General features: G+C 40.3%; 1 protein-coding gene across 1 annotated transcript; it reads right to left on the bottom strand.

The window, feature by feature from the left end:
• Positions 1–56,505: 56,505 nt before the first annotated feature.
• Positions 56,506–229,252, bottom strand: BRINP1 (BMP/retinoic acid inducible neural specific 1). Its single transcript, XM_004423372.3, has 8 exons — positions 228,864–229,252; positions 181,234–181,501; positions 122,579–122,769; positions 114,618–114,787; positions 111,494–111,599; positions 87,673–87,909; positions 83,191–83,413; positions 56,506–58,087 (listed from the first exon to the last, which is right to left on the bottom strand). Exons 2-8 carry the CDS (start codon positions 181,449–181,451, stop codon positions 56,947–56,949), a joined length of 2,286 nt encoding a protein of 761 aa, XP_004423429.1. The 5' UTR covers positions 181,452–181,501; positions 228,864–229,252; the 3' UTR covers positions 56,506–56,946.
• Between the last annotated feature and the right edge of the window lie 59,106 nt (positions 229,253–288,358).

Raw genomic sequence — 288,358 nt, 5'->3', positions numbered from 1 at the left:
TTGATTTTGAATTTTAACAAAATACATACATTTACATTTAAGTTATTGAGTGTCTTTTCATGTGCCTTTTGGCTATTTGTATATCTCATATTATGAAATGTCTGTTCAAATTCTTTGTTCATTTTTAAATTTTGTTGTTTGTCTTTTTATTGAGTTGAAGATTCCTTTGTATATTCTTGATAATAGTCCTTTGTACCTACATTATATTTATATAGTTAGACAGACATAGATCTCTCTTTCTCTCTCTCTTTATGTATATAGATAGATAAATATGTCTGTATGTGTATGTAGGTAGATGTGTGTGTGCATATATATAATAATTTTCCTGTGTTTGTTATTTTTCAACTCTTTTTTCTGGAAAGAAAAAGGTTTTAATTTTGGTGATGTCTAAGTAATCTATTTTTTTCCCAATATGGTAAATGCTTACTCTATGATTGTAAAATTTTTTATATTTCTTCTAAAACTTTTATATTTTTAGCTATTATGTTTAGGTATGTATGATCCATTTTGATCACATAATTTTGTGACTGCTATAATTTATGGGTCATGTTTATTTTTTTCCATAGAGATATATAGTTGTTTAAGCATCATTTATTGAAAATTCTCAGTCTCCATTCAATTTCCTTGAAAACTTTCTCTAAAATCAATTAAGCGTACATAACTGTAGGACTACTTCTTAACCCTTTCTCCTGTTCCTTGACCTATAAGTCTATTCTTTTGCTAATAGCACGCTACCTTAATTATTTAAAGATATATAGTAAGTCGTGAAATCAGGAAGTGTAAAAGTTTGTAAACTTGTTCTTTGCTATCAAAAATTGTTTTAAAAATTCTAGGTCCTTTGTACTTCCACATACACTTTAGAACCAGCTTGTCAATTTCTATTAACAAATGACTACTGGGATTTTGATTGGAATTGCAATGAACCTATAGATCAATATGGGAAGAATATTAAGTCCTATCATCATGAAAATGGTATACGTCTCTATTTACTTAGGTTTTCTTTAACTTCTCTCAATGGTACACAAATCTTAAATATCCAGTTTACTGAACTTTTACATCTGTATACATGCAAAGACTTCCTCAAAAAGTAGCTCTTTTTAATTCTATTTTGGATACCTCAAAACACTGAGTCACTAGTAGGTTTGTTTCTTTTGTTTGCTTTCTTTTGGTTCCCTTTTTCAGCATGCCAGGCAACTTTTGTTTGAACGCCACCATGTTATCTTCTTCGGGAGAAGTTCACCCTATCCTCTGGCAGGAAATAGATGGGCGGCAGATCACCTTAATCTGACTACAAACTGGGATGTCATGATGCAGAGATGTGGTTCTTGTTAAGTGTCACCTACCTCTGGTTGTGCATACTCTTTGACTAAAGCTCTTCCGAGGTTCCCAACTGACAGCCCTGGGTGTTTATCAGGGCCCCTCACCTTTTCTGGTTTCTGATCTCCAGTTTATAGTCTGGTCAGCTCCGAGAGACTTGGAAAACTCTGTTGTACACTTAAAAAGCTTCTGCCTTGTTTGCTATTCTCCTGACCTCTACAGATCAAGAATCCAGCAAATGGTTTCTCAAGGAGAAACCAACAATTGTGCTCCCTTCTGTGAAATTTCCTTTTTATTAGAATCTTGGCTCTCTAGTTCTTGGCTGCCTTGACAGTCATAAAACCACTTTTTTTTTTCCCCTCCTCAGATTTATGAGTTCACCCAAAGTTCTGCTGGATTCTTTACCACTTAGCAACGACCATCTGCCTCCATGATCCAATAATTGGCAAATGCCCTGAGGAATAACGTAGATGCTGTATATGAGCTGACCTCCCTATAATTCTCTTCTCTCTAGACTCTTGGAATCTCAAGTCTCGTTTCCCTCAGTAGTTCTCTTATATCTTTTTAAAAATTATTTTTAATTTTTTTCTGTTGCTTTTTTTTTTTTTTTTCTCAGTGGGAGACTGGTCTTACACAAGCTACTACATCGTGACCTGAAGGGAATCCTCCTTTTTGTATGTGATTTGCCTTTCAAGACACGTGTCTATTTTATTTATACCATTAAATGTATTGGCTTGAAGTAGTTCATATTATTCACTATTATTTTTCAATGTATGTAGCATCTAAGTGATTCCCCTTCTTTCATTCCTGATATTGGTAATTAGGGTATTCTCTCTTTTCTCTTCATCAGTCAAGGCTGTCAATTTTAGTTGTTTTTCAAAAAAATCAGCTTTTGAGTTCCTTGATTTCCTCTATTATTTGTTCATTTAGAAAACTGATTACCACTATTTATTATTTCCTTATTTCTGCTTAACCTTGGGTTTACTTTTCTTCTTTTCCTCTAGCTTCCTAAGGCAGAAGATTATCATTGTTTTTAGACTGTTCTTCTGATCTAATAAACCATTTAACGCTATAAATTTCCTTATAAGCACTTATTTTTGATTTGCTGTATTTTCACAACATTTGATATCTTGGGTATTCATGTGTATTTGAATTCAAAGCATTTTCAAATTTCCTGCATAATTTCTCTTTTCATCCATTGGTTGGTTAGAAATTGTTATTTAAATTTCCAAATATTTGAAGAACCTCCAGATTTTTTATGTTGTTGATCTTAACTCTAACTGTGATCAAAGAACAGGCTTTGTGTAAATTCATTTATTTTAACTTTATTGAGACTTTTTATGGTCTAGAAAATGATCTATGTTGGTGAATGTTCCACATGTGCTTAAAGAGAATGTAATCTCTTGTTTTTGGATGGAACATTCCAAAAACATCAAGAAAGTTCAATTGATTAGTAACGTTCAATTCATCTATATCCTTGGTGAATTTCTTTCTGCTTGTTATATTAGTTAATGAGAGATAAGTATTGACATCTCAAATATAATTTTTGTCTATTTCTCCTTTCAGCTCTCCGTTTTGCTTCATGCATTTTATAGCTTTGTTGTTAAACATATATAAATAATAATTTTTATATTTTCCTATTGTCACTTTTTTACTATTACGAAATTTCCATCTTTTTCTCTAAAAATATATTTTTTAATGTCTATTTTGTCTGATATTAATATAACTACTATAGGTTTCTTATACTTACTGTCTTCATGATTCTAGTTTTTGTTAATTTAATTTCCACCTATTTGTGTCTTTGTGTTTAAAGTGTATCTCCTGTAGGCAACAAATAGTTAAATGTCACTTTTGTATTGAGTTTTACAATCTCTGTCTTTTGATTGGAGTATTTAATTCATTTACATTTAAAGTAATTATTAAAATAGTTGGATTTAGGTCATGTTTTATTTGTTTTCCAATTTCTCATCTTTTTTTGTTTTATTGTTCATCTTTTTGTGTTTTGTAAATTTTTTTTTAGTATACTACTTGATTTCCACAACTAAATTTTTGACTATATTTCCTTTCATTGTTATTTTTGATTAATCCAGGAATTGTAATATGCATATTCAAATTATCACAATCTACTTAAAATTAATACTGAGTTTCTTCTGACTAAAATGAAAATAGATTTTTCTGGCTACAGTAAGTTTCCAATTACCTCCCTTCCATCTTTTGTACTTTTTTGCCATATATATCATATTACAGATAGATAAATAGATCGATTGATCAATCAACAGATAGAGATAGATAGATAGATATAGATAATGCCTATCTATATCTACCTATCAATACCTATATCTACATCTATAGCTATATATTACACAGATATGTTATATTCCACAATGCTTGTGGTATAATTTTTGCTTTAAATAGCAATATATCTTTAAAGGTATCAAGTGTGATGACTGGAAATGCATTGATTGGATTTTCTTCAAGGGTGCATGCTGAGAGTAGCATAGTTAACTGACACCTCCAGGTGCTGTTCCCATGAACACTAAGGTCATACTTCCCCAAGCTGCTCAAAGCCAATGACTGAGCAAGCTGGAGATACTAGTGCTGGCTCATTCCTGCTCAATGTGAGATTACTCTGACAGGCAGCCTGGCTGAGATTTTCTCAGAAAGGTACTGTGGGATGAGGACTTTCCTACCCATCCATCTTTTCTCTCTATTCACAAATGTTGGGCCTGCACTACAGTCTGAAGGGTGAAGGCTCTTTGCCTACTCAAGTTTAATCCTTATTAATTTCTTCACAAAAATTTCCTTAAAATAGTCTATCACATCTAAACCCATCTAGGTGTCTACTTCTTGGATGACTTAAACTGATGGAACAAGAAAAACTATATATATATATACACACATTTTTACCATTTCCAAGGTTCTTCATCCCTTCCTGTATATACAAGCCACCATCTGATATTATTTCTTTTCAGCCTTAAAGATTTCCTTTATCATTTCTTTAAATTGTGTCTGATAGCAATAAATTCTGTCAGTTTTTGTTTATCAGAGAATGCCTTATAATACCTTTAGAGATTTATTCTTTCAATATTTTAAATATTTAAATCCAATATCTTCTGGCTTTCATTGTTTCTGATGATAATTCAGCTGTTAATCATATCATTGTGTCCCTACCTGCAGCAAGTTGTCTTTATTTTGCTGCTTTCAATTTTTTTTTCTATTATTTTTGCAGTCTATTATTTCAGCAGTTTTCCTATGATGTATTTGAGGTTTTTTTTTTTTCCCATCTATATTTTCCTTGGAGGTTGTTGAACTTCTTGGATCTGTTGAAATAATGTATTTTTCAACAAATTTGGGAAAAATTTGACCATTATATTTTCAAATATTTTTCTGCCCCATTCTGTCTTCTTATTATGAGAGTCCAAATGTTGGACTGCTTAGTATTGACCATAGGTCTCAGAGTTTTTTAACTTTTTTTCCAATATTTCTCCTGTCTGTTATTTTGATTGGACTCTTTCTATTGATCTTTCTTCAAGTTCACAGATTCTTCTGCCATCTCAAATCCATTGTTGAACCCATCTAGTGATTTTTTTTTTATCTCAGCTGTTACACTTTTCAGATCTAGAATTTTTTAAATTTCTTTTCATAGTTTCTATTTATCTGTTAACATTTCCTTTCTATTCACTCATTAATACCATAATTTCTTTTAATTCTTCAAACTTATTTTTCCTTAAATCCTTGAATACAGTCATGCACTGCATAATGATGTTTTGGTCAACAACAGACTGCATATATGATGGGGGTCCCATAAGATTAGTACCACATAGCCTAGGTGTGTAGTAGGCTACACCATCTAGGTTTGTGTAAATACACTCTATGATGTACGCACAAGGATGAAATTGCCTAACGACACATTTCTCAGAACATAGCCTTGTTGTTAAGTGAGGCATGGCTGTGCATTTATATTAGTTGCTTTGATGTCTTTGCCTGCTAATTCCAAACGTTGGACACACTCAGAGTCAGTTTCTATTGACTGGGTTTTACTTCTTTGTTTGTTTTTCTTGCATATTGGTCATACTTTCTGGTTCTTTGCATGTTTAGTAATTTTTGGTTGGAAATTGAACATTGCAAATAATATGTTATAGGGATTCTGGAATTGTTGTTTTCTTCTGAGTAGTGTCAGTTCTAATGGGCCATTAACTTGTCTGTACTCAAACTGAATTCTGTCTCCCTGTGGTATGCAGCAGCTAATATCTTTGCTAAAGTTTTTGGTTTCAAGCTGTTGTTTTTAAATATATGTCTTCTGGGTATCTCTCATGTCTGCATATTTTAGTGGTTAGTCAAAGTTTGGGGCAGACTTTATACTTAGGCTTTGGGGCTTACTGTCTCTGTAGTTCCCATGAGTTAAGATTTATCTCTTAATTTTCTGTTTATTTAACAACTGTCATTCCTGGCCTCTAACATCTTAAGCCAAGAGGGCTTCCACTTTTCTGTCACTGGAGCTCTGTGTGGACTGGGCAGCACACTCAGGAAAGAAAGCCACAATGTCACAGTTCTTTCTTGGTGCAGTAGCAGACTTTCAAGTAAAAGCTCTTCTCCAGTTTTGACCTGCTCTTTATTATTTTGCAGTGTCTTCAAATGGTTTGGTTTTTTTACTAATTTTGTTCAGTTTTCACCATTATCATCTACGTATGAAGTCACCTGTCCTTATCATGTGGCCATTACTGGAAGTCATGGTCCTGAATTATTAGTATTTTTCTCATACTAGTTTCCATTTATATGTGTAGATAAAATGATATGCTATATTTCTCACATTTTGGAATAAGTATAGTATTTATTACAAATTAGTAAAATAAATTAAAAATCATTCCTTCATTTTTATGTACTTAGGAACTATTGAAGTTACATAGAAACTGTGTTTCTTAAAGATTTAAAAATCTTTCCATTAAACACTCTTGGCTCTGCACTATCTCTGTATTACTTGGATGATTTTCACATTGCATCCATGATCACTCTTCACTTCAGACTTTCAACATATGCTTACATAAATCTTGATAATTTATCTTTATTTAGAAAATAATTTTCTAGATATCTTAAAGTTTATTAGCAAAGAGTTGCACATCATATTCTTTTTTTCCATTTAAATGCCTCCTCTCTATCCGTAGTTATAAGTTCTTTCTCTTTCCTAATGTGGCTTATTTGAGTTCTTCTTGTTTTCTATTGCACTCATTTAAGTTGGCTGTTTATATATCAGTGCTGTTCTTTAGGCTCTAAACACTTTGAAGTCAGGAATTATGCTTTGCTCACCTCTGTCTCTAAAATACCTAGTACAATGCCTCTCACATTGTAGGTCATTACTATGTGCTCAAATGAACTGCAAAGACTTTGAGTTATTTATGGAGAAGCTACCTATTAAGCTGATCTTAGAGCTTATTTTACAAATTGGTGGAACCAAGAGAAGAGTTAACTTGCCCAAGTTTACACAGCAAGTTTTCAGCAGAGCAAACACTTCTTCCCAAGAAACCATGCTGTCTTGAATCTAAGATAGCCTCAATTACCACCTCGTCCACACATGTATATTCAGTAACTTGTACTGATTCCAAAGCAGTTTCAAGCTCTAAAATTGTGAAAATCTTTCTATTAATATTTTGCTTTGTAAAATCATTTTTGGCTATTAACGACACCTAAATTTGGGACCTCTTGTTCTTGCTGTTATATTATCCCAGGAACACGTTGTATTATCCCAGGAACGTGTGTGATGGATGGGGCTAATTTAGTGATTCTTTGCAACTTTGTAGAGAATCACCCTGCCAGGTTTTGGCAAGAAGATTTGGTTTATTAAACTTGGAGTTCACCATCCAGGGTAAATATTGTCTATGTCTGTCCCATTTTAGGAATGTATTCTAATTGAGGGAAATGAATAAGCTGTCTCTTTTCTCTCAGCCATATCTATTTGTTTTTATATGACAAGAAACATAGAATATTGAAGAGAAGATTCGACTGGAAGTTAGGAGAACTGAGTTCTTGACCATACTCTGCCAATAACTTGGTGATGACTTATTTCCCTTCTAGGGATTATAGATTCCTTACCTTTAAATTGAAGCTCATAAATAGGTACACAGAGTTTGAGCATACCTCAGAGTTGCTTTTTAACGGATAAGGACAGGAAAGCTTTCAGAAGCCATATCTTTGTCTAATCCCGGAAAATGAAAGAGAAGTCCCAGTTTTTGGAGAAGCTTTTCCTTTAGATCCTGCCATTAATCAAAAAGTCAAAAAATAACATCCCTATCCCGAAGAACAGAAACTATCCTCCAAAAATTTCACAAGGGACATAGAGGGAATATGTTCTAAATACTCAGATGACTGAGAAATGACTTTCAGTACTTTTCTTTTAAGGTTGTGGGTTAGAGGCAGCATAAGACGAGACTTTATAGGGGAGATGGCATTAGAGATGGTCCTTGAGGAGTGAATCAGATCTTCACATTCATTAATCCGTTCATTCCTCTCGTGCTTTGTTTACTTAGTACGTAATTATTGAGGTCCTACTGTGTACCAGGCACTATGCTAGTCATTGAGGATACAACGGTGAGCATTATGGAGCTTATAGTCTAGGAGAGAGATAGACATTAATCCAATAATCACATATATGTATCATTACAAGTTACTATAACTATTATGCAATAAGGAAAAGTACAGTGAGACTTGATATAATCCAGTGAGGGCGATGAAGGGTGTTCAGGGAAAGCTTACTTCCTTGAAGATGTGACACGAGTGCTGATATCTGCATTAACTAGGTTAAGGGGTGGTGGGGGAGTGAGGTAGAGGAAAGGTCCTGAAGAGGGAGAGAGCAAGGTCTCCTTAAGGAATGGAAATGAGGTCAGTGAGGCTGAAGCTGAGAGTCAGAAGGGGGCAAAAGAAAAGGATATTCTGAGCTAAGAGAATAGACATGGAAAAGAGCCTACCTTGTCCTGAGAATTACAGGTAATTGCATTTGGTCTGGGCTTTCGATATCTGAGGAGGAGAAGTGTAATTTTTTGAGGGAAAAGTAGGTTGAGTTTGTACTATAGAGAGGTTTAGTTGACAGGTTAAATAATCTGGACTTAGGCACCATGTGTTAAAGAGAGAGTCAGAAAAGTTATTGACCTCAGAGCCTGCTTTTACAAACTTACATTTGTTGCCAGGTGAGGGGATTTTTTAAAAGAGAGGAAAGAAAGAAAAAAAAAATACTTCACTGTAAGAAATGGGCTCTGTGAGGGATACAATGTGTACAGACAGCTGGATGGGTATCTGCACTGATATTACTACACATCTTGTTGGTCGTTTTATGTGGTTAGTTGCAAAAGCATGTGAGGAATGGAAGCTTAGCCTCTTCCTTTTCATCACTGATGCCGTTTGTTGTTGTTTTCTGCCTTTTTTCTTCCTTGAGGTGTCACCCAAGCAGTACAAAATGACACGGGGAAAAATAAAAGCATCTCTTTTTCATAGTTGGGTTATAGTAACAGATGGTCATGTTTGCTCAGCAAAGACAAATAGCTCAAGTGATAAACACAACAGGGTTGAGAGGTGCAGGAGGAAGATTTTTGCCAGGATCCCTATTCATAGATGGCTCTGGAAAGAGAACAATCTGCTTTTACAGGTGTTAGCCCCCACAAAAGAGGGGTACTTGAATACCTGTGCTGGAAGGAATGTGACCACAATAGAGAGGTGAGGAGCCAGCCAAGATACATATTTCACCTCATCATGGAAAGTCCCACTCACGCCCCCTCAGCTTCTACATCCAATCTCTCACCAAGTCTTGTCAAGTTTGTTTCTTAAATTTCTGTCTCTCCCCTCTTCCACCAATTTATTCAGGCCTCTATTATCTCTTGTCTATGTTGTTTCATTTTTTTTTATTATTTTGATTCTCTCCATTGTTTATTATCTTTTGATTTCAATAGTTAAATGTTCAAGACAATATCCACCACATTCAAGTGAGCACAAGATAAACTGTTAAACCCAAATGATATCTTTTCCTAAGTCTGTTCTAAAGATAATACTTGTTTTTTCAGCTTTATAAAGGTATAATATAATTGACACAAATCTTTAAATATTTAAAGTGTATGATGTGATGATTTGATAAATGTATACATTGTGAAAAGATTCCCCCTATCTATTAATTAACACGTCCATCATCTCACATATTTATCACTTTTTTTGGTGAGAACATTTAAGTTCTACTGTTTCAGCAAATTTCAATTATATAATACAGGGTTATCAACTGTAGTCACTGTGCTATACACTAGAATTTAGGACCTTATTTATCTTATAGCTGAAAGTTTGTACCCTTTTACCAACCTCTCTCTATTTCCCCCACCCCCAGCTCCTGGCCTACTTTCTACTCTTTTCTACTGTTTCTATGAGTTTGACTGTTTTCCTTAGATTCCACATATAAGTGGTACCAAGCAGTATTTGTCTTTCTCTGTCTGGCTTATTTCACCTAGTATAGCGCCCTCAAGTTTCAGCTATGTTGTCACAAATGGTAGGATTTCCATTTTTCTCATGTCTGAATAATATTCTATTGTGTATATATACCACATCTTCTTTATCCATTCATCTGTTGATGGACACTTAGGTTGTTTCCATATCTTGGCTATTGTGAGTAATGTTGCGATGAACATGAGAATGCAGATATCTCTTTGATATCCTGTTTTCATTTCCTTTGGCTATATACCCAGATGTGGGATTGCTGGATCATGTCTATGTTATTTCAATAGCATTCCACTCTCCTTTGCAACTTCTTCCTTCTTTTCTAGTATCTATGCTGCTGGCAAAGTCATCTTTCTAAAATCAAATTGGACCATGTTACTCTCCCCAATGAAGTCTCCCTGTTCCATTCAGTCTATAACTCAAGTTCCTGAATTTGACATAAAATAGTTTCCAGCAATCAGCTTTTTCCCAGCTTGGAGGCTCATCTCTGCTCAACACCTCTCCATCACAGATGCGTTCATACACCTCTGTTCAATGACTGAGGGCTTATTGTCAGTTCCATGAATGTTCTGAATAATCTAAGCCCCATGCTTTGCCTTTCCGGTTTGCCCTTACTGGAGTATCTTTCCTTACTCCTACTTACCCATCAAAACCCTATTCAGCATTTCTTCTCTCTGAGGCCTGCTTTGAGCATGCCTGCAACAGCATCGAATGGTAACTAACTACTCTCTTTTAGCATCTTCATGTCTTTTACAAATCTCTGAGATTTTGCCATTAATAATTGTAATGTGTTATAATGATTTGTTAATATAACAATGTCCCTAATATTTTGGGGCTTCCTGGAGAAAATAGGGATTCTTCATTAGTCATCATTTTTTTCCTAGAGCCCGTTACATGCTCTCTGAGCAGCAATACTAATAGCTAATGTTTACGGAGAGTTGTTATGAGCCAGGAATTGTACTAAGGTCTCCTTTCAATGGCAACATAGTAGGAGGTCAATATAGTCTTTTGATTTCAAGTTGCTCATCAAAAAGAGTATGATCCATTTGCCTATTTACAAATAATGAGGACAACAAAATATTTCCTTACAGCATAGACTCAGCTAAGGACTTGAGACGGAAGGGACAATTAGGACATGAATGAAAGAGTCATGTGTCTGCTATCCAAGACATTCAGTCTAACTCAAGAAGTATTGATTAAATACCTGCTCTGTAACCAACCCTGTACTAAGCAATTAACCAATGATTTGTTTCAATAGAAGTGCTCCACCTTATTCAACATCAATTTTTTCAATCTGTAAATAAAAATATACGAGTATTTTGATCACTGTGTTTTAATTCCACGCACATAAAAGACCACAGCAGAGACTCAATGCTGTACTGAGGTCTGAGTCCATGCAGAGCACATAGTGTAAGAGAGAGAGCACCAGCCTAGGAATCCGCAGGGTTCTAGTCCCCATTCTGCTACATTCTCACTGTGTGAGCTTAGGCTAGACTCGCCCCATCTTTGTATTTCAGTTCCACCATCTTGATATTGAGAGAAATGATCTGAATAGGCTCTCTTGTGCCTTGTATCTTTGATACAATCTATGGCTCTATGACTCCCTCCTCAGAACTTTCTCTAAAATGCTGTTTTCTTTACCTGGATTTGAAGCAATTTCCTTCTGGCTTTCCAGGTATAAACACCAGGAGAAGCTGCCAGTGGCATCAGAGTCTCCTCTCCCTAAGCTAATTATAAGGCTTTTTTTGAGGATAAGCTATATCCCTGAGACTAAGCAATAAAACTGCAAATAACCTGTTTCTGGGGCCCATGTTTTTCTGATGCCGTATGTTATTAGGCAACGTACTAGATAAGTTAGAGAGGTGGCCAGGAAGTTCCAACGTCTGAAATTATATCTTAGCTCGGCCAACAGTGTAACCTGGGAAGAAAAGCCCTACCTCTCTTTCTCTCACTTTTCCCAACATCAAAATGGGAACATTAATGGTACCTATAGCATAAGCTTATTTTTGAGAAAATGCATGTATAGTGTTTAGAACAGTTTTGGCATATAGTGAGAGCTCCTTAAATATTATTATTATTGTGCATATCATTAATCAAAACACTACTTCATTTAACACAGAAGAAAACTAAGACCCAGGAAGGTGCTATGACATTTCTATGGTCACAGAGCAACCCCTTCACTAAAAAATAACACCAAATATGAAGGAAGAACTCTCACAGCAACTGATATTTGTATAACATTTTAAGTTTGCAACTGTCACCTGACAGGAACATTTATTCCCACTTTGTAAGAAAAGAACCAGACTTGGAGAGATTAAGTGGCTTGCTCAAGGCTGTGCAAGTAACTCAACAAAGCTGGGGTATGAACCTGGTTAATTTAACTCCAAAGCCTCTCCCCGTTCCATTAAATTCACAAGGTTGAGAGTAAATTTAAGTACCGACCCCCCACACCCTTGTGCCTCTCTAAATTCTTGGCACCTAAGTCCATTCTTTAAGAAAGGTTTGGGAAATTTGGAGATGAGACTACAGCAAGGTCAATGTATCTGTCAGGATGTCTGTTGGTCTGCCTATCAATCATCTGTCTTCCAGTTACTCCCAGTGGATGGGGGTGGTATGGAGGGAATATGTTGAGCCTCAGTTAGACTTAACTTTGCAGAACATGCTTTCTTTCTCTCTCCAGGGTCCTACAAGAGTCTGCTTCCCCAAGTGCTCCTTTGAGCCCACTGGGAGACCTTGAAGTTTCCTTTGAATCTCTGAGCCCCATACCACCAAGCAGATGTGCAAGGACGTTTGCTCACTTAATGGCCTGCTCAAGACGTTTGAGGATCCGCACTATCTCCCTATCAGCCTCTCTGAAACATGCATTATCTATCCGTCCTTGAAGCGGGTCCCCTGCTACAGTGATTAAAACAGTCCTGTGTTGGGTAAACGCAATGCAATTTTCTAAAAGTCATCATCTCGGCATTTGCCCCGCCACAGCAGAGCACCTAGCCTCCAATTTCTGGGCTTGCTCATTTGTTTTCCTTCAGACAATCTTGGAGACACTCTTTCCAGTGACCTCTGCTAAGGAAAGGGAACAGTACACTCTTATCCTGACATTATGCAGACACAATGACAAATTGGTCTATTTTTTATGCTTGACAGAAATAGTAGAGGTGGGAAACAGAAGAGACATAGTAACTCACAATATATTTGGCCACTGGTAGATAGAGTTTGGAAAAACTTGGTTTTTCTTTTTTCTTAAGTTTCCCTCCTTATGTCTGTTCTCATGTGTTCTTCCTTCAATTAGTTCTGGGATGTGACAACATTTTCAAAGCAGGCTGCAATCCTAGTGGATTTTTAAAGGCAATATGACTAAGAACAAATTTGTCATCACCCTCTTAAATCAGATCCTCCTAACCTCTCTCCCCAGCTCATCCTCCTTCCTGACACAATTGCTCTCCAAGTTATCTACTATTCAAAAACTGTATTCATTTTTGCTCCGCCCTCTGTTTCATTCCTCATGTCATTAAATCCTATTGATTCTTCCTTAGAAATATTTTTTTAATCACCTCTCTTTGCATTTCTACCTTGTGTCCCTGGCATGGGTCTCTGAGGGGGCGACTCTCCTGCATCTGTGTTTGTATATTTTTTGTTATTTCAATCACATTTTCTTACACTGCAGAATTATCTATTGTTTTACATTGAATTGTAATGCACGTAAAGCACGGTGCATTGATTTTTCCTTCCTCACCGTGTGGGTGCTGTATTGGTGCAGTCATTCAGGAAGTCATTGTCTACTCTGTCTCTCAAGCCAGAAAGCAACCACAGGAATGAGCTATGGTTGGGTGGTATGATGAGATTTTATCTTTTGAGCTCTTGATCATGGAGGGGTTAAGATGACTGGGAGATAATTTTATGAGGTGAATTGTAAGATAGAATTGTCCGCTTAGATCAGGAGATACAGAAGGAGAAACCCAGAGAGTGAGCTGCAAAGTCACTCCTGTCTCTGGGCTGTTTCTCTTCCTTATTCCCTGTACTATTACTGGACCCATCCCTCCATACTCTCATTGACCCCCTACTCATCCATCTCCCTATACAAGACTATGGGCTTCCTATGAAAAAGAATTCTGCCTTTTCTAATCAATGTACCCTTAGCCCCTAGCAGAGTTCTCAGTGTTTCTTAATAGATGCTTAATACTTTTTAATTGAGCTGAATTGTGATAGCCTTTGGGGCCAGAGATTTTAAAACAACTTTCATTTGAAAATATCACTTTTTCTCTCTTGTGTTTATTTTCCTTTTGTCCTTGCTTGGTACTTTAAAGTTTTGTTTGTCTGTTTGTTTTTAGTTCTAACCAGTCTAAACTCTGTTAATGAAAAACTGAAGGAAGAACTGTCTATCCACTTCTGGGCCAGGATATTACGTTGGAAGTGTGTATTACTTGGAAACTATTGCATTCCAAGGAAGGTAAAACTCTGGAAAAGTGTGAGATCACTTGTTCAGGGTTTAAGTTAGTATAATTATGTTTGCAAGTGAAAATGAAAAACTCTGACGTAAATTGATCTATAGAAAGATGGTATTTATTATTTCACATCATGAAATTTCCAGAACTGGGGTAGATTTAAGGGTGAATAGATTCAATGTCTTTAAGAACCTGAGTTATTTCCATCTCTCTTCTCCACCATCTTTGGAATATATGCTTTATTCTCAGACTCATTCTTTTAGAGTTCACAGGATGGTGGTGAGCAGCAAATGGGCCACCGTGTTTTCTTTACTCACATTGAGCAAGGAAACGAGATTCCCAATCTAGAAATACATTCTTCTCTTCAGTCAATTTAAAATATATGCTTTCCCCAAGATAAATCATAGACACCAACAGAATGTGATACACTCATTGGCTTGTAGCTGGACTCCTGAATCCATCAGTGGCAAAAAGGGAAGAGTTACTATGATTAGCTTAGACCAAAGTTTCTCGACCATCATGTGATTGATACTTTACTGCTAGATCATTCTTTGTCCTGGGAATGCTATCCTGTGAACTGAAGGAGCAGCATCCCTATGTCAGTAGCATTCTTCCCCAGTTGTGACAATCAACTGGACACATATGTCCCCTTGGGAGTAAAGTCTCCCCTAGGTTGAGAACCACTGGCTTAGACCAGTATTGACTTGAGTATTTGAGGACTAACCACAATGTCTGCCATGATCAACTACCCCTCTCTGCACAGATTGTCTCCTTCGAGAAATAAACCATTGAAGCTGTACGTTTTATTTTAAAATGTATGTTTTACTAATAAGATCTTTATCATGGTATGCCCAGACTATTGTGCAGTCTAACTAGTCTCTCTGATATTTGCCTCTTAAAGTCAGAAAGGTAGAGTTTGCAGTGGCTACATATCACCAGTCTCCCTAATTTTACCTCATACTAACTATGCTACTTTCTAGTCTAGCACTTCTTCAGTATTCAAATTCAGTATTCAAGGAAAGTTGCTATCTAAGGAGCACAACCTTATTTAGGGTAGTTGATGTCATTACGAGAGAGAGAGAGGGAGAGAGAGAAATGAGGAAAAGAATGTGAAATGTGGTTGCAAACAAAGTTCTCCAACTCATTAGAATAGTTACCATTTGCTTGGCTTCCATTCTGTGAAAAGGCATTGTGCTGAATGCTTAATGTGCTTTATTTTATTTAATCCACAATAGTATATGTAATTTATGTATTTGTATATCCATTTTACATGTGAGAAAACTGAAGCCAAGAGATGTTTTATTCTTGCCTGAGGTCAGAAACTGTTGCATTCATGCAGCGAGTATGACATAGAAACACAATTTAAACCCAACCCTCTGCCACTCTAAACTCTCTATTTTCTAGTCCAACGTCTGCCAATATTTATGTAACTATCCTTTTATGAGCCCATCCCTTGGAACTCTGACCTTCTAGGATTCTATCATTCATGAGGACACAGGAAGCAAGAGGAGGTTGCAGGGAGCTCTGAAAGGAAAGGGAAGTCATTGAATGAAAGCCTGAATCTGCCTTACAGACTCATCTCCACAAAGCTGCCTTCTGACTCATGTGATAAATCCTGCTCCCTCAAGACACTTTCTTCAGCCACAGCTGCACACAACACAGTAATCACCATCAGAGGGGTCATCTCCAAATTGCAAAGGACAGCCCAGCAGCGGAAATTATAATAGATAACACATACCACCTGTATATATGTGTCATGCAGACGAGGGCTGCATGCAGAATTCTAACTCCATCCCCTGTAGCTCTCCACCACCTTCCATTTCTTTTGCAATTTCACTGGTTTGAACCACATTTTTTGAAAGTCTTCCCACTGGTCTCCCTGCTTTTTCTTTTCCTCCTCTGAACGATTTTACTTAAGGGGACTAATTTTTTTTTTTTTTTCTAAACCACTTAACGTTTCACTTCTCTGCTCCCAAAAATGAACAAACCAACCAATGAAGAACTACAATAAAAAGAAACCAAGCCATGCCTTCTCAGCTCATTGTTGCAAAGACCCTGGCGCAGCATCACCATCCTTCTGTGATCTGGTCCCAGCTTAGATTTTGCTGCTCTCTTTCATGCCTACCATATTCCACCATACTGAGCTTTGGCATCATACACATCGGTACCATGCCCCACTGCGTCTTTGCACATAATACTCCTTCTGCTTAAAATGTTCTCTGATAACTCTCCGTGTATCCAGTTTATCATGTTTTGGCAATCCCGCTTTCTTCCACAGTATTACTTCAAGAGGCTAAAGTCGTTGTATCCTTTTTATAGGTGACCAAAGCGAGGACCAAAGATGTAAGAGACAAGTCATGAAGTTTGTAGGTTATGGAGCAGGGGACTGAAATCCATGTCTTCTGATCTTCTAACTCTTCATCTGATGTAGTAATACTCACCATTTTTCACCACACAATCCAAGTATTAATATATATAGCCAAAGCCAAATCCACCCCCCTTTCTCACAGCCACTTTATCTTTAGATTTTAGCTGGTAATATCAGTGGAGCCCATTTAAGAGCATTATCAACAAACCTTCTCTCCTACTCCCTTTGTCCTAAACTCAAAGGAAGTATCTCCATGCGATTAATTCTGAAGCTGCTGTAGCATTTGTATACACGATGCCATCTCCAGTTATCTTAATTGCATATTTGGAAAACCCTCCCTACGCCTGTTTCATATGGCATGCCATTTGGTGTTTATGACCATCATACTGAAGTTAATAGCATATGGGGAGCTCACCCACTCTGAATACTAAGCTTATCCAATCTCTCCCAGAACTGACATGAGAAATAACTAATAAAAATGATTATAATAATAGAGGGTCATATAAATGCCAAATGCAATAGCTATTCTTCATTCTAAAGTTTCTTAATATCTCTTCTCCACTAACATCATAAAAGTGGGGGAGGGAAAAGGCAAGGTATTATATATAAATAGGTGGAAATATTTCCTCAAGCTTTATTTCAAATCCTTCTATTAAGGGTTAAGATCTAATTTTAGGGTCAACCTGAAGGTGAGGTGAAGTTTTGGGGATAATTGAACTAGAAATTGTGTGACCTTCCCAATGACCTCTCTTTGTATTTATGCATTTTTTCCTTCAACCAGCAATAATATCAATATAAAAATGCACAAGAATAACGCTTAACTAAATCAGATACAGATGGCTGTTTTATCAAGCACAGACAATTTTTATCATTTTAAAAGCTTTTGTTTTTGTAAAGGAAAGAAAATGAGCCATGTTCCCTTGCTTTTTTTTTAAAAGAGGAAAAAGCATATGTTTTTTAATTTGAAATGGAATATTAATGGTGTTATCTCCCTAGAATTGCTGCGCCAGAGTGAATCGTGGAAAATGCATTTACTTGCAGGTTTCTGGTAAATTCTTTTCTGACTTAGAGAGTTAGTGGCATATTATATCAGCCTACCTTCCAAGACAATACTGTACACAACCTGGAGTCAATTTTCTGAGCCTCTTTTACTAGATCGTCTTGTTTTCTTTGTTTATATTATTGATTTAGGGAAAATCATTTGGTGAATATTGAGTGTACACCTAAACGAGAAGGTGGTAATATGTGGCAAGTAGACAGAGAGGGATATAATATAACTGGGATAGTAAAACTTTGTAGCTGCTCTGCAATTTATGGTTTGCATTATCCTGTGAACCTTGCTGTACCCCTGAGAGTTATGGGAATAGAAACTATCATCCAAATTTTATAGATCAGAAGTCAAAGAACAGAGAGTTTAAGTGGCTTTCCCGTGGCCCCCTCCCCATGTGCAGCCCATAATTCAACCAAGACTAGAACCTTTTCCAGTCAATCTAATGTTCCCTCTTCTGCACAAAGCTACCTCTAGATTAAAAATCAACCAATCCATTCAGAAGTATTTATGGAGCACCTACTGTTTAGGTGGCACTAGAGTTGAAACAGTGACAGACATAACAGTGTTTTTAGGAAATGTCCCAGTACACAAGGTGTGTACCGTTGAGTCTAAAAGAAAAGACAGAAATGTACAAACTATCTAGTGAGTAAGATATGAGTATGAACAAGTGCAAGGTCAATATAGGCCAGTAATGTAGGAAGCCTTACTCAGGAATGAGGAGAAAATTAATGATGGTATTAGCTAACATTTATAGAGCAGTTGCTATGCTCCAGTCACTTGAGTTGTAACTTATTTCACTCATTCAGCAAACATTTTCCAGTTTGGGCCCAAAGAAAGTATTTTGGAGACTTGTAGGGAAGAAATTCTAGTTCTGGCATTTTTTTTTTTTTTTGGTGAGGAAGATTAGCCCTGAGCTAACATCCGTTGCCAATCCTCCTCTTTTTGCTGAGGGAGATTGGCCCTGGGCTAACATCTTTGCCCATCTTCCTCTACTTTATATGTGGGATGCCTGCCACAGCATGGCTTGATGAGTGGTGCATAGTTCGGCACCTGGGATCCGAACCTGCGAACCCAGGAGTGGAGCATGTGAACTCAACCACTACACCACCAGGCCAGCCCCTGGTTCTGGTGTTTTTGACTATTGACCAGGAGCATGTGACTTCACCTCTTTGGGCCTCATTTTATTCATTTGAAAAAATCTTTTTAGAAAAGTACCCAATTTTAAAAGTTCCTATAAATAGTATGTAAAATAAAATATTGTCCAATAATAATGACCCTGCAATAATTTTTTTAAATTAGTAGTTATTTTTATTATTATTACTCTGTAGCAAGAGCTGGAGATACAGACATGAATAAGAAAATGCCCCTAGTTAAGAAACTCCATCTAGGAAGAGAGATTTCTTCCTTCCTTCCTTCCTTCCTGGCTTCCTTCCTTCTTTCTTTCCAATTCTTTTTTCACTTGTCATTCTTTCCTTTCTTCTTTCCATCATTATTTACTGAATGCTTCCCTTGTGCCAGAAAAAGCACTAGGTCCTCGATTTTCAAGAATGTGTTAAGCACCGATGGATCCCTGAAGGAAATCTCAGTCTTGAAGGGGAAATAATTCACAATAGATAGTTACAATGAAGGGTTAGAAACGTTGAGATGGAGGTACACCAAGATGCCAGGGAGCACAATTCAGTGGCAGGGAGGTTAGAGAAAGTTATAGAAATCTACTCTGGTGATAGGAGAACTGTACTGAATCCTAAAACACAACTGGGAATTGGCCAAACAATCGAGCACTTGCTATTTTCTAGGTTTGAGCAGTGCTATTTAACTAGGGGGCTGAGTCTCAGCGCAATTGCGTGCTGTCCAGGGTCCTGCAGTGACTAAAAGTCCAGCAGGATTGCTCTGACTCCAAACCCTCACGGCCTAATCCAAATGTTATACTTCTTTGCATCTTAGACCTCATTTTCTCTAGCTGTGAAGTCACAGGATTAGTCTAGAGTTTTCTAAAGTGTGTTCTACCTTGAATATTAAAACTTTCATAGACCATATAGCAGTTGCATAGAGGTCTTCTCTTGAAGTCTCTTTACTATTTGTACCCCTTCTTTGGGGATTTGCATTTTATCCCAAGGCTTCAAAGATCACAGAAGACTCCCAAATTAGATACTCAGCCATGAACTGTCTTGAGTTTGATACTCATCTATTAAACTCAGTAAATCAACTTGAATATCTAAGAGATATCATCTCTTATGTTACATCTCAAATGTAACACCTCCAAAATCAAAATCTTGATTTTTTTTCCTTCAAACCCCTGTTGTCCCCTAATCGGTTAGTGGTGCCAACATTTACCTAGTGGCTCAGCTTAGAAATCATTGCTCTTGCTCTCCTCTTCTATCTAACATCAAGTCTATCTGCTCTCCAAAATATCTCCTACTCTAGTGAAACGATATGAATCAAGGCACCACATGTCTATAGCTGTTATAACTATTAGGTAAGCAGTTGATAGGGAACTTCATAAATAATGAGTCAGAAAAATAGCACCAAAATGCACTGATCAATCTTAATGTCACTTAAAGAGTGACCACCAGACCGTGTTCCCCTGGGATACAATAGAAAGTCCCGATCACCATCAATGAACCTAATGTAATCAAACCTCTAGATATAACTTTCAGATCTGAGGAAATATAGGGGATAGAGGAACATGTATGATGGCACTATGAATATATAATAAGATAGAATATAGAATGTGGGAAAGTCCACATGACAAAAGACTAAGTTTTTAAAAAAATAAAAACAATGTTAATTATATAAGGGATGGAAGAGTTTTCTTTTATAAGTAATTCAAAAGCAGGCAAAACTAATCGGTACTGCAAAAGATAGAGTGGTTGTTCCTTGTGGGAGATACTGACTAAGAAGGGGCATGTGGCTTGAAATTATCTGCCTGATAATCTGTGAGTGTGTTATGTGGGCAGGTAAAATATATTGAGCTGTACACTTAGGATTTGTGTAAATTGTACCTCAAACTAAAACATTTTAATTAACTAATTTATATATATATAGAGAGAGAGAAAACCGTTATATATTAAGGTAGATGAGACATATCAACCTCGTTCAATGTGCACATTTTATTTGGATTCTGATGCGGGAAAAAAACATGTAAAACATGAACATTTTTGATACAATTGGGAAATATTGAACACAGATTAGATATAAGATAATAAGAACTTCATAATTTTGTTATGTGTGATAACAGTAATATAGCCACAAAAATGACGATGAGAAGAAGGAGAAAAAAGAGGAAGAGATAGTCCTGACCTATTAGAGATACTTGCTGAATTAATTGTTGGTAAACATGATAAGATGTGTGGTTTTTGCCTCGTAGGGCTGTAGGACAGGGGTCAACACACTATGGCCCATGGGTTAAATTCACATACCACCTGTTTTTGTAAATAAAGTTTTATTAGAACTCACCCACTCCCATTCATTTACATATTGTCTAGGGATGCTTTAACATCACCATGGCAGAACTGAATAATTTTAACAGTAATTTCTACCTTTAAAGCTGAAAATATTTACTATCTGGCCTTTACAGAAAAAGTTTGCCAACCCCTGCAGTAAAGAGGGAGGGAGAGAGGGGAAAAAAAGACACAAAGTGAGAGAGAAGAAGGAATGAAGGAAGAGTAAATGAGAAAAAAAGAGAACCGCAGAATGTTGATAAACTGAGTGATGGCTATATACAAAGTTATTTTTCTAGTCTCTCTACTTTTATAAATATTTGAAGAGTTCCATAATATTTTTTTATAAATCTTTAATGGAAACACATCCCACCACAATTCAAGCCATCATCACACCTGGAATTCTCCAATGGCTTCTCTTGTCCTCCTGACCTCTTTCCACTATGGTACTTAAGCCTAAGTGAGCCCGTTAAAATTTAAATTGAATCATGTCACTTCATGTATTAAAATCTTAAGTGGAAACCTGAAAATCTTTGAAAAAATTCTACACTTCAGTCTATAACACGACCGTAAATGTACTGGCATCTGCCAACCTGATGGGCTGTATTTTCTAACACTTTCTGAAACAGCTTCTACTTGCTGTACTTGGTGAACTCCAAACCTATTCCAAATTCAGGACCTTTTACATGCTATCTATTTTACCTGGAAACACTCTTGCCTGGCTCTTTGATGGACTTCTTCCATCACGCAGGTCTCATCACAGAAGTCTTTTACCTTATTAAAGTAGCCATCTCTCCTAATTAGCTTATATTCTCTACTACCTTACACTGTTTGATTTTTTCAGGGTATGTATATTTACTTGTAACCTTGTATATTGTTTTCTCATCCACTAGAAAGTAAGCTACATATAGACGGAAACTAACCTCTCTTATTTTCTGCTTTGTTTTCAGCCCTTAGAACAGAAGCAGAGCAGAGTTTAAAAAAAAAAAAAAAGAGGAAAGAAAAGAATAAACTGAGAAACTAGCTGATTCATAGCGAGCAAACAGAGATATTTGAAAATAAAAGTTTCTAAAATATAGAGTGAGGTCAAAGAAAGGAATGCTGATAGATATAGGAAGCTCTGCAGAGCAGAAGTCCAAGAGAAATGGAGGAAACAGCAGTTCACCATGATTTAGTTCACCAGACACTTATGGAACACTTACTGGGTAAGAGATGTGATACTTGGAACTGGGGATATAAAAAGGCTAATGTAAACTCCTTTATACTCAGTCGAGTGGTAATAATGGTGAGGATAAGAATAGCTTAACCTGCTAACCAGTATTGATCATTTCCTGTGTCCCAGGCCCTATTCTAAGGACTCCGCTTGTATTAACTCATTGGCATTTTTTTTTTCACAAGAACACTATGAGATAAGTACTTTTAGAATCTCCGTTTTAAGAAAAGGAAATAGAGATGCAAAGAAACAGAGTGACTCACTAAGAGCCAAAGGGTGAAATACTTATAAACAGCTGCCAGTGTAAAAGACAGTATTAATGAAGTATTTGCCAAATCCCTCTGTGGGACTGAAGGAATAGGAATGATCTACCAGGACATATCAGAGAAGGCTTCATAAGTGAAGCAGGTGGCATTTGGTCTGTGCCTGGTGGGATGAGAAAGGCATTGCTGCCTGGAGGCTAGGGTGATGGCTCTCCAAGGTGAACAAAAGCCATGGGTAACACTACAGAGATGTCAAACACACAGTTGAGTGCGTAACTACTTGAGCTCTAGAATCTGACAGTGCTCAGAGTTGGAATCTCATTCTGATATATCTCAGCTCTATGACCCTATGACCAGGGTCATAGCTCTAATTTCCTATTCTATAAAATGCCACCTGTCTCACTGGGTTGTGTTGAGAACTAAAGTAAACCTTGCATTTGAAGCACAATACCTGGTGCATAGCAATCACAGACACTTTTTCAGATCTTACTCCTTCCATTTGAAGAACAGTAAGTATAGAAAGCACATCACCAAAGAAATCTGGTGTAATATAAATCTGTAAAAAGTAATGTGAGATCATTTCACTGACAGCTGTGAATGTGAGAAGGTTAGATTTTGTCCCATAGACTCGAGGTTTCAGGCTCACATAAAGGGGGGCGGGTGCACTAGGCAGGAGATTCTAGGGAGTTGTGGTTTTGAGGTGAACTCAATAGAGCACCTCAAAGTATAATTTTTTATAATTATTATTAATACCGTTCATGGCTAAATAAGACAAAACCTCATTAAGAGTCAAAAGAATCCCTCCGGCAACTAATTTGAGACCTCTGTAGGAGTAGTGGTGACCTTTTGAAAAAGAGCACACTCCATTTTATTTTTGGAAATATCACTCAAGCAACAGTGGGGAGAATGGATGAGCTGGCTGAGATTTAAGTTAGGAGGTCGTTTTGAAGATTATTGAAATGAAGTGAGCAGTGAGCACCTGAACAAGAGGAGTTGCAGAGAATTTGAGAAGACAAGGATGATTGGACAAGCACTGGGATCCAAAGCAAAAGATGAGGGCAGAACCAAAATTGAAAATTAGAAAAATAAAAGGCAGACATTGGTCTTAATAAAAATTAATTCAGAATTTCCAAAAGTTCTAAAGTCGTCCAAAGCAATACTTGGGGCAACTGTATTTGCTCCAGAAGACCTACATGTTGTTTAGGTCCTGGAGCTGGTGATGTTGCTGACAAAAGGCTGAGAATGTGAAGATCTCCTGTCCCAGGGTGATATTGGTAATTTTGCTGCAATATGTTTCATGTAGCTAAGAAGATGGGAAAATAAGCATTAAAATGTCAAGGTCGAATATCAGAGACTAGCATTCAGGCATTACTGATGGGGGTAACTAATTAAGACTTTCTTCTATAGTACAGTACACCAACTTCTTCTACACCACAGCAGAAAAGTCTTTCTTTCAAGCTTCATAAACCTGTGTCTTCCATGGAAACATTTATTGAAAGAATTCTTCCCAACAGAGTGCATTGAGTACCATTGTGCAAATGATTGTACTCTGGACAGTGTGGTGATTTCAAGAAGAACAAGGTCCAAGCCCTTTAACCTCTATGGTCCCTAGAACTTCTTTGTCCAATATGATAACCACTAGGCATATGGAGCTAGCGAACACTTGAAATGTGACAAATCCATATTGAGATATGTTGTAAATGCAAAATGCACTCCAGAATTCAAACACTTAGAATGAAAAATGTGAAATATCATTAATATTTTGATATTTATTACCTGTTGAAATAAGAGTCTTTTGGATATATTGAGTTAAAATATATTGCTAAAATTAATTTCACCTTTCTTTTTACTTTTCTAATGTGACTACATGAAAAATTAAAATTTGCACCTGGCTTTCATTTGTGGCACCTTATATTTCTCTTGGATGGTACTGCTCTAGACTCTGACCAGTTGGATTTTCTGTTGCCCCCTAGTAAAACTGGCATCTTAATAGCCTCATTCCTTAGTCCATAGTCGTCTGTCAAAATCCTACCCATTCCTGAAATCCATCTGAAAGGACATGTCTTCCGTTCATCCTTTTCTAAAGTCTCTTCAGAATTCTGAATTTCTTAATCCTCTCTTGAACTTATAGATGAATTTATTTGTTCTTATAATGCATTTATCTTAGCTTTCTCTGTATTTTTTCATTTATCAGAATATAAATTCTTTGAAGAAAATCGTCATATTGAACACGTTTTTGTGACCCATAGAGCCTAGCATAGTGCTTCATATATTTTTTTTCCTGCTGAGTTTAAAATAATTCAAGGATCCTGTAATCCATTATGAGCCATGATGCTTCAGGGATCTGAGAAACTCTGATATATAAAAGGGGTCACATCCTCTTGCTGCTGCTTTTGTGATATTGTACCTACTAATGTAGATGGTCAACAGCTTTGGACAGGCAGGAAAAAATAGATGAAAAAATAGATGAAAAATGAGTTCCTGAGAATAGGGAAGCCTAAACTTGGGAAGAGAAGTTAATAAAACGTGTATCCATGTACAAGACAGCTGAGAAAGAGTGATAGAAGACAGAGACAGAGAGAGACAGACAGACAGACAGAGGTTAGAAAATGCCGATCTGCTGTTCATGCTAGGGAATAGCACACAGCCCAATTGGTTAGACTTCAGATATATTACACAGAGTAGGCTAATTCCTATAACAAAGAATCCTCAACTTTCAATGGCTTAACAAAATAAAAGTTTGAAGTTAGTTTTCCTTCACAATACAATCCAGTGTGGAGAATCAGGATTTGAGGGCATGCTTTGCTCTGCACAGTCATTCGGGGACTCAGACTCTCTTCATTTTGTCTTCTTCCTCCTCTAGGTCATAGGAGAACTCTCCATTCAGCTATGGAAAGAGGAAAAAGAGAGTTTGGGAGGTTTATTAACCTGCCAGTCTCAGAAGTGTCATATATAACTTCCATTTACACCCCATTAAACCGAACTTGGCCACATGGCCACACCTGACTTTGAAGGAAGGCAAGAAAACATGGTCTAGGTGTAGGTTAGAGAAGAAGAGGAGATCAAATATGTTGGTGAACACTGGATCTCCAGTACAACAGAGCACATGTAGGATACGGCTTTCAATCATTTGTTCTTTCATTCATTCCTTTAATACAGGATTTCTCAACCCTGACACTATTGACATTTTGGCCCGGGCAATTCTTTGTTATACAGGGCTATCCTGTATAACAGGGCACTGTAGGGTGTTGACCAGCATTCCTGGCCTCTCCCTTCTAGATGCCAGTAGCACTTCCCCTTTCCCTGGTCTTGTCAATCAAAAATGTCACCAAATATTTTGTATGTCCTGGGGGTGAGGGAGGTCACCCCTGGTTTGATTTAATATTCCTTTACTGAGTATTTTCTTTTCTTATGCAGGGAAGGATTTGCCCTGAACTAACATCTGCTGCCAATCTTCCACTTTTTTTTCTCCCCAAAGCCCCAGTGCATGATTGTATAGCTTAGTCGTAAGTCTTTCTAGTTCTTCTATGGGAGCTGCTGCCACAGCGTGGCAACTGACAGATGGGTGATATGGTTCCCAGACCAAGAAACGAACCTGGGTCACTGACTCAGATAGAGCACTGAACTTTAACCACTAGGCATCAGGGCTGGCTCTATTGAATATTTTCTGAATGTCATGAAATATCTCTTATTTGCTAGAATGGTAGAATTATGGGATTATTGATTCAAAGACATCAGGAGGTTTTTTTCTCCTTGATCCTGCATACACTATTGTCTCTCGAGCATCACGCCAGAGAAAAACCAACTGCGTACAACAGATCTTATCTCAATTTTCAGCCAACTTATATGCCTGCATATAATATTTATCTCTACTTTCATGTCACTAGTTCTCTTATCACATGATCCATAATTTGCCTCTGGATTTTCTTCTATTTTTAATCCCTGTTTAGTCATTTTATTCTGGAATATTGAGTTCACCTTCCTACAACTCTTGAATCTACATGTTTAGTCCAAAATACAGTCTTCTTCCTCTTTTCTAACAGGGAATAGGAATTATACAAGAAATAAAAGTACCATATCCAGGAAATGTCAAAAAATTGGCAGTCATGCTGTCCTTACCATATCCTGCACTCTTGGTAGCCATCACTAATCAGTCATGATACTCTTTCCTCCTGAGCCTGAAGTCCACCTCAAAATCCAGGTAGCACTTAAAGACAGTCACTATGATTGAACAGGACTGTAACAAGAGATTAAAATTATTTGGCCTCCAAGCTCTGGTCCAATTCCTTCATTTTAGAGATGAGGAAACTGAGACCCAGGTGAGGAAATGGATTGTCCAGGCCACAAAGAGTTTTGGTTTTCTGGCCTCTTGTTTCTTCCTCTGCTCCTGTGGTATGATTAACGAGGCTTGCTCAAGTCCTGTGGGACTTTCTTGGAAGTAGAACCTCGGAAAAGACTGCTAAAAGCAAGAGTATTGCTTGGAAGGGTGGCTGGGGTGAACTTGAGTTGAACCAGATTCTCTTCTCTTTGCTTTTTGAACAACAAAGAATACTCTAGTACATTCAGCAGAGATTGGAGAGGTATAATTACCCCCGCCACTCTGATTTTTAAGGCATCAAAGAATAAAGAAGATTCTGAATGCTAACTAAATGCCTGAATTTAAAATTCAAGAGAAATAAGAAGCAGTCACATGAAAATAGGGTTAACTGCAGCAGAATACGTGGAGGGTGAATGCAGCACGGATATTTGAGTGATAAAGATTTGAGATTCAGTGTTAGCCACAGTCTTTTTAGGAAAAAAAATCATCAGAGTCTGCTGGGAAATCAGAGGCTGTTTATGCTTTATCGTTTGTATACAATAAAATACATTGAGAAGAAAAATTGATCCTGGTTCATTTTCTCATCTGGGTTTTATTTCTCTCCCCTCAGCTTTCCTGGCAGAGGCTCATATAGTCCATGTTTATGTGAAATGGGCCAATGCTCTCATCTTGCTTTCCGATAATTATAGGTCTCCCCAGGAAAATGGCTTTACAGAGGAATTTTATAAAGGTTTTAAAGATTTTATTATGAATGATTCAGCTCTTCCACAATTATTAGTTTTAAAAGGTGCTTTGTAGCCATTGCTAGTAGAACAGCTATTGATCCCTTTACAAAGGGAAGACAGATTCTCGCACACCCACGTGAGTGCTATACCCTGGCATCTTTTAAGCTGATATAATAATGTGGTGAAGTAAAACAATCATTTTTATTGTTGGAGGGCCCCTGATCCCCACTAATGGTGACAGAATAAACGTTAGGCATGTGAGCAATAGTAACCACAAATTTCACTTTGGTTTTAACAGTTACATTGGAGGGTGTAATGAACTTCACATTGTTACATGAGGTTTGCTCGAGAGGCAATTGCCAAACTTGTTAAATAGACAATCTTCTAAATATTTCTTGACTCAGTCATCTCTCTATCATCTCTGCTTTAACCACCATCCCCTTCGGTTGGCACCACCAAAACAGCTTCCCAATGGCTCTGTCTCCTACCTGTGTGTCCCCCTGCTGTAATTATTTAATGCCTCTTCCTCGCATAGAGGAGTGAATCCAAACTGTACCACATGCATACTAAGCCCCTGGTGATCTGGTTCTTACATACTTTGTCTCTTAACTTGCTCCTGCATGAACCTCATGAAACACTTTAACAAATTAATGATCACATCATATCTCATTTGGTGGAATAAAATTGTTTATGGTATATCTTTCAAGGTAGCTATGCAGTCTAATCAATGGCATGGAAGTTTTAGAGCCAGACAGGTATGAATTTTAATTTTTGTTTCTTTACTTGGTGAACGACCTCGAGAAAATCATTTAGCCTCTGGAATCTTGTGTCTTACAATGAGCATAATGATAAGAAGAGACAGATGTAAGGGGCTAGACATAGTAGCTGGCATTTCATTGCTATGCCACAAAAAAGGAACTATATTTCCATAGTTTATACAATATAATGAGAAAGTATATATGTGTTAGAGGCAAGCAGGTCAAGTTTTAACTTCTTTGAATCTCAGTTTTCTCATCTGTAAAACAGGAATCATGAAATAGGCTTAGCTGGGTTGTTAGGATAAAATGTGATAATAGATATGAAATGTCTGGTACAGCATCCAACATTAAAAAGTTAGTGTTTCACGAAATGGTAGATATTATTACTATTATGCCCTCCACACAATAAAATAGCATGAAAATCATTATTAAACTATGTTCCAACTACACACAAATATTGGTAGTGAGTTAGAGATGAATTCATGCTTGCAGGCCGTTTATTCACTCATTTTATTTAATGAGCATTCTTTTAAATTGTCATTGTGTTCCAACTAGGGTTCTACGCGATGGAAGTACAACGATGAATGTTACACCTCTTGTTCACAAGTACCCCTAGTCTACTGAAGGAAAGATGTTCAAAAAGGCAGAATATAACATATACGTGTGGAAAACACCCAAATAGTGTTCTGCAAATGTAAAAAAGTGAAACCTAATTGCATCAAAGAAAGTTTCATGAAAGTGTTGGCAATTTGAGCATAAAGGAGGAGTGACATCCCACAAGGCAGTGGTTAGAGTAAGGACATTCTGGAAGCGGTGGCAACTTGAGCACAGGAATAGGGATAAGAAAGATGTGGAGAATGCTGGAGCACAGGTAGGATGGGATGCCACAGGGCTGGAAGAGAATATTGGCAGGAGATAGAGCTTAGTCTGGGGGATATTGGGAGCTCATTGAAGATTTTTGAACAGCGGGTGACATGGTCAGAGAAATGCTTAGAAAGATGAATCTGAAAGAAAGGCTAGGAGGAGGGACCAAATGGAGATTTGGAGATCCCTTAGAAGGCTGTTGTAATAATCCAGGTGACAGTTAATACGGGAACTAAGGTGCTTATAGTGGAAATAAAAAGAAAAGTCCAGATGTGAGAAAGACTGCCGCTATTCTAAGGGAAAAAACATTTAGTCAATTATTACTACATGGGGAACACTGTACTTTTGTTAATTATTGCTGTGCTCTGGCTTGTAAACCCAATAATTATTTTGATGTTTAAACAAGAAAAGTTTGCCTCCTCAAAAGCAAATTTTATTAGCAAATAAAGTCAAGTGAATTTCCTGTGGCCACACTACGGTAGGTGTTGGAACCAAAATTAGAATGTAGCTCAGTCCGGATCCAAAGTTGATGTGCTTTCCATGTGTGTTCTACCATACTGTCTTCTGGAAAGGCATGTACTAGAGTGCTTTGCTCTGCTGGGTAAGGTGTGACAAGATCACAAAGTTTGTGGAGGAGTGCGATGGGAGATAAAGCCGTACAGATAAACAAGTATTACATCGCCCAAAGCCTAGTGTGCCCTATGATGGAGTCAGAACCTGAAGGCAATGGGAAATGCTTGAAGAATTTTGTGAAGTTAAGAAACACGAAGATGGGAAAGAATGGAGGCAGGGAGATAGGTTGGGGGTTGTTGCAAAGATTCAGGCAAGAAAATACAGTAGTAGCTTAAACTAAGGCATGGCAGTGGGCATGGAAGTGTGCTTATTGGTGTAGAAGCTTTTGACAATGTATTGCTAGGAGGTAAAAGCAGATTTCTCAATAATAAGAATCCCACTCTGTAGTTAGAAGATAAATAGATATGCCTGTATCTTTACATGAGTCTCTCTCTCTTTCTCTCTCCCCCTCTGTGTGTCTCTTTCTCTGTAATGACTTCATAGGTAATCCTGGAGTGAAACGATGGCTGGCATTTTTTTTTCCCACTCTTTTTGATTATAGCTAATATATTTTAAGTAATTCATGTGTCAGGAACTGTGCTAAGAGCTTTACGGTCATTCACTTATTTAATCTTTATAATAGTTTTATGAGGTAAGTATGAATGTAATTATCACTATTACTATTATTATTATTACCCCCATCTTAATTTGAAATCAAGGCTCATGGGAAGTAAGCAAGCTGCCTAGAGCATAGTTGCTTTATTGCTGAATGAATACAGACCACGTGTATTTTAGTCACAGGGAAAGATCCCCGACTAATGCAGGCATGCATCCACAGATTAATCTTTTAACCACTGCATAATAATTTATAATTGATCTATTAGATCCTTTTATTCAAGATAAAATATATTTTATATATTTGTAAATTTGATTCACATAGACTGTAAAACTTTTTTTACAAATAATATTGTCATCTAGCTCTCACTTGTTCATAGACAAAAGTGGCCATTTTATCTCTTTTAAAACTTTTATTATAAAAGAAAGTTTTTAAAATTTTTATAAAAGAAATTATAAAAGAAATGTATCATTATGGTAAACATTTAAATGATTTAAATGGTAAAATAATGAAAAACAAGGGTCCCTGAAAAGTCAGCCTCAAATCCACACCCCAAAGAATACTTCTGTGACTGTTTTTTTTGTGGATCTTTCCAGAAATGTTGAAAGCACAAGCAAGCATATGTATATATCCTTTATTTCATTTGTTAAAAACAGGCAAGGTTGTACTATATTCTGCTCTGTGCATTGATTTTGTTATTTTTCCCTAAATGTGAATTAAAGATCCTTCTATAATTTTTACATCAGAAAATTCTCTTTCGAATGGCTATAAAATGTCTCATTGCATTGATGTACCTTAATTTGATTAGTCTTTTTTGGACATTCCGAGAAAATTCTTACACATATGTGACCAACAGTATCTATAGGATAAGTTCTTTGAGGTTAGATTTCTGGATAAAAGAATCTGTACATATTTAATTTTAATTGAGGTAGCCAAATTGCCTTAATGTATACATCCATCAGCAGTACATGAGAATGCCTGTTTCCCTATATACTTGCTAATACTTTGTGATCTTTGGCAAAATAATTTTACAAAATTATATCTAGTTGTTATTTTAATTTGCTTTCTTTAATTATGAGAAATTTGGGGAATCTTTTATATATGTTTACTGGCTATTCGTGTGTCTGTGCATGGGTGAATTTTTCTATGAACTGCTTTTTTATGTCCTTTCCTGTTTCACATCGGCCAATAGTTATTTTTTGTTATTGATTGGAAAGAGTTCCTTATATATTAAAGGAATTAGCTATTTTCCCTGTGTGGTACTTATCAATTTCTCATGTTCTACTTTTTAAATTTTGGTTATGATTCTAAATATTGCACAGAAGTATTTATGTATGTATACTTAATAATCTGTATTTGGGTAGTTCGTGGTTTCACGTCAACTATATTAAAGTCTTCCCAACTCAAGATTTTTTTTTAATGATATTGTTTTCTTTACGTTTATAGTTTCATACTTCCTCTGAAATCTTTGCCCCACCTAGAATTTATTTTGGTGTGAAAAATAAGATAGGAATTAGCTTTCACTCCTCTGTTCAAACCAAATGGTAAGTTTGTTGTCCAAGAAAATCTATTCAGTAAACCATCTTTCTCCCTCACATTTGAAACTCTATAATCATCATTTTGTTCAATATACATTTGGACCTATTTGGAGAATTTTTATCATGTTCCATTAATTTGTTAGTCTATTCTTGCTACAGCAACACATAGTTTTTATTACCATATCCTTGTAATGCATTTTAATATCTGCTAGTGCTGGGCCCTCTCATTTCTCTTCTTATTCAAAATTGTTCTGGAAATTTCCTCATGCTTATTTTCCAGATGAATTTTGGAGTTATATCTTCAATTTCCAAAGTGAAATATTATATTAATATATTTGCTGGGATTACATTGGATACTTAGGTTCTAATATTTAGAATATTAGATTTAGATTTAGAATATTTAAATCTAAATATTTAGATTTAGATGTTGGGATTGAATTGAAAATTTAGATTGGTATTATTGATTTTTTTAACCATTTGCCTTCTTATACAAAAATAAAGTATGTCTCTTCATTTACTGAAGTCTTCTTTTATGGTTATCAGTAGAGTTTTACAATTTTTTTTCCACATAGGCCTCGAACAGATCTTGTTATTTCTAGTAAATTAATCTTTATTATTACTTTTATAAATGAGATATGTTCTTACAATAAATTACATTAATATAATATAATCATAAGTGTTATTGAATTTTTATTAACAATTCTAACCTATTACCTTATAAATTATCATACTTATAATAATTTAAGTCATTTCTCTGAGTTTTTAATGATATATAGTCATTTTTTGTGTTGATAATAATTTTCCATCTTTCCTTTTTTATATATCTTATTTCCTTCTCTTCTTTAAATGCAATGTTAAATAATAGTCCAGAACTTCCAGAACAATGTTAAATAATAGTCAACACGGTATTTTCTTTGCCTTGTTCTTTGTTTTAATGGAAATACTTCTCTTGATTCCAAGTTAACAACCTTTTGTTTGACGTAGGGTTAACGAAGTATCCATCTATTTTATATTTTATTAAGCATCAAAAAAATTACGTATAAATTTTATCATTTATGTGTTTCGGTATTTATTGAGATAACCACATATTGGCTTTTTCCTTTGATTTATTAAGACATTGAATAATATTAGCTTAATACTTAATTTTGAATAGTTCTTTCTTTCCTAGGGAAAAAATTTCACTTGGTTATAATGTGGTAATATATTAATTCATGTGACGATGGATTCTATTTCCTAAGAATTTAGGGTTTGTATAGCAATAATCAGAGATGGAATAGATCTGCATTTTTTTATTTTATCCTAATTGTCTGGTTTTAGTATCAATATTATCTTTTTCCAGTCACCTCCCCCTCTGCTCAACACACACAAACACACACACACTTTTTTAAGTAGATACTTCATAGATGGTCTATTTTTTTCCCCAAACAACCACTTTTTATTTTACTTATGAATTCTACTGTGTTTGTGTTTTCAAAATCATTAATTTTGGTTTTTATTTATTAATTCCCACCTTTGCCTTCTTTTTATTTTATTTTTAATTTTCTAACCTTTTTAGTTGGATATTTGATTCATTTCTTTTCATGCTTTTTTTAATATCGTAATGTGTATACAGCTATGAATCGCTCTCTGAGCTTAATTATAAGTCTATTACATAAGGCCCAATCTGTGGCATTTTCATTATTGTTATTTTCTAGATATTCGGGAATTTTAGCTGTGTTTTTCTCCTTGTTCTAGGGGTCATTCAAAGAAGACGGTGGGATTAGTGGGGTTTGTGATTTTGTCGCTGTCCTTACAAACCCATTATGATTTTATTGTGATCAGATAATGTGATCTTACCATTTCTACTTTTGATTAATTATTGACATTTTAATAGTAAATAAATACAAGATTAAGATATGTAAATACTCCAAGAGCACTTGTAAATAATAGGTATTTGCTATCCTCTAGTACAGAGTTAATAATACCTGCCTCATTGGTTATGTTAAGTAATATCTCATCTATTTTTTTCTTTTTCTTGATGTGTCTTTCTTAAGCTGCGAGTTCATTTAAAAAGCCATACCAATGTTGTTTTTATGTACTAATTTTGACATTTTCTACTTTGTGTTCTTAATGTCAATGCTGTGATATTAGCAACAGAAAAATCCATGGCAATAAGATCTCCATCATTGTATCAGTAGAAAGTACCCTTCTTTGTCTTATTTAGTTATATTTCCTCTGAGTTTAATTTTATCTTATGCTTGCAACTTCACCCCTGGTTTATTTTTGCTTGTATAGTATGTCTTTATTCAGTATTTTACAATCTTTCAAAGGCACTTGTTTTAACTGCTTCTAACTCCATGTTGTTTTCTCAGTCAATAGGATGGTCTTTTTAAATAATTTGTGGGTTTACCTCACTGTAATTAAAGAATATGTCTGGGTTTTGTTTTAGTTCTAGCATTTTATTTTATGTTAATTTCTCATTGTTGTGCCCATTAGATTTTCTGTGTTTTGCTTTTGGATATGTGCTTCTCCGATTCATTTTGTATTTCTGATTTCCTTCTAAGTTGGAAAGCTCTTTGACAAAAAAAAATGTTTTTGTTACATTTGTTACATTTATAGTTAGGAATAATATGTCTAAATATGTTTTTCTCAATTTAAAAAATATAAGTAATATTTATAGAATCCTCCCACCACAGTGAAAAATAAGAAAAATTAGCACACACACGCAGACATATACTCACCTCCTTCCACCTCCCATGTTCCCACTTCCGGTTTTTGTTAGTTTCATTTTCATACGTATTGCCATGGTTTGTAGCGGTTACATTTTGCCTTGTAACCCAAATTCTCACAATTCTTTAACCTTAGTTTTACATTAAAATAAAGTGAGTGTATGAGAACTTTGTTTCCATAGTTCCTCTTTTCCATGCTTTCTATCTTGCTTCATTTTTTGGTTGACTGGATTTTATGACCACATCTTTTTTCAAGAAGGGCTCAGGGGTGACATTTCCTCTGAGTTCTACCACGTGTAAGAATGGCTTTCGATTGCCATTATGCGTCAATACCAATTTGGCATGGTAAAGAATTCTTGGGTCACAATTCCTTTCCTTTGCATCAGGGTGGACGTTGCTTGTACACATGGCTTCACCGTCTGCCAGCGCTGAGTGTGGCCTGGACAAAAACGGAAGTCAGTCTATTCCTCATGCCCCTCTCTGCAGGGGATCGTGTGTGTGTTAGAATGCCTTTAGGACTCATTCTTCATCTTTGAAAATTAATAAGCTACGTGGCTATGTCTCAAATTTGATATGATTTTTCTTGTCTGCTTGTTTATTAAATTAGCTTTCCTAGGACTTGTTGCACGCTTTCACTTTGTATATGTAGTTATTTCCTTAATTCAGAATATTTTCTGTTCAATTATAAAAATATTGGATTTTTTTGTCTAATTTGTTCTCTTTTTCAGGAACATTAATCATCCATATGTTTGCTCTCTTCTATATTTCTTTTTTTTTTTGTGAGGAAGATCGGCCCAGAGCTAACATCCATGCCAATCCTCCTCTTTTTGCTGAGAAAGACCGGCCCTGGGCCAACATCCATGCCCATCTTCCTCCACTCCATACAGGACACCACCACAGTATGGTCCGACAAGCGGTGCCTCGGTGCACGCCCGGGACTTGAACCTGGGCAGCCAGCAGTGGAGCCCGCGCACCCAACCGCCATGGCACGGGGCTGGCCCTCTTCTATATTTCTTAACCGTATTTTTCCCACTTTTACTCTTTATTCTTTTTCATATTATTTTATATTATTTTTCTAAATGTGTTGTCCATAACTTTGTTTTTGGTGTTTAGTGAAATCTTAACTCTACTTTTTTTTTTTTTAACTTCTCATGATGATTTAATTTTGATAATGGAATTCTAATTATTCGTTTATTCTCTTCTAATTATTTGCTGTGCCCTCTTCCCTGGGGTCGTTTTACTCCTTACTGATCAATTTCTCTCTTTCTGCAAGAATAAGTCTCTTGTGCTTCCCTGGAATCTCCATATGGTCATGTTTTTCTAGGTGACGATTTAGACCTGTTTATCCTTATTCAGCTAATTATGCCATGACGAAAAGATTACAGAGATGATCCAGCAGCAAACGTATGTTCCAAATAAGCATGCAGAAGATGAATCCAGAGAAGACTGCTGCAAAGGGCATGGTTGCAGTGCCTAAGAGATGGCTCAGGTCAGAGTTTTCACCAGCTGATTTTTCAGACTTCTAATGAGGAGGAGTTTATATAGCCCAATTCTGTGCAGTTGCTCATTCAATTGTCATAGGGAAAACATCTCTTCCCTCACATCATCACCTTACCAGCTACCCCACACAACCCTGCTTAGAGCAAATAATGCCTGTGCCATGAGAATCTGCTAAAGCACTGTTATTCCCAGTGTGACCGCAGAACAGTTAAAACTTTAAAAGGATGCTTAACCACTCCAAATCTATTAGAATGGCTGATACAAAAAGCTGGCAATACCAATTGCTGGTAAAAATATGGAGCAGAAGGAACTCTTTTTTTTTTACAAAAATGTCATTTATTTGAATTTGTCAGAGAACAGAGTGTGTCCGTCAAGTCAGAAACTCTTTTTTGTTACTGCTATAAATGCAAATGGTAAGGCCACTTTGGAAGACAGTTTGGCAGTTTCCTATAAAACCAAATAGTTATGCATCACTTAACAACGGGGATACATTCTGAGAAATGCGTTGTTAGGCAATTTTGTGGTTGTATGAACATCACAGAGTGTACTTACACAAACCTAGTTGTTATAGCCTACTATACACCTAGGCTGTATGGTACTAATCTTATGGGACCACTGTGATACATGTGGTTAGTCGTTGACCAAAACGTCATTATGTAGTGTATGACTGTATGGTCTTACCATGCCATCGAACATTTGTGCACCTAGGTTTTTCTCAACTGATCTGAAAACTTATGTCCATATAAAATCTGTGTGTGAATGCTTATAGCAGCTGTATTATAATCACCAAAAACTGAGAACGTTTAGGATGTCCTTCAACAGGTGAATGGATAAACAAATTGTGATGTATCTGTAAAATGGAGCAATTAAAGGAAATAAGCTATTAAGCTGTTGAAGACATGGAGTAACCTTAAACACATACTGCTAAGTGAAAAATCCAGTCTCAAAAGGCTACATACTGTATGATTTTAATAATGTGCCATTCTGGAAAAGGTAAAACTATAGAGACAATACAAATATTAGTAGTTTCCAGGGAAGAGTGGAAGAGGGAGGGTTGACTAGGTGAAGCACAGGGGATTTTTTAAAAGATGAGTCTATTCTGTATTACACTGTAATGGTGGATGCATGAGATTATGCACTAGTGAAATCCACAGAACTTTGCAGCACAAAGAGCAAACCTCAATATATGCAAATTAAAAAGAAAATAATTTAGAAGTTTGGTGGATCAAGGAAGGAAGGCGCACTGTGACAAGAGAATCTAACTGTATTACAAATGTATGAAACAGCCTCAATGAAGGTGGGGTTGAGAGGGAAATGCTGACCTAAGTAGAGTTGCAATTGAGTAGAATCTGTAAGACAAAAGACAGTGAAACTACACATAAACACTATACTCTAGTTGATAAAGTTGTTTCCCATGGGTATATGGGTTAAGAATTCTGATATCACTATACAATAAGAACAGACTCTGGGCATATCAATGCACAGGGGCTTCGTTTCAGCCCTGCTTCCAGAAAAGAAGCCGTAATATTCACAGATTCCATTTCTTCTTCTTGGATACATAATAAGACTTGCAGTAGGCTGAAACCATGTGACTCATTCTGGGCAATAGAATATGGTGGTAAAGGGATGCACAGCATATCCAGGCCTGGCTCCTAAAACCTTCAATCGGATCCTCCCTCTTTTCTTCTGCAGAGACCCCCAGAGGCCACATCTTTAAGACAGAAATATTACAAGAAAAAAGGAGTCTGATTTTCAAGTTACTGCCTTGAGGGGAGCCACCGAGAAGAGGTACCCAATCCACAATGGCGTATGATGCAAGAGAGAAATAGAATTGTATTATGTTATGACACCAAGATTTTGGGATTATTACAGTTAAGGCAATCTTCCTAAGTGTTGTTCATCAAGGCATTCTTCTATCAATATTAAAACATCTGAGCTCAGATTTGGCCTTTAGAAATTTAGGTCAGGACAAAGAGAAATTACTAAAACCTGCCTGACTGCGGACTCAACTCAGAAGTGCTCCTTCTTGTTTAAAATGTCACTCTTTACTTCCAGAAGGGCCTACTGAAACCCATATTAAGTAAAAACTTATCTGCACCATCTAGTACAGAGAATTACGCATTGTATGCTTAGACTTGTGAGGAACAGTTGATCATGAAGGTGAACAGCTGATCATGAAGATGAACATGCTATTAATTAGAAATTATATTCATAAAAAAGTTTTTGAGGTATTGTAATACACTTTATCTCATTTTTTCTCCAAGTCAGGTGTGTATGTTGACCATTTTAAAGAAAATTGAGGTTTAGAGAGATTAAGCACAAAGCTCAAGATTACATATTTAATTAGTAGCAGAAGTAAGGCTTGAAATTCAAAATGTCTGACCACTAGTCCAGTATTCTTTCTATATGATGTACTTTCTCTGAGCCTAAAAATATGTACCAGTCTCATGGGGAGTTATCTGGTCAGTACAAACCCATGTTTATCTCAAGAATCAAGCATTGAAATTCAAGAAAGACTAGCAAATACTAAGGGCTGTTTAGAGTTCCCACTGCACCGTCTAGACAGATATTTGAGACAATCAGAATGCAGTCTGGCTTTTAGGCTTGTGGCAGATCGTGTTACATGTTGTTCAGAGCAGGGGCTTTGCGTTGGCTGACTGGGTTTGAATGTTACCTCTATTGTGTATCAGCCATGGGAACCTGGGCAACTTATTTATTATCTCTGAGCAGCCATCTGTGATTATGTGTAGCAAAAAAAGTAAATTCTGTTTGGAAAATGCATAGAAAGTTACCTGGCACAAATGAGATATTCAATACAGCTGCAATAATTGTAATGGTAACCAGTAGTAGTTGATGGAGTTTTATTGGAGGTAGTTAGCACTCATTATGGCTTATAAGGCATTGAGTAGTCACATGATCTAGCAAGCTGCATGTAAGCTGCCTCTTTTTGTGACCATGACACCTATGAGCTCCTGGAGGACACATACAAAGGCAGCATCAATTTGTCCCTCCTCATCTAGCTCAATTCTGAACACAGAATAATAGATGATGGTTGATACAAAATAAGAGGTATTCTTGGCTCACTTCATAGTCTAAACTGATCTCAGGACTGAGTTGTTTCCAACAAGGATGGCAAGAAGAGAAATTTCAGCCTTGTGGTAAGCCAGTTTCTCACTCTACCCACCAAGTCTTTTTATTCGTAAATGCTGGATATGATTCAACTTTATTCCATATAAACTATTTAGGGAAAAAGACCTGTTAAATATTAGAAAATGTTGATGATTGTTTTTTACATTTTTATGTTAATGATAAAAATAAGAGTTCATTACAGAAAATACTTATAGGTATGAAGTAGAAAATAAAAATCACTTTTAATCCTACCAACCATAAATATGCCACTTCATTTTAAGATGTTCACATTGTATTTTTAATGCATACACACATATATTTATGTGTAGGTACAATATGTCTATAATATATTCAGCACTACGGAAGGTAGTGGATTTGGTGTGTAGGGCAGCAGAATTTGCTACCGCAAAATGTGTCTCTTTGGCTTGATTATGTTTAAGAACAAAAGACTCAGGAAGAAACTTTGACTTTCCCCCACAACTGCCTAAAAGAATTTAAGATAGAAGGCCTGTTCTAGGAAGGAGCTAATACCATAGATAACGATAGTATAATATGAACTTGATGGGGTAGTCAGGGAGGAATCTAGCAAGGCCCATTTGATCAAAGTCCTCTCCATGTCTCGCTGTCCTTGCAAGAAATGGCAAACATTTGTTTACCAAACATTTCCTTTTCTATTTCCATGTGAATTGTCTTCCACCCCCAACATCCTCCTTTGTCTTTAGCTGAAGATGGTATTTAACACGGTAACTTTGGCCATTTTGGCAAGTTACTCAGTTTTCCTGGGCTTCTCCCAAGTATACATGTTATTAAACTTGTTTGATTTTCTCCTGTTATTCTGTCTTGTGCCAGTTTAATTCTTAGACCAGCCAGAAGAACCAGGAAGGGTAGAGGAATGTTTCTTCCTACAGGTGAATATTTTAAAAGAGTATAGCCTTATTGTTTTCCAGCTCTATAGATTAATAAACTAAAGGAAACATTTGCCAAATAGGAAATTACTCTTTGAAGAACAAGTCTTTTAACTTTAATGAACAAACACAAAGGACATTGTTTATATGTTGATGGCCCGTGTGGAATCCCTGAAGGTGTTTGGGAGCACTGCCTTTTAAACAGGTGAAATCTCCTCCCCTTGCAGTCTTATTTCCACTGCTAATTTATTTAGAAAGTCTTTTTACTTCTAGATAACACAAAGTTATGTTTCAGTCCAGCCTGAATTAGTGGAGTCTGAATTAATGAGATGTGCCTGTATTTAATTCAGCTTCTTCAAGCATGTGTTCCTCCTGATCAAATCACCTTGAGGTGCAAGTAAAAACAGTAACAATTAATGCAACAGCAGAGCACCAGCTCCGAGCATACCTTAAGAAATCAATGAGACATCATTAAGGCTTTAAATCTTGCCCCACAACCAGGAGGAGAGTGGATTGTGTTTCAGCTCGGGTAAGCAATTCCAGGGCACAGGCTTGCCGTAGAAAGTACCCCACAGGCTCGAGGTCTCTGGAGGTACGATTTGGGCTCCGTCAGCAAGAGTCTTGCAGCAAAAGATACTAAAGCAGGCTGCAAGGCAGGCCCAGCCCAAATCTGTATGGCTCTTGGATTTGGTAGAGATTGAGCACCAGGCTTGTGTTCAGTTGAGCATCGGGTCTGAACCATCGTTAGTCGAGGATCTAGATATTGAGGACAGTAGCCAAATCATGAGTGGACGTTGGGAATAGTTGGGGAGTGGAGCAGAAAGAAGCAAATGAAGATTAGGAAGAGAAAGGGGAGTTGATGTGAAGGCAGAACTGAGAGTAGATGTTTTTGCAATACAAATAAGAGTGATTGACCCAGAAATAGACCACTCCCTCTTCTATACCTTGACTTTATCCTGCAAATGCTTCTATTATTGTTCTTGGGATACATATTTCCATTATTTGAGAGCATGACCATAAAACTGAGAATAAACTCTTTGAGGCAAAGACTTCATTGTTGTATCCCCAGAAAATAGAATAGCATCTGACACATAGTTAATGCTTAATGAATGTTGATTTAATGAACAAATGAAGGAATGAAACTGAGACATAGAACAGCCTATGTCTCAGAACAGCTTTTTCAGTCCTTGAAAGGGGAGAGAGAAGAAATAGTCTTAGGAAGTGGTTGACCTAGTCAGTTCTGAATATCTGGCTGCATTCTGATATGATGTGAAGTAATTTGAGCACAATTAAAGGTTTATGCTTATCTTACGTATCAGGCTTTGGGAAATAGGCCTGGGTCTGAAAGGAGGGGGATTGTTTTCCTTAAATAGGTGGTGTTAATTAAGTTCAGTGAAGAACTTAAGTGAAGAAAGCTACTTAGAGCTTTTTGCATTCTAAACATCTGCGGTATCTTACACCATTGAGACCCTGAGAGTTGGAAGTCAACAACAAAAAACATAGTGTTTGCCATGAAGTCAATGTAGAATGGTGTTGGAGGATGTGTCCTGGGCTCCAGGACAACTGGGAATTCCAATCTTGGTAGCATCATTTACTTCCTGCAACATGCGAGAAAAATTTTTCCCCTGGCTCACTAATTCCAAGCAGAAAGATATCCGTTAATTAGATGCATGCTCCAGACCACTCTCTACCTCCTCACTTCTTCCTCACATGAAAGTGGAGTGAGTGTTCTAATGGTTATGTATGGAAGAGGAAGCGACCTTTCTTCTCCAGGATCTGCCTACTGGCAAAGCAGTGCACTGGTCTTCTCCCCGACATGCCATACTCTTGAGATGAAAGCTTTATCTTCAAAGAGAGAGGTCTATGGTTGTCTAGTGTTATCTGTGATTAAGTAGGTGTATCTATAATTCTGGGGTGTAGTATCAGGGGGCTCATTGTGTTGCACACCTAAACCACATCTTCTAATCTCTCCTTTATCAGTGGGACAGGTGATATTTAGATTTTCAACTGCTTAACCATTCCCAATCTCTACTGGTTTACAATGCAGGTTACCTTGGGCCCCCTAAAATATCTTTAAGGAAGGCACTTGACCTAAGGGAGCCTAGAATTCCTCATCCATGCAATGGATATTCCAGTGCAGTTGCTCCCTAAAGTGTGATGAGGAATAAAGAAAATGATGGGTGTAGTTGTTTCAGGGTTGCCCCAGACAAGCCTGAGGTTCCATGATGCATTAGAAGAACTCACAGGACTCAGAAGTTGTTATATTTACTGTTACAGTTTATTAGAGCAAGAACACACAGATTAAAATCAGCAAAGGAAAAAGGTGCAAGGGTGAAGTCCAAGAGAACCCGAATGCAAGCTTCCAGGGGTCTGCTCCTTGTAGAGTTGCACAGACATCCTTAATTCTGCCAGCAATGATGTGTGACAACATGTTTGAAGTGTTGCCACCCAAGGAAGCTCCCTCAACCTTGGTGTCCAGGGTTTTTATTGGAGATCAGCAACGTGGGCATGCAGTGTCTATGTGACTGACCTCAGCTACTCTGACTCCAGGTCCACAGAGAAAATACAGGCATTCACCCTAAATCACATTTATTAGCTTGAACTATGTGGATCAAACTGGTGCAGCATGGTCCAAGGCACTAGGCATACAAAAACACTCTTATCACATAGAATATTCCAAGGGCTCAGAGCTTATCTCCTGGGAGTTGGCCAAGAGCCAATCCTGAAGATAGGCCTTTCCTGGAAATGTGCATGGCTTGAGCAACCCAGGTCTGCTAAATTCATTTTTTCTTGCATAATGATCAATCATAAAGTACTGTACTCATCTATAAGGTTAGGTTTCTTAATGTAATGGAAAAGTACTTATAAAATAAGAGTTCTATGTTTCAACTAGAAGACGACTCCACTAAACAATATTGTGAAAGTTTTCTGATGAGGGAGGATCTGCCATTTTCTTTTGAGGCAGCAAGGCATCTAAGTACAGTACCAAGCACGTAGTAGGTGCTCAAGATCTGCTAGATGAAAGAAGGAATGAGTAATTTCAATAGCATGAGTTTGGGTATAAAGACAGAGCTGGTGTGGATCCTGCTCTTCCAAAGTCCCAAAGCCAAAGACTTTTCTGAGATGCAGTTTCCTCTTCTGTAAAATGAGGATGTCTACGCCTATCTTTCTCTCAGAGTCTTTTGGAGAATTGGAGATATGAACCTTCAGCTCAATGCCAGGCACATGAGTAATAAAATGGTCCTGTTTCATAAGCCACAGTCAGAAGTCAATCCATCCTAGAGAGGACCACTGTTTACCTATGGCTTTATCCCCCATGTACTGAACTGACATCAACACAAACCAAAGAAAGATTTAAATAAGAATATCACCAGACCTTTGCTCTGGCAACCATGAGAAATGTGATACCATTCAAATATGAACATCTTCTAATATAACAAGATTCCTGTTTTCTACACTCAGCGTGATGTTTCTGTTCACTTTGCTGCTTATCAGATGTCTGAAAAGTACATATTAAGACTTCAAAAAAATTTTTTTAAATCAGCTTATTAGAGAGTTTCACATGCAATAAAGCTGTTATATGGCACCAAATCCCAGCTGCTGTGAAGGATTCCTTGCAACATGACAGATTTAGGTCAGTGTCATTAGTGAACATCCAGATTGATGTTGCCAGCTTGATGATTACAGAAGATGGCAAGTTCCCTCCGCAAGGGGACAGAGGGAAAGAGGATTTGTCACACTAGATCATTCTGCCCATCCATTGGCCTGGCCTGGGAAGAATCTTGAACCAGATGCTTCTGGAGAAAGGATGTAAATATCTACGTAGGCTTTGAGCAGATCACTGGAATGGAAGTCAAATGTTTTCATTATTGCCTTGTATTATGGAATGAATGTATATGACCCCCAACAAATAATTCAAATTTTGAAACCCTATAACTCAATGTGATGGTATTTTGAGGTGAGGCCTTAGGGAGGTAATTAGATTTAGATGAGGTCTTGAGGTAGAGCCCCCAAAATGGGGTTAGTGTTCTTACAAGAAGAGGAAGAGTCTGGAGCTCTCACTCTCCTCCATGTGAAGACACAAGAAGAAGACAGCCATTGGTAAACCAAGAAGTCCCTCACCAGGAACTGAATCACTGCTACCTTGATCTTGGACTTCTCCACCTCTAGAACTTTGGAAAATAAATATTTGTTATTTAAGCCCCTCAGTTTAAGACATTTTGTTTTAGAAGCCCAAACCGACTAAGACACCTGTGTCTGCCAATAACTCACTGTGTGAACTTGGCTAGGTCTCTTTTATGGCTCTGAGCCTCTGTGCATGTCTGAAATAAAGAAAATAGCACATGGGTAGCCCATTTTTTCATTCAGCAAATACTTAACTGAGCACATACTTGGTGCCAGGTGCTATGCTAGTACAAGGGATGCAATAGAGATCAAGATAAATATGCCCCTATGCTAATACTGTGACTTCAAAGCTGTCCTGCCTACTTAAATATAATGGATATTAGTTAATCCCATAGCCTACAGATGCTAGAAATGTTCCATTTATTTCTTTTTAAATTATATGTTTCTGAGTTGCTACCTACCTGATTAGCAGGATGACAATCACACTCATTAGTGAAATTCCCTCCAATCCTGTCTTAGATACTCAATTAATCCTACACAAATATGGTCCCAGGAAAATGAGGCAGAGGCTTGGTCCTTGGTCTCCACTGACCATTACCTTGCAACTATTATCTGGAGATGCTGTGGAGGAATTCTGCATGCTTCTTCTGCAGAAGGTCACACTGAGGTCACTCAGAAGACCTCAAGGTCTTCACAAGATGACATGGATACTTCCCTCAAGGCCACGCACTATGTGTCCATTCTCCAAAGCATCCAGGCCAGTGGTTTCCTCAAAGATCCAGTTCCCCATGGGAAAGCAAGATGCAGTCTCATTTTCAGGAAATCCAAGCCACTGTGTCATCTCCCAAAGAACCAGTTCTCTCTTCTGGTTCAAGTACTTGTCTCTCTCCACCTACCTCCACAGTGACTATAGCCTTATTCTTTGATGTGCCACTGTATTAGTTTGCTAGGGCTGCCATAACTAAATAACACAAAGTAGGTGGCTTAAACCACAGAAATTTATTTTCTTACAGTTCTGGAGGCTAGAATTCCAAGATCAAGGAGTCAGCACATTTGGTTTCTTCTGAGGCCTCTCTCCTTGGCCTACAGATGGCCAACTCCTTGCTCTGTCCTCACAAGGTCTTTCCTCTGTGTACACACATCACTGATATCTCTTTGTGTGTCTAAATTACTTTTTCTTATAAAGATACCAGACAGATTGAATTAGTGCCCACCCTAACAGCCTCATCTTAACTTAATCACGTCTTTAAAGGTTTTATCTCCAAATACACTCACATTCTGAGGTATTGGAGGGGTTAAAGTTCAACTGATACCTTTTGGGGGACATAATTCAACACTTAACAGCCTTCATCACAATCAACTAGTTTAGAAGATGCTGTTCTTCTAGACTAAGATGAGAATAGTACCCATGGACTTGTGCGGTACAGCCATTCTGCTAACCTCCCCAGATGGAGTCTTTTGCAGGATAGCCCCTGCAAAAGGAGCTGCTGGCCTGTTTCAAAGGTTGAGGAGCCCTTAAAGAACAAATACTGCATTTTGTGGGTGGTATGTGTGAATATATAAAAAGGACAGTCATGGTGGTTGGTTACTTCTTGTCCATTTATGATAAGCCTGTGTTCAAGAAATCAAGACACAGTTAATCTTTTACCTGGGATATTCTGCTTCATTAGTGATAATAACTAATAATAATAACTAATATTTATCTTGTGTTTACTGTGTACCCGGTACTTTATATACGTAATCTTCTTCAATCCTCCAGTCTTAGGAAGTTATTGTAAAGATCAAAACCGGAAAGGTAAGCACATAATGCCCTTTCAGAGGAAGAGTGGAGAGGAATAAATATTTATTTTGCTCCTACTATGTGCAAGGTGCTGTTCTAGATATTTTCTCTCCATAGTCTCTTTTAATCTTCGTAACAAACCCATGAGGTGGGTGTTAATATCTTCACATAAAGATGATGAAACCAGGCTCAGAGAGATGAGCTAACTCGCCACACAGTAAGTCTTGGTGTAGGCCAGGGTTCCCCCTCAAGGGAAGATGACTTAAGAGTTTGTGCCCTTAACCACTATTCGAAAGAGGCAAGTGGGCCAGATAGATTTCTTGCATCATCACTAGGCTAACCAGAACTTGACAGGAGACACATCCTTTGGAGTGGATCAGTTCCTGGGCAAGTAGTTGGTTCAGACACAGCTGCTACAGGTTATGGGAAGATGACTATTTAGTGGATTTTACCTGGTATCAGCGGGATGAAGAAAACAATAGTGAGTGATAGAGAGGTAGTCCAATCAGACAGCATCAGGGAGAGGCATATGGTATATGGGGAGGGGCAAGAGGGGCAAGTCTTGTGGCTGAGAGACTTAACAACAAGCAAAGCCAGAAAGGGAGGCAGGTAAATGGATGATACAAGAGCTCAGGTTTAAGAGCAAGACTCCACACATTAGGGACAGGGTGTCAATTCCCCCCTACCCCCCCCCCCCCAAAAAATGCAATATCTCTTTTCTTCAGGGACAGGGGAAGTAGGCAGAGGATCGAGCCAGGAGTTCAAGAGACTAGACCAGGGACCCAAATACTAGGATACAAGCACAGAATAGGATAGCAGAAGGGTTGACTGGATGCCAGTACATTTGCTCACATTGTCATGCTTGAAGTTCTGCAATGGCTGACAGTTGCTCTCGGATGGATAAAGTCCAGAATTCTCATATGAGTTGCAAGACCCTTCATCGTATGACTACATAATAGTCATAACTTCTGCTCCTACCCCTCCCCATCCCCATCCCCAATTCATCCTCTCCCCTCTTCTCTTTCTCTCTCTCTCTTTCTCTCTTCCCTTTTCTCTTTCTCATCTCCAGCTGAACTGGACCATTGCATGAACTCTTGATTCTGTATGGAACAATTTTCCCTTTCTCTCTTTGTTAAACTCTGGCTTATCATTCAAGATTCTTATTAAACATCAGATCTTCTGGTGCTTTCCATGACCTCCGTCCTTCCCTGTCCAATCTAGGTTAGGAATCCATGCTGTATACTCCCATTGCATCTTACACTTCCCCCTGCTTAACACACTTCAAAATTAGTGCCCATCTTCCTCTCTAAACTGCAAATTCAAAAAATACCTGTTGAATGAATGAATACAGAGTTGAACTCTAACAACTTCAATCTCTACTGACTAAGGACAATATTTTCTCCAGATCTTACTTTGAGGTTGAACTTGTAGGTGGTAATCAAGTGGCTGCAGCTGTTGAGAGAGCTACATGAACTGGGAAGCGGGCATGTCCTGCTGGCCTCGAATGCCACATCAACATTCAATGAAGCACCCTTAGCCAAGTCCTTGGCTTGGCAAGCCTTTCTTAGCACATTGAGTTTCTGCAGTGTTCGAAAGAAATAAAAAATATTCTCTCTGTATTTTTCAACTATTTTAGAATGAGTATTTTCCCCTTTGCCTGCCTTCTGCTCAACCTAACCTCGCAGAAGACTCTCCTCCCAGGTGCTTCCGATTTACAGGGGTCCCTTGTGCTGTAGGCGGGATTTTAAGTGAAAGTTTGGTCCTGTCCAGGACTGCGGTAGCAGTCCTTAATGCACCAGCACAGAGCTCTCTCTGCTGTTCCTGGCTGGGTTGCTAAGCAACATTGCTGCTTGCCTGGCAATCTGGTGAGCCTGTACCAGGCTTTGTCAGAGAGGACACTGGGAATGGTTACTCAGAAGCTTCTTCTCTTCATTACTTCTCTTACCAACTCTGATTTTCATTCTCCTTTTTCCTGATTCCGTTTTTATCGTTTAAATATGATATTTCCTCTGATTGCACCCTGCCCCCAGTTTGGGTTTTAAATACCTGTGTTGTCGTTAGTCACCTGTGAACTTTTGGAAGTCAGTGATTTGTCTAACTCTTCTATTCAGTTTTTATACTGTAGAAGATTCCAGAGGAGCCATATACATAACAGGGGAAGCCAAGGGCCGTAATGTGGTCGTGATTTCAAGCCCCAGTCTTGAGTCATGCCTGGCCCAGGGAATAACAAAAGCTAGGTTTTATCGAGTGCTTACTATTCACCTAGGTAGGCCCTTCCCTTCACTAACTCACGTAAGGGGTGGAAATAGGGCAAAAGAAATATCCTCGTGGCAACCTGATGAAGTGGGAGTTTTTATTTTCTCCACATGAGGGATGAAGAAACTGAGGTTCACAGAGGTTAAGTAACTTTCCAAGGTCACAGAGTTTGTAAAGGGAACCAAGAATTGAACCTCTTCAGGCCCTACATCTCATGCTGCTAACCACTCCATCTCACTGCTAAATAAGTAAATTGTCAAACTGAACTGAAGTTACCTGACTTTCCTGGTGCCCTAGTTTCCTCACCTATATGATGTAAATAATAGCAACTCTCTCTTAGGGATTTATGAGGATTGAATTAGATACTTGTTAATTACCTGAGACATCACAGAGGCTCAGCAAACATTATGTGCCTTCTTTTCTTCTTTTTTAAATCAGTGCTGAATCCTATTTCCTAAGACCTGCTGACCTTACAAAGTTAGAAGATGAAATAGGCATTTATATTTCCCTTTTCCATAGACATCACTTCTTAAGAAAATACATGTAGAAGTGATGTTTTTTGTAAACATTTACAATCCCTCATCATGATATAGTTGATAAAGTTTATTCATTCTGCCTTTCTGTCAATGAAGTCTTTGTGCCACTGTGAGAGAAAGAAAATTGTTTTGCATCCTATGGCCGAGGATGACAATTCTGGGGCTTCTGGGATAGGGGAGATGCAAATAGTTTGAGAAAGTTAGATGACAGCAGGAAGCTGAATGGGGAACAATGAGGATGTCTTCATAGAACCCCATCTACTGTCTACAGACATCATTCTCCATCCTCCCCATTCATTCTAAAGATCCCCTCCAACTATGTGGGTCTGCGTTGGATGGGCCTACAATGGGTTTTCAGAAGCCTTGGATCAGACTGGTTCTAGCTCCACCCTCTATGTGAAAAGCAGGAATTGACCCAGCTAGAGATCAAAGGCCTCCTCTTTGTATGATAGCTGTGGGGAACACGCTATGGTTTTCATCCCCTGCTCACCACCTGCCCATTTTACTCCCTCAGCACTGCTCTTTCCCAGGGAAAAGCAAGGCACAAGTCAATAGCACTCTGCCCAAAGAGGTGGTGGCCCTGCCTGGAGACAGTAGGCTTCCTTGAGGTGTTTGAGAAGGAGTAAGAAATGCATCTAGGCTCTCAGCCAGATCCTCCTCCTCCAGATGGAGAATCTGTCCTAGACAGCTCATTCCTCCTCGGTTCCTGCTGAAGGCCTGTGATTCCAGGAGTCAGTACATTTAACACTATCTGAATACCTTGATTCTAGCTTCTAGAGGAATTTAACGGTTCTGTATTAAAGAAGTGGTGCCAGGTGCCTTTTAAGGTCTGAATTATTCTTATAGATAGCTTTGTTAGAGCACTTATTTGCACTTATTGGAGAAACTGTGTGGCATAGTTAGCAGACTTGTTTTTGGAGACTGACAGATCATAACTCCATAACTAGCAGTGTGGACACAGACAAGTTATTTCACCTTTCTAAGACTCAGTTTCTTCATGTGTAAACGAAATTGATAATTAGATCTACCTCATTGGGTTGCTGTGAAGTTAACTGAGATAAGTGGCATCAAATTCGGACTGTAGTGCTTGGCCCGTAAAATGAGCTCAACTGACTTTAGCTATTATTACTAAGATTACTAATTTGCATATATATCTAAATTATACTTTTATTTATGTCATTTATTTAACAAACAGCTATGTTTCCTATATGCCAGTCACTGTTCTAGGCTCTTTAATTGTACATTCATGTGCTACATATCGACATTTTGATCAACAAAGGACGGCATATATGATGGTGGTCCCATAAGATTAGTACCATAGAGCCTAGGTGTGTAGTAAGCTGTACCATCTAGGTTTGTGTAAGTGCACTCTATGATGTTCGCACAATGATGAAATTGCCTAACAGCACATTTCTCAGAACATAACCCTATCGTTAAGCGACACATGACTGTACTTAATTCTCACAACAAGCATATTAGGGAGGACCTATTAAGAACCTCATTTTTGCAGAAGAAGAAATTGAAGGACAGAGAGGTTAAATACCTCAGTCAAGTCACAAAGGTAGTAAGTGGCCGAGCTCTAATCACTATCTCCTGTCTCTAGATCTGTGCTCTAGCCATAGCACTATGTTGCCAGTTATTTTCTTATGTCAGGAATAATGCTGAATGTAATGGTTAAATCACTAACCTGGGAATTTTAAGTTTTAATCATCATTTTGTAGGTGCCTAATAATTCAAGAAAACTCAGCTCCTGGGTCTAGGCTTTAAGCTAAGCATCCTTTTGCACACTAACAAAATATTAGGTAACATTATTATTAATTTATAATTATGTTATACAATTAATACCATATAATTAACAATCCCTTGGCAGTGTTTATAATCAACCTCTAATTTATAAGAACATTATAATTTCCTCACTCATGCAAGCCTGTGGCAAAGTCAGACCAATCTCCAGTCCCTGGTTAAAGCTTGCAGGGATCACTTGACGGGGAAAGTACAGCCATCCTAGGTGACATCAGTGTGAAAATTTAGATCTGCACCTTGGGTAGCCCTTCTTTCTCCTCCTCATCATCTCTGAAGATTTTTTAAAAAATTTTATCAAAGCCATTTTCTTCTTGGAGTAAATGGCTCCACTGAGAAGTTTTATTGAGACTGTGAAACTTTGTGGAGAAGCTCCTTGTTCATTCTTAGGGAAGTATTGACCCTTGGGTGGAGCCAATACAGTTTTGCTGGACACCTACCAAGCAAGGAAACTTGGGAGTGGAGGTCAGATACTCAACTCAGAAAGCAACTCAATTTGTGACTCATGAAGCTCATTTGTTTATTCCAGGTTATTAAATGGAGGTTTTTCTTTTACTGATTTAACACTGTTATAGACTGAAGTTTGTGTCCCCCCTCCCCAAATTCATATGTTGAAATCCTAACCCCCAAGGTGATGGTATTAGGAGATAAGGAGATAATTAGGTCAAAAAGATGAAACCTTCATGAATGAGATTTGTGCCCTTATAAAAGAGATCCAAGAGAGCTCTCTTGCCCCTTCTGCCATGTGAGGACACCCTAGGGAGACAGCCCTCTATGAACCAGGAGATGGATCCTCACCAGACACCAAATCTACCAGTGCCTTGGGCTTGGACTTCGCAGCTTGCAGAACTGTGAGAAATAAATGTTTGTTGTCTAAGTATAAGTCTATGGTATTTTTGTTATAGCAGACTGAATTGACTAAGACAAACATTCTATAGCTCCTTTAAACTTCATGTACCATTGTACCAGCTTCAGTGAACTAGACTCTATCCACTGATGACGCAAAACTTGTCAATGCATCCCTGTTCATCCTTTAACCAAGCTCACTACTTTCCGGTTTAGAGATCTCCTTCTTTTAGATAGTGCTTACAAAGAATATATCTACTTAATAAATTTGGGATTTAGTATATGTTGGGTTTAAACTGCCTTCCCTAAGGCAGGATTCTGCTATATAAACTACATTAACTTGATATGTGATCCTAGGCCAAAATATGCTTGAGACAGTGAAAAGGGAACTAAACTCATGCTCAGTGTTCAACACTTGTGGGATAACTTTGGGTATAACTCTTTATCTCTGCAAGTTCAAGTTTAAATTTTGTAAAATAAAGGGTTTAGACTACATCAGAGGTACTTTCTGAAGGTTTGTAGAATTCCAGAATGTTCAAGAAAGATTGTTAAGGGATCTGTGAAATATTATTTAAAAGTGTATGTGAAGGTACATTTTTATTGAGAAAGAGACCACAGCTTTCACATTTCTCAAAGAGATCTGTAATTCCCCCAAAAGTCGCTATGTGACTTTTGAGGTGATTTCCTGCCCATTGATTTGAAGCTATCCCATTCCATTCCCTGCGTGCATCTTGATTTGTGAGTTTGTTAAAAGGGAAGGAGGGTTCCAAACCAAAGTAGTCAGAGGAGGTACCATATGCCTTGACTCAGAATGTTTACACTTAGGTCTGATATTGAAAAGTAAGGAATGGCCCTACACTTGTAACTGCAGGCCCTGATAATGATTTTGAGAGAGAGGAATATTGAGAAAGGACAGTTCACTCAGGTAATCTCTTCCTTCTAGATTCTTAGGGCTGGCAGGGATGGAGCCACTGATATAACTCAGTTCTCCAGAAGAGAGTGATCTCTGCTCAGCCTGAGCTCATTATCCTCATCCAAGGATTTGCATTGATCTTCGGTTGTAAAAATGCCTATATGTAAGATTTTAGTGACATAAGAAAAAAAAAATATATATATAGAGAGAAGAACATATGCATGTGAGTTTGTGTAGCTTATTAGTTTATTGGTTTAAATGTCAGGAGGTTGATTCTTGCTTCTTGTCTGGCAGTTTGGGCTAGATAATTTTACTTTGATATGGTGAAGAGGGAACTATAATCATGATCAGTATTCAAAACTTGTAGAATAACTTTGGGTGTAATTCTTCATCTCTGAACGCTGAAGTTTAATAGATCTTTAATGACCCATTTAAGCCCAAGAATCTATGGTTCTATGTGTCCACTCTTCTCTCCACTTTCCCTGCTAAATTGACCATCTTTAACCCTAATAATGTATTTCTCCTTAAAGTCTATTTTGACTGCTATTAACAGGGCTGCATCAGCTTCCTTTTAGTTAATATTTGTCTAGCATACCTTTATCCATCTTTTTATTTTCAACCTTTCTTTCCCTTTATTTTTTAAATTTATAACTTGAAGTCTGACCACCTGTTTTTTACTGATGAGTTTTGTCCAATTATATTTATTGTGATTATTTGTATAATAAGTTTTGTTATTATGTCTTTTATGTATCCAGCTATTTTAATGATTTTTTTCTGCCTTCTTTTCAATTTAAAAAATTTTCCCCTATTAATTTGAAAGTTTTACAACCCATATCTATTATTTACTCCTCACCCTTTGATTCTATAATCTCTTCCCCCAATCATTTATCACCATCTAGTGGATCCATATCATTCTTCTTACCTTCTTTCCACAGAACGGAGAAGAGGAGAAAATATTTGTCATTGAGCTAATTTTATCAGCATAGACAACCCAACAATATGCTCCACATTTAAAAATATATTCTTGGTGTTGGATAATCCCAAAGCCTCTTTCCTTCTATTGCGTCCATTTGTTTTACTTCCCAATCTTTCTTCCACTTTGTGACATGTAGTGTCTGTGCAACTAAGATTTTAATCACTGAAGGGAGCCTTGCTGTTAGTGTGACCTCTTCTTGCCCTCTTATTTGAAGGGGGCAGATATGCCAGGGTCCAGAATTTTCCAATGATTTTATTTGATAGCTAATTAATGGCCTTCTGTGGTTTCCATGGCAATGCCACGCTTTGCTGCCAGGCCTTATCCAAATGGGCATTCTGTTCACTCTTTTGCCTTAGCATCAGCATATTAATCAGACATCATAGGTCCTTGGATGCTGCATCAAATTGGTAAGACACTAATTGAATTAAAATCTCACTTGAAGGCTTCAGGCTTCTCTTCCTCCCAGCTGGAGGGAAACCTTGTTAACTCAAAGGACCAGACTCAAGCAGGAGACATTTGGAAATCCACAGAACTTTGTGTCCTTTTATAATAAAGTATTTTCTTTTCACCTTTGAATAAATATTTTGATGTCTGAATCTTTCTCTCTCCTTGAAAATTTCTCTATTTCCCTGAACTTTCCAATCATTAGGCATTGCTATATTCTCTTTGTAATATGAAATGATGGAGTTAGTATTTTCAAGGTGAAGGGAAGAGGCCTCTCCTACACACACACACACACACACACACACAGAGTTGGTGAAGTTTGAGGAAGAACTCAGGTTGAAGGCCCTAATTGCACTGTGATAAGGATTAGGTAGCACAGTGCCTATGAAGATTGTCTAGCAATCTATAGAGTGCTATGCAAATACCAGAGGTTATTACATTATGAGTCTTGGGAAGTACTTGGAAGGTAGAGATGAAAAGAAAAATGGAAGAGAGGCAACTGAGAGATGATCAGTCTTAAATTCATTCTTTAGGTCACAAAGATTATGGATGATTATTTCAACTTCTCATATAGAGTCAAAATCCTCACTACCCTTGGTTGGCTTACCATTTAAGATTACACCTTTTTAAAACTATTATTTTAACTGACCCTCAAATATGCCATACATATTTATACATTTTTGATTTTGCATTCTCTATTTCTTTGGGCCTTCTGCTCCTAGCTTCTTGCCCAAGTCCTATTCATTTTTCAACACTGAGAATGAACACACTCATATAAAGCCTTTGCCAAGCCCATGAACAGAGTTAATAACTTCTTGAAGACTCCTCTCTGTGTGCCTGACCTCACAATAGCACTCATCATGGTGTACTGTAATTATTGTTTATTTTTTTTAATTGGTTCATATGTCTGTCTTTTTCATTAGCTGGTGAATGGCACAAAAGCATGGACCATTTCCTTACAAATTTTGTTTTTCTGACATGCCCCATTTATCTACTAGGTGTTGAAGAGATGTTTAATGATTTACTGACCTTCTGCAAAATCTTGTGCTTGATGAATAGCCGCAATATGACCTCTGGCACAAAGGATTTCCAACCAAAATGAACACCGAATCCTCCCAAAATCTGAGGTCCCAAAAACTAGGTTAGTGTGACGTGCATATTAAGTGTTAAAGACGGTATAAAAATAAATGCTAATTCATACTAAAAACTGGAACATTGAAGTTGGAATTTACCACTATGGGAAAAAAAAAAGAATACTGTCCCCACACACACTTAAATAAACTAGATAATTCTTTATCTCTTATGCACTGAAGCTCTCTCCTTCTTTCATCTTAAAATAAACTACACTGGGGATGGTGTTCGGTTTGAATTATATTATCATAGATTCTGGTCACCTCTGAGATACATCTTTGTATTTTATCTAGGATAGCATTACCATGAGAGAGAAATGCACATTCAAGAACTGGAACCAGTGGGTGAAAAGTATGCAAAAGCTGATCAAGGCATGGAAAGACTATCTGGTAATTAGATCTGTTTTAGAACACAAGCTGGAATGGGCACTATTGCTCCTGATCTTCAGTAAGAGAAGAACCCAAGGAATGTAGAAGATAGAGTTAATTAGCTTCCTGTTGCTGGAATGGTCAGTGAGCAAACAGCAGTGATCTTCCTGAGATGGTAAAGAGGAGATTTGCTCTGGGCAGAAGTTTAGACCAGAGGAAGTCTATTTTCTCTTCTAATCTTGAAATTTGTGATCCTATTTCTCTGCCAATACAGAAATGAAGATCCAGATGCTCGGAAGCACCTCTAACAAGTACCACTTTGGCAAAAAGATAAATGCAGAGTTCCTGGAGACTAAGCAGTGATATTTGCTCCAATCCTCAACAGGAGTGCTTTGAAATGAGTTTGCTTTCTTGAGTCTTTCCTTCAATGTAAGCCCAAAGTTCCAGCCAAGGCTTCTCAGCTTTCACAGATGCCAAAGAAATGGCAGTGTTAGTTTATTTTCGTGTGTGTATGTGTACGTGTGTGTGTGTATTCTGAGTTAATCAAAGGATACTGTTTTAGATACTCACTTGGGGAAGTCAGCCTAGCAGACCAATGCACTATTTAAACCTACCCTATTTTATTTTATTTTGGTTATTGATTTTTTATTCAAACTAAAGCTTTAATATGTACAGCACTTCTAGGAAATCAGCCAACAATTTTTTTTGGAGAAAGTAGGTGAAAGGGGTTTCTTGATTAAAAGAAAAAATGCCATCAAAATAACCTGAGACTGAAAAATACGTCGTCCCTTGGCAGTTTAGTTGGAAGAAAAAACATAAAAGTGGCCAGTGTGATTTAGAAGGAGCACTGCGAAGGGAATCAGAAGGCAGGATTCAAATCCTTACTCAGGCAGTAACTACGTATGTAGCCAGGGGCATGCCATTTCTCTACGAGCCTGTTTCCCAAACTAAATCAAGGTTCCTTAATGTTTTAACACCCTGTGATTATGTGAATGCCTCCCCCTCCCCCCAATCCCACCTATTGTCCAGCTTTAATTAGCTCCAGTTTACTCGGAATGAAAGAAGCTGTATGGATAAGAAAGCACTGTCATTGTATCCCCACCCTTGTGTGCGAATGAGTCAAAAGAACCACAAAGAATCATGCATAAAGAGGGAAGAAATCATAACCGAAGAAATATCTTCTTTATCTATGTCCATTTCCTCCCACAAGGAAAAATGGCAGTGTCAGTAGTACATTACATATATCTCTCTTTCTTTTTAGTGTTTAATCTTAGCACCTGCACAGCAGAGATCTTTACAATTCATTGCATATGCTCTCTCCCTTCTCCCCCCTCAATACAGCACCTGAGGCCTAAGAAACAACTCCCTCCAAGCTCCTCAAAAGGCTGAGACCCTTCTTCATGACAGAGTATAGAATAACAAACATGCCCAACGGTTTTATACAGTTGCTAGAACGTTTTAGTTTCCAACGAGTGAAGATTTTCCTCCTTTTCTTTGAATATTAATTACATTTTACAAATTTGTGTTTGTTTTGTTTTGCTTTGCTTTTTTCTGTTCTGTTTGTACAACAAAAGGGAAAGTCCATGGCAAGGAGGCCCAGGTTAACAGAGTTTGGCTGTCATCTGGTCCGACTGTTTGAGGATCTCCGTGTTGTAGAGATCCAAGGCGTGGTTCACCCTGATGATCTCGCTGTTGGTCAGTTTCAGGCGGTGTTTCAGCATACAGGAGAACAAGTCCAGCTGGGGCTTCCCCGGGGCCACAGGAGGGGCCAGGCGGTTAATTCGGTCCCGAATATCCAACAAGAGGAGCATCACGGACGAAGAGGAATAGAACTGGCCGCCTTGCGTGTAGGACTGGTTGACCTGCTGCACCGCGCTGCGCAGGAGGTCAGCGTTGAACCTCAGGCTGTACCCAAACACCTGCACATCCGAGATCTTGATGTAGAACTGCCTCTTGGAGGGATCTGACAGGTCCACGGGGCCCTGGCCAGTCTCATTACGCAGTAGGGTAGGTAGCCGAGTCCGACTACGTAGGTAGATGTGGACCGTCTCGAAAAACGTTTTCCACCGATTGCCCAGCAAGAGAGTCCAGTTGTAGCACTGGCTATTTTGGAGACGGACCTTCTCCCAACGCGGGTAGCCGAATTCCCCAAAGGGCATGTTCCAGCCCTCCGAGTGGCTCCCGCTGAAGGGGTTGACATAGACAAAGAACATGGGGTCCAGGCTGCTGTTGCGCATCTGGCAGATGCGCATGGACATGCCGATCACCATGTGGATGAAGTCCATGCGGTTCTTGTTGCTCTTGAGAGTGAGAGACATGCGCTTGCGCCACCGGGGGTCGAAGAAGGTGTCGAGGCGGATCTCGTTGCTGATGAAGGTGGTGTGGACGTAGAGGCGCGAGTCCATCTTCTGCAACAGGTACTTCAGCTCCAGGTCCTGGAAATCCAGGTCGGTCTCGAAGCTGATGAACTGCTCGCTCCGCTCCGAGTCCACGTTCTGTGGTTCGCAGCGGCCTCGGTACAGCTTGTAGCCCTTGTTGCAGGAGCCGCAGAGCGAGATGTTGGCCAGGCTGCACATGGCACAGCTGTTGTTCCCTCCTATGATGCAGGGGATGGGGCGCTGGCACAGCGTGGTGCTCCCGTGGCACACGCAGCTCCTCTGGCTTTCCAGGAAGGTTCCCCAAAACCCATTCTCATTGCAGTAGAGCAGCGACTGGACCCTTGCAAGCCACTGCTGAATTGTCCTGGGGGATAGAGGGAAAATGGAGAATGTTAACCACCATGGGTGGGCTGTGAGTTAGGATTATCCAACTGATCATGCAAATTGGAGCTCCCTAATGAATGAAAGGACTGGGTAGAACAGTTATAATAAGAAGGGCATTGAACATAAATTACAAGAACTACATTGTAGTGCCTTGTAATGTCACAGACCAGCTGTATGACATTGTGTTTTTCGCTTCTAATGTTCAATGTCCTCATTTGTAAGGTGAGGGCGTTGGATGGAGTAACTGTTGTTGGAAGTCCTTCCAGCTCTATGATTCCATTATACATTAGCCCCAAAGAAGTTTGATTCAAGAAATTAAAATGTCTAAACTCAAACACCCCTGCTGGATGACAACACATTGTAAAAAAATCAGCAGTAGAGAACTTAGGGGTCATTTCTTTTAACCTGCATCAGATGTTTCAAACTCCTTCACAGATTCCTCCCATGAGGTTATACAATATCCAACAACTTCAACAAAAACAAATTATATTTTATATTACTCCAGAGATCATGTAGTACTTCCATATTGAAAATCTTACATGATCCTTACAGTGGCTTTTCAAAACACATAAGAAAGATGTTCTTTCCTCCATTTTTCCAGAGCTCCCAACTCTCAATTTAGTGGAATTTCCGTTGCAGCACATGTCTCTAGGTCCCCCTCCTCACTGCCCCTCAACACATTTATGAACCATACCCAAGCCTGTCCCAAGATTCCAGCCAGTGAAACAGTCCAATGAAGACAGATACTGGATCAAATAAGAAGCAACAGAAGAATAGGTAAAAATATGTAAGGGAGTCAGCTTAGCGGCCTCTCATCTTTCCTCGTTTCTGTGCAAGTCACCTCTTGGCTGTCTTCCATGCTACGAATAATTCCTTACATGTGTCTAGCACTTTTTTACCCTGCACAGGGCACATTCACTCCCGTTTTGCCACTTGAGCCTCACAACAACACCCTGAAAATAGCTTGGGACTTGAGGTCAGTCAGAGATTGCATAAAATCCTGGCTCCTCCACATAGGAGCTGAGGTAATGCTGAGTAGTTTCCTTCACCTTCCAAATCATTCTTACCACACAGGGCTGATGTGAGGATTACATGAATTTTTATGTGAAGGCTTAGCCCCAAACTTGGCAGGTCTTAAGGGCTCAATAAAAGTTAGCTCTTGTTATTCCTGCAAAGGGACTCTCAGCTCCATTTTATAGACATGGCAGTGGAAGCTCGGAGGTGAAATGAAATGATGGGACTCGATGTCATACAGTCAGTGAGTAGAGAAGTCTCCTGGCTCATAGCTTTGACTTTGTTCCTTATATGTCAACCAACAGTCAAGAAAGCCTTTCTTAAGGCTGTGATGTGCTGTGGTAATGTTGATGTGATGATGATGGTAGCAGTGGTTCATGATCCTCATTTTGGGAAGCTGGAAACATAGGAACATTTGCATCCTACTGCCTGTGGTAGGAAGTGTTAGCAATCCATCTATGCTATCGTTCCCACTGCTGAACCATAATCGCCAAACCCAAGAGCCATGAGAAAGGCAGTAGAGCCTAATGAGGAAAAGTATGTGTGTTGGCCCAAGCAGAACTGAGTTCAAAGCTCATTTCCATAACCAGGAACAAGTCACTTCATGTCTTTAAGCCTCGGTATTCATATCTAAAATGAGAATAATAAAGCCCATCTTGTGCGGCGGGTGAGAGGATTGAGTAACATAATATATTTAAAGCATTTAACACAGACTCTGGCAGAGACCAATTATTAAACAGGTAATAATAATAAGTCCTCTTATCCCAGAGAATAAGCTATTCCTTTGAAGGTATTGAGACACTCTCAGGGATTTCACTATCTCTCTGGAGTTTGAGGGAAACCATTTTGTTATATGGGACATTTGAAAATGGATACTGTTGAAACGGCTTCCCAGAATGCTTTGCTTTCAATGAGTTGCTTATTAGCTGAGAAAAAACGGGGGAATAATTAGTGTGCTCCTTGAAACTGCTCTGCTTCTTAAATCCACAGAACCATCCCACCTCTGGCAATAACACCTCCCTCACAACATTCAAAATACTGTATTGAAACCCCTGGCTTCCTTGTCAGTTTTCCCTGCAGGCTCTAAGGCTTGAGAGGGGAGATCCTTCCTTCCCTGAATATCTAGCCCAGAGCCTGGCTCTGTGTAAATGTTTGCCAAATGAAGGAATGTTGGCTGAATGAATGAACGGACAAAATTAATATTTTTATTCTTATAGTTCATTAAAAACATTCAGCTTCTCCTCTTTCCTCTGGACTGCAGCATTAGTTTTCGATACCGTCTACCCACACGACTCCAGGCCTCCCCAGTCTCTGCTTCCTGAGACCAATCCTATTACGGCCTGGAGAACAGCAGTAGGCCCAGCCTTCAGGAAACATAGCTGGAATAAGAATGAGCTATGCAGCTCCCACCTCCCAAACCAGAACATTGACTGAATATTGGCTATGAGTCATCTGATATTTTTGTGAGCCGCAGGGGCCCGCCACACGTCTCTGATTGCGAGGTTCCATCTGACGAGAGCGTCATTTCAAAATGCCTCTTTCAAATGGCCCACACTTGCCCCTGTCACTCCCTCTCCAAGTGACAGGACAGTACCCCATTTAGAGCTCCTCTGTTCCCATCTGCAAGGCATTCTATAACCCCGTAGAGCGCCCCCTTTCTCGTGTCTCATCATTGGGACCCTTTGTCAGGACCGCAGCCCCCACTCCTTGAATCAATGCCTCATTGTGGCTGAACTCTCAGACTCCTCAGTGCGGGGAACAAAAAGATGAAAGTTCCCGGTGATGCTGCAACAAGCAAAGGGGCTAGTGGCAAATTAGGATTCCAGCCCTGTCGAGCAGGAGGGATTGGGGACAGAGGCCCTCTGAGGCGCATTAGCGAGCTGCGTGGCACCTGCATCTCCTGACCTCAGAATAATCATGAGGTTGTGGGCTGTATCAAAGAAGGCATTAATGATACAGCGAGAGGACTTAGGACTAGGCTGCGTGCAGGGAGGGGTGATAGGGAGCACGAGGCCCAGGGGAAGAGGAAAGAGAGAATGGAGGAGAGAGGTAGATCATGGGGAAGCGTGATAAAGAGGAGAAACGACCTTGGTGTTGGAGATGGTGGGGGAAGCGATGGAGCCTGACCTAGAGGAGCAGACAGGGGCGATGTAGCAGGAAGCAACTGGAGAGGGAGAATGTGATGGAATGAAATTAGAGTGAGTAGGAAAGAAATGAAGAAATTCATCCACACCTCCATTTGTCATAACTCACTGATTCAGGGAATGTGGATGCTGGATGGGCCATGTGAAAGCAAGTCACCTTTTTCAGAAGAGGCAGGAGGGTGGGGGGGGAGGTCAGAGATGGGAAGCACTGTTACTAGTGAGTCCTGATTCCCAAGGTCAGTGTACTTTCCTTTGCTTTTTAATCTTCATTTTGAGGAGAAGAGTGAAAGCAGACAAACAAGCTCATTCCATTTTTTTGTGTGTTTGTTCTTAACACAAGCAACTTCCAATAATGAGGAATCAGCCTCAATCAGATCAATCTCCTACACCTTCTTCATCTCCAGCCAGTGGTCTGGGGAGTCATCACTGATACTCAGAAACCCTGCCATGTTCAATGGCAGACAGCCCCCTAAACCAGCCAAGGGAATCCGTGGCTTGCAACTATTGAGCACTCACTGTATACCAGGCATTGTGCTGGAGGATCTCCCTGAGCAGCATGTATAACCATCTGCATTACAGATGAAGATAACGGGACCTTGAGAAGTGAGATAACCTGTCTGAGATCATGAAGTTACTCCACAGATACCAGGCTCTCTAACTCCAGCATTGGTGCACTTTCTGCTATGTACCATAATGTAAAATTCTAACAATGAGGCAAGCAAGAGAAAGGAAGCAGGCCACAGGAAGAGAAATAAATTGAAATAATGGAAAAATACTGAAAGTTTGAGCATGTAAAGGGCCTATTATCACATTTCTCGCTTCCTCTAGCTTCGCTTCCTCAGGATCCCTCTCCCCCATTCACAGATAATTGGAGCTCACCGACAAGTGATCAGGGAGAGGCTGGGGACCAGGGGTAGGAGAGACTGCGATCTATAAATACCATTTCCCAGGCTAGCTGGTGACAGCCTGCCTCAACCCTGGCAACAGAGGAGTGGCTTAATAGGCCAGCTCCAGAGGGGAGGGGTGTCTCACCAAGGGCTGACACAGCCCCACTGCAAGGCAGTCAGTGGGAGGCAGGGAGGACCAAGTTTTAAAGCGCTTTTCTCTATCTCTGGGGATCCAAAGCATCTTATGTTTGCAGCCAAAGATGAACTCCAATATATCCAAATCCGCACTTTCTATTGGATGGGATTTCAATTCATTCTGATGGGGGGGCTGAAGAGATGGAAGAAAGGAGGAAGGAAAGGAGGGCAGGAAGATGCATTTTTATTTCTAAATCTGGCAAACCCTGGAGCCTGATTGGTAAGCACCCACAGAGGCTCCACATGGAGCAGCTTGGACCATAGATGCAGAAAACCTTCAAGAAGAAGCCTTGGAGGTGTTCACCCCATCTCCCTCATGTTTAGACCTGAACGTTTAGACTTAGTTGCTTAAGTAGAGGATCGATGTTTATTGAGTGCTTTCTACACCGTGGCAGGTATCCTTTATCCTGACATCAACCCCATAAGATAGGACTCCCTTGTGATTTCCATTCTACTGAGAGGGCAGTGAAGGCCAGAAAGGGACTGTGACTTTCCCATGGTCACACAATATGGACATAGTGGACCAGAGCTCAGGATTTCTGGATGCAAACCCAGTCTGCCCTCAATTCCCTTCCTGTACTTTCCCTACCTTCTGAAACCCAGACTGGAGGAGAAGCTAGGCTCTGGGCCATGGAGACACCACCACTGCCCTCCAGCAGGCTCTGTTTTTGCCTCAGCCAGGATTTTCTGGCGACCTGACAGGTCTCCTAGTGACACAGCGTGGAGTCACTTGTCATTTGGAGGACAGAGGTGATACCACCCAGGGCTTCCCACCAGTGCGTTCAAAGGCCATATCTCCCTTTCAGAACCACCCTGGTGGGGAGCCCAGGCTGGGATTCCTAATTCAAGCAAACTCCCTGCTGATTTTAATTGGAGGTTTTGCCTAAGACAGGACTGCAGTGCCAGGCCAGTGGCATTTTAGGGGAGATCATACAAATCGAGTGCCAAAGAGAGAGGGTGTGGGGGAAGCAGATCTAGGCTAAAATAGAAAACTCTAATCCATAACTCCCACTTCCCTACCAGGAGTGTTTATTTAAAAGTGAAGAGGAAATGGAAAAAAAAATGAAATTGGAGTTCTGAATTATTCTCTTATTTATGCCCTGTGTTTCTTCCCTGGCATTTCTTTGACACTGTAATGGATGTCTGAGAAATTCCATGAGACTCCACACACACTCTGTAGACCATAGACTAGACTGGGAAGACAAACAGTTGTTTTTAGGTTTTTTGGTTGTGCTATGTATGACTCTGTGTGTGTATGCGCGCGCGCACGTGCGCGTGTGTTAAAGGAATGGTGTGATAAAAGATGAATACATCAATGGTGTCAGGATGCTTGGGACTCAACTGAAAGAAACCTTGGTTAATAGATATGCTAGTGTGAATTATAACCGGCCATCAGGCCCACTCTGTGTTCATCATTTTTCCCAGATAAATATGTAGCTTTTAATCATTCCTCTCTCTGAGTTTCTATCATTGCATTAATAACCCAAAATAATTTTCCCTTCTTCTCTCCGTTTTTCACATGATGTCAGAGCCTCATTGAATGGCTTACAGTAATAAGGAAGAAAAGACGAAAAGAAGAATTTTGTGGTCCCTTGCCATAATGAAGATGCTTTCTAGTTTGGAATTGTGGCATGAAGGCAATAGGTCTTATTTGCAGTGAGCAGAGGTAGACGGTAGGAGGAATGGGGAGAACGGCAATGTAAATGGAGACTCCAATGGAGTCTTTAAAATTAGGTTGTCAGGAGCTTAATTGGGAAGGATTAGGAAACAATTTTTGCAATTACACAGCTCTGTGTCTGGAAGGAGGTGACAAGCAACATCAGCTGCATATTCAAATTCAGCATTTTGCTTTGGGGCATGGATGTGCTGGAGGCAAGTGAAGGAAGCATCCAGAAGCCTCTTTAAAGAAGACAAAAAGGCTAAAGGCAGCAAGAAGCTTCCAGGCGGAGGGCTGCAAGAGTGGTTTTTCCTTCCTGGGTAGCAGTTAGACAGGAGAATGAGAAACTCAGACCAAAATGCTAGAAAGGAAGAAGGGGCTAATCGGGTCTAATGGTCTTAACCCTGAAGTACAATAATGGTCATCTAGACCAATGATTTGGGCAGTGAAATGGGGTAACCATAGATGTGGGAGTCAGTTAAGTAAATACTGAACCCCACTCTACCACTATTTGAGCTTGGATATTTGACCTTGAATAAGTCACTTCACCTCTTTGATCTCAGTTTTCTTATCTGTCAGATGGGGAAGGTAATACCTACCTTATGCTTTGTCTTCAGAAGTAGAATTGAATATGCAAAGCTCCTGGGAGGTTTGCAGAGAAAGGAACTTATGACTGACCATATTAACCATTATTGTTACTGAGGGCAAAGAATAACTGTGTTTTATAAATGTTCCAGGTAAAAATATTCCTCTCGGTTACTAGAACAGCCCGGTTGATTATAGCTTAATCTCCTAGTCTCACTGGTTACTCACCCTCCACAGTTCTAATGAATGCTGTCACCATGATGCTTGAAGAAAGAGCTAGACGTGGGCTTTGGAGTCAGAAAGGATTGGGTTTTGAATCATAGCTCTCCTATTCATTACTTAACCTTGAGCTAATTGCTTGTCCTTTCTAAGCTTCAGTTTTCTCAACTACAGACTAGAATAATAATACAGTACTTTGTAGGGTTGTTTTGAGGATCAGATGAGATAAGGTATATAAAGGTTCCGACATATCATAGGTACACACTGTCTCTCATGAAAACAAACTATTGTGTTCCTCTTGAGCTCACATAGAAAATGGTCCCTTTGAAATAAGTAATTATAGATTTAAAAATCTAGGGAAAGAATTTGATCAATGTTGTTGGGTCAGTTGAATATTGATATTAAAACAGCAATAACAACAAAACCTCTTCCTGATGCTTAATCTCTTCTGTATCCCAAAATCATTAACAGATGGATTATAGATCCAAATGTGAAAAGTTAAATAGTGATAACAATACAAACATCAACAAAACAGCTTTTAGAAGAAAACATAGAGGAGCATCATTTTGATATTGGAGGCAAAGATTTCTTGAAACACCTCACCATAAAGGAAAAAATTGATTAATAGGGGTATATTAAGGTTAAAACATGTGCATCAAAAGATGCGTTCAAAGAGTGAAAAGACAACCATTAGTTAGAAAATATATTTTCAATACCTCTAGCTAATCAAAGATTGTATTTATAATACAGAGGGTCCCCCAACTTACGATAGTTCAACTCAATGATTTTTTGACTTTCCCATGGTGCACAAGCCATAGGCATTCAGTGGAAACCATTCAAATTTTGAATTTTGACCTTTTCCCTGGCTTGTGATATGCAGTACAAACGTCTCCCGTGATGCTGGGCAGCGGCAGCGAGCCACAGCTCCCAGTCAGCCACGCAGTCGCCAGGGTAAACAACCAATACACTGACAACCATTCTGTACTCAGACATCCTTTCTGTTTACGCTTTCAGTACAGTATTCAATAAATTACATGAGATATTCAACATTTCCTTATAAAATAGGCTTTGTGTTAGATGATTTTGCCCAACTGTAGGCTAATGTATTCTGAGCACAATTAAGGTAGGCGAGGCTAAGCTATGATGTTACATAGGTTAGGTATATTAAATGCATTTTTGACTTACAGTATTTTCAACTTATGATAAATTTATCAGGACATAACCCCATTGGAGGTTGAGGAAGATCTGTACATAAGTAACCCCTACACTGTCTGCGTGCTAGACTAGTCAAAGACATTTCATGCTGCCTGATGTTTGCCACTCCTTCCTGGGTCTCTTTAAACGTGAATAGATGCAATTAGTATCACAATTTTTATTTTTCTTGAGAAGTTCTTACAACTGTTAATAAATATGATTTGTCCCAGGAAAAAAGAAAAGAACTACAAATGGCTAAGAAAAATTCAGACAACCAAAAGGGAAAATAGACAAATGATATGAAAAGGCACTTCATAAAAAAAGGTATTCAAAAGGCCGATAAGCACGTGAAACTCCACTTCATTAGTCATCAGGACAATGCGAATTAAAATTGCAGTGAGATCCTACTGCAGCAGGCTAGCTAAAATAAAATTAAAAATAAAAAAGACAGGTGGCCCACCCAGTGGCGCAGCGGTTAAGTGTGCACACTCCGCTTCAGCGGCCCGGGGTTCCCAGGTTCGGATCTCAGGCATGCACCAATGCACTGCTTGTCAAGCCATACTGTAGCAGCGTCCCATATAAAATAGAGGAAGATGGGCATGGATGTTACCCTAAGGCTACTCTTCTTCAGCAAAAAGAGGAGGATTGGCAACAGATGTTAGCTCAGGGCTAATCTTCCTCACAAAGAAAAATAAAAATTAAAAAAAATAAAAAATACAGGGAAACCAAGTGTGGGCAAGGATGTGGAGCAATTGAACGTCCCCTATGCTACTGGCAATAAAGATATTGGTTAGCAAATTTGGAAAACTGGAGGTATCTACTGAATTATCTATAAAGCTGAACAAATGAATACCCTATGTCCCAACAATTCCACTCTAATACATACCCAGCAAAAATGCATATAGAGGGGGCCGGCCCCGTGGCATAGGGGTTAAGTGCGCACGCTCCACTGCTGGCAGCCCGGGTTCGGATCCCAGGCGCGCACCGACGCACCGCTTGTCAGGCCACGCTGTGGCGGCGTCCCACATAAAGTGGAGGAAGATGGGCACGGATGTTAGCCCGGGGCCAGTCTTCTTCGGCAAAAAGAGGAGGATTGGCATGGATGTTAGCTCAGGGCTGATCTTCCTCACACACACACACACACAAATGCATGTAGAAGTTCACCCAATGACATGTGTAAGACGGCAGCACTATTCATCGTAGCCCCAACCTGGAGACTATGCAAATGACCATCAGCAGTAGAGTAGACTTCTACAAACACAATAGAATACTCTTGAGAATGAACGAGCCGAAACTACACAAAACAACGTGGAGGAATCTCATAGAAAAACGAAAAGGTGAAAGAAGCCAGGCACAAAAGAGTCCACGCTATAAAAAGAGGCAAAACTGAGCTACAGTAGCACGTAGCAACAAAAGAAGTAATTCCCTCAGAGAGAAGGCTGGTACTGCCCAGCAGAGGACACCAGGGGGGTTTCTGCAGTGCTGATCATGACGTATTTTTTGATCTGGGTGCTGCTGGTTACATGTGTGAATTCATTTTGTGAAAATTCATCTGGCTGTACATTTAGGATATTTTCACCTTCTATATATCTGTAGTACTTCCATCAAACATTTACAAAAACAGTTGTCCTTTAAAACAACCAGAAAAATTCTGTGAAGACAGCAATGCTTTACATTTTTATATCACTTTTAAACTTTATAAAGCTCTTCTGTTTGGTTCTCTAATTTTGATCTTCACAACTTGTCTGTGTCATAGGTGGAGTTGAGAGGGTATCATGAATCTCATTTTAACGATATGGAAAACTAGGCTCAGAAAGGAGATGTGACTTACTGAAGGTCACAGTGAGTTGTCACATCACTAGGATTATGACTTACCCACATGTGAGTTTGTTGGCTGACTTGGAGGTGGAGGTGGGGAAGAGAATTGGGAAGTGGCCCCGAAGGGGAATAAGAAAGAACTTTCCACGGAAATTGTAACAACTTAGTTCTATTTCCGACTCAATCCTCTGAGCATCTAGATTCTTTTCCGAACAGGAAGCCACTTCTGAGCCCCAGGGAAGAAATAAAAAAAACTAAAAACAACAAAAAGGGTCTGGAGATGCTTATTCTCTTGCCTGACATCAGCTGAGTGAGTCAACTGTCCTACTTGTTACAAATGCAGAATGACAAACAGGGATGGCCATGGAGGTGTGCCTAGTAGTGTTGGGTTGAACAAACCCTGCACATCGCTCCTGGTGAAGCTCAGGTGCTGGCACATATCTCCCTGTTCCTCACCCAGATTGTGCACCCTTGGGTTGCTGTGAGGTTCAGCCTCACTGATTGCCTTCTTTTTATCCCCATAAATATAAAAGAAGTGCCAAAGATATTCTTAGTTAAAAGCTTCATTGCCCCATGTTTGAGAGGGTAGTTGTAGGCTTCTGTGACTGACAGCCAGCTGCCCCAAGCTAGCCTGGGGTTATTTGTGAGCGTGTATCTCTTCTTTAATAGGACAGTTTGATACACACTCAGAATAGGTCTTTGTCACCAAATTGCTCCCCCCCCACCATATACACATACACAAACAAAAATCAGTAAGTCAGGGACTATCAAAGTAGCACTTTACTCCAGGAGGGAGCTGTCTGTGGGTTTAGAGTGGCAGATTTCCAGAATCCTAGAGCTGAATGATGCTTAGACAAGGCCTGGTCCACAGGAAACAGAGCCCAGAGAGGTTATGTGATTTGCTTGAGGTCACACAAGTGGTCTCTGGAAGCCTAGAACCAGAACCTTCCCCTTGAAGAAGGACCCCGCACACTGCCACAAATATATACTACTCATTTTTCCCCCAGTATCTCCCAAAGGGACTGACAGCAGTTGACCTGGGTGACTGTGCATTGGGGAAAAAAAATATTCACACTTTACAAGGATTACTGGACACTGGCTCTGAACTGATACTAATTCCAGGAGACACAAAATGTCACTGTGGTCCGCTAGTCAGAATAGGTGTTTACGGAAGTCAGGTAATCAATGGAGTCTTAGCTCGGGTCTGTCTCACAGTGGGTCCAGTGGACATTTCCTGTAGTTATTTCCCTGGTTTTGGAACACATACTTGGAATTATTCCATAATTGGAATACTTAGCAACTGGCTGAATCTTCCTTCTCACTTCTGGTACCCACACTACACATATACCCCCCACATAATAAAATAATGTTATAGAACATTCTCTCCCTTTAACCAGCTTCCAAGAAAACAAAACAACAACAACAACAAAATATGCACCCAGGTTGAAGCGTTTAGCAAGGAGTGTAAACCTTAAGATAAATCCACTAAACAGCAATCTTAATTAACAGGGCAATTTTGTATTACAAAATGTTTCTTCACAAGGTCTCTGAAGCGTGCACTTCCCTCTAGACTAAAATGTATTACGCTGGAAAAATAAACAAATGACAAATCCACTATGTATGGCAGGTGGCCACGGATCTTTTTACGCTCCTCCCATAGACAGGACATCGATGTTCCCTCCCCTTGAATCTGGGCAGATTCTACTACTCCTTTGACCAATACGATAAGGCAGAAGTGATTCATGTAGTTTATGGACTCAGATCTCAGGAGACTAGCAGCTTCCATCTCCTGTCTCTTGCAAAACTCCCTCTTGGAGCTCTGAGACCACTTATAAGCAAACTGACCAACCTGCTGGAGAGACCCTGGAGAGGGAGAGCTGCCTAGCTGAGCCCAGCCTCCTGGCTGTCTCTGCTAAGACACCAGACATGTGAGTAAAGCTTTCTTGGGACCTCCAGCCCAGCCCAGCTGCCAGCTAAATACCAGTGAGAACTTCAAGTCAACTCTTCATAGAACAGAATTGCCTAGCCAATCCTGGCACAAATTCCTGACCTGTAGTTCATGAGCATAATATACTGATTGGTGCTTTTAAGCCCCTAAGTTTGTGTCAATTCATTATACAGCAATAGATATTCAAACTACTGTATATCATGAACCCCAAAGAGAACTCAGGATATCTTCCCCATTCCATTACTACTAAGCTATGTTACTGTATTAGGTAGAATTCTAAAAATGCCCCCTCCCTTCCCAAGATTCCAGGATCTCATCCCCAGAGCTTGTGAATATGATAAGATATCACAGGATTCTGTTCTCTTATATGGGCACAGTTGACCTAAAGACAGGGAGATAATCTAGGTAGACCTAATCTAATCAGATGTGCTCCTTTAAAAGCACCGAATTTTCTCTGGCTGTGGGCAGAAAGAGAACTCTGAGAGATCTGAGGCATGAAAAGGTCTCACCACACCTTTGTTCCCTTAAAAATGGAGGTGTCCATGTGTAAGGAGTGGAGAATGGCCTTAAGGAGCTAAGAGCAAACCCTGGCCAATGGCCAGCAAGGAGAAGGTGACCTCAGTCCTACAAACACAAAGAACTGAATTCTGCCAGCAACCTGAATGAGCTTGGACATGGGTACTTCCCCAGAACCTCCATGTTTTGATTTCAGCCTGTGAAATGTAAGCAGAAGATCCAGCTATACCATGCCCAGACTCCTGACCCATGGAAACTGTGGAATAATAAATGTGCATTACTTTAAGCCTCTAAATTTGTGGTAATTTGTTACAAAGCAATACAAAACTAATACAGTTACTCTACCAAGACACTTCTCCACTCTGTTTCAGTTTACTCTTTAATAAAATGAGAGGAATAGATTAGATGATCTTTTAGGTTCCCTGACAGCTATGACATTTTATGATTTCATAATTCTAGATCATTTACCCTTACTGAGCCTCGGATTCCTAAGGTAAAGCTGAACCAGTCCTGTGCCAGTTTTATTTTATCTGCTAAGTCTCAAGCTCTTTGTGAACAGAGATAGCCCTTGTCTTGTTCACCACTCGACCACTACCCCTTGCATAATTCCTGGCACTTAGTGGGCATTCATTAAATATTTGTTGAATGGATGAATGAATGAAGATTCACTATAAATGTTAAGGTAAATATTCTTTGACAAGAACAAAGGGCTATGCCTATGTAGGATGGCAGCAGCAGAAGGAGTATTATTTCATAATGTTGGGTCAGTCATTAATTTTTGTGAGCCTTAGTTTTTTCACCTGTAAAGGGGGAGACTAATCCTTGCTCTAGCTCCACCACAGGTTATTATAAGGATCATAAGATCATTGGTGTGAAAGCCCTTTGCAAACTTGAAGATGATAACCTGTGTATGAGGTATTTCTCTTGGTAATAGTTTACTTTTTAAGGTTAGGAATGTCCCTAAACCAAACGGGGTAAATCTATTCCCTAATTATCCCAGAAACTGAGTACCTTCCTGCTGTTACTTTGGCTGCCGCTGGTGCTGGTTAACAGTCATGCCCCCTCTTAGCAGGAGTGGTACCTGCTGGGATACAAAGCCATTAGCATCTGCTTAAGCAGAAGGTATTCGAAACTCAACTCAAAAAAAGACTAGCTGAAGGATAAGGATCTTTATTGACAGGAAGGGAAATCACAAACTGTGGTACCACACCAAATAATCTGGGTCACTGCCTCTTAATCTTGCATAAATCACTTTTTTTCAAGGCTGTGTACTGAGGAACCTAGTCTCTTGAAAAACTTCCAGAAGAAGGGTTCTATGGCCAAATAAGTTTGAAAAAATATGCACACAACCCCTCCTCTACTTTGTTTTTTTTTTTTAATTCAACATTTCTTAAACTTATTCAACCACAGACATCACTTCCTTCTCTCCCTCCCCCTCACAATATCCTATAGGATTCACTTACAGGAACTTGTTTTTGCTTGATTTCTGCCAAGTGCATCGATAGTGAGGTGAGACCATTTATAGCAGTGAGGGGAGTCTTCTAATCCAAAGTTAGCGTGCTCCCCAGACCAGCAACACCAGATCATCTAGGAGTGAGGACCCATCCCAGACCTACTGAATCAGAAAACCTGGGGGTGAGGCCCAGCAATGTGTGTTCAAAAAGCCAGGTGGTTGTGATGCATATTCCAGTTTGAGAACCACTGCCATCACCCATAGATAAAGCTCATGTCAAGATAGGGAAGAAACACTGAATCCCTTTACACCCAGCAGAGAGGTTCCACTGATTCTCCAGTTCATCTTTCAGATGGCTACCAGAGAACAGTTTTCTAAAAGCATTCCTTCATTTTTTTTTTTTCCAATGGCTACTCATCACCTAAAGGATAGTATACAAACTCCACAGCTAGGTATTCAATCCCTCCATAATTTCATCCCAACAGACTGGTCTGATCTTATTTAGTAACAATAAGAACAATTACAGTAAGAGCTAATATTTATTCACCACTTACTATATGCTAAGAACACTGTATGTATATCTTGAGTAATCCTCACAATAAGTCTGTGGAGAAAGTACTGTTATTATCCTCATTTTACAGATGAGGACACTTAGAGCCAGAAGACACTGAGCACACAGCTCACCAGGATTTAATACTAGATTGTCTGGTTCCAAAGCCCATGTACTCAATCTTGACTAATGTGCTCTCTCTGATTTCTGATTTCCTATTTCTGGATGAAATTAATCTCATATTCAATTCTTCATAAGTATATGTTGTTTTCTTCAATGGAAAACCATTCTCTGCACCCCAAGTTCACAGCGTCATCATCCCTCAACTCCCATCTCAAATGCTCCCTCACTTCAGGTCAGAAAATCCTGTGTGATGTCAGGCACCTTACCTGTCACTTTGGATGGAGGGGGAGATACACAGAGTCCCTGTCCTCATGGAATTTGTGGTCAAGTAGGGGAAGTCTGGGATTAAATACACAATTGCAAATGTGCCAAGAGTTAGAAAAAAGTACCATGCAGGATGCAGTAAAGACATACTGTAGGACAATGCAAACTGGTCCAGTATGCCGGGACAAGCATCTCTAAGAAATGGGGTTTGATCTGAAATTTAAAAGATGAATAGAGTAATCCAGGCAAAGAGGCAAGGAGATTCTCCAGTCTTCCCAGCAGGAAATGTATTTATTTCTCTTCTTACCTTTATTGTTATTCAAATTCTATGTTTATAAAATGGAAAGCATAATAGAATCTGTTTTATGGGGTTGTTGTAAGGATTAAATGAGTAAATATATGAAAGGATTTAAAAGTATGCCTGGTACATAATAAATGGTCAATATATGTTAACTATTATATTCATCATTTTTTTCTTATTATATGACCTTGAGGAAGTTGCTCCACTAATAGTGGCAAGTTACTAGGAATAAGTGCTTCTGTCTCAGGGCAAGCTCACGTTAATTGACCTCCATGTAAGTGAGTTGCCACACAACTGACACTCTCCCTTCCAACAGATAAATGAGGTGTGTGTGATGATCACAGCACACTTAACACTCATGGCTGGTTGGTTACACTCCCATAAAGCCCGCACGCTTCTGTTCTCTCCGAGTAACACGTACTTACTGAAAGTCAGTCTTGTTTGTTCCCAACCCTGTTTATGCCAGTTGTACTTTCTATTATTATTTCATGGAATTAATAGTAAAATAAATCAATGAAATATGAACTTTTTCTAATTTGAATTCTGTGGAATCCTATAAAGACCAGTTTCTGAAAAAACTGCCATCAATTTAAATAAGGGAGAAGTATCTGAAAAAGATTAGGAGGGTTCATAAAAATCTACCAACATTTAGATTGTTTCTTAAGGGTCTTTAAACTATTACTCAACTTTGAATAAATCAAATTCAGAAATATTATACAATTATGGGTCTGATTTATGCAAGAAAGCCAGTAAAATGTCAAATGGAATGTACCAACACTCTCAAAAAAGATTTTGGCCCTATTTCAAAATGATGGCCAAGAAATATACAGTATACGTTTTAAGTTAAAATAAAATGTGTTTATATATGTGCAGCATGCATACATTTGAGGATTCCCTATTTTAACTTAACGTTTTCAATTAATTGAATTATTGGTCTCAAATTTTGTCTGATAAGGAGCTTTGTGATTTGACTTCTTACTATGTGTTAAAAGTGGCATATGTTTTTTTATTGATTTTTCCAAAGTTATGTATTATTTTTATCTCTACTATACCAATTAGAAAACTGAAGCTCAGATACCTTAATACAGTGCCAAGGTTACATTGTTAGAAAATTGCAGTCACACACCTTGGCCTGTCACACTCCAGAGTCTGAAGTCTTAACTATCTTAGGTTCCACTGCCTCCACTATATTATTACATTTTGTTAGGCTCATATTTTATCTTCCGCAATGGAAACATCCATTTCTTGGAAGGAGAAACAGTGTCTTTATCAAACATCTAGGATCTACTACTGCTGGACTCTTGATTATAATAATATTGTATCTGTGCATTTCTTTACAGGTTATGAAGAGTTTTCACATATATCGTATAACTTGACTGGGACATCAACTCCATGGGGTTGATCATTCTTATTATCCTGATCATACAGATGAGGAAATAGAGGGCTCAGGTAGGTTTAGAGATTTTTGGAGGTCACTCATCTAATAAGTGGCAGAGCAGGGACTGTCAGTCTAATAAACTGAAACTGACTTCAGTTCAATAAAATTTAAGAAGTCATATCCCTCTGCACCACTGCAGGAGTCTATGGAGATTAAATCCAGAGGCAAGGAAGTATAGGGTTCAGAGAGGAGAATCAAAACCAGTGCGGATATTGAGGGTCATCCTAAGAGAGATAACAATTATCTTGGCAGCCAGAATCTTTCCATAGACACCAATTAAACCCTGTGTGAAGCAGGAAATATGTTAAAAGCTGACATGGGTTCAGAAGTTATGGCCCCAGGACTGGAGCCTGAGGGGGATGCCCCCAAGTAATTTTCAACTCACAATGCATAATTACATTGTGCTTGGCTAAGGCCTGGACTGCTGGGTCAAGGCCATGTGAATATGAGAAGTAAAAATAAACCAAAGACCAAGAGTCACCAGAAAATGTTGATCATTATACTGCCTGCCCACAAGTTAAAGTTCCGTGGATCTGCTTTGCCTCACAATGCTATAACCTCTAAAAAAATCAGGTGATGGGATGCAGAGAAGAAACTTCAAACACATTGACATGAAGTACCTACTCAGTGCTAGGAATTTTAGTTCATCTCCTTGAATTTAATAGACTCTGAGAAGTGTCTATTTTTTCTTCTTCTTTTTTTCAATAGGGTACATTTCCCAAAGTAACAGACTTAACAAGAGATACTTTCAGGATTTGGATCCAGGTCAGTTGAAGACACTCTCCATCTGCAGTTTCCATTTTATCACATTGCCTGGACTGTCACAGTCTGAGGGCCTGAATTACAGTCACAGCCTGTTCACAAATTCCCTGAGTGACCTTGAACAAGTCACTTAACTCCCTTTGGCCTTAGTTTCCTCACTTGTGAATGAGGAAGATGATCTAAACATATGCAACATATGTGGAAAATCCATCGATTATTTATATGACAATGAGACACAATTTTAAAAGATTGTGTCAACATGCCTTTGGGACCCCATTCTGAGAAGAAAATACTTTATTTTTCTATTCGTTGAACAAAGTTTTTTGAATAGCTACCGTGTGCCAATTACTGCACTAGGAAGTTATGCTGATCAAGTGGCAAAGAACATGGGCCCAGATGAGTGTATGAAGCTGATGGTCTCATGGGAAAGACAGGTGTCAATAAATAAACAGAAGTAAAATGGCAAACTGAGATTTGGGCTTCTTTTGGTAAGTCAGGTTGCTAGGAAAGCGTATAAAACAGATACTAACATAGCCTTTCGATGCAAGGAACACAGCTTTTGAGCTGAGATCTGAAGGATACAGAGAGGCTACTGCAGTGAAGGAAAAAGAAGGCACATTCCAGGCAGAGGGAACAGCCTGTGTGAAGCCTGGGGAGTGGGAAGAAGCAATGCGCACCTAGTAAACTAAAAAGAGATTAGTGGGGCTGTAGCTGAGAGAGCCAAGGAAAGGTGTGAAACACAGCATAGAAGGTAGGCAGGGGCCAGATCATGGCAGACCTGTAGGTCATCTTAAGATTTTGCTCTTTCTCCTCAGCAGTGATTAGTCACCAAAGGTTTTAAGCAGGGATGTGATAAGATTGAATTTGCTTCTTAAGTAATAACTCAGGCAGCCTCGTGGAACATCGATTGGAAAGTGATTGGAGTAGATTCTGGGACACTTAGTTAAAAGACCATGGTAATTTGGGGCAAAAGAAGATCTTACCTTGAACTACAGGCCACTCATTAAAATGGACTAATTAGCATCATCTGAAAGCAATACTGCTCAAGGATTCAACTACTGACCTTATACCAATATTTTGGAGTTGAACTGTTACTCTCTCGGTCTCTGTGAGTGATATTTCTCCTAGAATTGGGAAGGACCTCAGAGATAATGGAACCCAGTCATTTTCAAATTGTTTCAGCAAAAAATAAAAAAAAAATTCACTTTATTTTCCCAAATGATTTTAATTCAGAATTTCCATAAAGAAAACGGATAAAGAGCTGCTCTAGTTAAAGGTGAAGTGCAACTGTTTGCTGCTCAACCTGCGCCCCGCCCCTGCAAGGCACATCTTTTTGCACCCAGTGTTCTCTGGGGTATCTGCTACAAACCCATCGTGAATTAGTCCAGCACACATGGGCTGAACCAGGATTTGAACTTGGTCTCCTGGTTCACAAACCAGAGTCCTTTTCAGCACACCATAAGGCTAGATAACGATGTTTTGAGGACAAAGGCTCTGTTACTTCTATCTTTAAATGCCTTCTAGTGTCTGGCATAGGACTGGGAGACCAGGTGGTTAGTAAACATTTATGGAATTGCACAGAAGCCAGCTTAATTCAGCATCACCCATGCTGATTTTGTGCTTCTTGTCTTCTCTCCCTCCCTCCCTTTCTGTCTCCCTCTTTATTTCCATTCTCCTTCCCTTTTTTCTTTCCTCCCTCCATGTCCCTCTCTCCCTCCATCCTTCTCTCCTTTGCAATGAGAGGTGATTTCCACCATAATGCAGCTTGTAGTCTAGGCAAGTCATCTGAATACCCTGGATCATCTGCCTTGGGGACACCTGGAATAGCACAGAGGTTACAGAAAAAGACTCTGACTCAGTTTGAATCCTGCCTCTTACCTGCTATATAATTTTCAGCAAGTCAGTTAACATCTCTGTGCCTTAGTTTCCCCATTCTTTAAATGGGATGAGTTGTGCTACCAGGTAAGTTTGTCATGATGATTAAATGAAGTGAAAGTGCATAGGACAGAGCCTGGTGCATGGTAATTGCCTTTGAAGTGTTAACTATTAAATGTTGCTTTGGACCTAAACTCAGCCCCTTTCTCTTCCTGAAGAGTTTGGTTTCAAGTTCACCCCACTTGCATAGCCCCCTTTCATAAAGCACTCAGAGTTTACAAAGTGCTTCTAGACACACCATCTCAGGTGAGCCCAGTAGAGACTCTCTGAAGCAGGCAGGAAGAAATTATTATGCCCACTTTACAGATAAGAAAACCAAGATTCAAAAAGTCTCAATGTCTAGTAATAGTAGTGACCAAACTCAAAGTCTATTCCCCACTCTTTCCCCCTTTTGAACTCTGCACAATATAAGGATCTTCTGGTGGCAAAAGAATCCACAGGAACCTTCCTTATGGGTCCCTGCCTTCCCTCAATCTGTCTAACTGCAGTACTGTGGGCCAGCTCCTGCAGGGGCTAATGGAAATCCACCACTGTATCCTTGGAACCCCAGAAAGAACCTAACACATAATGGTTACCCAATAAATATTTGCTTGAGTTTTGAATCCCCCATCAGCAGGTGGGTCTGGAATTAGTCTTGCTGCCCTCATCCCAACAAGCACTGAGCTTTGGGGTGGGATGGGTCTTACTTATCTTGGTGCTTCCACAGCATGGCACACAGTAAGCTCTCAGAGAATATTTGCTGAGTTGACCTGCACTGAACCTGGCCTCTTCTCTTTACCTACAAGGGATGTGTCTGCCTGAGTTCCTACTTGGGTTCTAGAGTTGATTCAGGGATCCACAAAACTAGAGCCATTTCTTAAATCTCAGCACATCAAAGTAGAGCCTATATAATTCCAATCCTGGGCCACACCCCCCCCCCAATGACCTTGATGCACTAATCCTGCCTTTGGCATCACCATACACTCAAACCAGGGTGCCACAACCAAGCACAGATACCTCGCCTTGCTGCTGCACACTGCCTAGAGCCTACACAGGGCTACTGACCACCAAGCCCACCAATGAAGTCAGCAAGACAATTCCAATCCTGCCACTTCCCTGCCATGTGACCTTGAACAAAGTAATTACATCTCTGCCTCACCAGTTCCCTCATCCATAAAACAAATCTAACAGCATCAACTTCACAGAGGTAGTATGAGGATTAGATGAAAAAATATGTCATCACCATCAACACTCAGACTCATTGAGTATCACCATAGGCTAAGCAATTTATATGCAAAATATCAGTGCCTGGTAAAAATAACAATAAGAAGAAAAACAGCTAATACCTATTGAGTGTTTTCCATGTGCCAGGCACTATTCTAAGCATTTTATGTGGGTTAAAGCATTTAATCCTAAAACAACCTTATGAGGTAGGCACTATTATTAGCCCCATTTTACAGCTGAGGAAATTGAGGCTCAAAGATGTTAGTAACTTCCCAGGGTTACCATGTAAGCAGGTAACAAAGCTGGGATTTGAACTCGGCAGTCTGACTCCAGATTCTTTATAGTTAGGTCTATTGCCTATTATAATAGCTGCTCAGTAAGTGGTTGTTACTGTTTTGTGATTGTTGTTATTGTTAATCTTATTCACCCTACATATAGGATAGTCACCTCTAGCTGCAATTATACTCAATGTATCCTGTGATACCAATCTGTAAAATAGACTTCTTCTGCCCCCAATGAACCACACTTCACAGTATTCACACTCTTGAGTCTGGGCTGACCTTTTGGCTACAGAATATGATGGAAGTGATGCTCTTTGACTTCCAAGGCCAAGTTGTAAGAAGTCTTGAAGTTTCCTTTTAGTCTCAGGATCTGCCTGAGATCCTAGGCAAGAAACCTAGGCCACACGGAGAGGGCACGTGTAGGCACTCTGGTTGGCAGCCCCAGCTGAGCTCCTAGCTGACAGCCAGCATCAACTGCCAGTTTGGGGAGTGAGCCAGCTTGGACATCCAGTCCACTCAAGCCCCCCGATGACTCCAGCCCCAGCCAACTTGAGAGACACCCAGCTGTGCCTAGTCAACCTACAGAATCATGAGAGATGATAATAAAGTAATGTTTTGAGCCGTTAAGTCTTGGGGTGAACTTTTTGGTATCAATTAATAACCAGAACACCCTTTTTGCCTTCCAGCCCAATATTAAGTTTCCAGCACACCTTGAAACCAAGCTCCAATTATCTATATTTTACTTCTCACTAAATTTGATAGGTAAGTACCTCTAAAATAATTAACATTTATTGACCTTGGGTATATTAGTAAACTCTCTGTGCCTCAGTTCCCTTATCTGTAAAATAGAAATAATAAGATAGTAAGAGTACCTAGTTTATAAGATTGCAATGAAGAGTTATTGAGTTAATTCATGTAAGATGCTTAGAACAGTGCCCGACCTTTAGAATACACATACTAAGTGACAGCTCTCTCTCTCTCTCTCTCACTCTCTTTCTTAACTGAGTCAGGCACTTTACTAGGCTTTTTAAATTTTAAAATCTTAATCCTCCTACTTAACCTGAGGGCAAGTGTTATTTTCCCATGTTGTAAATGAGGTGCAGGAACTTACACAAAGCCAGGGTTTGGACCGAGTCTGTGTGCATCTAATGTACCTTGCTCTCTCCCTCTCCCACCCTGGCTCAACAACACCACCCCACTGTGACACAAGTAATAATGCCTATGATGAAGGTGGTAGTGATGGCATCTGCTTGGTGGACTCATTTCCCACAGTCTGGCATGCAGACAAATTACAGCCAAGCAATCAGTTCATTTACAAATTCCAGCTTGCTCAGCTCAGGCGGCCCGAGGTCTCCAGTGTTAGCACCTCTGTCTGACGTTGCTTTGTGGCAGGAAGGTGCCTGCCTCGTGGTGTGAGAAACGCTCATTAGAGTGAGCCTCTGGATCAGAAGTCAGGAAGCAGCCCACAGGCAGCAAGGAGGTTCAGCTGTCCTGGGAAAGCTTCAGAGGAATCAGCACAGAGCCGAGTTTCTGTGTCCCGCACCCCCCAGTACCCAGCATTTAATACGCGTTAAATGAGCATAATTGATTGACTCACCAAAGTGAAATTCTAGGCATCCTCTCCAGATGAGTGGAGGAGGGATGTTATGATTAGGGCAAGTTTTCTCTTCTCAGGAGGAGAGAAGGCAACACCACAAGTTCTGTCTTTGAAAGTCTTGGTGGTGGCAGGACATTTCTAGCTGTCTATACCTGATAGCTTGCACAGGAAGAGCAACTTCCTCACAGATATGGACATCTGTGCTCAGAACAGTGAAGTGACTTGCTGAAGGTCACACAGTTTGCTAATGGTAGGGCATGATCTCAAATCCAGCCCCATAATTCTGTCTGGTGTTCCTCTCATTACCCAATTTTGTCCCCACTTCCTCCACTCTAATGCCTGTCCAGTTATTCTCCTTCTGGAGCCCTCCAGGTCTCCTCCCCTAGACCTGGTATGCCCAATGGGGCACTGTGCTTTGCGCCCTGCCATTCTTCTCACCTTTAATAAATGTGTCTGCCCAGGGTCTTAGGGCCTTTGGACCCTCCACTTCATTCTCTGAGGTGACAATCAGCTAAACTGACAGATATACCTATTTAAAGTCTGGAATGGTTAAATGCTACCCTTCACCACCAGATTTGCTTCCAATGTGGTCAGTCCTGGGGATGCATGGTTTCTTCACCTGAAGATTGGATCAAAAGCCACCTCTTATGGTGTCTAGGCTAAATTATACCTCCCCCCCAGTTCATATGTTCAAGTCCTCACCCCTAGTACCTCAGAATATGACTCTGTTTGGAGATAGGTTATTTAAAGAGGTAATTAAGTTAAAATGAGGTCATTGAGGTGAGCCCTAATGCAATAGGACTGGTGTCCTTATAAGAAGAGGAGATTAGGGCACAGACAAGCACAGAGGAAAGACCACATGAAGACACAGAGAGAAGATGGCCAGATATCTACAAGGCAAGGAGAGAGGCCTCAGAAGAAATCAACCCTGTTGACACCTCCGTCTCAGACTTCTAGCCTTCAGAACTGTGAGAAAATAAATTTCTGTTGTTTAAATGACTCAGTCTGTTTTGTACTTTGCTATGGCAGCCCAGCAGGCTGGTATATATATATATATGGGGTTTTTTTCCTGATTGCCAACAGAATCCCTTCTCCAAAAGACACCTTTCACAGCACCGTTTCCTGTGTTCATTTCTGAATCTCCCACAATGCACATCACATGACAGATGGCCGACGAATCTAAATGGAATCTACTTCAGACGCTCACTCCTGGTGGCAGTTTGGGCATCCATTGCAGATGACAAGGAGGCCATTGTGTGACTGGACCTCTTTCCTAGTCCCAGGTTCTGCAGCATTGCAACAGGTAAGCAACGGTCAGAAGAAACTCTATTTGATTCACAAAATAATTATCATAAACTAGGTTCAAAGCAATGGGCTCAGAGTTGGAGGAAATGGGGAAAACAGAGATGAGTGTGCAAAAGTGTACAAGGAAGAGGTTTCACAATGGGGAAAAGAGAGGAAAATACGCTGACCGAGACAGGGGTTTTAGATTAATAGGACCTTAAAATAAGGAGCCTTTTGTATTGGCCAGTACAATCAGGAAAGACTTCATGAAGGAGGCAGCATTTGATCTGAGGCTATAAAAATGAGAAGTTAAACGAGTGCTTGGATGTTGGTTGGTTGGGATGGAGGGAGACTGCTTAGAAGACTATAGTGGTTTTTAAATTTTGAGTGCCATAGAGCAGGGTGATTAAGAAAATGGTATTTAAAGTCATTGAGTCAGGGGGCATCTTGTCTCTTCTTTTTACAACAGTTTCCAAACCTCAGCACCATTGACCTTGGGGTACAGATCATTTGTTGTGGGGACTGCCCTGTGCAATAGCACCCCTACATCAGTTATGACACTCAAAAATGTCTTCAGACATTTCTAAATATTCCCTGGGGACAAAATCACCTCCAGTTGCAAATCACTGGCTTATACTGTAGTTCTGCATGGATTACTTAACTCTCTGAGCTTCAGTCTTCTGGTCTGAACAATGGGGGTAACAATCATGTATTTAAGCGTGTGGCTGACATAGAATCTGTTAAGTGAATGTGCCTTAGCCTCAATCGTTTTAAGTGTAGATATCTTTTCTTAGAATAAAATTGAGTGCAGAACTCCCAAATACGAAATGGATGAAAGTAGACCTGCTCTCGCTGAAGCAGGGTGGAGATCCCCCAGCCTGCCTTCTTAATCTCCTGTGATGCTCTCATGCAAGCCCAAGAGGCATCACTACAGAAAACCCTCAGATGCAGCCCAAAAATGCCCTGGGAGAAAGGAGTCTGAAAGATGTGGATTTGAATCCTGACTCCTTCTCTATAAGTTCCTGAGTGAGTAGATAAATCCTATGTTCTGTGAAGGCACGGGGCCCTGTCTGTCTTGTTCACTCCTGTATTCTCTGCCATCCATCACAATACCTCCTACATCAAGGCCAAGGCTGGGACTAGGGTGAGGTAAGCTACACATCTAGGCATTTAAGGAGGCACTCACTCTCCAGTGAGGACGCTGCACTCACATGACCTGGCGAGGGAGTGCCTCCTTAAATTTTTCATGGTAAGTGCAGCCTTTGCTTCACTATGCTCCAGGCCCTGATCAGCGCCCTCAGTAAATAGTTGAATGGTTAATCAGTTAACCCAGTCTCTTCACCTCTAAGAGGGGGTCGCTAAAATCTGCCTTGCCAAGTAATTTTAAAATAAAATGGATAATACATTTTAAGCAACCAGAAGATGTCATATAGCAGTCAGGGCTATTGTTAGTTTCCTTCCTCAGTCAGATGGATCAGACAGAGCACAGAGGCTGAAACGCAGAGTATATTTAGGAAACAATGATAAATCCAGTCCAGCCAGAGACAGTAGGGGAGAAGCCAGAGACAATCCAGAAAACTGTTGGTCTGGACTACGCAAGGCCTTGCTTGCCACCCTCAAATGCATCATCTGCATTGCATTTCCCTCTGCAACAAGTGAATGCAAGCTAGACCAGGTCTGGGTCTGCGGAGGTGGTAGGTGGTGGCAGTACTTACCTCTCTCTAGGAAGCTGGTGGTTGGGATTGTGGTGGCAGCGGACACTGAGGCCGAAGAGCTTGCGGGCAGTGCGTTGAATCTTTTGCCTCTGGGCCTCAGTGGCGCTCTGCAGGAGCTTGTAGCGGTTCTGCAGGTCCCAGTCATTGCCCCAATGCTGATGGATGCTCCCGATGGTCAGGAAGTGGTTGCTGGGGAGACGCTTCATAAACGATTTAAACTCATCTAGCAAGAGACAAAGGCCAAGAGAGAAGGGCTGAGCATGACAGCCCCCATCTGAGGTTGCCTCAAATGCTCAACCCCACCTACCAATAAAGCAGGCTTGCAAATAAAACTAACTTGTTTGAGGCCCAGAGAACAGGGCGCTCGCCTGCTCTGCTCTTACTAGGCAGTGCAAACACCATCGTGCTTTCGAGGAAGGTTCTTTTACTTGGCTACCCAGGGTTGGACCTGCATCTTGCATCCTTGTTGAAGATGGGGCTCCTCAAACTCCTGTCATCTGAATGTCAACTTGATAATGAAATTCAAATATCACTTGTATTTATATTTACTTAGAAGCAATTAAACCAAATTTTTATCCAATTCTACATAGAAAACCACTATCACGTGACTTCAGTAGAATATGAGCTATAAAAATGAAGCTGTAAAAATAAATATGATAAAAACAATATTAATAAATTCTAGCCAGATACTGTTGCCTGTTCATTGATCAAACCCCTGTGCCTGCTCTCACTTTGAAATATAGGAGAGCAGCAAGCAACAGAGAGGTGTTAAAGGCATATTAGCGCCCACTGAAATGTTCTCTTTGATGTAATCTGCAGGTTTGACACAGAACTGAAATGGATCAACCTCCCCACTGTGCGATGGAGTCTTATTTGAAGTTGCACGTGTGTATCATCTTACGTCACGTCACATTTTGGGAAACTCCAGCTTAAGAGATGGGGACAAACTCTTGGGTCTCCTGGGTGAACGTTTCTGCCTCAGGTGGTGATGCTGAGTTTCAGAGTGTCAGCACGGGCTACAACACGACACAGCCTTGGAAATTATCTAGGTCAGATTTCTTATTCTACACATAGGGAAACCGAAGCCCAAAGTGGAAAAATGGTTTTCTGAAGGTAGAACAGCCCTTGAGTGACAAGAGGTAGGACTAGAGCTCGAGCTGTTGTTTTCTGATCTAATACTTACCCCCTTGACGGGCAACCCCCCCCAACTATAGGGAAAAGTAAAGAAGTAAGGGGTTGATCATCTTGCAGGAAAGAAAAGGCTAAACGGTTGGATTAAATATATATATATATATATCTGCAGCTTAATACTTTCAGTTCATGTTATAAAACCTACAAGAAAATTTCAGGTACATTAGGTGCTCATTTTATTAAAAGAAAAATGCTTACATAGCTCTCAATAAGCACCAGGCTCAGTGTTCAACACTTAATACATAAAAATTAATTTATAGCAAACCTACTATATGTAGGATGAGTACTTTTAGGGCCTCTTTTTATAGAAACTAGGGCACAGAGAAGTTAATTAACTTGCCAAGCTCACACAGTCAGTGGATGATAGAATTAGAACTCTAGACTGGCTCAGAATCCTATGCTCTTACTTTGTATATTATGCTTACTCTCAACAAATAAAGAGGATGAGTGTATTGGGAGAAAAAATAAAATAAAAGGTGCTGAAAACAGGAGTCTCTGACTCCTAGAAAACCTCAGCCACCTCATTATAGACAGTCAGACATGTATGAGTTCAAATTGTCTTGACCACTCAACAGCTGTGTGACAGCTGTAGTCTCTCAATGCCTCAGTCTCCTCTTCTGTCAAATAGGTATAATAGCATCTAACCCAAAAGTAGAGAGGGTGACATAGGACCATATCTGCTTAAATAGTTCCCAATATACAGAAAGTGTTCAATAGATGGTAGCCTAAGATTGAAAGGGTAACACACGACTGCATTGATTGATTTATTCAGTGACCTAGCTGGAGGCAGGGCACTGGCCCTAATGATTTTGTGGCTTTGGCCAGCCCAATTCTCCTTCCGTGGAAGACACGCCCTCTTGTAGCGGGATCTTTGAAGGAATTAATAGTCCTTTCAATGAACTCGAGTTTGGGTCAGATAAGAAAGTATAATTTAAAAGTTAAAAGGATTTAACTTTCTTGACTAAAAGTAGAAGGGTTCCCTCCTAATAAAGGAGGTGTAGACCCACATTTGTGTTTGTAAACTAGGTCCTATTTGACCACCACGCTCTGGAGCCATCAAGGAGTCAATGGCTTTTACCTTTGGGTAGTCATGAATCCCTCCAAATTATCTGGTGCTGAGTCATTAAGGTTATGGGCTGAAAACGAAAAGAGGGAAAATACACATGCACAAGCCACATACACATGGATGGATGGATTGGTTTGTGTAAATGGGTAAAACAATTTCAAATAGGTAAGTTCCAGATATCTAGAGTGAATATATGCTCTTACAGGAGAAAGCGTGACCTATAAATCATTTCTGTGGTCTCCTTAGCTCACTCGGCAGCATCTCAACTTTCTGTGTTTCCTCATCCACCCACCCATCTATTCAAAGTAGAATAAGGATTATATGCTCAAGATCTCTACCGCTTGTGCACACAGCCTCCGTTCCCCTCTGCTTTTTAGCAATCAGTAGAATCTCTTTGCAAAAAGCATTTTATCAAATGCTGCTTCTGTTTGAGGCCAAATAATCATCACAATACATTTCCATCACAGACCTCTCTCTTTTATGAATTCCCAGGATTTTAAATGGACTAATGGGTGCAGGTTCATAAGGCATCCACAGCTCCATTCGAGCTGCATGACTCTGTGACAGCAGAATCACTGATGCATCATGTGCTCCCAGAGCTGGTTGGGGGCTCAGAGTTCATGGAAACCAATGGTTTTCAAACAGAGCTCAGTAGAGCTCAGCTTTTATCTGTGGTACACAGTGGCTCCAAGGTATGATTTTGTTTGATCAAAGGGTTTCTTGGCTGAAGGTTTAAATAAATTCAAATATTAAAAACACAAACATGTCCTCTCATTTATCAGACGAGGGAACTGAGCCCTGGGAGGGGGAATGGGGGTAAAGTAGAATTAATAAGTTACAAAGGCTGCTATGGGTATTGGATTTGGAATCAGGGATTCCGTTACTGCCTCTGTCATTTACTAACTATGTAACCCCAGGGAAGCCACTGGGTCTTGGCACCCTCCCTCCTCTATAATACGGGAATATCACCACTTACTTTAATGCAGTTGTTATAATAGATTTAAGGAATATAAAGTTGTTTTAAAAACAGTAATGTTCTATACATATGTCCATTTATTTAGCAGATATCTGAGCACATGTTATATGCCAAGTATCTACTTAGCATCTCTTCTTGGAAGTCTCAAGGATTCCCAAGCTTTTCATGTCCAAAACTGAGCACACAGTCTTCTTTCCAAACCTTCCAGGGTGTTCTAGCTCAGTGAATCATACCAACATCCATCAAATTGTCTAACAAACATACCAAAAAGAAGTTCTTGGATCTCATCTCAATACCCTTCTCTTCAACTCTCATAGCCAATCTAACATCATGCTCTGCTAATTTTTCCTTCTAAATGTCACGGCATCTCTGCACATTTCCAATCAGCACTACCTCTACCATCATCCTAACCCACATCACAGTCATCTCTCTCCTAGGAACCTTGTGATGGCCTCCAACTGGTCGACCTGCACTCACCCTCTAATCTCTGCACCACATCAGATGCTTAGACTTCTGCTCTTCCTCAGGTAGCCTCTCCTGACTCTCCCGACCACATCCACCTCCAACGCTACATGATTTGCTCACAGTAGCTTCTCATTCTTTACATACATATGATTAAAACGGCACAATTATTTGCATGGTTATATGATTAACCCTTGGCTTTCCCATTAACTAGGAGCCCCATGAAGGCAGAGATCTAACTTTGCACCTCACCCACATTATGGCTTTGGGTGACTGACTTTCCTCCCCTGCCATTCATTTTTCTTCACCATGAAAAGCAAGAAACAGCTAGGTTACCTGAAAAGTGACTTCCAGCTTTAACAATCGGTGAATTCTTTGCATATCTATATCTATATCTATACAACTGCACATACACATATTAACACATATATATTCATTTGTTTATTTAGAGACACACACACACGGACTCAGGATTCAATACAACTAGCTTTGACTCTTCACTCTCCAGAGGCTTCCAATGTACTGTGTGGCATTACTCTTTGTCTTCTGAGTAGAAAAGAAACAATACATTACAGGACCACTGACTTGATTATGCTATTCATTATTCCACTTAGTGTAGATTCATTGAGTGGCTACTCCATGCCAGCTACTAAACCTAGCTCTGCACCTTCCAAAGGGAAAGAGTTGGAGGTCACTGAACATTCCCTCCTAATTCCAGTCAGACAGGTTACTTTTCTAGACTTGGCTCAGGGCCATTCACACAGTGGTACTAAGTTTGGCTCTCTACCTGAATTCTCCAGGTCCTTATAAGCTTCAGCCCAAGACTTGGCCATGTTGGCCAGCGTGTACTCCATGATCTGGATGTCGGTGATGGGGCAGTTGCACTGGGGGAACTCCTCCGCACACTGACACCTGCACTGGCTGTTCTGGCACACATACTCCCCCTCTCCGTTGCACATGATGTAGCTCAAGGCCGACTGGACAAACTTCTCTTGCAGATACTGAGGGAAGATTATCTGAAGACCTGTTTGAGAATAGCAAGAAAGGGAAACAGAAAGGTTAAAAAAGGTGTTTCATTAACAGTTTCGAAAGGTGATGCGTAGGAACCCGAAGCTGCTAGCTTTCTCCCTGCATATTACAACCAAAATATTTCAGGGCCTGTCTGGATCCAGACAGGGCATAATCATGAGGCCTCCAGTTACACTGCTTCTACTTAAACTTCTCAGGTCACGACCCTGGCCATCTCTGAAATGCATACTCTCTTCTGTTATATTAGGACTGAGGCTAGAGCCAGACCTGGTATATGTGTTTCCTATTTTGGGAGAAAACCTTTATTGAAAGCACAAGATTATTGTTTATTTTTCCTTATTTCCTTCATTTCTTTCCTTTTCCTTTCTTCAAATATCTATGAACCCTATTTATTAAGCTCAAGTCCTCAGCTAGGCACTAGGTCTATAGAGATAAAAATGACATGATCCTTGCCCTTGGGGAGTTTACAATACAATCAGCAGGGATAGGCATGGACACACATCATCATAACCCAGCTTTATAGACTTGTAGCAGAGACAGCCATGTGAGGTAAGTGGACAGCAGAAGACTGCAAATAACATTGCTTGGATAGCAGGGAAACCTTTGTAGAAGAGATGGTATTTGGGCTGGTTGAAAAGTGAATAAGAGCTCATCATGTAAAAAGAGCAGGAAGCACATTACAGAGAGAGAAACAGCAAGAACAAAGACAGAACTTGTCTGGGAGTTGCTGGTGAATGAAATGAATTTGGACGGGTAGGAGTGCAGTGTTGTAGGAGAAGAGACTTTAGAAAGGGGCAGATGCCAGGGTGCAAAGGACTTTGTTATATGCTAAGGAATTTGGACTTTATCTTGTGGATAATGGGGATACTTGGATAGTTTTCAAGGCTAAGAATGATATAAGTAGAGTCATGTAACTTAATAGGACCACTGTATGACAAAAAAATAAAATATCAGTTTAGAATTATATCAGAGATATTTAATTTTCTCTTTGCTTAAAAATGAAGAAGTCAAGCCCCACTGAGGGGAAGTAACTAACCCATGGTTATAGGATGAGCCCTCTTGACCACATCTCATGATCTTCTCTCTATACTGAATAATCAAAGTCTTAATCCTGAGAGCCAACGATGGGGAAGGATTTATCTGGGCATGAGCACTATTCTTGTACCTTTGAAATGTCAGCACAACAGGCTATTGCCTGTGGTGCTCAGAGAGAAGGATAACTCTGGGCTAAATTAATTTATTAAAGCACTTTCACCTGGGACATATCTCTCCACCTCATTTGGAGCCACCGACAGTTTTAGCCACCAATGTATATGGGCGTAATGGTTTTATGACCCACTGTGGAAAAGGTAACTGTGTTATTTGGATTACATTTTTTTTCTCATTCATGCTTCAAGGACACCCCCTAATCTTACTGATTAGGGATTTGCTGAATAAGCTCAGCATTTCTCTCACTCTCTACTTCACAGTTGTGTTTCTAGATATTTATCTTTCCCTTTCTTGTCTTTAAATTATTAAAAAAAAAAAAAAAAAAGGAAGCTCTATCATTTCAACCCGTCTTCATATGGCAGCTAAAAAAGACTATTTTCAGAGGGACTTTGTGAGAAAGAAGAGTGTGCCTCCAGCGTGCCGTATAGTAGGAAACCATAACATGGTAGTTAAGAGCTGGGCATTGCTAGAGTCAGGCTCCTGTACTTACTATGTAAGTCATCTCAAGCAAGTTATGCAACCTCTCGAAGGCTCTATTTTCTCTTCTCTAACGTGGAGATACTTTTAGTACCTACATTAGAGGGTTGTTGAGAGGACTAAGTGAAAGAATTCCTGCAAATTGTCTAGAATAGTTTCTGACACATAGCAAGCAAACAATAAATGTATATATTCCTATTTTTGATCGTGGTGATGATGATGATGATGATGATGATGATTATAATGATGTCACTCCTCTGATTCAAGTTTTTCAAAGTTTCAACAGAAACTTCAGGATAAATGAAGGAACAATAACTGCGAGTATTTAATCAGAAGAAAACATTCAGAAGGCAGTGTTCAGATGTTTGGAGAGCTCCCACAAGAAGTAGGGTTTGGAATTCTGGGCCTGTTGGACCAGCACTGGTGGGAGGGCTATTCAGGAAGGTGGATCCTATGTCATTATGCATGGAAGATGTTCTAACATAGAGCTGTACAGCTTGGACAATGGTCCACTGCAAGGCTGGGTGAGCTCCACACCAATGAACAAAGGGTCTATATGAGTTTGACTGACTTCTCGGAAGGGCTACTGTACAGGGGTATGATACAAGTACCAAAAGGTGGGGCAAAACAAATCAAGCAGTAAAGTCCCTTCTAAGCCAAGTCTACAATTCTTGCAGAGCATGCACTATTGAGTCATTTTATCTGTATCACCATTTTCGCTTCCAATGCAAAACTTATTTTTAGCTGATCCCAATCCCCTATAGGCATCTGAGTGTATGGATTGGGGTTAAGTTTTTGCTGCTTAAAGGAACTCTATAGACTGTACTCTCAGTCCTATTTTTCTAGCTTGCTCATCATTTTCTTTCTCCCTTTTGTAGGGGATAAAATATTCTATTCTTGGTCCCAGCCCAAAAGGAATTTGGGGAGAGCATTTTTAGAAAATTGCCTCAAATCATTTCTCCTTTTGGCAAGGATACAAAGGCAGTATTACCTACCCCACTTAATGCAACTGAAAACAGATGAAGTTTGGGGTTGGGGGGTTTCTGGGAGCAGCTGAAACACAAAACAGGCTGCTCCTTAAAAATGGAAACTCAGAACATGCCGAGCTGTCTCTGAGGCAGAATCTCCTGGGCAAATTTGAAAGACAATAATGAAGATATAGCAATTGAAAAGCACTTTTCTGCAAAATGTCATTACTGTTTAAAGTTACATAACCATTTCTACGGCAGCGGAGGTTCACAGAGCAGTCACCGCCAGAGTCGTCTCCTGATGACCTATGTCCAACAAAGAGGCCCATTGCTGACCTCCTAGATCGGCGCCCGAATCCTGCCGGCTTCAATGGGAGTCATAAATAATTTGGAGGGGGATTTGGCCTGTGGAACCACTGTTTGAAAGATATACAGCTGCCGGCTGGGGTGGAATATTCTGTCCCCATAGTTCCCAAAGACACACACACACAGAGAGAAAGGAAAACTGAGAAAATGGAAGAGAGAGAAAAAGGCCACCATTATTACCAAGTATATAAATTTTGCCTCACAAAACCCAGGAAGGCAATAGTCGAGAGTTTCTCTTGAACACAACTCACCCACGCTGAACATATGGAATATTTCCCCCCCAATCTCATTATACTTTAAAAAAAATCTTGTTATACTTTAAAATGAAATGTTTCAGCATTCTGCAGAGTGAGTGGGCAATGTAGATGTGGGAACACCCCTGCCATCTTCCTTCTCTTTTTCTGATTTTTGCCCCATCTTCCTCAGTCCTTCCTCCCACCTCACCTTCAACACATACATCTCACAATGTTTTTTTTGCATTTACATACAGTCTTTGTGTGCGGAGATATTATTTCTCTGTCACACGATAGGATGGTTCTATTTCCTGGCCTCCCCCTTCCTCTTATCTCCTAATATTCTCTTCTTTATTCAGAACACACCAGGCAGCCTGCCCTTTTCTCAGTCCCCTCATTGTGCCAGTCATGTTATTCCAGTCATGTTCTTCGCACTTGTCCTTTCCTATGCCTAGAATATTCTTTCCCCAGATCTCTGCATAGCTCCCTTGTTCTGCAATCCAGACTTTCCCAGACAATAATTAAAATGCCTCTTCTTTTTTCTTCATAGGATTCATTACTAACTGAACTTATAGTATTAATTTGTTTTCATGGTTTTTTTTTTTTTTCCATTTCTCCCATTAGAAAGTGGACTTTAGGAGGACAGGACCTTATCTGTCTACCATAGACACCCAGAGTGTAAATTACGACCAAGTTCAGTGCAGGCGCCAGGCACTCATTCGTTGAACAAAAGAACTATTCTCTTTCTCACTCCAACCGAATAGAAACTTGCTCCATTAGGTTTAGAAGATATTAGAGTTGAAAAGTTAGGTGACCTGCTCAAAGCTGCATAACTAAAGTTATAGACTCAAGGCTAAAATCCAGGAATTCTGACTGAGTTCTGACACACTCGAGGGTCCTACCACCTCTTTTGTGAGAAAGTGTGGAAACAGAGACAAGCTCCTGGCTTAGTGTCCCTGTGGTAGCTGCAGCACAGAAGGGACTCTGGGGATGTCTTTGCCTCTCTGAAACTCAGTTTTCTTGCCTGTGAGGTTAAAATCCCAATAACTATCTTCCAGGGCTGTTGTGAGGAGTAAATCAGGGGAGAAAAGATATAAACAGCACTTAAGCAAGAACTGAATTATTATTGGCTGAATGTTTGCATCACTCCAAAATTCATATGTTGAAACCCTAACCCACAATGTGATGGCATTAGGAGGTGGGGCCTTTGGGAGGTGACTAGGTTTAGTTTAGGTCATGAAGGTGGGGTCCCCATGATAGGATTAGTGCCCTTATAAGAAGAGGAAGAGACAAGAAACCTCTCTCTCTCTCTCTCTCTCTCTCTATCTCTTTCTCCATTAGCACGCACCAAGGAAAGGCCTTGCGAGCACACAGTGAGAATGCAGCTGTCTACAAGCCAGGAGCACACTTTTATAGGCAGCAAATCTGCCAGCACCTTGTTCTTAGACTTTCCAGCCTCCAGAACTGTAAGAAATAAATGTCTCTTGTCTAAACCACCCAGTCTTTAGTATTTTGTTACAGCAAACCGAGCAGATTAAGACATCAGCATAATTGTCCAATAAATGTAGGTTCCCACATTTACACCATATCAGAACATGACCCATTACCTTGACCAAACTTGAGTCCTTCTTGGAAAAATCCTCCATGAATAGCTCCATTTGGGTCAATAAGAAACATATCAAGAGTGCATTTTATCTTAATAGCACTATATTAATTACTATAGGTCTTCATTATTTATCATTCCCTTGTTTGTACTTCAATGAGTTTTCCTTCCTTCCTTCCTTCTTTCCTTTCCTCCTCCTTCCTTCCTCTTTTCCTTCTTTCCATCTTTTCTTCTTCTCTCCTTCTCTCTTCCTTCTTTCCTCACATATTGCTTATGCCCTACTTTGTGCCAGGCACTAGGTCATGGATACCAGGGTGAGTAACACAGGCAACTCCCTGCAGACCTCGCAATTTAAGAAAGAGACAGACATATACACAAGTTTCTTGGATGCAGTGAGACCAGTGCTCCACCAGAAGCACAAGGTTGCTCAGGGAACACAGAGGAAAAACACCTAACTCAGAGCGGAGTGGGGATGGTCAAAGACACTTTCCTAGAGGAAATGGCACTTAGGCTGAGGCCTAATGGATTAACAGGAATTAGAGGATGAGAGATCCATAGAAAGAGTAGTCTTGAAAGTGGAAACAGCGTGGGCAAAGGCTTCAGGCGATAGAACTCCTTCCAACCTAGAACCACCTTAGCCATCAACTTCCTTTCTGAGTAAGGTTCACCATGTTTTGTTTGTTTGTTTGCGTCCAAGTTCCCTAGAGAAGAGAAGAAAGAGTTCTAGTGCCTCAGACAAGATCGAAACTCTGAAGAGATGAATGACACAGAGCAGAGATCTGTCATCTCATTAGAGAAATAGCATTTCTTACAGCAACAAAGGTCAAGGATCCTTGTCCATTACAGTCAGGCAGTTATATCTGAGATTCAGAAAAAGAAATGAGGGCTCACTGTATCATTGAGTTTCAACCATGGGGCAGGGGGCACTAAAGTAACAGAAGAACTTTCAGGGGAACCCTACATTGGATCCTTAGAGACCTTCAAGGACATTGTCAATATTGCTATCTAAAGCAGGCACCTGGTTCAGTGAGCTAAAGATTTAATGTCTGAAAGAGAGGACCCAATCAACAAAAGCTGAAGGCGCCCCTAAGATACAAACATTATAGTCCAACCTTCATCTCTGACCCTGATCCTGCTCTTTTGCTGATAGGAACTCTTAGTCTCTTCTTCCTTCCTTCAACAAGTAGTACATGGGGAATTGTTCGAGCAGATGCTTCCTGTCTTCTAAGGACCCAGAGAGGATTCTTAGAGATTCAAAAATAAAGCACAAAATCCAAATACTAGAGATAAAGGCCTTAATCGATGACTAAACACAAAAAGTAGCATCATGTCTAGAACATAGCAAGTGTTTAATAAATATATTTCAAATATTGAATAAGTCAATGATCTATTATGAAGACAAAAGAAAGTAAGCCTGGAGACAATAGTTATGGTAGATTCTGTGATGTGTGTGGAATGTGAGTAGAGTCTTGAAACATGAGCATGGTCTTAATAGATAAAGAAGGGCAGCCTCGGTGTTCCATGTGGAGGGCACACCTTGAGCAAAGATAAGTCAAAGTGTGAATATCTTGTATCAATCTAAGTCTTGTTCAAGGTAAGGACCATATATCTTTCTGGGGTTTTTTTTCTCAGCTATATTTTATTTTATTCCATACCCTAATTACCTAATACAGTAGTATTTTTTACAGATTTGTTCTTTTCTGATCTATTTCATTAGATATTAAATGCATGATCTCTTACAGTGCTAAGAGGAAGAGAGAAAAATACAGGTTTTATTTTGGTTGAGTGGAAATATTTTTCTTGCATCAGAAGGTAGCCCCCTGTAGATATCTCTGAGCCCTATAGAAGTCCCAGCTGTTGTCTTGTACCTGCTAAGTTCTGCTTGTCAAATTCTGTCCCTATCTGAAAAGCACGAGGCAGGGAGAGCAACAACAAGGACTGCACCTTTTGAAAAAAGTCAGTCTGATCCCCTTCCTTGTGAAAGCCCAGGCATTTCAGACTGGCAGATAAAGGACTTTACGGCTCCAAGAGCCATTCTGAACTGTAGTGTAATCAAGGCACGCAGGTCAATTACCCATCTGTTTGTGTTTCTATTGCTTTGAATTACAGTATCCATCGCTGACAGCTCATTGGAGTGGAATAAAAATAAGACGATAATTCACCGGGTGAAACTGTGCAGAAAGGGTGAAAAGGCTATGATCTCATTCAGAAGTTCAACCCTGTCTCCGTGATGGGTCATTTGCACTCTGGGAAATGAAGACAGGCAGCTACCTGGGGAAAAGTGGGTGGGTTCTGGCTCCCCCTTCTGGATAGAGTAACCTTCTGTGTTCCTAAGTATCACCATCTATTCTGTAGGATCTTAAGGAGTAGACTTGGCACTCTTGGATGAAAGATGCAGGTAAATGAAATTCAGCACAATAAAACTAAAACCTTTTTAACTATCAGAAATTTTGAGGGATGAAACAGGTTGCCTTAGTAGGTAAAGAACGCCTCATCATTGGAAGAGTACAAGCAGAGTTTGCAAGTTGACGTGGTAGGAATGCTCTAAAGAACCCAAGATCCAAAAGGCATGAGGTAGATTGAGTTATCATAACTCATATTCAGTGCCCCTTCCTGAAGTGTCCTCCCTTTGAAAAAATTACACACCTTCACCCTCTGAACTCAGATAGAGTCAATGACATATTTTGGTCTATGAAATGTATGAGTGTAAGTGATGTGTGCAACTTCCAAAATGAAGCTAAAAGAGCCAACATATGAGTTCATCAGTTTCTCTTTTCCCATCACTACAAGAAAAGCAAGGTTCCATATAGAGGCCACCAGAGGAGCAGAATGATGATTGACTTGTGACCATGAGGTAGTATCAGTAAGAAATGAGCATTTACTTTTGCCAACCACTGAGATTTGGGGATTGTTATCACAACATAATCTAGCCCATACTCAGATGCAGGAGTTGGCAAACTATGGCCCACAGGCCAAATTGACCTGCAGCCTATTTTCACGAATTAATTTTTTTGGAACACAGGCACACAGATTTGTTTAAGCATTGTCCATAGCTACTTTCACATTACAATGAAAGAGTTGAGTAGTTGCGACAGAGACTTTGTGTGGCCCACAAAGCCTAAAACACTTACCATCTGGTTCTTTAAAGAAAAAGTTTGCCAGCCTCTCTACTAGTTGACCATTAAGATTCCTTCAACCTTGATTTTCTCTGAGTCTACTCTGTGCTGTTGTTCATTTATTTATTAAGCAAGGATCAATTAGGCATCTCTTATGTGCCAGGCACTCTTCTAGGCCTTGGAGAAATGGCAAGGAACTAGGAACAAAAATCCTTGCTCTTGTTGGGGAGGTGAAAATTTCACCCTACCTTTCTAGGTTTTTTGGAGGGTCTAATAATTAAATTGACATAAGACAGGGTAACAGGAGAAAAACAAATTTAATTCATATGTACAGAGGTCTCATAGATATGGGACTTAAAGAAATGACCAAAGCAGGCAGCTTTTATACTTTTTAGACAAAGAAACAAATTTGTGCGGAACTGAAAAGACAAAGAAACTTAGGCTTGGGTTGTAATTAGTGAAAAACTAAGTAGAGTTTGTTTACATAGAGTTCTCAGCCCTGAATTCCCTCTCTGTAGTGATAAGAATGTCTCTCTACCTCCTAGTGCAGGGAGGATGCCTTTCACATAGGAGATTTATTTGCTGCTTTCAGGGGGACAAATGAGGGTCAAAGTGTCCTTTTGGCGCTCACTGTTTCTTAAGTAACTTTAATTCAAAATAATCAATATGCCAAAGTGGCATATTTTGAGATGGCAAATTTTGCTCCCCTACACTTTCTTGGAACTTACCTTTTAGTGACGGAGATAGACAATAAACGAATAAATAAAAATAGAGGAGGATTTATACTGGCAAAAGGGATTGGGGGTAGGGAGACTCATAAATGACAATTTTAACTTTGAAAAAGAGAATATGGTCTAAACTATGAAATCACCAATGATGAGGAGGCCAACTACTTTTTAAATTCAATTTCATAAAATTTCAACATGAAGCTTGAATACCCTTGAAGCTTTAAGAAGAGGTTGATTCAATTTAAATATAAGCTTCTTCATAGAATTCATGATAAAAACCAAACTTAACACCTATAAGACTTTGTGTTATCTGATACATAGATCAGCTGATGTCTTCAAATTCTTCTTTCCAATTTCTCTTTCCTCGATACATCCTGCCACACCACTGCCTCTGTCCCCAAAATTTGCTAAGTTTTCTCTTTTTCAAATTTTGGCTCCAGCTCTTACTAACTGCATGACCTTAGGAAGTTAAGTCTAAGAGGCTTAACTTCTCTGATTCTCAGTTTCCATTGTGGAGATGTAAAAAATAAATGAACAATTTTATATCTTGATTGTGGTAGTATCTTGATGACATGATTGGATATGTTTGTCAAATTCATAGAACTGTTCACCTCAAAAGAACTGTTCACATCAATTTTTCTGTAAGTAAATTATACCTCAATGAATTGGAAACAAAATTAATTATATAACACATGTGAAGCTCTTAGCACATAATAGTTGTTCAACTAATGTCATTTCCTGCCCTCACCGTGTTTTCTACTGCCTTCCCTGGAGGCCTTTGGCAATCTCAAGCATTCCCTCTGTTGGCAACCAAAGGTACCTTGGACACATCTCAAATTCTAATAGAACACTTAACACATCATATCATGTGTGTTGTGTTCATGTTTCTCCTGGCTTGTGAGCTTCTTGAATGTAAGAGGCAGTGCCTCATTAATTTCCCATTTCTTTCATCTCCCCTGTTATCTCATTACATTAGTGGGCTCCCAGTATATGTGTTTGAATGAAAGTGGATTTAGACAGAATGTGTTTCAGAGAGGACTGTGGTTCTGTGCTCAATGCTTAGCATGTTCCACCTCTCTAGAGCCATCCTTCATGAGCAGGGCCTGTATCATCTTTCCCAACATCATAGCTTGAAACCTGAAGCTATTTTAACTTCAACTCAGTAGTGAAAGAGACAGGTGCTCAGACACATCTGAGTAAAAAAATACACAGATCCAAATAACATTATAAGAAAAAAATGATGCTAAAGGATTTGACGACTAATTTGAGCACATATTTTGTTTTGGATCCATTGCTACAGATGTGATTTTTGAGGATTATACCTGTTCCTTTTATTTCTTTGCATTCTTTCCAAGATATCAAGCACAGTGCTAGATCATAGTAGATATGCAAAAATAAATTTGCTCAATTCAGCAACTATTAGGAAAGTTCTTTCACTCACCAGTTTATTGAGCCAGGTGCTGTTGACATGGAAAATGCTAGAGACAGATGCTAGAGATATGGAAAATAAGTAAGACAGTTTCTGATCTCAAAGAGCTCCAGTTGAGCAGGTGAACAAGATTCATAAATGTATAATTACAATAAAACATATACATAAATATACACAAATTTCAGTAGAAGGAAAAAAGAAGAACCTCTACTTTTATAAGAGTAAAGGAATTAGGAAAAACTATTTTGGACACAATTGAACCCAAAATATGTAGGGTCCAGCATTTGCCAAGTTGTATGTCACAAAATCATAGATCCCCAAATGTAGCCGGGATCAAACACATTTGGAAACTCTGTATTTAACCCACCTCTTGAGACTCATTATATACATTAGCACAGTTAAGGCACTGAGAAGTCCTGCAGTAAAGAAGTGTGGTTTATGCTGTTTAATCTAGTGTTTCATGCTATTGAGCTTTTGTTAAGTTACTGTGTGGTAACAAATAACCTCAAAATGCCAGTGGCTTACAAGCACAAAGGTTTATTTCTTGCTCATGTTTCATGTTGGCTAAGCTTCGGCTCTGCTCCAGATGTCTTCTTCATTGTGGATCTAGACTGAAGGAGCAGCTTTTCTCAGGAAATGCCATTCTCATGACAGAAGGAAAAGAGCAAAAGCCAAGCCTGGCAATGTCTCCTCAAGTGTCCGCTAAGCTGAGGCATGCATTATGTCCTCCTACAATCTATTGACCAAAACAAACCACAGGGCCAGTCTCATGGCAATGCACTGATATATATAATCTTCTCAGGAGAAGGGAATAATGCAAGCATGCAATCTACCACAAAATAAACTTATTTTTGCACCAAACCTTTCTAAAAATATTTAATTACCATTTGATCCAGCAATTCCATTCTTAAGGCATATACCCAAAAGAAAATTGCAGACATAAATGCAAACAAAAACTTGTCACAAATGTTAATAGTGGCACTATTCATAATAGTCAAAAAGTGGAGATGACCTAAATGCCCAGCAACATATGAATGGACACACAAAATGTGGTATATCCATACAACGGAATATTAATTCAGGTATAAAAGAATGAAGTACTGATACACGCTACAACATGGATGAAACTTGGAAACATTAGGTTAAATGAAAGAAGCCTGACACAAAAAAAACAAATATTATATTATTCCATTTATATGAAGTATCCAGAAGAGGCAAATCCATAGAGACAGAAAGCAGATTAGTAGTAGCCAGGGGCTGGAGGGAGTGGGCAATGGAGAATGACTGCTTAATGGATACAGAATTTCCATTTGGGGTGGTGAGAAAGTTCTGAAACTAGATAGTGATGACAGATGCACAACATTGTGAATATACTTAATGCCACTGAATTGTGCATTTTAAAATACTTAAAATGTTAAACTTTATGTAATATATATTTTACCACAATAAAAAACTAAGATCCAAAATAAATTGATTTGATGGTTCAAATAAATTTAAATCAGTAAATATTTATTGAGCACTTACTATGAGCTAAACACTGAGCTAAGGAGAAGTAAATAATGAACAAATAAAAAAAGATATGTGTTTTATTCTCAGGAATTTTAATTATAATTTAGTAGCAAATATGTACAATTGTGTACATAAGACAAGATAAAATGTTTCTAGAAAACAATAAAAGCACATTGGAAGTGCTATGCTTGCAGTGCCGAAGAAGAGGTTAATTCTGACTAAGATGAATTGTGAGGGAAAAAATAATTGACTTAATAATCTTAAAAAATAAACAGGTACCATATCTATATGGAGTCAATAAATTAACTTTTATGGGTGATTTATTTAGGTTTTGGCCATCCTGATGCCTCGTTTCTGCACAATGAATGAATTCAACAAGGAATCGAGTGGAACATGGTTGTAAAGTAGACCAAAGTAAAGTAGCCACATCAGCCACTTACCAGTCAGAATTTCCATGCTGCATACTGGGCCAGCCACAAGTCTATTTGAAAGGTATAGCCCAACATCACCACATACCAAGAGATAAGCCTTCTGATATCCCTTCTCTCAACAACATCAGCTTATACCCCATCAGAATTTCCACTTCTTTCTGTACAAGTCTGAGTCTTGAGTCACCAAATGATTCCACATTTCTCCAGGTCAGAGGCAGCACTTCTTATAGTCATATACACCCAGAATGTTCAAGGCCTTAGTAATCATCTGTTCTAGAGGTATCTGATCTTTTCTGGTTCTGCATCCTTTTGCAAGTATAATAGCTATGAAAATGCCACACTTTCACACCTACACAAGTTGGAAAGTAATTTTAGGAAAATCACAGACATCCTAAAGTAAATAGCAGGGCTATATTAAATAAAAAGGGCCATATTCTACTTGCTCTAATAAAAAACATGATTATGATGTATGTATTCCAGGTTGAAAACAATTTGGTGCATGGTGTAAGAGCCCTGTTACTGAGTGGACCTGGGCTCAAATTCCAGCTCTGCCACCTACAAGATAGTTACTTAACTTCTGTGGGCCTCAATTTTCAAATCTGGAAAATGGGTCTGTGTTGAGGTTTACATTAGATACTGATATAAAGAAATGAGCTCTATATCTGGCACATAAGAATTATCCAGTAAATTGTAGCTATGATTATTATTTTGTATCATATATTTAAAATAAATTTTACCATACATTTTATATGATTTTTAGGTCACGTACTTTCCACTTGTTTTTCCATTAAATGCAGAGCAATGGCTCCAAGGCAGAGGTGTTTTTATTCCCGTTTTGCAAGTTAGAAGATATAGAGAATCTCAGAGACTTAATTAACCAGTCCAAGGTCTTATCACTGTTAAATCTTCTCTCATCCTCTTCATTCTATTTGTTTTCTGACTAAGTCCTTAACTGATATCTTCAACCCACTTCTTAAGAGGAACTCCATTTCTCCTTCTCACAAGGCAGAGAACAGGGTGCTCCTTGGCTCATAAAGGAAAACCAATATTTGGATGCAGCCAGCTGGGTGGAAGTCAGCAATCCCATTTGTCATGAAGGCGCTGCTCTTTTATTCAAAAGGCATTATAGATAGAGCCACAGGAAAACAGAAACATGGATTCCCATCAGTGCCTCCCAGGCCCCTGCTAATCGGACAAGAAGTGCCTTAATCACGAGCCATTGCCTGTGACCCTGGGCTAATTCTAACGAGGATTCATCCCCACGTTGCTGACTGGAACAGGTAATGGCAACAATCACTCAGCATTCCTCCCTGGGGTCACAAGTCCACATGGGGTGATAGGGGTGTGGGAGCGGAAGGGGCTTTATGAAAAGGAGATCTATTCATGTCCTGTCCCCTCTTCCTCTGCTGCTGCAGTTGGGCAGGGACCTATTCCCATTCTATTCACGTCTAGAATGTGTGGTGCTGACTCAGAGCTCTCTGAGAGATGTAAAGGAGCCTTGGAGCCCAGATGACAGGGAACCAAAAGCTGGGGAACCTTGGGAAAGGGATTTCACCTGTTTGAGCCTCAATTTCTTCATCTATATAACGGGGAGAATGATCCCTATCTCTTAATTGGTGGGAGGGATGAATTGGTTAATGGATATAAGCACAATGCCTAAGAAGTAGCAGCTCAAAAAAATGTTATTTTTAAATACTTCTACACTCTCCGTTCGTCTCTTTCTACTACTTGTTGCAAAATGATTTTGAAAATAATCCTCCATTTTTGATGCCCAGCTACTAAGGAAAGGGATTATGGATGCTACTTCTCTTCCTCAGCCTCCTCCTCTTGCTCCTCCCCATCCTCCCCTCTTTATCATCTTCTCTTCCTCCCTCTCCTCCATCCTTTCCTCTTCCTCTCCTCCTTCTCTTCCCAGTCCCTTTTCCCTCCCTCTTTCACCCCTTCCCTCCGCCTCTAGGCTTCCTCCTTCTACTGTCACTCTCACATCAATCACACACCAAAATCCAATTCAGCAAACGTGTATCAAGTTCCTATGTCTGTGGCGATATGTTGAATACGATGAAACACAAAGTTGGCAAGGCAAAATCCCTTCCTTAAAGAAGCCTATAATCCAGTCTAATATAAAAGATAAAACCCAAACACAAATGAATATATTGCAAGGTGAGTAAAAAAATCATGCCATAAAAAATGTCTTAAAAGGGGTTTCTCAGAAGAAATGGCATACGGAGGATTAAGGAGTATGACCCCTGCCTGGAAGATGTAACATCCAACTCAGTAGAAAAGACCCCTGCATTTTTGAAGAACGCTATCCACGCAAGGTAGCACAATGGTCGGCATACATTAGGCCCTCAGGAAATGGCCATTAGGTTGAACTGGATCCAGCATGATGTGGAGTGAGAAGTATAAGAGTTCAGAGAAAGCAGAGCTCATGATGGGCTGGGTGATTCATTCATTTAACTATTCATTCATCCATAAATTCATTTAACAAATATCTTCTGAGTGCTTTTTACATACCACGTTCTATACATTATGCTAGAGATAGACATGGTCCCTACCAATGAGAAATTTATACTCTAACTAGAAAGTCAGATTAATAACAGGATGATTATACTACTGTGTGACAAATCCTAGGGAAGAAGATGGGCAGAGTACCTAATGACCTGGGCAGAAGGAGTAAGAGAAGTTTTCCTGGGAGAGGTGGAAGCCCAGGAATTGAAGAGACAATGTGCAATGTAATAAAAATATAAAAATAAGAAAAGATGCCTGTAGTGAAATGTAAGAAATTCAATAGGCTTGGAGTAAAGGTATGGGTATGTGTTGGGTGTGGAATAAGACAAAGCCAAGAACATAGGCGAGGGTTTGATTATGTTGCCTGGTGCCAAGTTAAGAATCTATACCTTATACCAAAATCTCTACAGAGGTTGTGAAGGGTTTTAAGCAGAGAAATGACAGCATTTGATTTGATTTTAAGATCATACTGGCTGCTTCGTTGGGGATGGATCAACAGGAGGGCTCAAAATCAAGGTTGCTCACTTGGCATTCTTTGCAATGATCCAGGGAAGATAAAAATGATGAGAGGAGGAGCTGAGCCAAGGCAGGAGTGAGAAGAAAGGATTTCTAATGAGGGGACAGATGTTTGTGTTGAGCATCGAATGACTGACCAATAGACTCTTCAATAGAAGAGAGAAAGGAGATCATCTAAGTATGAAGAGATTCTGGTGCATAAGTGATGGAGGATAGAACCCTGTCGGGACGGAGCTGACGTTTCAAGTAGAGACACGGGAAAAGAAAAAAAGGGGGAAGGAGGAGAAGAAAGAAGAAGGGAAGAAGAAAAGAGAAGGAGGAGGAGAAATGCTTGGAGATCAAAAAGTAAAATGGACCATTTGAATGTGACTATTAAGAGGAGGCTCTCAAAACACAACAGTCTCAGGTGGCCCAGCCTCGAGGTGCAGAGACAAGATTATGCCTCAAGTTGTCAGTCTTTCATCCCATATCCCCTCACTGCCTAGCCTCCCATCTTTTAAAGATCTTTACCCTCCTCCCATCCATCTTTCTCCTTTGGAAACTAGGAATAGGCTAGTGACTTCACTCCTTTTTCATTAAGAAAACTATCATATACAATTGAATCAAAGATGTTCTTCATTGTAAAACATACCATTGTTTTCTGTACACTAAGAAAAAAATACACTGCCAGTTAAACTATGACACATCATCAGTTATAAGAAACATTCTAATTTCAGAGATATTAAAATCCAAAAACTCATGCAACTTAAATCTATGAAAAGTAACCAGAAGTAAAGTTCAAGAAATGCCCCCATTACCACATTTATGAATTGTATCCACCCCTGGGCCAGTATATTCCCCTTTCTCTCCATTCACTATGAATGGACTGGCAGCTGCTGTTAGCTAAGGCAGATAAGTCCAGTCATATACAAGACCCTATTCATTCTTGTGTGCTCAATTTTGACCCTACAACAATCCTTCCTGATCACAGAATCAATGTTTCCCTCTCTGAAGAATAATTCCCATCAGCATATAAAAGTTTTGTTGTTATACATTAGAAAAGAAGAAAAATATTGACTCCACATCACTTTCTGCTATGGTGCCATTTACTGCAGTATTCCTCTGTGGAGTTTGCAATAGCCCCTGCCTTCACTTCCTCTCTGCCCATTCTCTCTTGAACTCATTCTACTGAGGCTTTCACTCCTATAATTCCATTGAAACATCGTTGTCAAGGTCAACCAATGACCTCAGTGTTGCTAAATCCACTACTCAGTTCTCAGTCCTCATTTTAATCATCCTATCAGCAACATTTGACACAAGTGACCACAATGTCTGTTTTTTGGTTTTTTTTGTGTGTGTGTGAGGAGATCAGCCCTGTGCTAACATCTGCCAATCCTCCTCTTTTTTTGCTGAGGACTGGCCCTGGGCTAACATCTGTACCCATCTTCCTCCACTTTATATGGGACGCCGCCACAGCATGGCTTGCCAAACAGTGCATCGGTGCGTGCCCGGGATCCGAATCGGCAAACCCCGGGCCGCCGCAGCACAGCGCGTGCACTTAACCACTTGCGCCACCGGGCCGGTCCCCACAATCTCTGTTTTGAAAAACATTCTTTACTTGGCTTCCAGGATACTACACACCCTTGGCTCTCTTCCCAATCCCTGGCCACTTCTTAGCTTCCTTTGCATGTTCCTCATTATTATTCCATCATCTCAACGCTTCAATATTAAATTCCCCATGGCTCAATAACTGGATTCCTTCTTTTCTCTATCTACACTTTCTCCCAAAGTAATCTTATCCAATCTCACATCATTAAATGTCATCTCTATGCTAATTTATATTTCTGGCTCTCTTGCCTGACTTTCCAAATGCCCACCCAACATATACATATATTTGTATATATAATAGACTTCTCAAACTTAGATTCAAATCCAATTCCTCATGTCCCATCAAAGCTGACCCCTCCCAGTCTTTGCCATACCAGTAAGGTGATTCGATCATTGCAGTTGCTCAGGCAAAACTCTGGGATTATCCTTTGCTTCTTTCTCTCTCTCCCAAGTATTTCTCAGTCCCTTACCAAATAATGTCAGCACTACTTAAAAAATATAATCATAATCTAATCACCTCTCACAACCCTCATTGCCACTCTCAAGGTCCGGGACACCATTTTCTTTCACCTTGATAAACACAATAGTCTCCTAACTGGGCTCTTTCTATGTGTTCTTGCCCTCAATAGTCTTTTCTACACAACAGTCAAAGTGATTCATTTAAAATGTAAGTCAGGTCAACTTACTCCACTACCTGTATTTGCAATGGCTTCTCATTTTATCCAGAGTAAAATCTAAAGTCTTTTCCATGGTCTACAAATTTCTACATGACTTTTCCCTCACTATCTCTCTGATTGTAAAGAAAATATATTTCTTTATTTACTTGTTTATTGTCTGCTCCCCACACATACTAAATATAAGCTCCAAAATGATTGAAACTTAGCTTATTCACTGCTCTATATCCAGCTCTTAAAACAATATCTGACATATAGTTGATGTTTAATAAATATTGCTAAATGAATGAGTGAAGGCATGAATGAATAAATGTTGGATCATCCCTAGATTTCAGCAAAATATTCTCTCTGCATTCACATCAGTGAGCTACTGAGGCAGGGCGCTGCTCTCTGTATACCACACCAGATGGATCCTAGATTAAATTACATGACAATGTCGGTAAAACACTCAATGGGCTTCTTGGAGAGAGAAGTATAAAAATAAGAAGTTATCATTATGCCATTAGTGTTATTACTACTATTTCGGCTGTTGCTGCTTTGACTACTAATAGCCTCTGATGGTTTCTATGATCCTTCTTTCTCATTTCTAGTCTCCTCCAATCTTCTTCTTTCTTTTTCCCATTTCCCTCTACCTTTGCCCTGTTTTGTGAACATTTTATGAAACACCACGAGGTGAACATCATTAGAGTTATCGTTCATGTCGTCCCCTACCTACCAAAATAATCTGCAGAATCTCCCCTTCTAGCCTCATTCAGAGGAATCAGGAGAGGAATAGAGAGCAACACTATTTTGAGATGGAGGAGCTCTGAAGTCAGGCTGTTGGGGTTAAAATTCAAGCTCAGGGCCGGCCCGTGGCTTAGCAGTTAAGTGTGCGCTCCGCTACTGGCGGCCCGGGTGCGGATCCCGGGCGCGCACTGATGCACCACTTCTCCAGCCATGCTGAGGCTGCATCCCACACACAGCAACTAGAAGGATGTGCAACTATGACATACAACTATCTACTGGGACTGCGGGGAAAAAAAAGGAAAAGGATTGGCCATAGATGTTAGCTCAGAGCCGGTCTTCCTCAGCAAAAAGAGGAGGATTGGCATGGATGTTAGCTCAGGGCTGATCTTCCTCATGAAAAAAATTAAAAAATTCAAGCTCAACCATTTATCGAGTAACCTCTCAGTCTCAGTTTTCTCACCTACAAAATAAGGATGTTATTTATGCCTTCCTCATAGAAATGGTGTGAGGATTAAAGATATAATACAATTATATAATACAAATAAGTATAAGTAAAAAATAAATAAAAAACAAATAAATATAAATATAATAAAAATAAATTAGCAGAGTCCCTGGCACATAAAGAAGCACTAAATTGATAGTATCTATTGTTATTTCTGGCTCCTCTACCTTCAGTTCATACAGCTGTCTTCTAGCCGGGCTGGACCATCTCCTGCTCTTTTATGTCTCTTTAATGCTTTATTCATGTTTTCTCTTTGCAAAGGATGTCAAGATAGAGCACATTACTAAACAAATTTTTAATAGATGAGTATTATATACACAGAAATGCATACATATAAATCATGCGTGTGCAGCTATATGAATTTTCACAAAGTAAACACACCCATGTGCTGCCACCCAGATCAAGAAACAGAACATTACCAAAACCTCCAGAAATCTCTTTGGTCTCTCTTCAGTCATTGCCCCATTCCTCCTCCCCAAATGTTTATGCTCTCTGGACTTCTAAAACAATGTATGTTTTTCTTTTTTTTACTGTTTTTAACCTGTATAGAAATGGAATCATACAGAATGTAGTCTTTTGTGCCCAGCTTCTTGTACTCAACGTTACGTTTGTAAGATTCTTCCATATTGTTGCATAAAAGGGTAGTTTATTCCTTTTCATTTCTGTATTATAGTCCATCATGAGAAAAAATGACAATTTATCGAATTTTCTTGCTGATAGGCATTTGAGGCTATTTCTATTTGGGGGCTGTTTTGAATAAAGCTGCTATGAAGATTCACGTCTTTTGGTGAACATGGGTCATATTTCTGTTGGGCATATTCCTAGGAATTCTAATTGCTGAGTCATAGAGAGAGGACATATTGAATTTCAGTAGATACTACCAAAAGAGCTTTCCAAAGCGTCTTTACTAATTCATTCTCCCACAAGCAACGCATGTTAAGTTCCCACTGCTCCACACTGTCACTCCTTGATATTGTCAGTCTTTTTCATTTGAGTCGGACTGATTGCTGTATTGAATTGTGATTTTAATTAGTATTTTCTGAGGACTAGAAAAGTTAATCACCTTTTCACAGGTTTATTTGCCATTTTGATATTCTTTCTTGTGAAGTGCCCATTCATGTCTTTTACCCATTTTCTTGTCTTACTGGATTGTCTGCCTTTTTCTTATTGGTTTTAGGAGTTATTTACATATTTTGCACAAGAGTTCTTTGTCAGATGCGTATATCACAAATATCTCCTTCCACTCTGTCGCTTCCGTTTTCATTCTATGAATAGCAGCTTCTGATGAACAGAAATTCCTAATTTTAATATAGTCCAATTTATCAATCTTTTTCTTTACACTTAGTGCTTTTTATATCCTACTGAATAAATATCAGCCTACTGAAAGGACATGAGATATTCTTCTGTCTTATACTTAAGAAGATTTTACTTTTATCTTCCACCAGGATAATATTATTTTTCATCAGTTATCTTCTTTTTTTCCCTAGGAATCCTCTACCTATACAGACAGAATGAATTACTCCTTTTCTGAATCTCCATAACAGTATGCATTACTTTTATTATCTCTATTATATTACATATTACCTTGAATCATATGTATTTTCCTGTCCATCATCTCTATCTCATTCCCACAATCCATTCACACAATTATCTAAATTCTTCATGGTATTTTCAGTAAATCCTGGTCATGATGTCCCCTAAGTAAGTCTAAAATTAGTCTATTTCTCTCTACTCAACCACTACCTCCATAGTCTAAATTTTTGACATGTCATCTTGAGTATTGCACTAGCCCGACTGGTCACCAACCTCTAATCTACCTCTATCTAATTAATTGACCACATAAGAGCCAGAGTCATCTTCCAAAACATCAATCTCTTCATGCTACTTCCTTTTTTAAAACCCTTCCATGGTGCCTGCTACTCGTAAATTAATGTTCAACTCATTAATGTGCTGCAGAGGCCTTCCAGGATTTGAAGGATTATTTTGTTTTTCTCACCATTGATGTCTCTGCTTTAATCTCTTCAGACTTTTTCATTTCCTCCAATGCACCTTCAAAAAGACTCTTCTGCCTGCCTCCATTTCCATGTCCCTGCCCTCATCTTCAAACTTCAGGTCTAATCTTATGCATCTTTTTAGCAAGAAAACTTTCCTGACACCCTAGTAGGTTAAGCCCCAATACTATCTGGTACCATAAAACCCTCACAATTTTTCTCCATTAAAATTTATTACTCCTATTATTGTTTGTTTAAGTCCATCATCTCTGATAGAGTGTATATTTCCTCAGGGTAGAAACTATGTCTGTCTTGTTCAGACATGTGCCTAGATCAATGCCAATATGGTTCTTAAGAAAAATATTTATTCAATTGAATTGAACTGGTTTGTGCTCATATGCCCATGGTGTAGCATTGAATTCAGCACACAGTCTCAGTAAAGGTTTGGTGATTCATTGTCTTCATAAAACCCTGGAACCATTATTGACAGGGACCTAATGACCACCTACTTCAATCACCTAATTCTACGGAATGATGATTTAAAAATCTCCATAGCATTCCTATCAGTAGTCATCTACTTATAATGCTCTGACAACAGAGAGTCACTACATTACTTCAGTAGGCCATTCCAGGTTTGGGCATGAACGTGCATTAGAAGATCTATTTTATACTGAGTTTAAACTGAGATCTATTTTATCCCAGTTAAAAGCTGGGATCCTTGTAGTTTCCTGTGAGAAGATCAGATTTGGCTCGTTTTATCCATATTAATGAATTTGACTATCTTTTCCACAAGATAGTCCTTTAGATATCTGCAGACAAGTCCTTTTGCTCCAGGTCAACCTTCTTCAGCTATTTATCATAAGACACACTCCTTCGGGTACACTGTGGTTTCTTAATGTCCCTCTTGAAATGTGATGCTCAGACTTGGACCCAATCCTCCAGGTGTGCTCTGACCAATCTACGATAGGACATACTTCTAATAACATAACGAACGGCAGACCTGGATTTTGGAGAATTGAGCCTTATACTATAGCTGCTTATTGAGAAAAGAATTTCAAAATTAGAGATGAAAATGAATACTTAGAATGAGAAAAGCTGAGGACTTAGAAGGTGAGGGAGCTCTGAGCCTTAAGCTTCATTAGCCTCATAATAAATCAGCCTCTAAATGTCCCTAAGATCTTAATAACTTCCTAGTAACATCCTGTTAATCCCTTCTAAATTTACTCCAATTGTAATCAGAGGTCTCTCCACCTCCAACATGAACAGCAGGGTGATCAAATGCAGAATGAAGCCAAACTTCCTGGATTTAAACCCTGCTCTCACTTCACAAGGTTGCTGTGGGTATCACAGGAACTAATGAGTTGAAAATCCTGGCACACCCAAGGCAGATCTGTCTTTCTTATTTACTTTGTTATCAGGAATTACCAAACCCATCTGTCTACTCTTTCCTCTACTAAAGGGAGTAGGGTTATTCTTTATGTATTTGAGGTTTTGTTTTGTTTTCTCACTAAACCACTTTCTTGGCCTGAATTTCCCTAAGGATTTTCACTCAGTGCTCCCAAGTGACACTTCCAAGTCCTCTGTGCATCATTTTCCAAGCATCTTCTATAACAGGAGCATGAATCAAAGAGTTGCCAAGGAACCAGAATATAAAAGTCATATTAAGCTCTGCTTAGCTCTATCTGCCAATCTCAACCCAACTTTCCTCCCACTGACATTCAGAATCACCTTTATCATATACTTTTGTAGAAGGTCACATTTTTAGTCTGCTCAAAGTTAAAGCATGTCATTTTTTTTTCTGACTATAAAGTTAATACATGATCATTGTAGAAAAGTTAGAAAAGAAACTGGAAGCCTAAAATAAATCATCTATAACCTAACCATCCAGAGGTAACCTCTTTTAACATCTTGGCATATTTCTTTGCAATATTATTTTTCCTTATCCTTTTACATTGTTAAGATCATGCCATACGTTCAATCAGAAACCATCCATTTTTTAATTAACATTAGATCAAATCATTTTCAAATATTCTTGGAAATTCTTTATAAACAACATTTTAGTACCTACCTAATATTATTATGAATGGATGCTACATACTTCACTTAGTCTCCTCATGTGGAAAATTGAGATCTTTACATTGTTTTTTTAGCTTTTATAAATTACGCTTTTGAAAATAGCGCTATCTGTACTTGAAGCATTGTCAATTTTTCTCTACAATCTCCCATCCTCTTTATGATGAATTAATAAAGGTAAAATTACTATTTTAAAGGGCATATGTTCTTTAAGGTCATGAGCAAATATGGAGCACCTAACATGGACCTGACATATAATAAATATTAAATAAGTACAAATATTTACACGTATCAACAAACTAATCATTATAATTGTTGCATTCTCACTAGCAACGCCTGAGTGTTTGTCTCTTTAAACTCCAGCCAGCACTGAGTGTTAACATTTGTGAACTCTGCTAAAAGCATGCACACACACACACGCACGTGTGTGTGTATGAATATATTGAAGACCATAAATGATTAACAAATAAGGAAAAAGATTACATATAACCAAAAATTCTATAAAATTGCCCTATAGTTCTTAGAATTCAAATAACACATGCCAAAATACATTGAAAATCAAATACAATAATGCAGGAAATTCAGACGATATGATATGAAACTTTAATATATATTACGTCTGGATCATCTATAAATAACACCGTTTAGACATTTTCATCAAAATAATCAGATAAAGCTCACATTTCCATACTTTATATCCGAAAACTAATTAAAAACCATGAATTTAGTGTCCTGTATATGTTAAAATTTTTAAAAAGACATCATATTATAATAGTCTTAATTTCCATATTGGTAGTTTTCATTGGTTTCTCTGTCTTTCATCTTCTTCTTCATTCTGCCTCCACATCATGCCTCCGATATCCCCAAATCCCTCTTCCCCCAGACTGCCTCCCCCTCCCCACTTTGGTCTCACCATTTCCACCGGCATCCTACCTTGAAGGTGCAGTTTGCTCTCCGTGCTTTGCAGAAGGACGGAACTCACAGAGTCCAGATTGTCATAGCTGTTACAGCCCAGAGGCCCAGTGCGTGTCTCTGTGACCTAGAGTGGACATCAAGGGTGACAGAAGTGAGACAGATGCCCTTGTCTGGGACAGACTTTGCAGAGTCAGCCCCCAGCAGAGCAAAGCCAGCAGAGAAAGTCTTCTGGCAGGAGACAATGGTCACTTCCTGAGCACCTTGCCTGTGCCAAGGACCATGCCTGGCTGTCACCAAGCAGACAGTGGGACGGCAGAGCTATCACGCACACAGACGGGAGCCAGAATGCCCAGGTTCTATCTTTGGTTCTCACTTCACAAAGCCACCTTCAGTGTTATATGAACTGAAAAGTGGAAGCACTATAGTATATTTCAAAAGCATGAGCTTTGGAATTAGGAGAATCAGTGCTAAATCCTGGCTCGGCCATTTATTTGCTCTGTGACCTGAGAAAGTCACTTAACTTCTCTAAGCTTCTACAACCTGAAGCTAGTAAATCCTCTCCGGGAAGATCATGAGACTAGACATGATGGGTATAAGTGCCTGATGCACGTCATGTGTTCAACAGTGGGCATCTTATTACCAAATGTCTCTATAAATTGTAATGAGTACATATGCATTATTATTAGGCAAGAACAATAAAATTATCCCCGTTTTCCAAAAAAAGTTTCAGCAAAAAGTACAATCAGTGCCACTGTGGAAAAAAACACCGCAATCCTATGGCAGTGTGTTTCCAAAACATTGTCTTAGAGTAATCAAGGTGGTGGACAATAGGGGAAGAGCTATTCAACAAAATAACCTTGAAATAAGAACGGTTTAGTATGAAAAGAGGCTTCTTCATCCTTTTAGGCTTCATTTCCCATTATTTAACACAATCACTTGTAGGGTTACTTTGAGATTTGCACCCAACTATAAAGACACAGCATTCATGGAGGGAATGATGACTTGGGAAACAACCGCATGTGTCTCCAAATGCCAGTTCTTTCCTTTTCCAGCTGTGAAGGCTTGCATCAGTAACTTCCCTTTCTCAGCCTCAACTTCCCCACCTTTAAAACGTTAGTAATTCTCTCACTCCCCTCAATAGGTAAAGAGATCATATTTTTGTGATGTTTAGCACTTAGGAAACAATAAATAAATGAAGGATTATTAGGCTTTGTTTTTTAAAAATAATTTATTCTTTTTTGTATGGAATAATAACATAGTTATTATTGAATGAGAATCAAAACTACCAAATTATTTTGCCAAAGATACTCAGAAAAAGAAAACCATGGGCAAAGCTTCCCCATCTGGGTGAGCTGCTCATCTTAAACAAAGCTGTCAGTGAGACCAATTCTAGCCAGCTGGGTCTTGAGGTAGCATCAAGAAATGGCAAGAAAAACCCCAGTTCTAGATAGAGTGTAGAAGACAGTGCTACTGTACGAATGGTTTCTTGAGTGGCCTCTGTGCAACTGCTCTGAGAAATTCCTCATAAGGAGGCAGGCTGCACTTCCAGGATGCACAAAAGAGGATTATCTTCTGACAGAGATTCAATATCTCAATTCTGCATCCCATCCAGGGAGGAGAGAACCATTTGGTGATAATGAAAACCACGCCTTTGCTTGATTCCAACTCTGATGGCTTCATAAAGATCCGTCTCTCTGTGCCGAGTTCCCTAACAACATAATCCCCCCAATATAGGCGATTCTTCTAGGATAAGCTGGCTCTTTGTTTGTCGATCTGATTTATTTCTCTTCTTCCTATCTCTCTCCTCAGTAACTCTTCCCTCCCACATTTTTCTCTTCCCTTGGTCAATTTCTGACTCATCTGCCTGAGTCTCCTTTGGCACTTCCCCCGCCCCCACACACACATTTTTCCCTAGAGATATCTTTGAAAGTCTTACTATAAGGCTAGGTTTGTGTTTTATTCAGAAAAAATTAGACCAAAGATTGAGCAGTAAAATGCAAGTATAATCTGGTTTAAGAAAATCTGAGATGCAAAAAGTCTGCACTGAAACCCTCAGAGGAACTATTCCTTTATATCAAAAATGTCTTCCCTGATTCTCTTTATAAAGGTAATCCCTGAATTTATTGCATTTAAAATGGAATCTTTTGGTTTTTTTTTTTAAAAGTTCTTGTGCTGTAAGGCACTGAATTGAAAGTCTTGAGCATCTCTATCCAATGTGGCTATTTAAATTTAAATTAATTAAAATGAAATAAACTTACAAATTTAGCTCTTCAGTGGCCACATTTCAAGTGTTCCATAACCCCATATGACTAGTGGCTACTGTCTTGGCCAGCATAAGTTTAGTGCATTTCCATCATCTTGGAAGTGTCTACTGGATAGCACTGGTGTAGATGAGCATGGGTCAGTACATAACAGACTGCCTGTTTTTGTAAACAAAGTTTTATTGAAACACAGCCACATCTATTTGTATACATATTGTCCATGGCTGATTTTGTGCTACAGCAGCAGAGTTGAGTTGTAGCAACAGAGACCATATGACCTCCAAAGCTTGAAATATTTATTATCTGGCCCTTTACAGAAAATATTCGCTGATCCCTGGTCTAGAGAGTGGAGTTCTAGTCCCTGTTAAGGTACTCTCTATCTGTATAACCCTGAGCAAAAGTCTTTAACTCCTGGACCTCAGTTTTCCTATCTATAAAGTGGGGGCGGGGGGGGGAGGGCAAGCAGGATAAAAAACACAGGTGTTTAAAAAATTACTGACCTAGGCGTCAGTAATCTGACTCTTGCTAGCTCTGTGACCTTGTGAAAATTATTTACCCATTGTAGCCTCAGTTTCTTCACCTAGAAAAGGAGCCTGAAAATCATACAGGAGAACTTTAAGAATGAATCAGAGGATTATTGACAATTATGCCATGACCATAGCCAGGCTGTCCCAGTAAATCAGTACATATGGTCACCCTAACGACAATGCTCATGATACTATAAGGCACTTGACAACCTCAGTCAGAGCGGTTGGCAAGGGGCACTGTTAGGTACATTAGTATGAAGCCAGGGACTACATCTGCTCATTGACCCTCAGAATCCCTGTGTGGCGTGCTGTTGTCTTAAGAACCTGCCCCCCAAATCCACCCTCAAGCTGTACCTTGATTGCTCCAGTTGATATCTGGATCTCATGGAGCCTCCTCATGGTGCCATCACGGTCAACAAAGTAGGACGATGCAAGCTGGTGCAGAGCTTCAACACTTTGAGTGGCATTCCCTGACTTCCTGTCGAGGCGACTTTTGTCCATGTACATGGTCAAGGCCTCCTCTCCTGCATGGGAAAGGAAAGAAGCTCAGGCAGCCCGTTGAGCTTTGGGGTGGAAGGAAAGGCTCCAGGACCTGGATGCTGAAAATAGCCTCAAGCCTCCCACTAATTTTGCCCAAATTTCCTTCTGCCTCTGAAAATCAAGAGCACGATGAAAAAGACACAGTCCAGAGGTGGCTGTAAGCTTCAAGCTCCCTTAGGACAAAGATCATGGGAAAACTCTTAGTCATCAAGCCCAATCCTACTAATCCACTTCATAGTTCTCACCAGCATCATCTCATAACCCACAACTCACCTCCTCTCTTTGAGGCTCAGTCTCTTCTGTAAACTGATGAATTTGCAATAAATGGTCCCTTCTCATCTCTTCTCCTTCTCCTCTGTCTCCTCCTCCTCATCCAGTTACTCCTTTTCCTCTTCTCATCTCTCCCCTCTCCTCTTCCCTCCCTCCTTCCTCCTTTCCTTTCTCTCTTTCTCCTTCTGCTACCCCTTCCTAGACGGATGGATGGATGGATGGATGGATGGATGGATGGATGGATGGATGGAGGGATGGTTGGATGGAGGGATAGATGGATGGCTAAAGAGATAGATAGATAGGTAGATAGATAGATAGATAGATAGATAGATAGATAGATAGATAGATAGATTAGATAGCTAGATACATAAGACATAGTTTAGAGGCATATGGATAGACAGATAGGAAAAACTATGTGCCTGTATAGAGAGGAAAAACTGAACTGTCAGCTGTGTGAAGTCAGACACTGCCTACATTAGCCACTTCTTTATCCCTTGTACAGAGCCCAGTGCTTGGCATATAGTAGATAGTCAGTAAATACTTAATTCATCAATTTATTTTCTTAAATACCTACATTTACCAGGCACTGTGCTTCTGACAGTGCAAAGGAGAACAAGTTACATTTGGGGGAGAGGGGAGGTGACAAGAAAATTAGGTATAGGGAGCGGAGAGATGAGAGAGAGAGATAAATATATAAACATATACATTTTACTCCACGAAGTTTTCCTGAGAAAGACATGCATAGAATACTAACAGAACTAACGTATGGTGCCTTTTATTTTGGATAACAAGATGTTACACCAGAACTTCAGAAAGAACCTTCGGATATGCTGCTAAATAGATCTGATCATTGTCTATCTGGTTTTACTCTCTCCTAATTGTGAACTTGGGAACGTTTCTTAAACTCTCTATTCTTCAGTTTATTCATTACCAATTTTAGGAAAAGAACAGCACCTATTTCATAGAGTTATTAAAAAGGATAAATTAATTAATACATGTCAGGTCCTTTTATCAGTGTCTGGTTCATTGTAGCAATCAAAAATCGTTTGGAGTCTGGTAAAAAAGTGGTCTCTGGAGCTAGACTGCCTGGACTTGAACTAGCTGCAGGAGCAAATGACTTACTGTCTCTGCTTCAGTTACTTCATGCATAAAATTGGGAAAACTAACTGTACTTACCTCATAGGGTTGTCATAGGATAAAATTAGTTAATTACATAAAGGACCTGAACCCTGCCTGGCACGTAGTAAGCACTATGGAAGGGCAGACTACCATTATTCGATTACCGCAAAATATCAATGGTATGGGATTTATCCTTACATCTAATCAACTCAATACAATAGGATAGTCAGAGAACAAACACTATCAATACTTTCTGAAGGACAGAAGCCTGATGCCTAAGATAACTGAAATTTCTTTAGAATGCTGATAGTTTTTTGAGTTGAAGAGAAAAACCAAATTACTTTCAGAAGGACAGTGGTTATCCTAGGAAGTGGGCGCAGTCCTGACCCACAGGTTAATTCCTCTGCCTCAGATCCTCCATGACTGTTTCTAGAACCTAGTCCCATTGTCATTCAAAGCTCACCACATGCAGCTTCCAGTCTGTCTTTTTAGCACTGTCTCCCTCCAGGTGTGCCAGCCAAACCATTCTTTCTGCCTCCAAGATATATCCCTGCCAATTTTCCTCCCAGGCTTTCCTCACAATGTTTTTTTCTGTTTGGAATGCTATTCTGTCCCTCCCCTAAATGTCTGACTGTTGAAATCCTATCCAGTTTTCTGGGCCCAATTCAAATGTCACCTCCTCTTACTACCCCTCCTCTGTCCTTGACCTGGCATACTCTTATACACTCTTCAGAACCTGCTCAGGCATCACCTTCCTGGTAAGCTTTCCCCAACCACACCCTTACCTCAAGAGACATGTAATCACCTTCCCTCTACCATTCTCTAGCTTGTCCACTCATTTTAGCTCAGCATGCATGCACTGAGCATTCTGTGTGTGCTGAGCAGTTCAGCAGACACTGGGGTGACAAATGAATATGGCATTGTCCCCATTCTAGAGTCACCAAATGACTACATGCATGCTGTCTGATATGGGAGCCACCGGGCAAGTGTTGCTATTGAGCACTTGAAATTGAGGCTAGTTCAAACTGAGATGCATTACAGGTGTAAACTACACAGCAGATTTCCAAGATCTGGAAAATGAAAAAAAAAAAAATTGTAAAATATCTCAATAATAGTTTATTCTATTGATTACACGTCAAAATGATAATATTTTGGATATATTACGTTAAATAAAATATATTGTTAAATCGATTCTCCCTTTTTTCATTTTACTTTTAAAAATGTGATTGTAAAAATGTGAGAAAAACTAAAATGGCTCACACTCATCGCTCACGTTATGTTTCTATTAGACAACAATGGTCTAGGGAGACAGAGACATAAGTGGATCATTTCAATGGACCAGATGAATAGCAAAGGTAGAGGGATACACAGAGTGGAATGCAGCCTGGAAGAAGGGTGCCTGCGACTCTGTTGATAATGTGGGACACAAGACACTGATAATCTGATCTCTCTAGGTGCATCTCTTGCCACTCTCTAGATTTGTTCTCTCCTGCACAAATGCACCCTGTTTTTTCTCATTATTGGATTCTGTTTTTCTGTTTTTCTCCTGGCTAACTTCTACTTATCCCTCAGGTGCCACCTAAGACAACACCTCCTCTGGGGAACCTTCAATGAATTCCCCACTCTTTATTTATACTAGTTTAAGAATTCTGACTACATGCTCCCACAGTCTCTTTTATTTCCTCAATACGTCATCTATCATGTTTCCTGCTGATTGATTATTTATTGGCCTGTCTCCTTCACTAGAGGAGAAGCACTGTGAGGTCAGGGAGCATGTAAGAGTCTTTCCTCATCACATTGTCATTGCCTAGCATAATATGGGCATGTATCATGTGTCTAACAAATGATCAAGATATTTGTGGGTGAATGAATAAATATGGAAGTGGTCTAACTCTACAGTGTTTATTGATGGACATATCTGTCTCAACTACTAGATAGAAATCTCCCAGTAAGAAGATTCATCACCATCAAAATTAATCTCTGGGTTCCACATGCCTAGACTTGAGTTGAGTTCAGAATAAGACATGTACTTTCCTGTGAAGCCTTCACCGGTTATGCAGGAGAACATGATCTTCCATCCTTTAGACTCCACAGTGACCTGAACAGATTTAGCTTAAAATAACTTTAGACACAATTTGAGTCCAGGGGTGGTTGGTGCTGGCCTGGGGGAGCAAGGACTCTATCTTATTCTTCTTTGTCATGTCCCAATGCTTCTCTAAGGTCAGACGAAGAGTGGATGTTCAGTTATCATTTGAAGGGTAAATGGATGGATGGATAGATGGATGGGTGGGTAGATGATTGAATGGATAGATGAATAGATAGATGGGTGGAGAGGTAAATGATTAAATAAGTGAATATGCTAGATGTTAGAGCCTGGAGGCAGAGAAAATAAATATTCCAAGTGTCAGCTCAGGCTCTCCAGGGGGCCTGTGAAAGAGAAGGTGAAACAAGCCTAGCTCCCTCTGGACTGAGAACTGGCAGGAGCAAACTTTAGATCAAGAGGGGTTAATGGCTTCTTGCTGCATTATTAAGATTTAATTTCTTGTTTATTAAGAGCATGTTCTGTTTAGAGTTGCTTTGCCATTTGGGCATTCCTGCAAATTGCCTCTTCACCCCACATAAGCCTTTTCTCAGTCTCTCTGTCCTCTGGAGGCTTTGCCTCACTCTCTGCAGCACTTCTTTCAGAGAGGAACAAAGTGGGGCTCAGACACACAGGGGATGGAGGATGAGGTGGGAGCTGATCATTTTACCTTTGGAGTCAATAGGGGATACTGATCCCAGATGGGGGATGGGGAAGTCTGGACTTTAGGCCTCTGGGACATCCTTCATCCTCACCTCTGAGCCCCTGTGACTTTATTCTCAGCCTTCCTCTTAGCCAAGGGGAGATCTCTCAAAATACAGAGTGAGGAATAATGAATATTCACATAAAAATACACACAAGTACAAAAACATGAGCCCTCATACATAAAAAGGCATTCGTGCAATATACACACATCTGCATACATGTGCAAGCTCACATATACACATATATGCGTACATTGCATACATACGCATGAGTCCAATGTGTATGCATGTGTGCATCGCATATGTAATTATGTCCAGGAATAGATGAAGTTACGTCCAATTGTAGGTAAGCATCCGTGCACATCTGTCTATGCAGGTAGGCATGTACTCCCATGCACACATGTAAGCTTAATCACACATATCACACAGATACCCAGGCTCCAAGGTGTTTCTTTTGGTCCAAAATATGATCTTCAGAGGGACGAGGGGAAATTGATATCTCTGTATTCCTATGTGTCATTCCAGACTTGTGAAGGATTTTCCCTTCACAAGCCTCCATATGAAAATTACTCATACCACGTATTTTATGAGTTTAATAGATTTCACCAAAAATTTGAGGCTTCCATGGAAATGTCAGAGGTGTCAGCCCTCCCAAAGGGCTCCACTTTCTCCTTCTCGCTCCCTTTTCCTTCTTCTTCCCTTTCCCTCAGGAGCCAAACAAATGCATTTACTTGTCCTATATGTGACAGTTTAAGGATCATCTTTTGCTGTTTGAGTATGCCCTTAGGAATTGACCTCACACCTCAAACAGCTCATCAGAGCATTTGTTCTAAATGAATATAGTATTCTTTTTAGGAAAAATCATAGTGAATAACATTTTTTGCACTTCTTTGTATTTAGACGGGAAAACTGATATCCAGACACGAAAGCAAATTTCTCAATAACTTGCATTCACCTAGTGAGTGGTAGGAATGGGCTTTAGTCCTGAGTCCCCAAGTTCCTTAGCCCCACTAAATGATGACAATCATAATAGTAAGAGTAATAATAACCACAACAACAATAGCAACAATTTGTTTGGTGCCAACCACTGTGCTAAGCACTTTTAACGCATCATTTTATTTGATCTTCACAATATCCATGAAGGAAGTACTATTATTTCTATTTATAAAAGTAGAAACTGAAGCTTTGAGCATCGAGTTACTCGTCAAGGTGACACAAAACTGGTGAAGAGCAGGAGGTAGGATTGGAACCCGTGCAATCAAACTCCAGAGGCTGCCTTTCATTCACCACCACTTACCACCTCCTTTTTCTCCCATTACGTGAGGAGGCTCTTAAGAAATATTTTCCCATAAATGAATGAGTGAAATGATGATGTAAGAGGGACGTCAGACAGTTTCTGATACATTGTGTTCAATCAACAGTAAATCATTTCCCCTTCCCTCTCCCCGCTCCTCCACATCGAGGCTGGAGGGAACTTTAGGGTCTGCTGTCCAACACCAGAACTCAAGCCAAAGCTCTGCATATTCTAAAATGTTGTGCTGTAAAACAGGAGAGGAACAAGGCTCTGTGAATAATTCACCACCTCGTCTTGGAGAAATTAAAAATATATTTCATTGCAAAAGAAAGGTCTTTTTTATTTGGGATTTCCAGGGACTCGGACAGAACACAGCTTCTAATGGAAGGCTGAATTTGACACAATAGTTTTTTTTTTTCCAAGTGAAATGAGAGGTGGGAGAAGTTCAAAGAAAAAGGTACAGGTTAATGCCACACTCAAGATAGACATGATTTCATTTTCACTTTACAATAGAATAGAATTTAAACTACATGATTGAACATTCAAAGTCCTACTTAACTTAATATCTGATGAGCAACAGGCAACGAATCCATGCTGGTTGATTGGTTTTTAGAGTGGGTGGATCGGTGGGTGAATGAGTTGGTTGAAGAGATGACTAATGTTGGGTCAAAAAATAATGCAGGCTTTGTGGACAGAAAACACTTGGTTGAAGAGATGACTAATTTGGGGTCAAAAAATAATGCAGGATTTGTGGACAGAAAACCCTAAGTTAAAAAATTTAGGGTGAATTGTTTTTGTTTTTAGTTTAAATAATTGAATAAAAATTTTTCAAAAACCTTAGCTTTGTCACCTACTAACCATACCCCTTCTGAGTCTCAGCTTCCTTAACTGTAAAATGGAGATAATTTGACTTAACCTGCAGTTTTTGAGGACTAAAGACAACATACAATACCTGCTGTGGGGAAATACTGAATAAGGAGTGGCTATTATTATTGCAAGAAGGAATGAATTTGGGCCGGCACAGTGGCTTAGCGGTTAAGTGCGCGCGCTCCGCTACTGGCCGTGGGGGGTTCAGATCCCAGGCGCACACCGACGCACCGCTTCCCTGGTCATGCTGATGCCGCGTCCCACATACAGCAACTAGAAGGCTGTGCAACTATGATGTACAACTATCTACTGGGGCTTTGGGGGAAAAAATAAATAAATAATAATAAAAAAAATTAAAAAAAAAAAAAAAAAAGAATGAATGAATTTGCCCAACCGACCTCTCCATCCACATTCCCCACATCATCAAATTCCTAATCTGGCCTTCCTCAAAATGTATACTGTGTGGTCAGCCTAGAATGCTTTGCCACCTTCCTTCTACCTAGCCAACTCCTGTCAAGCTAAACTGCCATGTCTTTGATGAAGTTTGTAGTGACCACCCTAGCCTGTAGTGCCCACCCTTCCCCTGAAGGAAAAGATCAACTGTTATAGTTACACCTCAGCTCACCCACCTGCCTCCATCAATACACCATATGGCATGGGCTATATCTAAATGCAACTTAACAGCTCTCTGTGCAGGTGACATGGTACTCCACCACCCAAGGGGCTTTCTCAAAATTCAGTTACCCGGTCACTGCGCCAGAAAACTGACACCCAAGGGATTGTAGCTCATAATATAAAATGATGCATGCAGGCAAGACCCAGAAGCATCTAAATGCACTAGTCTCTACCATTTCCCATTTTCTTTGCATTTCTTTCCTCCCCTTTATCGTCTCCTCTTATCCTCACTCCCTTAAAGATTGATTGGACTTGTTGGGGAGGGATGGGTAAAGCTGAGCAGGGTGGAGCAATTAGTCTGTATTCTTCTTAACCTAGTCAAAACCCATATAAGATACACATGATACCCTGTTTGTAAAATGATAACCTTAGTTATTAGTCCCTAAAGTAGACTTAAATAAAGGCAATTCTCTAAACAACCTCTTAAATTTAATTATTTACCCAGATTAGAATACATTCCAAAGGAACTAATTCAATAATCAAATTAAACATTCCCAACAAATTGAGCTATTCCAAGGTGAGGCCTTGGAATTATTTCCACAAAAGTTAGTAAACTCTCAACTTAGACTGTACCATAGAATGGAATTCACTGCTCTAATATGATCACACCAACCAGGACAATTTGGCTTATCTAGCACTATATGCTTTTGAGTGATGTATCATGGCAGAGATGCTAAGATGGCTTTGATCCTAGGGCGTGCCACCATCCCCTCCATCCTAGACCCAAAGTCATGACAAGGCTATGGCGCAGTGGCTGCCAACCTACCTCCCAAGGTGGCAGAGATGAGGAGATGGGTGCCGTACTTTTTGATGATGGTATCGATGAACTGTTGAGTGGTGGGTCTCCTGCCAAGCAGGCGGATGCTCCTTTGAAACTCCGGCATGAGGGGCACTGGATGACGGACCAGGTCTCTCCTCTCGATGGCTGTGTTCCTCACCTTCCAACGGGCAAACTCCCTGGGCAGGAGAGATAAGCGATACTCAACTTACCATCTCTACCCACAAGCCAAAGTCCACCCAACAATGGGCTTCTCTCCTTAGGTGACAGAGTGACTACAATTATTTTTAATATTTGCCCAGTGATACTTAGATCTGGAGCTCACAATCCTCTTTAGCCAACAAATATTTATTGAGCACTGTTCTCATCACTTGGATACTGTGGTGAACCAGACAGACACCATCACGTTCTCACGTTGCTTACAGAGCATCAGCGATACAAAAATCATTGTTATCTAGTTGCTTATTCATCTCTCTCACCAGACTGTGAATGATACCATAAAGATGGAATCTTTGTAGGTATATGGTATAGGTTACATGATAGAATTCATAAGACTGCTGGATGGATGAACAAATAAACAAATGAATGGAAGGAAGGGAGGCAGGAAAGGAGGTAGGGAAGCAGACTATGTAACAATGGACAAGACCTAAGGCACACAGCAACTTGAGACCTGTTCTAAGACAACTCCAAAATCAAACAATTAGCCCAGAGCTCAATTTAATTAAACATTTTAACTTGCATTCATGAAGCAACTACCATTTGGAAGAAATGAAGTTATGTTCTCAAGACCATGTTGGGGGATTTCCATTCTTCCCTTCACTAATGATAGAATAATAGACCAAGACTGAAGACCACTGAACTTGAGAGTCCAACTCAGAATCTCACTCTGCCTTTTGAAAACTATGTCCTGGGATCTTGAGCACAGCATGTTACTTCTCTGGACCTACATTCCCTTATCTATAAAATCCAACTAATATTATCTATTTCCTATTGCTGGTGCACAGATTACATGAAACAGGGTGCGAAAATACCTTTGGAAACTGCCAGGCAATAATCCAATGTGAAAGACAGTTTTATAACTTTATTTCCTCACACATTCCCAGACATATAAATCATTAAAGGTTCATGGATGATGAACATGGAGCATGCAAACTGAATACAAGCAGAAATTTAAAAGACCATGGTTCGGGCTGCTTTTGCTTTAATGTTGACTTCTGTTCCTACCCAAGATGAAGTTCCCTCTGGAACAACCAGCTCTCTGATCTGCCTGAGTTACAAGTTCCAAGTCCTTTGCAAAAAACAGACTAGCTAAGAGGACTTTAGGGTCAGCCTAGATAAATGTTGGGAACCAGAGTTTAATGAAAAGGTCCTTCTCTCCTGCCATAAGATGGGAGAGATAAACGAAGGAAAGGGCACAGAGCAAGAAGAAGCAGAACTGGGTGGGAATCCCACCGAAAAATGCCACGGTAATTCAGTGGTGGAGTCTGACCCCTGATGCAGAGCAAACTGGGTCTGAAGAAACAAAAAAAAAAGCTTTCAAATTGGAATACATTTCCAAGCCTCAGAGCTTATGGTCTGTGTCCGCTTAAGGAATCTCTGTCCATAATTCATAACATAGTTCAAATTCTAAATAAAGTCAGCTCAGTACCTTGAACATGATAGGTACTTACTAAATCCATCAGCTGCACTCAAGGAACCCTTGCAAGACACCTAGCAAGTGCAAAGCATTATGTCCACAGGAGGGCTGGATACATCACAGTCCCATGACCTTAAGAAGCTCACAGTCTGACAGGGAAGACAAGACATTTCCAGTTTGCTGTAAATCAAGGACTACAGGATAAGAGAAGTTGGAGCATAGACTTCTCAGGTCTCTAGGGAAAGCTTCATAGAGGAGGCCATACCTGAACTATGGTTTTGAAGTTCACATGGGATTTAGATAAACAGTAATGTTCAAAAAAAAACCACAAACACAACTATCCACGTGGAGGGAAGGGTACAAGCAGAGTGAGTGAGAGGGGGATGTATAATATGTTATCAGAAGAGCTGAACAGGAGGGTAAGTATATGAAGAAGAGGTGGTAAAGGAGACAAGACGGAGCCAGTGGCATGACCAGATATGGGGAGAGGGAAGAGGATGTGAGAGACAGCTGAGGAGAATTTTATAGGTGTGGTAGGTAGGGCTTGTGACATGACTCCCGCTCACTGGTGCTCACATCCCTGTGTAACCCCTCACCTTGAGTGTGGGCTGGACTGGACCCAGTGACTTGCTTCTAATGAATAGAATATCAAAGTGATGGAATGTTACTTTCATGGTTAGGTTACAAAATATTGAGACTTTCGTTTCTCTCTCTCTGTCTCTCTTTGCTTCTGTCTCTGCCTCTATCCCTCTCTCCTGCTGCCATGTTGTGAGTTGCTCTGTGGAGAGATCCACGTGGCGAGGAACCAAGGGATGCCTCCAGCCAGCAGCTTCTGAAGAGCTGAGACCTCTCAAGGAACTGAATTCTAACAGTAACATGCGTGAGCTGGGAAGCAGATCCTTCCCATTTGAGCTTTGAAATGACTAACTACAGCCTGGTGAGAGAAAGGGCACACAACTAAGTCACACCCAGATTCTGGACCCACAGAAACTGGAAGATAATAAATATTGTTGTATTAAGCCACTAAGTTTTGGGTAATTTGTTATTCAGCATTAGATGACCAACAGAAGGCGATGAGAATCATCAGATATTTCTGAGAAAAAGAGTCTTTGCTCATCAGCTTACCCCTGAAATTTACAAAATTATATATAAAATTATTTATATGCATATATATTATATTATATTACTATTATATTATTATATATAGATTATATATATATCCATAGAAACATATACATATTTCAGTATAATATACAAATATATAATTACACATATGTGTGTGTATATATTTATAACTTTTATTTATATGTTATGACCTTGGGTTACTATTTTTTTATGTGAATATGTCTACATTCCTCAAAACTAACATGCATTTACATACAGAGAGGTTAAGTAACATGTCAAAAGTCACACAGCTAGTTAGTGGCAGAGCTGGGAGTAGAAAACCAGTATCCTGATTTTTAAATCACTCTTTTAATGTAGATATTGAGAGAGGTAGAATATAAAACCACAGTAGGACCAGACCAATACAAAAGAATAATGCCACCTCCATCTCCAAATTACAAGTCCATGACTTAATTCCATTTTTTTTTTTTTTAGCAGCCTCCATAGTCTTTCTGATGTTCACCAGCTACAGACCCAGGGCCTGCCATCTGTGTTGCTTCCTTGAAAAAACCAGGGAAGAAGTCAGTTCTGGGCTCCCAGTTCCTCCCTCACAGGGTGGATGCAAGGCCTAACTGAGGGGATGCATGTGGCCTGTTGAGTACTATGCCAGGTGCTTGGGAAAAGCTCAATAACTGGGGGGGGCAGTGTTATTATGAAGCGCTGACTCTGCCAGGCACTGATTGTTCAGCACCAAGGACAGAGTTCCTGATCCGAGGAAATTGTTCCACCTTACGGGAAAAAAGTGGATGTTTAGGAACGCTACTAAACTATGGTGTGCTCTTTGCAATGGTAATTTTAGTTACAGGGGGATCAGACAGGAGGGTCCTTGACCCAGTCTGGAAGAGAGGCTGGGGTAGGGATGGGGTGTCAAAGAATTCTCCTGTACAAGTTGAATCTTGAAGGGAATATAGGATTTGGCCAAACCAACATAGAGGAAGGTGTTTCAGGAAGAAGGAGATCCCAGTGAAAAATGGAGGGGAATAAGGGAGGATAAGACAGTTGGAGGGAGAGGGATGTGTATATGTGTGCAGCATTCACGTGTGTGTGTGTGATATATAAATGATAAGAGATAAAGACAGAGAAGTTGTCAGGGACCACATGATGTTATCAGACATCAGTCTATAAATTCTGTTCTTATTGGCCAAGAATCCAGACCAAAAGCATTCTAAGAACGGGTTTATGTGACTCTGTGACCATCATAGAGATGTTGGAGCAAAGACTATAATAATCACAGGATTCTACAATTTTATACTCTTTACCAAAATACATTTAAGTAAAAGGACTTCACAGTACTTAGATCGATTCAGAAGTGGATTTAAACAACATTAGAGCTGAAAGAGCTGATTTATGTATTCAAAATTTGAGCACCTACTATTTTTCCAGCTCTGAGGATACAGTAGTAAACAAATTAGATAAAAGTCCTTCTACCAAGGAGCTTACATTCTGCTGAGAGGGGACAGATAATAAAGAGACACATAGATATACATAATATTCCATATAGATATAATATAGATAATACACAGATATAATACAGACAATATAGATAATAAATGTGCAACATGTCAGAGGGAGATAAATGCTATGAAGACAAATAAAGCAGAGGAAGGAGGCCAGGATGCTCAGGGGTGGGGTAAGGGTGTGGTTTTATATAGACGGTTAGAAAAGGCCTTCCTGATTTGATAACATTAAAGGAGAGACTTGAAAGAAATGAGAAGGAGAATATGGGTCCACTTAGTAGAATAGTGATCTACGAAGGAGGAACAACAGGTGCAAAAGTCCTGAGGTTGGATTATGTTTGCCGGGTTTGGGGACATCAAGGAGGCAGGCTTAGATGAGCAGATGAGTAAAGGAGATGAGATGAAAGAAAGAGTGACAGAAAAAATAATAACATCAAAACATGGGATGGGGTGGACACAGATCTAGAAAGGCTATGTTAAATTTAGTAAAGACTTTTTACTTTTAAATTCTAAGTAATATGGAAAGTCAAAAGGTTTTGAGCAAGGAAACAATCTCATTTATGTTCTAAAAGAGGAGCAAGCAAACTTTTTTCTGTAAAGGGCCGGATAGTAAATATTTTAGGTTTTGTATCCATAAGGTATCTGTTGCAGCTACTCAACTCCATCCTTGTAGCGTGGGCAGCCATAGACAATACATAAATGAGTGAATATGGCTGTGTTCCAAGAAAACTTTATTTATAAAAGCAGGTAGTATGTCAGATTTGGCCCACAGGGAGTATGACCCCTGTTCTAAAAGCATCACTATGACTTCTGTCATTGAACTCATCAAATCCAACTCAATCAATTCATGGATGAGAAAACTGAATTTCAAAAACATTAAATTATTTGCCCAAGATCACACAGCAAATGACTGGCAGGGTTGAAATCAGAGCTGGGAGCTCATGACTCCAAGTGCAGTGCCCTTTCCGCTGCAACATGCCACCTTAAAAAAAAAGAGTAGAAGAAAATAAAAGAAAGTGAGAAAGCCTTGCTTGTCATGTTGTCTAACTGCTCTGCTGGCCCAGAAACAAATTTTATGTAAGTTCTCAGTGAATTGAACACAACATAAAATATATATCTTTCCTTCTGGGCCCACAGAGCAAGCAAACTCTCCTTGGAGGAAAAGGCAGAACTCGCGATGGCACAGGATCCACGGAATGTGCTTTAGCCCCATGAAGCATCACAGCAGGAAGGGCAAACCAATTAGACTGGGATTAGAAAAGGATCCTGGACAGAAGGCATGGAGTGGCTGCAGCAAGGCCCATCCCACTGGGGGAGCGAAAGATAAGAGGGCAGGTGATGATAAAGGCAGAGGATGGATGAAGATTGGAGCCAGAGTTGCAGGATTTAAGATGAGGCTGGAGAGAAAATTGTAAGGCCAAAGCTCTCTTTTTAGCACTAAGCATTGCCTTTATAGGATCCTCCCCTGTCCTCTTTACTAGCCCTCTCCTCTCCTATACACACACAGATGCACACACGCTCAATGACACACTGAGTATGACGTTGCACTGAAGAAGTAGAAAAGACCGTGAGACAGACAAGAGAACTCTGTGACCTTGGGAAGGTGCTACTGCCCTGGGAAACAAGCTGATTGTATTAGATGATCTTCAACTCTGTATCTCTCAGCCTGGGTTCTGGAGGTAAAAATGTTTCCTTAAAACCTCACTCTACTACCGATTAACTGTGAGATCATGGACAAGTTTGCTTACACTCTATAAAATGTAGGTGTAATCCAAGGTAAGCATATCTACCCTAGAGGGATGAGTTTAGGATTACATTAAATCCTGAAGCACAGTACCTAGAACATAACAAGCCCCCAATAAAATATTAGCATTAATGTTATTAAGATTCTCACTGTTGTTATGGTTACATGAGAGGCTCCAATAGGAAGTTGGGTGATAGCGGATGGATGGTGGGGTGAGAGATGAGAGGAAACAATCATGCACTTTTCAAAGTTACCAGTAGGTAGAACTTTGGGGATAGGTGGGATTTGAATCTTTTGAAGTATGTTAAAAGTAGTGAGTCCGGGGCCAGCCTGGTGGTGCAGCGGTTAAGTGTGCGCGCTCCGCTTCGGCGGCCCGGGGTTCACAGGTTTGGATCCCGGGTGCGCACAAACGCACCACTTCTCAAGCCATGCTGTGGCAGCATCCCATATAAAGTGGAGGAAGATAGGCACAGATGTTAGCCTAGGGCCAATCTTCCTCAGCAAAAAGAGGAGGATTGGCATCGGATGTTGGCTCAGGGCTGATCTTCCTCAAAACAAAAAAAGAAAAAGTAGTGACTCTGAATTTAAGAAACAGACCAACAGTTTATAAACTCTCTTCTTTTCTATTTCCTCATATATGCAAGGAAGACTAAAAACCACGCATCTCCCCGAGTTGTGCTGAGAGTTAAACGAAATAATGGTTGGAAAACTTCTTTGTAAATTGCTACAGAGTATGGACAATTGTAAGTGGCTGTTGGTATTTTTTAAATTATTATTTGCATAGGGCACACTTACAACGATGTTTTTGTTGTGTAAAATTTTCTTTTTTGTTTCCTAATGTGCAAAATGGGGGATGGCAATTTCTGCTTCTCAGGGTTGTGAGGAGAGTACCTCTTGTAGTGCTGATTCCATAGAAGTGCTAGATAAATGTGAGTTTACTCCATTGTTTTCTAGATATCGAGGCTACTAATGCCCTCTGAAGAAGAGAGGGGTTGCTTTACTCTTCTTTATGGAGGATGTGTTTCAGCTTGTTTTTTCACTTGAATCTGCGCTCACAGCAGAAATATTTGGAGATGGTTTTCAAGAACACGCACACCATATAGACAAGAATATAAAAACGTTGAAAAATAAAGGGAGGAAAATAAAATGAAGTTTGGGTTAAAACTAGCACACAAAATTAATTCTATAAAGACCTGAACACTTGATAGACGTGAACTGCAAGTCTCTCTGAGTTTCCTTGCAGCCAAAGGAAAAAGGGAATCACAGCCAAAAGAACCATACAGTCAAGAAGATAACAGAGTAGTTTTTGTTCAAAGTTGTTGGAGAAACACAAATTTCCTGAATGCTACAATAAGAAACAAACATCTCCCAGGGTTTCTCATAAAGAGATGGATACAGCTGATGCTGGTGGGTAATGTCCTCAACCATATCCCAGTGTTTGATTGGCTCAATGTAGTCTAATGCATATGCCAAAGCATCATTCAATAAAACAGTTCCATGAGAGTGAAACACATTACAATCTAAATATGTAGCTCTCTAGTGGTTTGACTTAATCTAAGCATACATTTTAGAATATTTTATAGACACTGTACACCCACTAAATGTTTGTTGGAAGCATCACTGATTACAGTTACGAGATGTTTGCATTTGTTTATTACTGGGTGGCTTATCCCATTGGTTGTATTAAATAATCATTTGGAAGTGGAATAAAAACAAGTTTCTGAGTCAGTGGGGGTGGGAGGGGCGGGGGGCGGGGACTCTGGGACCACTTCCGTTATTGTTAGTAGCAAATTATCCCCAGAAATGAACAAGGGGAAATACAGAGGAAGATAGTGAGGAGATAAAATCATTGAGACACCAGAGAGAGAGAGAGAAGAGAGAGAGGGAGCATTTTTCTTGCTTGCTGTTCCCAGTTTCTCCCGACATGATCCCCAGCCAGCTCAGGAAAGGTGAACCCAAGGGCATATGTGAAGTGGAAATGATGCCTCTTAACAAGTAGTGTGTCTGCAACAAATCCCCTGCCTGCCTCCATGACCCAGAACCTAAGTGAGCATGCAGCTGAGGAATGGCAGCATCCAAGGGGATCTCCCCAGCATTTTGGCCCTGGAAGGGTAAGGAGAGGAAAAGCAGAAAACAAACAAACAAACAAAAAGAACTGTTCCTGAAAACATGATTAGGAATAGTTTTATTTTAACTACAAGTAAAGACATTGACCTAACTGCAGAGAATAAAATAATCCTTGCTTACAATTCCTATATAAGCCTTTCTATTTTCCAAAGTGCATTCACTGAAGTAATGGCATTTTTACTCTTATACTGACCTGAGTGGCAGTTCTGAAGGCTCTTATGAGAATAAAGTTCAGAGAAATGGGGGCAACTAATCCAGGGGAAGTATCTTGGAATGGAGCTAAGTGCTTCTCATTGAGTAGAAACATGAGACGGAAAAATAGAAACACGACAAGCATGCTTGGAATGGTCCAACTTTTATATAAATGGGCCATTTCCTGAAAAGCCAGTGGGATTCTTCATGGAGCATTGTTACTGAGGGAAGGGGGTGCCATATGGTACTTCATTGTGGGGCAAGTAGCTTAGAATGCCCTTGCTTTATTTTACTTATTTTAGTTGGAGCAGACAGAGTTTCCCGAGATGCCCTCAGTCACCTGAGCTGCCTTGCTGCCATATAGAATCTAAAACATCAGGATGGAAGGGCTTTTGCAGCGATCATCCAAGGGCATCACTGAGGTCCAGAGAGAGAAAGGGACTTGCCCAAGGCCACAGCACCATTGGTGGCAAGAGGGACTAGATTCTGGGTTCCCGGTCTCGGATTCAGTGTCCTCTATCCTGATCCACTTCACCATCCCATTATCTCAATTTTGTTGAGCCTGTAGTGCACGTGGTCCCTTACAAAGCTCTGTCATCATATATGTTATCTTCCCAACAAGCTGGAAGAGGGGGAGTACTGCCATCCCCATCACAAGTGGGGGAAAACTGAGGCCCTGGCTGGTGATGATCACATGGCAAACTCATGTCAGGGCTGGGACAGAAATTCAGATTCCATGATTCCCTGCCTGGGCTCTTCCCACTTTTTCCTGTTCCTTCCTCCTCTGCCCACTTTGGCATCACCACACCAGTGGGGGACAGGTGTTAACTCTATCAAAGTGCCTTGACAGGAGAACTTGCAATGCTCTGCAAACCGACATACAGGAGGACATCAAGGAAAAGCAAATGCTCATTCCACTGAGCACCTGAAAAAGTGACACAAAACAGGTCCTTTCTGGAAGACGTTGTAGCACCGTGGGAGGAGCTGAATCCCAGCAGAAAGCCACTCATTAGCTGAGTGATCTTTAGCAGATTCCTCAGCCTCTCAGCGCTTCTTTATCAGTGCAATAGAAATCCTAGTACTTACCTTGCAGGGTTGTTGGAAGGATTAAGCGTAATGAATGCAATTAATCTGGCAGTAGTAGCTACTCAATAAATGTTAGCTATTTATCCCTTGGCAAGGCATTCTAAAAGGGGAGTTTGTCGCATAACACATAACTTTTAATGGATATTTTAAATGATCTTAATATGCCCATGGGCTCTAGGGATTACACAAACTGCATATAAATAAAATATTTAAAATTCTGTTTACTCAATTTGTCTCTCTGCTTATTTCCAAAGCATCTATTGTGAAAGCATGACTCATAACTAAATATAGATTAATAAAAGTTTGGAGCAGCAATTATTTTCCAATTATCATAAATCCCATTAAACATTGCAATTATATGAATTTTCTCTTTCAGATCACAGAATTTGAGAGCTCCAAGGAACCACAGAGAACGTCTTCGTATTGCCTTCAATCTTTAGAAGGAAACACAGAGATGAGAGGGGACATCATTTTCCCAGGGACAAACAGCTGGCAGTAGCAGAGCTCAATCCAGGTCTTGCACAGCCAGGACTCTGCTCATTTCCCTTTGCCATAGTGCATCCTTTTAGGAGAAAAATGAACAACTTTTTCCCCAGCAAGTAACACTGCATTTAATTGCCAATTTCTTTCTTGTTAAATATTTTAGGATTAGAGAGCATGCTACCATCTCAGAACTTCCCCAAAATCCACATTCCTAGCTAGGTTCTTCTTTTGTTTCCCTATATAGAAAGTTTCCCTGTTCTTGCTTTAAACTAGTTCGGAAATATCTTTTTCTTCAACTCACTCAACACACATTCTGAATTTCTGGTCCTATATCAGAAATTCGGGATGTAAAGCCATCCTTTACTTAACATAAATGTATCAAAGTCCTTAAAAATGATTTAACTCAGGGGTCAACAAACTATGGCCCACAGACCAAATTTGTCCCATTGCCTGTTTTGTAAATAAATTTTTATTGGAACATAGTCACACTCGGCTGCTTTTGCACTACAATGGCAGAACTGAGTAGTTGCAACAGAGACCAGAGGGTCCACAAAGTCTCAACGATTTACTATTTGGTCCTTTACCGAAAAAGTTTGCTCACCTAATTTAACCCATTGACCTGGCCAGTCAAATAATGTATTTTAAGGAAATAATCAAGGATGTCAGATCAAAGATTTATAGATAGATCAGTAAATTCTGTGTGTTTTTTCATAAAAAAATGCCCCTGCCCTAAAAATATGTAAAAAGTACTGAGCCAAAGAAAATGGAAAAAAGAGGATGTTTTCCCACACAGCACCTTTAAGCCTAAATAACAAAGTCATTATTTAAATACAAATTAGAAGGAACTGATAAAACAAAATGCTCAGATCACACCTGAGTTACGAAAATCAACGTTTCAAGTAGAATTTATGATTTGATGATTAAACAAGGTAATTGACTTAATATATGCAATGATGAAAAAATACCATGGGAGGGGGTCTAAGGCATTCTCAGAAGTATTTAATTGCCCAAACATCACAAGAAGAAGGAAGATACCACCAGTTTTCCTAGTTGGTGGATTCTGATGAGTTGTAATGTCATGAAAACATGGCTCCAAGGGCTAGAGCTGCAATGACTGGGAAGAACTGACAGCAAGGTAAAGCCCCACTCAATAAAGCAAGTTCTTTCTGACTGTCAGAACTAATCAGAATAAAGCAGGCTGCCCCGGGAATTAGGGAGTCCCCTGTCTGAAGATATCGCAGAAGAGTTTGAGTAACTGATTGACAGAGATCCTTATAGGAGGAATTTAAAACCCACATGGTGGTTGGAAAGTGTTGCTGTTGCTGTCATTACTGACTAGGAGATCCTATGTGTTTCAGGAAAGAAAAATGTGTATAGAATATTAGGAAGTGTCTTCTGAGTGTCCAGGTGAACTGGAAATGTTTCCATCAGGGACCGGTATTTGTTGTAACTGCTGACAGGTATGTTAGTCTCACATAGGCACCAGGATGATGATAGATGATAGTTATGGAAAAGATTACCTACTTAGCTTTTTTTTTTAGCCCTGAGTTTGTTGGATGATACTCTGAAACACATTGAGAGATATCAGTCCCCTGGTCTAACCCATGGCTACCCCCAGACTCTGAATTTTAATTCTATTCTTTCTTCTAAAGCACACAAAAATTGGTTGTCTCCATCAAATGCTCCTTCAGTTCCTCTTTTGGTGTTCCCGTGAACAACTAGCAAATGTTATTTTTCTTGGACATAAAGGCATTTCAATGTCCACATCCTAAGAAGGCCACTGCCTAGCGACTATTCTTCCGCAAGCTCACTTGGTACTTTCTAGAAGAGCCCCACCTCTTCTCTCTCCTATGCAGATACTTATCCACCTAAATCCAGACTCAGCCATAAATAATATCTATTTTCCAATACTGCACATCCTTGATTCTTCAAATCCATATGCCTAAGCATAAATATATATTGGGTCACCTAATATGGGCCGGGTGCTTTGCATTAATATTCACAAACACCCTGGAAGGTGGTTATAATCATCCCCACTTTACATATGAAGAAACTCAGGTTCAAAGACTCACTCAGGTTTAACTCTTTCTATTACACTATGTGCATGCTAGACATGACTTAGATTTCTTTCAACTCAAGATTCGATCTAGCAAGCTAATTACCCATTATGAACCTCAAGTCCATGAATTTACACAAATTGTTCTTAAACTACCTTGTATTTCTCACGTACCTCTTGCATTTTCATCAAGGTGCTGCTGACATTTTGCCCTCCTTAGAGGCTAGCATTGGGTCTAGAGGAATGGCAAAGGCATCATAAATCTACCATCTACTCCACCATAATGAGCTGGACCACCTTAGAAAGTAATGATTTCTCTTTAGATCTCACTATCCCGGGGCCGGCCTGGTGGCGCAAGCCGTTAAGTGCGCACTCCGATTCGGCGGCCCGGGGTTCGCAGGTTTGGATCCCGGGCGCACACCGATGCACCACTTGTCAAGCCATGCTGTGTCAGATGTTAGCTCAGGGCCAATCTTCCTCGGCAAAAAGAGGAGGTTAGCACAGATGTTAGCTCAGGGCCAATCTTCCTCGGCAAAAAGAGGAGGTTTGGCGATGGATGTTGTTAGCTCAGGGCTGATCTTCCTCACAAAAAAAAAAAAAAAAGATTTCATTCTCCGCATCTGTAAAATGGACAGTTGGACCAGATTAGTGGCTTTCAAACTTTTGTGTAGACATGAAACATTTGATCCATTAGTTCATTCTTTTAAATAAGTGTTAGTTTGTTTTGGAGCATCTACCAGGATTCTGTCTCTATTTTAGGTGCTGGCGCTACAAAAGTGAACAATATAGACAAAGAACTTGCATTTTTCTGGGAAAAACACAAATGATAATATTTCAATGAATACTTTGCAAAATAGGTACGTTAGATATAAGCAGAACTTCCCTGGGAATGGAGATGGTTGCAGAACCCTGTCTCTCTCCTTACCACCCTACCCTTCAGGCGAAGGAGCCCAATTTGAAAACTATCAAACTCAGATTCTATGTGTGCTTTGTGAAATGAGGTCCATAGGCCACCTGCATCAGAATTCGGTGGCTATCCATGTTAAAAATACAGAAACAAGAGCTCCCTCAAACTTAGCAAGTCAGAGTCTCTGCCTCTGCCTTTTTAACAAGCTCCTCGGTGACCTTTCTATGGAGGAAAATTGAGAACCCCAGGACTGAAGGGCCTCTGTGGTCTTCTCTTTGGACAATCTTCTCCTCCATTCCCTCCTAGTAGACTCCTTCCCAACATACTGGGCCTCAGTCAGAAAGTGACTTCTATAGGAAAGTTTCCTCAACTCCCACAGCCAGCTCATGTCCCCAGGACCACTGAACACAGCTGGCAATGATGTACTTGCTTGATGATTTTATTGTCATCCCCTTCCACTAGAAAGTAACCTCCATGGGGTGGGGACTATATTTTGCTCAGCTCTAGCATATTCTTGGAAATTATAAAATGCCCAGTAAATAATTCTTAAATAAATCAAGACAGTACAAGTGGGTTTATGGTTAGATCGTCTCTCCTTCTGGCATTAAGAAACTCATGTTTTTAGGCACCCCCCCACAATCAGATTGTTTCACTGCCAACACTCAGCCCCTGGAGTCTGGCAAGTTACCTTAGGACTCTGTTTCCAGATTACCCAAGTCTTCAGTGACTTCCTGTTTCTATTTATTACTGCATCCTATTCCGTGCGTAGGCAGAGGTGGCAATTTAAGCCTCAGAAGTGAGGAATTTTGGAATTAATCCTTAACACCTCAGTGCTCTCATTTTTCCCTTTTCTGATCAGTAGCACATCTAATAAGTCCAGAGATCCGCAGGAAAGGACTCTGAGGGGACTAAATAGAACAAGGTTCTCAGCCAAGACACATGGAGGTGCAAACGCCGCCCACTGGTTTCGCTGCTCCCACCTTGACAACTCTACAATTCTTCCTCAAGATTACAGCCAGGATTATCTTCTCCAAGTGTGGGGTGGCTCATGCAACCTCCTCCACCTTGTTGGGAAGCCACCAAGGAGTCCCCACTGCCTACAAAATAAATAGGAAACTCTGGATTCCTATTCAAGATTCCTCATGACCAGAGTTAAACTTCAAAGTCCCAGTTCCTTCATCTATTACTCTATCCTTACTCCAGTCAAACTGAACTGCTCTGTGGACCCATTCATGACTAATATCACCCACCTTCACTTTTTCCTTACGTTTTTATGCACGTTCAGAGATGAGCCACTACCTAAAATATAGCCCAGACCTCTTAATTCTGAGTGAAATACCTCCCATGACCTGGTACCTACCTACTTTGCCAGCTTCTTCTTGACTCCTAATCTCCCTCCAGCACCAGCAGGTACACACTTTGATTTTTTTATCGAGCTCCATCAATTATACAAACCCACTCTGACCTCCAGGCTTTCCTACCTTCATGCACTATTCTCTGCTAGACAAAAGTCTCCCACTCCTTTACCTGGTTCATTCTCACTCACCAATGGCACGTTGCACTTCCCCACTCAAAGTATGTATTGACCTGTACTAAGATTGCTTGTTTACTTCTTTCTGTCCCTGCTACATGAGTCATTCTGCATGAGAATGGGAAAAAGGTAGCTTGTTCAGGGTATTCTTAGCACCTAGCTCAAGGCCTGCCATATAGTAGTTTCTGAAATAATTGAGGAAAGAATGACCATGTCTCTCTCGCACTCAGTTGACTCCGTGACTTCCCATCTATTCGTTCATTCAACCAATATTTTTTGAGCCCCTACTAAGTTCAAGGTAGTCTTCTAAATACAGGAGAACAGCAGTGAAAAGGGCAGGCAAAATACAGCCCTTGTCAAGCTCAAATTCTAGTAGGAGAGCTAATCCATAAACAAACCAATGGGTATGAAATGAAATGCCAGACAATGGTAAGTCTCATGGAAAAATAAAACAAGGTAAGAGGACAGGAAGTGACAGAGGTAGAGAGGACTCATTTTTGTATGGGGGAAGTAAAAGCTTCTCTATGAGGAGAAATAACCTAAATAAAGTAAAGGAGACTTATATCTGTTCCAGGCAAAGGGAAAAGCAACTGCAAAGTGTCCAATGTGAACTCAAGAGTATTTGAAAAATGGCAGAAGGACAGTTTGGAGATGTGGGGAGAGATAGGAGGGGCTACATAAAGTAGATCCTCGTGGATCATGATGAGGACTGTGGATTTTATATTAAATGTAATGAAAGCCACAGGAGGGGTATGAGAGAGTTAAAGAATGTGAGTCAGTCATCTCAGAAAGATCACTCTGGCTGCTTTGCGAAGAGCTGAAGCTGGGGAGAGGACACAACTAGAAGCAAGGATGCCACTAGGTGGCCACTGCAGTGGTCCAGATGAACGCTGAGCGTGGCCTGGATGAGGGTGGTACTGGTCCAGATGGCAATAATACTGGAGCTGTATTTTTGTAAGTAAAACCTATAGAATTTGCTGATGTGGGGTATGAAAGGAAGAGAAGAATCATAGACACTCTGGGCTGGGAGTACAAATAACTGGGTCAATAGCAGTGCCTTAGACGAAAATGGAAACACTGGAAGAGGAGCACCTTTGAAAAGAGACACCAAGAATTCAGACTCTGATATGACACATTTAAGAAGGTTATTAAATAGTTGGGTATATGAGTCTGGAGTTCAGGGGAGAGGTCTAGGCTGGGGATATAAATGTGAATCATCAGGATAGATTCTATAAGGCCATGAGAACAAATAAGAACCACTGAGATCACCCAAACATGGGCAGACAGAGAAGAGGCCCAAGGACTGTACTATAGTATCTAGAAATTGAATAGAGAAGGATCCAGCAAAGGTACTGAGAAGATGATCCAAGTGAACAAGGAGGATCAATGAGACAGAAGCTGAACAAACAAAGTCTTTTAATTAACGTAAAATTGGCACTCTCTACCATAGCCTATGTGAACTGGTCTCTGCTTGCCTTTACAACTTCATCTTCTACCATTCTTCTCCCATTAACTGCATCCCAACCACCATGCCTACAACAGTAGTTATGCCCACTATTCACAGTGGCCTCTTTCAATCCTCAAATGGGCCTGGATGCCATGGCTCCCAGTGCCTTTGCAGTCTGCAGGGGGCACACTTCCCTCAGCTCTCTCCAGTGCTGCCCCCTCGCTATTCAAAGCTCAAAGTCACCAGCTCAGAGAGACAATCTCTGACCATCAAAGCTAAGTTAAGCCCCATCCCATTATCCGATTTTCATTTATTTATGACAATTGTGTCATTATGCAATTTTATCATTTGCTTACACTTGATTATCTTTCTCCATATACTCTCCAGGCCTCAGCCCTTTTCTCCACTGCAACATAAACTCCAAGAGGACAAGGACATTATCTTATTCATTGGATGGTTCATTGCATGAGCCTATTAACTGTGCCCAGCACTTAGTAGGTGCTCAATAAATGTTTGTTGAACGCACGAAAGAATTCACCTCTCCAAATCCCATCCATCAAGACCAAAATAAAATCCTACTTTATTTATGGAAACTTCCCTAACATCTCCATCTCAAAGCAAAATAGTAAAAGCACTAAAATGTAGCAGAAAGAGGACAGGCCTGGAAATCAATTCAGAATGGGCTTCAAGTCCCAACCCTGCTTCTAATCAGCTGGGTGGCTTTGCACCAGTCACATAAATTCTCTGGGCTTGTTTCCTGCACAATGAGGATCATAAAGGTCCTTCCTCCACAAGTTCCCTGTTAGAGGGAATATATGTAAAGAGATGACCACATAGAGGTGTTCATAAAGAGTGAGTATTATCTTATAATCACTATCCTTCCCTCCTCTCCATTCCCATAGCAGGTACCTGGACCTCGTGACCCTGGATGATTTTTCTTTTACATGTAGGGTTTGTCCCCAGCAAGCACTATGAAATTATTAATACCAGTTCAACTCTGTCTGAATGCAGTGACTTGCAATTTCTAGAATCCTTGTAGAGGCTTGCGGAATGATTCACTCTCCCCTTCCTCGGGGTCATGAAGCATTTTTAGCTTGAGATTCTTCCACTTCATTTTTACTAGTTTCTTAACCTCTCAGTGCTTGCCTTGGGATTGTGGGAGTTTGCTCATATAATCCCCTGCTGGTCACTCTCACTTCATGGTTTCTTTCTAGTCTTTTTTTTCTTCCCCCCTCAACCCCCAGCTTTTTTAAGCTAACATTTATACAGTGCCTTCCAGTTTGCAAAGCACATTTCAAATACCTGAGTTTAATCCTCAAAGCTGCCCTATGTGTAGATATTTTTATTTATTCCATTTTTAAAACATAGTAACCGAAGCTCCAAAGATGTCATGACATATGTAAGGCCACAGAGCCCAAAAGAGCCAGGCCAGAAGGAGACTTCAGCTACATGGGAATTTGAACTCTCTGTTCTCTCCACTTTGTCACACCACTCATTCATTCATTCAATGTTTCATTAATTCATTCATGTGCACATTCATTCAGCAAATATTTATTAAGCACTATACACTATTCTAAGCACTTGCGATACATCAATGAACAAAACATTCACAGATGCTTCCCTTGTGAAACTTCTTTTCTAGCAAGAAGAGACAGGTAAAAAAATAAACGTTTTAAGCAAGTAAAATAGAAAGCGATAAATATGGAAAAAAGGAAAGGTAGAGCAGGGTTAGGGAGATTGAGAGTGCTGGCAGAAGGGGGTACAATTTCAAATAGGCTGGGCAGGTCAGTGTCACTGAGAAAAGACCTGAAGGAGGTGGGGAGTGAGCTGTGTAAGTTGGCACCTAGTGGAAGAGCTTCCCAAGCAGAGGTGACACCAGGAGACCTGGTGACGAGAGAGCAGCAAGTGAGGGGCAGGGAGAAGTAGGAGGTAATATCAGGGAGAAAACAGAGGTCTGACATGGTGAAAGATGATGTTAGAAAGATGGACCCTGGGCAGATCATCAAGGGATTTGAAAACTCATACGTTTAGGCTTCATCTAGAGGATAATGAAGAGCCAATGCAAGTTACAAACAGGAGAATCACATAATAAGATGATCAATTTAGAAAGAGCTTTCTCTGACTGCAGATTCCCATCAAAGAGAAGGTTTCAAGATGCTAGCAAAAAGATTTTGTTTGTCCCAGTTGGTGGCACAAACTCTCTCTTAGCTACCTAACACTTCACTACTCCATTTATCTGGAGGGACAGAGAGAGACGGGGGGAGAGGGGAGAGAGAGAAAGGACTAAGAGGAAAGAGAGAGACAGAAGAGAAGAGAAAAGAAGAGAAGAGAGAGGAGCGAGAAGAGAGAGAGGGAGAGAGAGATAGAGAGAAAAAGAAGGGAGAGAGGGGAGAGAGAGAGAAAGAGAGAGATCCCTCTGGAAGGCCAGGGTATGGAGTTATTGTGGGAAGCTCAGGCTCAGTCTTTCTTATATGCCTTAACTGAAGCTAACCCTAAACGTGACATCCTCCTGGCCTTAGGTAGAATGTGAGCAGGAAGAGCAGGAGCAATGAGAACTGGAAATACTGCCACCCTGGGGAAGCCACACAACTGGCAGGAGGGGAGAGGTGCTGGGACAACCTCCTTACGAACTATGTCACTGTGGACCTGGGGGGGAAGAGAAGAGGAGGCATTGCTCACTAATGAGGTAGATTCCAGAAGAAATCATAAGGTGAGAGCCTCATGGATTTTCATTCATTCATTCATTCATTCAATCTGTGGACACCAGCTGCTGAGGGTGATATTAAGTAGATGGTATAAAGATAGTATTTGGCCTAGGGATACAGGGGTCTGCAAACCCTGCCCTAGATCAGGAACTCTTCCCAGAGAATACAGCCTTTGTCACCAGAGGTGCTTCTATTCTCAACCTAAGTGAACTCAGATGGTCCCTGTAAAGAAAGTTGTTTCTTGAGCCAGATCAACGTGAATAGCCTTGAACCAAAGCTGATCTGAAGGCCACCTTTCTCCACCTCTACTCCACAGCTGAACCAGTCTTGAGCTTCCCATTCCATTTCAAGACCAGGATATGCGTGTCAGGGCAAAGTGGAAGGGAACACAAGAGACCATTTGCAGAAGAGGCTGATCAATACCTCTCCTGCAAGGCTCCATCCTGGAACATATTTTCCAATCCAAGTCCATGACTTTGACCAACCCTGGGTGAGGGGAAGAGGATGGGTGGGAACTTCTCAGGCTGGTCCAGCTGGTGGCCAACAGGACTTGCCCAGCAAGTTCTTTGCTGGGTGCTAGGAACATAACAGTCAAAAAGACCAATCCTCCCTCTCAAGGATCTCAATCCAGTAGAGAAAACTAAACGCTAAGCTCTGTAACGTCAGGGAACACCAGGACTGCTCTGTTTACTGCATCATCCCCTAAGCTTAAACTGTGTCAGACCTTCAGTAAAAATATTTATAGAAAATGGTGCATCCTAAATTGAGGAGAAAGGTGAATGGGAATTTATATTGAGAATTCATATGGTAGTGCAAACACGTCCCTGCTGAAGGCAGTCGTGACTGAGATTTTATGGTCAGTAGATATGGACATGTAGATTGGTGGGTAAGCAAAGGGATGGACACGTGGTTAGGGTCACAGAGATGCCAAAAATTATTAACAACCTGGGAACTCAAGTGCCTCCTGTTCTGGGGCAGGATTCACTCAGTTCACTCTTTGGGAACCACCAGTGGGATACCCAAATGCCTGAAGCATTTGTGTCCAGCAGTCCACACACGGTAGGAGAGGTGATGACATGAGAGGAAATGGAAGAACCCTGGCCATGCGGGCTGGATCCCTCACAACATCACCCAAGAAGTATTCTGGACAAAAAGGTGGATCCTGAATCTAATCAAGAGTCTAGCGCTAACTTCCTGTTTACAAGAAATACAGGGGACAGAGGGGCAAGTTGAACAATGCCACAAGGAAACAATCAGACAAATCCAGAATAGGAACACTCTATAAATATTGCTCTAGATTCTTCACCAAGTCAATGTCACTAAAAAGATAATAAAGGTTGGAGTGAGCAATTTAATATTAAAAGAGATTGGAGAGACAAAAAAAATGCAATGTGTAAACTTTGATTGGATCCTGGAAAGGAAAAATAACAATGAAAGAGTCTTGGAAAATATTGAGGATATTTGAATAAATATATGCTAGTTATTAGATTATTTTATGGAACAATTATTAATTTTGTAAGGGGTTTTAATGGTATAATTATTTACTTTGAAATTTATATATTTACTATTTATAGGAGGATGTATTAATTACATTAATAAATTTATTATTATTTATGCACATCATTATTCCTAGAAGAAGCATGCCGAAATATTGTGGGGGAGTGGCATGATGCCTGTATTTCCAATATTTCAGAGGAGAGAGAGAGACAGACAGACAGACAGACAGAGAGACAGAGGGAGAGAAAGCAGATGTAGCAAAACATTAATGATTCTCAAATCTAGGTAAAAAGTATACAGTTGTCGATTTTCCTTTTCTTTCATTTTTTAAATTTTTCAAAATTTTTTATTTTCTTTGAGATATTTTAAAAATATTTTTCAAAATAAAAAGTTGGGGGAATTTATTTTTAAAAGATAATTATATATAATATATATATATTACATATATATATATTGCACTTCAAAGTGACATCTTCTTGAGGGGCTGATCTGGGGCAGCCATGTTGAAATGAGTGTGGAATGACGAACGCTGAATTCCTAAGAGCAGACAAAACCATTACCTCCCAGAGTGCTGGGGAGAATGCCGGTTCCAAGGAGAAGGAAAGCCAGCTACCCAGCTGGGCACAGCGTGGATCACGGGGGCAGCCCAAAGGGGACACAGGCCCTGTGTGTGATGAACTTGCTACTTCCAGGCATTTTCTACCCACATCATGTCCCACTCTAGCCACAAACATAAAAGACCAGCTTCCCTGGTGGCCAAACTGGCCCCTGCAGCCACATGGCAGAAGCAGATGCTTCTCTAGGAAAGTTGTTCCTAATCTAGCTCCCTCTCTTCTTCATTCAAACTACTCAGGGCAGTCTGCACTTATGTTATATTTACTCATGTTTATAAGTAAGAATGAAAGTAATGTGAGCTAAGTCTTGTGGTTTATGGCCTCTGTCCTTAGAGGTATTTGTTAGGTCAGAGAATCTGGGCTCAGGAGGGAAGTGCATGTGAAATTCCTGGTCCCCTGCAACACGCAGGTGCTGAAATCACACCAGCAACAGGGGCTTCAGGGCCCTGCAGTTCCCTGAGCACAGTTCTAGCAGCATCAGCACTCACTGAAAGGGGAGTAGAAATAATAGTCCGGCACTCCAGAAATTTAAAATCTACATGAGGAGATAAAACTGAGAAAACTCTAGAAAACAGAATGAATCCAGAAGCCTATTTCTGGCTCTGTCAGCAAAGAGTTCTGTGACCTTGGGCAAGCTGTTTCTTCTCTCTGAGACTCAGTTTCCCCATTTATAAAGTCAAAGGTTTAAATAATATTTCCCTGAAGTCTTTGTCAATGTATACTATGATTCTTTGAAACAATTAGAGAACAAATGCGTGTGAAGCCTGGTGATTCTCAATTTGAATCCAAAATGAGGCCAGAGAAGTTCAGATGGCAAATGGAAGGGCGGGATTTTGCCGGGTTTTGGGGGTGGTGAGGATTTGAAGGAGCAAAGAAAAGGGATAAAGGAATTCCATGGAGGCTGGAGAAAACAGCATGAAGGCAGGAATGGGGAGGGGTGAAAAGAGCATGCAAGGATAGGCCCACAGGGTCTAATTAATCCTGCAAGGCCCAGCATAGCACTACTTCCTCCAGGAGCCCTTCCAGATCTCCAGTATCCACATTGCCTTTCCAGCCTAAATCGGTCCTTTATAATGATGTCCTTAGTACCTATCAGTAGACACCAGCCATTGAGCACCTACTCTAAGCCGTGTGTTTTAAATATTATCTCACTCAACTGTTTCAACAAAAAGGCCAAGATGAAGGTGCGAAAATATAAGAATCAGAGAGATTATGTTACTTGTCCAAGGCCACTCAGCTAGACCAAATCTCTTTGCAACTATTTCATTCTATTTTTCCATGGCTTATCTTCCTACCGGACGGCAAGCTTCCCAAGGACAGGTCACTTCTACCTCTGTATTCCCAGGGCCTGATGTAGAGTTGAAGCTGATTATCAAAATGCAAATTCAAATGTGATGCTCTTGGATGCCTAGGCCTAGGTAGAGCTTATAGCAGCCTAGGAAGCTAAAAGCAAAGTGTGAATGCAATTGGCAATCTTCCCTCACTGAGCCAATCACATTCTGTTTATCCTGAGTCATTCCCAAGATTGCCCAGCCAAGGAAACCTCTGCCTTTGTCTGTCTTCCCACCCTCCAGCTGTGTTCTCTAAGTGGCAGGTGTTTCCCAGCTCACAGAAACGGAGAGCCCATCACAGGGAATGAGGATGCAGGAAGAAGCCAGCTTCCCTCTTCTGGCCTTGAGTGATCCAGCCCTGGAAGGCAGGACACTAGGATGTGAGGGCACATGAGAGAGAAGCAAATTCTAGTAGGAAAAACAAAATGTAGACTAAACCGAGTTAAATGGTTCCACCATGGTGACTAAGAGGTGGATCTAGTGGAGATCATGGAGAATTTTTGAGAGCCCATGTGCTTCTGCCAATGGATACACCTAGACGGGTCTGGACTCATTCCACTAGATTGGACCCCAATTGGCCCTGATTTGGGAGAGACCAAGCACAGAGCTGGAGGAACACACATTCTTTTACTGGGCAACCCTGAGAAAGTGCCTTCAACTTGTGCACCAGTGTCCTTCTCTGTAAAATAGGAGGGGTCGTCCCAGCCCTGCCTACCTCATGGGTCAGCCCCAGGGACCAAATGAGAAAAAATGCACAGAATCAATTGCATAGCCATTCTACAAATCAGGAACCCAGGGCTCAGAGAGGTAAATGATTTTGTCAGAATCATAAAGCATGAAAGGGTGGCTCCAAGTCACAGAGAGTAAATTTAGCATTCACCTTGGAAGATCTTTTAACTAAATTTTATATATATGTATATATACACACAGTACATATATACTATATATGTAGTATATATATAAACATTATGTATACACATACATGTATATATAAAATAGTAGTACATATACATGAACACACATACACTGTGCTATATATGTTACATAATTACAATATTTAATGCTCAAAATAACCCTGTGGGTTAAATCATATCTCCATTTATATACAAGGAAACAGAGGCTTAGAAAGGAAAGTGACTTGCCCAAGGTCATTCAAAGTAAAATTAGAGCTGGGACTTGAACTCAGGTCTGTCTGACTCAAGACTTTGTATACCTGGACTATTTCCTTACTTGATTCCTGATAATAGATGGTTGAAGTTCATCACGCACATCTAAAAGGAAAATTCAGGGGGCAGGCCTGGTGGCATAGTGGTTAAGTTCACACGCTCTGCTTCGGCAGCCCAGGATTTGCAGGTTTGGATCCTGGGCGTGGACCTATGCGCCACTCATCAAGCCATGCTGTGGCAGCGTCCCACATAAAATAGAGGAAGATGGGCGCAGGTGTTAGCTCAGGGCTAATCTTCCTCAGCAAAAAGAGGAGGATTGGCAACAGATGTTAGCTCAGAGCTAATCTTCCTTACAAAAAAAATAAATAAATAAAATTCATTTTTTCTTTAAATAAAGACTTTAGGCCTATTAAAGTTCAACTTGACATGAATAAGATCCTTTCTAATCAACGAGGAGGTACTGCAGTTTGTTAACATCAGATCATCTCTATATTTCCTGCTATTGTGTCCTACCTTGAGTTACGTGTATACTCCTGACTCTCACCAGACTGTGAGCTTGCACCTGTAGAGTTCTAACCTCATTCTGTTTACCTCTGTCTCCTCTGTCCCTGACTACCACAGCGCCCGGCACACAGTAGTTGCTCATGAAATACGTGCAGAGTCCAACAGGACCACATAGGCATTCTATTCTGATTGATGAATTTAAATGATTCTAAAGTGCTAAAAAGAGAAGTGGGGAGGTTTCATGCACAGTCTTAATATGTTGGGCCCTCCAAGACTAATCCTGAAAGTGACACACCGTTGGGTGGGTCCCAACAGTGCAGCATATTGATTGCTTGTGTCCTGGTCTGCCCCATACCATGAGCTCTTCTATAACCTCATAAGGAGCAAGTCCCCAGTCACACCTGCAGTGTTGTTTTCACTAGTTTTTGCCGGATACATTAATCCCATGGCAAGAGTCATGAGTCTCTGGGCACTTATTATCTTGATGGAGCATACTCTATCAGGGGTCCACATTCTATATGGCACAAGCATTAAGGTATTTCAAAACAGAGACTATTAACTGAGGAAGGTGTGATGTCACTCTGGCTTCCCAAGAAGAGAATCCCCAAACAGCAGAACAAAGCCACATCCTCTCTCCCGTCCACCCGCTCTGGTCTCTCACTGACTTCTGCCCTCTATTCTTCTCCCTCACCCGTTTCCCTCTCCTCCAGTTTCTCTGTTTCTTTTCATTTTTCTTTATCCCTTCTCTTCCTCATTTCCTTATCAATTATCTTTGCTTCCTCACGACCTTCTTCTTTCCTTCCCTTTCATGTTTTTCCCCTCATGGCAGCCAGACAAAACATCTTGACTTGAGGACTCATTTTCCTGAAATATCTATAACAGTAATCTTAATTGGGTACTTTCCTAAACACATCCAAAACAAGGTCCATAAGTTTCCATCATAATATTTCCTAATGACAGTTCACTTACATTTAATTATCCAAGCAATATGTGAATGCAGTTTCTTTGTTTTTAAAAGAAATTTTAATTTTATATAATTGCCATTATCATGGTAAAATCTTTCTGATTTTTCTTTTTATGTTCACGTGTGTATAAACATACTCTTAGGAAATATATTCTTTTGTGTGTACACACGCATATGTGCGTGTGTGTGTTTAATACATGTGGGGAACATTACTATGTTTATTGTTCTGTAACTTGCTGTTTTGTCCCAACGAAATCCCTTAAGAATTTTTTATGTCAATAAAAACAGTTGTGCTTTATTCTTTTTAATTACTGCAGAGTGTTCTACACTATAAATAAACCACAATGTATTTATGCATTAACCTACTGATGGATATCTAGCCACTTCTAACATTTTCACTATTATTTTACAAATTATTTGGCAATGAACACCCTGGTCCATACCTCCCAGTATACAGGTGCATGTTTTCTCTAGGGAAGATATTAAGAGAAGGCATTGCTGGATCAGACGATTTGCTTATTTTAAATGATATAGATATGGCCCAATTGCTCTCCAAAGCAGCCGTACAGATTTGTCTATTTCCTTCTTAATGTCCTTTATAATTATCTGTGGATGCACCACAGTTTGTTTATCCATTCACCTGTTGAAGGACATTTGAATTGTTGCCTGTCTTTACTTTGCCCTTCCTTTCAGATCTTTTCTTCCTTTCCTTCTCTCCTCCTTCTTCTGATACATTAACTTCTGCAACAGACTAGAAATAGCAGTGAAACCTCCACGAAGGAAACTGAGAATTCAGCTCCTGGCATTGGTTTGCAGAAGTCAGCTCCTACTGGTTCATGAAAGCCGATTACACGACTCTCTTCCTAACTCCACATTTAGTGACATCAAGGTGGTAGCTTGATGGTGGGAATATTTCTACCATGGAAATTGGCAAATACTAATAATCAGAGCTTGTGTAGGGGCAGAAGAGTACATATTGTTAATGGTTGCTAAACTTTGGGAACAGTTGTTAAATATTTACTAGCATACAACTGATTCCAAGAGCAGAGCCTAGCATGACAGAACTAGAGAAAAACCCCAAAGCCATTTAAAAGGTCCCAATTGAGTGGTACAGATTAATACAGATGAATGATGAGTGCCTGGTGGGCGGAGTTAGGTACCTTGCATCCTGAGCAAGGACAAAAAGGCTATAACTTTTCAGAAAAAGAGAAAGGTTCCCGGAAATTTAAGCACACTAGGAATTTCTCAAGGCAGGAAGTATGGCATCTATGACAAAGGCCTTGAAGATCATTGTGAGGACAGCCCACCCCACCTCCCACTCCTCACTTACTCCCCAATTCCCTTGTTGGATACGTTTAAAAAAGAGGCCACCAACCTCTACTTAAAGAACATTTACAGAAACAGAGTAGAATAGAGGTTGCCAGGAGCTGAGGGGAGGAGGAAATGGAGAGATGTTGGCCAAAGGGTATAAAGTTTCAGTTACGCAGGATGAATAAATTCTGCGGACCTAACGTACAGCCCGGTGACTACAGTTAATAATACTATGTTGTATACTTCAAATTTGCTAAGAGAGTAAATATTAATTGTTCTCACCAAAAATACAATCAAAAAAATGGTAACTATATGAGGTAATAGATATGTTAATTAGCTTGATTGTATAACCATTTCATAATGTATACATATACCAAAACAGCATGTTTTACACCTTAAATATATACAATTTTTAGCTGTCAATTTTATCTCAATAAAGCTAGGGGGAGAAAAAGAATTTTCCAGCAGCTGGCAACTCCTCAGGACGATCCTCATCAATAATGAATCAAGCTTCACCCCTGTCTTCTTTGCCCATTGTTCCTCTCCCCAGTGCTTGGGCGAGGTGGACAAATCTTGTCTCCTGTTCTCTCCTTCTGTGGGACCTTCTGCATTTACAATTCAGAGTTTGTACTAGATGATGTCTTGAGTCCCTTCCAGGACCTCTGACTCCCCTGAGTTTCCACTCTAGTCTTCCCTTGGATCCCCTCTCTGCCTCCCTGCATCCCCTCCTGCAGCCCTGCGGCACCCAGGACACCGGCTGTATTTAGAGCCTAATCTTCCGGGGCAGTGAACCATTCCCCACACAGTCAGAGGCAGCACTGCCCCCCTGACTGACTGTTTGCTGATTTTGTTTGGCATTTTTTTCTGGCCTCATGTTGAGCTTATTAGGGAACCATTCATATTTCATAGACTATATTTGCGACTACACTCCAATCGGGAGCTTCAAACGAAGAGATGGATGAGAGACTCCTGAAGAGCTAAGGGACGCCTCATATGAACTGAGTAAATAAGACAAATTCATTTACCTTGCATCTTTTTTTTTAATTTAAAGCATTTTTCTCTCAATTGACTTTTTTATACTCATAATACTCCAACTAAGAAACAGATATAATACTTTACGTCCATTTTGTTGATGAGAAAACTGAGGTTCAGACACATACACTGATTTGCTAAAGCTCAGAGCAAATCAGTATGAGAGCCAAGCTTCGAACTCTGATCTTCTTGGGGACTCTCCAATGTTTTTTGCAGAGGACAGAAATAAAGCAACACAAATTAAGGCTGTTTGAGGAAAGTTCAGTCTGAATGAATGAAAAGGCTGAGTAATTTAATATTTGAAAAAAAACATCATCTACTGCATATAGTAACTGAAACGTGTTCCCATTTAAAGTCTTTGGTTGGTAAACTTTTACTCCTTTAGAACTCAACTCAGCTGTATGATTAACTACGGGAATTCTGCCCTGGCCCCCGGCGGGGTGAGGTACCCCCCTGATGTGCTGCCAGAGCATCCTGTCCATATAGCCACCATTTCTCTGACCCACCATGCTGCATTTGTCTACCTGCCAGAGTCCCTTATGAGATTTGAGCTCAGAGAGAAGGGCCATGTCTTAATCACCAGTTGTCTTCAGCACCTAAAATAGTACCCAGCAAGTAATACATGCTTAATACAGGGGAAACCAGTGGGAGACTCTTCAGAGTTAGCCAACATCTCATTCACATCAATTGTGTAGAAAAAGGTGGAAATTAGTTAAACAAGTGTTGATTATTGAAGGCCCGCACTAATGAACTGATGAGAATAAATTATAATTAACATATCAATTCCATGTGCAAGAAAGAGAAGCCTACAAAAAGGCTTAAAATATTTGCATGAAGTATTGTCAATAGCACCCTGGAAATTGTGTTCACGCCAATTTATATTTAGCAATTTTCCTTTCAAAGAAAGAGTAAAAGAAAGTTCACTACCTGCCAAAATCAGCACAAATTCTGAATTAGTGGGGTCAAAATTAATGAGGCTTATAAGAATGTTCATATGCTTTAACCTAATAATTCTTCTCCTGGGAATCTCTCCTAAGGAAATAATTCAAAAGAAAAAAAATGCTATGTGCACAAAGAGGATCATAATAGCCTTGGTTATAATTTTGAAAAGATGGCAATAAAATAGAATGTTCAACATAAGGAAAACGGCAGATGATCTCAGGAGAGACATTTTGGGACACAGGTAAGTTTTTAGAAAATTAACATTAGAGCTATATATGGTACCATATAGAGAAAGAGAAAGGATACAGTAGTTTTCGATAGTGATGACATGAGTAAAATGTCTAGTATTTTTAAATGCAGTTGACTTAAGCCCAGTTGAGATTTAATAGTAATTATTTAGTAGGCCTAACTAAACCAGGAGTCTCTCTACTCAATATATTGCCTACTCATTTTCTTCCCCTCAGTCATCCTTGATTTCATTCATTGAACATCTATGTATGAGGCACTCAATAAACAAAGAAAAAGACATGATTCCTGTCCTCAAGAACAATCTGATGTGAAGAACTGGTCCCAATGGAGTGTAGTACAATGCAACATCAAATAACTGTTCTAATAACAGAGCAAGGGAGTTTGTTTAATTCTGAAAGAGCAGGGGTATATGAAAGAAGACTTTTCAGAGGAGGAAGCTTTCAGCCAGGTCTTGAAGACTGCTTAAGATTTTAACATATGGAGGAAACGTAAGTAAAGCGCTGAGTGTGTGTCTAGGAAATGGGGACATATTCGGAGTCACTGGCACAAAGGTGCAGGAAAGGGAGGTGATGGGGATAATTGTGGCTTGAGGATGGATGGTGGAGGGACCTTGAGTGCCAAGCCAAGGAGCCCAGCCAGCACTGCTTTGCACTGGTTCCGTGAGTGTAGAAATGAGACAGGCTACTGATAGGTCAGGAATTACACATGATTCACATCACTCACTGCCTTTCATGCCCGGCTTGGCAGAGATACTTGCCCTCATGTGGGATATTTTATTCTGTTTTTAAGGGCTCTTCATTTGTCATTTGGGACAGAAAGTTGGAGCTGTTTGCAATTTGCAATCAATCAGCCTGCCTTTGAGGAAGAACTACCAGGAAACTACGGCTCTTCCTCTGTGAGTCTTTTAGCACTGATATAGCATTCAAAAATCACTTACGCAGTGTGTATAAGGAAAAAGGGATGGAGGGAGAGAGACAGTGGAAGAAAGATAAAGAATGAGACAGAGAGAGAGTGAGATTAAGGTTGAATGGGATTGTCTAAGGGCGAGTGGGAATAAATCAACATTGCCAGGGAATACGAAGACTGGGGGAGGGGAGTTGTTCTGTGAAAAATATCAAAAATCACCCATTGTTCCACTAGTTTATTATATATCTTCATTTTTTCATTCCTTTTACTCATACTTCTATAAATCTAGCATCTATGCTTATAGACACATAATTTTTTTTTTTTAGCAAAATTGGGTCATGAATGTATATGCAGCTTGCTTTATTTTTCACGTGACAACGTTTCTTTTTTGAGATCAATACATACAGATTGTCTCCATTCTTTTTAGTGGCTTTCCGGTATTATCAGGATGTACCCTAATTTATTTGAACAATCCTTATTGATAGATATTCAGATTGTTTCCATTTTTAATTCTTGTTTGGCTAGTACAAACAAGGCGGCAGTAAATATAGCTGTAAGTGCACCTCTGTACACATCATGAGTATTTCCTGAAGGTGATTTCTAAAGTGGAATTACAGAGCCATAGGGTATGGACGTACTGAATTCTCAAAAGTGCACATGTATACTTCTATTAATAAGGTCTGAAAGTGTTGGCTTCTCCACATCATCTAAGAGTTTTCACAAGGCCTTTACCCCTTTGTCTCACCCTCACCTCTATCCCTTGCCCGAGAATTACTATGTGTAAAAGAAATGTCACTGTTGAGGAATGTGTTAAACTTGAGAATGGTGCTGAGATGGGCAATGGTTGGAATCCACAATGGGAAGGCGCTAAGACACTGGGGTCCAGCCCTGGCCCCACAGCTGCACAGTGCTGAGACCCTGGCCACGTCCCTTCTATAAGGTCCAGCAATATGGAGATGGGGCTTTCTGGACCTTGTTTTCCACCTGGGAGACAAGCAAGTTGGCCCTGATGATTGAAGGTCTCTGTTGGCTCAGACATCCAGTGATTCAGAAAAGGAGGAATGAAAGAGAGGAAGGATAGAGGGAGAGAGGGAAGAGTAATGGGGAGGAAAAAGAAAAATGGGTGACAAAAGACAAAGAGAAAACAAAGAAATGAAGCAACGAAGAATACACCCATCTCCACTGTCATTGTTACAGAAAAGCCTTTTAAAAATTCAATTTGCAGCAACGCCAGGAGCTGTAACCTTTGAAAGAAAGAGAAACAGATTCCCAGAAGGGAGTGTGGAACAGGAATGTTGTTCTTTTATTTTCAAAAATCCCAAATTTAATTTTGCCCAGAAATAATGTTTCTCTTGTTGAGCGAAACCAAAGGGAGAGTAATAGCCAGTCATGAGGGAGAGACCAAGGTGACAGACCACCTCTCATGGTTGAGTGTTTCTGTGTGTACCACAGACACAAAAGCTCTCTGCCCCGGGGAAGACGGTGGGTTCTTTTCTCTTCAATGTTACATTAATCACAACTGCCCAAGTCGTCATCCTCACCGACCCACTTCTTAGATTCCCCTTAAGCCTTTTTCAGGACGGAAATTGATGCTAGGACCTGACCAATGATGCAGAGAGCTATGAAGAAGTAGAAGGAGGACTGGATTAGCAGTTAACAGAGTTTCAGGCCTAAATCTGCCCCTCACTGATCCTATAACTGTAAATTAAGTCATTTTCCCTCTCTGGGCCTCCTCTGATGTTCTCTAAAATGAAGGAATGGAAACAAAATAGTGGTCCTCAAAGTCCTCCAATGGACCAGCAGCACCAGCAGCATCAGCATCACCTGGGAACTCGCTAGAAATGCAAAATCCTCAGCCCTGCCCCTGACCTACTGACTCAGAAACTCTGTGAGTGGAGTCCAGCAATCCGTTTTAGCAAGCCCTCCCAGTGATCATGATGCAGGCTAAAGTTTGCGAATCACTGAACCAAAAGATCACAAAGGTGCCTGCTACTTTCATGAGACACAAGCTTAGCCTTAAGAATTGGAAAAAAAAAAAAAAAAAAAAAGAGGGAAGGGGTACAATTAAGCATCCTTTTCCTAGTCTCAGATCTTCCAGGCCAAGGGCTACATTGACAGCTGATGCTATCAGCCCTCCTGTTTCCTCAGGCCTGATCCTCACCACCTTGATGCTTAAATTGTAGTCCTTGGACCAACAGCATCAGTGTCATTGGGGAGCTTGCTAGAAATTCTGAATCCCAGGTCCTACTCCAGACCTGCCTGCTGAATCCAAATCTGTATTTTTAATAAGATACTGAGCTGATCTGAATACACATTCATGTTTGAGAAGTCTGCCACCAAATCTCTTCTTTTTCTTTCCTTCCCTCCCCTGTCTTGATTCTTCTTCTGGCTCAGCATCACTCTTCGTTGTCTTTTAGTTACCCTTGGAAATGCCAGTGCTTTCTAGAGGCATGGCTTAGACCTAGGCTGACCCTCAGATTTAAAAAATTGCACACTACCCAGTGACTTGAATATCAAATTTCATATTCAGAGCCAACAGCAAATGAAGCTGCACTTTTCTCTTCTCCCTGTGGGAGGCAGTGTGGTACAGGCAAGATTCCTGAATTCAGCCATCTTCAGATCAGAGTTCCACTCCTAGCTCTGCCCCATCTCAGTGTAGGACAAAAACGCTCAACCATTGGAGCCTCATTTCTAAAACAGAGATACCCATACCGTTTTCTTGGGTTGGTTGTGAGGATCAAATGAGACAACGGAAATGAATGTTAGAGCCAATTCAAATGCAAGGAATTGTATTTACGATTACCAGTCACTCTTTCCCTCACCCTTGCCTTAGGGCTTTTCAAGAGCAGATCTCAAACTTTTGCTCCCTCACCACATGCTGCTGAAAATGGGCACCAATTTCCACATTCCAGAGAGCCTGTCTCTGGGGTTTTATTAGGAAAGCAAATAGTGGATTACTCCACTCCCTCCTTCTCAATAAATGTGTTTATCACTCCGTAAATTCCAACATATCAGTAGCTTGTTACAGAGAGAAAAGGTCGCCGCCAAGAAAGATGTGTCATTCCACAGGAAATTTGGGTTTAATATGTACAAGGGAACCGGCACATAGAAATCTCTTTGGAAATGATAAAGTCCTCTAATGAAAAATATCACTACAATACTGGGCTCATTTCAGCGGATAAATATTTAATATAGATCAGCCAAGATTAATTGCCTACTGAAATGCGCCCGTCCTCTGGCTGGTGAGGAAAAAGAGCATCTTTACGTTAATTTATGGCAGAGTTTTTGAAACAAACAAAGCTTAGCTCGTCCCAGGTTCATTTTGCCTGCCATTGAGAGATGCATCGCACGGTTCCCAAGGCTTTCTGCTCCGCTCTGGGCTCCTGCTGCAGTGTGGAGTGGACCCGCCACTCCTTCGCATACTAATCAAGTTCTTGCAGACATGAAAAAAAAAGTTCTGAAGCATCACTGAAATCAGGACATGGAACAAACCAGTGAGAAAGACCGTCTTGGTTCTCGTGGGGCTGGAGCAAAAAGGATCTGCACGTTCAAAATAGAACAAGATGACAGTGGGAATGAAGAAAATGAGGGAAGTGCATGCACAAGACAGGCACTAAGGAATTAGACGTTAAGCACTCATCTGCACTTAACCCTCATCAGTGGGAAAACTAAATAACAACGTCCCCATTTTATAGATATGGTAGCACTGAAGCTTAGAGCAGTTAACTGATTTACCCAGGGTCCACACAGCTAATAAGTGACAGAGGCACAACTGATTTCAATTGAGATATTTCTGACTCCAGAGGCCATCCTCCTAAACCTTAATCTAATTACTCATCTGATTGCCAAAGTTTTGCACTTAGGGATTAATACCATTGAGGCAACTTCAAGTTCAGGCCTTTTGGCTCCAAGACTTTTTATACCTCCCCATTCTTTCTTTCTTTCTATTTATCCATTCTCTCTCTCTCTCTCTTTTTTCTCCCTCCCTTGACTATCCATCAGGCTTTCTTGTGTCCCCAGTGGATTTCTGTTGCCTCGTAGTGGTGTCTGGTATCATTTAGGAAGAAACACAACTTCATCAGGGGCTCCATCAAGGCCCTTCTCCTGATTTTCGGTTGTGATACACTGGTAACTTGTTCTGTTTTTAGGAGAATTGGGATCCCGCTTGAACGAAGAAGGAGAACCAAATGGGTTCAAAGAGAACCACAAACATGCTTGGGCAAAAAGCTGAGCAACCTGGAAACAGAGTAATACTTCTCATCCTCCTCCAATTAACAGCACCTTCAAAATCATCCTTGCCATAATTATCATCATTAATATGAACATCAGCATTGGAACCAGTTGGAGATATTATTGATGTCACTAACAAAATTGTCATGACTGCTCTTTGACACTGCCAACATCACTATTATCAGCAACTTCTTCCACCATAAATAATATACCCTCTGCATAACTGAGGGCATCAAGAGTATCATCACCATCGTCATTTTTTAACAAAGAGCAACAAATTTAATGCCTGCCTACTATGTACTGGAAAGATGAAGAATAAAGAGTACAGTCTTTGCATATACGAAATTTTGATGTAGCTGGGTAGACAAGATAACTGACAGTAGAAGGCTGCCAAAAGAGTGCTGTTTTGGTATTTAGAAGGATCAGAGACAGTCAGACGTTCTATAAGAGGCCACACACAAGAGGACAAGGGGCACTCAATGGGCAGGGAGCTCTAGCCTTCCATCTGTCAGTAATGCATGCATAATTTTGATCAAATCACCTAACAATTCTTACCTCAGTTTATTCAGTAGAAAATGAAAACTAACTGCTGGTCAGACTTTAAACACATTTTCAGGCCTAAAGATTCTTCGAACACTTGAATTGCACTAACATGCGGTTGGCTGCATTTTTTTCCCCAAATAACCAAATAGTCTGGTTGATTTCACCTTGACGAAATCAAAAGTAAAGAGAAATTTGAGATATAAGGGGGGAAAAAAACCCATCTTGCAAATCTCATCTGATTTATCTCTCCTCTCTGGGGACTCAATCTTGGATTATTCCAAATGCTTAGTTTACAGGGTATGGAGCACTTTAGTTTTAAATAATTCACATAGTGCTCTAAGATCTCCCTTTTGAGAGTGTTCCATCATAAGAGAGAACTGGTTCCAAGGAACAGTTCTTGAATAACATCCTTAATATATCATTGCAAGATGAAATTTCCTCATTATCTCTGCTCAGAGATGGCTCGCATTTTTTACTTTTATTTCACATACTCTTCTGAGAGTAGACAGCTCTAGATTTGAATCCTAGCCCTTCTCGTCATTGTCTGTGTAACCTGGGACAAGTTCATTAACTTCTCTGAACCACAAATGCCTCATCAGTAGAAATGGTATACTCACATCCCTATGGTAGAGGAGTAATGATAATTCAACTGGTGACATATATCAGAACACTAACCCTGCTACGCTGGACTTGTTCCCTGAAGATCAGAGAAACAGACATATAAATAAGGCAATATAAGTGACCCAGGGAATCAAAATCTCAAAGGCTTCCAGGATCATGGAAGTGATGCTCAAGTGCAGAGATACCTACTACACTTTGTTAGTGGTAAAGTCTGAGCACTATCCACATCTGAAGGGAGTAGCTGTGATACATTTCCAGGCCATTGTTGTTTTGCACAAATGAGGGCAAAGGTTTACCAAACTTACCAGTTTTTTAAGAAAAAACAGATTTCTGGATTTTTCTCTGAAATCTTCCCCTTTTTTTTATTCTGAGGAAGATTTGCCCTGAGCTAATATCTGTTGCTAATCTTCCTCTTTTTGCTTGAGGAAGATTAGCCCTGAGCTAACATCTGTGCCAGTCTTCCTCTATTTTGTATGTGGGTTTCCACCACAGCATGGCCGCCAACCAGCGGCATAGGTCCCCTGGGAACTGAACCCGGGCCACCAAAGCAGAGCGTGCCGAACTTAACCACTAGACCATGGGATACGCCCCTTTCCCTTTTTTTTCTTTTAAATCAGAGGCCCATCATTTCTTTTAGAAACTTACTATGGGCCAAGCAAAAACACGTCTTGTCTTTGGGCCAAGGTTTATGTATTACATTGCACGACTGGAACAGATGGGTGGGTGGTTGTTAAATGTCTGGTCTATCTGCCTGCAAAGACATCTTCCTGCCATCCTTCTTTCTTCTCATCTCACCTGAAGAGATTCATTTAAAGAGGCCAAATAACTTCAACCTTACAGTAGGTTTCTGTAAATAATTCACTGTGAATGATGTCAGTATGTGACTCCTAGCGACCAAATATATAAGAGGCAACAGTCATCACTCAGTACATTTTTTTTTTTTTTTGGATAACGTTTCCATACCTCAGACATAAATTGGTGACCTGTGCATGCAAAATATAATGCTAAATGCTTTGGAGAAAGAATGGATGACCAGAACAATGGCTTTGACCTCATCAACCAATAGACTCCTTGTGATGACAAGAAGAAGTGGGAAAGAGTAGCAAAAATACACAACAGAAAGAAAAGTGTCTTTCAGCAGTCATTTAATTAAGAAACAACCCATGAGTGCCTACTATGTGTTATGCATCAAAGGTAAAACAAAGCCTGGAGTAATAGGCTTTGGGAGAGAAAAGTGGTAAATCTTAAACAAGATCATACTATTTGCTGGTAATATCTTTAGTAAGGGATGGGAAAGGGCTCCTTACTCAACCTCATAGCCTTAGGATATAGCATGGTGTCTGCACATAGTAGGCACTTGATAAAAATATTTGAATCAAATTAAAAGAGATGAATGCACTAAAGAGGAGGTGTCATTTAAACAAGTTCTTGAAGTATGAATATAGTTGCAAAAGGTAGAGGATGGAGAGGAAGGAGAAAGAGCAAAAGAACAGCATGACAAAAGGCTCAGAGGCAGAGCAGTGAGAATGAAATTCCGGAGTGGTACGTAACTGGGTGTGCCCTTGCCTTTGTAAAGAAATACAATAGTAAGGAAATAACCAGAAGATGAATATAGAGTACTTGGATTTTATATCTGTAAGTACTGGAAGCTACTGAAAATGATGGAGAAGAGGAAAAGTATGGTCTGATCTTCGTTTTAGGAATCAGTGAAGTCTGGCTATTCTGTGCAAGGAGGAGACTTAATTAGGAGACTATCTGTATTGTAAGTATGAGACTGAGAGAAGCTGATGGTGTGTGTATTAGGACTAGGGAATGGAAATAAGAGGGCACAAAGAGCATATCAGAAACCGTAGTGTTTGATGATCCATTTGATATGGGGAAAGTGAGAAAGGACATGTCTAAGATCCTCCATTACTCTGGCTAAGAAGCCTCCTTAAGGACATAACCTCATAAAGAGCCCTGAACACCACAGATCATGTCTGAAGAGCACTGAATGTCCCAGCAGTTATTCATTCTAAGTTCTCATCAGTTCAGGAAACTTGAAGAACCCATGCCTTGGCCAACAGCCATTGACAGCAGTCAGAAGACTACAGTGTTTTCCATCCTTGGCTGACCACGTGGCTTGGCACAATCCTTTCACCTTAAAACTCCTGAATTTGATGATTTCTCACAAAATCCATTACAATCACCTAGTCCAAGTCATTACTACCTCATGCCTGGGGAATGCTGACAGCCTCTTTATTGGTCTGAGCTTTACACTCTGGTTTCCGCTACTGATCGGTCTACCTATAGTGATCCTTTAATGAGTAAATCAGGAACTTCCAGTAAAGGCATTAGCAGGAAATGGTGAAGCAAAGTCTCCTATAGATAACAATTATAAAAACCAGATAAGTTTTAAAAGAAAAACAATAACTATTTAAAGATAAATGGAAAGCAACCAAAAGCAGACAGAAGCCAAAGGAGAGTTTACTCTTGAAAAACTGCAATGAGAAAACGTAAAAGTTACAAGTCTACGGCTTTCTGGCCTGAGGGTGCTCCCCAACCCCAAGGCAATAAACAGAAGTAGAAATCTGCAACCTCACAGACTTGGAGCAGCAGAGAACAGAGGTCAGGAATGGAAGACCAGGAGAAAATTATAAGGAGAGATTTCGCAGCAAAAAAACTACAAAAGGAGTGAGAACCAAAGTCTGAGCTAAAAACTCTGCCCAAAACTCTTGCTGATGGCTACCCTACACATGTGTAGCAGAGACCTCAGGGGACCTGGTAAGAGAAAGCAGAGAACAGAAAAGAATCCACCCATCAGTTACAGAATTGCACAGGGAAAGATCTGTGCATTTGCTGCTTTTTAAAAACTGAGTGCATACCCCAAACGTGCATACTTTGGGTGGTAAAGGTTGAATCCTTAGAGGCTTGAAATTTCAGATGACAAAACCAAAGGTAGACAGAACAACTGAAAATTAAAAGGGTAGAGGGAATCTTTAGAAACAAGAAAACCATAGAGAGAGAGATCTTCCAAATTGGAGAACAATTTCTCCCCAAATGTTTGGCTGATCACAAAATTGCATAAGCACAGAGCAGACCTGCAGGGGACCAAGCTGAAAAAGCAGCATTTGGAAGTCATGAAAACAAAGCTGGGATATCAGTGCCTGCATATGATAGCTGAGACAAATTTTGCAGCAATAAGTGCAGGCAAGTTAACTGCACACTAGAACAACAACAACAAATATTCAGAAAAATACAACACAATCTAAAGATACTGCATCATATTATTTACAACGCCCAGTTTTCAACCAAAAATTACTATACTTGCAAAGAAAAAAAGGAAATGTAATCCATAAAAAGGAAAAAGAGGCAGACAATAGAAACTAACTCCCAATAAACCCTGATGTTAGATTTACCAGACAAACACTTCAAAGCAGCTATTATAAATATGTTCAAAATATCAAAAAATATACATTTAAAAGTTTAAAGGAAATAAGGAAACAATCAATGAACAGGGAAACACAACAGATAAATGGAAACTATATATAAAAAATTGGAAATTCCACAGATGAAAATTATAACAATTAACATTTAACAGTTCATAACATAGGAGCCAGCCCCATGGCATAGTGGTTAAGTCCTGCGTGCTCCGCTTGGTGGACCAGGTTCACGGGTTCGGATCCCGGGTACAGACCTACACCACTCATCAAGCCATGCTGTGGCAGTGACCTACATACAAAATAAAGGAAGACTGGCACAGATGTTAGCTCAAGGCTAATCTTCCTCACCAAAAATAAAAAGTTCATAACATAGGCTCAACAGCATAATTGAGATGGCAGAAAAAAACAGTAAATTGAAGATAGATCATGTTATACAATCAAATGAACAGAGAAAAAAGATTGAAGAAAATAAACTACACCTAAGTGATGTGTCTGACAAGAAGTAGTCCAACACACATGTAATCAGAGTCCCAAAAGAAGAGAAAAGGGAGAATAGGGGAGAAAAATACCTAACGAAATAATAGCCAAAAACTTCCTACGTTTGGTTAAAAACATTAACTTACACAAAGTAGATAAAGATCAAACAGGAGAAAAACAAAGGCAGCAGCCAAAAAACCTATAGCTAACATCATACTTAGTAGTGAAAGAATGAATGCTTCCCCTTCTAAATCAGTAACAAGGCAAGGATTTACACTTTTAACACTTCTAATCAACATTTTACCAGAGGTTCTTGCCAGTGCAATAAGGCAAGGCAAAGAAATAAAAAAGTCATACGGATTGGAAAGGAAGAAGTAAAATTCTTCACAGATGATGTTACTGTGTATGTAGAAAATCCTAAGGAGTCTACAGAAAAGCTACCAGAAGTAATTAGTGAAGATAGCAAAGTGGGAGAATACCAAATATAAAATTCAATTATATTTCTATACACAAGCATACCTCAGAGATATTGCGGGTTCAGTTCCAGACCACTACAATAAAGTGAGTATCACAATAAAGCGAGTCACATGACTTTTTTCACTTCCCAGTGCATATAAAAGTTACGTTTACACTATACTGTAGTCTATTAAGTGTGCAATAGCATTATGTCTAAAAAAGCAATGCACATACCTTAATTCAAAACCTTATTGCTAAAAAGTGCTAACCATCATCTGATCTTTCAGTGAGTTATAACCTTTTTGCTGGTGGAGGATCTTGCAAAAAAAATCCACGAAGTGCAGTAAAATGAGATATGCCGGTACTAGCAATGAAAATATTAAAAAATAAAATAAAAATTAGTATTTCATTTACAATAGCATTCAAAAATGTGAAATGCTAAGAGATACACTTAATAAAGTATGTACAAGACACACACTGGTAACTGCAAAATATTACTGAATAAAATTAAATATCTAAATAAATGGAGCAATAAACCGTGTTCATGGATCAGAAGACTTGATGTTGTTAAAATGCTAGTTCTATCCAAATTTATATATAGATTCAACAAAATCTTAATCAAATTTCCAACCAGTAATCAAGAAAGTATAGTATTGGTGTAAGGAACATAATACAGTGTTCACATATAAATGGTCAATTGATTTTCAAGAAAGTTGTCAATGCAATTTAATGGGAAAAGGGAATGTCTTTTCAACAAATAGAATTCGAAAAAATAAATATTCACATTAGGGAAAAAAATAAACATTGACCCTTACTTCACACCAAACACAAAATTTAACTTGAAATGAATAATCCCAGGTACCACAGGTCTACAAATAACTATCTGATATGAAGACAGAGACATCAGAGGCAGTTCTTACATATCTGACCAAGAGAGGTGGGCAGTTGTGCCTTGGCTCATCTTTCTGTTTTCAGCTCATTGCAACCTATTGCAGTTTACATGTGCATGGTCAAGGGGGATTTGTGAGTTCTTTATCTAGTTTTAACTAAGCAAACCCTCCTAAAATGGACAAATAGCTTTGAAAGTATGTTTCAAAGAAACTACTAATTGAAGATAAGACCAATGACACAGGCAAAGGAAAATGACAGAGCTGATATTTCTCCGATCCCTGGGGTACTTTAAGCACTTCAGCACTCATAGTACAAAGTAAAAATTCATGACAAAGCAATCATATCTGCCAATCCCCCCAATAATTTAAAATAATCAAAAATATTATTCGGCATTGGAGTTTACATCTATCCACAACTGTTAATAACACATTGTTAAGCAATAAACTAATTTTTTAAAATTTTAACTGTTATTTATTCTTTCATATCTTTTTAAATGTCTACATTTGTGCTTGTATAATAATGAAAATTACATATTAGTATGTTTATAATACGTAAACGAATATAAATATATCACACGTTTATACTATGTAAATGAACACAAATATACGGTGGCAGGGGCTTTTTTAAATGATAAGGATGCAAAATCATTAGAGATCACTGACATGGGAAATAGGTAATGGGGAAATAAGATAGAAAAGAGGAAACTGGAATAAGGACAAGTACATGAAATGGAAGACATATATGAAAGAGAGGATGGTGACTAATTAGAAATGAGAGCAGTATATCAAGAAGATTAAGAACACAAATTCTGGAGTCTTGCATCCTAGCCCCTTCATCTCCTGACTATGAAATCTTGGGCAAGCTACTCATTTCCTCCATTTACGATTCGGGACAACAGTCATAGGTGAGTGAAAGGATTAAGTCATATCATCCATGTAATGGGGTTAACATAGAGTCTAAAACATGGCAAGCACTCAAATGTTAGCAGTTACTATAAAATTATTATTATTACTATCATCATTATTATTGTTATCATTATTATTGGGTAAGGAAAAGGAAGGACTCAAGAATACTGTCCAACCTTCTGGCTTGGACCCTTGACCGATGATGGTGCCATTATTTGAGACATAGAACACTGGAAGAGAAGTAGATTGGTAGAGAAGGGGGAAAAGGAGGATTCTGAGAATTCATGAAAAAGTCCCCTGAAAATATTCATTTGGCAGTTGGGGGCAAGGATTTTGGATTTGGGAGGAGAGAAGAAAGCTGAACATACATATGTGGGGATGTTGGAATGTAGGTGATATTGGAAGACATGGTCGTGAGTGTGATTACCCAAGAAGAGTGGAAGTAAGAGCAGCATTTGATTGACGTTTGGAAGAGGAAAGGCCCATAGAGAAGGTTTAGATAAACAACAGTAACACAATAGGAGTGTCCTCTAGATTGTTCATCAGACTATCAGAGACTCCACTCATGCAGCAGATCCATATGAAAATTAGAAAAAGGTGTTCTCTTCAGTCTGACAAATGACAAGAAAGTAGCCTTTCTAGGTGTAATTATACAACCTTGGGTTGTCAAGGGTATCCAAGTTCACCGAAGCCAATTTACCACTTGTGCTTACTTTCTCTCTTGGTCAGACTAATTGGAATCCCCTTGTTAATAGGAGAGTGACTGCCCTCTCAGGATTCTAGCAACTCTGATGATTAAAAACTTCTTCTCACCTGGAAGACCCTCTTCCAGTAACCACTGCCAATTCTCTCTGGAGCTAGCCTACGAGGAACACTCTGATCCCCAGTGCTGGCTCTGTATATATTAGCTTCCTGAACATAATAGATACTGGTCCAGTGCCAGCGGCTACTTTCTCTGGTTCTGTATGGCAGACAAGCTCCCAAGTTACTACTGAAAATCGAGCACCCAGTGACAAGCTGATAAGGAAGAAGTTGAGACATCTGAGGATGTCTTTCACCTGGCCTTGTCTCCCAGAAGTAGGTGGGTGGTACTCAGCAAAAGAATAAGATCCAAAAAAAGGAAGACAATTATAGAGTAGGCTGAAATAGAATGGCATAATAGGTATAGCCATGTAGCTTCTCTCTACCATCCTCCATCAGCAAGAGACAAAAGGATTTCTACCCTGAAGTGTGGATAGTTGGTTTGTTTTATTTTACCACATCAATCTGCTAATTTGAAGAAAACAATCTCAGAAAAATCATTTTGTTCCCAGAAGTCAGGGGATGACACTCAATGAAAGTTAATTTTCTGAAATCTTTGAGAAGCCAAGGGAACCATACCATGTAAGAACTGTGTATGCCTCATTCCTCTTTCTTTCAAATGTCACCTCTGGAATCCTTATGCGTGTACAAGGTGATGTGCTGCATGTTTGCAAAACTCTTCTTAATTCTTCCTTAAAAAGTGATGTAATCAGCATGAATGATGCACCTACACTGAGTACCAGTGATAAAAAGAGGTTCATCAAACAAAAAGGCAGCTGTGGGGCAGTTAAAATGAGTATTGAAAGATGTATCCGAGGGCTTGGATACAAGTCAATGTTCCATCACTTACCAGATATATCACGCTGGACAGATCATTTAGCTGCTCAGAGCCCAGGCTACCACATATGTAAAATGGGATATTATTACCTACCTCATATGGAAAAGCATCTTGTGAATTTTAAAGCAGCATATATGGAAGCTATATTTGAATAGGAAGAAGAAAAGAAAGAAGAAAAAGAGTGGGAAGAGGAAAGAACAAAGAAGGCTAAGACAAAGAAGGAGGAGAAATGAGAACTGTGGAGTATTAGAAAAGGAAAATTTGCTTAGGTAACAAGGAGATTCAGTGTTGAGGATGGCATTGGACACAGGTTCCTTGATTCTGAGGGCTGCTCTCCTTTCACCTCCCCAGCACTCTGTAGTGCCAGTGGTTACAAGCACAAAGTCTAGAACCAGATTACCTGTGTTTGAATCACATTTATATGACCTCCCAGCTGCGTAACCTTGGGCAAAATACTTCTGAGAGCCTCCATTTCTTCATCTGTACAATGGGGTTATAGGTAGCAGCTGTCACATAGGACTATTGTGAGAATCAAATGACTTAATAAGGCTATTATGTTATTTAGCTCTTAACATATTCCGTATCTTAACAACCAGTTTATTAGTTCCATTCTATTTGTGCTTTGTTTCATTTTTCAACTTTGTTCTTGGTTCTAGAATGAATTCCAACTGGATTCTATTTTGGAATTCCCCCCTTTACTCTATTCATTTTGGCTCAATTTGCAACATCAAGGGTGGGAGAGTTACAGGATGCAGTTTCCACTTCCTGAACACTCTCTCTGGTAAGCCCTGCTCTCTAGTAGTTTCTTCTCTTGCCCTTCTTCATAAAAATAAAATAATAGTATTAATAGTAATTTAAAAGCAGGTTGAACTGAAGCTGTTAGAGAGCGAGAACTCTGTGCCATCTACAGGAGGTGCAGTACAATCTACATTTCCGTTTTGCTGACAAGCATCCCAGGCCTGGGTGCCCCAGTGCCTTTTTGTAAATCAAAAGAATATTGAACTCATTATGCTGAGGCACAAGTTATCCTTTCATCGGTCAATTTGTCTGGGTCAACTGTTCCAGCACATTTATTCTGGACATCTAAAAGATAGGACATCTAACGGTCCATCTCCAATATTACAGCTGCCGTTCATTTTGTTATCCTAAAATGATATTCTAAAATCAGCCCATTCAGATGCAGTTATTAGGTCCCAAAGCACTATCTCCCATCAGAGCAGTGGAAGGAATCCAGTCATTCCCCGGGTGCCAGTAAACAGGAAAAATAGAATGCATATTTACATGAAGGTGCAGGGTTTACCAAGCCACACTTACTTCCCTTTTCTTTTTTGAGCATCACACTTGACAGCTTTGTGGGGGAGGTAAAGATTATAAGTTACTCTTTCAGGAGGAGGAAATTGAGGCTCAGAGAGGGGAAATCACTATTCAAAGATCTAATGGAGGAAGGAAAAAGACTCAAATGCAAATTTTCTGTTGCAGATTTGAGTTCTCCCCCACCCCATCCCCTTCCTTCATTTCTTCCTTGTTGTGTTCAATAACCAACTTCCAAGATATTCTCTCATGTTAACTGCATACTTTAGCACCTGATTTTCAGACTGCGTCTTTGCCCCAAGCTCTGTTTTCATTCCATGTGCCTAACACCCAGTGCCCTCAGCCTGTCAGCCCCTTGACCTACACCATCTCAATGACCTTCAGTCCCATCCTCTTCCAGCATCCTACTTCCTCCCATGGTTACTCCTAGAATGTGTCATGTCTCAAAGCCCCTTTAACTCTGACATATTATATTAAAACATTCTGGTCTCTGATGTGTCTATCACAACACCTGCTCTCCATCTCTTCAAGACCTCTAGGCCCATGACCATCTCCTTTCTCTTTATCCACTATTTATGTCTTTACTTCCTTTTAGGTCAACTTAGATTCAATGATCCCTCCTTATTTTTACTTTTGGCCAATACTCTTAACTCCTTTACCCAAATGCCCGTTCATCTCATCCACTTGGCAAACCCTCGCCATGTCTCAACATCCACCATCCATCCTCCTACCTCAAATTCTCAGTTCTTTTGGCGAATAACATCCCAGCTGGACAGACTACAGCTGTTATAAATTGGTGGTCACCAATTGGTGATAATTCAGAGCCCTAACTGCTTCCTGGTGATCCTTTTCTATTTCCTTAATCAGATCCTTCTACCCTTCTGCAGATCAACTATTTCACAACACTACAAACATCTTTGGCACTCCTCAGCACCCCCTTCCTCAGAGATTGGTTTCACACCCTACTTCACAAAGAGAATAGAAGCCATCAGAAGTCCCTTCAAATCCCCATGAGTAAAATCAATGGATTTATCTGCACCCACGTCTCCCTTTCCCTTCTCTCTTCCTATTTCAATTGAAAGGTGTCCCTCCTGTTACCTTCATCTATGCTCTTATCCTTTTCCTTCTGCCTCTTCAGGAATTGATTCATCAAAAATAACCCCACTCTGCCCCTCAGCATCAGTCTCTCCATCTCCTAATGGTCTCCTCCGTCTTAGAATTAAGAAAAAACAACAAAAATCTTCACTTTATTTCACATCTCTGCTCCCTTTCATAGCTATGCTTCTTAAAAAAAAATATATATATATATATACTCTCTTGCTTCTCACTTACTTCTCAATCCACTGCCATCTGTTTTCTGTCCCCAATATTCCATTTAAACATCTCTTGCTAAGGTCAAGGTTTTAAGCACAAAAGTTTATTTTCAGTTCTTACCTTATGTAATTAATCAGAAACCATCACCCCTGATTAGCCACACCTTCTTTTTTAAAACATTCATTTATTTTAGGTTCCATGGTACCAAACATCCCTGACTTTCCTCCTATACCAATGGCCATACCTCAACTTCTCAATGCATTCCTCTGCACATGCTAAACATGCTCCTCAGCGAGTGAGCACATCCCCAAGGTACGTCTTCTTCAATTATCATTGGTAACCTGATAACTCTGAATACCATAATTTTTCATCAAAGCTCTCTTTTGAGGGTCAGAACCATTTATACAACTGCTAACCAAGTTTCTATTTGTATATTCCAGGTAGTTTAAATTCAACATTTCCAAAGCTGACTCACCATTTTCAAACGTATACAACCCCAAAAAGTCTTCTTCCCTTCCAGGGCTCACTATCTTGAAGAAAAGCACCACCACCCACCCAGTCGACCAAGTCAAAAATGTCCCCCTTCCCTTTTTCCTATTTAACTTAGATCCAGTGATTTATCACTTAAGGTATGGTCTTGTCAAGTCCTTTGCTTCTTGAATCTTCCCTCCCTTTCGACTTTCATATTCAAATACCAAGTCTTCTGTCTCCTTAAAGTATCTCAAGTTATGATTTCATTTATATGACATTCTTGAAATGATGGAAATCATAGAGATGGGGAACAAATTAGTGGCTGCCAGGGGTTAGGGATGATAGGGCAGAAGGGAAAGGTGTGACTATAAAAGGCTAGCACAAGGGAGATCTTTGTAGTGCTGGAACTGTTTTGTATCTCGATGGTGGTGGTAGTTACACGAATCTACATATGATAAAATGGCATCAAACTATACACACACAGTGTGTCAATCTCCTGGTTTTCATATTATACTACAGTCATGTAAAATGTAATCATTGGGGAAAACTGGGTGAAGAGTACATGGGACCTCTCTCTACTATCTTTGCAATTTCTTGCCAATCTATAATCATTCAAAAATAAAATTTTTTAAAAATACATCTCAAATCCCCATTGATGCTACTTCAGTCCAAGACACTGTCTCTTCTATCTCACCGGGGTCACTGCCATAGCATTCTATTTTCCTGCCATACATTTTACACCCTCTCCCAGATTTACTCCATGAATCCATCTCTCCATTTTAGCAGAAATGATCTTTCTAAGATGGCAACCTGAACATGCTCTGCCTCTGGGCCAAATCCTTTAAAGAGCTCCCTATTGTCCCTAGGATCTGGTTCCTAAATTGTGTGCTGAGATGCTGCAGAGCGCCACAGCAAACTCACAGGAGCACAGTGGGATATTTTAAATGTTCAAGGGAAATGAGGGATACTTGACATTTATTAGGCATCACAAAAACTACTAACCTGAGGTAGTTCACAGTTTCAACATTAAAGCACACTATGCTTCTTTCAATGATGGCATATCTTTGTTAAGGTGGGGTTTTGGCAGTAGGCACAATTACAAAGTACTGCAGAAAATTTAATGAGGAACAGGGAAGGAGGGTGGCAGTATCCAGTTGCAAGGTTGGAGAAGTAGTAATTTTGGTTATTTAAGAATAAAATAAAAATATTGCTTTTTCTTTAGATTTGCATGTAGTATTTTGCAAATGGCCACTAAACGTGTTGGGACATAAATACTTCATTAAGTTGTTTGGCCCAAACTACTTAATAAACAGAATTATTAGTATTTTTCTGGCCAAAGGAACCATAACGAAATCACTGAGCCATTAAGTGCATCTTGAAATGAGGAAGTGTGGGAGCCACTACCTTAGGATAAAGTTCAAAGTCTTTTATGTAACATACATACTGCTTCAGGACCTGACCTCCATGATTTCTCTGGCCTGCATGCAAACATTTTCTCTGCCCATCACTCACACTGAATTACTTGCAGGCTCCAGAACAAGTCTGTCCCTTTCTGGACACCCCCTCAACATACACACACACACACACACACAAGTCTACTGTCCAGATCTCAACTTAAAAAAACTCCTCTTCTTGAAAGTCTTCCTTAATCTTTCAAGATCAACTTCAGTGCCCCTTCTTTCCACTTTATTGTTGTTAGAGCCACGGAGTCCATTCCAATTCGTAGCGACCTTGTGTACAGCAGAGCGGAACTCTGCCCTGTCTTTTTGCGTCATCCTCTCACCTTCCGGAGCTGTATCAGACAATGCTCCACTGCTATTCACAGGGTTTTCATGGCCTTTTCTTTTTTTGAAAGTGGGTGGCCAGGTCCCACTTCCTAGTCTGTCTTAGGGTGGAAGCTCTGCTGAAACCTGTCCACCACGAGTGACCGTGCTGGTATTTGAAATAGCGGTGGCACAGCTTTCAGCATCACAGCAATATGCAGATGTGACAGTATGTCAACAGTCAGATGAATGGTGTGGTTCCCTGACCGGGAAATGAACCCAGGCTATGGAAGTGAGAGCACTGAATCTTAACCACTAGACCACCGGGGCTGGCCACTCTGCACTTCCTTTGCATGACTACCCCATATTATACTTCTTTCCTAGCACTCCTCATACTAGGTAGCAATTTGGCTGCTTATTGTCTGTGTCTCCCCAGCTACTCTACAGTGCTCCTGAGAAGCACAGACCAGTAATGCTTTGGTATCATTAGAGGCTAATTCAGTCCCTGCACATGGTAGAGACTCAACAAATATTTGTTGAATTGATGCACAGGTGAGCAATTCCTTCCAAAATCAGACGATCCCAAACCATTTAGCAGTGCAGAGACTTCCATATCATTTGTATTCATTTCCTTCTTTCTTACATGAACCACACTCCCCCATCAATATGATATAAAACCGGGTGTCATGCTAGAGTCACAGAGAGCCCCTCACAAGTGCTCAGGGATGGAGGCTGCACCTTGCTGGCCTTCTCTGAACAACAAGCCTGCAATTTGAGAAAAAGCAGAGCTACCCCCACCACACACACACACCCCGTCCTGAAATGCTGCTGATTGCTGTAAAGGTGCTTGGGTAAAAAGCCACCCCGAGGGACCAATGTCTCCTGAGCATTACACATCAAAGACAACCTGGCAGGCACTGTGCAGCGGGAACTGGAAGATGAGATGTTGCAGACTGCTCCCATCACCTGGGCTGATTAATAAATTAGACACTTGCAAAACGTGGGACGTGTACTGTTTACAGGAATCAATATGTGATAGCTTAAGGATACCTTGCCAGTGCATAGGCCTCTGGATTCCTGCCACATGTGCCTCAGGGCATCAGAAATCTTCCTTTCTTTGGCCCTCTTTCTCTTCCTCCTAACAAATGTCCTCTTAGTCTAAGAACAGCAAATCTGCCTTCCTAGGGCACATGGGGTGCAGAGCACACAGGTCAAGTATCTATCCTATTGCTGGAGGTCTCCTGCAAGCCTTCTCAGAGTCCGTGTTGCTGAATTTCCAGGGGTTGATGCTTCAGATAATTTTGTTAGTTATCAGTCCTTAAGCCCTTGCACTATGCTAAACGTGATCATATATTATCTTCTTAAATCTTCACAACAATCGGGGAACGTATCCTCATTTTGCAGATAGAGAAATTGAAGTTCATAAAGTTTGAGGAACGTGTCCAGGATCTCATGGGTGGGAAGTGGCAGAGCCAGTATTTAAACCAAGGTATCCCAGAGTCTAAAGACTTGCTCTTTATCACTAAGCTATAGCGACTGTTTTAGGGTTCACATAAGCTTAGATACTGACTTGCGGCTGGAAGTTTCCATCAACGTTTGCAGGGGCAAGTCAGGTGTAGATAAAGGGTGGGATGCAAAGCCTTCCTCTAAGCCAGTCTGGAAATCCACTGCTAATGAGACCCAGTAATTCTTATGCCCAGAAGGAAGGCCTTGAGAGATAAAGAAATCGCCTGGAGGCAGAAGCCTGGGCATTCTGGTTCCTTTTATAGGAGATACAAAGGTATCCAGCAGCTGTGGAACTCTACATAAAAGAATGCATCCTGCCACAGGGTGCCGGGGATGGAATTGGGGCAGGTAAGCCTGGACGCAGCACAGGAAGAGAGCTGCCTGACGGGTAGGTCCGAAGCAGCTCTGTTGGTGGCACTGAGTGGTACTTGAGAGTTAATGGACTCCATCTTTATTGCTTTTGTCTTGGCTCCAGCGCTCCCCTCTTCTCTCTTGAACAACTGGCACAGCTTTCGAACCCTTCTCTCTTACTCCCTTCCACACATTCCTCACGCTGCAGCCAGAGTGATATTTCTAAACGTATATCAGACCATGTCAGGCTCATGTTTCAAACTCCTCCTTGTTTTCCTGTTGCCCACACCAGGCAAGGCACAGGTTCTAACCTGCTTAACTCTGCTCATCAAACATGGCACAATTTTTCTCTGAGCCAAAGCATGACCACAATATAGACTCAATGTCTATTTATCAAACTGTAGGGCCCACCCCACAAATGGAGGCTGAAATCAATTTGGTTGGTGAGTACCAGCATTTTTTAAAATAAATGAATCAAAGAGGAATAGATTGCATCAGAATGGAATAGAATAGAAAATATTGAGATGCATCACATGTAATAAGTTTGTCTTTTTTCCATGAATTTTTACATCAATCATGTATCTTTATATCTCTAGTTTTACTGAGTGTCAACGTAAAATATATTTTTTAGCATGAGTTAGGGTCAAGAATGTAAAAGAACAAAGGAAAAACACTGCTCTCAATAGCTATCTGGTAATACTCTGATAATTAACTAGAGTTGGAAGGTTAGTTGAAATCAATTTGCCATCCCAAATTCCTTTCATTCTTGGCTCTAACCTGCTATCCAGCCTTATGTCCTCCATCACTGCTACTCAAAATACACATACACACACAAAGACTTAGAGTTCCAGGCTTTCTTCTGCCTCCTTGCTTTTGCAGGCACTACTCCATCTGCCTGGGCTGCTTTTCTCCCCACTGCCTTCTCCCACAATCCTAATCCTCCTGGAAGACTGAGTTCAGCACCCCTTTTTCTAGGACGCCCTCCTAGACTTGTCTTTCCCTCCCATCTTTCCCCATGTTTACCATCTCAATGCTAAGGGAAGTTCCCTCCCCGCCACAACCATGGCACCCAGGGCATCGCTCAATCAGGGAATTGAGCCCATGCCATTGTGATCGCCTTTCAGTCAGTTTTCCCCAAGATATCACGAATTCCTTGAGGGCAGGGATCAAGGCTTTCCTCTTCCCATCCCCAGGGAACAGTGCAGAGCCTGCTCAGTAGGAGTTTGGACATCAGTAAACATTTTTCAAATGAATGAGTCAGCTGCAGGTGCTCCAGATCATGGATCCAGTCCTTCTCTTTCTTCCTTGGCCAGGATTTGGAGCATAGAGTCTGAAGTCCCAAGGGCTTGTCTCTGCCCTCCTTCTAATTTCCCTAGTCCTAACAACGGCCATGTGTGCCAGTTTAAAGACACTGTGTCAGCCTGTCCATATGAGGGAGGTGTGCAAGCCAGTCCATTTTCAGACTCTGCTCCTGACTAAAGCTGGACAATTGCCATGCGGAAATTACAGCAAACGAGGGTTTGCAGCTATGGAAGTCAGTTCAGTAATGGCATGGGAACAAAGAGATAGAGTACTGCAAAGTTACCAGTTTGGTGGCAATAAAGCTATTGTTCTTGGAAGTGAAAGATCAATTTTAAATAATCATCATGAAAGATTATCATTGAATTGACACCAAGTGGCCCAGGAGCTGTTCACTGGGTATCCCTGCTCATTCCCCTCTATTCAGGGAGACCTTGATCAGAAATTTGGGTTAAATGAAGGAGAAGGTGCGGGGAGGGCACAGGTTATTGGCTCTCACCAGTGATGCCAACTGCTAAGTGACTGAAATTGAGAATTACAAACACGGGACATCATTCCATTTTCATCTCCTTTTGAGCCTACTCGGCATGCTTTAAAAGGAATAAACGGTATCTGTGAATGTACTTGGTCCAAGCTGGTTTTTAATGACTCGGGCCATGTGTCTCTGAACCTAACAATGGACCCTAAACATTTTACTTCCCAAGGAATACTGTAGTCAGTGGAGAAACCCACTAGATCCCTCAGATCTCCTGGAGGAATGGAGACTGTTTATTTCTGGACTGGAGTACCAGTTTCCCTTAAATCCTGCCTCTCTGCAGCAGGAAGCAAAAATTGATTCACCTTTCTTAATGCATCAACGGCCACCCTGATCTGCAGCTATGTCTACACACATGGAAAATCCCTTCTCCTTTGGTCCTGCAATCAGACTCTTTGGGAATCCAGCCATTACACTGGCGCCTATATTTTAACCATTCAACTCAAACTCATGATGTTCAAAATCTAAGACCATTTATTAATATCCTTCCCACTACCCCTTTTCCCTTTTTCCAAAAATACTTGTTCCAGAGCAAGGTTTCTCATCCTCCACACTACTGACTTCGTGAGCCAGATCATTCTTCGCTGCAGAGGGCTGTCTATGCAACATAAGGTGTTTAGCAATATTTCTGATTCCTGGCCTCCACTCACTAGATGCCAGTAGCATCCTCCTCCTAGCCAACTGTGACAACCAAAAATGCCCCCAGACATTTCCAAATGTTCCCTTAGTGAATAAAATCATCCCTGATAGACAATCATCACCCTAGATCAGTGGCTTTCATGTCTATCTTAGACCAACTAAATCCAAATATGTAGGGAAGGACCCAGGCATTGGTATTTTTTAAAAGCTTTGCAGGTGACTCTAATGTGCAGCCACTGCTTTGCATATTGAATCAAAGTTTTACCTTATTCTTCAATAGTGGCTCTGGCCTCTGTAGAAGTTCCTGTCTCTATGCCATAGGGTGAAATGCCAAATTTAGGAATAAGAATAGCAGTTAGGAATAGTGGAAATTTGGGAAATGAATATTTCAGAAATAGAAGAAATTTGAGAAGTAAAAAGGGAGGGAAAAAGAAATATAAGGCTACTGCTTGTAACAGGAAAACTGAAGCTGCTAATGTCATTCCTCTTAATCATAAACGAGGAGGTAGATTCAGACCCAAGTGTGTGAAGCAACAACTCCACAGGTTGGGTGGCTTCCTCAGCCAGGTGCCAGCTCCCCAAGCTGAAGAGACATCCCTGTAAGAGTGCTTTGACACAGGCTGGTGTCCAAAGAAGCAATACTCACACTGCTGAAGCCAAGAATAGCCAGCAACTCCTTAAGCCTGCTTTCCAATCCCTCTGAGAAAAAGAGGGCGTATAGTCAAAGAGGTTTAGTCAAATATGTTAAATAGTCTAGTAAAGATCTTGAAGAGCCCTGTGGTCAGAGGCCTGTGTAACTTTGATTTCTCAAACAAATATATTGATGTCATTTGGGAGGCAACATAGTTGGTTCAGCATGCAGGCTCTGGGGCATGCCTGTGAAATATCCTACTCTGCTGTGAATTAGCTCTCTTTCCTTGGACAAGGTAGATAAGTGGAGATAACAATACCTACAGGATTATCATAAGGATCAATCAGATGGAATAATTTATATATACTGTGTCCATGCTAAGCACTTAGTAATCTTTCAATGTAGCAATTAACTTAACATTATTGTTGGTGGTGTTATTATTTATTTGACTATGGGGGCATTTTTTTTCCAGAAAACCCTTTTAACATCACATTGAACTAGAGTTCGTTGAACTATAAAGTATATAGTAATATACTTTAAGAAATGCTGATTTAGACTAGTTGTCACCACACTATTAGAAACACAATTCTTGCAAAAATCTTGATATCAAGATTCTTTCTGGAATCCAGGCTGGTAGTTTCTTTTCAAGTTCAACCACAAGCATCCTGAGTGATGCAGTGGTATACTTCTCTCTCACCACCAATTGTCTGTAAGCTCTTTGAAAGTAGGGACCTGCCTACCTTGCACATCACTGACTCCCTAGTGAACAGCATATGGCATACTTAGGTGCCTAATATATACTCTTGAATAATTTCTAGATAAGCATCACATCTCATTCACCTCAGTAGAACCATCCACCCACCCCCAACCCCATTCATTTAGCCAAGTAGTTTTACCACAAAACCAACCACAGATATTTTTGTGAAACCCATGAGGGAATCATCAGGATAGCAGATTAGAACTGAAATTCATGCAACTCTGAAATAAATATGCAAGATGGTTAGGCAATCAGACTTGGTTTACCAAGATTTGATTTACACTTGACTTTTAGGTACTTATTTAGAGCTCAAAGGAAGGTGCACCATAAGCCACAAACCACTTGCTCTGCAACCTGCAGGAAAAACCACTCAGTATAAAACCATCTCATGTGGCATAGTGACTGCCATGATCAGCATCTCCCCTCTGCCCCGATGCTTCAGAATCAAAGCCTTCAAAGGGTACCACAATTCTCCTATTAAATCCACCTCTGAAATAATTAATAAGTTTACAGAAATTCCTCATGATCTCAAAGCCAGGGAAAAATAAAAAGAAAATAAAACACAAAAAGAAACACAGGAAACACCTTTGGACCAAAATGACTTTTAAATTATTATGGGAAGAAAAGAAATAATTTCTAACAATGCAATCAGCTCTCCGAGGTAGAGGAGAGAACGCACGTTTATGCAGCTCCTGCAAATTCCAAGCTCTTTATGCTTGATATCTAAGTTATTTCTCGCCACAATCACACAAGACATTTTATATTATCTCCATTTTATAGATGAGAAAACTGAGTCTCAGAGAGGTTGCAACCTGTCCATGGTCAAAGGAAGTCTCTTGGTATTTGCTAATAAACCAGGTAATTAAAAACTAAAGAGAGCTGTGATAGCACAGAGTTAAGAGCTCATGTTGTGGAGTCCAGAGCCTGCTTCTGATTCCCAGCTCTGTCACTTCCCAGATGTGTGATAGCGACAATCTGCTTAGGCTCATAGTGCCTGAGTCTTCTCGTTGGTAATATTGACAATCATCATATTTCCCTCACAGAATGGCTGTGAGCATTTAATAACTAATATATGCATCGGCTTAACAGAAAGTGAAAATAAATGATTTTACTAGAATGATGGTTTAGAACCTTAAGAAAAAAAAAATTCCAGATATAAGAAAATTTAAATTTTACAAAGCATTCTCACACTAACTTTATCTCATTTCACCTAGTAGGTAGGACAGACATCAACATCTCTTTCTACAGAGGAGAAAATTGAGTCTCTGAGCAGTTACTTATTAATTTCTATTCTATTCTATTCACGATAATTGTTTGCTTACTGACTCTTTTTTTCCTCTACCCTCCACCTCCAACGCTGAGTTTGGCGGAGGGGGGAGTGGACTCTGCAGGTTGTGGTGTGTATGTGTGTTTGTGTGTGATTTATTGTTTTCTTTTGGTCATATTTGTATTACCAAATCATAGCAGAGCTTATGGAACACAATTGGTATTAAATTCTACAGCAATGGACCTATGAATGAGTGAAGGATGCAGGAATGAATTTGCTCAGGATAAGAAAGCTAGACAGTGGCTCCAAAAATAACTAAAACACTAGTCTCCAGAGTCCGAGTCCAGAGACCTCTCCAATGCCCCACGCTATATTTTCTAGTGACAATATTTCATGGAATCTTGGAATTTCAGAGAAGGGAAGGACCTTGGACACCACCTTAGCTAACACTCCCATTTTACAGATGAGGAAACAGTGGCTCAAAGAAGTTCCATTACTTGGTCAATATCACACATCACTGAGATAGGCAAGCTGAGCCAGCACCCAGGTTCCCTGACTCCAAGATCAATGATGCTGCCACTGCACCCCGGCAGATTTGAGTGGAAAACTCCCCCCAGTATCCATGTGTTAGCTCAGGCTTCTGAGTGACAAAACATGTGCCTCGTGCACCCAAACCACTGCTTATGCACATATTATTGCTCAGCTTGTGAAACAACATGAGAGAGGGCTTCTGCTGGGATTTAATTTGAAAGTTTCTCATCATTGCCAGTGGCACTAACTCCCTACCATGACTCTATGAGCTGAAGACAGTCTCTGTGTGCATATGCATGAGGAAGGAGACAGCCTTAACCCACTTAAGTGAGGAGAGAAGACTTCCTCCCAGTTTCTTTCTGAAGCTCCCAGATCACCCTGGATTCTAGCCTGGATTCAGGGTGGGGGGACTGGCCCAAAGCTTGAGGTCTAGGACATTTTAGAAAGGCTGGCTCTCTAGCTTAAGACAATGTGGCAAATTCTGGTATTTTCTTTCATGATGCAAATGTCAAGATTCTAATGTGCTGTGTCCATGTTAACACCCAGGAAGACACACTGGAAATCGCATGTGGACATGCTTTCGTGTTTCAACAAAGCAGCATACAGCAAGGGGAAAGCATCCATTGACAACTGTTCCAATGAGCATGTTTTAGTTGGCTTTTGCTTTGGTCTGAACTTGGCCTGGATGGGCACACATGTCTCTGGGTACCTATTTGCATGTGTGCCCATGTGCATAAGAGCTTCATCTAATCTTTGCACATAGTAGGTGCCAAATTAATGTTTATAGTATTAAAGCTCTCCCAGTTTTGGCTATCATGCAGTTTTTTCTTGGTAGCACTTATAGTGTGTGTGTGTTTAATTAATGTCAGTCTCTCCTCTGAGAGCAGGGACCTTGTTTGTTTTACTCATTATTGTGTCTTCTGCACCAAACCCAGTGCTGGGCCTGTAGCTTAATAATTATTTGAGGATTAAATAAAGGAAGAAAGGAATAACTAGATGACCAGAGGCCTGACTTCTGGGTTGAACTCCATCATTTAATTAACCACGTGACCTTAGTTAAACCTTATACTAATTTTAGAGCTAGAAAGGATCTTAGAAATCAGCTTGTTGGATGATTGCAAACTTTGTTTTAGCAGTGGAATCCAAAGAAAAGCATGCACGAAATCTGAACACAAAAGAAGATGCAAACTCTCTCTTGCATAAGGGCTGTGCAAGGCTGGGGACCACCTCCCCCACTTCGCCTGTCTTCCTACACTGCAGTGGCTTCTATGACTTCTTTAACTGACCCTCAGGATTTCAAAGAGCAAAGGTTGAAAACCACTCATCTACTTCAAGCCTGTCATTGGATAGATGAGGAAAGTGAAAACCAGGAGAAGAAGGAGTTTGCCTAATATCACAAGACCAGTGCCTGGACAGCTGGAATTAGTACCCAGATGTTCTGAGCCCCAACTTCATTATCAACATTGCAGTTCACAGAGTCTCTAAAACTACCCCAAAATGTTTACAAAGTGGTTGTGAGGGAAAATGTTTGGAAGAGCCCTTTCAGAGCTCTGAAACACTCTAACATTTGGAAGCCATGCTGGGGAGTTATGCAGCATAGTGGTTGAAAGGAGGGCTTTGGGGTCAGATAGATCAGCGTTTGTACCCTAGCTCCATTCCTTACCGGACAAATAAGCTACGGCAATGCACTCAACCTCCCCAAGACCTGGTTCTCCTATTGGTAAAACACCAAGGCACTGCTCACCTCACAGAGGATGTTGTGAGAATTGAATGTCCTCCCTTCATGGCACAGCATAAGCACTCAATAAAAGGCTGCTACTGTTGAGCCTTCTGTATTTGTGGGTCTACTCAGTGTATCCACTTAAGTGTAGGTTATTTCAACAGCAATCACAAACATATATTAATCATCTAATATGCACGATATCTCCCTTATAAAACTCCAGTATAGCCATTACTCATGTCATATCATGACTACTTATCCTCAGGACAACTTATTCCCAGTGTCTAGCACAGGGTCAGGGCATATAATAGTTGCTAAAAAACATTTAGAAACAATGAATGGATGCCTTTAGTTCCAGTGTATTTATTAGTTAGTGGTTATGGGCTTATAATTACTTTGTATCCAGTCCAGCCTTCACCTTTTCTTGGCAGCTTAACTTTATTCAAGTCACTCATCTCCTAATCTTTAAAATGGAAATATGAGCCTCAGTCAACCCAACTTTAAAGTGTCCTCAGGAGACTCAAATGGAAGATAAAGCCACATATAAAACCAAGAAGTTATTATTATCTGACAAAACACAAACAGAATAAGATATCTGGATCTTTACTACTCCTTCTGTTCCCTTAAATCCAACATCTCAATCCTGCGTCTTTCCCAGTACCAGGGATTTCAATATTGGCACGTTCTGTTGAGTAATCAGTGAGCATCCATATTTGGTTTATGCATAGTCATAAACAGCAATGGCTGTATTCTGTCACAAACTATTTCAAGGACCCAAATTTGAAATTAAGTAGATAAGTATTGTTCTTCCATTATTTAGGAATAGTTCTGCTAAGGGGTAGACCTTTGAATCAATATCTGCATTTTTTGAAATTCTGATATTCTTCTCTTTTGAAAGAAGAAATGCCCCATATTTCTCATCCCTGTGCTTTTTTCCTTTTCTTGCTTACCTCATATTCATTTTCCTATATGTTCCTGCTTTTCATCATCCCCAGAGCACCTTCCCCTGATAACTCTCCGAATATTTACCACTCTTTAAGGCTCACAGAAAGTTCATCTGTGAACGCCTGCATAAATAGAACCATTGCAAGACCTCAGTCACTAGCGGGCCAACTTTCAAGCTAGGATTTGAATATTCAGCATAGAATCACAGGCATTTGCAGCTGGTACAGATTTCATGAATCACTCATTCCCAGTCCACAATGCCACAAAATGTGCAAAGGAGACAAGCCCATTTTCATATCAAATACACAAAAGATTTAAGACCTGAATCCATGCCTTCCCAGCTGCAGGCCAGGGTTCTATCCTCCACCATGTTTCCTGCCTCTCTATTCTAATTGGCCCAGAAGTGTTAGCGTTTGCCTTTCTTCCTTGACCTTGAGGACAAAGATGACACTTCTAAAGAGTTTTTTGCATTCTCCAGTTCATTTAAGTTCACAACATTTATTGTTTGCTTATGATACGAGGCAGAACAAAATCACTCTGGGGATCCAGAAATGAATTATATTTTATATATATCTAAGTCTTGCCCTCATGGAGTTTCCAGTTAGGTGAGAAAGAAATACTAGAATGCCCTCCAATTCCAAATGATTGAAAATTAAATAGTTATAAGTGTAGAGAGCTGTGGAAATATCAAAGAGAGGGTGATCAAGTGGAATGAGGAGAATCTAAGATGGTTTCAAAGAGGAAAGAACATTGGGCTAAGCCCTTTTTGGATGAGTAGGATTCCAACAGCCCAAGAACCAGTTCAGATCTGCTCAAGAAAAGGTTGTTCATTGAGTGTCCCCACTTGTTTCCAAATGTGTGAATATGTTTGAGTAGGATATTGGGTACATTAATAGCATTTGCAAAACAACACTACCTACACCTGGTTGGCTAAAAATATTGTGACTATGGATGCAGACAAAACCGAGTTTGAATCCCAGTCTCGCCACTTACTATGTGACTTTAGACAAGTTATTTCACTTAGCTGAAGCTCAGTTACCTCATCTATAAAGTGGAGAAAACAAATAGAACCTATCTCTCTGATGGTTATTATAAGGTTTAAATGAGATAACATATACAAAGTACTAAGCACTGTGCCCAGCACACAGTAATTACTCAATAAATATTAGCCATTCACACGTCTCCTTGTCACTGTTAATCTCTTGTGGAAAGTAAAAAAAAAAAAAAGTGAAAAAGTAAATAATATCCTGCTGAAGGGACATGATTCCTACAGCTCAGATGCTTTTCCATACAAGTGCCATACCAATGATGGACCCCAAAAAGCACTTTATGAATGAAAGGCAGGGGCTAGCTTAGCCCAGCTCTTACCTGTATATTTTATATCTGGTTGTAAATCCTTGACGGTGTCTTTCCACAAAGGATAGGTAGCTCCTGGAGTGGTGGAAAGGCCCCCTGTCTGAAATAAGCCAATCAAATTCCTTGGAGACATGTTGGTCTGTCCCAGCTGGTTCCTGGTGGGAGGGCTGCACTGAGATACGGCCCCATATAAACAGGAAGTAGAGGAGCTCAACAAACCTCCAGTTCATGCTTTTCTGCCGGCCTTTTTCCTCTCATTCTTGCTCCATTCTGTGGAGTCCTGTGGAGAAAAGAATAAAAAGAGAGAGAAAGGGGGGAAAAGGAGGAAGCAAAGGAGGGAGAGAAGAAAGAGAGAGAAGTGAAAAAAATAAATAAAATAAAAGGAAGAAAGAGAAAGACAAAGGAAAAGAAAAATGGTATTAACACATCATAATACATTACATCAGTAAAGCGCTTTAAGGTTTACAAAAATCGGTACAGTGTCTGGTTAAGAGCACGACATCTACAGAGATCTGGGCTCGCGTTCCTGCTTCGCTGTTCACATGTTGTGTGAACATGTACAAACTGCTTAACTTCTTAGGATGCAGTTTCCTCGTTTGTATAACAGAGGATGGGCTTATGTGCCTATATCTTGGCACTTGGCATGTTGTAGGTGTTCAAGGCATGCGTGTTGAAAAAAGGAATGAAATGAACAAATGCAGAAGCAGAGTCTGATACAGCCAGAAAGGGACGAGGAGACAGAAGTCAAGGGTCTGTCCCACCTAGTATCTTCACAAACAACCTACCTCGCATAACAGAGACTCAGCAGAATGAGAGTTCCTTTCTCTCCTCCTCTCGTGCAGACATGTACCCACTGAACACATGCTTTGCTTTTGCATAATCAGATGAATGCACAAAGTCTTAGGATGGCTTATGATCAGGACTATCTGGGCTGGATACCTTACAGATGAAGAGTTCGTTAGAGTACACTTCTACCATGCTCAGTGGGATGTCTCTTTCACTCCACGGACATGTGACCAGAGAATGCACCTTGGTGACTCTGAACCTCAAGGTTCCCTGATGCTCACAAGGAAAACTAAAGGCCAAGGAATTAGGTGAGGTCTTGCCCACCTCTTTCTTTCGGTGGCAGCATAGCACAGCGGTGCCATGCTGCAGAAACACTTAAGACTAGGGCAGAGCTTAGACAGAACCTCCTTGTGGGGAGGGGTGAAGAGAAACCAGAAAGCCATACTTAACCTTTGGAAAATTTACAAATTTTGTTTTTATCATCTCATCATCATTCTACTTACTAGTTTACTGCTGTGCTGTCTGTGTCCCCACCCCACTTATTCTAGAAGAGCTTATGTTACTTCACATTGAAAAGCAGCTTTGAATCCAGGTTCCATCAGTTACAAACAGTATTATTTCAGGCCAGTCATTTAACTTCTCTGAGCCTCTGCTTCCTTGTCTGTAAAATGTGGTTAACAACAGCACCTACAGCCAGAACTAGCGTGAGAATGAAATGGCACCACTGACGTAAAGTGTTCTACCCAGTGCCTGGCATTTAGTTAAGTGCTCAGTAAATGGCATCAGTGATGATGAGGATAATGACAATGATGAATGTTGGTGCTGCTGTCCACTTATTCCCTGTTGGGAGCGTCTCTGCTCATAGTGTCCCCACTGCCAGGCCAAGTCCTATTTATCCTTCCGTAACTAACTGAGGCCAACTCCTCAAAGGTCATTTCTTTTTTCTATTCCTTTTAAAAAGTGTTAGTTGTTCCTTTCTCTCAGCTCTAGCTGCTCGTTTTATATAACTGTACGTTAACACTTATTATCTTTTATTACACTCATTTGCTTCTGTGTCTGTCTTGCTCATTGGGCTGTGAGTCTTTAACTGGAAAGAACTTTTAAAAGACTGTTTCTGCACATGGCTAGCTCTGTGACTCTGGACAGTCACGTCCTCTCTCTAGATCTGTGATTTTTATGTCTGCCATTTAAAAATGTGGCAAGGGCACAAACATTTTATCAAGTGTAAAAATAGGTATAAACATGAATAAATATGATAGCTTATTTGTTTACTCTTCCAGCTGAAAATGGGAAGAAAGTAAAGCTAAAAAAGAGAAAATCAAAAAGAGAGAGATGTGAATATCCTATCCAATTGGATATTTCCCTCTGTTGCCCAATTGCACCATTTTATTACGAGCAGCTACGGAAATCTGCTTGGCACTGCAATCCCCAGCTGTCAGGGGCAAAGGAGAGGGGCACGTGAGCAGAGGAGTGGGCTGGCAGAAGCTGTGGCCTGAAGTTTTGTTCAGAGCCTAAAACAAAGCCGTACATGTTGAGTGCAGAACTGTAACAGCTACAGCTGCCAAAACTGTCTGCCAGAGCCCACCTGAGTGGCAAGCAGGGGGTGGAGGTGATTGTTCAGAGAGCCCGGTGGGGAGCTACAACACACTGAAATCGCAGCATGTCACCTATCCAGCCCTTCTACACAGCTTCTGTTGTAAGAGGGTATGGGGGGCAGGGGGGCCTCTGAGAGAATGCCTGGCTGTTAGACTCTTTGCAAGGAAACAGGATTCAGAGCATTGCAGCTTTCAAAAGAGGAACGCGGCGTTATGTGGAACAGCAGCATATATGTGTGTGTGTGTCTGCATGTGTGTTGAGTGAGACATCAGCCTATAGTCCTAGAATTAGCTGAAATTTGAGGGATCTATTCAGTGCTTCCCAAAGTGGTGGCCATTTTGATCCCCAAGGGACATCTTTGATTGTCACGACAGAGGGCGTGCTACTGGCATCTAGTGGGTAGAGGCTAGAGATGCTGCCACATATCCTACAACGCACAGGACAGTCTCCCACAACATTGGACCCAAAATGTCAATGGTGCAAAAATTAAACCCTGCTCTAATCCAACTCCCTTTTACAGATTGCGACCTGAGTGGCCAATTGGGCTGGACTCCTGTCTCCTGGCTCTTGGTTTTCATTCTGCCATGCTGTTTTGACAGGGCAGTGGGTGTATGTGGGGCCTGAACCTTCTTTGCTGTTGGGGCCTGTGATGCAATCTACATTTGAGCAAGTAGAAATGAGTGCTTCGTGGAAGAAGTCGGAATATGTCTCTGTTGACTTAGAAAATCACAATAATCCACAGAACATGAAAAATGAAAATGAAAGTTTCTATAAGGTGCATTTTAATAGAAATCCGTATTTTGTTGGGCAAGAACAAGGACTAGTAGAGACGTTACCCAAATGTTGTCATACGCTGACAGACACTGTGACTCCCATTCTGTCAACAAGCCCATATTGCCACGAAATGTACTAGAGACTTGGGATAATATAAGGGTCACATGACTGGTATTTATTGAGCATCTATTGTGTGATTGGATCTAAAAATATCTGTTCTCTTGGTAGTAGCCAAAGCATACAGTACAGAGCAGATGTTAATAAAGGTTTATTCCATGAGGTAGGGACAGCTATTCCACTTAACAGATGAGCATCTTGGGACTTGGAGACATTTAATAACTTTCACAAGCTTACAACTCCTTTGATTCAAGATTCTAACCTATGTATATCTCATTACAAAATCTGTATAGTTTCCACTACATCCCCTACCCTCACCCCACCCCAGCTGAAATTAGGTCCTGCCCTCCAGAGATTCAAAATATCATGGGAGAGTCACACCTATGGGTGAGGAATTCTAATATGAAATACTCTGTCATAAATACTATAACGAAAGAAAAAAGTCCAATGGAGGAATAGATGACAGAGATAATGTTTTCAACCAAGAGATCTGGAAAGGATCCTACAGAAGAGGTGGTATTTGAGCAGAGCTTTAAATAGCATAGAAGGTTTTATTAAGCAGAGATGGGGAAGACGAAACTCCAGCAGAGAGTGTAGCATAAAACAAGACTTGGGGGTGGGAGAGGGCAGAGTGATGGGGTGTGTGCCACGGTGGCACACAGAGTAGCAGAGGTTTTAGTGAGAATAAGGGTCCACGAGGCATTTGATCACCCATATTTTTCTTTCTCTCTCTTCTCTCCCTCATCAAGCAAGAACTGGGTGTTTCATTTTGGTGCTGTACACTCAGGACAATGCATTGGGGATGTTCAAGAAATTCATTCATTCATCCATTAACATATTTAGATGGAAATTAAATACTGAACAGAGTAGCCAAGGTCCTCAGGGAATTTATTTTCTACTGGATTGGGAGGAGTAAACAAATGAGCAGTCACCATATGTATGATGGTGAGGAATGCTCTAAAGAACATCAAAGCTAGGCAGAAGGATTGAGAGCGAGGGTGTTGCTTTACATACAAGGTGTTCAGGAAAAGCTTCTCTGAGAAACTGGTTTTGGAGCAGAGGCCTGAAGAAAGAGAAGGAGTGAGTGGTACAGATGCCTCTGGGGAAAAAGAAATGTCAGTGGAAAGAAGGGAAAGAGAGAGGGTCAGCATTGGTTTACCTTTGGACATAGAAGTCAAGTTGCATTTCAGTCTCCCATGGGGGACTTTCTGTGTAGTTGCTGTGAAAGTCAGTTTGAGGAAGGAATCATGCATTTACTCAGCATATACTGTGTCAGGAACCCCACTAGTTGCTTTACACATGTGACCTCATTGCAATATTGTAAGAGGTTATGGTCCCCATTTTATACATGGGGGGAGGGGAAACTGAGGATAAGAAAGTTTAAGTAACTGACTCAACACCACAAAGCTGACAAATGGCAGAGCTAAAATTGGAAGTTGTGCTGTTCAATTTGAGAGCCACTGACCATGAGGCTATCAAGCACTTGAAATGTGGCTAGTCCCAACAGAGAGGTGCTGTAAATATAAAATACAGACCCAGATGTCAAAGACTTAGTAGGAGTAATAGAATCTAAAACATCTCACTAATATTTTAAATTGGTTACATGTTGAAATATTACTATTTTGGATGTATTGGATTCAATAAAATATATTATTAAAATTCATTTCACTTGTTTCTTTTTAATTGTTTTAATGTAGCTCCTAAAACTTTAAAATTATACATGTGCACGGTATTCTATTTTTTCGGACAGTGCAGGGCTAGAATGAGCCTTTTCTGCTTTGTAACACTGCCTGGGAAGGTCACTCATCCATCTCCACGTTTTTATCAACATTCGGAGAATCCAATTCACTCTCACCTACAACTGTTTGGTTAACCCACTACGTACTTGCTGCCACCCTTCAAAAACCAATAAACAAGCAGACAATAAATATGTTACAAATAAAAACTCCCATGCTCAAGGGCCACACCTCCCAATTCTCATCCTTGAGACAGCTCTGGATATCCAACACATTATCAGAACTGTTGTTTTTCCAACATTCATAACAGGGACTTCCTGCCACTGGGGTTTAGAGCCTGTGAAAGAGAGACTGGTTCTATTCCAAGCGCTGCCCTTGACCCCTCCATGACCTTCTGTGAGTCACAGGCCCACTGCTGCGAGGTGCCCTAGTGGCCGTGGAGCTGCTGACGTGGGCTGCAGCATGGAGAGCACACGGGGCCCTTGGCTGAACCGTGCTATATATAAGCCTGCAGTGTTATTAAGGGAATCGGTTTCATCCCACGCAGAGCACATTCTCTAATTGTTGCCATTGTAAATTATCTACATCTGAGAACATATGCAGGAGAAAGAGATGAGAGAGAAGGGCCTTCTGGCAGCAGTGCCACCAAGCTCCTCCTCTGGAGCTTTCTACATGGATTGCTGGGACATTGCCCACATTCTGGGCCAGAGAATGGAAGGGAATGCTTCCTCCATCCCCCACCCGTGGGGCCGCTGAGGCTGATGACCCAGTCTGAGATCACCCACATCCAGGCTTCAACTTCTAACCCTGTATCTCCAGATAAGACTTCTTACCAGAGAGACAAACCTACAAAGCTGGGTGACCTTGAGCACATTAATAAACCCCTCTGTGCCTCAGTTTCCTCATTTATAAAATGAGGGCAATAATAGGAGGTTGAGTACCTCTTAGGCTTCTGATAAGGATTAAATAAGATTTTAAATACTTCTATTTGAGTCTCAGTTCAAGCCCAGAACAATAGACACCAATAGATAACATATTCTAAAGAGAAGTGCATGACCACTATACAGGACTTACAAAAAAAGGTAGCCGAAATGCACTTCTTGAGATTCTTAATTTCTCACCCACATGACGGCATAAAGAGTTAGATGTTGGGATCACGAGTGGAGTTTGAGTGAGAACTGACAGCGTGCCATGAATCCTCCTGCCCACCCCTAAACAACTCAGGGGGAGAGTCAGGGTTGAAGCCCCTCACCTCAAGCTTCAAAACAAGACCACTCAAGGAACATGAAAAAATGTCCCCAGTAGTGTGGGGGAACATGGTGGATTGGTGTCTGACTGACTCCAAAGAAATCTAAAAACAGAATTCTAAAGAGGGAGATCTAAAGAAGGGCAGGCTGAAACCTGGTGGCAGAGTAGTGGCTGCGATTTGGGAAGTAACTGCTTAGCTCATGTGTGTCAGGAATGTGGCTCCCATGGATGAGAGGTAGGCCACATGCAAGAGAAAGCCAGGAGAACTTGCCCTAGATCCTGATCTGGAGGGAAAGAAAATTCCAGCAAAAGGAAACTGGAATCGCCCTGCCATTTACCAAGGGTCCCAGGAATGACTGGTTGGCAAGCAGTTGAAAAGAGATGCATTTTCCTTTGTCAAAGGAATCACAAGTAAGAGATCCCAGAGAAGATGGGAAGCTCCAGATACTGCTAAAAATGCTGCATGTGAAAAACATTAACACTGAATACCTGCCAAGCCCTCAGAGCACTGAAGTTAAGTGGTCAAAAAAGTACTAGATGTTAAGTGGTCAAAAAAGTACTGGTGGAGGAAGACTCTTGCTAGCTCCTTACCTCTTCATCCTTGATCAAACCCCGTACCCTGAAGAAGTCAAGATCAAGGTTAGCAAGATGGAGGAGATATGGAAAAGTCCTAAGTTGGGGGAAAGAACAGGAGAATCTGGAGGAAGAGTGAAGTTTTTCACTTGAAATAAAATTTGATTTATTTGTTGTAATATACTGAACCAGACACATTAATTACTGAACCAAGACCGTATATGAGGAACAGAGGTGAACAGAAAAAATATTGAATGGAACTTGAAAAAATCATGGACTTGCCTTAATTTTCATTCAAATGTCAGGGAAACCCAATTCAAGAGTAAATTTAAACAGGGAGAAACAAGAATCAAGTTTTTTTGTTTGTTTGTTTTGGTTTTTTTTGTGAGGAAGATTAGCCCTGATCTAACATCTGTTGTCAATCTTCCTCTTTTTGCTGAGGAAGATTGGCCCTAGGCTAATGCCCATGCCCATTTTCCTTTACTTTATATGTAGGATGCCTGCCACAGCATGGCTTGATAAGTAGTGTGTAGGTCTGCGCCCAGGATCCGAACCTGTGAACTCTGAGCTGCTGAAGCGGAGCACGCAAACTTAACCACTACACCACCGAGCCAGCCCCTCAAGTTTGTTTTTGATTTTTGCTGATCTAACTATGAATCTTGTTTGGTGAAGGAAAAGATTCCATGTATTAAAACACTTACCTCAGTGCCCAGCTCTTACAAAGTAAAAGTCCAATGAAGTCCAATTGGAATTTACTCATCCAGGCACAAAGAGCAGGAGAAAAGTACCAGAACTTCTAGAGTACATGTTTATTACCTACTTTCAACACTTAGCCCAAACATCAGACAGCCACAAGTGACCAACGATACTGGAGTGAAGAATGGGAGTCCTACAGCACGGAGAGGCTGGGTTCCATCCTCCCTTCACTTTCAGTGTATCGTGATGCTTTGGCGTGTATCTATGCCTAGTTCATAAACTATAGAGTTCAGGATTATAGTATCTGATTTTAACTGAACCTAGTCTCACACAATGGGCAAGTGGCTTAAAAAGAAACTGTGGATTGGCAATAACGATAATAACTCAAGTAAGCATGAACGAGAAAACGGCGGAGGACCAGCCACATTCCAACGCCAAACCAAAACAATGAGGATCTAATCAGATTTGTCAAGAACTGGCCAAAATAATTCAAGATGATCAAGACGACCAATTAAAATATGGATTTACGTATACTATTATTAATGCTGACCCTTGCTCTAAGTGGACATTGAACATTGGGGAATTGTGATATTAGCTAGTAAAAGTAATATGTGTAACTTATATACATACATTCATGGGGAAGCATATAGTCAAAATTTTGTACTGACTGTTATGTGTGTGATTATAAAAAAGTCTAGAAACCATTGGAATGAATGTTCATTATAATTAGTATATTTTATGTTATTTTCAAACACATAATCAACATCTCTAGGAAATCCCATAAGCTTCCCAAACTCAGAATATCACAAACTAAAGCCATCAGCACTCTCTCAAACATCCCCCTCTCCTGGTATTCCCCATTCAGGTGAACCACACAGTCTCCTCAATCATGCCTGTGAGCAGTCTGAGACTTTTCCTAAATTCCTCCTTCACCCTATTCAACCACATCCTCCACCACCACCATCACTATCTCCTCATCTTGTCAATTTACTTTGTTTTCATATTCATCCAATGCTACTGATGAGTTTATCCTTCTCCTGTCTACTCTGTAAATCTCAGTGTGATCCTACACTTCTCCTCCCACTCCCTTAAACACTTTACCTTAGAAACCTCTCTTTTTTAAGCCCATTCCCTCTTTTTTTTTTTTTTTTGTGAGGAAGATCAGCCCTGAGCTAACATCTGCCAATCCTCCTCTTTTTGCTGAGGAAGACTGGCCCTGGCCTAACATCCATGCCCACCTTCCTCCACTTTATATGGGAAGCTGTCACAGGACCGCTTGCCAAGCAGTGCGTCAGTGCACGCCCGGGATCCAAACCGACGAACTCCAGGCGGCTGCAGTGGAGCACGCGCACTCAACCACTTTGCGCCACCGGGCTGGCCCCCCATTCCCTCTTGACATCTGTCATTTGGAACCTGGCTCTCTCTTACTTGGACTATCACAATCATCTTCCTACTGGTCTTCCTGCTTCATATGTCTCTGCCCTCTTCGTCCTACGCACCACTCTAGCTGCCAGAGAGATTTTTCTAAATACATATATGACCATGACACTCCTCTAATTAAAGAGACTCAACAATTCCGTATTGATTGCCTTAGCTTTTAGTCTTGCATTCAACAATGTTTATGAGCCGGATCCTTTATAGACTCACCTTTTCCTACTTCCTCTTTTCCACATCCCACCCTCAATTTACCATGTTCTCCAGACTCTCCCCAACTGCACCCACTGAACACACTCTAAACTTTCATTCCTCGTTGGCTTTGCTCATGCTGTTCCCTCTTCTTGCAACGCCCATCCTTATTTCTCAACTTTACAATAGGGTATTCATACTTCACACTATATTTTAAATGCATTAGTAAGGGTGAGTAAAAGACTACTATGCACCTGCTATATGCTAGATACTAGGCCAGACTCTTTCTCATGCCCCGTGACATTAAATCCACAGAACAATCCTATGAAATAGATAGCATTATTTCTAGTTTGCAGATGATAAAACTGAGACTCTTCTAAAAAAACCTGGTGATTTTTCCAATCTCACGTTATTTAAAAATGGCAGAATTAAACTTCAGCCTAAGCCAATTCTAAGTTCTATGACTCAGTGCTTTAATATACTAAGGTAAGAAACCATATCATCCTTAGTTGTAGTTTTCTTATTTCGACAATCATGAACAACCACAAATTAACTGTAAAGATGCTAATGAAGAGAATGGCTAAGTCAACTTGAGGTGTGAAACTTCTGGAAATGTTGAATCCAGGGAAGGCCATGGCAATCCGCAAGAAAACTGAAATAGGTGAAATATTTATTTTTGTGATTTTTTTGTGGATCCTAAACACCAGTTCTTGTAATTAATAATATAAGTTATGTATAGCATCTTTTTCTTCATCAATATTTCATTTGAAGCCACATTTAGGAATGTGAAGATTTAAATTCAGAGAAACTGCCTTTTAAGGTTTCCTTCAAAATTATCAACAGTCTCTGCAGGAGATCTTTCAAAAAGGAAAGTGAAATTAACATTTTGGAATGACTTTTCTGGGTCAGTTTGGAAAAATTCAACAAATATTTGTTGAGTTCCTACTATTGTAATTAGCTCTCACAGTCCAGAGCAGGAGATGGACAAAGATACAGGCAATTTAAATATAATGTAAGAGAGCAAAGACAGGGTATACCCAGTGTTCTATGGAACAGGGAGCCTCAAGAAAGGGACTCCAAGAACACACCCTGGAGATGGCATCTAGGTAAGGTCTTAGAAGATAAAGAAGCATTTGTGAGGTGAGAAAATATGGGCCCTGTGCTTCAGGCCAGGAGAAAAGCATGAGAAAGGAATGAAGGAGTATGGTGTGTATATAAGATCTACGAACATTTCAAAGTTACTGCAGTGGGATTTCGAGGAAGGGAGTTGCAGGAGATGAAGCAAACAAGCTAAATGGGGTCACTTCTTTTATAATCATATCTTTACACATGACTGGTAGTTTCCAGAAGACATAGATTCTTTCTCCCCTGCCCACCATGTATGCCCGGGATCTGGAACCAATCATATGGTGGGCACTAAATCAGTATTTATTGAATGAATGAACCAAATAAATCAAGAGCTAGGACTAGCCCTGTGGGGTCGCAGGAAGCATTGAAGCCTTTTAAACAGAGGAGTTCCATGTTTGTGTTTCATTTTAGATGGATTACTCCAACTGTAGGAAGTAGTGGATAGATTTAAGAAGGGACAAGGATAAAATTGAAGAGGCTATCACAATAGTCTAGGCTAGATATGCTCTGAACAAGATTTGTTATATTTGACAGGAAAAAGTAAAAAAAAAAAAAAAGTGAGAGGCAAAATTAGCAAGATTTGGTGACTGCCTGGGTGAATGGGGTGAAGAAAGAAAAGTGTCTATGATGACTCCTAGGTCTGGTTTGATTAGATTGATGATGGTTCTATTCATGATCATAAATAATAGTGAAAAAGGAATGGATTTAGAGTGAATGATAACAAGTTCCCTCTTGGACCTGTTGAGTTTGAGAGGTCTGTTGAACATTCAAGTCAGAATTTCCAGTAGGCTATAGAACCCTGAGTCCAAACCAAAAGAGAGGCCAGGACTAGAGGCAGAGATTTGTAAATCAATATGTACTAGTGGTGGTTAGAGCTGTGGAAGTGGATAAGAACACCCAGTGAATATGAATGAGACAAGAGTAACAGAAACAATTATGGAGCAATGCTCATATTTAGGCAGGATAAAGAAGGAAAGAATCCATGAAGTAGAGTAAGAAAGGATTGTAAGAGGGAGAGGAGGAAAATCATGAGAGAATAATGTCAACAAAGCCAGAGGAGCAGAAACATTTAAGAAGATAAGGGTCTCAAGTTTCAAAAAGCTACAGAGTAGTCCAACATGATAAAGATTCGAAACGCTTATTGGACTCAAGAATACAGAGGTAGCTGACAGTTTCCCATGACTTGATGGGAACTGAAGATTCATTGAAAGAGATTAAGGCATGAATGGGACATGAATAAATGGAGGCATAGAGTGTAAAGTACCTGACAACGAAGGAAAGATCAAAAAAGCAGTAGCTAATGTTTCTCCTTTCTCTCCACCAGAGAGGGAAGCGAATAGTCAATAGAACTACTTTTTTTGTAGAAAGATGAGGATACTTATAGAATCAGAGAACAGATTCAACATTAAAGAAGAAAAGAAAAACATCAGAGAGAAAGGCAATTAGTACTGATTGAAAGAACAGCATGGGATCTGGGGTCGGGGTGGAATACCAAACTCTGTACCAGTCAATAGGAATCAAAGAAAAAGAAGAAAGTGTCCATGGCTTTAGGGAGCCATATGCTGGTAAGGGAGATAAATCCATATACCCCAAATTGCAAAACAATGGATTGAGTTTTATCAGAGACCTGAACAAAGCGTGGCTGGAACAAAGGAGGGGAAAAGTGACTCAAACAGAGCCAGTTCAGGAAGACTTCTCAGAGGCTCTGAGATTTCTCTTGGGCTCCAGTGGTTCAGGAAGTAATTGTCCAGCTGAAGGGAGAGAAAAGGACTTAGAAGGCTTTTCAGGTAGTGGGACCAGCGTGAGCAAAAGACATAGGATCATGTGATTTGCACCTATTATGTGCAAATCACTAAATTAGATGCTGCATGGGATACAGAGCTGAGTGAGAAAAAACTGCTCTCCCTGAGGAATACTGAAGAGCCTGGAGTTAGAACAGGATGCCAAAGATGAATACTGGCACTATACAGGTACTCAAAATACAATTGTTCAATAAATAAACAGTGTTCTGCTGAGCTAATGGCTCTGAATTCTTCCCTGTGGCTAATCCATCTTAATATTCAGTGGAAGAAATAAATAAAACACTTAAGGTTCCATCTGAACCCAAATTTCAGCATTTACTCATCAAAAGGTCTGACCCTTGGCTTGATGTTTCCAAAACTTTATTAACAAAAATAGCTGAAAGGTTCCTGGTGGATCCATTTGGATAGAAGCTCCCTGGGCTCTGCTCGTTCCTATGTAATGACCTCATCCCCTTACAGAATGCTTTTTAAACGATGAACTTAGAGGATGCTACAACTTCTGCTTGTCAATGACAATCATAAAATCCAAGGAAGAAGGTAGGGGACACATCTGAGTATTTAAGCAGGTGCTTGGTCAGAATCATAGATTTAAAACTATGTGGTCAGTTTGGAGATTGTTAAGTGCCCTCTCTCACCCCCACTCTCTTAAGACACTCCTCATTCCATCCTTGCATTCCAGCAAGACTTTGTGATGCAAAGGGATCGAGCTCCCATTTGATCTCAGAGCCACTTTTAACATATATAAAGTAGGGATTTATACCTCTCATTCCTGAATCGAGAGAATGAACATTCAGCAAGGTAACACCAGTAAATTATTTTAATAAAACATACATAATTCACTTAGTCCTCAAAAGAAGCAAGAAGAAGGTATGATTATTATTCTCATTTAATGGAAGAGGAAACAAGAGGCCAGAAAAGTTCAGTAATTTGCACGCGATCTCACAACTAGTTTGTTATGTTGTTTTGCTTTTTTGTTTTATTTGTTCATTTATTTACTTATTTATTTTTTTGTGATAAAGACTAGCACTGAGCTACCATTCGTTGCCAATCCTCCTCTTTTTGCTGAGGAAGATTGGTCCTGGGCTAACACCCGTTTCCATCTTCCTCTACTTTATATGGGATACCGCCACAGCAGGGCTTGGCAATCTGAACTTGCGAACCCCAGGCCACTGACACAAAGTGCGCAAACTTAACCACTATGCCACCAGGCCGGACACCTTGTTTTATTTTTTTCAACCTTAATCCAGTAAGTTTGGCACTCTATTGCTAGCAACACACAAAACCCTAAGAGAGAACAGCAATTTCTCAATACACATCTGCATACACACAAAATTTGCTCAACTAGTGTTTTTTCATTGACCCTCCTGTGATTCTTGTCTTGGGGTCTTCCTGCTGCCACAAGTGTCCCTTGGTAAACACGTGCATGGCCAAGTCTGTCTTCCTCTATCACCACTGTCTCTCTCCAACACTCTCTAAGCTCCCACAGATCCTAGAGCTGTCATTCTTTCCCAAATCTCCAGTCCTATTAATATGGGAATCAACCAAAGGATTCAATACTACCCTGCCTTTGGCACTCCTTTGGGTTTCAGAAAAAGTAGGCCACAGACCAACAAAATCAAAATCACTAGAGATGCTTAATAAATATTTAATCTGGACACTTCACCAAACCTACTGAATTACAATCTCTAGTAAGAAGGGTATAGGGATCTGCATTTTTAATAAATGCTCCAGGTGAATATTATGTACACTAAAGTTTAAGACCCACCATCCTGTCAGGTGACAGAGATGGCCAGGATGACCTGAAGCCATTGCTTAACTCTAAGAAATGCCTTGCTATTGTTGGAATGTCAAGTATCAAGATAAGCTAGAGCTGGGGTCCTTCCTATCATCCTTCAAATCCCAAATAAAAAAAATCATTGCACTGTCTGATTTCTAAGGGCTCAACCTGCCCCATCTGTGTGATTTTGAGAAAGCTTCATCAGGTCTCTGAACATCTGTTTTCCTATCCGTATTGCTAGATTTGGGAACTCTGGATTAATAATCCTAGGCACCATTTTTGAGTCCTTACCAGAGTAATGATCATGATGAAAACAATTTATGAACATTTAGTGTATGACAGGAACTGTTTCAAGAACTTTACAAATATTATTTCAGTTGGCCTCCACAACTACCTATGGGACAGGTGTGGTAGACTAATGGCCCCAAATCATCACCCTTCCCTATAATCAGCACTTTGTCATGTAGTTTTCCAGCTCTTCTACTAAAGAGGTGGAGTCTATTCCCCATTCCTTGCTCACCATTTAGGCTCATTATTGTAACTCCTTTTGGTCATTAGCATGAGGCAGAAGTGATGGTATGCCAGTTCTGAGCCTACACCTCAAGAGACCCTGTGGGTTTCTGCTTCACCTCTTGCGCTTCTGCTGCTGCCACAAGAAGGACGTGACTGGCATTTCAGAAGGAGGATGAAAGACATGTGGAGCAGACTGTCCAGCTAACACGCCTCAGCCAAGCCAAGCTTAGAGCAGAGACCCCAGCTGAAAAGCAGAAGCAAGAGCAACCCAGCCAAGATCAGCGAGATTGGCTTAGATCAGCCAGCCCCTAGCTGACCCATAGACGCATGAGCTGTAATAATAAATGCCAGTTGTTTAAAGCTATTGAATTGGTGGTATGTGTGGGGGTTGGGGGGAGGGGAGCTAACAGACACGTGAGGTAATATTACTATTCCCATTTTGTAGATAAGGAAACTGAGAGTCAGTGAAGTTTAGTAATTTGTTCAAAGTCACATCATGGATGGTAAAAGTCAGAGTTGAGATCTGATTCTAGGTCTCTCCAAAGTCTAGGGTCTTCATGACCACACTGCACTCTGAGCTACTGGGCTGAGGACTCTGGTCTCTAAGCCGGGTGTACTTAAGCTAATGTAACTTGTGGGAGTCCCAAGCAGTCTCTGTTTTGTTTTTTGTTTTTTTTTCCTTGCTGAGGAAGATTCACTCTGAGCTAACATCTGTTGCCAATCTTCCTCTATTTTGTACGTGGGTCACCGACAAGTGGTATAGGTCCACGCCTGGGAACCGAACCCAGGCTGCCGAAGTGGAGCACGGAGAACCTAACCACTAGGCCACAAGGCTGGCCCCCAGCAGTCTCTATTTTTAAAATGCATTTTTGCCTCCAGACTTCATCAGAAATTCGGAAGGTGAGGTCCCAGAATCTGTGGTCTTAAAACACTCCCAAATGATTTTAATGCATTTGTGGGATGATTAGCCCATATTGGGAATAGGAGAGGAGGGCAAGTCTTGAAAGAGGGGGGCACTAAGTGTTCACTGAGGTTTTCTCCTTCTCGTAGGTGGTGAATGTGCAGTGTAACCTAATCCATCTATGCGTAAGAAAGGAGGCTTGCAGGTTTTAAGCCAGAAAGGAACAAGGTGTTTCATTGGGAGCTTGAGGAAAGAAGAAAAAAATTGCATCTTTTAGATGAAAGGACAGTTAATCTTCAAAACACAAATCATTTTTCCATACCACATTCCCTTCAAGCCTAGGAAGTCTGCTGAGGCCTCAAGTCAGGCAAACAGCTTGTGTTTTGCAGATTAAGGAGCCTTTAACCCAAAGGATCCATTTTTGTGAAACTCCAAAGGAAACGCTCATCTATTTCTAGCTGATACACTCCCTGACAGAGGCGGCTTTAAATACAGTCCGAGAAGCTGGCTGCTTCCTGCTGGGCCTGGGGCCTAGCACACAGTAGGCAGTTAGATAAATGGGAGAGCTCCTAAAAGAGATTCTTTGCCCAAAATATCATACTTGCTTCCTTGCCAGGATGCCTCAAATGCTCATTATAGAATAAACACAACTTTGAAATATTGAAAGATCCCCTTCAAGGAAGAAGGCTAATAATGCCGAGCAGCAGGAGCGGGCATCTATCTAGCACTCTAGAACTGATGGGACATACCACCTCATCTGATCCCCTCAACAACACTGTGTCATCTGCAGAATGGGGAAACTGAGTCCTCACTTCACAGGCAAGGAACTGGGTTCTAGAGAGTTGAAGTAGTGAGCATGAGAGTATCCAAACATGCTCCTTCATAGATCAAACACCAGCCCCAAGGCAACCAGCAAGGCTAAAGCCTGAAGTAGGGTTATTTACGGAGAACAAACTAGCGGATGCCATGAGGTTTAACTGACATTGGACTAGGCTGAGTCAGGATGCCTAAATTCCAGCCCCATTCCTAATACCACTGCAGAGGCAAGATGAGGTCAGCAACATCCCCACCACTTCTCTGGAATGCAGTCTCCGCATCTATAAAATCAGGAAGGTGGCTTATGTTTTCTCAGATTTCTTCCAAATTTAACATTGTCTCAGGCTGTGATTCTATACTGGTGAAATAAAGAAGAAACTTACATATTATGAGAAAGAGAGAAGAAGAAGAAGAGAGGGAATGAAGGAGGAAGAATTGAGGGAGAGAAAGAGGAAGACACGGAGGGAGGGAGAGAGAGAGAACCAGGCTCAATTTTGGCTTGCTTTGGATGAGGGGAAATCATGCCAGACAAGAGAAATGGAGTCTGAGGAAGTGAATGGATTTGATTTGTCTAAGCCTTAGGAAAGCAAATATTACTGAAATGTTGGCTGACCGCCACTGACTTCCAAACAGAAAATGGCTTCCAGATAGACTGCGGGGGCTCAGCAGGGTCTGTTCGAGTGAGTGATGGGGTGGCCGTGCGCTGCTGGAGAGCAGGGAGAAAATTATAATGTTCTCCCGACAGAGACCAACAGAAAGAGCCAGCCGAGGAGAAGGAGAGAAGGCACCAGCTGGGCCTCCCCCAAAAGGCTCAGATAATTTACACAAAACCCAGAAGGGCCTCTGGAAATGGTTAACCTAAGACTCAGCCAAGTTACAATGCTGGATGCAATGAGAGTCAGTCAGTGCAAAAAGCACTGGTTTGGGAGTCAGAAGGCCTGGGCTTCTGGCCCAGCTTGGTCTCTAATTCACTGTGTGATCTGGGTCAAGGCTCCTCCTGTCCATGGACCTCCATTTGTTCATGTAGAAAACAGTTGGAGGTTTTAAATGATCTCTGAGGACCTTTCTGATGCAGGCATTCTATGACATACTATGATTAAATATCAGTGACTTTCATGCATGCAACAGGTATTTATTGGACACCTTTCATGTGCCAGGCAACATGCTAGCGGATGAGGTAACTGACATCGATAAACCTAAATTTGGCTTTCTGTGAGATCATCAGCACTCTCCTAAGGTGGGGAGTGACCTAAAGGTGCCATCTGATCCAGCCTTCTATCTCTAGCAAGTACAGAATCCTTACATTGCATGGTTTGATGTTCATCTTATTTCTGATGATCCATAGGGAAGGGAAGGGGCTTTCCTTAAGAATCACTAAGATTTCATGCAGTCAGGGAGTTCTTCCATTGAGTCTCCCTGAGCCTAGCCTGCTCTCCAGGGAGGCAGTTCTTACTAAAGCTGAAAGATATGGGAAAAAGCCTCCTGGTTTGCACATTAATGTATTACTGGCATCACCATATATATGTCATGTACAGGTTGAAAAGAAAACCCATTAGAAATGTCCTCCTAATACTCTGAACTATTTTAGGCTGAATGGTCCTTAAAGAGAATCAAGTCCAGCTGCTTCATTTTATGAAAAAGGGAACCAAGGCTTACCTCAGGTCCCACAGCTAGTTAATGGCAGAAACCAAGATTAAAGACCAAATCTTCATGGCTCCTCATGCATACTATTTTTGCTACTCCAAGCATCCTCTCCTGTTTCTACAGGCATTGATTTTTTGGGGCAAGGTTTTGTTTTGTTTTAGCACAAGGACCATTTCCAGCGAAGTCAACTTCCCCAATTCAGCAACTCATTACTCTGAGAGCAATCATACTGTAATGTGTGTGAGGGATGGAGAGACATTTGGGCCTTTGGGGAACACACTGGAGGGGTGATGGAGAGAGTGGGCTGTGAGGGTGGGAGTGAAATGCAGGAGAGAGAGCCTGTGCCGGGGAGCAGAGGGAACAAGAATGCCGCAGTCAAATGCAGCGGTGGAAACAAAGCAGTTGTATTGATTTGAAAAGGCAGCTTACTGAGGTTGACGCGGCCAGCCTGGCTCTTCCTGGTCTGCTCTCCTCTCGGCAGGTCTGTGAAGGCACACACCCTCAGAGGTTCAGAACCATCTATTCTGTATGCAGGGGGTGAATTGCAGGGAATCAGGACCAGATGGGATGTGTTCGTTTGACAAGATGAGAGAGAGAAAAGAGAGAGAGGGAGACAGAATATGAGAATGCAAGGGGATGGATCCCTCTTCTCAGATGAATATAATCTAAAAGAAAGGAGATGCAACAGTCTAAAAGGATAGGTACCTGAGTCTATGGAAATGGGCTGGGGCAGCCTTCTCTTTAAAAGGAGAACTAAAGGGCCAACCTCTTCTCCATCACGATGGCTCTATTCCTAAGCAAATTTCATCCTCTCTCATCTGAACCACTGGACTAGCCTCCTAATTCATCTCCTGAACTCAATCCTTCCCTTCTAAAGCCTTGCAGGAAACAGATGCTCAATAAATGTTTGATGAGCAAATAAACAGCCTCCAACATTGATTTCATCATGTCAATGATGACGGATTTTTGGTGCATCACCACTTCTTCAGGGAATGCAAACTCAAAAGCCTACAGAGTCCAGACCATAAACATGAAGTGGCCAGGTATAGAGTTTAAGAAGGGATAATGGTGACAAATGGTAGGCACATGACCCCGTGTAGGACAGCAGACTGCTTCCATGTGGAAGAATATCTCTAGGCTGCCAGGTCACCTGATTTCTCAGGAGAAGCCAGAAGGAAATCCAGATTTTCATGTGAAATCTCTCTATTTTTAAACATTGACAAATGACCTCTCCACCACCCTGACCTGTGAGGATTAAATACAACGCATCCATGTGCCACACAGGTGCATCTGTTTGTGACCCTAGCCTTACAGGATCAAGTCCAAATATCTTAATTAAACACCCAAGCCTCTCTCTTACCTAGATCTAATTCCCTAACCTTGCATTTGCTTTCTACACACCAACATAGATTCCATAACCACAGCAAGTCCAATTTCCTAACGCTTTGGGAAATACACTGCTGTCTTTAGATGCAGAACATTTTATTTGCCTGTTTTGTCCCACCTAAGCCCTGCCTCCTCCAGGAAGCCTTTCCTGACTGCATCAGCCCCTTCTCAAATCCTATAGCTTGGAGGGGATATAATTGTTCTTTGTCTTTTAAAACATATCTTGCCATTCCATGGTTACTTAACAGAACACTGCAATGGGAAGAGTGTTTGACTGGGAACCTAGGATACCTGGGTTCTAATCCTGGCTGTCCCCCCATCTTCCTGCGTGGCCATGGGCAAATTACCTCCTCTCTATGAGACTCAATTTCCACCATTTCTGAGATGAGGATATTGGCTTAAGGTAGCAAGTTTTTAAAGTGGGCTCAGAGGTGGCCATGACACAGGGAGGGGTGTTGGGGTGCAGGGGAGGCTCTTCAGGCCAATCTTGCAGCTGCCTTGAAAAACACCAACCCCTAAGGCTCTGACTAGGTTCTGGCATTTGTGAGTATACAGTTTTTGCCTCTGCAATTAGACTGGGCTTTTCTTGAACTCAGCTAAGCTTCACTGATCATTTATTATGTGCCAGGCACAGTGCTAAATGCTTTTCCTGTATTTTTTTTATCTCTTGTCCCCTCTTAGCTCCTAGCCATGTTCTGTGTACATAGTGAAAGACGCAGAGAGAAAAACACCAACTGGGAAATGGTTGTCCCTTCATGGCCACTCTCTGACCACTTTATCTTGACAGTCACTTCCAGTTTCTGGAATTCAGTGTCCCCTTCATACATGGAAAAGACTGGAGTAGAAAGAATCTTTTCAGCTCAAAATAGGAGAAGGAGGAAGGAGGAAAAGAAGAAAGGGAGGGCAGGAGGGAGGGAGGAAGAGAAAGTGAAGAGAGGGAAGAAGAAATTCGAGAGGAAAGGAAAAGTGAGGGACTAAATGAAGGGGGAAGATAAAGAAAACTTTAATTTATTTTTTTTTTACCTGGACAGCAGCTCCTACTAACCTTGTTTTCCTCTAGACCAGGAATAGAAAATTTGGTCTTTAAAGAGCCATGTAGTAAATATTGTAGGTTTTATGGGCCATATTGTCCAAGTTTCAATTACTCAACTCCTCCACTGTGGCATGAAAGCAGTCAAAGACAACAAGTAAAAAAAAAAAAAAAAAAAACATGGGCATAGCTGTGTTCCAATAAAGCTTTATTGGCAAAAACCGGTAGTGGGCCAGATTTGGTCCCTCTTCAAGTGCCCTTGTGCTCCAGAAAGGATTCACCCCCCAAGTCACCCTATCAGGTACGACCTGAGCTTTTCCATCCAGAAGAGGACCCATGAGCTGTTCTTCCTCTCCAGACACCTAAAATGATTTTACTTATTTATTTAGGATTCATGCCCCATCTACCCTGAGACACAGCTAAAGTGATATTACAAAGTTAAATAAGATATAAATCAGGACAATTAAAGTAAAAATGGAACAAAGAATAGTTAAAACGAGTGAAGGAAGAGATGCTACCAGGCACCTGCGAAGAGCTAATTGATCTGGATTTAGTTCTGAGGTTCCTGGCAGCTAAAGTAAAGTGAAGTTAATTGGCCCCCAAGGGGCTCACATCCATGAGTAGGGTCTCATTAGCATCATCCATCTACCACTGAACAAAGAAAGGCTGAGCTGAAAGGTGTGACAGTGTGCCCCACCTCCCTGGTGCAGGGACAGGCCTAGGAACTGCCCCCAATCCAAGAATCTCCTTTTCCCCAACCCAGGAAAATCTTCAGCATATCACAACAGCAGAAAGAAAGCATAGATTTGAGACACTCGGACTCTATATGCCTCAGAAGCTGAGGGACTTAATTGAGTTACCAATACTCTTCGTGTCTCAAATTCTGATGTGTCAAATGAGACACTAAGCCTTGCTTACTTTATTGAGATGTTGGGAGAAGTGAAATTATATATGCCAAATGCTACCCAACCAATGATGGGGACAGAGTAAACTAGTGATTCTTGTTAATTCCTCCTACAGAATTGTTAAAAAGCAAATCCTCATTAGACATAGCTTTTAAATTGATATCAGCCCTGATATCATTCATCTCCGGTGAACAAGGGAGAGATAAGTAGGTAAGAATCATAGGAAGGATCATAGAAAAGAGAGAGATAATGGGCATCCAGGAGAAATGATAAAAGAGAGAAAAGGTTCAAAGGGGAGGATGTGGCTCTGGAAACAAGTCCCCAGCACTGGGTATTTTATAAGCTCCAATCTCTGCCTCCCTTCTAGATGTCTCAAGATAGTTAAAGCATAGCAACAGCTGTCTTTTTACTTCCTTCTTCCATATCTTAGTCTAGACTTGGATCTTTCATTTCATCATCCAATCATGTCTACTTCTCTCAAACTGGACCTCTAAGTATGTGAGGACCATTATAAGATTCTTAGAGAATGCATGAGCTGGCAAGATGGTACAGATCCTCGGGTCTAGCATTTCACACTGGCTGGAAGAGACACGGCTTTAAGTGGAGACCTGATTTTTCATAAAGTGACTTTAACTCATATAGTGAAAAAAATTCCCTTTTCTACTCTTTCTCGATCCTGATCAAGTCAAGAAGAAAGATTCATTTTGCTGCTACTATTTCTTTAGCTTCTCTCTAACATTTTTAAATATTCCTTTTTTATACAAAGTGGGCAAGCCTCAAGATTAGAGACTTGGGCGGGCAAAAATATATAAGCTAGACCATAACCCAGAATATCATCACACTGTTTTTGTTTTCATTGTATTATTTGTACAGTTACCATTTATTTAGTGCAAATAATGCTTTTTTAAAAAGAAATTAGTGGCAGTGATATGAAGTTTCCTTTGCAAAAGTATGCATTTATATAAGAAGTGGATTAATTTAAGGAAAAATATTAAGTAGTAGAGGTGGGAGGAAAAAAGAGCAGAAATTAAGGTGGTACCTGAAAGACTGACATTCCAGAAACATTGATCTAATCCAATTCCTTTGTTTTACAGACAAAGAAACAGAGACAAAGAGAAGAAAAATGGCCTGCAACAAAGTCTCAAGTAAGAACAAGGACTTTGGAGCCAGATTAGCTTCAGTTTGAACCGCAAATCTGCCAACTACCACAATTACCTTGGGAATATTACATCACTTGTCTAAGGCTTCATTTATATCTCCACAAAATGGGAACCTTACTTGCATTTGCTTCGTGGCCTGGAGCTAGACCCAGAGTTAATATGTTCAGCCCCTGGGAGACTCTAGACATGAGACCAATAAGGCTCCCCCTGTGGGTGGCACATGATTTGTGAGCAAAATTAACTCAGTGGTATTTGTGATGGCCTTATATTACTTTCATCCCTATTCTTAAAACATAATTGTTATTATAGCACTGCCCCTCTGCTTGTGCTGGGAAATCTATGCACAGCATCAAGCAAGCAGTATACTAGAGAGATTAAGCACAAGGTTCTGGAATTGAGACATCTCCAGTTCAAATCCTAGGTTTAGAATTAATTCATTATGCGACCTTGGCAAGTTGCTTTATTTTTCTTTGCCTCAGTTTACATAGCTATACAATAAAGATTAATATAATAACATCAGGCTGTGACCTGGACCAAATCAACTAATGCATGTAAAGCAGTTAGTTTAGTGCCTGGAACACAGGAAGTGCGCACTAAATGCTTCCTATTATTATCAGGGCACAGTGTCAAGCTGAGCCTCCTCTAGGTCACTCAGCACAACAGTACTTTGGCTGTTGTGCTGTGTCCAAGATGTGACCCACCAGATGTGACGGGAGAAGGACCCACAGCTGTATAAAGTGCACATGCAAACAGACTGCTCCACACTGCCTCCGGGGAATGAGATATGGAGTCAGTGAAGGGTGAATTTTAAAAGAACATCCGATTAAAAACACATCAGTATGAGAAAGCTGGCTATATGGGTCACGTTCTTCAAGTCATAAACCCTGAACTTCACAACTACTCCATTCCCCCACCTGGCACCATGCAGCGTTTCTTCTCGACTCATCCATTCGCATTTACCACGTTCACTGCATCTACAATTAACTTGATAGATCTGGCTTTTTCAAAATGTTTCCTCTTGCTGCAAAGCATCCTGTTTGAAAGCCACCCCTGCCCCACAAAGGAGTTCTTAAACCTGGAAGCCCACCTTTCCTCATTTAATACCTGCCTCCTCACTCTTTATCTCTATCGCTGTACGGTAGTTCCTAATCAGGTCAGTGAATCCTTCCTCCCTCACTCAGTCCCTGGGAAGTAAGTGATCCTTGGCAGATACGGGAATCTGAGACACTGTTACCCGCCCAAGGCTGTGCTGTGTGAAGTGAATGGAATGTCCCTCTCCTGCTTAGACTCTGAGGTTGCCCCTAACCCATCTACTCAGAGCTAATGATTCTTCTGCAACAGATTAATACAATACATCGTCTGTGATGCTTTAGATCTCCATGTCTTTGCACGTGTTTTTCCCACAGCCTGAAATGCTCTTCCCAGAAGTATCCTCCTGATGAACTCTTACTAGATCTACAGTACCCAGCTTAAGCATTTTTCCTGCCCGTGCCCCATTTTGGATGGCAACCTTCTTAGTTGCTCTTTCCTTCAGAGCCTCTACAGCACAGGTTATGAACCTACCTCCACCTCCCATATGGGAAATGGGACAGATGGAGAGAAGCTAAGAGGAAGCGTACTGGAGTCAGAAGACCTTGATTTGTTTCTCCCTCCTCTGCTTTTCTAATGTTTCCTTGAGCAACTTATTTAACATTCCTGAATCTGTTTTCTTATTGATAGAATTTGGATAATAACTGTATTCTACCTACTTCAGAGAGTGGCAGGGAAAATTGAGACAGTACATGTAAAATGTTTTAATACTGTGCCTTGCACATGGTAAATGCTCAATAAATATACATTATTATTATTATTTGGAATATATACATATACACACACACATACATATTCTAGCACTCTCATATCAAACTCTGTTTGCTTAATATTACTCTTTCTCCTGAATTGTAAGCTCCTTAAAAATTAAGTGTCTTCTTCACTTTTATATCACCAGCACTTGGCCCACAGTAGGTACATAACATATATCTATCAATTAAACTCCTCCAGAGCAGGGGTATGTCTGCTTTATTATTTTAACCACAGCCTCTAGCACAAAGAGAAGCCTTTCCACACATGCTCATTGCACGAATAGATGAATGAGTGAGTGGAGCGATGGATTCCCAAGATGCTCTAGTTAAAATGTTTACCTGATACTCGGTGCTAAGGTTATGAACCTGCCTCCACCTCCCAGTTTCTGGCCATGCATTCAACCTCAAATGCCACAGCCACCATCAAACTGTGCAAATGCCTTTATTTTGCTAAGAAGGGCACTCAATCAGATTATCCATTCAGCATCCTCTGCTCATGCCTGACTTTTTTTGTTTTTTTTTAATTCAGCCCTTGCTGTGGCTTACCAAGATCCCCCGAGCACATAAAAATAGAGCTTCAGACTTCCTGCTCCAATCCCACATGAACAGCCTCCTCTCATAACCTGAATGCTTAAGAAGCATGTATTTCTTCTCTGCACGAAAATAAACAAAAGGCATTGTTGACAAACTTCTGAAAATCAGCAAGAATGCATGTAACATCTTGGATGCAGGTATTATCCAGATGGCAGCCTAATCTCTGGCAACAAGCAAAATTCAGAGAACTGGAAGCAGCCACAACCTCTGTCTCATTGAATATGCACACACACAAGCATCTGATTCCTCTCACGTCATGCAGAAACTCTTTCCAGATTGATCCCGTCTGAAGTATACTTGATAACAATTCCAGACCCTGAACAACATCATTCTAACAACTTGAGTTCCCTTAACCCCATTTTCAACTTCAGTTTCATCTTTTCCTCAACTCCCTTATGATAAGAAGGGTCTTCATCATGGTAGCAAATTCCTGGGGAGAATGGAAATTCTATTTCTGAGTATCTCTATGAAAAATAATGTCCTATCAGCTGCGATAGTTTCAAGATCCCTCACCCCAAAATAAAAGAATAAGCTTACAAATTCTTCAGAGAACTTTCCATAAAGAGGAAATTAGGTGGCTCCAAATATTTTCCATAGGCTACTTCACCTTTTTGGCCACCCATCTCACTGGCTTCTTCATAGCAACATCCTGCTCATCCTTTAAGGTCCCTCTTCATGGAGGCTTTTTCAACCTCTCCATCCTACACACATTAGCTCTCCCTACAGTCTTACTAACTATTAGTCAGTTCTGAATTTGCTTTTGTACAAAGAGGTTAAATGACTCTTCCAAGTTTACTCAACCAGTAAGTGGCAGCGCAGGAACTTACACCCTGGTCTTCTGATCCTCAACCTCGGCTCCCTACTCCATCATTTCTGATATGTAAGATGAGATGATGAGAGTTATCATCTACTGAACCTACCTATGTATCAGGGACAGTTCTAAAAACGGCATGGATAAACCTGTGTAATCTTCACAATAACACTTTAAGGCTTTTATTATACCCGCTTTACAGATAGAGTAAGTGAGGCAATACCTTGTTAAGTAAACTGCCTGAGGTTATACAGCTAGTTAGTAGGGAAGCCTGGGCTCACATCCGGGCAGTCTGGTTCCAGAAGCTGAGCTGTTAACCACTAAGCTTACTCAACTCTGAAGGCCTGACTGCAAGCTTAGCACCCAACTGAAATTTATTTATAGTATTACGCATGCTTCACCATATCAAGCAGCCCTGAACGTACAAAAGGGACTCAATAAATTTTTGATTACCTGGAGATTCACTTATTTATCACACATTTCATGATGACCTACTATGGGCAAGATATTACTAGGGCATTACAGGAGGTAATGAAATATACAAAGATAAAATAATAATATTCTGGAGCTGAACGTGGGATGAGAAACAGACTTATTCTGTGTGACCTATAGCATCAACATCAGCCTTTTGGACCCACGGCCAAATCAAATATGAAACCAATTTTTTTGGACCAACATGAAGTTATCGTGTTCTTGTTCTAGGAAAGGGTACATAACTAAACAGAAACTACAATTACTATCACCAGCATTTTATAAGAGAAAGTACATTTTAACCAGAAACATAAAATAGAGAGAACATAATCTCAAAATAAAAGATTGCCTTTCACATTTAGATATCAACTTTCAGACCGGCGTTTGAGAACCATCAATCTACAAGACTTTGCCAAAGGAGAACAGCACAGAAAGGCACACACATGAAAGAAAGTTCCAAAAGGCAGATATTGTAGCAATAGAATGAGGTGGAATTGAAAGGTGTGGGCATTCACAAATTGAGGAAGAGGCAAAAAATCTCAGAGACAGTTCAGACCACAGAGTTTGTGATTCTATGGCTCTTTCTTCAAGGAATTTAAAAATGCTATAAAAAATGTAATTATAGAAGGACAAAAAAATAAAGTTTATGGGTTGTTTTATGGCCTTTTCACTTTGGGGTTCTATCGCTGGTGGATTGCCAAGGAAGGCAGTTTCCATGACACTATCCAGAAATGTTAGTTATCTCCTAAGAATCCACTAGAGAAGATGTGAAGGATGTTAATTAACAGAAGCCAGAGGCTCGTTCCTCCCAGATTCCCATCTTGTCTCCTCAGTGCACCAGGAAGTTGCCCACATAGACTCTCCTTGCTCCCAAATGTCTCCCTGAAAACGCTGAGAATTATGCCTCGAATTCCACCACCACAGTTATTTCTTTTTAGAGTTTAAGTGATTTTCTTACCGTAGGAGTAACCACAATTTATTACTTGCTTAGCCTCTCCCTCTTTCCCAGCTCCTTCCCAGAGCTAAGAAGATATCCCTACAATGCAGATCTGGACAGCAAGGAGAGGAGATTAAGAGCAGAAGCTACAGGCAGACAAACCTGGCCTTGGCTCAAGCTGTTTGGCTCACTCTCTATCCAGACAATTCACGTCAACTCTTTTAACCTCAGTTCCTATATCAGTCAAATTGTACCTCTTCCATAGCATCTTATTTTTTGAGCATTCAATGAAATGATGAACACAAACCATTAATACAGGGTCTGGCATGGACACTGTAAGTGTTCGGTAAAAGGCAGCTATCATTATTACTGGGTGTTGTAATGTTCTGAGACCAATTTCAACTTGTGTTTGCGGGGGGGTTCCACACACCAGATGAGTGTCCTATAATTCAACTCAACTCTGACACTATCTACCCAGAGATAGCGTCAGATTCAACAGGTTAAGCGTTCAGTCCTACAAGACTGAGCCTCCCCTAACACTTCAGATGCCAATCGCACACCCAGGTTGTTCCCTGTGCTTCCAACCTATTGGCTACAGACAGGAGGTTCCTATGACTCGCTCCTACTCAGGATGCCAATCCCAAACCCACGTTATTACATGTACTTCTAACCAACTAGCTATAAATCAGAGGTCCCCACGACCTCCTCCTTGGGTTCAATTAATTTGCTAGAGCAGCTCACAGAACTCAGGAAACCCATTTACTCACTAGATCACCACTCTATTATAAAAGAATACAAGTCAAGAACAACCAGATGGAAAAGATGCATAAGGCAGGGTATGGGGAAAGGGTGAGGAGCTTCCACGCCCTCTCCAAGGGCACTACTCTCCCCAAATCCCCATGGGTTCACCAACCTGGAAGCTCTCCGAATCCCGTCCATTTTGGTTTTTTACAGAGGCTTCATTACATAGGCATGATTGATTAAATCATTGGCCATTGGGGATTTAGTCGACCTCCAGCCCCTCTCCCCTCCCAGGAGGTTGGAAGGTGGGAAGGAAAGTTCCAACCCTCCAACCACATGGTTGGCTCCACTGGCAACCAGCCCCCATCTTTAGGTGCTTTCTAAAAGTCACCTCATTAACATAACAAAAGACATCTTTATCACTCTCACCACCAGGGAAATTCCAAGTTTTAGGAGCTCTGTGCCAGAAACGGAAGACCAAATATATAAATCACAATATCACTTTTGGGCTACTTCCTTGATTACATCCCTCAATGGCTCCCTCCCACCTCTAGATGTCAACTATAAGCTACTGTCACTTAACCCTATTATTCCCCACATCTCACTCTCCATGCCTCTTCTCAGCATCTCTGGCTTTGCTTTCTAGATCCTTGCATATATTTTCAACATGTCCCCATCTGTTTGACACCTTTGTTACTTTTTCCCAAGCCCATCTCTCTGCCAAGAATGTTCTCCCTACCCTATCCCCATCCCAAGCCTAATAAACCCCTTATTCTTTAATATTCAGTTCAAGGTCATTCCCTCTTTGAAGAATCCCCTGATCCCCGAGGAAGAGGAAGCCACAGCTTATTCACAACCCTATGCCAACACTTATTATGCTGTCATATGCATGGGCTTTGGAAGGGTATGGATTTTGCCTTATTCGTGTCAGTATCATCCACCCCAAAGCAGGACCTGATGTGTAGCTTTCATCCAGCAAATGCCCCATAAATAAATAAGTCAGTGAAAGAATGAACAAGCAAAATGAACTGACGCATGAATAGCATGACTGGATATGTGCAGCATGAGTGCAGCATTTCACAATTTGCCAAGCATCTGGGCTTCAATTAAACCATTTGATGTTCACAACATCCTGGGACTTTCCCAGGAAATCCAGGCTCAGGGAGTTTGAGTGATTTGCCAGGTTAAAACATGGCAAAGCAAAGACTTGAACTCAAGTCTTCCAATACTCCTTCCACACGAAACATAGTCCTTATTGTTAAGAACTAACAATAGTTTGTTAGAAAACTTCCAACGTAGGATTTAGCTTAGAATAGAGGACAGAAAAAAGTGAGAATAGAATTGACTGTTCCATTGTAAAGGAGAAAAACCTAAATGTGAGGTGACTCGCATACTCCTAGATACACACAGGGGAGCATAGTGGCACTAGCTGGGCACATGAGAGAACCTTTAGTTTTGGAGGAATGACAATCAAAAAGATACTGGAAACAGATTTTGCTAATTTCCTGATGGCCATCCCCACTTCCTGCACTGCATTCCTTGCTACAACTGAAGTTTTAGCCCTTGGAGAAAAGCTGAGAGATTTCTGCAAATGTTTTCTCTTCAACAGATGGAGCAGAAACCAAGAAGCATTACATGGAAGATGGATCGGTGCACCACATTTGCAACAATAAAAATACAGCAATGGTTAAAAGAAGTCATAGTTAAATAGAACTGGGAACCCAGGGTTGGCCTAAATCTTTTTTTAATTAAAAGTGAAGGAGAATTTCAAAGATTCTATTTCAGCCCCTCGGAGCATCAGCGCAGTGAATTCGGAATGTTTATGTGTCTTGGCTGGGTGTCAGACTGCTTGAAATTTATGTGGGTTCAGGTCGGTCATAGCCTGAGAAAAACCTCCAGCATTGGAAATTGTGAGGGGAAGCCCAGGAGAGGAGAAAGCACATGGGCAGAAAAACCTGGGTTCAAATCCCAGCTCTGTTCCTGCGTGATTTCAAGAAAATATCACTTAACCTTGAGTGTCAATCTTGTCATCACAAAACAGAAAAAATAGGGCATGCCTGAGAGAGTTCCTGCAAGCTCTCAGTGAAACAATGTAAGTGGAACAGGCGAAAAATAATTTCTACAAGTTTTTAGTCATCCTGCACCTCCGAAAGTGACGGCACAAGAGCATCCTGCTACCTTCCTCTTCCTCTGAATTCCTTTCCTCCCAAATCTTTATCTCTTTCTCCTCCTTATGCTTCTGTATCGTGAATGCCCTCTGGCATTTGCTTACTTTTTCTCTCTCTTCTTCCATCTTTAAAGCCTACTTTAATATCTACATGAGCATTTCACTAAAGGTAGTCTCAGGATCACCTGAAATGGACAAACCCGGACGCGTTTCAAAATATCTTGAATCCTGACCATGGACTTACTGAGTAAGGCTCAAAGACCAGGGAGGCAGGGATCCTGCCTGTCACTCAACATTCCCAGAGATGGGGACACACACCAGCATTTGGGAACCGCTGCTCTGGATGAAAGCTGTCAGAGAAAAGGTTGTTATTCAGGGACGCTCTTCAGAACTGCTGGGGGAAATTTTTCAAAACACTCAAATCAGAAACCTACCAGGGAAAATCTGATTCGGTGGGTCTGGGTGGGGCCTGGATATACTGATGTTGAAAAAAGCTTCCAGGAGTTAATAACCTGTGGTGAAGAATCCCTGCAAAGCACATAGTCATGTCAGCACTGCAGATAAACTTATACTAAGCTGTCCATCCTCTGTCTCTTGGATGTTCTCCCCCTCCAGCTCACACAGTCCACACTCCCCTGGCCCCCAAAAACAACCACCCAGATTTGCTTTCTGGATGATTATGGTTTCAGCTGGTGCATATATATTTACTACATACATATTTATATATATATAAACATCCACACCTATTAAGAAATGCATGTTAAAGAAAAAAAAAAGAATGCAAGCATACCCACATGTCCATGAACAAATGTGTACACACACAAAAACTTACACCTGTACTCACATACCAGCACACTGATACACAAAAACACACAAACAAAAGTCTTTAGTATAGAGACTCCATTTCAAATACCAGTCCTGATCACTTCAACTCTAAGAGCCTTAGTTGACGTATCTACAGAAATTGTAATACCCATTTCATAGTTGTGAAATCTGATATATTAGCATCTATGAAAGCATTGTCAGAAATACAGTACTACTTCATTGTCAGAAATACAGTAGACGCTCAACAATGTATGACAAGAACCATATAACCACTTAATTTCTTACCCATTCATAAGCACACTCATTTCCATACAAGTTTATCCACATGTGAATGCATATAGGAATCCAAGAGTACTTTCAAATAAAATTGCATACTCATGTGAAAAACATCCAAACTCACATTTTATGTGAGCAGCACGTGTACATACATATGCACACACAAGCACACACACACACACACACACACACACAGCTTCCATAGTATAAAGCAAAGAGCTCTCCACACTCCTGTAAGTCAGGTTCTTCCTGTAACTGCCAAAATACGCCGTTGGATCTGAGGTCCTGAGAGAACATGGAGGAAAAAAGTACTACACGCAAAATGGACGCCAGGTTCTTAAAAAAAAAACAAAAGTCTTGGTAATACAAGCCAATACTTCAGAGGAAACATAAGCAAGAACACAGTAGACCAACAATAGTTTACCATGTGTATATAAGAGGAAGCTCTGAGGGAAAGTTAATAGGAGGGTGGATACCTGAAGGGTCTAGCTATGCAAAGCACTTTTCTGGAAACCTTATGGAAGTCATACAGAACCATATATGACTCCTACCTCCTCTTATAGTCCTAAGAAAGAAGACCAATATTTAGGGGACTATTTTCTAAAATGATAGCATGGCTAAGTTTGGCCAAAACGAATAATTACAGCATGGATGGCCAGTGAGCAAAGTCACTAATTCCTATTTTGCTTCAACCTTTCTATTAAGATAAGTGTTTGTTTTAGGTGTCAGTAAACTCAATGATCACCCCCCCACACAGACACCAAGAACTTTTATAATGTTCAGAAACTCCACCTGTCCCCACCATCCGTGCCCCTTGGCCAATATATTTACCATTAGTGTTATTAAGCAGTATTTTTCCTTTATGGCCACTTTTTTCCTGTATAAAGATTCTCAAGAATGTTTGTATTTTTAGTGCTATATTAGTATTTTTCATGAATTGAGAAGGAAGGTGGACCAGATAACCATAAAATGCCATTCACTTCTAAGAGACTCTAATTTCATGATTCTATGATCTTTAAGATTTAGTGGTACTAAGAGTTGATTTTTATATTCCATGAATCTTACATTCCATGAGTCTATGAGTTTCTGACTCTGAGTGCTTATTATTCTAAGATTCTCTGATTCCAAGTTTTGATAGATCCTAAAATTCTACATCTATGATTCTAAGATGCCAGTATTCTAAGAATCTAATACTTTGAACTTACAATTCCAAGCCACCATCACCTGGATGCAAATATAGTTATCAGACTCTTCCCCATAAAACAGATGGAACGTTAAGTCAAGATCAAAGTATCTGTACTTGACCGGGGAAGGGGCAGTGGTTGTGAAAAGTGACAAAAACGCCCAATCAAGAAAAGAGCTCCTAAAACACATCTCAAGGCTTTCCAAGCACCTCCCTTAGCCCAATCTTCCTCCTCAACTCCATTCTATGGCCTAGAGATTGAAAATATCCATTGCCAGACTATAGATGCCATAGAGGCAAGGCTCAGCTATTTCTTGCCATTTTATCCCCTAGCATCTATCACAAAACCTGAACATGGAAGGCTCTCAATAAAAATCGTGCCATTGAATGAGTCAATTGAACTCACTGTAGTTCTTTTCCTATCCCTCTTTTTTCACTGTGACCTTGTAACCTTCCTCCACCTTTTCCTGCTTCTTTTTCATCCTCCTCCTCTTTCTCCATCATCTCTTAACAGTATGTTAGAACTTCCATGTATATTAATTATGGAACCCTCATAGGAATCCAGTGATGTATCGATTATGATCCCCATTTCCCAGACGAGGAGCCTGAGGCTAAGTAATGAACAACTTACCAAAGATTACACAATAAAAGTGAGAGAAAAAAGATCCAACCCAAATTGTCTGACTCCAAGTTCAGTATTCTTTCCTTTATCCCACAGCTGCCTTATAATATTCTCAATAATAATAAAAATAACAACTTCACAAGAGATTAAGAAAAACAATGCCTAGAGAGAAGGCCTACAATCCCCATTCCTGCATTTAATTCTGAATTCATTTTCTCAATAAATACCAACTCTTATTTCAAGATTTCCAATAATTGAGGACCTACCACACCCAACTGTTCATTTCATTTTCCAGCTTTTTCTCCTCCTCTTGAGAGTGCCGTACATGGCGTGTGTTTATTTTTCAATTAAAGCAAATTAAACTTAATTTTGTTTTGAAAACTTTTTTTTAGAATTTCACAGCCCATGGCGAGATAATTGAGACCCTGCTGTTTCTGGAAGCACTATTTAGAGAGAGCAGGACTAGATCTGACACAACCTTAGAGGAATCCATCCTTAACCCCTCCCTCTCCCTTGTCCCATCATCACAGTGTTTCTCCAGTCCACCCACTCCCTTGCCACTGCCCTAGCCTAGAAAGACATCTCCTATCTGTCATCTGAACCATTACCATAACCTGCTAGACAGCCACCAGATGCCCCCTGCCCCTTCCTCCCACTCTCCTCCTTGTCTTTTTTAATCCCAGATCTGATCAAGTCAATCCTTTTCTTAAGAGTTATCAACAATTTTCTAAACATAGATTACTTAATATGAGTTCCAAGGCTTCACATGTTCCATCCCTTCTCTAGCTTTACCCTTCAGCACAGCCCTCCAGTCACACTGGACTATTTCCTTTCCCACTCTCTAGGTGGAATGTCCTTCCTCCATCTACCCAGCTGGCTACTCAACCTTCACAGCTCACACAGAGACCTTCTCTCTGCTCCCTAACAAGCTATGGATGCTCTAATTTCAGCATCAGCTACTCTGCATTATCTCAGATTGCACATCTGCCTCCTTACCAGACTGGCAGAGCTTCATGTCAGGAAAATGTCTCATTCATTGGAGATTGTCCAGAATCTGGAACATAGTAGCTCCTCAAAAAAAAAAAAAGAAAAAAAAGGATGGAAAGAAAGCAGGAATAAGCTAAAAGAGAGATAGACGAGGGGAATAAGGAGAGAGAAAGAAACAGCAGGAAAGTAAGATGGTTAAGGCATAAGGAAGGGGAGGGAAGGGAGAGAGAGAGGAAGGAAGGAAGAGAGGAAGGTGACTTGCGTTAAATCTGGGAAACTTCTCTTCTTACTATTCTTTGATAATAATTTTCTTAATATGACCATCATCTCTGAAATAATATGAACAAACAAAATTGCTTATAAAAATTTTTCCATACGTGTAATATTCTTATTTTTCTACGGAAGATAGATTTGTCTATCTTCCTAGAGTTTCCTAAAGTAAGCTATATAGGATGTTAATAAGAATTAAATGAAAAACATAGAAAGTTGAAATTCTGTGGTCAAATAATTTTGAGAAAGCTTGAATGAGACTTTAAAATCTCCCTCTGTTACAGGACTTGTCAGAGCCTTGAATGTGCTTATATATATGATTTCCAAGAAGAGGGTAGATCATGAAGCATCTCCCAAATTCATTTGGCCACACAACAGAGTTTTCTTAGAGTTTTAGAAGAGCTAGTGCACCACGGAAAATGAGAAGAAAATGTTCTGCCAGTAAAATAATTGTTTTCTGAGAGTGAGGAATCTGGGGTTCTAAGTTAAGCATCCCTACTAATCAAGATTGTGGCCTTTGCTATGACACTATGACAGCCCCCCATCAGAGCCTTACTTTCTTTATCTGTAAAAAGAGGGAGAGTTGGATATGATGGATTCGAAGGCCCCTTCTAGCTCAGCTCTAACACTCTAGCTCTGTGATGAAAAACAGACACAAGCTTGGGGTCATGTCTTTGTGCCTACTATTTCCTCCACCTGTAATGTCCCCTTTTCCACATCCACAAGTACAGATCCTTCCCTCCAAGGCCACCGCCTCTCTGAGCCTGTCCTGGACAACCTGAATTAGCATACTGTCACTCCCAAGATTTCCTATGGAAACATTTCATTTCTATAAGAGGCTGACTTGAATATAGCTCATTCTTTCTTGAATTCATTTAATCTGTTGATGGCAATTATATGCCATGCATTGTGATTACAAAGGTGGCTAAGACACAGTCTTATGCATGCCTTCTCTTCTCACAAAGCCCCGGGGGTATGTCTTAGTCCAATACGGTCTCCTAAAGAGCTCCGTACAATGACTTAATCTAGGACAAAATCTGTCATTTTAGAGACCATTTAAAGTTTAAACCAATGATTTCAAGTCATTTGTTTAAAGCCTTGGAACTCCTTATTCAAATCTTACACAAAAGAGTCATAAAGCAAAGCAGATAAAGTGGAGCTGCTCTGATGCAGACAGCAAGCTGGGGATGGACTCTGATCCAGTCTCGCCAGCACAACTCCTCCCTCATCCCCTGGTGAGCCTGCGAGGGTTTCTTAGAACCTTGAATGAATCTCAAGCCCTCATTTTACAAGTGAGGAAGCTGAGGTCCAGAGAAGAGATGTGACTTACCCAAAATAAAAAATGAAGATAGAGTCAGAGCCAAAGTCTTCTGATTCCAAGGTGGCAGCCACCAAACCCAGGCTGTCCAAATCATAGTACACGAAGTACTACCAGTATGTGAAATGATTCCAAGTGATGCAAAGGTGGTACAGCTTGTCTTTTGAGGGTGTGGTGGTTATTTTAACATGTATTGGAAAGTATAAACTACTTATCAAATCTTTGGTTTTTATGAATATTATTGCTCAGGCCAAGGTCAAAAAAAAAAAAGAAAAAAAAATTGAGTCCTTTTAAATTTCCTGTAGCACAAGTGACTTAGAAATTTAGCAAACTCTGCATTAAAGCGTGTGCCTCTGCTTTGGGTCATTTTACTACTAAGAATTGCTCACTGATGCCCCACATCCTACTACCTAAAATGTTAATTACTTAAGTAACACACATTCATTAAAGAAATATTAGGAAATACAGGTAAGTATAAAAGAGAGAATGAAATTCACTCATAAACTATCACCCAAACGTAACCACTCAAATATTAGGGTGCACCTTATAAAATAGCATGCTATACACATTGTACCTTATGTCTTTTTTTTAACTTAATAGTTTACCAAAAAATATGTCCATGTCAATAAATGTTATCATGCGTGCCATTCACTGAGCACTTACTACATATGGGGCATGTTGCTAAGGGCTTTGTATATGTGATATTCATTCTCACAGTAAAGCTGTCAGGGAGGTATTGTTGTTAGCCTCATTTTAGAGATGATGTTCCTTATATTTATTCTACCTTCTGATGTATAAATGTGCTCCTCTACTATCATTCTTTTTTTTTTTTTTACAAGGACGATTTGCCTTGAGCTAGCATCTGTTGCCAACCTTCTCCTTTTTGCTTGAGGAAGATTAGCCCTGAGCTAACATATGTGTCAATCTTCTTCTATTTTGTATGTGGGTCACCAGCACAGCACGGCTGATGAGTGGTGTAGGTCCATGCCTGGGATCCAAACCTTCAAACCTGGGCTACTGAAGGAACGCTCTGAACCTAACCACTATGCCATGGGGCCGGCCCCATCTACTATCCTTCTTAATGACTGTAGATATTCCAATTATATGCTTTGCTTTGTTGTTTCTTTTTTGTATTTTCCCAAACACTCTGATAAAATTCCTTCTTAACACACTTGTGCACATATAATTTATTTACTTCTCAGAATGGGAAATTTCTTAAAATGGAAGGATTTGTACCTTCCTTCAAAAAATAAAAGTAAAGATAATGATAGTGACAGAGAATGAAACAGAGATCTGACCCCTGCTCTCTGTCTAAGGCATCTCCTTTTCTCCCCCTATTTCCCCTTGTTCACATCACTGCAGCCTCACTGTTCCTCTAACACACCAAGCACAGTCCTACCTCAGCAACTTTATTCTTGCTGTTCTATTCTTGCTGGAATGCTCCTCCCCTAGATGTCCACCTGGCTCTCTCCCTGACTTCCTACAGATCTCTGCCCAGCGTCAGCATCTCAGTGAGGACCTCCCTTGCCCACTTACACAAAACAGCACTCACTCTCCCACCCTGCCACCTGCCATCTCCATTACACTGGTCTCCATCTGACATGCTAGATGTTTATTTACTTATTGTCTTCTCCCTCACTAGAATATCAGCTCCAAGAAGGCGGAGATAGTGAGTTTTGTTCACTGCTGTATTGACAGCTCCTAGAACAGTGTCTAGCATGGAACAAGTGCTCAATAAACAATGTTTCTTTGTTTTTTAGATGAAAAAAAATGAGTCACATTTCATAAAAGGCTTATTCAATATAGATTTCCACCAATGCCACACCAGAGTGTCTTTTCCCTGCATTCTTGCCAAGACTGGATGCTGGCATTAAAAGAAAAAAACATTTTTATGATGCTATATGGTATCACCATGCTATTTTCATTTATTTGATTACTAGGGAACCTGAATATTTTGAGGTTTTTACAGGTTTATTGGCCAAGTGTGTTCCCCATTCTATTTTTAGCTGAAAGTCCCACCCTCAGATCACATTCTGATAGTAGACAATCTTATGACCATATTTGGGCTCATGTTCCATTAATAGAGAAAGAGAACTCTGCCTTAGACATTTTCCCCCACATGTACCGCTTTTCTTCTTCCTACCTATTTTCAACTACATTCAATATTCCTTTCTTTATACATATGCATATGTGTGTGTGGAGAGAGAGAGATCAGATATATATATATCTTTTCTTTTGCAACATCTGGCTGCCACAATTCATGCCACCTCCGCCCTGCTATTTCCTGAGCTGCTTTTAAAAGTGCTACTGTTACCAGAGGTGGATTTGGTAACTCTATTCCCAAGTCAAGCAAGATCTTGGGTGTCAGCTCTGGCCCAGAGTTAGAAAATAGGTTACTCTATGACTACTGGTCCTGGTCTCAGCAGCATTTGAACTTCCACAACTTAAGGGTGCAAATAAACACGCTAAGCTAAGGTTTCCTGCCGAGACATTGTGAAGATAAATTACTATTTTAAGAGGCTACGAAATCGGCAGCCAGAAAGCACTGGAAGAGTGGAAGATATTCATGATGCTGACAGACAAAGAAGGAGAGAAAGCAAAATGCAGGTTATTAAAGAGATTTAAGAAGCCTCCCTCCAGTGGCGCCATTTACAATATCTCCTGGAACATGCAAGATAGATGCCTTTCTCATTTAGGCATTCACAAGACCCAGACTGAGGGCAGGGCCTGCATGACAGAATGGTTGAAGATTTGCAACAATGGACCTGGCCTAAGACAATAGAGACCAAGCAGCACTAATCAATTTTGATTTGGGGAGGCCACCAAGCTGCCAAGAGCTGGACAATGACTTAGAGGGGTGGATGGAGGGAGGGCCATTCAATGAAAGATTATAACGTTTAGTGTCTGATGATAAGGGTTTGCTACCTGGTGCTATCACTTATTGTATATCTTGGGGCAAATCCTTTCACCTCTGAACCACAAGGTTCTCATCTGGAAAATGGGGAGAATAATTCCAACGTTAGAGTGTGACTGTAAAGGTTAAATGAGATGAAACATGTTAAGACACGCAAGCATTTGGTAAAAGAGATTCTAACAATGTGGAAGAGGGGAATCATGAGGAGGAGGATGATAAACGTGATTCACAGAAGAGCATGAAGCATGCTGTCAATCAACCACTCTCCCATCTGCACCTGCTGAATACCCTGGTCTTATAGATCAGAAAACCGAATCAAGAGCTACAATCACATGGGCTGCAGGGGGCTAGGGTACCATAACCAACTCAGATATAGTTTGATCCTAAAGAGAATAAAAGTTTATACGTAAATAAAATGAGAGAAAGTTGACTGGCCTATGTCGAAGATGACTTTCGGCTCCGATGGCCAATGATTCTATGTCTGTATCTGGTTTCCGACCCATGGTAATACAGAAAATAAAGAAATCTGCCTTGGTCATTTTATATCTTTCCAAGCCTTTTCCTACCCTCTAAATCTCTCCCTTAATTGCTGCTATCACATTGCCACATTGGGGGAGGGGAGATTGGTAAAAATGATTGAGCAAGCTCATTTGCAAGGTAGTGCCTCAAACTTGGTAATAATCTCTTTCCTACAGGACATTTCCAGTTGGAGAACATACCTGGGGGCATGGGCAACGTTTAATCTAGTGCAGTAGGGTGTAGTAATAATAAAAAGTAATAATAGTTAACATTTATATAGTGTTGATGATTTGCCAGGCATTGTTCGAAGCACCTAGCACACAAACTCATCCAATCCCCACAACATCTCTATAAGAGTTACTATCGCCATCCTCATTTTACAGATGAGAAAACTGGCACAGAGACATTAGGTAAATGGCCAAAGTCAGAGAGCTACTCAGTGGCATAGGTGACATTCAAACTTCAGCGCCCAAGCTTTCAACCACTACACTTTCAAGTCAGACAGAAATAGTCCAAATCCTCGACACATCATTGACTCAGTGTGCAGCCTCGGGCAAGTGGCATCCCTGTGCTGAGCCTTGGTTTCTTCATCTCTAGAATGGGGGATGATACCACCTATGCATGAGCTTGTTGAGACTATTCAACAAGATATCTACATCAAGGACCCATTATAGCACAAAGAATATGTGACATGCTTGGCACATACACTTTCCCATTCCAAGAATGGCTTTATAATTATGATATTTCAGCCATCTCTAATTATTGTGGGTGAAGATCCTTCCAGAATCCCCTCAAATTCCATCCTATCTTCTGCCAAAATGTATGATTCCCACTGTCAGGAATGAGAAGCAAGGGTAGGTAAAACTGTAGCTTATCTGGTAATATTTTCAGGAATCATTTGTAAGGCTTCACTGGACTTTGAATGATGCTGTCCTGTTGATATGCATTCAGAATAAAATTCTTTATGACCCCTCTCAGCCCTCCCTTGCCTCGGCCATCTCTGGCAATGGTATTTGACGAGGACCACTTCTTCTTAAAGAGTTGTGCCTCCAAAATGTGTCCCAGCAGAAAAACCATATTACCAGCCCCTGCCAGGTAATTTATTTTTCAATCTTCACCCTACATTTCTAAACATACCAAAGCACTGATTTTCTTTTTCTAATGGCCCCTGTACTTTGTGCAGATGCTTTTACAGTGTTAGCCAAGGCTCCTTGTAGGTCCTTTCCCTAGGATGTGCCTATAAACTCAGAGCCCAAATAATTTCATGTGAAATTTAGCTTTTCCACTGCCATGTAAACTGAAACATACTTACTTATGGCAGATACCTCTGTCACAGTTCTCAGAACGTTCTTTCAGGTTTATCTTGGGGTTTCTGGATTCTCTAGGAATTCCACAGCCCACCAGAATTTCATCTACTTTTGCAGATTGCTAATTCTTAGAATGAAGATGTGAGAACTGACCACTTGGAAGTGTGGGTCCTCTAAAAAGCAATTGTATCCCAGATGTCTGCCCTTCCTCCATCTGAATCAACTTGTAATCTATAACTCGGCTGCTCCACATTACCCCCAGGATCCATTACTTCTCATAGAGTTTCCCACTGGCTCCTCTGCAGGACCTTTGAAAGTGTAGATAAATTATATCTCAGACACCCCTCCGGGCCAGTATTGGGTTAACCGTTACAAAGAGTTCTAGCTGCTCAGATGGGCCGTTTACTTGGAGCTCTGCTGTTCCGACATTTGCAGTTTACACAAAAACGATTGCATCTTGCTTTTGTTAATCGCCTTATGAATCTACCTCCCCACCCTTGGGGGGATAAGTCTCTTAGCTGTTCTCAAGATGGCCTGACATCCCTGTATACAACTCTGCATCCTGTGAGAAAATTCCGCAAACTGGGAACAAGATCTGTTCAGAATGATATATTTTGTGTCTGTACCAGGCTTTCTATTCCTATGCGTGTCCTCCAATAGATAGCAGACAGGCCTGGTAATTTACCACTCTTAACTTTCTCACACCCAGTCCTATTCAGTCTGTTCTCCTTAAGGCCATCTGCAATCTCCAAAAGATAGTTCCTGTGAGATACAAAGATCCCCCTCACTCTCATAGGAAAAAAAGAAATTAATTCCACTTTTCCTCAGCCTCATTATCTTCCTAATTGTCTTCCTTGCCCCCTCAGTAGCAAGGACTGTCTATGGATTTCTAGGCAGCCCTTTTAGGCTGTTGTGTTCCAGGAGGAGAGTGGGTTTCATGCCACTGCTTAATCACTTTGATATTAAAAGTTTTAATAGCAGGACATCTATCCCACTGAGCCATCCTGTCCTGAGTCACAATCTGTGCCCTGAGGTATGACTTCTTTTTGATGTGTTCATTTTTGAGCAGACATCTAAACCTTATGAGGAAACATGGCCCTCATGTGTGTGTCTCTCTCCTTTTACATGAACTTGGTCATGCAACATTTCCAAAGAGCTGGGTGAATCTCTTCGGTGAGGCAGGCCACTGTTTGGTCTTTCTCAGTTTGCAGAAGGCAAGCCCAGAGAGGGGAAGATATGTTCGTAAGGTGATCCACACATACAGTGGTAGGAGCTGAGACTGGAATCGGATGCCCTGAGTCCCTGTGTTCTTATTATATGAAATTTGGAATTAATGGAGATACAAAACGAAAGATGCAGTCTCTGATCTCTAAAACCCTATAGTCACTGCCATCCTCCTCCTCCTCACCACCATCACCACCTCTGTGTCTTCCTTGAATCTTCTCCTTCCCCAAACTCTCACAGAACTTCTGAAATGACAATTATCAGTCTACCAAGACTGATAATTATTTATGGACTTTTAGATTTCCTCTATTAGATTGCCAGCACCTAGCAGAATTCATCACCATAGCCTCTAAGTCATTTTGTTCAAGGCCTTTCCTAGACAAGATACGCAATAAATATTTGCTGATTCAAACTGATTCCAGCTTTCACCCTTGTTCACCAGACTTCATTTCAACGACCTTCTCCCCAGGTATTCATTCTCTTCCTCCTTCTCTATCCATCTCCCCTCCTCCAGTTTCTTCCTGTCCCTTTAGATTTGGGTATTTCTAGAGTGCACAGTACTCAGAGCAGGACTAGAAATTAACATCAGAAGAATTCATTGAAATGACTGATTAAAAATGGACACGATGAAAACCCATCAAGAGTACTTGATGACAAGCTTCTGTCGATCTCCAAACTCTCCTTAGCTCAGTCCTCAGACATCTGCTTTCCAAACAGGGAGATTTCAAGGAGGAAACATCTAGACTTTTCATTCCCTCATCTTGTACAAGGCCTTTGAGATCTAGCCCCTGCCTGCCTTTCTTATTTTCATCTCAAGACATTCTCCTCATTCAAAAGCTTCAGTGACACTGTCCCTTAGATTTCCTAAGCTTGCCCATGTTTAGTGCCTTCATGTTTTGCTCTTCTGTCTGCCACATGGCTTGCTCCTTCTCATTTAAATCTCAGCTCCAATATCACCCCCTCAGAGAAATCTTTTCCTGACTACTCTATCTAAAGTTATACCATCTACATTCCTTTCTGGCCCATTACCCCAAATTATTATTTACGTGACATTTACTCTTATATGACATTATTTTGCTTATCTATTTGTTTACTCATTTACGATCCATTTCTCTCCACTAGACTATGAACTTTATGAACCAGGACCATGTTCATGCAACATTTCTAATGTCTAGATCTGCACTGTTCAGTACAGTAGCCACTAGGCACATATAGCTATTTAAATTAAAATAAAAGTTAAATAAGATTAAATATGGACCTTGGGCCACATTTCAAGTGCTCAGCAGTCCCATGTGGTTAGTGGCCACCATATTGAACAGCGTGGAGTACATATCCACCATCACAGAAAGTTCTATTTGATAGGCACTAATCAAGAGCAATGCTTAAAAAATGGTAGGTACCCAATAAATATTTGTTGAATCAATGAATGAGTGAATTCCCCCCTTTTAATTCTCACCCGATTTCAAGTCACCCTCCCCCTTTTATGGCTTTTAAACCCTATAAGTGAGATAAACTAGAGAATGCCAATACGGCAACATCCATCTTGGTGAGGGGCTCAAATGAATGCTACAGGTGGCAGGGCTGTGTAAATAGGCCCTTCTAGTCTGAAAGAGAATACTTGTGGTGATATTATTATGCTTCCACAATATATGAAGAATTGATGATTGGAAGAGAATTATACTTGTGTTGTATGATTTCAGAGACATATGGATAGAAGGTAGATTTAGGGTCAAGGCAAGAAGACATTCCAACAAAGCTCTCCCTACACAACATAGGCTGATCCGTGTGATAATGAGTTGACTGTTGCTAAAAGTACTAAAAATGAGGCTGAGTGGCCATGTATTATGGATATGACAAAAAGAATTCTTGATTCTTGAATAAGAAGAAAGTTTTGGTTATTGAGAAACCTTAAAACACTGAGATTCTTTGATCCAGTGACTCTTTGATTCCTCCATAACATCAAAGAGTTAATAATATGCCCCCAGCTATTCCTAGCTGGGGGCATATTCCTAGCTATTCTCATCTACTGAGAAACCCACTCCTGTTGGCCATCCACAACAGATACGATTAACTCAGTGGTACACTGGAAAGAGCAGAGATGCTGAAGCTAGGAGGACTTAGGTTCCAGTTCTAACTCCGTTGGTTATGTGACCTTGGGCAAGGGACCTAGGCAGTGTGAGTTTCACTTTCCTCTTCTGTAAAAGGGCTGTAGCTGCCTCAGCAAGTAGGAAGGAAGATTAAATGAGAACAAAACTAAAGACCCTGGAACACAGTAGGGTAATGTTCATTTCTAAGTAGGTGACGTGATTTTGAAGCCATGATAGCATTACTTTGAGAGAATATTAAACAATTATCAGAAAGAGAACGAGTGAGAGAGAAAGAGAGATTACCGCTGCTGTTGAGACTGGCCTTCAAATGCAACTGCAAACATTTATAGAGAACTACTGTGTGTCAGTCTCTGGGGATAAAAAGATGCTCCTAAGGAGACCATATTGAAGGAGACAAGCTAGACATATAGCCGTGGAGCTATAAAACAGGGCATACAAAGACACAAGCTAAAATAGAGTTTCAGACAAAATTACAGGAAAGAACACGGGAGAAAAAGATTAATTCCAAAATAGGATTTGGGGAAGACTTCTTGGAGGGGTCTCAGCTGGATGTTGGATTTTATGGGCAGGATTTTTAAAAGTAGAGGCTGAAGTTGAGAGATGGAGGAGAGAAAAATAAAGGTATTTCCTGCAGAAGGGGTTTAAATGGAAAACAACGAGGGGGATTATTTTGGGAATGACATTTGAAGACTCATCCTCTTCACATGACCCCCTTCACATGTCTTAAGGTGATTACCAGGAGTTCAGTGGCCAATTTGTTAATCTTTGGATTTTGGCAAGGGGGAAGCAGGGAGAGAAGAAGGGCAGGATATGTCTAACCTTAGTGGCCTGTTCAGGTGATAAGTACTGGTGATTTCATCAAAGGAATTGGGAGGGGACAAGCTAGAGGATGCAAACCAGAAAATGTCTCCTCACACAACTGAAGGCCCCTTGGGCAAAGACCTTTCCAGAGAAATAGAGGATTTTGTGGTCAATAGCATACACTTTTGCAGGCACTAAGAAGGCAATGTTTTATTTGGATTGACCAGGGGAGAGCCTTTTTAAGTTCCTCGCCTGTATCATTTCAAATACATTCATTGCAGCCTGAGCTGGGCCTTCTAAACTCAACGGGGGCCCAACAGCTGATTTGGAATCTCTGAGCTGATTCTCTTTGGTTGAAATGGAGTTACAGCTCCCCCTTCTGGGAGCTAAAGTTCCATCCAGCCCCAGAAAAGCATGCATGGAAAAGGCTCTATTGCAGATGGGCCCAAATCCCCATGTTTTGTTCTCAGTGCTCATCTGCACCCCGAAACGAGCATCTAGGAGACTGGGAGCACACTTTTGCATGGGCCTGATTCTGACTTTTCAACGGCCTTTCACAGGACTTTGTATTTCCCTTCCCTGGGACTATGAGTCCCAGTCTTTGAGTGGGTAATGCCTTTATATAGGAGAACACAATTGGGTGTGGAGGTTGCAATTCTCTTTTGGGGAATATAGCAAGTAAGAAAGGTTTCTGGATCTGTGTGTGCACGTGTGTGTATGAGTGCATGTATGTACGTGTGCTTGCACATTCTTCTGTGACTGCAATATATATATAATTGTATAGGGGTAAGATTCTCACTAATATAAAGAAATTAATTTGCCTGAAGTATTTGCAATAGAGGATGGGTGTACACTTTGTTCTCTGGAAAGCAAAGCATTCCTTAATAAAGAGCTCAGGTACAGTCCAGATGCTCTGCTGGATTCTGTCTACCAGTCATAGGTCATAGTCAATATTGGGTCCCTGCCTATGTGTAATTTCTAGAGGCAGTGGAGAAAGAATGTATGTTCTGTGTGTGTGTGCATGTGTGTGTGTGTGTGTGTGTGTGTCTGTCTGTCTGTCTGTCTGTCTATCTGCTTGTCTGTCTGTCTAGAGGGGAGAGTGATTGGGGCATTGGACCCTTTCTTTCCGGTATCACGTTTCCAGATGCAGCAGCTTTGAAATGCATCTCTGAAATGAGAAGTTTGGTGAGAGGAGACAAGCAATTGTCTTGCATGGGAGCATAATGGCAGCGTAGGGGTGGAGAGCAATATGTAGTCCCTGGGCAGTGTGGTGGAGTGGAAAGGACATTGATCTGGGGGCCAGGCATCATAGGTTCTAGCCCTGGGTCCATACCACCAACCCGCTAGAGAAGGTTGGGGAATTCTCATCCGGGCCACAGAGTCCTGCCTGTCTGCCCTTTAATATTCCTTCCAACTTCAATTGCCTATGAATTGAAAAAGAGAGAAAATCAGAGCAGTTCCTAACATGGGGTCTCCTCCTCTGCCTTCGTGCCCCCCATCCAAAATGAACTAAGGAGCTCTGCTGTGACATGAGTTTCCCGAAGCAGAATCCTTGTGGCTGTGTGAAGGCTTCAGCCAGAGGTATCAGCCTCTGGCCAGAGAATGGTGTGTCTGCAAGCGCCTGCAGGTAACACCATCTCCCACCTGCCAGGGCAGGTTCCTGCAAACACGTTTGCTTTTATCTTTCCCCAGAAGAGCCATATATATACATATATATAAATTTTTTTAAGACAAGTATATTTCTGCTTTTATTTTCCCCAAAAAGTCTTTTTAGTGGCCCCTTTCCAGATAGGGTGGACAAGAGGCTATGTCCCAGCATCTCAGCCCTTGTCCTCCCCTAGCCTCGCTGCCTGAGAGCAGAACGGCTGCCTCTTACCTTGGGAAAGTAACAGCTGCTGAGTCTGGATGCCATGCTAACAGCAGTAAAACTCAGCATTTTTGCTGAGTAGGGCAAGCCTTTAGAAGGCAGCCAGGAATCAAATCAATGGCCGGCCCCAGAGTCCAAGCCCAGCAGGACCTAGCCAGGGTGGCCAAGGGACTTACCTAGAGACCCTCCTAGGAGGTAGAGGAACAGGAAAGAGGGACTTGAACTGTTTTCCTTGCTGAGGTGCTTCCCACCACCCCTGTGCCCTTGGCCGCGTTTTAGAGCCAAGCAAGAGATGTGAGGTGCAAATCCACAGCAGTTTAAGTCAATTACTGCCACATTCTGCCATGAGTTCCCCACCCACAACCGGTTCCAAATTGTAGGTCTCCCTCGGTATGGAACGACACACACACACACACACACACACACACACACACACACACACACGCTACAGCTCTGCCTTCTCTGGGTATCCTCCTAACTCCAGTGGAGCCATGAGGAGGCACAGTTTTGGAAGAGATTCTCTTGGGGCTTCCCAAGCCTGTCTGACATGGGGAGGGAAGGAAGAACCTGTCTTAGGGAAGTGCCCCATCCATCTCCTTCCATATTATCCAGAGCTGCCCCCAAATGAAATTTCCTCTGCAATCCTGTGTAACTATGAAGAATAATCAAGTCCCTGAGGACTCTTTCTCCTTTCCCTTGTGGGGGATCCATGCAAACTTGCCCGGATCCTCCCCAAAAGCAGCAGAAACAGGAGGTTCTGTTATGCTGTTATGATTACAGAGAGGCAGAGTAGACTCTATCCCAGACTTGCCAAGCCCCAGATAAGGAGCCCACCGCTGACTTCTCCCTTTCTCTGTAACCCACTACCCAGTGACTCCGAATTCCCATCAGAATCCTGGAGTCTGCCCAGTGTAGAATTTAAAGAGACAGCATCTCATTACCTCAGGGTTTGGTCATTTCTCTGTCATATTAAACGGTGAGTCCATGTGTAGCAGGTCTCTATCGTTTGGAGGAATTTTCCTTCAAGGGTACCAATATTGGGCTAAATAAGGTGCCATCCTTATCCCCATAATCCTCCCCAAAGCCCAGAGCCCCAAGAGGAAGTCCACAGCGGGTTTCCCGATGGCTACGTGATCCTATAGTAAGGATCTCATTCCGTGTAAGCTGGAGAGATCTAATTAAAAAGACACATAAGCGCACACATACAAACACATACGTACAAATATGCACACACACATCGCGCCTTAAGTAGGTTATAGGACCTCTTTTCACCCCCCCCCCCGCACATACACACACACACACCACAAACACACGCATCAAACGCTAACGACGCCGCACACGCAAACACACACTAACACCACATCAAGTTCCCACCATGGTACACACGTCGGGAGCGCGCGAGGAGCACACACGCCACTTACTAAAACCCGCATTTAACCCTTTGCGCCCCAGAATACTGAGACGCCCCCCCCCCCCGCCCCCGCCCGGCAACCCGAGAGGACTTGGAAGCTGGGGGCGGCCGAGGGAAGAGCGAAAGGGTGCCGGGAGGGGGAGGGGTGGGGCGGGCGGGGGCGCCCCGAATGCGGTCCGGGGCCATCACCAAGGGCAGCGGGGCTGCCGGGCGCTGCGCCCGCCGCCGCCTTACCTGGAGTCAATGTCCGTCTTTGGCGGAGAGCTGCGGGCGGACGCTTTTTATTCGGCTTGGTGGGAACTTGGGAGAGCCTTGCGTCCAGCTCGCATACCGGGAACGGCGCGGGGACTGCAGGCGTGGGGGTACCTGGCTCCTAGCAGCCTGGCTCATACTCAGCCGTAGAGTCCCCTTCGCTGGTCCCGAGGACAGGCATGAATCCCGGCTCCGGAAGGCGGTCACTACTCCCTCTGCCTCCCGGCTCTCTCGCTCTCGGTCTCTCCCTCTCGCTCGCTCCTTTTCTCCCTCTCGCTCGTTCACTCGCCTGCGCTTTCCTCCTCCTCTCGCGCCAGATCAGTTCGCAGCGGTGGGGACCGGGAGCGAGGCGGCTGGCGAATGGAGAGGGAAGTCCAAGTGCGCCGCGGTCTTCGGGCGGGGAGCAGCGGAGGCCGGGCTACGCGGGGGGAGGGACTTACCCGGCGACGGGCGAAAATGAATGGGGGAGCGGCTGCCGGGGGTCGAGGAGGGAGGAGCCAAGGGCCGGGGTTTATTCTGAGGAGTGTTTTGTACATCTTTAGGCGGAGGAGGAGGAGAAGGGGGAGGAGGAGAGAAGAGAGGCCTCCTCCGGGGGAGGGGCGGCCTGGGTGGGCTCAGGGTGAGCCATTGGGGAGTCTCGTGGGTCTGGGGATAGGGTGGCGTGCCTCCGTGTATGAGCGCCCAAAGGGACTGTGTGTGGGGTGTCTGCGCAAACCTCGCATCGTGATGTTCTTAAGCGTGTCTGTAGCTGCGTGCGTCGCGAGTATCTGAGTGTTTCTGGGTATGCGGGTGCTTGTGTGTCTCTATCCGAGTGTGATTCTGTCTGGGGAGATGCCCATGTGGGTCCGTTTGTATCTGTGTGCCTCTCTATGGGTATTTAAGACTGTTTGTTTCTCTATGTGTGTAGGCATGAGCCCACGTAACCACCCAGAATTAAGCAAGTGCTTCTTTGCGTGGGCAGGATGTAGGAGTAAAAAGCTGAGGGGAGCAAAGTTCTCTCGATACCACCAGAGGCAGGGAAGGGGCGAGGGTACAGAGGCCAAGGCATTATTATAGAGAACCAAAAACTCCGAATATAGCCTGAGATGCAGGCTGGGGTTGCTGTCAAGAGGCCTCTCCCTGACGCGGAAAAGAAGACCAGCACACGATCTGAATTCTCACACAGTGCCTATTCTGTATGTTTGCTTACTTTGCTTTCTTTTTTTTTTTAAACCAAATCAGTAATGAAGATTCCTAATCCCTGGAAGCTTAGGCAAGGGTCAGTAGCATGAAGCCACCAGATGGAGGGGCAGGGAGCAATCAGGAAAAAGTAATGAGAAATTTAAAGGAACCCAGATTCATAAAAGCACAGGCTCTAGAGGGGTTAGAATCCTGTAGTTACGTGATCTTGGCCAAACTACTTACCTCGTAAGCCTAAATTCCTCATCTGTATAATAGGATAATATAACTACGTATCTAACATAGTTGGTGTAAGACTTAGATGAGTTAATGTATGTAAAAGCCATCTGAATACTCTCCGGCACCTAGTGAGTGCTCAAAGCATGTTATCTGTAATTATGATTGCTATTGTTATTAATGTTATTAATATCCAAAGGGCGATGGGAGAGAGATGTGATAACTAGGGAGGCCTAGAAGGATCTAGGGGCTAGTGAATTAATCAGAGGAAGAGGAGTCTTGAAACAAAATGGAAGAGAAATTCTTGAGTGAGGAATTGAGAACTTGAGAAAAAAAATTATTTGTCAGGGAGAGAGGAAAAAAGAGAGGAGGAGAGAGAGAACTAACCAAAACGAGCCTGGGTTTCAGCAGTGCAGGACTGAGGAGAGCAGGGAGAGAGGAGGGGAGCGGTAGCCAGTTCAAAGTTCCTCTCTGCTTCTCCTCCACTCTACTCCAAGTCAGCGGTAGTCAGCACCATGGACAGCTCTCCAGCCACTGACCAAGAGAGCGAATTATCTCGGCCTTGGTGGAACCATCTCCCTTTTTGCTTGGGCAATTTTCTTCTTCCATGGGCTTCTGGCCCAGGCTCAGATCCTGGGCAGTGGTTCCTGAGACAGTTCTGACTTTGATTCTGACCACAAAGAAAGACACCACACACACAGCTTCTTGCATCTATTTCAGTATGCAGCCCCAGGTTGCTCTCTCGTATTCCTTCCTCTCTCCTTTCTTCATTCTCTCCTGCTTTTTTCTTGCTGTCTCTTTCTACCCCATCCCTTCCTTTATCCTCTGTTTCTCCATCATGCCCCAGTTTGGATATGCCTCCTTGAATGAGAGTAGGCAACAGCAGCCCTGCTGGGAATGCAATTCTGAAATCAGTCTGAAACAACCTAGTTAGGCAGCTTTAAAGGAGGACCAAGGTACAGACTGATTCCTCTTAGCTCTTCTTTCTTAATCGGTCTCCCAATATGGGCTGTGGTCCAGATGCCTTAGAAAGAGGGGACTTAACATTATGAAATATTTTCCTGTCTTCCTCTCTACCTCACACTGAGTCAACATTTCCCTCAGGAAACACAGAACCCTTCCCAGCCCCAACTACAGTTAGATAGAGAGAAAGAGAAGAAGAAGAAGAAGAGAGAGAATTTATGAACTTTTACCATGCACCAGGCATTTCATTTGGGGCTTCCCTATATTTTCTTTTGTAATTCTCAAAATGCTATGGGGTATGCTATAGGTAATACCATCCCATTTTTACATAATAGGAAATTGAAGCTTGGAAAACTTTCGTAACACACCAAGGTAGAGCTGGTAAGTGATGGAATTAGGAATTTCACACTCAAGTCTAACTCCAAAATCTTTACTATGTCCTCTGGAAATAATGGGGAAGCTTTGGGGTGATTGGAAGAGCTTAGAATGTAATGAGGTCCCTGCACCCAACCCTAATTATCAATTTAAATGGCTGAGACCACTGCATCTTCTGTGCCAATGAGGTACTATCAGCTCTTGTCCCTAGAGGAGGAGGTGACCACTTTGCATGGATAGATTTAAGACTCATCAAGCCTTATGGTTTCTGAGTTTTGAATAAAACTCCAACCTTTCTAGGTCTTAGTTCATTTGCATTTGGCTCTGTTTAGCTTCCATGTTTCTATGAAAAAAGGCTAAGAGGGTCATTTAAAAAAGTCTCCAAAGACTCCTTGGTCATCAGAAAAGTTCTCAGTGTGAAGCATTCCTAATGACTTATGGAGAAAGCAATTGGAACCATATGGATAACATTTCTGCAGAACTACACACGGGTGGGAAAAGGTTTAGAGGCCAAAAATATATTTCTTTTTTTTTCTTCTTTGCCAAAGAAAGAACATTTAAGGCAGCTTGAGATATGTGAGAAATGTCTTGTTCTTTCTTTGGGGTGGGTGTTGGTGAGCAGCTGTTTGCTATTTCCACTGAATTTACCAAGGGCTTGCATGGGGAGGTGGTGCCAAAGGATCAGGGTAGACTTAAGAAAGAACTTCCTGTATGTAGATCTTGGGTGATAGTAGAATGGGACTTTTTTCCAAGGACATTTAATGAGACAATGTGATGGTTCCTTTTTACTCCCCCCAGCATGATGTTTTGATAAGCATTAGATCATACTTTTAAGAGTCACAGACCCTTTTGAGAATCTCACGATTGCTATAGATGCTCTCTGTTGTGAAAAGTGTATTTACAGAAATGTCCACAAAATTTTGCATGCAATTTCATAGAATCCTTCTTTGCCAATCTCATTCATAGATGTCTATACCTGGATCCCAGCTTTAGAACCTCTAAAGTACATGACTTTTCTGGTCTCCAGCCTGACCTTAGATTTTATAGGTTGCTTCATGTAGACCTGAGCTTAAGAAATTGGAGGGGCTGGCCTAGTGGCATAGTGATTGGGTCCGTGTGCTTTACTTTGGCAGCACGAGGTTGCCAGTTCAGATCTTGGGCACGGACCTACACACCACTCATCAAGCCGTGCTGAGGCAGTGTCCCACATAGAAGAACTAAAAGGATGTACAACTAGGATATACAACTATATACTGGGGCTTTGGGGAGAAAAAAGGGAAAAAAAAGATGATTGACAACGGATGTTAGCTCAGGGCCAATCTTCCTCAAAAAAAAAACAAAAAACAAAAAACAGAGTTTTTAAAAAAAGAAATTGGAAAGGGGAAGTCAACAGAAAAATCAAAAAGCAGGTAAACAGCCTTTTTTCTAGAAATAGACAAGAAATATAGATGAAAGTACCACTTGCCCCACCTTAAATAAAGATGAGATTTAGTCCTGTTTGTGCAGGACTCTGAGCCACCTGCTGCTGCCTCAAAAGCTTAAGTTTGCTACTCCTGTCAAATCTCAAAGAAGTTAAAATCCCTTAATCTGGGGTGCTTTGGGTTCAGAACAGACTGAAAAACTGCAGAAGAAAGCCCACATTTGTTAAGTGCCTACTGAATGTGAGGTTGTGTGAAAGATTCAGAAATAAATATCTTCCCTGGACTCTGTCTTCTAGGAGTCTGAAGTCCATTGCTGAGCCATACTTATCCCTAAATAATCACAATGCACCAAGAATGTAGCTGGCATGTGCAGGGTCTATAGGAAATGTTGCAAGAGCTAAGAGGAGGGAAAGTTTGCCTCTGTATGAGGTACAACATTTTGCGCCTATCAAGAGCTATTTTTATTTTGTTTCAAAAGCAGTTTAATTAATAAGAACTAATATTTATTGAGTGATCTCTATGTATGAGCAACATTAAGGCATTCCATGTCTTTCATCTAGGTGTTTATGAGCATCTTCTAAATGAATAAAAATGCCATATGCCATTTAGTGTTCTCTCTCTCTCTCTCTCTCTGACTGTCTGTCTCTCTGTCTCTGTCTTTCCCCCTTCCTCGTCTCCATTCCACTCTCAAACCTCCTGAGGTGATATGCTTTAAACACAACTCTTATCCCTCATTATACTTATCCAAATCCTGGAGGATGTTTAATTGCATACCAAAGTACCAAAGTCAGAACTTTTCTGTCCAGAATTCAATGCCCTCCATCATTTGGCCCCTGTGTTCTTTGCTATCTTATTTATACCTACTTATCACCCCTGTACCTTCTCTGTTAGCAAAAATTAACTGCTCACTGGTTCCTGGTCCCCAATGCCCCTCTGTTTGTGCCCTAAATTAGACTATCCCTGTACTGCCATATCTTTTCCTCCCAAGCAAGTCTTCACTTCTGCATGACCAAATCTGACCCTTCCTTAAATAGTTAGTTCACATGCCGTATCCTCTACCAATTCAGTTAGGATAAAACACATTTTAACATGAGGTGTACAAGGCTGTGCATGATCTTTCTCTCTAATATCATGTCTCCTCCTCCACTCCAACCACACTGGCCCCCTTCCAATCACTAGAGTTGACAAAGTTCCTTTATGCCCCAGGAGTTTGTGCAAGCTTTCCCTCTGTCAAAAGGCACTTTCCATTACTAACCCAGTCCTGCTCACCCTCTAAGTATAGGGTAAATGTCACTTCACTGACCCCCCCAGACCAAGGCAGTTCCCCTACTTATCAGCTCTTTCATTACCCTTAGTGTCTCCTTCATAACATGTATCATCATTGCAATTTCACAGTTATTGGTGACATTATTTGTTTAATATATGTTTCCTGAGCTAGAACAAAAACTCAAAAGCTATCTTCAAAAGATATCTTCATGATGAGACCTTGGTACATAAGAATACAGTGAACATGTATTAACCATGCCCTATGTCCCAGGAGCTGCTCCGTGAGCTTCACAAATATTTTTTCATTTAGTCCTTCAAATAGTCCTGTGATATCAGTACTGTTATTCTGATTATAACCCCAATTTTCAGATGAGAAAAACTGAGTAGGTAAAACAAATTGCCCAATATCACATACCAGAACCAGGATTCAAACTCAGGTCACCCTGCTACAGAAGCCAAGCCCATAGTCACTGTGCTGCCTAGGCCTTCACGTGGGAGGAGCCCAGTATATATTTACTGAATAAAGAGGAGTTCTTCATAAGCGCTTCAATCTTTAAGTATATTGATGCTCTTCACTTTCAGCCTTTTAGCTGCTTATTTGCATGTGTGAGTCTTGATCTTGGTATCCCCAGCTATTGGCTGTGTTCTTTCAGTAAACACACTGATATTCTGGAGCCATGCCATCACCTACTAATGCCTTGACCAAGGAGTTGCACCCTTCCTGGTCTCCCAACAGGCTCTCCAGCCACAGGAATGGATGTATTTGGACATAAGTACATGCAGACTTGTTTTGCTAAACATGCACAACTTTCTCTCCCTCTCCCATCTGTGTTGCCCAAGTTCCAGCTTCCTTAGGCCTGAGCTTGCTCAAGCCATTACCCTGGTGACATATGATTTCTAAAAATGGTTTTAGAAAAGGTGGCCAGAAAAATACTATCCTGTTGGCTCAGGCTCAAGGGCTATCCCTACTGCAAATTTCAATATTCTACTTAAATTAATAATCCAGCATACGTAAGCCGTTTTGAAATCTCAGATACTTTCTCCCTTGTTCTGCTTTGTTTTTTGGAACCCTATTTTTTGCAATGACTGAAAGATGAAGTAGGCACAGCAGGTAGCCCCACTTCACGGAAAAGAAAACAGGTTCAAGGACTTAGCATGACTTGCATAAAGATAACACTTTGTAATGATGGGCCTGAGACTTGAACGCAGGTATTCAAACTCACCGAGGCTGGTGTACTGATTCTCTTTATTTCTCTGTTCAACACTGTTTCGGTGGTTTAGTGATCAGTCTATTCCACTCTATTCTCTCTTGGCACCTCCCTCTTTCTAATAAGACTGCCCTACCCCGGCCGTCCCTCTCTGCCACATTCCACTAGGGGGAGCCCTACATAGGCTATTGGTAGCATTTGCCTCACCTCCATTTTTCTCTTCCGCTAACAGCACCTTTATTTTCCTTTGGGAAACCACCCTTTTAAGTCTCTCAGTCCATTTGGGTCTATAGGTACTGATTCTACCCCCTGGCTTTAGGGCACAAGACCAAGGCTGGCCAGTCAGAGTGTCCTATCCCAATGGTCACTGTGATTGGTTTAGAGATGGTATTGACATAGATTGGTACAATCAGAGTCAGCCCCAGAACATTTACTGAACCCGTTATTTCAAAGTGCTCCTAAAAAACAAAATAATAATAATGGACATACTTAGCTGGTAGAATCCAAGCCTGGAGTTCTGGCTATTACCTTTGCCACCACAATGAGGAGGCCTGACTGGGAATGAAGGCAACATGGAGGAACACTTAATCACAAAACAGATCCAGAGATGTCTGAAGTCACAGACAGACACTTGATCCTATGAGCCAATAACTTTCCTTTCTATTTAAGACAGTTTGATTTGGGTTTTTGTCACTTGCTACCAAAGGTATCCTGACTAATATAGCATTATAAATCAGGGTGATTGTGTTTTAGACACAGAAGTTTGAAGCATTTGATTTACAGAGACCAGAAGTAGAGTAGAGAGATGAACCTGGAGCCAGGTGAAGAACCATTAATTCAGTTCTGTTTCTATTAAGCTCTGTGCCCCAGACAAATCAAGTCTATTTTTCCTTTTGAGCCATATGTTCTTGACTTATGTGGTAAACAGAATTCTAAGTTGACCCCCAGTGACCCATGCCCTTGAATAATCCCCTCTCCTTTGAGTGTGGTAGAAGCTGTGAATATGATGAGATATCTCTCTAATGATTATGTTATATTTTATAGCAAGGAACAGTGGGCAGTCTCTAGGAGCTGAAAGTAGTCCCTGACTGACAGCTAGCAGGAAAACAGGAACCTCAGTCCTACAACCACAAGGCAATGGATTCTGCCTACAACCTGTGAGATCAGAAGACAACACCAAGCCCCAGACGACAATCACCACCCTAACCGACCCCTTGATTTCAGTCTGATGAGATCTTGAGTGTTGGATCCAGTCACTCCATGCCTGAACTTCTGACCTACAGAAACTCTGAGACAATAAATGTGTGTTTTTTAAGCCATTAAATTTGTGGGAATTTGTTTCACAGCAGAGAAATTAAATGTAATTTACAAATTAGGTAATTTATACCTAATTAATAAATTTGGATCAGATCATCTCTACAGTCGTCCCTTTCAGCTCTGACATTGCATGATCAGGTGGAAATACCTGCTGGTGCTATATATCTGGATATTCCTACACTACGTATCAACCCCTGATAGCCTACCTCATGTCCATTTATGAATACCTCCCAGGCTAGAGAATGAGAAATCCCTCCTGCTCAGCTTGCAAAACTATCCCATCCAGTGACTTCTTTTTTAATATGAAGCCTTGCCCTGTTGATGAATAATTTTGAAGTTAATCACATCTGGATAAACCTGATTATTGGGGATGGGGGATGTGAAAATGAATTCACATTTGCCCCACAGCTTCCTCCCGGTAAAACGGTCTTCCAATCCGGTGACATCATTTTTTCTGAGGTGTGAATAAACACTAATTATTTTCATGTCAGTGAGCATAATAGATACGAGAAATAGAGCTTGGAGTCAAAACTATTTGGGCCCAAATCTAGCATCACCACATCCCAGGGAGACACATAGTGAGCCTTACCAGGAATCTTACACACATAATGTTAACCCCTCCACGCCTCGATGTTCTCATTTGGTAAATGGAGATCCAATAACTTATCCAGAACTGATTTATTGAGCATGTTCTCTGAGCCAGACATCTGGTATAGAGCAGTGAACAGATCATTCTCCTTGGGAACATATAGTCTCATTAGGTTGTAACACTTATCCCAATAAGGTTGTTGTAACGATGAAATGAGATAAGCATTTAGCATGAAGCCTGACAATGGGCATCATGCTTAGAGGTGTTATACCTCTAAATAGGAATCATATAATTATTAATAACAGCACTTATTGAACACTTACTTTGGGCCAGGCATTTCTCTAACTGCTTTCCATGTATTAACTCATGTAATTGTCACAAAAATCCCATTAGATAGATGCTATGATTATCATCCTCAATGAGAAAAGAATGAGTAAATATCAAACTAAGATTTAAATTCATGTAGTTGAACTCACAATTCAGTGCACTTAACCATGACTTTCTACCACTTCTAATTATATGTCTTTAAAGCAAAAGGGATGACACAGGGCAGAGAGTTTTTGTTTGTATGTTTGCTTTTCCAACGGTGAAACCTTCTCCAGATCCCAATTGAATATGCCACTTCCCATGCATGACATAGTACCAAGTTACCATCTGGTCAAGTTACCATCTGACCAAGTTACCATCACTGATTGGGTTAGATAAAATGACATCACTAGTACAGCTGTTTTTCTTTGTTGTCTTTATTTGCCTCTTGTTTCATGTTTATAATGTTCCAGAAAGTTTGCTAAGTGTTTCACAAATATGTTTTAATTTAATAAACTAAGTAAATTAAAATAAACTTCAAAAAAGCTGTGAGTCGCACATTATCTATGGCAACAGAATCCTGGCTCATACCTTGATGAAGAAACTGATGAAAATGAAGCATAGATGAAGAAACAGGCTCTGAGAGGTAAAATCATTTGCTTAGGAACACACAGCTAGCAAAGGCTGAAGTTTGGCTTAAAACCCAACCCGGTAAGTCTGTGTTCTTTTTTTTTTTTTCCCTCCCCAAAGCCCCAGTACATGGTTATATATCCTAGTTGTAAGTCATTCTAGTTCTATGTGAGCCGCCACCACAGCATGGCAACTGACAGACGGGTGGTGTAGTTCCATGACCGGGAAGCGAACCCGGGCCACCCAAGCAGTGAGCCCCCAACTTTAACCACTAGGCCATCAGGGCTGGCTCAAGTCTGTGTTCTTAACTGCTGTGCTCTTCTGTGCTCAGGAATTCTAGGATGCACTTTTACAAACTGTAACACCAAGACTGCAAGCCTCATCTACTTGAGTCCAAAGTGATATCAAACTGGCAGATAAATATATCTTTTTGTCACTGTTTATAATTGTGTCCTGTTGCAATTATCTTGAGTTTAGCTGGCTAATCTTTATTTTGTTTCAAACTACCAGATATTCTTAGATTTTCAATATCTCTTAGATAAATCTAAGATGAATCTTAGATAAATCTTAGATAAATGTAAATCTTAGATTTTCAATATCTCTTGATATCCCCTTGGTGTTACCTCTTGTCCATCTCTTGCCTGGGTGGAGCCATTGCTAATCGATCATGGAACCCTCTCCCACAAAACTCCAAAACACTTCTTAGCACGGCCCTCTAGGCAACAACTACCAATCAATTAGATTTGTCATGAGAGATGAAACCTATGTGTCAGCCCTGCATGTTGTCTCCCTGAGACAGGTGAAGACCCTCTGTAGATGTTAGAGATAAAAGCATACCTGTCTGATGGCAGGATCAAATAGAAAGAATTATCTTAACTGTGAATTAAGGATATCTTTACCTTTCTACTTTGAAGGTCAAGCACCGTGTAACTTTTATCATTTTCTGTGTTTTATTACAGATGTCAGCACAGAAAATTGTTTACGGAGCCTGGGTCCCTGCTGCTGCTTATGTGAAATACAATATTTATGAAATCCAGACATATTTGTAGATATCAAACCCTCTTTCACTGATATGTGGGCACTGCAGTCTTTACTAGGGACAGGTATCCCAAGAAACAAATTAATGTCTGTTTAGTTAAACAATTAGAGGGTAAACAAAGCCATGGTTAATGAATTTAGTCATTGTTCTTCTCTGCTAGGACATTTGCCTGTATTAGATCTTGCTGATAATAACACTGTTAAATAATCAGACCATGATACAACCAAGCCTTACAGTTTTCCTGGCTAATCATCTTGCAGGATCACTACACACTCCAGGGGGCTACAGCAACTTCAGACAGGCTTTGAACAGGAGTAGTTAATCAAACTTGCTGTATCATTTAGCACTCTCTTGCTTATAAATGACAAGAAACTCACATGAAACTGATTGAAGCAGAAAAAGAAATTTGTTGGATCGAGTAGCTGAAAAAAACAGAAGTAGAACTTGCTTCAGGTTTGGCTCCATGTTGTCAGGACCCATCCTGCCTCTCTCAGTTCTTTCTCCCTCGGGTTTGGCTAAGTGCTCAGGCGAACTTTCTCTACACATAACTGGAAGACGAATGTTAAGTGCTCCCAACAGTCCCAACCAAAGTTCTAAGATTGTGCCCAACTGGCTGTGATAGGGTTGTGTTCCCTTCACTGAATCTCCATGATAGTGATCTTATGCTCCAAACCCAGGGAGTGACTCAACATCACCTCAACTGATGGGTTAAGGGAAAAAGTGGCTCCTCTGAAGAAAATTGTGATGCTATTACTAGAAATACGGAGAAGAGATAAGTGCTATAAAAATAACCAATGTCCACATCAACAATGCATTTGACCCTAATCACATCTCCCAAGAAAATACACACACCAGTAATTTTAAATGTTAAACAAGTTTTAAAATTTTCACCTGAAAAGCACTGGGTGAAGATCAGGATATTCACCTTCACCACAATTGTGTGACCACAGTCATCTCTTAGAACTTCTATCTTCATCTTCAGCACACAGATAATGTTTTTATTACATCTTTCTCAGGGTTGTTTCAGAATCCCAGAACAGTTTTTCAGAGAGATTCTTAAATACTGCTGAACCTTACACATTTTACAATTCAATAATCACAGGCAATTTTGAAATATTTTAATGATGTTATTACACATCACCAAAGATAGTAAAAATTGATTTTCTTTTTTTAAATTTACATGCCCAAAATCATAAGCACCACAAAGAACAGGAGAAAGTGCATGTGATTAGGAAAAGGAAGCTAGAAATGCTTTTTTTTAATTGCCTCTTTTTCCTGGCTCCACTAGACTACAGAGCATAATTCAGGTATCTATGTATTGAAAATATCAATAAAACAATTAGCAATAACCTGCATATGGCATTTTCCCACTCTTTGATCTCTATCAGTAGCTTTAATATATTGGTTTCTTTAAAGTACGTGGATGGCCATGTCTAATCAATATGTTGAGAGATTATGAAATCAGTGTGTAAAAGGAAAGAACCCAAGAATTAAATCCAAAGGCCCATGTTCACCTTGTGGCTTTTCCTCTCATTCAACAGCGTGATCCTGTGACAGTTAATTTTATATGTCATCTTAACTGGGCCACAGGGTGCCCAGATATTTGATCAAACATTCTGGGTGTTTCTGTGAGGGTGTTTTTGGATGAGATCAACATTTAAATCAGTAAACTGAGTAAAGCACATGGCCCTCCCTAATGTGGGTGGGCCTCATCCGGTCAGTTGAAGGCCTGAATAGAACAAAAAGGCTGTCTCCCCATCCCCTCAGTAAGAGAGAATTCTTCCTGTATGACAACCTTCCAACCGGGACATCAGCTTTTTCTTGCTGATTTTATATATATACATATAATTGTATATATTGTATATAACATATTATATATAAAAGTTAATATATGTTATATATGTTATTATATATATATTTATATATCATAATTTCTGTTACTCTGGATAATCCTAACTAATATAGACCTTAAGGAAATTATTTGACCTTTGTGGGCCTCAGTTTTGAGATTGAACAAAAACATCTCAAAAGCATCTTCCATCTCTGCCAACTGGTGAGTCTATGAGCTATGCTGTGTATTTGGGACCTAATTGCTATCTGGCAGCCTGCTGTAATACATCCAGGAGCAACAGAGCCAGGCGCAGGTGCAGTGCAAACTCTGCTGCCCAGGTCTCAGCTCTATGGCAACAGAATCTCAACTGATACATTGCTCTGATGAACTGAGCCTAAGGATGACAATGATCCGCTTTCTGTCCTACAAGATCATCTCCAACCTTCTAAAAGCTGGCTGGTAAAAGTAGTCACAAATCTCCTAAGATCCCATAGAGGTATTTAGGGTTAATATGTGAAATTAGCTATATCATAATACAACATTATAGGAAAGGAGTTCTGTAGGTTATAAAGACGTGCACATAGTGGTAAAGAGTATCGTCTTTGGAACCAGATGAACATGGGTTCAAATCCCACCTCTGTTATTAGCCCAATTGGGCTTCACATCTCTGAGTCTCGCTTTCTTTATATGTAAAATTGACCTAATAATATTTAGCTTAGAGAACCGAATAAGGATTGAAAATATTACTGCTTGGCATAATGTCTGAGACACTTAATTCTCAATCCAGTGTATGATGAAATCAGCTTGTGTTATCTCATTGTCAAAGGAATTAAGTTTCAGAAAGTCATTTGTAAATGGTAGATTCAGGATTAAAATCCAGAACCTAGAGCATCATCTGGCACAGAGCATGCATTCAGTAAATGTCTGTTGAGTGAGTGAATGAAAAAACCAACACACCTGGGTTCTCCAACATCTAATCCAATATTCTTTCTCCTCTTTCTTTCTGCATGCAAAAATATTAGAAATTCTAACAATAGTGAGCAATTAGAATATTTTTTTGCTTGGTGCATTAACCTGGATTAGGACAACTAGGCAAATGATGGAAAATATTCCCCTAGTATTTTTACCATGTACAGTGATCTTTGATCTAGTCTAGAGACTTGAGAGAAAATGTTATTTCATTGCTGGATGTGGGAGTCTCTTTTATTTTTAAAATTTTTATTGTTGTTGATGACATTTTTTAACAACCATCACCATTCTTATCCAATTTAAACTGCATAATTCTTCATGCCTTAGTGAGCCTGCCAAATTTAGGATATGGTAGACTGAGCAAGGGTCTTACACACTTTTTTTTTTACCATATACAGTGAGGAAGGTCAAGGGTATGAGAGAGAGGAGATACTTTTTTTTACATTCACTGTGTTAAAAATAAAAATTACTTGCAAGATGAAATGAACCTGGGAGCTGGAAAAAGGCCCAATAAGTGCTCCAGCTCTGGCTAGTTCCCCAAATCCCTGAGAGGCCACCTAGTGTTGGCCAAGGTATGTCCTACCCGCTCTGCAAATCTTTGAAGGTAGTGGAGGAGTTCCCTGAGCAAAAGACCCTCCATTTCCCATTGATATTCTACAGACAAGACTTGCTGCAACCAAAGTCCCTTAGTCGATGAGCTAGAATCAGACTCAGTTCCTTGTTCCTCTTGCTGTTTTCACAAAATGCAGCTTGTGAGCTGGGAAGAGGCAGGGACGTGTTTTTCCAACCCATTTTCAAGTGCTTGCAGCACGCATTATTTTCAAGCCAGAATAGTTATGCCCGTTCATCACAAGCTCAAACCCAGTTGAATGTGCTCCTGGAGAGCTGTGTTGATATTCCACCGCTCTCCAGGTCTCTAGTGGAATGAGAACTGCATTTCTCCTCTGCAAACAAATACCCCTCTAAGTGGTGATCCTCTTTGACTATGCCCAGAGTTCATCGCACAAACATCTGTCTCTTGGGAAGTTGTCATCTCCCTTAGATAAGATCAGTGCGCCTCCACTGCCTGCTAAACTATCATATATCTGGACCCTTCCCACCGGTCTCTGCAGAAACACAGGGGAATCCAGACCCTTCCCAAAACTTCTGTGCTTGTAGAAATTCAAGGGCACCTTTTCTGCACATTAAGAGCTACAGAATTTCAGGATTAACAGGTTCAGCTGACACTATCTGGTTCTAGGAGATCTTTGGTCTAGTCTAGCGATTTGAGATAAAACATTATTTCATTGATGACTGTAGAAGTCTCTATTTTATTTTTGGTTTTGATTTTTGTTGTTGTTGATGATTTTTTTAACAACCATCACCATTCTCATCAAATTTAAACTGCATAATCCTCCATGCCTTAGTGAGCCTGCCAAATTTAGGATATGGTAGACTGAGCAAGGGTCTTATACACTTGGGCACATCTCCATTCATGCTGCACAAACAGAATCCCTTGGAATCCAACAGCAGCGCAACCCTTGAACATTGTTGGATTGTAAAAGGAGGGCAAATAGGGTTCTAATCTGGTCTGGCCCACTCTCTTCTCAGCTTTATTCATCTGAAGGACTGGGGATGCCTTTAAAAGTATCCATGGGGCACTGAATCAGGGCTAAAATGACCTTTGAAGGTCAAGACCTGCACTCTGTTCCATCCCATTTTCCATCTGATGTTTGAATCTCAGCTGTGGAGGATAGCTAAAATGATTAGAACTCCAAAACTGAGTTGGTATTATGGAGTGTTCCCCCAGGCCACTGAATGGTTGTTGTTACTCAAAAGCATCCAGTCCACAGAAAGGAGGAAAGTTGTCTCCTCTTGGACTAGTTCTTGGAAGTGGCAGCAGCTAGCCACATGTAGCTATTGAGAAACTGAAATACAGCTAGTTTGAACTGATATGCCTGTAAGTGTAAATTACACACCATATGTTGAAGACAGAGCAGGGAAAAAGAATGTAAAATGTCTATAATAATGTTTATATTAGTTATGTGCTGAAATGATGGTATTTTTGATATGAGTTAATAAAATGTTGCTATAATTAATTTCTTCCATTTCATTTTACTCTTTGTAATGTGGCTACTAACTGTTCCAAAGGATTTTGGAAGAGGGAATGGTCACTTTAGATGAAGGTAATAGAGTGATCTGATCCTGGGAGGGAAGGGCATCTTAGTCATGACCTTGTAGAATGAGCAGAAGATAAATAATAGATGCTAACTAAACACTCTCAAGTTTATTCTCACGTTAATATCTAGAACAACTCTACGGTAACATCAAATAATTGCATTCCCATTTGAAATGTCAACCAACTGAGGCCAGTGAAGTTGAGGCGGTGTGCTAAAATCTAGCTACAAAAAATGGTAGCACTTGCAGCATAAACACAGGTCTTTCCACTGCCAAACCCAGGATCTTTCTTCTATACCAACCTGCACTTCCCTAAAATGTATTAACTTACTATAGCCAGTGGGCTGAAGATTTTCAGTTCCGATTCTTCGTCTTCTCTTCTTATCTCCTTTTACCCATCACTCACAGGACTGCGAACAGGATTTAATATTGTTATTTTATTTACTACAACCATTTCTGGCACATGCACTCTGCTTGATACTGTACAAAAATAGCTTGCCCTTTGGGAAGAGAATGCTGGGTCTGTGCACCTCCATGTCTGTATCTGTGTTTACGAACCAGGCAGGGTAGAGGGAGATAGCAAGTTGGCTAAGTATGGCTCCAGGGGGAGTGGATTTCTGGCTGAGTTGATAATGGAAAATGGAGAATTTCATCTCCAGGTCAGTGACTGAATCTGGTCCAGTCTTTCACGGTCTGTTCTGTATGATTACTTGGTGGATAGAAGCTGGGATTTGGGCCTTCCTCCGAAAGATTCCTCTATTCTCCAAATGCTCTCCCTCCCTCCTTCTAGCTCAATTCCATGCCATTCTTTTAGGCCTACTTTCCCCAAAAAAACCTCTTCTTATTAATTGGAAATGAAAAGTTAATTCCCAGTGACCTCACTTCTTCTCAGACCTGAAATGAGACAAAGAATAGGAGTAAGTGATATAGAAACACAGGATCAAATGTCATCTCTGTATACTCTAATACGGTTACTATTATCACCATTAAATAGTATTAATTTAATAAAATATCTAGTGTGATTTGTTTTGGAAACTAAGGTTTTAATCATATTATGAAGGATTTTTGAGTTAATGGTAGATACTAGGCTGCTTGATAATGTTATCTATATATATATCTGGCATAAAGTGTCATTTTTCAAAGGATGGGACACAGTGGTGCAAAGAAAAGTTAATTATATTCAGAATGAGGAGACTTGCATTTAAATCGGACTCTTCTATTTCCTTATATGGGATCTCAGGTGAGTCTCTTACCTGTCTAAGCCTCAGTTTCCTTATGTATAAAATATAAATAATAACTTTGTTCTTTTTGAGCTGTCATATGTCAACTCAATAAGTTGGTTACCTTGCCTGTGCATGCCATGTTTCATACTATTTTATATTTGAGAGTAGTGGTCTCCAAGGTGAGTTAATATACATGTTAGAGATGCAAAGATAATTCACTATGAATTTTGAGAATAAAATATTAGAATCCTATTTCTGTCTATTTTTCTCATCCTTCAGAGTTTATTTTTCTTCTGTATGTAGGTGATGACAAATATACTATATAGATATAGCAATGCATAACATTTATGAATAAATGCATTATGTATATAGAGAGTGTATGTTTATGATATTTTTACTCCTGGGGATGCACTATCAAAAGTACTGTCAAGACCACTGTTTTAAAAGGGCCCTTTAAAATTTTTCTAAGTCGTGGGAGTTGAAGAAGAGGAAAGTGAAAGTAACCGAACTAAACTAATTATAATGCAAGGTCATGCCTTAAAAGACAAATTTTAAAATTAATAAATCATATAGTTTTCATGCATCTCCCTCTTTTTTCATAATTTTAAATATTGTTAAAGAATGATTGCCTGTTTAAAACAAACCACATTAGCAGTGTTTTGTGGAGTTTATAATATATGTAGAAGTAAAAATATATGGAAACAACAGCATGAAGGCCATAATAAGAGAAATGGAAGCATGCTATTATAAGGGTTTTATACAATATGTGATCTGATATAACATTATTTGAAGATAGACTGTAATAAGATGTATACCATAAACCCTAGAGCAACCAACCACTAAAATAAAGAAAAAGAAGATTAACTGGTAAATAAGCAGTAGAGATGAATTAGAATCATAAAAAAAAAAAAATGCTCAATTAATGGGAAAAAAGTTAGGAAAGTAAACAAGAAAAAGTGAGTAAAGAACAGACGGTATAAATAGAAAGCGAATAGCATTACAGTAGTTATAAACCCATCATACCAATAATTAAATTAAATATAAGTTATCAAACTCCAAATAAAAGGCTTAATGGTCAGACTACAAAAATAACAAGATTTAACTGTGATGCCTACATCTAAAACCAAAAATAAAGTAAAAATAAAAGAATGGAAACAAGTATACTACAGTAACACTAAACAAAAGAAATCTGGATCATCTATATTAATAATCAAATAAAGTAGACTTAAGAAAAGGAATATTACAGGACCGGCCCCGTGGCGTAGGGGTTAAATGCATGCGCTCTACTGCTGCTGGCTCAGGTCCGGATCCTGGGCGTGCACCGAGGAACCACTTGTCAGGCCATGCTGTGGCGGCGTCCCATATAAAGTGGAGGAAGATGGGCACAGATGTTAACCCAGGGCCAGTCTTCCTCAGCAAAAAGAGGAGGATTGGTACGGATGTTAGCTCGGGGCTGATCTTCCTCACAAAAAAAAGGAAAATTAGGACAGGATAACCACAGAATCCATATTCTTTCAAGTAAAGATGTGGTGATAATTAACATTCTAGGTACCCTAAAAATCTAAATAAACTTTAAATGATCAAAAATTTACAGAGGTACCCCAAAAATCTAAATAAACTTAAAATGATCAAAAATTTACAGAGTATATTATCTGGCCAAAATGGAAGTAAACTGGAAACCAGAAAACAGAAGTATTTTTGTAAAAATCTTCAAATATTTGAAATTAAACAACACATATCTGAATAATACATGAGTCCGAGAAGAAATCACAAAAGAAGTTAGACAACATTCCGAATTGAGCAAAGTTAAAAAAAATACAACATGACAAAATGGTGAGACACAGGCAAACCAGTGCTTAGACGGAAATTTATAGCATTATTTACTTATTTTAGAAAAGAATAAAGGTCTCAAGTCAGTGCTCTAACATCTACATAAAAACTGGAGGAAGAAGAGCAAATGAAATCTAATGTAAGTAGAAAAAAATATTTATGTTATAAATGGATATCAAATAAATAGTAAGCAAACAAACAATTGAGAAAATCAATGAGATGAAAATCTGATTTTTGGAAAAGATCAAAATTTGACAGAATTCTAGCCAGATTTAATAGGAATGGAGGACACAAATTACCAACACCAGGAATAAAAAATGGGACATCATTAGACACTATGTAGACATTAAATGAATGATAAAAGAATACATCACAAATAACTTTGTGACAAAAATTTTGACAACTAAGATGAAATGTGTTAAGAACTTGAAAGACACTAACTATGAAGGCACTCTGAAAGAGAAACAGATAACTGGAACACTATATCTATTAGTTATGGAATTCATACTTAGAAACCTTCCAAAAAAGAAAATTCCAGGCCCCAGTGACTTCAATGGTGAATGCAATCAAATATTTAAGGAAGAAATAATATTAATTATACACAAACACTTCATATAAATATAAAAAGAGATACTTCCCAATCTGTTTTATGAATACAGCTTTACCCTGACATCAAAATCATTAAAAGACATTAAAGCTAAAGAAAAAGAGAACAATATCTCTCATGAATGTAGATAAAAAAATTTCTTACTAAAATAGTAACAAAATGATTCAGTGATATTTTAAAAGGATAAACCTTTATAAGTAGGTGGAATTTTTTTTCAGGAATACAAAATTGGTTTAACATTTGCAATATTGCAATGCGATTCTGACAATAACTACCATGAGTTAGCACAGACTTCACAAGTTAAGAGCACACTCCCCAACAAGACTGCCATGACTTCAGACACTTGCCACAAAGTGCAAGTTTCCTAGGTTAGGTCACCCGCACTTCTGACAAATTGGCTGAAAATTCAGGGGTTTTCACTCTCTCCTTGAGTTCAATAATTCATTAGAATAACTCACAGAACTCAGGAAATTATTATTCTTATAATTACAGTTTTGTTATAAAGAATACAAATCAGGACAAACCAAAAGAAGAAACCCATATGATGAGGTCTGGAAGAGTGTTGAACATGGAGATTCCATGTTCTCTCTCCACTGAATCAGGGCATGTCACCCTCCCAGCACATCGATGTGCTAATTAACCAGGAAGCTAAACTGAACTTTGGTGTCCAGAGTTTTTATTGGGGTTTCATTACATAGGCATGGTTGATTGAATCTTTGGGCATGTGATTGAACTCAATCTCCAGGCACTATCTCATCCCCAGAAGTCAGGCTGATATCATTTGGCTTAAAAACTCAAGCCTCTAATAACACGGTTGATTTTTCTAGCAAAGGCAACTCCCATCCTGAAACTATTGTAGAAACTCATCATGAATTATCTCATTAGCAAAAACTCAGGCGTGTTCCCAGGGACCCACCGTGAATAACAAGACACTCCTATCAATTGGGAAATTACAAAGGTTTAGATGTTCCATCCCAGGGACCAGGGACAAAGATCAAACAAATTCTTTATTTTAAAACAACATTCAAAAATCTATCAATGTTATCTACCATATCAATAGACTAACTAGAAAGTCCATATGATTATCTCAATCACTGTAGAAAAAGCATTTGAAAAAATTCAATATCTATTAGTGATAAAAAAAAATACTTTCAGCAAACTAGGAAAGAAAAAGAAATTTCTCAATCTGATTAAGGGCATTAACAAAAATCTTATGGCTATCAGCTTATTTAATGGTGAAAGAGTGAATGTATTCCTCACAAGGCCAGAAATAAGGCAAGAATGTTTATTCACATTACTTCTAATTGTTATCATACTGTAGGTATTAGAGCGTACATGACAAAACAAAAAAAGAAAGAAAAGACATACAGATTAGAAAATAAATAAAGCTGCCTTTATTTCTGTATTTGCAGATAACATGATTATCTATGTGCAAAATCCCCAAAAAAATCTGTTACAAAGCTATTAGAACTAATAAGTGAGTTTAGCAAGATTGCATGATGCCAGATAAGTATACAAAAATAGTTTTTCCATATACCAGCAATGAATAATTAGAAAGTGAACATTTAACAATAAATACCCTTTATAATGGCATCAAAAAGCTAAGCACTTAGAGATAAATTTAACAAAACATGGAAATATCTGCACACTGTGTATTAGAAAATGCTGCTGAAAGGAATTTTTTAAAAGATGTGACTAAATGGAGATGTGTTTCAGGTTCATGAATCAGAAGACAATATTTTTAAGCTGTCAGTTCTCCTCACACTAATCAATAGATGTATATAAGTCCCAATCAACATCCCAGTAACCGTTTTTTGTAGAAATCAAAAAGTTAATTATAGAATGTATATGAAAATGTAAACAACCTAGAATAACCAAAACGATTTTGAAAAAGAACAGTTAGAAGACTTAAACTATCTGATTGGGAGACTTATTATCAAGCTACAGAATTAAGACAGGATTGTTTTGGCATAAGGATAATATTTAAATCAATGGAACAGAACAGAATATCAGAAATAGATTCAAACATAATAGGTTAATTGATTTTTGACCAAGAAATCAAGGTAATTCAATGGGGAAAGGTATTATGCTTTTGAACAAATGGTGCTGGCATAATTGGATATGCACATGTTAAAAAATGAACCTCAACCCCTACCTTATACCAGTCACAAAAATTAACTCAAAATGGATCATAAAATTAAATGTAAGAGCCAAAAAATAATTCTAGAAGATAATATAGAAGGAAATCCTTGTGACCTTGGGTAGGGAAAGATTTCATCCACAGAATATCTAAAGGAGAAAATAAAGAATTTTCAAATAGGGCTTCATCAAAATTAAAATTCTTTGCTCCTCAAAAGACATTGTAATGAAAATGAACAGGCAAATTACCTGTTATAAGGATAACATATAAATCATCTATAATAATAAATATACAATAAATAAATATCTCATAAAACACTTGTAACCAGCATATATAAATAACCCACTCAACTCCATAACAAAAAATAACTGGATGTTTTAAAAGGAAGGAAAAAAAAAATAATCTGAACAGACAATTCACCAAAAAATAATATACACACGGCAAAATAAGAACAGGAAAATACACTCAACAACATTACTCATTAGGTAAATATAAATTAAAACCACAATGAGATACTTCTATAGACCCATTTAGAATGACTAAAATTAAGAATGACAACAGCAAGTTTTGTTCTCACACATTGCTGGTGGGAATGCAAAATGATACAGGCACTTTGGAAGACAGTCAGCAATTTCTTATAAAGTTAAAATTTAACTCTGCACTTCCATTCCTAGATATTTACCCAACAGAAAAGAAAACATAGGTCCACACAGACTTGTACAGGAATGTTAAGAGCTGTATAACAATAGTCAAAACTAGAACGCTAAATGTCCATTAACCAGTGAATGGATAAACAAATTGTTGTATAACCATAAAAAGGGATCAGGAGCAAACTAACAATGCACAACCACATGCATAAATCTCAAAAGCTTTATGCTATATGAAAACAGCCAGACACAAAAGACTACATACCATTTGATTCCAGATCAGTTTGTAATCAAACCAGTGGTTGTAAGGGGCCAGGGATGGGGAGAGGAGATTGACTACAAAGTGTCACAAAAGATTTATTGAGGGTGAAGAAAACGTTGCAATCTTGATTGTGATAGTGGTTGCATAATTGTATACATTTGTCAAAACTCATTGAACTGTATACTTAAAATTGATGACTGTTGTACATAAATTATACTTCAACAAAGCTGATTTTTAAAAATGAATATGTATCTGTTTTCCAGTGAAAAGTCTAGGTGGAGGTACACTTCATGTTAACAGTGTTATCTCTGTGGTTCAGGATTAGGTGTGATTATATTTCTTTCTCCCTAGCATTCATTTACTTATTCATATATTCAGAATCTATTTATTAATTTGTCCCAGATATTCTACAAATCATTGGAGATACTATGGTTGGCAAGATAGACATAGTTTCTGCTATCAAGGACTATACACACAAGCCGACTATTTCTTCTCTGCATGTCCTAAGATTTCTATGATGAATGTGCTTTATTTTTGTCATAGCAAGGAGAAAAATTCCTCAAAACTTCAAGAATTATAGTGTCTTTTGATCCTCTGTTCATATCTTTGCTTCTCTGATTCTCTACTGTGCTCCTTTTATGATCATCAGCATATGTTCAGTCTACAGAATGTATTGTGTGGGTCAATAGCTGTCAACATGAAAAATAAGAAATGAGAATCTGACTGCTTCCCAATATGTGCTAGAGAAAACACATGACATACTTCAACTTTTACACAAAATGAGTCAATATTGGCATTTTAAATGGTTACATATTTATGTAAGTAAATACCCTATTCCGGTAATCCATACAAGTGGAAAAGAGGAGAAAAAACGTACTGGTACAGGACGGAATGTGCCATTATATGAGTATGCATGTTATAATAATATAGTTATAAACTTCTTACAAAAATTATAGTCTATTTCAGCTGTATGAAACCTTATCACTCATCTACTATAATACTCAGATTTTACAGACTCATAATGACCTTTGAGAATTGAATAACCTTTTGAAGACCACACCGCTCATTATTGGAGGAGTCAGAAATAGAATCCAGCTGTCTTGATGACTCAAAATCCATATTACACAGATGGCTAGTACTTTGGAACTTGGAATTTGCCAAAATTTTAAATTATATGGCATGTGTGCTTACCACCATGAGTGTCATGTCCCTGAAAGACATTATTAATCAATCACCACACTTTCTGGCTAAATTCTGACACAGTCTCAGGATCCTTCCTAACAGTTCTCCCCACAGTTACTACCAATAGATCAGAGTAAACACTTGAGTTGAAATTCATGTGAAATACACACACATACAAACACACACATATCCTTTGAGGTACACATAGCAAGACATCAGTCTTCCCAAGCAACTCTTTACTTCCCTGTCTGTGTCCCACAGTCTTTTCTGGAAAACGCAGATGATAACCTCTATTCTAGCTTGATTTGAAGATTAGATGAGACAATATATGTGAAAGGACTTCGGAAGTCCATTAAATATTACCATTAAGTAACGGTAAACTTTCTTTATTTACTGACTTCCATCTGCCTCTCTCCCCCAAAATTTATGTGGCTGTAGTGTAGTACAAGCTTGTTTCTTGTGTCAAAAATCAGCTTGCATGTTCATTTAGGAATAAGGTACAATGAAAGGGATTTACGTTGATTCCTTTTTATTTTAGGGTTCCCTTTCTACCATATACAGTTAAAAGAAATTGACCATAAATATGAGAGCTGAATAAGAAGCTCCCAGAGAGAATACCAATGGAAAAAATAATGTCAAGTTGCTGGATGGAGAAGTTAGTGATGCAAAATCCTCCTGCCCTATTCTCTTATTAGTCTAACCACCTGAGCAATAATTTTCTCCAGCCATGAGCTAGAGGAGACATGGATACAGTTGCAGCTCTTCAAAGTACTTTCCAGAATGAATGCTAGTTCAAAAATTACTCTTGGACCTTAAACACTAATATTTGCAGTAAGTAAAGACCACCGAGAGTAACCCCAACCTCTTTCTTTTGCAAGAGTGATGCATATGAGTAAAACAGCCTCCTAGAGCTTCCACTCCACATTCAATTTTATAGCTAAAATGGCACTCCAATGGGGAAGACTAAACACTAAACAATTATACAGATAAACAACAACAGAAAAAGTACATAGTGAAGAGTTGCAAGAGAAACAACAGTATAGGAAAATGATAGAAATTTGCAAGTGGACAGAACAGGTCCATTTGAGAAAGTGCTGTTTGAGCCAGGACTGGAGAAATTAGAAGGAGCCAGCAGCAGAAATGCTAATAGAAGAACATTGTAAGAAGAAGGCCTGGAGGCAGGAAGGAGCTGGATCCAGACAGAAGTCCGAAAGTGGCTGAGGGTAGAGAGCCCAAGTGGCTAAGGGTGTAAGTTGGGCAGAGAGATATCCGTGGTCTGAGATGAGGCAGGCTATTATTTAAGTAGGACTTCACACAAGATGGTAGGCATTCAGGTTGTATTTTTCTAAATTGTTATAGGCAGTCTTGTGAAAGGAACATGGACTTCTCAACCCTGGAGAAAAAGAACAGGAGAAGTGAGCTTTAAAAATGATGCAAACGCTTGGTTTGTCTGCAAAACTGCAAATACTATACGAGCTCCTTTTCCAACATTGCTGGTTTGAACTCAACAGATCTGCGTGGGCTCCAATAATCACATGGAAATGCAGACACATAAATAAACATCATTCTCTTTCTCTTAACAAGGTCTCTGCTACCTTTAGCAAAAGGCTTGGCTTGGCTCAGAGACGATTAATTGTAGCTGCTTGGAGGATGGGGCATGTTGTGAGTGAATTAATGTGCTTCAAGGGCCCTATGTGTCTGACTTTTCATGTTGTCTAAATTTGTAACCTGTAAGACCGCATTTCCATAAGTTTTGAAATGCAATGTGTTCTGTGACGCTCAGAACTCTATCAGGATGAAAGGAGCTTTAGAAAGCAAGATGTTATTATTGTATTTGCTTTCACAAGAGAAAATAGTCAAAGGAAGACAAACAGAGGAGGAAAAAAAATGATCCTATATAGATTAGCACTCCCACACACCCTGCAACCTGGGGACAAAAGAAAAGAGAAAGAAAACCAGAAAACCTGGTATAAGAATAAACCTTATCAAAGACTGAACACTACAATCAGGGCTCTGTGTAGGGAAAGTTTTACCTTTTTGAACTCGAGAGAAGAAATTATACTAACTAGAGGAAGAAAAAGAGTTATTAACAAATCACTTATCTGATGCTGGAATAATATACCTGCTAAAATGATCCTTCTGAGTAAACCTACAGTGGAGCTAATTAGTTCAGCATTTTGGCAATAACCTCACCTCCCTTCCTTTTAGCTTAAAAAAAAAAATTTGATAGGTCCAAACTATTAACACATAACATCAACTGTGGGATAAAACAGGTATTTTAAAGGAATAAATTTAGTAGGTTGGGTTTTAAATCTAACTGCTTTTCAAATAGTAAGTGAACTTGGAATTTTTATTAAGGATTCTGAGAAGAGCCTTGTTCAGGGAATTGGGAACCCTGAATTCTCAACTTGGCTCTGCAATTTACTACTTGTGTGGCAGTATCCTAGACATTTAACCTCTCTGAGCGTTAGTTCTGCCATCTCTACAATGGGGATATTAATATCTACCCAGCTTGTCTCATCAGTGGTTGTGGTGAGCCAACAAACCATCAAAGGTACAAGGATTTCGAAGGATAATGACTACTTTATAAGGAAATAAATATAAAAACAGGGTAAAATGCTAGACCTGTGCTGTCTAATATGGTAGCCGCTAGCCACATGTGGTTATTGAGAGCTTGAAATATGGCCAGTGTGATGAGGAATTGAATTTTTAATTTTATTTATTTTTGTCTAATTGAAATTTAAACTCAAAAGCTGACACTCAATTCAGTTAATGGAACAATTTTAAGTAGATTTGGAAAACGCAGGTATATGAATCTACTTTTTTCAAAAATTGTATACATTTTATGAAATCTAAATTTGGATCAAAAATTTTGATGAAAATTTAGAGCTCGTATTGAGATATGCATTAAGTATAAAATACACTCTGGAGTTTGAAAATTTAATATGAAAAAAGGGAAATTATTTCATTCATAATTTTATACTGATTACGTTGAAATGAGACTATTTTGAATATGAGGTGTTAAATAAAATGTATTCCACCTGTTTGTTTTTACTCCTTTTTAAATGTGGCTACTGTAAAATTTAAAAGGACCTAGGTGGGGGCCAGCCTGGTGGCGTAGTGGTTAAGTTCGCGTGCTCTGGTTCCGCAGCTCAGGGTTCATGGGTTCAGATCCAGGGCATAGACCTATGCACCGCTCATCAAGCCACGCTGTGGCAGTGTCCCACATACAACATAGAGGAAGATTGGCACAGAGGTTAGCTCAGGGCCAATCTTCCTCACCAAAAAAAGAAAAAAAATGTAAAAGGACCTGTGTGGCTTGCTTTATATTCCTATTAGACAGTACCAGGCTAGTGTGTGGAGCAGGGTTTTTAGTGATCCATGTCAAAATGCAGATGTTTCCACAACTCTAAGATGTGCATCATTTCAGTTTCCTGAAAGGAAATAGTCTGGGGAGGATTAAGCACTTGACATAAACTTACGCAGCCACGAATGTGCAGGTGGGATTTGAACCTACGACTTGAAAGCCCCTGCTTTCTTATGACATCAGACTGAGGCATGAAGTTCACTGCTGGCTGCTCAAACTGATGAAGAAGATGCTGATAGAGTTTTGGTCTTAGAACCAGTGGGCCTGAGTACCAAGCCAGCTTTGCCACCAAATCTCTGTAAGACCTGCCTGGGGACAGAGCCTGCCTCTCAGTTTTCTCTCTGTCTAATGAGGGTGATGCCCTAGAAAAAATATTTTAAAAGTGAGACACTTGTGTCACTGATAGAGGCACAGTTGGTTTTAGGAGATGCACAGAGACTATATAGATCTATATAAATATTAAGTATATTTTGTGTATAGTAAAATAGCCATGTATTTATTTTTGATATGGAGAATATACGTAATGTGCATATCTTATTTGTGTTTTCAAAAATACCATTGTTTATTTAACTTTAGAAAGCAGAAAGATTTAAAGCTTATGAATTACTGTGACTACAAAGAGAGCAACAACACATATCATGAGGTGATATACAAATTCCTGAAGTTTTGGAAACTGCTTTAGAAGATGTGCAAGGTCCCTTCGATCCCAGATATTTTATTGTTACAAGTTATTTGATTCCGAGAGGCAACTTCTCCCCTGGAATATAGTCTCGTTGTGAGACTCAGTGGAAAACAGTAAGTGCAGGTGTAGAGATGGGACTCTGTCCTGCCTCAGCAGAGGAGGAAGAGGGTGTTCCTGGCTGCACAGAGCAGGTCTGGGACAGGGTCATAGGCGTTACCCTTGGCTGGGACCTGAAGGAAGGGAGAGCAGAGATACAAAAGGACAAAGGAGCAGGGAATCTCAGAGGTACACTTTCCCAGCTCTGATACCCTGTGGCTTAAGAGCGAAGGTTTGGAGTCCAATGAGCCCCAGGCACATCCCAAAGCATATGTTTACTTAAAAGGAACGAGGGTAGCAAGCGCCTGTCTTCTGCTATGTAAATGGCATCCAGCATCCCTACTGCAGGCAAATTCAGATCCTGACACGATGAGTTCCAACTGTGCCCACTGGACACCTTCCTATTCACAAAGAAATTTAAACAGTGGTCAGTGCCTCAGCATCCACACCCCACTAGCATGTCCTCCATGTGATTGTTATGCACTCTTCCAGGGCCTGAACATAAATCAATTTTCATGACAGCAGGGTATAGTGAAAAGAGCCCTGGGCAGGAGGCAGGAGCCCAGGTTCTCTACTCTGCTCTCTTACTAATTAGTGATGTGACCTTTCTCTCAACGCACATTTACTAGACACCTGTTATATGTCTGGGGTTGTGCTGAGCACTGGGGGTAACCATGGTCAAGTGTAGGCTGAGCCTGCTCCCTGGCTGGGAGCTGCACTTACTTTCTAGTCCTGGAGGAAGGCAATGAAATGAATTACTACCAAGTAAGTCACTGCCAATCTCTGTCGTTGTTTCCCCTCCTCTGATACTAGTGGACTGTATTAGGTGATTGATGAGGTGGGCTCTTCCAGTCCATTCATTCATTCATAAATACATTTTTGTGTTCATACTATGTGCCAGACACTTTTCTAAGCCTGGAGCTGAACTGTCCAATATGGTAGCCACTAGCCACTTGTGGCTTTGGCACACTGAAATAGAGCTAAACTGAATTGTGTTGTAAATATAAGACACACGCTGGATTTCAAAAATTCAGTATAAAAAAAGGAATACGAAATATCTCGTTAATACTATTTTCTATGGATTGCTTGTTGAAATGGTAACATTTTGGATATATTCATTCAAATAAAATACATCATTAAAATTGTATTCACTTGTTTCTGCTTACTTTTTTAATGTGGCTACTAGAAAATTTTAAAATCACAAATGTGGCTAGCATTGGTGGTTCATGTTATCTTTCTATTGAACAGAGGTGCTATAGAGACATAGCAGGTAACAAAAAAGGCAAAAGTCCTTCAAGAATGAAAGCCCATATAACCCCAGACAAGGAAACAAAAGCCCTGGGAATCACAGCATCACAGCAACAATTGCACTTATAAATTCATACTGAATTTAAGCCTGTTGAGGGCAAGAGTCGTGCTTTGCTCGTTTTGGTTTCTCCAGTCAGTTGGAAAACACTGAAGTCATCTTTGGCTGGGTCTTATATCAACACCACTGCATCTAGGGGTCATGGGGACAGATAGGAAGACAGAAGTTGGGCTCTTTTTCCTGCTCTGCCATAAACTGCCTTTGCAGCCTTGTCTAAGTCACCCTACCCCTGGGCCAAGGTCCCCCCTTGCGTACAATAAGGGGGTTAAACACAATGACTTCTAAAGCACTTCCCAGGTCTGAAATTTTATGAAACCGGAATGATGGAGCCCAGGCACAAACTGTCCCATTAAATGTCAGACTTAAACTACCTTCTGATTTATTGGGAGTCGTTAGGCAACATTTCTACAAATCCCTTCTCCTGCCCAGAAGGGTGTTTAGGGAAAATTAGAATTAGTGAAGAATCCTCTCATACGTTGTGTCAACTTTAAAATATGAACTCACAGAAAAGGGGGAAGGGTAGATCCTTCAAGTGAAGGCGTGAGTTACTGTGCTGCCGCTGAAGCTGCCTAGAGATCTACTGAAATTCCTTAGGAGATTATAATTAAGACGATTCCTCAGAGATCACAGAAGGAAGCAAGGGGAATTCTTGCTCAGTCCACAAGAGACCAGCTTTGGGTATGAAATGTAACTGAAATTGGGATTTGGCAAACCGGGAGGCAGCCCACAAAGAATGGTGGTATCAGGAGTTCTTTGCTGGGCCACTCCCTGGAGCCCAATGGGTCATTCAACCAGCTGCCTCATGTTCATGAAGGTCCCCAGGTTTTTGACATAATCTACAAATGAAGTGATTCATAAAGTCATCTCTGTGTGTGTATGTGTATGTGTGTGTGTCTGTGAGAAAAGCATTAATTATGCCAATGTTTGCATATTAAAATAGGCCACCTTTTTGTTTTAACACTATTTGGGCATTTATCCGCTTGGCATATGGCCTTGGCCTATCACCACCTCTCAGAGGTGGTGGTCCTAGAAGGAGGTATTTTTCCACCTCTCCAGGAGCCCACATGCTACAATTTCCTTCAAGATGTGATAAAGGGAACTTCAAATGCAAACACCATTGAAGGAGGAACACATGATATGCCAGTGTGAGTGACATTCGCACCAGGCTATGAAAGAGAGGAACTGATTAGTGATGGGAATCAAGAAACCTGGGTTGCTGTGGGACCGTAACTAAATATCTATCTCTAAGCCTTGGTTTAACCACTTGCAAAATAAGGATGGATTAAGTTTTAAATTCCCATTTAGTGTTCATAGTCCCTTAGTGTATTCAACCTTGAATACACATTAGAATTACCTGGAGTGAAGTATTTAAATCAGAAACAATTAGGGTTAGGTCACCAGTTCCTCTGCTGATTCCAAAGTTAGGTACCTCTGCTCAAGGTGAACCAACACTTTCTGATGAACTAGTTGGTTAATATTAATAGCTACGAGGTCTTTCTAAGAAGGAGGAACAGTAGACATAGATCTCAGAGTAGGAAAGTGCCACATATTAAAGGAAGAGTGGGCAAATTGACCAGGCCAGAGGGATAGTCCAGAGCAGTGCAGTCCAGTAGAAACACGATGGGATCCACATATGTGACCTAAAATTTCCTATTACCTACATTTACAAAAGCAAAAAGAAACAGGTAAGATCCATCTTAACAATCTTTTTATTTAAATTAACATATGTCAAATCGGGAAACACACAATCAATATAGGTAATTAAAATTTCTTGTAACCATATTCAAAAAGTAAAAGCAAGTGAACTTCATCTTAATGATATATTTTATTTAACCCAATATATCAAAAACATTATCATTTCAACATGCAAACAATAAAAAAATTACTGAGGACATTTTTACATTCTTTTTTTCTATCAAAGTCTTTGGAATCAGTGTGTACACTCAGGTTACATCTCAATTTGAACCAGCCACATTTCAATTGCTCTATAGCCATGTATGCTTCGTGGCCGCTGAGTCAGGTGGCATGGTCTTACTCTGTGGTCTGTGGAAATCACCTGAGAGCTTGTTAGACAGAATCGCAGGCTCCATCCCAGACCTACTGAATTAGAATCTGCATTCCTCAGGAGACGTTTATACATTAAAGCTTGAGGAAATCTTCTTTCCCATTGATACCACACACTCTCACCTGTGTTAGCAAAACAGCCTCTTAACTCAATCCCTCAACCGCTTGGAGATCCAGCCATCGTCTACTCTGCTAGCCAATTTTCTACATTTCCCCTCCCAGCCACAATGAACTGCTCTCAGTGAGTCGAGTCAGCATACCCTCTTACACTTCTGAGCATTTACACATGTTGTTTCTTCTAGAAAACTCTCCATCTCCCCTCCCTCCCTTCTCATAGCTGATTCCCACTTGAATTTCAGCTTTGAGGTCATTTTCTAAGGAAGATGTCCATAACCCATCCCCTCATATGCCCTCAATTCTTCCCACTTCTTGTATTGCTCTGTTCCTCCATTGTCTGTCAGGATTTAGAAGTGCCATTCTGTCCTTCCTGCTAGATGGGAAGCTCCATGATGACAGGGACGGCATTGGTCTTAGTCACTGCTCTATCCCAAGCATCCAGCACAGTAGCTGGTGGGGGGTTCAAGAAATTTTTGTTGGAAGGGAGGGAGAGAAAAAGTGAGGAGGGAAGGCAAGGAGAGAGGAAGGAAGGTAGGTTCCCTCTAATGTGAAACTGAAATCATATTTTCTGTTTAGAAAATTCTTAATATAACACCGAAGGTTTGAGCCAAGGGTAGGGAAGAGAGGGAACCAACATGGATTAAAGGCTACTGTGGCATGTACTTTACAGCCCACAATTGCCTGGCATCAGGCCACACGGGGTCTGGACAAGTCACTTCACCTGTCCATGCCTCAGTTCCCTCACTATGAAATAGGGATGACAATGCCTACAACAAGGGTGAAAATTCAGTGAAAGGATGCATCTGCAAAGCTTCATAAACTGTAAAGTGCTGTAGAACAAGAAGGAATTGTGGTTTGGTTCCCTGACATTGCAACCCCTTACCCGCTCCTCTCCGGGCACTGAGTTTCATTTTCCACTTGAGTTTAGAAGTCAAATATTTAGCTGTGCTAATGGGGTATTGGATCTTTTTATTATGGCCCCACCAGTTGGTTTGTGCAGCTTTGCTGAGATAATAAAAGATGTTAGACCTGGTCTCGCAGCTGCTTAATGCAGAAATGCTATGGGAACACACCTGGGGTGCGACTTCGAATAGAATCAATGGTGAAGTCAGCCATGTCCCCAGCAGAGATAAAAGCATTAATATCCTATTTCACCCTCAGCCCACACTGACATGACATTGATTAAAATGATTTTCTGCAGTTTGACGTCTTTTTTTTTTTTTAAAGAAAATTTGTAAAGGAGTGTGTGTGAGAGAAAGAGAGAAAGAGAGATAGAGAGAGAGGTTTTAATAGGAGTTGGATTTGACATCTCTGCTTGAAGTCTGGTTTCAGATCCAGTTTTAATGGCATACATTTGATAGTCTCATGGCTTGGATGGGGCCACAGGGAGGTTTTGTTAAGTGCACTGGGCCTCTCCCACCCCCAGCCCTGTTTTCCCATCTTGCATACTAGTGTGTACGTTCGTGTGTGTGTCTGTGCAGGCTTGTTGGCTTGAGTCTATTTTATGTGCTGTGGAAGAGAAAGCTTCTGCTGCAGAGTTGACGTGTCTCATGAGAAGAGGTGCAGGTGAGCATGAGTGTGCCATGCACTCGTAAGTGCAAGTGCACTTACACATGTATACATATGTGGGTGTTGGATCAATGTGGGTATATGTAGAAGCTGCTAGAAAGACTCATTTGATAAGGAAGAGATGAATTATATATTAGAAGAAAGGAGGTATGTACATGTAAGGTGTATCTTTACATTAAAATTACAATCTAAGGGCATAGGGTCCTGTATATAGAAGAATAGGAGTGGCCATTGGGACGGAGGCATGTATGAGCATGGGTTGGTTCACAAGATTGATTCGTGTGTGTGTGTGTGTGTGTGTGTGTGTGTGTGTGTATCAGTCCACAGATTTTCATTGAGCATCAACTAGAAATCGGTCAATGTGCTTGTAGCCCAATGCAGGATGTAAGGTTATGAATATGACAGCCAAGGTCTCTACCTGTATCAAGCCCTCAGTCTGTGGCAGGGTCTCCCAACCATGTCAGTTTTGGCATTTCGGGTCAGATAATATTTTTTTAGGAGGGGACCCATCCTGTGTGTTGTAGGGCATGTAGCAATATCCCTGGTCTCTAACTAGGGATGGCACCTACCAGTTGTGACAACCAAAACTGTCTCCAAATGTCCCTTGGGAACTAAATCACCATATGTTGACAACCTCTGGCCTATGGGAAAAGATAGATATTAAACAAAAAAATATAAAATTGATTACATAAGCAACTATGTGTTGTGAGGGAGAAAGGCACAGAGCTATGAGAGCTTACAACTAGGGTAAGCTGGTCAGACTGTGGGCTGAAGGGTTAGGAAAGGCATCTGGGAGGATGGGGTGGATAAGCGGGGCATGAAAGATGAGTATGACTCAGCTGGGTGAAGTGAGCAGGAACAAATGTTCCAGAGAGAGGGAACAGTAAGTGAAGAAAAGCTCTGATAGAAGAAGGAAGGAGCACACCATTCAAAACAACACCAAACAAAACAACTAGGAGAGCTCTGAGGACATGGAGTGGGTAGGAGACAGGAAAGATGAGACCAACTCTTGGGGTGGGTCTCGAGCTTCCTGTCACCAGAATATGCAAGCAGGATGTGGGTCAGGAGATGTGAGCATTGGACAGTGGCACCCTAAGGGTCATTCCTGTTCAGAGAGGCTCTGTATCTCTGAAAGAATCTTGTGATTATAGGGGTGAAAGTGTGGGTAAAAGCTACATACTGTGCTTACACCTGAGGCTTCTGCTTAATGAAGAGAACTTGAGGTAACATGGAGTCAGCCCAGCTTGTCTATGAGAAGATCTTTTCAACAGAGCAGGTAGTTTTAAGGAGTTTTCAGTAGAGAGGTTTCCACTTATCTTTAAGGTACACCTGGGGTCCCAGCTGTTTCTCAGGCTCACCCACAAAACTATACAAAACCTCCTTCATCCACACACACACACACACACACATACACACATGCACACATGCACACTCACACAACTTTACCTACTTAGAATTAACCAATAAATAACGGGTAGCATTATGAATGGCCTATTAAAATACATCAAGGCCTTTCACATTTGGTATTCCCAAGGCCCCTTCTTCAAATTATGGAAGAGGAAACTGAAGCTCTGAGGAATGACAGGTGGTGCTCACAGCCACATAGACAGGCCAAGATAGAGTGGGGATTTGACCCTGGTCTGGCTCACCTCAAGGCACGTGCTCTCACACCTCTGCCTCCCTGAGAAGAAGTGCATATACGCCATCTCCAACCAAGTCAATCTCTTCTTCATAAACTTTCAGCAGCTCCAGACTTTTGCTTGGGTCCCTGCTACCAGGTGTCCACCACTGATCTAGGCTCTACACTATCACCAAACTTGCCAGCCACTTCACTGATTAGAGTCTGTTAGTGCCCTCCTCCAACAGCGTTCAGAAAAACGCAGCCTCCTCAAGGGACCATCAAAGTTCCTTTACAAACTCTCTTCTGTCCATCTCTGCAGCCTCATCGCTACTGTTCTCAGAACGGCCGTGTTCTCTTGCGACTTCAAGTCTTTACATATACTGTTCCTGTCACTAGGAATGGACTTTTCCTTCCATCCTTGGCTTTGAGAACCGTACTTGTCTTTAAAGACTTAGCTCATTTGTCACCTCCTCAGGAGCCTTCCTTGACCAGCCCCACCACACGTACTCACACTTGTCTTCTTTTCCCAGACCAAGTGAGTTGACCTCACTGTCCAGCCAGTACCCAGTGCTTCCTCCACCAAGCTCATGACATCCTAGACTGTAACTGCCTGTTTACAATGCTGCTTCTCTCACAAGTCTGGGAGGTCCTCCAGGGCAATGTTTTTTTCTCTGTATCCTTAGCCCACAATAGATGCTCAAGAGATACTATGTTATTTTACTCCTACCTGGCCCTCTTAAAATGCCTTCACTATCTTTGAAAGAGTGAATACACAATAAAGTCTGCTAGGTTACTTACCTGGTGAAATCATTACCCTCACTCAACAGAGAGAACGGTATGAGGCAAGGGTTGGAACAGAGAGAGGAGGTTGGATGTGTGTGTGCATGTGCACGTGTAGGGGGAGGATGTTCATCAACAAGTGGTCAGCAGAGGCTTCTCAGGGAGGGGTCTACTGACATTTGTCTCCTCTGATTTGTCCCCACCCACTAGAACTAGAAGGGGTGTGATCTAGTCCACCAGTTCTGGCTTCTGGGGAAAGTAAACCACTGGAGGTAATTCAAATCCAGGGACTTTCTTTAGGGATCCACAATGGAAAAAGTCCAGGGACTGTTGACTATCCCAGCTTTAAGATGCCTGAAAATGCAGTAGTGTAGCCAACTCAACCTTCTGAATTCTTACTGAAGTGCTCCACTATTAACCTAATTAGTTGTTTCTCTGTCTGCTTCCAACTAACAAATTCTTTCTGTCCTTCCAGTCTGAATTCTTGAAGAAGAAATCTGATGGATTCATCTCACCCTCTTAGGACAAGCTATTTCATGCTTCACTACCAGCCAATGAATTAACTCTTCTTATGTCAGGTGATTATTTCTGGTCCAATTAGTAAGTATATCTATCCAAAAACAGTAGGGTGCTATAAGTGGGGCACTTTTGTCTAGAAGAGGAGGTAGGGCATAGCAGACACAATAGCCTATATGTTCTCTAGCAGCCTGGATAACCACCAGGATAAGGCAGCTTCAGTGGGCTGGAGCCTAGAATAGTCCCAACCACTGAAGTGGAATGGATACTGAGGAGCAAAACCCACATTTGGATGGGCATGCCTTCTAAAAGATAAAACAAAGTAGCCAGAGGTCAAGATAATATGCAGTGGGCTCAATACAAACGGCTTTGGGTTTATATGGTGAGGCCCGAAGTCAGTGTTTAATGAGTGTGTGACATTTGGCATCTTGAAAGCCTGGACCATGTCCTACTCAGTTTTATTTTCCCAGGCCTAGCGTAGTTTCTAACACAGAATCAATGGTAAAAGCAGTTTATTAAACTGAACTGAATTCCTTAATATCTATTTAGCTTTACCTACTTTCTCATCAGCTGTGAGCTCCTTGAAAGCAAGACTGCGTTGTCTTATTCATTCTGGTATCACCCTTCTAACCTAGCACAGGGCCTGAAAAATAGTAGGTGCTCAATAAATGCCTTTTGAATATGTTTTTAAAAATTATGCTGCATGCACATGTCTCTCAGTTACTCCTAATACTCACAGACCCATTCCATATACGCTGAGAATATCAGTTCTGGGAGCAGTTGCCCAGATATAAATCCAGGTTCACCACTTACTAACCATTTGACTTTGAGCAAGTTACTCACTGTACCTGAATCTCCTTTTTAAAATGAGAATAATAATACCTGTCTTATAGGGTTGTTGTGTGTTTAAACGAGTTAATACGTGTAAAGTGCCTGACATAATAAATACACACTAAATTATATTATGATGATTTTCCTTCACATACACACTCTATAAATAGTCCCAAATATACATGCACCAACCCAATAATTATTTTTACCTCCTGTTTTGTTTATCTGGAATGATTTCAAAGCTTTTCTTTGTTCAAAAACTCTCAATCAATTGATAGTTGCCTAAACAGAACCAAAATGACCCACGATACTGTTCTCATAAGCTGACACAGACTCTCTTGCTCATCTAGATAAAGGACTCTGTTTTCACATTTTTTCACAGCTTCTCCTGGATATTGATTTTCTGTGGCTCCAATGAACAATATTCAAGAGGCTCCTGCCACAGTCTGCAGTTGTATGTGAGGTCTGGGCACTAAACCCAGCCCTGTGGCTGCCCCTACATCTGGCATGCCCTTCCCCTATCCTGACCTTGATGAAATCCCAAGTGTCGGCCGCCTGGGGAATAGTGATAATGAAGAGGCAGAGGAGAATGATGATGGAAAAGAAGAATATATACTGAGTTCTAACTATGTTCCAGGTCCTGTCCTAAGGGCTTGACAGGGATGAATGAGACATGGAGCCTCCTGTCTTATTCCTCCTCATGGTCATAACATGATCGTGGCATAGTGAGGGTTTTGGTAAAGAGATATGTCACAGAAGGGGAACTTTTGTTCTACTTATAGGGTGAAAGAAGACTTTACAGGAGAGCTGGCACTTGATCCAGACCTTACAGGGTGATCCATGTGTGTGATCATTCATTCATTCTATCATTCATTAATTCAGCCAACATATGTCAAGTATTCACTTTGTGTTGGGCGTTTGGCTATGTACTGGGCATATAGAGACAGTCAAGCTTAATCCATGCACCACACACACAGTGTAATGGGCAGGGACGCACAAATGACTATTAAGTACAATATAGTTGCCCCCCCTTATCTGTGCTTTTTCTTTCCTTGGTTTCAGTTACCCATGGTCAATCATGGTCTGAAAATATTAAATGGAAAATTCCAGAAATAAACAATTCATAAATTTTAAACTGCATGCCATTCCAAGTCACGTGATAATATCTCCCACCATCCTGCTCTGTCCTGCCCAGACTTCAGTCATCCCTGTGTTCATACAGCATATCCACGCTGTATACGCTACCCACCCGTTAGTCACTTAGCAGCCCTCTTGGTTATCAGATTGACTGTCGAGGTATCTCAGTGCTTGTGTTCAAGTAGCCCTTATTTTACTTAATAATGGCCCCAAAGCACAAGAGTAGTGATGCTGGCAATTCGGATATGCCAAGGAGAAGCCATAAAGCACTTCCTTTAAATGAGAAGGTGAAAGTTCTCGAATTAATACAAAAAGAAAAAAAATCATATGCTGAGGTTGCTCAGATCTACAGTAATTTTTATTACAGTATGTTGTTGTAATTGTTCTATTTTGTTATTAGTTCTTGTTGTTAATCTCTTACTATGCCTAATCCATAAATTAAACTTTATCATAAGTATGTACATATAGGACATAGTATATAGTCCCATACTATGTACATACTGTATAATCCAAAACATAGTTTATATAGGGTTCAGTACTATTTGTGGTTTCAGGCATTTCTGGGGGTCGTGGAACATATCCCCTGCAGATAAAGGAGGACTAATGTATTCAACACAATGATTGGTGTAATTGATGCACATTTAAGGTGCAGTTGGATCATTCATGGAATGATGGAAACGGCACCTAAGTCTACAAGTGGGAGTCCAAGAAGGTTTCGTAAAGGAAGTAATATTTGAGCTAAATAAATAACAAAAATAAGCCATTTAACTATTATTTTACATGTGCCAGGCATTGTGCTCCATCTCTTACGTACATTAACCAACTGAATCCCCATAACAACCAGGAAAGGTAGGGAGCATTCTCTCCTTCAGCCATGGGAGGAAACTGGAAACTGACAGAGAAGGTGAGTAACTTGTCAAGGTGGTGCAGATAGGATATGGTGGAAGCCGGGATTCAGTATATCAAGTAGTAAGTATCAGGTCTACTTGATGCCAAAGTCTTGGCTCTTAGCTGTTCCCTGTACAGCCTGTGTTTCCCTGAAACCTAGGGGAGATTCAAAGTAGGGGGAATTCCAGGGAAAAGGAACTTGCACGTACAAAGGCAGAGAGAAGTGGAAGAGCCAGCAGATTTGGGAACCCATCAATCAATGTTGCTGATGGAGTGGACATTGGGTGGGGATGAGAACTGAAAGTCATGATGCAGGAGGTAAGAAGACGTACAGCCATGAGGACCCTTTGTGCTACAATTAGGAGTTAGGGTTTTATGCTATAGTCTACAAGGAGGCAGGGAAGATTTTGAGCAAGAATGAAATGTGATGAGATCTGCCCAGGGAAAGATGGATTAGGGCAGAAGGTAGGGGCTTTGAATGCCAAGCTAAGGAGGGTTTGTAGTTATGTGAAAATGTACTGGCAAGAGTTAAAAGAAATCCTCTTTCACCTTTCTCTCTCTGCCTGTCAATCTAACCCATTGAGATGGAAGGTTGTGTAAGTTTATTTGATTTCAGGAAATGATATGTTCTTTATGATTTTTTTCTCTCACTATCTTCATTTTCCCCCTGGACTGCATATCATTGCATGCAGTGGCCTGCAGGTTCTCAGTTTTCACCAAGAAATGTACTTTTGGGGTTGTTGGGCCTGTAAAACATGAAATTAACCAGTGTCATATCTTTCACGCCCTCCTCCCTGCTCACCCAGGAGCCCAAATTAAATTTCACACTGAACAATCTGAGCAGCTGACATGCTCCACAGACACCCGGCACATGGCTCTGATGGCCACAAGGTGGACATCTCTGTCACCAGGCTCCATGTCAACTCCACCACCTCCGTTTTGATGGCAAAATTTAGCTGATTTTGGATTTGGTCTCAGGCTGCTGCAAATTCCATCAGGACCAACAGGATCTGTCCCTGAGTACACGAGTATTTGCACAGAGGTTTACAGCTTACAAAGCAGTGGCTGTGCAAGGCTACAGAGCAGGGAATACCATACGCATCCTGCAGGTTGGGAAACGAAGACTCGGGGAGGTCACCAAAGCCAGACAGTCAGCTCAGCACGCTCTCCACCAGGACAGTGGTCTTTTGGCCACATGGCAATTCCCCGCTATATCTTCAAGTAAGGCTTTTACAGTAGCAAGGAGAAACCTAGTAAAAGGCTGTCCCATGGTAATTTCTTGAAAGTGAAAATTGTCACTTTTTGGGGGTTTCAACCTCCCCCTTTATTTTAGACCCCATCTTCTCATTTGATTCTATAAGAACCACATCATTGTTATTCCCACAGCCCTTGTATTATCTTTCTCTCTCACTGTCTCCAGATCCAGCTCAGAACATTCCTTCTACCTTCACTCTACCAATCTGTACTCTCCATCCATCATGCTTTTTTCCAGAACTCCCGTCTGTCCAAGTCTTTTCTGTCTTCAACCTCAGCCCAAATTCCCCATCCACAAAAATGTAGTTCCTTGTCCTCATCATAATTAACTTTTCCCTATGCCAAGGTTGCATCCAACTCTACTTCTCACAATCCATCTGTGATGGGCTGCCGTGTAGTATTTCCCACTGTAACTATGCTGCCTGAGGCCAGGGGCCATGCCTAGTTCATGTTGGATCTTTACGTAAAGCAACGTTTTACGTACAGCAGTCATTGGTGTATGCTTTACTAAATCCGGTTTCATCCACCAAATCAAAAAATGTCACTGTGCTTCATCTTTCAGTGCATTGCTGGGTGAGAATATCTAAATGGGTTTAAGAAAGTACCCTGGTGATAGAGAGTTAATCTCTTTATAAACCTAGAGAATGCATCTGATGGGTGATAATGAATAATATTTCTTCCACAATTTGTTTACATTGTATATTGCCTTTCACAGTCAGTTGACAAACTTTGGGGGCAGAGGAGGATCCAGGGAGAGAAAAGGAGAGACGGCAAGAATTACTAGTAGAGAATAATCACACTGAAAGGTATTTTTTTAGTATATCTAGCCCCAAAATTTAATGCCTTCTACATTGTTCTCCTTCAAATAAATGCTCCTTCAATTGTTTGAGTTCCTCCTGGGACAAGAAGATCATTTTCTTACAAGGCAGCCCCTTCTTATGGTAGAATCTCATTGTGAAACAGACTTTATCAAGCTTAAATCTGCATTTCTCCTTCCATGCATGGCCCTGGCCCTGCCCTCTGGAATGCCATAGAACAAACCAGGGTATTCTTTCTATGACACATACTTTCAAATATCTAAAGACAACTCTCATGCCTTCCTCATTTTTCACTTTCTTCACTCCACCCATTCTGCAGAAGTTAACACTGAGTTTCAGAAAGAAAAAAAAGACTTGTCCAAGATAACGGAAAGTCAGAGCCATAGCCACTATCCTGGTGACTTTTCCATTGTACCATGAGGAGTGCGATGGTTAGTTTTATGCGCCAACTTGGCTAGACTAAGTTATACACACAACTGGGTACTAGGCTAGTACACGGTTATACAATTAAACACAAATGTAGGTGTTTCTCGGAAGGTGTTTTGTAGATGTGATTAACACCTATAATCAGTTTACTTCGAGGGAGAGTATCCCCCATAATCTGACTGTGCATCCTCCAATCAGTTCAAGGATTTGCTTTAGAGTTGAAGTCTTGCTTCAGAGCAAGACTGAAGTTTTCCTGTAGAAGAAGAAATCGCACCAATGAACTGAAGCTCCTGCCCTAGGAATTTCCAACCTTCTGGCCTCTGCTACAGATACACACATATGTGTGCGTGTATATTACAGACACACACACACATGCATATAGATTGCCGTCTATTCTATTGGCTCTGCTTCTCATATGCTTCTCCTTTTGCTTCTCTGTTTGAACTCTGATTGATACAAGGAGGTTTACTTCAAGACTTGATTATATGGGGGAAGATTTCAGACCCCAAGACAAGAATGGAAATGGAGACATTTATGGAAGAGGAGCCTCTGAACTCTTCCCACTGGCTGCCATGGAAGTTGAGGGCTGCCCGTGGCCACATTGCTGGGCTGCTGGCCTCCCTGGATCATAATAGATCCCCATGAACTCCTGAGGGGCATGCATAGGGGGAGCCATGTCCTTCCTGTGCTCTTGGAAGAGGAGCTGACTCTGGCTCCTTCACAAGCAGGCCGTTGCCTCTTCCTCCTTCTGTACCAGGCTGCATCTGGGAGAAGGAGTCGACCAGCCCGCGTTTCTCCTGGAGGCTGTGACATATATCAGATGCAAGAGACACTTGGGTTAGGCAAGCACCTGCCCTTCTGAGGCCTGAGGCTTTCTACTAACCTGGGAAGGAATTTGCCGCTGCAGCTAGCTTTGAAAAGGTTAGCTGAGAATTCCTTGCAGTGGTTAAGACTTGGAATGCTTTGAAAACTGCCCCAGGACACCACTGAGTACAGAATTAGCTGGGGATGGGAGTGGAAAAAGGGGGTTTCAGCTGTCGGAATCAGCTTCCTTATGGCTGAGGGGCAGTTGAGTGGAATAAGAGCATACTTTGGGGTTGGGCCGCCTAACATCTAATTCTGGGTTTCTCACTTGCTAGCTTGGGACTTCTCTGCGACTCAGTTTCTTCATTTGTAAAACAGGGATAGAATCAGTACTTTCTTATAGGGTTTCTATAAGGGTTAATTAGCCCATGTAGCACATAAAACACATAGAAATTTCCCGGCACGTAAGTGCTCAATAAATGTTTGCTATCGTTGTTGCTATGCTTTTCTTTCTTAAAACGTTTGACTGATGGTTCATTTGTTCTTAGCCATGATTGGAAACTGTTGTCCTGAGCAGACAAAATCGTGATGAAGTGCATCAGCCTTATCATCGTGCAAACCAGGGTCTCTCCCTCTTTCTCTGGGACTCTGAGCAAGGGACTTGACTGCTGTCTCAGTTAGTTCATATGAACGTGGGCAGAGGAGCACTCAGGATGGTGAGAGAACATAATAGGTGTGAGAATAGCACAAGGGTCAGGCTGCCAGGGTTCAAATCCCAGCTCTGTCACTTGACAGCAGTGTGGCCTTAGACCAGTTATTTAATCTATCTTTGCTGCAGTTTCCTCATTTATAAACTGGAGACAACAATAGTACCTATCTCTTAAGGCTCTTATGGGGATTAAATGCATTAATATGTATAAAAGGCTTGGAACAGTGCCTAGCACTTAGTAAGAACCTGATAAATGACAACAATTCTCATTGTGTTCTGAGTAATGATTAAATGAAATAATGCTTTAAAAAATCTGGTACCTAGCAAGTGCACAATAAAATAATAGTGATTGTGGTAGTTGTTAATGCTTATGTCATTAATAATAATAACAACAAGAATAACATCATTATATTCTGACTTCTGGAGACCTAATACTCTTCCTATGAGTTAAGGTAGTCTTCAGGCCTTCTCTGTTTTAAATCCTTTTAATTTTCTAGAAGATTAATCTGGCTGAATCTCAGTTCCGTGTGACTTCTCTGTTAAAACAACATCTTCCATAACTTCCACTTGCAGAATAAAATCTAACCTCTGGACTTTTTTAATCTCCATGATCTCTCCCTTAATGAGCTTTATTTCCTTGTCTCATACTATTCTTCATTATTCTCTGCTCTCATTGCACACTCTGGGTGCCTGCTCAGCACACAATGAGGGTGTGTCTCTTGATGGACCTGAGACAATGATTAACATTAGACTTTCTAGTGTAAAACAGTGTTAGCCTGGACGATGTAAAGATCACATAACCACAATAGCAACCAGACCTTGGATGCCTGCTGTGTACCAGGCACTGCGCTAAGTACTTTATATGCAGTCCTTCCTTTCAATTTAATATTCACAGTGACCTTGTGAGGAAGGAATCATTAATTCCTTTTTAGAAATGAGGCATCTGAGGCTCAGCCAGGTAAAATGACTTGTCCAATGTACTACAGTTAGTCCTGGCTGAGTCGCTCATGAGCTTCATTGTATTACATCTCTGGCCCTTTATTCATTTTATAAAACTTTTTATGTAAGCATAACATGCACAGAAAAGTAGAAACATCACAAATGCATGCCATGGCTTGGTGAATTTTTATAAATTGAATACATTCATGCATTAAAATCAAGAAAGAGAACATGAACAGCACCCCAAAAACCCCTCTGATGCTCCCTTCTAGTCACTCTTTCCCTGAGGGTAACCACCATTATGATGTTCAATGACAGATTATTTTGCTGTTTTTGTACTTTATAAAAATGGAATCATTTGTGCCCATATTCTTTAGTTCAAAATACATGTATGAGATTCATCCATACTATTGTCTACAGTTGTAGCTCATTCATTCTCATTGTCCTAAGTATTCCATATAGAATGACCAAGAAACTCAATGTTAGATGGGTCTGGCCACATGCAAACTTCAACAGAGAAAAGTCTATGAATCTAAATAAACATCATATTTAACAATTGGAAAGATAGGATTGGTCCTATGAATGTGAGCAGGTTATAAGTGTATAAGGTTATAAGTGTTTAAAAGTAAAATGGTGCAGGACAAGCTGACACCCTTCAAGTTCAGCACCTGATTCATGTATTATTTTAAAGACTGTGTTTAATTCAGAGCACACAAGCTTACACACAAGATTAAGTATTTGGAAAGACTTCAGAGAATTTCTTTAGAAAGATAGGAACCCATATAGAGAATAGAGTGAATTGTTTCTGCCCAAGAGTCAAAAATCCCCAACCTGTTTACTCTTCTTGTTTCACTGGCTCTCTGACCTCTATGATCTGGACACTGCCTGTTTCCCTCTGTCCGAGCGGATGTCCCTGATATGACACAATGGCCTGCCTAAACTTGTAGCCTCTGCCAGGTGCATCCTGCTCAGCCACCCTGCAACTTATTTACTCCTTCAACTATTTGGAGTATTAGTATAGTTTCCAGTTTTCCAGCTGGTACTGCCATGAGCAACCTAGCATCCATGGATGCCTTTCTGGCCTTACGCAGTTCTGTATCTCTGTATTAAACTAGACTTGTATGTTGGCGCTCTTTGGTGACCAAGCTGCATGAGTGTTTTCCTTCTAACAAGCAGAGAAATGGGCATACACATCCACGCAGATATTATTGCTTTATTATCTCTGACGAGTGGTCAGAGTGGTCTTTGGAAGAGATTGAAGCTGGTGGCCAGTTACTGTCGTAAGGATCTCCTGAGTGTCAATTACACTGAGGAGAAAGAGCCTGTTTTGGCAGGCATTCTCCCACACATTAAAGAGAGTCGTGAATTCTCCCCATTCAACAGGTTAATTTAGACAACTATTTTAGGGGATTTTTCACGGCAAACTCACTCTGCAGGTCTATCAGGATATAGTCTTATTCAATAATAACAGTGACACCTCACATTTGCACAGCAATTTGTAATTTAGGAAGCGCTTTTTACATGTGTTTCTGAATGTCATGTGCACACCCATGTATATTTTTATCAACGTTCCCTCTGCAGCACTTTACAGACAAGAAACCAGGCTCAGAGGTACGGCTGTTACCCAGGCTGCACAGCTGAACCAGGCCTCACCTGTGGCTCTGTTGACCTTAAATGCCTTTATAAAGACATCCTGCCTTTTTGCTTAAAACAAGATGTTTATTTGGGTGCCTAGAGATAAGAAGATTATCTGGTGATTAAAGAAAAAAAATATGGGGCTCAAGTAGTCTCTCTCACGGTACACGGAAATATGGGTTCTCCATCAGCTATTCAGTGAACCCTCAGCAGCTGTTTGTATGCCAGGGTGGCCCTCGAAAACTCTTTAAGAGTAAATGAAAGGGCACCTTCAAACCCACAAACTGTAGTCCATCAGAATTAGGATGGACTACCTGACCCTCCCTCCCTGATTCCCCAAACCTATTACTTCTATTTTCTAGTTCTAGAAACCACACTGCTCAGCTCAAGCTACCAACGTTGTTTGAATCTCGGTAATTGAGCCAGCTTCTCTCTTGATTGTGTCCGTGTCTGCTGTGGGTTTTGCCACGTCTCTGGTAGGTTTGGTTCTTGCTATTCTCTACCCTTCTGCCTGTCCAAAGGCTGGGGAAGTTTTGAGGTTCTTTTATGTGAGGAAATACTGGTTCTGCTTACAGATACCCCTCCTATCTACACCTGCAGTGAAGTGGGTTGCTCTTCTATTTGGGATGAGAGTAAAAGTCTGATGCTTAAAGTCTTCCACTGGGATGACCGTGTGGTCCCTTTCCCATCTGGTAGCTAAAACACATGATTTTCTCTTTGACCAATGACTGGATTATCTATATCAGGGATCAGCAGACTTTTTATGTAAAGAGCCAGGTAGTGAATATTTTAGGCTTTTGGGCCATTGGCGTCCGTGGCAACCACTGAACTCTGCCATTGTAGCATAAAAGCAATCCAGTACAGTATGTAAATAAATGAGTGTGGCTGTGTCCCAATGAAACAGGCAGTGGGCCTGATTTGACCTGTGGACTATAGTTTGCTGACGCCTGATTTATAGGACCAATTCTGGTTAGAGGATCCTATCAACAATTTACTGCAATTTAGAATCTGCCAAAGATTAGTTATGACATCAGATACTAGACAACCAAGAGTTCAGACCACAAAGCATGTGAGGAAGCTACTAAAACCCTCTGTGAAGGTGGAAGCATACAGGGCCTTCTAGAATAAGATGAGGGTGAGGTACGATCTTGAATTCAAGCTCTGGCTGAGCCATGATTCTCAGTCACAGTGGTTCTTGAACATTCATGTTCCCAAGGATCACCAGGGGCCTCTGTTAAAATGCAGTGTCCTGGGCCCCTGCCCTAGGAATTCTGATTAAATATTGCTAGAAGGGGACCAGGAATACGTTTTTGAACAAGTCCTGCAGGAAGTTTTGGTGCAGGTAGTCTGCTGCTCACACCGTGAGAATCAATCACTACATGATTTTGAAGTCTTGATGAGACTGAGGTACAAGGCAGAAACAACTGTCATTCCACAGGTCCAGTTTGTCTTAAATGCAAAGATGCAGATATGTACTTACTTGGGGCATAGAGCTTCCTTTAGTTCTGAGAAAGAAATAGGATTGGGACTTTTTAATCACATGGATATCAAGCCAAGATGCCTGTATCAAACGTACCTCCTACTACGCATATATAGAGCTGTAAGGCTGCACATGAAATCAGAGGAATTTATGTGAACATGATTTGTAAGCTACCTGGTATTTTATACAGACAACATAGAACAAGGCTCTGGGTCCAGAGAAACTTGGGTTTGATCCCTGATGATATAAATTTGGACAATAGCCTAAACTTTTTAGCCTCAATGTCCACTTACACAAAATGGAAGAAAATATTTTTCCTATATCATATGATTGGATGATTTTTAAAAGAATTACTGGGCCGGCCCCGTGGCTTAGTGGTTAAGTGCGCGTGCTCCGCTACTGGCAGCCTGGGTTCGGATCCCGGGCGCACAACGATGCACTGCTTCTCTGGCCATGCTGAGGCCACGTCCCACATACAACAACTGGAAGGATGTGCAACTATGATGTACAACTATCTACGGGGGCTTTGGGGAAATAAATAAATAAATAAAGTGTACGCTCCACTGATTAAAAAAAAAATTTATGAAAAAAAAAAGAATTACTAAGAAAGAATTATCTATGTAAAGCATTTATCATGGTGCTTAGTGCCTCTAAATGCTCCATAATGTCAGCACTCATCACCATCTTTGCCTTCATCATATTTGTATAGTGGCGATGGTTCTATTTATATTTACAAATATTTACAGTTATTAAGGTTTTCTTACTATTTTTCTTATTCACAGATGTGAAAGTGAGTTCCAGCTATGTGAAATAACTTGCCAAGTTTACCAAATTAGTTGGCTAAGTTGGGTCTCGAACTCCGCTTGATTCTTGATTGTCTAATGAAATTCTCTAATAATTTGCATAGTAAATTCACAATGAACAAATGTGACCCAGTTTCCTGGCACAAGTTAAGAAAGCACCCCACTCTGGGGAGAGCTGTTTTATTTCTGTTCCTACTTCTCTCTGTCTCTGCCTTTCTCTCTCTCCCTCTCTCTCTCTCACCAACCTGTGCCCTGGCCAATATGCAGAAGGCCTACTGGAGTAATTAAAAAGGGGAATCCAGGTGCTCATTGGTGGGACCAGGAGACAAGTCAATGCGGCTCAATCTGCTGGGAATTGACTGCAATCAATTTCTCCGAAGGCCTGTCCAAGGCTGCAGCTGTAAAGCGCTCAGCGAGCTGATCAATGGTGGCCTTGAGTGCAGCGGAGGGAGAGACAAAGTGGTGGCGGCAGCCTCGGGGCAGTCTGCAGCCAGCAGGCCAGCCCAAGTCCAAGGTCAGCCTCTGGTTCCTCTTCCCCTCTCCCCTCTCCACACAGCTCCCTGGCAGAAGTGTCAACACAAGATGGGCTAGCTGGACACACATGAGAAATGTTCCTGGAAGCTCTGGGGGAAAGAAAGAAAACTCATTTGCTAAAGATAATAAAAATAATAATAATCTCATATTCATCATCATAATCATAATGGCAGTGGTGGTAATAATGACAGAGCACCTGATTTTATCTTATGCTCTCTGAACATGAAAGTACATCTCTGTATCCAAATGAAAGTCATTTAAGGGCTGTTGTTTGCTGGCAAATAGAATTCATCACATTTAATAAAATGTTAATTGATGTGGAGGAAGACAGCCTAGTCTTCCTGGTTTTGTGTATTTGTACCTTCATTAAAAAAATAGTCAAGCACTATGATGGTATAGCACCTAACATGCATTGCATCTTGCACATAGTTGCAAACTTTTTTTTAATGTGCAAGGCACTGTGTATGTGACTTGAATAAAAATTTAATGAATAAAATATTCTTTTGCTTTCAAGGAATTCACACTCTAAAAGTAGCATGTAAACAGGATGTCTTAGTCCGTTTGTGCTGCTATAACAAAATACCAGAGTGCCAGGTGCCAGGATGGTTGGGTGAGGGCCCTCTTCTGGGCTATAGATTTCTCATTGGAAGTGGAAGGGGCTAGGGAGCTCTGTGGGGCCTCTTTGATAAGAGCACTAATCCCATTCATGAGAGCTCCACTCTCATGACCTAATCACCTCCCAAAGGCCCCACCTTCTAAAGGCCCCATCCCATTGGGTGTTAGGATTCCAACAAGTAAAATTTAGACCATAGCCAGGGGATTATGGTGATAAAGATACAAACTAAGTAGTTAAGGAGCCAGAGTGTTAGTTCTGGTGGGGCCAGGGAGTGAAAGAGATGGGGCATAATCTGAGCTCCAATTTGAAAATTAGATATACTTTCTCCAAGAAGAAAAAGCCATCCAAGGAAGAAAGAAAAGCACAAAGGTAAGAGAGTGTACAGCAAGTTTGCTGGATGCAAGCAGTCTAGTGTGCCTAGATTATCGAATGCTCGAAGGAAGAGTTACAAAAAAGGCTGGAGAGGTGGGTTGGAGCTTAAAGAAGAGGCGTTTTTGTTTCATGCCAAGGAATTTACACGTTTGCCTTTTCCATCCCTTAACCAATGGGAACCACAAAAGGTTCTTAATAGGAGAATGCTTGGTTCACATCTGGAAAATGGATCATTATAAACAGAAAAGAAGAGAGAAAAGTGAAAGAATTTGTGGAACAGATGAGCAGACAGAGACTCAAAGAGGTGAAGTAAATTGTTCAGGTCAGCAGGCAATAGTAGATATTGTACCCAAGTATTTTAACTCAAATTCCAGTATGCTTTCCAGTATTTTATACCAGGAAGGCACGTCAGAGCACTGATTTTGGAATTAGATAGATGTAGTTTAAATCCTGGCTCTGCCACTTTTGGGACCCGTGACCTTGGGCATGTTAATTAACCTCCCAGAGGCTCAATTTCTTCCTCTATATAGTGGGGACAAAATGCCTATCTATTGGGTTCACAGTGAGAATTGAGTGTAATAATATATAGAGAGATTTCAACAGAGTTCTTAGCATACTGTAAGATTTTGATAAATGTTAGATGTCATTATTATTAATCTTAACTTCAAATACCCTCCTCATGTTTCCTTTCTGAACCTTTCTTCCACTTCTTTTGACATCTCTTTGAATACTTTAGTATCTTGGATTAATTTTAGGCACAATGATGGACTATCAGAAGAGCTATTTTGGTTTGGAGGGACTTTCCCTCACCTTTTTGAATACACCACCCATCTGAATATCATACATCATATGAAGAATGGTCATGGGAGATGAGAAAATTTGGAAGGGCATGCAAATCATCTTCATGTATTTCAAAAGCTGTCAGTTTTTAAAATGGATAAGACTTTTTGTTGTTTGGCTTCAGAGGTAAAAGCTTTACCAGTAAGTAGAAGTTACAGAGAAGTTGGTTTGTTTTGATAAAGAGAAGTTTAATAACTGGGACTGTCTGCCAATCAAATGTGCTAAATTGTATGGTAGCAAGTTTCCCATCACTGAAAGGATTTGAGTTGAGATTGATGGCTGCAAAAGATATTTTAACTGGAGACTGAGTTAAATGATCTCCAGAGCCCTTTCATTAAAACCATGAAGTCACCCACTCAATGTAAATAAAGTAAGCCATATAAATGTGTTGGAGTTTCTAAATGAGAAATTTGTTATCGTAGGGTATGCAGACTGAGAGTTAGGAGCCAAATGCATTCTGTAGATATGTGTGTGTGTTTTCCAGCACAGTGGTAGGTCATATTCTTTCTAGCTCACCACAGTCCACACCATCCCCTATTGTCTTACCCTAGTGAATTTTACCCATTTACATTTTTTGTGTGTGTGTGAGGAAGATCAGCCCTGAGCTAACATCTGTGCTAATCCTCCTCTTTTTGCTGAGGAAGACCCGCTCTGAGCTAACATCCATTGCCAATCCTCCTCCTTTTTTTTTCCCCAAAGCCCCCCAGTAGATAGTTGTATGTCGTAGTTGCACATCCTTCTAGTATGTGGGACACGGCCTCAGCATGGCCGGAGAAGCGGTGCATCAGTGCACGCCCAGGATCCGAACCCGGGCCGCCAGTAGCGGAGCGCACACACTTAACCGCCAAGCCGCGGGGCCGGCCCCTACCCATTTACTTTAACTGCTTGACCCTGTATGGAAAGAGCCCTAGACCAAAAGTCAGGAAACTTAGTCTGTTCCTAGTCCTGCCAGTGGTTTGCTCTGTTACTTTCAATCAACAACTTCCCCTGTCTCAGCCTCTGTCTTATTTGTAAAATAAGTGGGTTGGACAAACATCTAAGGGCCTTTTCTGCTCTAGCATTCTGAGATCTATTATTATGAGCAGAAAAATACTCTAATGACCTTCTTTGGAAAAGCAGTGTCTTTCTATGGACTCCCTGGAGAGAGGTATACATATGTTGTTGTCTTTTCTAAGAGACGTAATTCGTAATCAACAAAACTGATGAATCTGCCATCAGCCGTCTTGACTTTTCCTGAATTCCCAAGTTATTCCAATTAATTAAAATGAAGTGAAAATATCTGAAGACTGCCAGTGTGTTCTCTGTTGAGACAAACACTTCGTAGGGTTTGTACTCAAAATAGCTGAAGCCCCCCTCTCTTTGATAACTGAACTGATTTAACTGACCAAAGGTTGATTTTTTGGTTGTTGTTGCTGCTGTTCCCTTACAGAGACTGACAGTTAAAAATATGAAGGAGATGACAAGGAAAGAGGAGGATCTCAAAGACAAACAAAATGAAAAAAATGCAATAACTGCCTGGAAACATGTGGAGTGGTCATTCTGAAGCTCATGTGTGAAGTTCTTTCCCTCCAAAGAGCAACTGAACTGTGTGACTGGAGTCCATTTACTAATTGTCTGACATTGGGTGCTTCTCCTACTCCCATTACAGTAAAATCCCTCTTATCTGTTGAGATCAGGATCTATAATTGCAGGTTAATGGAAAGGCAGTGAAAGCAGAAGTGTGTTGGACTATCAAAGAGCAGTCTACTAGCTAGGAGGGTCTAACTTGCAGTGGGCATTGGTCATATCTTCAAAGAAAATGGAAAGCATTGGTCAATTCATGGAATCGATTAGTTCAGAAGTCAATGATCATATTAAAACAATTAGAAAATACAAAAAAGCAAAAAGAAAGATAATTGCCTAAATCCATTCAGAGACAGTTAACATTTTGATATAAATACATTTAGGCCTTTCTCTTCACAAATATTTTCAATACATAATTTACATATATAATATATGTACATATATTTTGTAATATATATAAATAATATATGTATGTAAAAAGATCATCTGATTCCATCAATTTATAACCCACATTTCACTTGATATGTCATGAGCATCCATTAATAGTAAGAACTGTAAATAAGTATCATAATTTTATTAGCAACTTTAGTTCCTCATTTCAAACCCCCAGTTACTCCCAAATGCCGCCTATGACACGCTTCTATGTTTTTCAGGTTTTCTACAGTCAGCATGCATTAATTATATACTTAAAAGTGTGAAAAACAGAAAAACAAACCAAAAATGCAAATATAATGGTTAAGAAGCAGCATATTTAGAGGTTAATGGTATGGATTTTGAAATCAAACATACCTGGCTTTCAAATTTCAGACCTGTCTCTAGGAACTGTGTAACTTTGGGTAAGTTGCATAATCTATCTGAGCTTCAATTACCCCATCTAAAAATGAGGGAAATAAAACAAGTCATAGAGGGTTGTCACAAGATTAAAGAAATCAATGTCTGTGCACTACTTTGCATAGACTTGGCACACAATAAATAGCTAGCAAATGGTAATTACCACCATCATGCTCATCGTCAATACTCTATCTGATTTTTTAAAAATATATGTCAAAGTGGAAAAAAATGACAAAAATTTCCACTTTGTATTCGGAAGTTTCTGATATAAATACCCAAGAATTTTCCTTCATTCTTGGATATCAAGTGTAGCGATGTCTCATTCCATTTAGAGAATATTTCCCTTCCCGATTATAAATAGCTATGGCACTTTGGATCCAAAGTTGGTTAAGAACTATTTAGGATGATTTATAACAATAATAACAAATTCAAACAGCTGGTCACACAATTTTGCTAATGGGCCTACAGGGGAAGTATTATTGCCCCTATATTTTATTTTTAACAACTTTATTGAGATAGTATTCACATACTACACAATTCACCTAATTTAAGTACAAAATTCAATGTTTTTTTAGGATATTCACAAAGTTGTGCAACCATCATCATGATCAATTTTAGAACCTTTTCATCACCCCCAAAAGAAACTCCATATCCATTAGCAGTCACTCCCCATTTCCTCCTAACCAGGAAATGCCAGACTGTTTTCCAAAGTGGTTCTACCATTTTATGTTTCCAACAGCAGTGTGTGAGGGTTCCACTTTATCTACATTCTTGCCAATATTTGTTATTAGCTGTCTTTTTGAGTATAGCCATCCTAGGGTGTGTGAACTGGTATCTCACTGGGATTTGATTTACATTTATTTAATGGCTAATCATGTTGAGCATCTTTTCTAATGCTTACTGGCCATTTATACATCTTCTTTGGAGAAACGTGTATTCAGATTCTTTGCCCATTTTTAAATTGAGTTATTTGTCTTTTTATTATTGAGTTGTAAGAGTTCTTTATATATTCTGGACACAAATCTCTTAGCAAATATATTTTTACCAAATATTTTCACCATTCTGTGGGTTGTCTTTTCACATTCTCCATGGTCTCCCTTGAAGCACAAAAGTTTTTAATTTTGATAAAGTCCAATCTATCTATTTGTTCTTCTGTCACTTGTGCTTTTGATGTTGTATCTAAGAAACCATTGCTTAACCCAAGGTTACAAATATTTACTCCTACATTTTCTTCTAAGAGTTACAGTTTTAACTCTTACATTTAGGTCTATGATCCAGTTTGGTTAAGTTTTGTGTATGATGTAAGGAAGGGGCCCAACTTCATTCCTTTCAATGTAGATATTTAGTTGTCCAAGCACCATTTCTTGAAAAAAAAACTATTTTCCCCCACTGAATGAATTGTCTTAGCATCTTTGTTGAAAAACAATTGACCGTAAATGTGAAAATTCTGGGCTATCAATTCTATTCTATTGATCTATATTTTTATCCTTAGGCCAGTATCATAGTATACTGTTTACTGTCATATTGTGTTATGTTTTGAAATCAGAAACTGTGAAGTCTCCCAATGTGTTCTCTTTTTTTTTTCTCCTAAGATTGTTCTGCTTATGCTGAGTCCCTTGCATTTCCATATAAATTTTAGGTTCATTTTGCCAATTTCTTAAAAAAGTCAGATGGGATGTTGATAGCGATTGCCTTGAATCCATAGATCAATCTTATTATTAAGTCTTCTGATACATGAGCATGATATGTCTTTCCATTTATTTGTATTTTCCTTAATTTCTTTCAATGATGTTTATACTTTTTTCAGAATACAGGCTTTCAACTTGTTTTGTTAGATTTATTGATATTTTATTTTCAGTGCTCTTATAAATGGCATTATTGTCTTAATTTCATTTTCAGATTCTTCACTGCCAGTTTACAGAAATACAATTGATTTTTGTATATTGATCTTGTATCCTAAAAATTGTTGAACTCACTTATTAGCTCTAATAATTTTTTGTGCATTCCTTAGAATTTTCTACATATAAGATCATGGCATCTGCAAATAGAGATAGTTTACTTCTTTCTCTCCAATTAGAATGACTTTGGTATTGTTGTGTGTTTTTTTTTTCCTTCCTAAATGCCCTGGATAGAACCTCCTGTACAACATTGACTAAAAATGATGAGGACAGACATTCTTATCTTGTTCCTGATCTTAGAGTGAAATCTTTTAGTCTTTCAACATTAAGTATGCTGTTAGCTGTGGAGTTTTTTGCCAGATGCCCTTCATCAGGCAGAGGAATTATTTCTAGTTTTTTGAGTGCTTTTACCATGAAAGAATGTTAACTTTTTATCAGATGCTTTTTCTGTGTCTATTGAAATTATCATGTGTTTTTTCCTTATTCTATTAATGTGATATATTACATTGGTTGATTTTCATATGTTGAACCAATCTTGCATTCCTATTATAAATCCCACTTGGTCATGGTGAATAACCATTTTTGTATTTTGCTGGACTCAGTTTGTCAGTATTTTTAATAGGATTTTTGCATCTATATTCATAAGGGATATTGGTGTTTGGGTTTTCTTTTCTTGTGATGTCTTTGCCTGATTTTAGTATAAGAATAAAACTGGCCTTATAGAATGAGTTGAGAAGTGTGTTCTCCCTTACATTTTTTGGAAGACTTTGTAAAAGACTTTGTTAACTCTTTAAAAGTTTGGTAAAACTCACCAGTGACTCAGGTCCTGGCCTTTTTTTCTTTAAATTAATTTGATTGCTTTACTTGTTATTCAGCTTTTCTATCTCTTCTTAAGTCAGTTTAGGTGGCTTTTGTCTTTCTAGGAATTTGTTCGTTTATTCTAGGTTAATTTGTGGCATACAGCTGTTCTTAGTATTCCCTTATAATTCTTTTTTATTTCTGTAAGGTCAGTAGTAATGTTGCTTCTTTCATTCCTAATTTTATTAACTTGAGTCTTCCCTATTTTTTTCTTGGCCAGTCTAACTAAAAATTTGTCAATTTTGTTGATGTTTTCAAAGAACAAAGTTTGGGTTTTGTTTATTTTCTCTATTTTCAATTCTTTATGTCATTTTTTTCCTCTCTAATCTTTATTATTTCCTTCCTTCTGCTCACTTTGGATTTAGTTTTCTCCTCTGTTTCCAATGTCTTAGGGTGTAAAGTGAGGTTGTATCTTGCCCCTACACTTTGATGGAGTGTAAGCTCAGAGATAATAGTCATAATAGTAATAGCCACTATTTATTGAGTGTCTACTGGGTTAGATATTTGCATGCATTATATTGCCAGACTTCATAACAAACCTGCAAGTCAGGCATACTTATCTCCATTTACAAATAAGAAAACGGGTTCAGAGGAATAAAATGAGTTGTCCAAGACTACGTAGCAGAGTCAGTAATTACATCCAGTTCTATATGAATCAAAATTGGTGCTGTTTCTGCCCCACACAAAGAAAGAACAGAGCATGAAATTGAGAGTCATTACACCCAAGTTCATTTCCACTAAATGCACCAACAAAAATCTTGTCTGAAATGCAGTTTCCCCAATTCTTTGCAGAGTCAGTGCCTTCTCATTCTTTAGGTCTTAGCTTCTGCATCACTTCTTCTAAGAATTTCTCTGACCTCTCTTCTTAAAAGATGACCATCCCATTGCCCTATTTCTCAGAATTCTATTTGTTTATTTTGTTCATTTAGTACACTTGTTAATATGCTGTCATTTACTCCTTTATTTATTTATGAATCTTGTTTTCCTATCTTGCTTTTGGTCTTTCTTCCCCGTGAAAATGCAAGCTCCATGAGGTCATAAGATGTGCTTGTCTTGTCAATTGTTTTTTCTCAGCTTCCATCATAGACTTTTGTTCATAAAACATGTTCCATAAATATTTATTAATTGAATGAATTGATAAGACAAGAGGTACTTAAAGTCTGCTCAGAAACAAAGTTATGGAATTCTCTTGTAGTTGTTTTCCAGTAATAAAAATTCACTCAAAGAAACTCAAGAAAAAGGAAGTGAGAAACTGTCACGGAACTCAGCTTCCAGGCCTCACAGGGACTAGAACTTTATCAGGTATCTGCTTTCTCCCTCTCTCCCTCTCTCCCTCTCTCTGCAGCTACCTGGCCTCCCATCTCTGCTTCTGTCTACCATGTGTTCTAGTGTCCTGTCCAAGGACCAGCCTCTTCAGATTAACTGTAGTCCATTGTGGTTGCTCCAAAACTGTAGTGTTAGCCCTTGAGATAATTGGCTTTTAGGGCTCCAGTGCCCAGAGTTAACTGAGACTTTTTTTCAGGTGGTGATTTCAAATTCCAGAGAGAAGAAATCTGGTTGGCCCAGTGGGTCAGTGGTGCTCCTCTGGGCCAATCAGTTGTGACCAACAGATTGGGGTTATATAAAGTACATTGAGAGGACCTTTCTCTGTTCTTGGGTTATAAATAGTTGGGGTTGAGGAGAGGATTGGCAGGTCTATTATAAATTTTAGATTCTCTGTTTAAAATTTAAATTTTATATTTAAACTATACATGTGAATGCCCAAGTTCACATGGATAATGAGTGAGACTGAACACCAGGTCTTCTTGTTCCCAACGTATATAGTCATTTTGGACAAAGATGGCATTCAGGATACCCTGTCCTGGGCCCACAAAGGAGAATCCCTTTTGTAAAGTCCCTTCTGTTTCATGGACTGAGAATCTGGCTGCCATCCATTTATGGGACATTCAGCCTAGAGAAGGTCTCTTGCCTCCTGCTGCTGAGGAAATTGCGTTATTGGATTTTTAAATAAACCACTGGCCAGAATATCTAAAAGACTTTCTTGCAGACCTTGACATGTTTATTTTTTTTTTAATTAAAGATCCTGGCCTGGGGCTAAATGAAAATGTCTTCAGATTTGCAATCAGTGCTTGTGTTTCATATTTGAAATGCACGTTAGAAACTGAAGTTTGGTGTGACCTGATCTTGGGACTCCACTCAGCGGATTGCTGACTTCTTCGAATTTAGGTGTTCTTGATGGGAACTGCCCTTGATCATTACCATGGGGCAAGGAAGGCACTCAATTACTCCACTTTGTGAAGGTCACTTTCATCCTTCTTCTTTCCCACAGTCTGACAGCAATCAATCAGTCAAAACACCTCATGTGATTAAGGAAACAAAGCACACGTGAAAGATCTATAACTGTGTGTAAGGCCTTCTTGCCATTAACTGATCTAAATCAGAAGAGATTATGAATGTGCACACACACACTCCTATCAATATAGGCCAAGAACACTAAGAAATGTCAACACCAAGGCAGCATCTTCAGAAAATGCATGAATTAGGGGTCCAGTTTATATTTTCAAATACAATAAATTGTTAGAAAAAGGCTTTCAGCCCCTGTTAAAGTAGCAGGCACGTACGATAAGACTATGTTGGGATTTTTCACAAAAATGTTTAGATTTCACACACGTACCTCATAAGCTGTCAAGAAGGCAATGCCTCTGGGCTTGAACTAACAAATGATTATCTTCCACTGTAAGAGGGTAAATAAAACCTAATTCAGGTGTTTACTTTATTTACTTGTTTATTAATACCCCTCTGGTTCCACAAGGATTAACGCAGGATTCTGAACAGTATTTTTTTTCAATTTCCCCAGTGGAAATTCAGTTTTTACATCTAAGCTTAAGTCAGAATGTTATAATAGGGTAGAGATTTGGGGAGGACTCTCTCCACACACACTCTCATCCCAAACTTCACTGATATACATATTTGAAAAGTGAGACTCAGAACGAATCAACTGATCTGGATCCTCCCAATTGGTAAAAAGAGGGTTAATACTTACAACATAGTCCTCTGACTCCATATTTAGCCCTCTTTTCATTATCTATGTCACCTCTGATTTGAATCACTCCAACTCAACACAAATCAAGCATCTGCTCTGGGCCAGGCCCTGGGCTGGAACTGGGCTCACAGAGATAAATGAAACACGGCTCTGGCTGCCCAGGAGGTCATGGTCTAGTGAAGAAACAAACAGAAATACTCATGACCTCACTGGAGCAACAGCTATGGGAGAAATTGAAAGAGTTATCAAAGAATTACTTCCCTAAAAGCTGCTGATCCCAAATACATTTTTTTCCAGGTAATTTCTTTTAAAATTTCAAGAAACAGATAATTCTCATACTTTATAAACTACTCTGAGAGCAGAGTAGGAATTGAACAGCTATTTCATTCGTGATCTGAAACCAGCAAAACTTGCCAAAAACAGGATTCACAGACCTGAGGGGAAGTAGACCTCAGAGGTTGTGTTTTTATCATTCTACCCAGTCTCAATCTAGGCCATGTTATGTGGACCAGATGTGGACCCCTGAAGCACCGTCAGCGAATCTGTTGGCTAGCAAGCAATTAATCAGAGCTTCTCTTTTGAGCTGTTGGAAAATAGAGTCAGAGAGGGGATAGTGGGTCCATGTTGGGTATTAGCACTAAGAGGACAGGTATACGTTTAGCTGCATGTGCCAGCACAGAAAATTTTATAAGGAAGAGAGGATAGAGACAAGGAGAGATTAGAGGCTCAAGAAGTGGAGAGAAGCAAAATATCATGTAGCTCCAAAGAGAGAGAAGATGGCTTTGGTTTCTAGTAAGCTCCCTAGCTCCAGTTCCCGTGAGACCTATATAGGCTCCTGTTTCCATGGTGTTGCCTGGTTCTGTCCTTTCAGAAACAGCCCTTTCACCATCCCCACTAGACACATTCACTTCTATGCTGTGTTGGATGGGTTTGTATTCTTTGCGATAAAGATAGCTTTGCTAGAAGAATAATAGCTTAAAACGAAGAGACAAAATTATCATTATTTGCAAAAGATATATTTTGATACCTAGAACACTCAAGAGAATCAACTGAAAAACTATTAAAATTAATAAGAAACCTCAGCAAAGAGACTGGTTACAGGGTAAATACACCAAAATAATAGTGTTCTTCTTTCCTGGCAATGACTAGTTGGGAAGTATGATTTTAAAAATCTTTTTCACAATAACAACAGAAAACACAAAATGCCTATGAAGAGCTTTAACGAGAAATATGTAAGATGTTTATTAAGAAAACCACAAAACTTTACTGTGAGATGTAAAAAAATACTTGACTAAATAAGAAGATAAACAGTGTTCCTGGGCAGAAGGCTCAATAACATAAAGAGATCAGTTTTTCCTAAATTAACTTATAGATTTAGCGTATTTTCCAATCAAAGTCTTGACAAGATTTTTGGAAACTTAAAAAGAGAATTCTGAAATTCATCTAAAATAATGATAAAGTAGATAAGTCATTTTTGAAAACTAAGAGTTATTGGAAAGATTTACCTTCCTATATTATACAGCAAAAATCATAAACATTATGTTTCTGGTGTAATAATAGACATGTCAGTGGACAAAATAGGTATTGGAAGATAAGATTGGGTTTACACACACACACACAGAATTTTAATATATCATTAAAATGGTATCACAAATTTGTGGGG

This window comes from Ceratotherium simum, chromosome 29 (genome assembly GCF_057802395.1).
Source record: "Ceratotherium simum simum isolate JZ-2026a chromosome 29, ASM5780239v1, whole genome shotgun sequence".
NCBI classification, from domain to species: domain Eukaryota; kingdom Metazoa; phylum Chordata; class Mammalia; order Perissodactyla; family Rhinocerotidae; genus Ceratotherium; species Ceratotherium simum.
This window is presented reverse-complemented; position numbering and strand designations above follow the sequence as displayed.

What these genes read in the sequence shown, in the direction of transcription:
- BRINP1 (XM_004423372.3), bottom strand. Translation starts at nt 181,451, where the DNA reads ATGAACTGGAGGTTTGTTGAGCTCCTCTACTTCCTGTTTATATGGGGC. An exon ending in TAAGGACCTGGAGAATTCAG is followed by an intron (nt 83,414 to 87,672) that starts GTAGAGAGCCAA and finishes GTCTCTTGCTAG; the next exon opens with ATGAGTTTAAATCGTTTATG. An exon ending in CACCAGCTTCCTAGAGAGAG is followed by an intron (nt 58,088 to 83,190) that starts GTAAGTACTGCC and finishes TCTATCCCCCAG; the next exon opens with GACAATTCAGCAGTGGCTTG.